The sequence below is a fragment of the Tursiops truncatus genome, chromosome 3 (assembly GCF_011762595.2).
Source record: "Tursiops truncatus isolate mTurTru1 chromosome 3, mTurTru1.mat.Y, whole genome shotgun sequence".
In the NCBI taxonomy this organism is placed as follows: domain Eukaryota; kingdom Metazoa; phylum Chordata; class Mammalia; order Artiodactyla; family Delphinidae; genus Tursiops; species Tursiops truncatus.
In genome coordinates this window covers 56,111,968-56,391,872 of record NC_047036.1, presented here as the reverse complement: position 1 = coordinate 56,391,872, position 279,905 = coordinate 56,111,968, and the positions used below count along the sequence as shown (strand labels likewise).

The window sequence follows — 279,905 nt, the reverse complement described above, 5'->3', positions numbered from 1 at the left end:
AAATGCTCAGAAAAATCTTCAACAGGGACATTCATGGGCAACTCTTACTTTGCATATAATAGGGCAATTAACGGATAATGCCACTTAGTTTCTGGAGTTTCTGGAATATTTATTGAGCTCTCGCTAGTGTGTATGAGGGCCTTGTTAACAGTGGTTGTCACTGAGTGACAGCGTTAGAAGGGATTTTCATATTTTTCTGTTTGCTTTTCTACTTTACAGATTTCTTACAATGAATATGTATTGCCTTGGAAACTAAGAGGAAATATTATTTATTAAATTTAAATACTCAACACTAGCAAAAGCTTTAAGAGACAGGCCCTCAGTTATTATTGTGAGGGTGTACATTGGTAGCCACCTTCTGGAAAGCATCTAGCAACATATCAAACCCTTAAAATGCCACGCATCTGTCTAGCCTTGATCTGTCTGCCTTCAGCTTACTTTCTCTGCCTGTCCCTAGTCTGCTCTGAATTGCAGGGGGCTGATCCCTATGGATTGTGTGTTCAGGCTCCCTGGTCACCTGGTCGTGGACACACTAGTGAGGAGCTGGGGGATGGGAGGAGAGGATGAGGCAGGTCCCCCCTCTCTCTCAACCTTGGGCGGCACCTCTAAAAGCCACTGCTGAGGATCCAACTCCTGCCCAACTGTCCTGTCCTAGTTCTAGATTCCATCAGATGCTCACAGAGGGTGAGTGGCTTCACTCTTAAGCTCTGGGTAACCTCACGTCCCCTGATGGCTCCGCGGCTACTTCTAGAACCTGTTTACACAGGTTCAATTTTTTGCATGAATTCCCCAGTGTTAGAAAAACTTGAGTGTTTTTTTGTTTTCCTGATTGGACTTTAACTGATACTCCATTTGACCCATCACTCACTTCTAGTAATCTATCATAGAGGAATCATCAGAGAAGATGACATCAAAGATTTATACAAAAGAAGTTCACGGTAGCATTATCATTTGGAAGAAAATTAGAAACAACATAAATATCCAACAGCAAGTGTTATAGGTTAAACTGCATCCCCCAAGAAGATATGTTCAAGTCCCAACTCCCAGTACCTACAAATGTGACCATAGTTGGAAATATGGTCTTTACAGACGTAATCAAGTTAAGATATCTCATACTTAATTACAGTGGGTCCTTCCTCCACTGAATGGTGTCTTGGTAAGAAGAGGGAAATAGGGATACAGACATACAGAAAAGAAGGCTGTGTGTCCATGGAAGCAGAGACTAGAGTGATGCAGCCGCAAGCCAAGGATGGCCAAGGATGGCCAAGGATGGCCAAGGATGGCCGAGGATTGCCAAGGATGGCCGAGGATGGCCAAGGATGGCCAAGGATTGCCAAGGATGGCCAAGGATGGCCAAGGATTGCTGGCCACCACCAGAAGCTAGAAGAGAGAAGAAGGATTCTTCCCTAGTGTCTTCAGTGGAAGCACAGACCTGCCTATACATGGATTTTGGACTTCTAGCCTTCAGAACAGTGAGAGAACATATTTCTGTCATTTTTATGCTACCTAGTTTGTGGTCATTTGTTTAGGTAGCCCCAAAGATCTACTATAGTAAGCCAATGATTAGTAAATGTTTTTTAAAAATTGGAATTAGCCAAGATAACTGATATATATAATCCATCTAAAAAATAACAGAAAAACTAATAGGAGAGCTTGTGTAAAATGCACACTCCTGGGTCCTAGATCTTCTGTAGCTATTCTAATGTAATAAATGTGGCTTAGCAGCCAGTAGTACGTTCTAGAAATCTTAGCTGTCATCAGATGGTAGGCCTCTCAGCCACCCCTAGCTGGAGTCAACACAGTTGGACCCTTATCTTGTTCCCTGAAATATAATTTAAAGGATTTGAGCGACGGGGGTTGGGGGCTGCGCTTTTCTCGGTTTCCACTCTCCAGTGTTCTCAGACTTCATCGGAGCCTTAATTTGCAGCCGAGTAACCTGTCAATCTTACTTAGAAGAAATGGGTTTCCTTCAGTCAGAACTGGGCAGACAGCATGGAAGCCTGAAGAGGTGTTTGCCAGCTCTCTGACAGCCTCAGATAATGCTCTTCTGGTCCGGAATCACAGAACTCAACCCTAGCTAACTTAAACATAAGTAAGTAAGTAAGTAAATAAGTAAGTGAATAAATAAGTAAATAAGGAAAACCCAGCAGGAGCTGAACAATCCGCTTGAGGGGGTGCTGGACCCAAGGCAGATCAGTCATACACGTTAGCAACAGTTCCAGGCCACCAGCCCCACTCAGCAGCATGGATCTTGATATCTGTGCTCCTCGGTTCAAACTTTCACATTCCTCAGAGACAAATCTGATTGGCTCCATTTAGTTCTGGGGTCCCCTGGACCCATCCACTGCGGTCAAGAAAGAACAGGGTCGAGGAATTCAGACGCAGCAGCCGGGGGCCCAGCCACAGTGTCTGTGATTAGGGGCCAGTTCTCAGAAGAGGAAATGAGAGCATGGCAACTGCCCCAAGAGGCTGCTACTCTCCTGACTCCCCTCCCCAGCTCCTACCTTCGGTCCCTCCCCGAGAATAGATTGTAAAACTTCTCCTAGGATGGACCCTTTCTGTCTTCCCTCCCCAGTCCACACTCCACTCCAGGCCAACCCATTTCTGAAATGCCCCGAGTCCCCTTCCCGCACAGGTCCCACCCATGTGCGATGTGCCTTCTTGTTCGTCTTACACATTTAGGTGCTTCTGTGAAATCCCCTCTCTAGAGGGGATTCCTTTAGGATCAGTGAGATGATACTGCTCTTTGGACACCAGGAAATCAGAGCCCATGAATCTTGGTTTGGGTGATTTTTCTAGTGCAGTTATGGGTCATGCTGAGTCATTCAGACTAGTTTCCCTTGTGACCTCACGCATTGGAGAGCAAACTGGCTGATTGCGAGGTATAGTCTTTGGCCAACTGCAAAACAGGGCTTTTCCCAGTGGAAAGGTTGGGTGGCCGGTGCAGGGAGTGAAAAGTTAATCCAGGCACAAGAGCTCTGCACCCTGAATGGAATGCATTATCAGTTTTGAAATTGACTTATGTCTATACCACATTGAGTCTCCTCTCCCCAGTCTCTCCCTCAAGGGTGATCTGACCACGCAGTTAAAGTCCAAAGGAGTTTCTTTGGGTACCTTCATATTTTATTCTTTCTCCACAGACACTACTCTAGCTACCACATCATCAAACATTAGCTACAACAACACAGTTGGCTCTTAAGTGTCATGGCAAGGTGCCACAAGACTCGGCTATGTTGTCCTCTGAATTGAACTAAGAAAAACACATCGTGGGAATGCTTAGCTTACATTATAACTGTGTGCCACGCGGGCCAGTTACATAACCTCCCTGTGACTGATGGCATAATAATAGTCCCTCCCTGAGGGGATCGTTGAGATGATTAAATAAGTATAAAATAAATTAGCAGTTCATGACATGTGGCAAGTACTCAGTAAATGTTAGCCATTATATGCATTTCCTACACCCTCGGGTAAAGTTTGATATACCTAGTCTCTGTGAAAACATCCTGCATTGTAAATATTAGTCTTTTTCACCCCTAGACGAGGGCACCAGGTGGGAGCCCCTTCATACCTGCATTTCTAGCAGCCAAGGAGCCAGTGATGCTGGATACATGCGTGAACAGGTGCTGGAAAAAGTAGGGGATGTCATCAGGCCTGGGATGTCATTAAAAAAACCTGTGACCCCAAGGTTCTTTAGCCTGTGAGAAGAGTGAATCTGTTAATTGGAGCATTTGCCCAGAGATCATAAGGAGAGAGTGGAGAGGACTAGTTAGGAATTTTGTGTGACCTTAGGCAAGTTGTTTACCCATTCGTAGCCTCAGTTTCTTTATCTGTAACGTTCAAATAAGACCTCACAGCCTTATGTGAGAATTGAGTGTGGTAACAGGAGTAAAGTGCTCGGCAGGTGACAAGCCTTAAGTAATAACTACACAACAAAAATATAGCTAGTATAAAAGTAAGAGTTTGCCGGCCAGCAGTTATGAGTAGCTCAACGACAAAAGCCAGTAATACCACCACCTGATGCCTCAAGCTCTAGTTTTACCAAGTACCCTCTAGACAGTGATTTGGTTTCCTATGTACACTTACCTAGAAAAAGAGATGGGACTCATCAGCCAACAGGAGTCCACTTGACTCTTTGGGGGTCTTGTTTAAAATGGGCACTTACAAATTTTCTCTGAGAGTCTTACTGAGGTGGAACAACTCGTGGTGAAATAAAGGGGTGTTTCTGGACCTGTAAAGGTTCATGATACCCCACCACCCATGTGCAAAGGCACGTGGTAGCCCCTCTTATTAGGCCACCCAGCCCAAGTGTGTTCACTGGAAACATCAGCTCACCTCCCCCTGTCTCTCTTTCACAGCAAGAAACCACCAATAGATGACAAAGTTAGATAGAATGAAGTTAATGAATGCAGCACTAGTTCATAGAAGAACAAGTTATATTGAAATACCCTTTTATTCTGGGAATACTCTTTTGGAAGGCACACTGATAATTCTGGTTCCTATTTTTATATAAAATATCTTTTTTTTTTCTTTTTCTTTTTTTTGCGGTACGCGGGCCTCTCACTGTTGTGGTCTCTCCCGTTGCGGAGCACAGGCTCCGGACGCGCAGGCTCAGCGGCCATGGCTCATGGGCCCAGCCGCTCCGCGGCATGTGGGATCTTCCCGGATCGGGGCACGAACCCGTGTCCCCTGCATTGGCAGGCGGACTCTCAACCACTGCGCCACCAGGGAAGCCCTAAAATATCATATTTTTAATGGTTTGAAAGATATATTTTTAGGTTTTTAAAAGTCAAATGCAGAAGACTGTATATTATCCCAAAATTCAGGTAACAATGTTTAAATGTGTAAACTATCTCTAGAAAGATTTATGATAAACTTGGTGGCCTAGCGTGAGAGGAGCTGGGTGGCTGAAGGAGAGGGACGGGGAGACTTTTCATCTTGTGTCCTTTTGAATCTTCTAAATTTTGAACCATGTGAGTATACTTGCTTGTTCAAAAACATTTTTAAAAGGCTAAGCAATTAATTGAAAGAATCCATTTCTGCCACACTTAGTAATTTTCTGAAGTTTCTTATATGCCTACGGTTAATTTACGCTCATGACCTAACACAGTTCAAAAAGTGCATTTTAGTCATTCCATTCTTAAAGATATTTACTTTCGAATTCTCTTTTAAACCTCCTGCCACTTAGTTATTGATTTCCATTCACTCTTGTTTTTTAATCTCAACAAAATTTTGGGGGGGAATTTTTTTTTTTTCAATTTGAAAGGGAGAAAGATAGTTGCAGTGATGGCCAGCTAGTGTTTTCCGGGTGGCGGTGAAGGGAGGTGAGGTACAAGCAAAAAGTAAAGAGGAACAGTTTTTAATGCAGGTTTTCTGTTTCCATTCATTATGAGATCATTCTGATCCTTGGTTGAAGATATTCTTGTTGAACTTGCGCTAAGTCTCTAGTCACCTATATAAAATGAATGAACGATTCACTCAGAACTTTATCAGATCCTTCGATTTACTGAAGACTCTCCGGACACCATTTCATTCCTGGGCATGGGGTGTGTGATGTACAGCCCCACCCTGCCTGGGGAGTGAGACAAACAGAGCAAGTTGGAGAGGGAAGGGGAGCATTGCAAGGTCTCCTGCTTGTGCTTCAGTTACCTTCCCCCTTCTCAGGTCACCTCCTACCTCAGGCCGCCCCTCCTCTGCACCCTCCCAGGGTCCTCCCCACAGTAGGGACACACAGAGACACACACTCACGCTCAGCGCCTTGGGTCTGCCGGAGAGGTTGTCAGACGTGTGCGTGCATCAGAATCACCTGCAGGGCCTTTTAAAACCCAGATTTCTGGGCCCCACTTCCAGAGTTTCTGATCCAGAAGCCTGGGGCCCGGGAGTTTGCATTTCTAACAAGTTCCCAAGGTGATGCTAAAGCTGCTGACCTGGAAACCACACTTTGAGGACCTTGTGTTTATATCTCTCCTCTTCTACAGGCCTGGTCTCTGCTTATGGTTACTTAGAGAGGATCCACCCCTATCAGTGATGTAATTCTAGTATAGCGGGAAGAGTTTGGTCTTTGGAGGCAAGTAAAGCAGGTTCACAGACCTGTTTGCCTCACAAACAACCACTGTTGTTTGATGCTGAACAAGACTCTTCACTTCTCTCAGTCTCAATATCCTCATCTGTAAAGTGGGAATACTAATATCCACCTCATGTAATTAAATAATTTAAAGTATTTAATAGGCCTAGACCATATTAGATATTCAATAAATGTCAGTTTCTTTAACCCCACTCCCTTTCTTGTTGTGTAACAGGCTGATTGCTACTCGAAGTGTTAAACCTTCTAGGAGTGCCCAGGATGACAAGAGTGATTACTTATATTTGTACGACTCTTCACATTTACAAAATTAGTTAATACACATTATCTTCTGAAGGAAGTCTGAGAATCTACATTTTTAACAAACACCCATGATAATTTTCATATGCACCAAAGTTTGGAAGCAGCTAATATCCCATTTAACCCTCGCAACAACCTGAAAGGTGACATTACTTACCAGATTTTATAGACGAGGTTCAAAGCGGTTAAGTGCCTTGTCGCAGTACACAGTGACACAGTCCCAAACCTCTGGCTTATGAACTCAGTTCTTCAGTACAAGGTTATTGACTGGTGGTATTTTAGGCATCAGAGACTGGAAAGTAGGGCAGATATTTTTGCCTTGAAAAACTATTTTTGACATCACCTGATGCCTGATGTATGATTTGCAAGGGAATTTGAAAGGCAGGTTGGTCAGTTCACATTCAGTATTGTCCAAGTATGTGGCTCCTGTGCCGTCAAGGTAAGGCAGGAAGCACCTGATCCAGGTGTCCTGCGGCCTTTCAACTCTGAATGACTGCCCAAGCACCTTCGTGACCCTGTTGACAGACAAGCTTCCTCCTTTTCCATTCTTCTTTCCATAGCCCGAGCCTTAATAAGGGAAGGATACAGTGGCTCCTAAATATGGTTCTGGAAAAATCTTAATCCAGGAAAGAGAAAATCTTGGCTTGGACCTTTACAAGTGGGTATGGCCGTAAGCCGATACACCACCAGTTGGGCTATTTCCTGCAAAAGGAAATAATTTGCTTATAAGCTACCTCCTTTCAGCTTCTGCCTAATTCACAATGTCCCAGAAACCAAACGTCAGAGCTGAACTTAATGAAACGACGACATATTTAGTAGACATCCACCTGGCTTCTTATAACAAAAGTGAAATTCCATGTGGTTATCTATGTTAGACTCTCACTGTTTAAGTGGCCATTTTTAATCAAGATTGACTTGATTTTCTGCAACAAACTTATCGTCTTTTGTACTTGACCTCCTCACCTTCCCATCTTTGTTCTATAAAAGAAACTAGCATCCAGACCCAAGCAAGATGATTCTTTGGGACGCTAGTCCAGCATCTTCCAGATCTGCTGGCTTTCCAAATAAAGGTGCTATTCCTTGTCCACCCAACCACCCACCGCCACACACACAAAAAAAAATGACTTGATTTTCTCTCTGACCTTCCCATCCCGGAACCTTATTTGTTTTTTGCAAACTCTTCTTGTGCTCATGTGTAAGGAATGCCCCTCAGTCTACCGTGGAGATTTTTCTGTTATATGTTTTGAGTAAAGGATGCTTGAGAGTGAAACATAACTATGGACAAAGGCGTTGAAACTAGTCAAAAGAGAAACTAATCCCTGGGTTGGTACAGAGTTTGACAACTAGAAATTGATTTCTTACGCTTTACTTAAGGACATGCTACCTCCATGGCTGTGGCAGCAAAAAAATAAGCCAAAAATTTCCCCATGAGCTTTGGGAGGAGAATCCCATTTCCGCATCAAAGAAATGTTCTTTATATCCTTCTGCCTCCAATTAGAAAGAGAACATGATTTTTCTTGATGTTGATGTCCCAAGAATTCACAGTAAGCCCCTCGGGGAATATGATACCTGTAACTCAGCAGTTAGATCTGGTACTTATGGAAAAGAGCTTGAATAGGGTTATCTGTACTGGACCTTGAAATACTTTAGGGTTCAAACCCACTTTTTTACCCTCCTTTTACAGGTGAGCATGAGTCCAGATTGAAGTGGGTAGTAATGGACTCTTGGAGGAACCAGTAACTATAAAATAGACAATTTTTTTTCATCATAGACACGGCCAATTTGCAGTGTTCACAGACTATGATGAAATCAAATCAGAAACGTTAAAACCAATTTCTGTAATCTAGGTAAAGACCCGAAACAAAAGTTTATGAGCCTGGTGAGAGGATGAACACACAAGGTGCCTCCTGGGAATATTCTTAAGGTCACAAAAACGTAAATGACAAGCCATTATTTTCTTCATGCACTGTGAATTTCTCCAGTTGGGAATGGAAACTTTCAAGGGGAGTACCAACCAGTTCAGTCCTTTGATATCCAAAGTGGGACTTGTCTTATGGATAGGGACAAAGCCACTCATCTTAGCCATCTTCCTGCAGGTGTGCTGCTTCTTTGCCAGCTGGAATTCTCAGTCAGGGAGTCCAAGACTTGAGTCAGGGTCCTTTATGTTCAGTTCCAGTACAATTTTACTTAGTGTTAGACATGTACTGATTTGCACTATAAAATTCTGGACTTCAGCTCCAGTCCCAAGTAAACCTGATGCATGCTATGATGAGGAAGACAAAGATTGGAAGACTAGGTCCTGTGACAGTACAAACAATTTACGTGTAATCCAGAAGTGTGAGCCATAGATCCATTTATTCACCCGGTCATCCATTCAGTAAGTGTTCATTGAGCCCCTGGTCAGCGGGCACTTTATTGCTCCAGGGCATGCCATTCACAGATGTTTCCACACTCTGCGTAAAGCTCCAGGGGAGCAAGGGACAGTCCCTGCCTTCAAGGGGCTCAGTGCAGTGAGAGAAAGGCACCAGTGGTCAGGCAATTATAGTACAGAGTGGAAAGATGTAAGGTGGAATAATTAGCACCGGCGAACCTGGAAGCTCAGAGGTGGGACAATTACCCCAGCCTTGGGGGGACCAAGGGCAGCTACGTGGAAAAGGCTGCACCTGAGAAGGCTGCATCCTGCACCAGGTGCAGACAGGATGTAGCCAGGCTAAGAAGAGGAAACAGAACAGTCAGGGTGAAGATGCAGCACATGCAGATGCAGAGGGATGAGGGAGAGAGGGTGGGGTAACCAGAAGAAGCCATTTGGACCAACTGAGTAGACAGAGGAATGAAGAAAGTTGCCAAGAAAAGGAGAGGAGAGAAGGGGGAAGGGGCCGTAGGAAAGGAAGGGGGAGGGAAAAGAAAGGGCGAGCAGGAAAGGAGAGGAGAGAATGTAGCCAGGGCTCAAGGCTGCCTTGATTCTCACCCTCCCGGTGGCCTGGTGGTCAGACTCCCAGGGGCGTCAGCATGTGTCTTTGTTAGCATGTAACCACACTGTTTGTTATAATCAAAGGAATTCTAACCATGACAGGGGTTCTTGATATTCAACAGACTGAAATGCAAATAGGTTTTTTAAATTGTTGCTGCTGTTGTTTTTTTTAGCATGCAGCTAATAAGCATATATATAAGAGTAGGAGGATTGGAGGTGGAAACAGCTAGTTTTGCTACTTTATTTATACCACTTTCTATTAAAAACACTTTCTGCCACTTACTTGCTTCAGTCTGCCCGCTTGAAGAAATGCTAGCTGGACAGTCCTCTTCTAATTGTTAGGCTCCACAGCTGGGCTTCCATCAATGGGATGATTAGGGTATATATTGTTTGCTGACTTTTCAAAGCCAGATTTCAACTTAATGATCAACGTACTCTAGCAGTAAAAGTGCTACAAAGGAAGTTTAAAAAAATAAATAATGAAACAAGTGTCACGTCTTCCTATACCAACTCTTTTAACTTCATAATTCCTATACTTAAAAAAAAAAAACACCCAGTTCAGCGACTAATAACTGCCTAACAACAATAATAACAAAAATAGCTTAACCTTATTTTGGAGGATTGATTCTTTTTCTTTCCACTTTACCACTTCCTACTCAATCATCATCTATTAATTTTTTTCACACCACACTCAGAAACCAATAACACAAAGTTACTGAACATAAACATTTCTAGCCTACCTCTTTCTTACAGTTTTGTTTCTCATTTTTCTTCTCACTTCCCCTTAAGGAGGATTTTTCTTTCTTTCCTAAATGGGCTCAAGCCCATAATTGGTCCCATGAAAGCTTGCGCAGGATCTTACTTTCAAACATTTTCTCCTTGCAAAATGGCTTTAGGGCTCTAATCCCAACACAGCGATCTCCAAAAATACGGTGGCTATTTTTGAAAGAAAAAAAGAAATTCCAAGAAGTCTGGTTACAAATCAGTAATAAGCCCTGCATACAATTGTAGCCATCAACAAAACCAGAAAGATTTTCACCTGTGCCCTACTTGGTAAACATCCTTGGTTTTTATTTTCTTAACCACACTCTCTAATTATAAACATCATCTTAAACTGTTAAAAAAAAAAAAAAAAGCAATGTACCATCGGGGTCATTAATGTTCCTCTTCTCATATCAAGCTTTCTATTGTCTCCTTAATATGTTCTTATTACCAACCGTTTTCAGCCCATCCCACATTCCTTTGCCTCTATGCCAAATGAGTTGTGCCCGAGGGCTTAAAATTAGGCATCCAAGTGTGGCCAGCCCTCTCCTTCGTTTCCCTGACATCCCTGGGGAACCCTGTCACCATCCCACTGAAGCCCTCCACGACCTCCTGAGTGAGCCATTTCCCCTGGTGTATGAACCACACTCCATCTCTACTTCCCTCTGGAAGTTTCAATTCTTAAAACTTGCTAAAATTGAATCGCTTCTTAATTCCCCCCCAACAGATTGCATTTTTCTTTAGGGGTACACTTTTCTCTCAGAATGTTTTTTTTTTACCTTGTCTCTTACCTTTTTGCTGCCTGCTTTGTAAGCCTCCTTCTCACCTTGTAAGTTTTGTGTTGGTGTTATCCCTTTCCGCCCAGTTAAAATGGGCAAAATATAGGTTGATTCTCTTGCTCCAAAATTTTTTTTCATACCTTAAAAACATCTGATGAAAATCGTTCTGTTTATTCAGTTCTCTTTTTTTAATTGAAGTGTAAGATTTACCATATTGTATTAGTTTCAGGTGTACAGCAAAGTGATTCAGTTGTATATATATTTTTTCAGATTATTTTCCATTATAGGCTATTACAAGTTATTGAATATACTTCCCTGTGCTATACAGTACACCTTTGTTGCTTATCTATTTTATACATAGTAGTGTGAATCTGTTAATCCCATACCCCTAATTTAGCCCTCCCTCACTCCTTTCCCCTTTGGTAACTATAAGTTTGTTTTCTATGACTGTGAGTCTGTTTCTGTTTTGTATATAGATTCATTTGTATTATTAGATTAGATTCCACATATCAGTAATATCATATAATATTTGTCTCTGTTTGATTTCATTTAGTATGATAATCTCTAAGTCTATCCATGTTGCTGCAAATGGCATGGGAATATGCATGCAAATATTTCATTCACTTTTATGGCTGAGTAATACTCCATTTTATGTATATATATATATATATATATATATATATATATATATCACAACATCTTCTTAAGCCAATCATCTGTTGATGGGCACTTAGGTTGCTTCCATGTCTTTCATATTGTAAATAGTGCTTCTTTGAATATCAGGGTGCATTATCTTTTTTAATTAGAATTTTTGTCTTTTCCAGATATATGCCCAGGAATGGGATTGCTGAATCATATGGTAGTTCTATTTTTAGCTTTTAAGGAACCTCCATACTGTTCTCCATAGCGGCTCTACCAATTTACATTCCCTCCAACAGTGTAGGAGTGTTCCCTTTTCTCTACACTCTCTCCAGCATTTATTATTTTTGATGATAGCCATTCTATTCAGTTTTTTAAAAAAATATATTTAAGCAATAGTTTCCCCCAAGTGTGGAATTGGGGCAATTTTGGGGTAGTGATTGGGAGAACAGGGCACCTTTACATTTGATTTTAACTGTTTTTGTTTAAAGTTTTTATGATAATGTACTAATTTGTTACAAAAATTATTTTTTTAATTCAAAAATACCTTTACATTGTTCAGAAAGGGAAAGAATTCCTACCTAAAGCTTTTTAAGGTCCTCTAAGATCATGGTCATCAAAATTGTCATGACTAAATAGTTATTCACTAAGAAGAAGAGGGGAACAGAGACAGGGAGAAACTGTGAACCTCAGGGAGAGAAATATCGTTCAAAGTTAGCATTCCCTGTACATTTTTCGGCTGTGAGCATGTGACCAAGTTTTATGAGCAATCACTCTGAAGGCTGAAACTATGTTATTTAGTCTGAGGTCCCGTTATCAACTTCTGATCCAAAAGGGAAAAGTGTCTCTTACTTTTTCCTCCATACAGTATTATATACTCAAAATTTTCAAAATCAGCACATGTTGTTATGTAATTAAACACACACACACACACACACACACACACACACACACACACACTCACACAGTCACACTCACACCCCAAACAAAACTCCTATTCTCCTGAGACTGAGAAATTTAATCAGGTTTCTTTCCTAACACCTAGCACTAGGTATAGTATTTGCCAGGGTCCCAGCAGGGATTTAGAGGGCAAAGGGCTCTGCTGGTGCACACCAAAGAGGGCAGCCTTCCAGGGCCAAGAGCAGAGCAGTGACGGTAGAAAAAAGATATAGGGGGAAGAATGGAAAAGATTCAGCACAGGTGTGATGACTAAGTTACTTTAGTAGTTACATCTTTATAGAACATCATATCCAGGTACTGAAGAACATATTTTAAAACTCATTCATAGCAGTATGCCACAAATAAACCTGCCTGGTGGGTCTAAGCTTCAGGGTGCTGGCAACCAGAGTTGCAGGCCTAGAGGATTAGGGGGAAATTGCCAGTCGCTGGAAATACTCTTTTCAATGACAAGCTGTTTAATTGTGACATATGTGGGTCACAGTATTCTTTCAAGCCCCAGTGTAGGTCCAGACCCTTTAAATAATCTATCCCTCAGTTGCCTTCTTGATTCTCATAATCTATTTGCAAATCTCCAGGCCTTTCCAAATGTACTTATTTTGCAGTGACTAACATTGCAATCTGAAAGTTAACACTCTCAGCATCATGTTCCAAAATACCGACTTTTTCTGAATTCCTATATAAAGAGAATTCTATCTACAGAATTAAATATGTCCTTAGTGTTTTCCACGCATCAATTTTTAAGTACTGGCATGTGTCTTAAGGTAGGAATTCTTTATTTCTGCCTTCTCACTTCATTCAAAATACATTCCATCTTAAGGGAATTTTTTGAGCAACTCTCTGTCTTACCAACTACCTTAAAATCTCTTCTGGACACTGTCCTCTGGCAAGTACAGTCTTATTTCTGTGAAAAGCTTTTCCTCCTGGTGGAATCATAAGCAAGCAATAGCCTCCGAGGTTATCTATGGCAACCCCTTCGTCTGACTGACGAGAAAAATCCTTCCTGCTTTTTTCCTTTTTTAATGACAGTGATTAGATTTCAACTCATCTCTCCCTCTCCCATTTGTTCTCTGTTATCTTTCAATTAGGGTCTAAGATCTCCAACACCTCTAATAACTTAAGATAAAAACAATAAACGATGGGGTTTCTTTCTCCCAGAGAGCCTTTCCTATATTCCACTCTGCAAATCAGTTTACTGATGACCCTGGGATTCCTTCTCGTAGTGTCTGGGAGGGCTTCCAGTGGGGATGTAGACTTTTGCTATGAATGGTTATTTCAGTCTCTAGCTTCTGGGACCGGGTACTGGCATTCTCTTGTCACATCTAGATGTACTTTGCTCCAGAACTTTTCTGGATCCTCGTGGTGGAGTCGACTTATTTCCTATCGTGCAGCGGGGGCACATTCACAAGCACCCTCCACCCAACACACACACACACACACACCTGGTCCTCACAACCCCCTGGGAAGCAGAATTTCTGTTCCCAATTTAAAGGGGAAGAAACAAGTCTTGGCGATCCAGTGTCCCGTCTGAGGCAACTTAGCTAGCTGGGGGCAGAGCTGGAATACAAGCCTGAGTGTTCTGACTTCAACTCCTGCTCATCATCCTTTTCCGTATGTGTTACCGACTGCATGCTCTGTTCTCCTCCTCTCGTTTACTACACTCTGCTCACCCGCTCAGTTCATGTGACCAGAAGAGAGATAAGAGAATGACAGAGAGGAAAACATCACCGGTCCCTCTCATGGCCCACCTGGAGTCAAGGTCCCCCCAAAGCCATCTGCTTGTTCTTTTATAATCCCTGGAAAGAATCAATAGCATTAATTTTTTTTCTTTGTTTTTGCGGTACTTGGGCCTTTCACTGTTGTGGCCTCTCCCGTTGCGGAGCGCAGGCTCCGGACGTGCAGGCTCAGCGGCCATGGCTCACGGGCCTAGCCGCTCCACAACATGTGGGATCTTCCCGGACCGGGGCACGAACCCGTGTTCCCTGCATCGGCAGGCGTACTCTCAACCACTGCGCCACCAGGGAAGCCCCCAATAGCATTAAGTTTTGACCATTTCTTCTTTCTTGCTCTTCCATCCTCTTGTTCACATTAATTTAATGTTAGGTTTACTGCAACATTTCTCTAATAGTAACTTTTGGACTGTGTTTTAGGTTATTTTCTACCTTTATTCATTGCAAGCTCAGTTTTCTCCACTCTCAAAATAATCTGTTAGAGATTTTGCATACCTGAAAACTCTCCCCTATCCCTGTATTGCTTCAGCTGAATACTTTTGGGCAGCTTTAGGGATATAGCAAAAGGGACAGAGGAGAATATATATTCCCATGAACTAGTTTATGATAGAACCGTCCCCCACAAAAAAGGTTGTCACACCAAAACGTGATCCATAAAATAAAAATATTGATAAATTGGACTTGATTAAAATTAAACCTTTTGTGTTTCAAAAGACCCTACTAAGAAAACCGAAACAAGTCTCTTGACTGGGAGAAAATATTTGCAAATCATGTATCTAATAAAAGATTTATATCCAGAATGTATAAGAACCCATACAACTCAATAATAAAAGATAACCCAATTAAAAAGTGAGCAAAAGATTTAAATAGGGAGTTTAATAAGCATACGAAAAGGTGTTCATGTCATTACTCATCAAGGAAATGCAAAGTAAAGCAATGAGTTACCTTTTCACACTCATTAGAATGGCTAAAATCATGACAGACAATAACAAGTGTTACAGAGGATGTGGAGAAATAGGAACATTCATACCTTGTTGATGAGGTGGTAAAATGATAGAGCCACTTTGGTAAATGGTTTTGTAGTTTCTTAAAAAGTTAAACATAAACTTACTATGCAACCTAGCTATTCCACTCTGAAGTATCCACCCAAGAGAAATAAAATCAAACATCTACACAAATACTTGTATAGAACGTTCATCACAGTATTATTCATAAAAGCCAAACCTTATGCCAACTGAAAGAAGCCAGAGGTATACAAAAGTACACCTTGTATTCCATTTATATAAAATCTATAGAGACAGAAATTAGATTAGTTTCTGAAGCTGAGGGTAGAATGGAGATTTACTGTAAATGGGCATAAGACACTGTCTGGAACAGTAGAAAAGTTCTAAAACTGGGTGTGATGATGGTTATACAGCTGCCAATTGGTTAGAAATAATGAAACATAATGGCTAAAACATGTGATACACAAATTAGAGAATTGTTTTGCTAAGTTTTTTATCTTTATTGACTTTTGAACCTTATTAACCCACGCTGCTTTGCTTGGCATTTTTCATTTCTGGGAAACTCTAGCATCACGATGGAGAGAGGGTCCACACACATTACACTGATCCTTGGTGTCATTTGCCTTTGCTTGGCCACTGAGCAACATAAACTACAAATAGCCTTTAAAGTGTATGTTGATTTCCTTTCCTGGGTTACCAAATTTAGACAATGTTAGAGTCTTCAAAATCCAACACTGAATAAACAGACACATTTGAAATGCTGACTTTAAGACCTGAAAGAATGGTTTCACCTTGTTCAGTTAATTAAAAAATTTAAAGACTAGTGGTGAAGAGAGGCAACATAGCTTGCCTTTATCAGGGTCAAATTTTTCATCAGAATCTGGGTTGTCTGTTACCTGTCAGATTAGGTTTCTTCCTACAAAGAGGGCCTTAACCTGTTCTGGTTTTTTATTGGTAGAAGGTCAAGAATGTTTCCCATGTGTCTTCATTCCATTCATACATCATGGGGGTGGCCCGCTTTAAAGCTGTGCTGTTTCAGTAATGAGACTTATCTTCCTTGGGAAAAGGGCCAGAGTGGCTGAAGAAAGCAGACTGGAGGTGGCTAATGGACAGAATCTCCTTGCTTTGGCTTCCAGTCACTGGAATGAAATTACATTTCCTTGTCAGACTATTTACACAATTGTTATTTCCACATAGGTTATAAATTGGCTCTGTGCTGCAGGCCTGAGGCATCATATACCATCATATACCAAATATGCTTTAACATGTTAAAGTAAGAAGTTGTATGATCCTTTACTTGGCAAACATTTTCAGCAGCAACAAAACAGCCATGAACGGTGGAGGAAATTAGTTTGCAATTCATTCAACAGCTCCAACTTAAGTGCCATGATCTGCATGGATTCCCTGAAGGGCTCACGAACTTGAATTCTGCCTCTGTTTGTATAGGCCTTTGGTACTTTTGGAAATGGAAAGGCATCTGACAATGCCTGTCTCCAGAAGTACAGCTTTAGTTGCCAACAGCTAGTTGCCAAGAGACACAATAAAGTACTTCCCTTGATAATTTTCTAGACTCAGGTATCAGTCTTAAAATTAGAACCCTTATCAATCCATGGCTTGCTTGATGGATTGATGTTTGACAGGCACTGAGAATGGACTTCTCCCTCAGGGGCAGACTCACATTAGCCAAGCTCACAGGGACTGATATACACACACCAGAGCACCCGTCTGTGAACTTAGCATGAATTGTCAAGTCATCCAGAAGACTTGAGGACTTGTGTTAGCAAATGGGTGCATCCCTCCCTTCAGCTTGTGAGTTGTGATGAGACAGAGAAGGGGTTTGGTTGGCTTCTTACTGTGTTAGTCTGCTCAGGCTACCATAACAAAATACCATAGACTCAGAGGTTTAAACAACAGAAATATATCTCTCAGTTCTGGAGGCTGGGAAGTCCAGGATCAAGGTGCTGGTCAATTCAATTCCTGGTGAGGACTGTCATCCTGGCTTGCAGACAGTCACCTTCTCACTGTGTCCTCACAAGATGGAGCGAGAGATCTCTCTGGTGTCTCTTCTGATAAGGGCACTAATTCTGTTGGATCTAGAATTAGTGGATCCTAATTGGCTCCACCCTTATGACCTCATTTAATCTTAATTACTTCCTTAAAGGCCCTATCTCAAATTCAGTTACACTGGGGGTTCGGGCTTCAATATATGAATTTGGGGGGGGGACACAATTCAGTCTGTAAAACTTACTTTTATCACTTTGCCTCTCCTCCTCCTTCCCTTCTTGTACCTACTTTCTGACCCATGAATATGGGGAGAGAGGAGATTTGATGAAGCAGGACCGTTTGAATTTTTTATTTTATTTTATTTTTTTTCTCTTTGGCTGCACCACGCAGCATGTGGGATCTTAGTTCCCCGACCGGGGATCAAATTCGTGCCCCCTGCAGTGGAAGCACAGAATCTTAACCACTGGACCACCAGGGAAGTCCCAGCAGGACCATTTATACTTGTCTGAAGTTGGTGTGAGACTTCAGTACACTCCCCAGGCCTGGTAGAGTGTAAGCATGACTCCTTCTCTTAGGAAGAATAGTTTTCAGTCCTTAGTAGGCCTTCTTGATATGGTTGCTACATCCTCCTGCTCCGTGCTTACAGCTCTTTCCTCAACCCCCAAGAATTCCAGGGCTGACTTCCAGCATCTTCCTGCCGAAACCCCTTCTCCCCTTCAGATGACCCACTTGCACAGACGTGAGTCAATTCCACACCAGCTCCCTCTCATGTGTCCACTGACACATGTGGGCCATTATGTCCATTGGAAACCCTCATGCTTCCTTTTACTTTCTTCCTTTTGAGTCCCAAACTCTGGGAGGATAGGCCAGACAGTGCAGCACCAAAATCACCTTTGCTCCTGCTGTCAGGGTGTCTCTCATTTTTAGATTCCCTAGGCAGGGGTGAGAATGCATCCCCCTCCTCCCTCCTAAACTGCAGAGGACACACTTCTCACTTTCTGAATAGTGTCCCTGAGGCCCTTTTTTCTTGACCTGAAGGAAGGGGGAATCACCCCCTGACACCTGCCCCAAGTCCTCCCTTCTATGACCGATACAGTGAATTGGTCCTTAGCATCAATTCCAATCTCCTTTCTTGTGTGCTTTCTTGTACTGCACTACAGATTCTCTTGCAGTTAGGGTTCTGGAAGCAAATTAGGTTCCATCAGTTGATGGCACTTGAACGAGATTGGTAAGGCAGAATGGAGCAGGGGGACGGGGTGAGGGATCTTCTCACTGTATGCAAGGCCACGGAGATAAAGATAGAACTTTTCTGCATCCATGATCCAGTGTCCAACCGCTATCTTCAAGGACATTAAGAAGTAGTTGCCCAGTAGTGGGATAGCTGGGTCGTATGGTAGTTCTATTTGTAGTTTTTTCAGGAACCTCCATACTGTTCTCCATAGTGGCTGTATCAATTTACATTCCCACCAACAGTGCAAGAGGGTTCCCTTTTCTCCACACCCTCTCCAGCATTTATTGTTTCCAGATTTTTTGATGATGGCCATTCTGACCGGTGTGAGATGATATCTCATTGTAGTTTTGATTTGCATTTCTCTAATGATTAATGATGAGCATTCTTTCATGTGTTTGTTGGCAATCTGTATATCTTCTACCATACGACCCAGCAATCCCACTACTGGGCATATACCCTGAGAAGACCATAATTCAAAAAGAGTCACGTACCAAAATGTTCATTGTAGCTCTATTTACAATAGTCAGGACATGGAAGCAACCTAAGTGTCCATCAACAGATGAATGGATAAAGAAGATGTGGCACATATATACAATGGAATATTACTCAGCCATAAAAAGAAACGAAACTGAGTTATTTGTAGTGATGGTGGATGGACCTGGAGTCTGTCATACAGAGCGAAGTAAGTCAGAAGGAGAAAAACAAATACTGTATGCTAACACATATATATGGAATCTAAGAAAAAAAAAATGTCGTGAAGAGCCTAAGGGTAGGACGGGAATAAAGACACAGACCTACTAGAGCATGGACTTGAGGATATGGGGAGGGGGAAGTGTAAGCTGTGACAAAGTGAGAGAGTGTCACGGACATATATACACTACCAAACGTAGGGTGGATAGCTAGTGGGAGGCAGCCACATAGCACAGAGAGATCAGCTCGGTGCTTTGTGACCACCTAGAGGGGTGGGAGGGAGGGAGACGCAAGAGGGAGGGGATATGGGGATATATGTATATGTATAACTGATACACTTTGTTGTAAAGCAGAAACTAACACACCATTGTAAAGCAAGTATACTCCAATGAAGTTGTTAAAAAATAAAAAAAAAAAGTAGTTGCATCAGTGATGGCAGAGATGTCCTCCTCCCTGGGTCACAGTCCTGCTGGTATGATCTTGACGCCAGTGGTTCTAGAGCCCTAGTGTTGGCCTCTTGACTCCTCACCTCTGGATGGTGGCCAGAGTAGCAGCTCCCCTGGGGACCCATTCAGTGGTCCTCTTCTGACAGTCGTTTCTGTAGGCCTGGCCTGAAATCTACTCCTCCAGTCCTTCTAAAATTTTCTAAGCACCAAATTCCTTGAAGTAAACCTCATTCTGATTAAAATATCTAGAGTGGTTTCTGTTTCCTGCAAATGATCCCTGACTGATATACCTCCCCTTAGGAAAGGGAGGAGGGAACAAAATTCACTGGCACATCAACAACCAGGCTGACACTTCCGTTTTAGCATTCTCTTATAAACTTCCTGAGGGCAGTCCTCCGGTTCAGTCCTCGTGGAGCCCCCCTCCAGAGCTTCTTGTCATGCTTGGTCACATGAAAAGGGCTCAAGTGTTTAAAATAGCACATCATTCACCATGAAGATAATATCTTCATTTGTGTGTCTTTACGTACTCAAGGATCTATCCAGTGTTTTATTTATTTGACTAATGACAGTGTAATTTTTCCCCAACCTAAAAGCATCAGCTAAATCCCTTGACTCTTACTTGACTCGGCCTCAGGAGCAGACAGAAAGGCAGACAAACTTTAGGAGCCCGAGAAGAGCAATTTCTCTTCCAGAATCCTCACTCCACCAACTAACACTGTACCCCAAAGAGACTGATTCTTTGGCTTGGGGTTTTTCCCTGACAAAATACAGATAGCGCAGTCATTGTGATAGTTGAGCCTGTGATCCAGAGGTGCCTTATTTGAGCTCATCCTAACCTGTCCTCACAGCAAGTGTTGATGAGAAGAAGGAAGCAGAGAGGACGCGAGGACGTGGCCAACAGTACAAAGGAATGAGTGTGTGGCCTGGGAAGAGATTCCCTCCCTCCATTCTCTCAAGCCACCCCGTAGAAAATACGAGAAACATCGTTTGAGGTGAATAATTAACTTTCTCTTACTATTATGAAGAGTGTGAATAAAAGCATCTTTAGAAACTTTGCTATGTGTCTTGCTTTATGACATACTCTAAGCAAAAAATGGTTTGCTTGCTCTATAGTTGCAATTTCAAGGTTAGGCCTCTAGCCCCTCCTTCTACTCGAATTGCTGCCCCTAAGTTCCTCCACTACAGAAATTCTGGAGCTGCCACTGTGACTCAGGGCATTAGAGAGCGGGGGACACCCTACAAGGCGGAAGATAGCTGAGAATGGGGATATGGGGACCCGGACAAAGTTGGATCTCCTTTGGAATTTGTGCCTGGAGGCAACACACATCATCTCTGTAACCTTCATCTCTGGCATGCTTAACCCTCAAACTAACTACATGAAAAATCACTCCCTTCCTAAAACTTGCATCATGCTTTTTATTCCAATCTGAGTCATGGCAATGTTCTTTGAGTCATCTGTCAGAATGTAATCAAAGTTTCACAATGTCCTTCCTATGTGAATAGTTTCTGGTTTCTCCCTTAAATTTTATTTTGGCATCAAAATATCCTTTGAAAACAATGACTCCAGGATCTCCTGAATTCCAAGGATCTCCCCACAGTCTCTCAGTTCCCTCCTGTAGCCTCCTTCTTCTCTTCGGGGACCCCCAGCAAGGTCACCAACGCCTTTTGTTCTTCCTTCTCCCCTTGCCTGTTGTGTCACTTTCCTGCCTCCTTTCCTTGCATTATTTTCTCCACGAAAAACTTCTTCTTCCCCCTCTCAGCACTCTTCCAGTCTCTAGGGGACAGTGACGTTCACTGGCTCGAAAGGGAAGACCCCAGGCTGAGAAGCAGGCAGACAGCTCAGGGCCCTACAACCTTGGACGAGCTCTTCAATGTCTCAGGGCCTCAGCTGTCTGTAAATTCAAATAGTTCTCAGTTCATATCCATACTTGGTTTAAACCACCTGGATAAAAATCCTACCACAGCATAGGCACATTCTACCCTTACATGGAAAGAATCCTACCATTACATGAAGAAAACTTCTTCTTTGAAATTCACTTTCTAAATGTTCACCAATAGGACACTGGTAAAGTAATGGTGCGTTTATTTTTTAATATGAGGTGACTATGTACAGTGTCTAGAGAGTAAAGAAAGCAATTTGCAGAAGAATACATCTAGTAGAATCCCTGTTTTAAAAAAATTTATGTTCTATGCTATGTGTTAGTAGTATGCTGTGTATTATATATAAGTTTATATATGGTTAGAAAAAATCTGAAAGGATATAGACCACATGTAACAGTGGTTGCTTTGGGGGGAGGAGGAAGTATAGGAAGTGAGGAGGGGAATTTCAATTTTTTCCTTCTATGCTTCTGAATTGTTTGAAATTTTTACCAACATTTCTTCAACAATGAAACCAATTTTGAATAACTTGGGGCAGGGCATCTTCTATATCCTGGATTAGAGCTTTATTGATATGCTTAAAATCTTATAAAATAAATGATCTTATAATAGCATTTTCCTTTCGTCCCCATTCACAAATGTCATTCATTCTTTAAAAAAAAAAAATTGAATGAATTATTTGACTGCTTTGGTTTGTGGAGAGGAAGAGCTGAGCTGATCCCAGTTTTTTGTTCTGCCCTCAGGTAGCAGTGCCCCTTCCAGTCTTCTGATTTTTCCTCACCTCAAACATCTCAATCACCCTATAGCCAGCCACATATTGCCTCAAGACGGGAAACAGGCCTAAAGGCTGAGGTGAAGCAGAGGTACTGAGTTTTCCTTTCCCTTGCTGGGTTCAAATCAAACAGTGCCATTTTACATGATAAATTCATTACCCAGAGAATAGGCCCAATTTCTGCCTCATAGTCTATAGCTTCTGTAGAATGATTTCACCAAGTTATTTATTTCAAACCTGTTAATATTTCCCGCCAAGCAATTTAGATGTCACATGAAGTTTACTTTGGTGGAGTTTCTACTTATGTCACCAAATGAAGTCATTTCTCTCGGAACCTTTTCCCTAATGGAATTTCTATGAGCTTGTTTTGTTTGTAGCTAGTTATAGCGAGGCATAGGTGATTAAAGCAGTGAGTTACACACATGTGTGCATACAACCTTCACTCACTGCATCTTCCCAGGATAACCTGATACATCTTTGATAATAGATCCTTGCCTGCACCCAATGCCCCAAGGAGGAAATTAGTAAGAAAAACTTAGGAGTGTGATTTCCTCCTTCTTCCCTCACTCTGCCACACAGCCTATTTTAAGACAGCTGTACATAAACAGGCTTGTTGCCTGCATGACTCAGCCTCTGTTAATCACGGAGAACAGGAGTTTGTTTGGCAGGAGAATCAGTCACCGTCTCCAAGCTCCTATGCTTTATGGCTGGTATAGGATTCTTCTGCTAGGCGTGAAGATTCAATGAAAATTACATGTCAATCCTATGCATTTATGTGGAAATTGGGGATTATTTGTTCCATAAAGTTAGTGCATTTCTTGAGGACAACGTCAACATTAAAACACTCAATATTTTAAAAAGCCTTTATTTAACTATGAGATATCTTTACTTATGTATCTTCAGATTGACACCATCTTTCTTCCTGAGGGCCCACTGTCTCAGCCTTAGAGAAGCCTGCGTCAGCTCTTACTGCCTGCTGCATTGCCTCCTAACTGGGTTCCCTGCTTCCCTCTGGCTCCACTACCACCACTTCTCTCCATAGAGTGCAGAACAATTGTTTTAAAATGCAAGTCAGGCCCAATCTCAACCTAGTTTCAAACCCCTCACCGGCTTACCCTGTACATCCAATAAAACAGACCCTCCTTTGCATGCCCTGGGCCCAGCTCCCTCTCGACGTTGGCATTGGGCATTGCCCTCCCAGCACTCTAGCCATGTTGGCTTTCCCACCCTTCTGAGACCACACCAGGCTCCCCCTGGCCTCAGCGCTTTGCACTGCTCAAGGCACCGCCCCTGACTGACTTACCAAAGTGGCCTCTTCTAATTCTCCTTTACAGCTTCCTAGTAGTTTATTTTAATACCTGTTATCCTCTGTATTTACTTGTTTATTGTCTTCTTCCCCCAGTGGATGAAAACCTCCTTGTGGGGATGGACCATTAGAGCTTGCATTCAATGTTCAGGGGCGTGCCAAAGCCCGTAGAGGTCTGGGGAGCTGACAAAGATTCTTTACTTGACCAAACTTTAGTCAGGCTCCTGAACCTTCTCCTAGGCCCATCGGTGCACGTCCCTATAAAATCTAGCTTAACCAGAGCCCCACTAAGTCAGTTTAACTAGAATTTTCCACCCATAAAATCTGATCACCCTTAACATCTAATCACGTTCTTCACCCTCCACCATCTCTCAGGTGATATCTGATCACCCTGGCCTGTCTTCAGTAAGAATCCTATTAGGTTGATTTAGCCAAAAAACCCCTACTCCTGATGTTTCCTCCTAGTAACCTTCCATGCATGGGGCCCCACCCTGCTCTTTGGCTCTAAGTTCCCACTTGTCCAGGCTGTATTCAGAGTTGAGCCGAATCTCTCTTCCCCACTGTAACACCCAGATGCAGCGATTCCTACACCTATCATGATGGTCCTGAAGAAAGTCTGTCTTTCCATCTCTAACCAGTGTCATCGAATGTTTTTTTCTTTAATGGAGCCCAGGTTACAAACTCCTACCGTATCATCATTGTGAGTCATCCCCAGCAAAATTTGCCCTACAGTTGTTGTTACCGTCATCAACTTTATTTTATTGAATAATTTGTCAACACTAGTCTAAATCTGTTAACTCTTTTCCAGTTAAAATACATAAGTAAAGCTTTTACTGCAACATCAGGGAAGTAGGATAATGAAGACAGCCAGCTTTGAAACAAAGTGTTGATAAGGTTCACTTTCCATCCGTGTGAGGGGTGCTAGAGTCAATTTTTATGATGGGGTAAAGATCAGGGAACAGTTTGTTAAGACAGGATACAGAAGCATGACTCAGCTCTTCCAGATCAAATCTTTTCACAATGACTTCATTATTTTATTTGAAACAATGGGAGTTCCAGGATCTTTGGTGCATCTGTACTCAAAAATAATCAGGAAAATATTTTAATCCTCTTTTAAAACCCTCTGTGTCAATGGTTCCTTCCATTCGTGTGCAGAGTCAGTATGATCTCTTGTATGTGTTCACACAAATCAAAGTATTAAAACAACCAGAGTTTAAATCCTTTTGTTTTCAATATGTTTGTGAAGATTTCGTCAAAGTCACAGGTAAGAATTATTGTTCTTTTCTGGGAACTTGGATTCAAGATATAGAAAGTTAAGCATAAAGCTATTATAAGACATATTTTCACTGGCTACATCGTCCCACAATTTTAAAACAAAGCAGCCATGATTGTTGCCACTGACAAAATAGAAAGCTATTGAAGACAAGGGCCTGTTGTGAATCTCATATAACTAATCCATTGAATTGACACAGGTTTATTGAGCTTCTACTATACGACCTTAAAAAGTGTAGATATGGGTCTTCCCTGGTGGCACAGTGGTTGAGAGTCCGCCTGCCTATGCAGGGGACACGGGTCGTGCCCCGGTCCGGGAAGATCCCACAAGCCGCGGAGAGGCTGGGCCCGTGAGCCATGGCCGCTGAGCCTGCGTGTCCGGAGCCTGTGCTCCGCAATGGGAGAGGCCACAACAGTGAGAGGCCCGCGTACCGCAAAAAAAAAAAAAAAAAAAAAAAAGAAGGGACCTCATTCCAGAAAACCCCTCAGTTCCAGACAGACCAGGATGGTTGATCCATCAGCGTTGCGCTAGAAAAAGTGGAAATGGCTTTGCTGAACACCTAACAGCCACTGGACGCTCAATAGGGCCTAATAAACAGCCTCATTTATCCCCTGCTCAGCTTCTGAAACAATGAGCAATAATGTAAGAAAGACAAACGGATCAAAATAGTCAGTGTTTTCACTGATAAGGATAGATCAGAACAAGGCTTTTATCTATGGGAGGGGCTCCGTGATACTGAGCCCCAGCATGAGGTAGCCTTTTCCACCTGGCTCAGGCAGTGCTGGACCTCTCCTTATGGGAAGCATGACTGGAGGAACAGAGGAGAAATCCCATTCTCCGTGAACAGGTCTACTGCCAAAAAGAAAAAGAAAAAGAAGCTGATATTGAACATCCAGTTTATTTTCCCCAAATTGACCAAGTGGAGAAGTCACCCCATCTTCCTAGGGAGTCGAGAGGAGGAGACTGTGAGTGAAAGGGAGAGTGAAAGGAAATCTGAGCTATTATGTTAATCGATCTTCCATCACAAAGAAGGAAATGCCAGGCAGGGGGGTAAACCACGAGGGTGTAACAGCATGACTCCAGAGTTGGGGGCACCCAGGACATCAACCAAGGAGAACGCAAGGCGGCAGGACTAGAATAGTTTTGTACTTTAGTTGGAGAAAGATGCATAAGCAGAAAAGCATAAACCAGAACATAGAAAATGGGATCTAGAACATAAGAAGCTGGATGTGTCTACCTTAGCAAACTCTCATCTCTGAAGGTGGGAGAGAGAGCTGTCAGGGCCTCCTAGACAGTGACATTATAGAGCCAGTTTTTCTTGTTTTGTACCTCTAATAAAGTGTCCCTCCCCTACCACTGTAAATTAAAGAATTGATATTCTGGTTTGTATGTATTAGGCTTCATGACCTCGGTTAACAGACAGCATCCCAGAGAGGAGAGACCCTCCATCAGCATATTGGACAAATCAGGTTCCATGTCTGGAAGGCTGAAGATGACACCTGGGGCCATCGTGAATTCCCACAGGGTAAACACCACCTTCAAAGAGGAGTCCAGCCAGCCGCACTCTTAGAAGATGCCCTGCTGGACCCTGTGAGACCAAACAACGTTTCCTTTAAACTGATATTATTATAGAGTGCATGACTGCAAGAAAAGAAATTCCAATTCTAGACTAAAAGGAGATTATCAACAGCACAACTGCAGCCTGGAGGTAATGCTGTGATGTGTGATGGGAAGTGGGGAGAAGGGAAAGGGAGGGGAACTGACATTCCTGGGACACCTACCTTGTTTTACCAGGTCCTGCATACTTATTTTAAATAAGAAGAATAACCAGAGAACAGGCTTGAGAAGGGTAAGTAAATTGACCAGAGTTAGCCAACTAGTAGCTCGGAGGGATGGTATCCAACCCCAGGCCTGGCTAGTTTGAAGAGTAATAATAATAACAAGCGGAGATAATTTGTATCAGAATAAGTATAAAAGTGCCCTTGTAATAAGACTTAGAAATTAGAATGCACAGTTACCTAAGAGAGACACTCTCCTCAAGTTCTTTTTCAAGCATCCAATAGATGTGTGCTGTTTGGAATTACTTTTCAGTCCTGTGTGAAGGGAAAATGATAATAAGCTCAATGAGAAGCTATGGGATTAAAAGAGTGTATGGAACATGCTTCCTGCCCCTGCCCCCTGCCCCCGCCCCCTGCCCCCTGCCCCCTGCCCCTGCCCCCTGCCCGGATCCAAGGCATATTTAAACAAGCGGTACACAGGAATGCTTGGAGATGCAACAGAGACTCAGCATACGTATGAATTTTTCTTGCCCTTGTGGAATTTTGCTCTTGGATTTTGTAAACAGGTTAAATTCCAAATTAAAATTGCCACACTGCTGCTTGTTAAATCTTCACTTCTTATAAACAAATAGGTGTATTATTTACAAAAGGGAAGATTCAATATTTACATAGCTTTTTTAAAGAGCCCCTGGCTGGAACATGTCACCAGAACCTTCCTCCATGGAGACGGGATGAGATGAAATGAGGCTTCTTTGGTGCAGATTCTGAGAACAGGGGCTTAGCCTGCACTTGGAAGCCACCTTTGGTTAATGCCAGACTCCAGGCTGCACCCACATTTGGACCTCTGCCTCTCCTTGTTCCTGTCCCTCATCAGTGTGCCTCTAAGTGGGCATCTGGCCACTTAGGCTAGAGTCACCTGGGATGAATTTTCAAAATGGATCAGCATTAAAATTTGAGGGTGGGGGGGAATAAATCTCAGGGTTGAGAATCACTGCTTTAACCAAGGCAGCGCCTAATAGGAAAGCTTCCTCAAGCCTCACCCTTGACTCAGAGTTCGGACTTTGTCTCGTGAGCATTGGGAAGGCACCAAAGGGGTTAGAGCAGAGAAAAGACGTGATCACATTTTGAATGGTAACAGATCAGTCCAGTTCTAGTGTGGAGAAGAGACTGCTAGGACTAAGGATACCAGCCATAAAGCTGTGGTCCAGGTGAGGAAGGGCGCTGAGCAGTGGTAGAGCAGTGGCAGTGGATGGATCGGAGAGGCACCCAGGGACAGGAATGGAGACTCACTGGCTGGAGGGTGGGGAGGTCATCAGGGGATGGAAAGAAAGAAATTAAAGATGAATTTACTATGTTTGGAGTGGCGCACCACATACTATTGTAGAACTCAAATTATAACCCAGATGCTCTGATACTTACAAATGTTCAAATATAGCATACTTTGACTTGTATGAGATCAGTTAAGTGACAGAGCTTTTTTTGTTTAATTTTACAGTTAACAAAAGTGTATTCTTTGATTTTTTTTTTTGGCTTGGGGGCTTGATAATATAAAATTTAAACATCGTGTCTAGTTCCTACTAAAGTTATTTCTCTTTTTAGGTTCTCTGAGAAGTTGAACAATAAACCAAAGCTTCAGCTTTCATTCCATAGGGCTAAAAATACTCCAGTCTTCTAACCTGAAATTTGGAAGTAAGCACCCTCTTTTAAGTCACTGGCAAATCTCCTTTTTTTCCTCTCTGTCTCACCCCCTCTATCCTAGACTTTCCTGGGATGCTTTATTTGGAGCTTTTTAGTCCACAGATGGGTTATATCTAACTGGAACTGGAGGAATTTATAGGGGGCAGAATGTAGCAATAGTTGCAGAACAAGAAGTACAATCTGATCACTTTATTTTTCAGTTTTATTCTTTACATTTACAGTGTTTTTTTTTTCTTGATTACAAAATAGTCAGACATTATTATCATTATTAGAAATTCAAACAATACAGGAAAGTTTGATACAGAAAGAGAAAATACCCTGTCATCTCGGTCTCAGGGATATCCACGTTAACAGTTTGGCGTATACTCTCCCAGATTCCTGCACTAACATAGGATTGAGGTTAGGAGTTGACCAGTCATTGAGTGGGGAGCCAGGGCTGAGAACTTGTGTTCGTAAGAGACATTACAGAAGCTGGAGACGCAGTTTGGTGCTAGGACAAGGCGTGTGACGTGGGCGTGGCCAGAAATGAGGGTGGAGGCAGGCGGGGACTTTGAGAGCGTCGTGTGTGTGCCTCCGTGCACCCATGCACACGTATGCACTTGCGCACCTTTTAAAGAAATTGGATCATTCAAATTTCTTTAGAGTTCTCTTCCAAAACTTGTTTTTCACAGGAAGATCTTCCCACGTCAGTACATTTAGATATTGCTCATCCTTTTTAAAAACAGCTCTGAAGTACTACTCTGTTATTTGGGTCTACAAAATTTGTTGAACCAAACCACTACTGGTGTGAGTAGTTTCAAGTTTTTGCTATTAAGAGCAAATGAACATTAGGTAAATACCCATGGAAGAATTTCTGATGGCTTAATTTCTAGGATTGATAGCAATTGCTAGATCAACCACTATGCAGATTTAAAATTTTGCATGACCTGCTGTGTTCAGGATTGGCTATTCCCTTACATCCTTAGCAGCACTGAATGCTATTTATTTATTTTTTGCCAACCTGATGAGCAAAAAGAAAAATCTCGTTTAAAATTTTATTATTGACGTTGAACCCCTTTTCATACCTTTCTTGCCTGTAGGTATTTATTCTGTGAGTTATCAGTTCACGCCTTTTGTTTCCGATTACTTTAGGTCAGCTGCCCTTACGGGCTAATAAAAATGTTACTGTAGAGGTTTGTGACTTCATTTAGCCAGAGCATTTGCTGTGTTGGCGAGACAATGAAAATCCATGACCTTCAGTATCTTGGAGTCATTTGTGCTTTCAGTTTTTGCTGAAATCGCAGGGCACTATTTTCTTTTATAACGAGCCATATTTGCTTCTGCCCTTTTTCTCGTGACTCCCTTAATCCATGGACCCCAAAACTCCTAATTTCCACCAATCAATTTAATCTTTTTAAAAAGAGACATTTTAAAAGGCCTTGAGGAATGCTTGGGGCTCCACATCTTTATTTTCTATTTATGGATTTATGGTTTTCTGGGAAGGAGACACAGATTTTCTTTTGGATGTGGCCTGTCTTCCTATTTAGACCTCACAGTTCTCTATCAGCAACCAGAGAACTTGTGCCACCAGGGATCCAAATTAGTCCACATGTCTGTTCCAACTAGCATTGGACTGAAACATATCAGACTTGTCCCCAACATGCGTCATACTTAGTCTGTAGCTAGACAAACTGAAAGAAGTAAGTTCTCCTAGGAATCGTGGCACAGACTGCTTTCTGCATCATCAGGGTGGGAAAGAAAAACATCGTAAGGAATTTTAAATACAGATGTAAGGAGCCATTGGAATTATAGATCGGGATGTTCAGAAATCTTAGAATTATGAATTTAGGGTGAAACTGCCCTTTTGATGAGACACAAACCAACTTCCTCCTTTTAGGGGTGATACCCAGATAGGTGCTGTCCAAGCTTGCCCAGCCAGTAAGCATCAGAGCTGGAATGCAGGCTTCCTGACTTGTGGTCCACCGTTTTTCTTTTTCTTCTAGGCTGCCTCCTCTTCTGATCTAACTGGAAGAAGAATTTTACTTAGAAGATTCATATATTATTAATTCCAAAAGTTACTTTAGTGATCATCTGTCACAAGGAAGAAAGCTGAGTCTCAGAGAGATGAGGTAACTTTCTTGCAGGTCACAGGACTAGTAGGTGTCACCAAGAACAGGGCACAGGTGGCATGTCTTATTGCAAAAGCGGGCTCTCTCTTCCAAGTAGCCCTGGTATCCTCCACCAAGTCCTCAAAGCCAGTGGAAACATTTTGGAAACTGTCATGGCTGCCCTCAAAAGTGAAGTAATAAGAGGCTTCCTCCTGCCGGTGCTCTGAGAAAACATTGCTCTGTCCTTTAAGGTAGTCTAACCCTGCACCTTGCATCTTACTGAAAAGAAATAATCCTCAGGGTCCTATTGGTTTTGTGACTTGTGGAATAATATATGCATTCAGGGTAGGTATATTTGTATTTTTCTGGTAATAAAATATCTCATCGCTTTCCTACTGTTTAGGTTAGGTTCTGTTTATAAGGAATACTGATGTAAGTTAGCTTGAAACAGGGGATTTTACTGTAGGAACTGAGATAGCTCCAAAGATTGAGGCAACCTGAGGAACTGGTCAACTCCAGGGACCCACTGCTCAGGCCATCTCTTTCTCATGACTTCTTGCTTCTCCTTATACTTCTGCTCAGTTCTCCTCATTACTAACTGGCTGGTTCTGCTTGTTAGACGTTTCTGAACTTTCTTAACTCTGGCTTGCTTATGGCTTTTGCCTGCCATGTCCCTGACTTTCCCTTAGGGCATCCTTATTCTTGTTGCTATGGGCTCATTCCTTCCGTGTTTCCTAGTCCCAGCTCTTGCAAGACAGAGAATGTGATTGGCTCAGCTCATCTTTTTGCACTTGGACATGAGTCATAGTTGCCCTCCAGACCATGGGATTGGCTGTCCTTTGGTCTGGTGCCCATCCCTACACTAATCAGATGTGTGCAAAGAAGGGTTCCATCACATGGAAAATCACCTGCCAAGTGAAGATCTGTTAATGGGTCAATTTCTTTCAAAGGGGCTGAAGCATCATAAATACATCTAATGCGTCTGCTTTTTAAAAAATTAAGATTCAAGTATCGTGGAACTGAATTTGTTAATTGGCATCTTTTGCAAATTTGGGGGGAATTATTAAAATGTGTTATTCAGGAATTCTTTCAACTATCTAAAAGTGAGTCATGACACCACTATAATTTCCCATCCATGGACTGGTGGGCTCTTTTCCAAGTATTTGTGTTGGGTTCCACTCCCTCAAAACTGAAATTTCAGCATGTCACTAGCAGAGAATGAACCCATACGCCTTGGCCTCTGAGCTCTGTCCTGAGAGGGTCTTGCGATCTCTATGTTCCTGACCTGGGCATTCCTTGGTAACAGCTTTACTACACTTAAACCTTATTCTCATATGTAAGCCATATTTTATGGCCCATTGATAAAAAATCAGTTGATTTAGGAGCTTGGGATGGTGCATGGAGTTGAGTAGACATGCAGAAAAAAGGAATTAACCTTTAGTGAGCACCTACCATGAACCTGGTGTGAACATTCTCATTTTATAGATGAGGAAGCTGAGGTTCAGAGAAGGTAAGACACTTGCCCAATGAGACACAGCAAGCAGGTAGTAGAGCTAGAATTTAACGCAGATCTACCTAATTCAAAATCCCAGTCTTTGTATCATACCTTGGAGTTGGTGGGTGAGAGGGAGGGCGGGAGGAAGAGGGTATTTCAGGTGAAGAGAATGGAGATGGTTACAGGGAAAGGTGTGCAATATAGATGGGCAAAGAGAAAGTGATGCAGAGACTGTTGACTGGGGGTGGTAGATTCCTGCTGGAGATGGAGGGAGATTAAATGTCAGAGGCAGCCAGATTCTTGCACAATATAAAGGCCAGCCTAGGGTGTAACTGACATTTTTGGAGGCCTTGGGGAGTCACTAAAGGCAGGCATGATGTAACCGAGGCAGCTGTTTAGACTAGAAGGATTAGCCTGGAGACAGGTGTCAGAAGGATTGGACTAAAGCCTCGAGGTGATTTAGGCATGCATAGCTAGGGGGGCCCTGTAATCTTAGGAAATGTTTCACAGCTGGCTTCATCGTCTGAAGCAGGAGGCTTTTTCAAGTGCCCTACCTCCTTGTCTTCTCTATGACAGTCACAAGCTTGGAATTGTCAGTCCTGCAGGAACTGAGCTCTGCTACAAAACATTGCCTCTGGTAGAGAGATATGCTGTTCATCTCTTATAATATATCCTATTTGAAGCTTCCAAATGTTGCGCTTTTTGATTTTTAAAAACAGAACTGATCCAAAGGGTAGTGAGCACGGGAAGCTGAGACTGTGGTCTAAATTCCCCTTGAAAGTCTTAACCACGGGTGAGATTTTGTATATGTATCAATCATACCATTTCCACGCTTGGTCTCTGTTCCTGTCACTCCAAGTGTGAGAAGAGATAGACAATTGAGATAAAGGAGAAGTTCCTAGGCTTTACCTTCTAGTTCTCCTTTTTCTTTTCCATAGTAAAATTACTATGAAATTACTTGTAAGAAGTTTCAGGCAACTGGGCTAAGCTACTTGTGGGTTTGTCTTGGGAAGAGTGAAAATCAGTAACTTCTATTTTCTTCTGTGTGTTTTGCAGCTATTGAAGCTACTTATATAATTCGAGCCTGCCAATCACACAAATAACATTGGTGCTGAAACATGTCTTTCTGTCACTAGAGATTAAGTACCAAGTTTGGAGGTGGGTTCGTTTGTCAGTTTTATTGGTGAGAAGACCGAAGAGGAGGGTTTAACCCCTAAATCCAGAGGGGTCAGTAATAATACAGGTGGAGAAACCCATTGATAAAAATGGTGACAGGTTGAACTGTCTTTTCCTTTTGCCCCAGCCTGAACTTGGAGCCTCTCTTTCTTAACATAGCTGAAGGCATAAAACAAAATGACAACCTTGACAAAACAGAGGAAGAAACCCTCTGTACAAACACTAAACTGGTGATTCCCCCAACCCAATGAAATACTAATAAAGCCAAATCAAAAACTTTGACTGGCTGCCCTCAATGTGCAACACACCACGCTAAGAGAAAACACTGAATAATTTTTCCTTGAGCTTAGGGACAGAGATTTGTGTACTGTCAGTGTAATAGTCTGCATTGAAGCAGAGGTGAGTTGTTAAAATTTCAAATTCCATGTAACGACCCCAAGGGCGTACTCTGCCCATTGGTTTCTCTGCCGAGTGTTAAAGTCAGCTCAGACATTCTCCAGTGCTTAAAGCATAGGCCGTTAGATGTTTCAGACAACACAACGCCCACGGATTCCTAAAAAGGCCACGTTTTCAGGGGACTGTGTGGATGTGAAAGCAGGCCCTGGCAATCAGGTCACGGGACTTTAGCGTCAGGTGTACATGAAGGCCAGTTGCTGGGGGATCCTTAAACCAAGGCCTTAGAGTGGTCTGGTGGCTAGGATCACCGTGCCTTCCACTTGTTCCTGTCACAGCTGGACTGGGAAGAAATAAGGGTTAGGATCCCAGGCAGACTGGCCATGGTAGAACCAATGATGATAGGTGATGAAGCTCCCTGGAACACAGTGGGAACTTCAGGATTCCTGAACAAAAAGAAGAGCCTCCGTCTCTGCCAACCCCTTGGCAGGAAGAGGGAGTGCATGTAGGCCAAGAACGCTCTGAGGTGAAGGAGGGACACAGCTCATATTCCCCATCTTGAGGCATTCATCTTTTAGAGTCAAGACATGCTTTTGAGTACAAAACAAAGAGCTGTGTCTTCCTGTCCAGGGAAATAGTAAATTCCTACGCAGAGGCAGCCTTCAAAGTCTGTGGTCACTGAAGGGTCAGACAGTTCATGGTTATCTGAAAGAATTGGATTTGCCTGGGTTGGGGCCTGGGGTACAAACCCTGTGGTTTTGAGAGAAACTGAGCAGGGCAGGGACTACAGGAGAATTGGGGAGGGCGGTAAAGAATGAAAGCATTTGTTGAGGAATGGAATGCTCCAGAAGCAGTGGCAAATACTCTAGGGAGACACCAGGGATCATGGGGGAAGGGAAGGGACTTGGGGTTTAGAGTTACAGTAACACAACTATGTGGGAGCTCAGAGCCAAACACCTCCATGCCCATCACCCAAGCTTTGAAGATCGCCAAGGCCTGTGTAGCCTGAAAAAATAAGGATTTCTCAATATTCACTCAAATATTGGCCACTTTAAAAATGTCACCATTTTCATCAAAGTTTTGTGGTATGAAGGGCTTGGGAAGGTGAACACAAACCAGGAACTGGTGTGGGTGGTATGCTAGCTGCTAGGGTAGGGGACAGAAAAAGGAGTCCAAGATTAGCTCTTAGGGTCAGAATTGTCCCATTATTTGGAGAGATGACTTACATGCCTGACCAGGTTAAATAACATTAGAATATCTGGTTCGGGGTCCAGTGATATTCTCTGAAAGTTTGTCTGATGTAGCAAATATCACCATGAGGACTTTCTCACCTTCCTCAGGTCAGTTCCTGAGGAGGTCTACCTTAGTTACCTCTTCAGTTTGGAGAAAGGAGAAGTCCTAATTTGGTCAAAACCAGCCTTCCTTCCACATAGGTCCTGTGAACTGAGATCGGGCAAGAACCAGAGCTGCCCACGTAGGAGGTATCTCGTTACTGATGCACGTACAACCATTTACAAAAAGAGTGTACTGTTTACTTACTGCTCTGTAATACATCGCCCCCAAACATCGCAGCTTAGAACAACAATAAGCATTTGTCTCACAGGATTTCTGTAGGTCAGGAATCTAAGAGTGGCTTAACATGAAGTTGCAGTCAAGTTACCTGCAAGGGCTGCGGGCCATCTGAAGGCTTTACGGGGGCTGGAAGATCAGTTTCCAGGATGGTTCACTCACGCGGAAGGTGACTTGATGTTGGCTTTTGTAGGAAGCCTAGATCCTTACCACACTGAATTCTCCATGGGGCTGCTTGAAGTGTCTTCACGATAGGATGTCTACTCCCCCCAGAGCAAGTGATCCCAGAGAGAGCAAGGTAGAAGCCTCAACAGTTTTTAAGACTTAGTCTGGTAAGTCACATTCTGTCATTTCTCCATTATCCTATTGTCACATAGTCAGCCCTATTCAGTGTGAGGGGGGCCACACAAGGGTGTGGGTACCAGGCGGTGAGAGTCGTTGGGAGACATCTTGGAGGCTGGCTACCACAGAGAGCCACCATATACTGAGAGCTTACTGTGAGACAGACACCTTGCCAAACATTTTACATACAATAACGCTGCAAGGTTCTTGTTTTCTTACTATCCCCATTTTACAGATGAGGAAACTGAGGCTTTGAGAGTGTAAATGACGTTCCCAAGGTTCTTCCATGCCCAGCTTGGAAGGCTTTGACTTGCACCTGTAAGGAATAAAGTTCATGCCATGCTTTTCATTTAGCACACAAGCTTTGAGTGCCTACTGTGTGCCAGGCACTGTGTCAGGGTCTGGGAATCCAAGAGCAACAAGAGCCAGGCCCTGAAGCATGTGAAAGAGCTGCAGGCACAAGGATAGCACTGTGTTTTAGATATGGTGGGGCTCAGGCAAGGGAGTAAACAATTCTTTGTGGGTAGGAATGAGTCAGCTTGATGCTTGAGATAAGTCTTAAAAGGGATCAAACATATTCCCAACTATCTTCAAGCCTGGAAATAGGAGTACGAGTTCAATAATTCCTACAGAAGGTAACCTTCTTCACCTCCTAGCTTTTGGTCTGAGTTTGGTGAAACCAGATGACACTTTACAATACAGTCTGCTGACTGGAACCATGGGGTCTAGAATCGGGAGACTCAGGTTTTGTACCTTGTTTTTCCACTAACCCCCCATGTCACCTCTGGTAAATTCTTAACATACATCTGCCTTGGTTTTATATTCTGTTAAATGGGTATAGAGTAATAATTCCTTACATCATGGGGGGAGGGTAGTTGTGAGGATCAATTAAGATAAAAGATGTAGGGCTTCCCTGGTGGCGCAGTGGTTGAGAGTCCACCTGCCGATGCAGGGGACACGGGTTTATGCCCCGGTCCGGGAAGATCCCACGTGCCGCGGAGCGGCTGGGCCCATGAGCCATGACCGCTGAGCCTGCGCGTCCGGAGCCTGTGCTCCGCAACGGGAGAGTCCACAACAGTGAGAGGCCCGTGTACCGCAAAAAAAAAAAAAAAAAAAAAAAAAAAAGATGTAAAACGCTACTGAAAAGTTCAAAGCTCTACTTTCAAGATGATCTGAAGTCACGAGTTGGTCCTTCTGCAGTATATTTCTTACCTCTGCCACTCTGCCCTATTGCTCCCCTCCACAGACACAGGAAGGCTATAATTTTTACTTTGTTTTCACATTTTACATTTAGCCAAGGGGGAAGAGAATCAATAGCCCCTGAGGATGTTTGGTGTACTAGGCTACCTCTGAAAAAATGTAAAGACACTTCAACTGTCCGTCTGAAATCATGTTGCTGAAAATGTGACACTTTCTGATTCTCACTGTTGCCATGCATTTCATTCTCTGAGAAGTCAGGCACATTCTTTTCTGGTGTGATAATTCTGTGGTTCACAGGCATCATTGCATAAGCAGATGAGCAATATTTTCCTGTGAACAGCCCTTTCATGTATGTGTAAACCACAGCGTGCCGTCCCCACAAGAAAAGGAGGAATGCTAAATATTCTTACCCTGAACTGGATGCTTATGAAGTAGGATCCTAGATAAATGTCACCACTACCTTCCCATGTATACCCTGGGCCCCATCACCATCATCATAGACCAACAGACTAGATATTTCAGGTGAGTTAAAAATCTCCCAGAAATACTGATTATTTTATATACACATGAATCTGGTGATATTATTCATATGAATAAAAACACAGGATACTGTTCTCTTTTAGAATCAAAGTCATTCCATTATGCTCTCTGTTCCTGCTCTTGCCTGGAGCATTGGAAAGCTAGCCCCACACTCTTTTAGACTCTCTTTTAACCCTTAGATTAGCCTTTTCTACCTACCCCAGAATGTCATATCGATGCAACATTCTGACCTGTACGGTCCTCAAAGTGTGTGGTAAATCTGCTCGAATATATGTCAAGTACTGAAAACATTTTCTCTCTTCTGCCCAAAGAGGCTCAACCAATTCTGGGGTGAAATTTGGTAAACCTGGATTGGGAAGTGAAGATCACCTTGTTCTGTGGAAAGTGAAAGAGGAATCGAAGCAAGAAAGCTAACGCTCTTCCTTTGCTTTCAGAGCGTCGACTTTCTCCTCTCCCCTTGAGCACTGTAATTACCAGCAGTAAAGGCCTCATTACCTGGTACGCTTTTTTTTCTTTTGCTCTACGCGGGCCTCTCACTGTGCGGCCTCTCCCATTGTGGAGCACAGGCTCCGGACGCGCAAGCTCAGCGGCCATGCCTCACGGGCCCAGCCGGTCCGCGGCATGTGGGATCTTCCCAGACCGGGGCACGAACCCGTGTCCCCTGCATCGGCAGGCGGACTCCCAAACACTGCGCCACCAGGGAAGTCCCCTGGTATGCTTCTAAAAATGTGGCTTTAAATGCTTCACTGTAGTTGGAAGAAGACATGTAAATATAAAAAGCCCCTCATATTCTTCAGGAACTACCTTTTTGTTTTTAAAAGTAACATGTAGGGGCTTCCCTCGTGGCTCAGTGGTTAAGAATCCATCTGCCAATGCAGGGGACACAGGTTTGAGCCCTGGTCCGGGAAGATCCCACATGCCGTGGAGCAACTAAGCCCGTGCACCACAACTACTCAGCCTGCGCTCTAAAGCCTGCGAGCCACAACTGCTTAGCTCACGTGCCACAACTACTGAGCCCACGCGCCTAGAGCCCGTGCTCTGCAACAAGAGAAGCCACCGCAATGAGGAGCCCGTGTACCACAACGAAGAGTAGCCCCTGCTCACCGCAACTAGAGAAAGCCCGCACGCAGCAACGAAGACCCAATGCAGCCAAAAATAAATAAATAAATAAATTTTTAAAAATTAACATCTAGTAAAATCAAGGGATTTTTCTGGGTGTGCAGTTTTAATGCATGTATTAAGTTCATGCATTAAATGACTCACGTAACTGCCACCACAATCAGGATACAGAAGAGTCTGTCACCCCCAAAACTCTCATGCTGTCCTTTCATAGTCACACTCTCCCCCGTTCCAAATCCTTGTTACCGCTAATCTATTTTGCCTTTTCCAGAAAGTCATACAGATAGAATCAGATGGCATTTAACCTTCTGAAACTGTCTTCTTTCCTGTTGAGATTCACCCATGTTGTTGCATTTATCAACAGCTTATTCTTTTTTTTATTGCTGATTAGGGTTCCATTGTCCTAGTGCATATTTAACTTAGCATTTTACTGGTATAGCAAAGACCCCATGAGCCCCTAGAAAAAATGGCACTTGAGTAACCAAGTGAAGAAGTAACCAAGTGAAGAAGTAGCTAAGGTTAATTTTTCAAATTCTGTGGCGAATTGTCATAACTCTGTAACTATGGTTACTTGTCATAACCATGATGGGGTGATCATCTGAAGATGAAAAGGGACAGGAAGTTTTTATTCCAGAGACTGAGCCCCTCAGGCTTTCAAAAGCCCCCTCTATCCAGCATTTGCAGACCATTAACATATTTCATCTGCAAGTTGCCCGTCATGTTTCACTGGCACTGACTAATGCGGTGGTTATCAGTATGGGGTGCTATTGGCCCCAGGGGACATGTAGCGACATCTGGAGACAGTTTTGGTTGTCACACTGGGGGAGTGCTACTGGCATGTAGTGTGTAAAGGCCAGAGATGCTGCTAAACCTCCTACAATGCACAGGATGGCCCCCACCGCAAAGGTTTATCTGGTCCAACATGTCACTAGTGCCAAGGTTGAGAAATCTGGATGTAATGTATCCCAGACGTCCCTTTAGAAAATGCATTTTGTGTGTTTTGGGTTTGACTGAAGACATCAGAAGAAAAGGGGTAGGCTTTTGAGAAGAATCATTATTTTCCTCCAAATTTTAAATGACAACCAATGGAGTCAGAGTCAGAAAGATGAAGAGAGTGATTATTCAGACCCATGAAGAATTGTTCAAACCCCCTTCAAACAAGTCTTACATATCAAACAACCTGTTGCAACCCAGATGACCGTGGCCGGTTGCCTGCCTCTGGACCAGTGCACGTTCTACTCTGCCTGCAACTCCCTTCACCTTTCTCTTGGCTTGGAGAAACTCATCCTTAGGGATCACCATATATATTTTTTTAATTGAAGTATACTTGATTTACAATATTATATTAGTTTTGGGTATACAGCATAGGGATTCAATATTTTTACAGATTATGCGCTATTAAAAGTTATCACAGAGACTTCCCTGGTGGCGCAGTGGTTAAGAATCCACCTGCCAATGCAGGGCACACGGGTTCAAGCCCCGGTCCGGGAAGATCCCACATGCCGCGGAGCAACTAAGCCCGTGTGCCACAACTACTGAGCCTGCGCTCTAGAGCCCGCAAGCCACAACTACTGAGCCCATGTGCCACAACTACTGAAACCCGCGCGCCTCGAGCCTGTGCTCCACAACAAAAGAAGCCACTGCAATGAGAAGCCCGTGCACCGCAACGAAGAATAGCCTCCACTTGCCGCAGCTAGAGAAAGCCCGCGTGCAGCAACAAAGACCCAACGCAGCCAAAAGTAAATGAAATAAAATAATTTAAAAAAAAAGTTATTACAAGATAACGTCTGTAATTCCCTGTGCCATACAAGATATCCTTGTTTCTTATCTATTTTATACATAGTAGTTTGTTGCTCTTAATCCCATACCCGTATCTTGCCCCTTCCCCCTTCCCTCTCCCCTTTGATAACCTCTAGTTCAGCGCTCCCAAAACGTTTTGGCACCAGGGACCAGTTTCATGGAAGACAATCTTTCCACGGAAGGGCATGGGGGTGGGGTGGTTCAGGCGGTAATGGGAGCAATGTGGAGTGATGGGGAGTGGCAGATGGAGCTTCACTCCCTCTCCTGCTGGCTGCTCACCTCTGGCTGTGTGGTTCCTGACAGGCCACAGACTGGTACCAGTCCGCGGCCTGGGGGTTGGGGACCCCTACTCTAGTTTATTTTCTATATCTGTGAGTCTGTTTCCATTTTGCATATACACCATTGGTATTATTTTTATTTCATTTTATTTTTTAATATTTATTTTATTTATTTATTATTTATTTATTTTGGCTGTGCTGGGTCTTAGTTGTGGCACACAGGATCTTCGCTGCAGCATGTGGGATCATTAGTTGCAGCATATGGACTCTTAGTTGTGGCACGCATGCGGGATCTAGTTCCCCGACCAGGGATCGAACCCAGGCCCCCTGCATTGGGAGCACGGAGTCTTACCCACTGGACCACCAGGGAAGTCCCACCATTGGTATTATTTTTTAGATTCCATCTGTAAGTGATATCATACAGTGTTTGTCTTTCTCTGTCTGACTTATTTCACTAAACATAATATTCTCTAGGTCCATCCACATTGCTACAAATGGCAGAATTTCACTCTTTATTAATGATGGGTAGTTTTCCATTGTATATATACCACATCTTCTTTATCTATTCGTCTGTTGATGGGCACCTGGGTTGCTTCCATGTCTGGGCTATTGTAAATAGTGCTGCTATGAACATTGGGGTGCATGTATCTTTCCAAATTAGTGTTTTCATTCTTTTCTGAATATATACCCAGGAGTGGAACTGCTTGAAGGAATCACCATTCTTGGATGCCTTGGCCAGGTATCTTTCTTTATGGCCCTGTGACACCTGGCACTTACTTGTAACGTGATATTCTTCACAGAGCTTTGAATTTGTTGGTTTCTCATCATTGTGGGATCCTCTGCATAGAATCCTGTCACAAGTTGATGCTCAATTGCTGAATTAAGAAAAGCATTTTCTAGATACATCTTGATACTCATTCATCCATGTATTCAATCATTTGATAAATATTTACCAAGTGCCTACCACGTATCAGGCAATATTTTGAGCAATGGGGATACAGGAGTAAGCAAAAGAGACAAAGGCCTGTCCTCATGGGGCTTACATTCCAGAGCAGGATTGACAAACTTCTTCTGTAAAGGGCAAGATAGTAAGTAAATCTTTTTGGCTTTGCCAACCATGCAGTCTCTATTGCAACCACTCAACTCTACAGTTGTAGGGTGAGAGCAGCCAAAGACAATATGTAAAGAAGTGAGAGGGACTGTATCCTAATAAAATTTTATTTACAAAAGTAGACAGCAAGTGTGATTTAGCCCTCAGGCTATAGTTTGTCAACCTTCGTTCTAGAGAGAAAACAGATAATAAACAAATAAATACAAAATTCAAGTAGTGAGTGCTCTTCTATTTGAAAGGCAGGATAAGAGACAGAAAAGAGGCAAGGTGGGATTTCAACGAGGTGGTCAAGGAAGACCTCCCTGAGGAGATGACATTTGATCAGACAGCTGAATGCAGTGAAGGAGCAAACCAGAGGGGAAAGCCAGTGCAAAGGCCCTGAAGCAGGAACCTGCCTGGGGTCTTCTGGGAAAAGGAAGAAGGCCTGCGTGGCAGGAATAATGCAAGTTAGGAAAGAGTGTGACAGCTGAGGTTGGAGAGGTCTTGGGACCAGATTATGTTACCGTGTGGACTTGAAGTTGATTCTCAGTGCGATGGGAAGGGCTTTGAAACAGGGAATGACATGTTCTGAGTTTTTACCATCAGGCAGAAGGGGTCAGGGTGGCTCTTCACAGCACACCTGTCCACACAGTGGATCTCGGTGAATTAGGAAAAGGTGCTTCCTCGTATTGTTGCTGACACTTAGCCCCTTTGCCAAGCACCCTTGGCGGAGGAACAGCTCACACAGCTGTACATCATGGTCCTCGGTCTTAAGTGTTGCTGAGGTTACTTGAGAAACTCCAAATCAAATGGTATTCTTTTTTTTTTAACTTTGATATATTTGGTATGCAAATTATTCACCTTAAGGCAGTGATTTCTGGGCTCCAACTGGGCAAAAGGAAGCGTGCCCACTCTGAGGGGTAACCCTTTGCCCTTGAAAGGAGTCTCAGCCAATTCCTGAGAACTCTCACCCCTGGGACAAGCACTTCTCCTTCTTCCTCATTCTGAGGTAGTGCAGAGCAGCATGGATAGAAAATTAGGACAGAGAGTCCTTAGCAGAGGTACCTCTCTAAGTTATGGAAACTCGTGTAAGAGGAACCTTGTGGCGATAATGATGGTTTTCATTTCCTATTCTTTGCTGAGCTACAGGTTGCCAGGAAAGCCCTGTCACACGTTTGCATGCAGGTTAAATTTCTCAAAATCTGGGCCATAACAGCCTAGTCACAGTGGGGAATGTGAAACAAAGGCTCGAGCTTTGCTGCTGTGCCACTGTTGTCAGCAGGTAAATTTCTTTAGCAACTTGATGTGGTTCTATTGGATTTGACTGGAACCAGTCCAGTTGTGGGCTGACTACTCGTTAGTTGGCCTTCCTTCCTTTTTACTCATTATTTTGGACAAGGAGTCTGCTAGACAAGGTGAAGACATAAAAGGCATAGTCATCATCATTAAATACTACAGGAGCTTCCAAAATAACCCTAGATAAACTCATCATGGACCAGCATCTTTTACTTTTCTATGTGCCATTGGAGGTTTTGACACCAGGGATGAAAATGTGCTTTCCAAACGGTGTGGACTTTACCGAAAAGTGAGTCATCATGAGCATCGTGGTTCATTCTTTTCCCACTGTTGTCTTCATTAGGTGTACAATTTCCCTGATCACACATGCACACAATCTTTGACTTCTTACCCAGAGGTTTGATTGGGCATCTTCTAGTCGTCTATCAGTTTCCATGAATGAAAAAATGGGATCAATTTTAAAATAGATATTCCTCTCCTAGCTGCTATGGACAAAGGTAATTTGCTTGCCTCCACTTAAAACAAAGATGAAAGTGATGGGATATTATTACTAATTTTGTGGTAATAAGCATCTTCCAAACTATAATAGAGAATGAAAGATGAAGTCCTAGACTTGAACTTTAAACTCAGATCTGAAGGTCATCGTCAGGAGATACCTGAATATCGGGTCTGGAAACGTTGAACTGGCAGAAACACATTTTGTTATTTATTGATTTATTTTTGCGGTACGCGGCCCTCTCACCGTTGTGGCCTCTCCCATTGCGGAGCACAGGCTCCGGAGGCGCAGGCTCAGCGGCCATGGCTCACGGGCCCAGCCGCTGCGTGGCATGTGGGATCCTCCCGGACCGGGGCACGAACCCGCGCCCCCTGCATCGGCAGGCGGACTCCCAACCACTGCGCCACCAGGGAAGCCCCATTTTGTTATTTTTAATCTGTCCTGTCTTCCAGGCAGAATGGATGCTTGCTAAATATTCTCTGTTGAATAAAGTGGGAAAGTTGAAATGTACCTTGGGTTGAGGTAAAAGACAGTTGTAGTTCGTTAATCCTGCCCATGCCCTACTATGAGGGACTTAACTTGTGTCAAAGGCTCCATAAGGGACTTCCCTGGTGATGCAGTGGTTGGGAGTCCGCCTGCCGATGCAGGGGACACGGGTTCGAGCCCTGGGCGGGGAGGATCCCACATGCCGCGGAGCAGCTAAGCCCGCGCGCCACAACTACTGAGCCTGTGCTCTGGAGCCCACGAGCCACAACTGCTGAGCCCATGTGCCACAACTACTGAGGCCCGCGTGCCTAGAGCCTGTGCTCCGCCACAAGAGAAGCCACGGCGATGAGAAGCCCGCGCACCTCAACGAAGAGTGGCCCCTGCTCGCCGCAGCTAGAGAAAGCCCGCGCGCAGCAATGAAGACCCAACGCGGCTTTAAAAAAAAAAAAAAAAAAAAAGGCTCCATAAGACGCTGGGCACGGAAGACATATTTGGGGAGCAAATGGGCAGCTCCAAAAGGCCTTGTTCCCTTTCTACAGAATATAGCCCAAGGGCAGCTGGTGAGGAAAACCGGTTTTTAGGCTTGTTGCTTGCTTTTCTCAACTTGGCCTATTGAGATCTTCTCCCTTGAAATAATAGTTTCTGCTAGGGAGAAAACAGGACTGAAAGCAAACCTCAAATTTCTCCTAAGTTCCAGTAAAGCAGCCTCCACTCTGAGTCAGTGAGTGAAAGAGTGAGAACACAGGAAGCCGAACTCCGTCACCAAAGAGCCCGAAAAAGGGACCTAAAATTTTTTTTTTCGAAGGGAGAAGCATTAACAAACTGATGGGGAAGACACAAAATAGAAGAACAGAGAAAGAAGAAAGAGGAAGTAGAATTCAGGAGGAAAAAAAAATCATGACATTGGTTTATTGAAAACTTAACAGAAGGCAAAATTGCACCCAGTCTCCTCCAGCCCAGCTTGCTTGTCAAAACTAACTCCAAGACAGGGGGACTCATTAGCTGTCTGTCTCAGAATCTTCAAAATGGAGCCAGGAGATGTGCTGTTCAGAGGTAGCAGTTGTGTGCTGTTTACTTCTGTTTCCCCCTCTGTATCTATCCAGGTGTTTCGCACATAAAAGGATTTCAACAGAGTGAAAGGGTAGACAACTTATAAGTTTTGTCTACTGTTGCAGAGTGAAATGCAGAATTCAGATGGTTCGAGGGAACAAAAGATTTTAAAAACAGACCCGAATGGTCCATATGAATAAAAGGTTTATACATTTGGGCCAGACCCATGGTCCACTGAGTTCAGCATTTTGACTCTAAGAAGGTAACAGAAGCTGTGGACTGCCAGGTGTGTAGGAGTCCAGAACTGCTGCTCATACCAACTGTTCACTGGCTAAGCGCTCAGCTCTCAACGTTGTCAGGACACATCCTGCGTGACTGAGTTTCATGCTACTGATTGTTTACTTGCAGTGAGGGTCAGGTGATGGTGAGATCCCCTCCACCAGGTGCAGTGCAGTAGAGCACTGCCGTCACATAGCCGTACCTCCATATCCAACCTCTGAATGGGATAAGAGTCTGCAGACACGGCATGTAGACAGACTTAGCTCTGGCCACTCCACACTCCTACAGGAGTTTGATCAAATGGCCATCAACCAGGTGTTTTGTGATTTTTTTCACCCCCCGTCAGTTGTTGTCAGATATCCAGTCCAACAGAATCTCCTCCAGGTACTTTTCATGGTTCCTAGGAGTTACCTATTGAATACTCTTGAGCAAGGGCTCTGCCATTCTCCTCCTTCTGGGCTCTGGTCTCTGTCAGGGGTGTCTTTCACCGGAATCCCAACCTCAATCCTGTTAATAATAATTAGTACTCTGTGAAGTCTAAATATACATTAAAGCTTCGTGATAATGGACTTGATTTTTGATGTATTCCTAGAAATGGGCAGTGATGAATACCAGAATACCAAATTCCCCCTCACCTAAGTGGAGAAAGTTCCAAGACATAGGACCTTTCTGATGGCAGCCGGAAGAGGTAGTCAGGTTGCATTCATTTGGTTGATTTGACTAGGGTGGAAAGACAATAGAAATAATTAAGAGCCTAATTCCTTTTCACTTCTCTCTCATAACCATGTGATTTTAGTAAATAAAGCAAACAGTTCATTGTTTTTCTTCTTAATATAGGAGGAAACTTTCCCAAGTGAGGCAAGGACCATCTTTTTTCCTTCATAAGGAGCTGAGTTGTATATTTTCTCATGAAACATCTAGTTGATGCAACACGCACTTGCATTGGTATATTATCTGCAGAGGATCATCCTCTCTGTTTTCTTTCTTCTAAAAACATCCTTTCTACACTGGATAATTCTCAATCTGAGTGAAGGCTGTATCTTCTCTGAAGTCTATCTACAGCTACCTTTCCTGTCTAGCCGGCAGTGTGGACCTCTGTTCTCTCTGAATTCCAGAAATGGAAGATGCTTCTAAAAACTTGCACCTTTAAAAATAGTGACTCTGGGCGCCCTCTGCTGGCTACTCTAAGTTCTTCAGCTGCGTCCTGGCGACAGAGCAAAGCTTGAAGCTGGCCGGGGATCAACTGAAAAAGACTCAGACATACACACACACATTTATGTACGTGTGTGTGTGTGTGTGTGTGTGTAATATACGCATATATAACATGTATATCTATGTATATGTGTGTAAGCATGTATATTTTAACCTTTTTTGCTCAGAGGCCCCTTTGAGGTTCTGCTGAATCAACACCGCAAACCGCTTCGCCTGAAAAGGGCACATATGCGCATGTGCGAACACACGCGCGCGCACGTGTACGTACAGCCGCCGTGAGAGCTGGAGTACAGAGACGGAGTTGAAAACGTGAGGTCTGGTTCCAGACTACGTGAGCTCAACCACTCCCTACTCATATCCATGGGCAGGTACCTTAACCCCTCTGAGCTTCCGTTTTCTCATCTGAGAAGTGGGGTAATAGTCCCACGTGGAGTTTTCCTGACGATTAAATAAGATACTGTATACAAAGTGCTTTAAACAGGATCTGACAAACGGTAAGTCTTATGTGTTAGAGTTTTTCTTCTATTTCTTGTATTTTATGAAGTTTAGCATACAAAGCATATGTTGTTGTTGAATTTCCTGTCACCGGAGCAGCAAACTGTCAAAGAAGCGATTATGCTAATCTAAATTGGAAATGACATTTTCTCTGCTCTCTATTGTTTTATATGGGGGGGACAAACCCTATGGCCCAAAAGCCTCATGTTGAGTTGCCTGGTTCTCTCCTGGCTTCTCAGCGAGTGGCACTCGTGTTGAATTATCTTTGGATGTGCATGTGGCCATCCTGCCACCTGCTACAACCAGAACATACTCCTTAAACTACCTGATATTAATCCAGTAATTTTCAGCCATGAAAGTGAAGGTCACTTTAATCCCCTTGAACCCTAAGGGCTACATAATATGTCCCCCTGGGGTGAGTAGGACACACCATGAGGTTCTGCTGCTTGGTGGCCAGGCATGGGACTTGCATTCGTGAACTCAAACCAAATCCAGTTGTAGAGCAGTCACTTGGTGGGGGGTTGTGCCTTCCTTCTTTGTGATGTCACTTGTAATTTGACAGGATGATCTTGCTGCCTGGGAGTGAGGGAGGTTTGGGGGATTAAGTGATGTGGTGACGCTGGGCTGTTGTGGGTGAGCAGCTTGCCTGATTTGGGGTAGGAAAAAGGAATCAGCGAAGATGGTGGGTGTAAGCATCATTAATCTGGGCAGGCATTGCCCAGGCAGGCCTGCAGCTGACACACAGGAAACCCTGATGCCTTCTAGGCCCACTCGGGCTACTGGTGCATTTTCCTCTCAGAGCCTGATTAAATGAGGCCTTCTCCCGTCCCAGTTCACCCAGCTTTGGAGGTTTCAGCGGCAGGGCAGTGATTAGCAGCCAAGCGTGGGCTTTTTTCCCTCTGAGCCTTCTTTCCCCAACCCCACCTTTGATCACGGTGCTAACAGTGCCTCTGAGGCCCTTGGAGGCCCCAGCCCTCAGAAGAAGGGTCACCTGAGCAAGGCGGGCAGCTGGATGGATGCGTGGTCACTTCTGTCTCAGATTAGCTGAGGGCTGGGCAACAAGGCGGGGGAGGGGTGGGAATCCATGCGTCAGAGCTGGAAGGTAGAGGGGCTCGGCCAGTCTGTTAATGCACTGGTCGGCCCACGCGCCCTTCTCTGGGTCTGGGGTCTGTCATCTATAAAACTGGGACAGAAAGAGTGACCGGTTTGTGAGAACGTCGCGAAATACTTAAAGCATATTGTGGCAGATGGTCCATATTAACTAAAACCTGCCATTAATTAGTTCATTCTTTCAAAAAACATTAAGGCCCCATTGTATGTACAGTATTATGCTACATAGGCACTTTGGGGTCATATAAGACAAATGTAGAATACTTCGTCCTTCAGGAGACACTTGATATACTATAAGGTTCTGTAACAATACACGGCACCATACTTTCTGTGTCAAAATGAATGCCATAGACAACTGGTGCTATGCAAGACCAGAAAAGGTCCTCCTCTTATGTGTGTGTGTGTGTGTGTGTGTGTGTGTGTGTGAATGTGTGCACACACACCACTTACTCTCTATGCCCCCAGGCTAATCATTTATCCCAGTTGTGATCATGGGGTCATTTGCACTGTCATCCGTTTAATGTCTGTTCCTCCTGTAGAATGCAAGCTCCATGAGAACAGAGGGCATTTTTAATCCCCTTGTTCTTAACTCCCTGTTAATGAATAAAAAATATTTCAATCAGAATTACACCAATATCATTCAGTTTTTGTTCAGAAGATATTTTTGAGGTAATGCCATTTAAGCCAACTTAATTCTGTGATCCATTTTCTATGCAATAGAGTCAAACCATTTCCTTTGTAAAAATCTTTTGATTTTTACTTTTCTGAACTATTTCCACTGAGATCCATTCACAGTGATTTGGTTCACCACACATTTTTTATGCATAATGCATATCAAATTTTACTAATCATAGCTTCTTCCATTGTGATTTTTTAAATGGCTACTTTATCTACTGAGTTTAATTTCCCCAAGTCAAATTTGTAGATAGAAGTGTTATAACGTAACCTGAATCTTGGGTTAGTTTTGTCAAGCCCTGTACTATTTTGCCATCTGTTTATATGGATATGTGAATCTGAAAACACTAAATAGATACACTTTTCACTGATCTTAAATCATAATGCCCTGGGACTCCTGATTCATTGAGTCCAGTGGAGGGGTTGGGGTTGGTTGACATCAGAGGGAGGGTCCTTATGAGTAGAGGCAAATGGCAGCGGCACAGAGCTCAGAAGTGGGTGCAAGCAGATACTGGCTCAGGAGTCCAGGGACAAGGCCACGCTTCCCTGCTCTTCCCTCCTCACAGCAGAGACCAGAGAGGACCCAGAGATTGCCTCTGAAGCCTGAGCTTCCCATGCACATGAAGAAGCACAGGCTTCCTCTCACACAGTGGTGAAAAGCACAGTCTCCAGACTAGCAACAGCAGCAGCTGAGAATGTACTAGAAATGCATTCTTGGGCCCTACCCCATATCTACGGATTCAGAAACTCTGGAGCTGGGGCCCAGCCTTCTGGGTTTGAACAAGCTCTCCAGCTGACTCTCGTGCTTGCTAAAGTTTGACAACCACAGCTTTATCCCCAGCTGTCCTCGTGGCTATGAAAATGGGTAAGAGGAAGATATCCAGAAAGATCAAACATTTATCTAAAACAAAGCTTAAAAATATCCTTCAAGCAAGATCAAGTCTCCCATGAATTCCTCTCTTGGGTTCTCAATATAACCAGAAAATGAATAAGAAATTTTTGTTCACTTGCAAAGAAATAGAGGAATCTACAGTTTTGCCTACCTGAATTGTAGCAGATAAATCTTTACCACCCCATTATAATTTCCCAGTGATATTCATTATGAATTAGTTCAAATTTGTATTAATTTCTTGGGTCATCATCAACAAAACTGTTAGCAAAAATGGCCCAGGGTTGGTCTATTTCACTACCGAGTCTATTTTTGGTAGGATTTTGATCAATCTGTAATGAGTACTATCTACAGAAGCTAAGAGCAAATGACTAGGCCAAAAGGTCCTTAAGTTCATGCATGCAGGATAAAAATATTCTGCTTTGGGAAAGGAATATGGTCAGTCTTTACCCTGTGGCAACTTAAGGGCCTTTCATAGCGCCTCGTCCTTTGTAGATGCTCAATATGGAGTTGGTAAATGAATGAATGGAGAATCCATATGGGTTCTACAGCTTGAGAATGGCCTATGGAAGAGGTGACACGAGTTGGGTAGAAAAGGGTGGGTAGAGAAAGAGTGAGGGCATTTTGGGTGGGAGGAGACAAGGATACATAGTGGGCTGAGCAAAAGCGTGGAGTGGGGTCTAAATGAGAAGTGTCTGGGACTGAGTGGATGGCATTGGAGAAGAAACGCTATTCCCAGGGGGATCATGATGGCAGCCATTGTCATTACATAATGTAAATGAGGTCGTAGTTAAATGAGTACTCATCCTCTGATACGTTCCCTTCCGCGCTAGGTACAGGGCACACAGTGGAGAACAAGATAGATGTGGCACCTGAATCTAGTAAAAAAGTGAAAACAGGCAACGACGGGAGTATGATAAGTGTGTTGATGAGTGAATTACAGGGGAAGGTTGGTAGCTCCCCTAACCTGGCTGGGATCCAGTGGATCCAGAAGTCTTCCCAGATGAAAAGATGTCTAAGTTACGACCCAAAAGATGTGTAGGAGGGAAGAAGAGGTGTGCAGTAGGGTGGGGCTGGATGGGCAAACCAAGGGCCAGATTCGGAAAGGCCTTCGAAGCCATGTTAGAGTCTGAGCTCTACCCAGAGGGATGTGAGGAGGTTTTAAACAGGGCAGAGGACAAATTTGTTTTGGAAACCTCACTCTGGCTTCAGTAGAGAGAAGAGCTGAAAGACAGATGATTGATGGATGATGGTGACTTTAATTAGGGAAGTAACAATGAACGGGAAGGGGCAAGTTTAAAGAGCTTGCTGGAAAAAATGATCTGTGGTGGCTTAAAACATGTCCATAAATTCTTTGACGTCACCACCACTGAGAGGTGGAATGTATGCTCCCTCCCTTGAATCTGGATGGGCCTGTGACTTGAGTGGAAGTGATGCTATGCAACTTCTGAGAATAGGTCATGAAAGGTGACAAAGCTTCTGCCTGTCTGGGGACACTCACTCCCTAGTACCAGGTACTGTGCTGTCAGGGAGCCACGTGTGGATGTGCAGGCCCCAGCCTCAGCTGAGGTCCTAGAATCCAGTGCCAGAAGCATTAAGGGAAGAAGTCGTTGAGGTGACTTCCTGGCTGAGCCCAGTCTAATGAAATGATTGGTCTTGTTTTAAGCCACTAATTTCTGGAGTATTTTTGACACAGCAATAGATAACCAGACCACTACCCTTATATCACCCAATTAAGGAGATATCTTTTTGTCTGTTTTTCATACTGTGCTGTACTCACCATAATTTTTGGCTTCTGTAGCAACATTTACACTAAATGAAAACAATCTACAAAGGCACATAGAGTTGGGGAGTAAGATGTTCCGGCCGTCAAATATTCTCATTAACAGAGTAAGTACACGCTTTAGGCAAATTACCGTAGAGTACATAGATGCTTTAGGCAAATTATGGATCGCAGAGAAACACCATTTTTCAAAGAAACTGCCAAGTTTTAAAGAATGAAATGGTCACTATATACTGAGCATACTTTGATGGTTTTGTCTTTGCCTTTAGAATCGTCTGTTATTTTGAGGTGGACGTTATGCACATTCATTACCTCATGACTAAGTTGCCCCTCAGTAAGACTTCTGGGAACAGGTCAAAGAGCCCGGTTTTGCAGTCCACAGAGAAGCACAGCCAGCAGCTGCTCGGAGCAGCAGGGCTTGGGAAGGTCATGGCTGCTATTTATTGCTCACGATCTTTTTTTTTTTTGCTAATGAATAGTTGTTAGCTAACAACCAAGGCCACATTCACCCAGGGCATAATAGCCGTTTGAATGCTGTCTGTGAATGCTGGAGAAGATAAAAGATAAGTTGAGGGACAGGAAGCATCCCCTATTATTCCCTAAGACTTTGAAGGTAGAGAAATTTAAATCCTTCTTTTTTTTCTTTTGCAAAACACCAGACACACATAAGATGTAATTAAGATTCTATGAGGCAGAGAATTTTCTTTAAATGAAGCTTATGCTTCACAGAACATAGGCTAAAGAAATTCTTTTGATATTTCTGAACAGGAGGAAGAACTCATTTGTTTATGTAATTCTTCAACTAGGTGCGAACACTCTGAATGCTACTGACAGTAATAACAAGAGTTAATGTTTATATAGCATTTTCTTTGTGCCAGGTAGTGTTCAGCTTGCTTTGCATTTATTACCTCATTCTGTCCACAGTTAAGTCCACGAGGTGGTATTACTATTATCCCTGTTTAACAGATGAGATTGAGGGGAGCCCATGGCCACACAGTAAGTCAAGGAGCTCTTAGTGCTCTATCTCTGAAGAGAACCTCCTGTTTCTTCTCTGAGGAGACATCGTGTGGTGCAGTGGGAAGGGAATGAGACTAGGAATCTGGATTTTAATCTCAGCTCCACCAATTTGGACAGGACATTTCCCCTGACCTGAGGAGAAGACTTAGAAGATTCCTCCTACTCTAGAACTTCTGGTTCTATGAATAACAGTAAAGTTAGAGTTATCTCCGGGTTTTGAAACAGCACTGAATAAGGAGTCTGCAGCACTGCAGGCAGACAGCTGGGAGGCTTCACCATCATGTGGGCCCTCAGAAAGAAAAGGCAAAACGAACCCCCCCAGGTGCTGGCCTTCAAACCATCAAGAGGCAGATCCTTACGAGGAAGCTCTGACCTGCTGTCATGACATATTTATTTATAAAAGATAAAACATCCAAAGAGAGAAAAGAGAAAATCATTAACAAACGAGACGAACTATAGGACCAAATATTTATGACCTATATAGAAAACTAAGGAACACAGAGAGCGTTATGTGGTTTTTATTGGCATTTACTTTGAAAAGCACGTGGATTGCCCGTGACCAAGGTGGTAACCACTTAAATTTCGGCTTATTATCAGTTCTGAGAGTTAAATTCTGGTTTTGTTTGTTCTGCTGAGAAAACAACAAGTTTTCTCACGAACCTTTTAATTTCTCTGATTTTTGAGAAAACTTGACCCTACTGAACGTTGAATGAAAATTTCAAATCAATATGGAGATTCACACAGGCACTATTATTTTACAGATGAAAAACTGAGGGCTCAAGTATCTTGTCTAGGGTCACAGGTAAATGATGACAGAAGCAGTGAGAAAATCCTGGGCTATTTCCCAGCATGGTAGAGTAGGGTTTCAGACCACGATTCCCCTGAAAATTAGCTGGAGGTGGCCACTTATAGTGAAATTCCCTCCTGTTAGTGCTTACTGGGTTCCCCTGGAGACCGTGACCGTGTTCCTTCAAGCATCCTCAGCCCTTCACAAGGGGAAGCCTCCTTCCCGCGGGAGCCCGAGCTTTCTGCTTGCCTGTATCTAGATCTTCCTGGTGGCACAACATATGAACGTCTCAAGGCAGCACGCCAGTGCTCAATGATTTTGGAAATTTAAGGAGACCAAGTGTTAGTAGACTGTACACTGGAGTACGATGCCCGATTTCTTAGGAAGCCAGTAATTCACTAGAAGCAGGCCCCCTCCAACTCAGACCCACGGATGGTTTGAACTCAGGGTTACTCAGCCCACAGGGACTGGCTGAGCGGCTGGAAGGTCCGACGGCTGACTGTCCTCTTGTTTAATAGCACCGTGTGGGATTTCCTGTCACTGGGGGTGTGGCAGAGCAGAGCATCCAAAGTGTAAGTGGTGACCTGGCCATTTATGTGCAGTTTCCCATACAGCTCATCAAACGTGGCCAGAAGAGCAGGCACATCCTTCACTTTTTCCCTCACTTTGACCAGCTGAAAAAAAAGCAAGAAGAGTAGATTGTTATATCTCTGCAAGATTTCTTCCTTGTTCTTTTTATCCTCCAAGAAGCAGAGATATAAATGCAGAAAAAAAAAAAAAAAGAGTGTGCACCTAAAGTGGTAAAAACCAGGGTGCGGGGGCACAGAGAGGTATAACTAACTATAAGGGATTCCATAAGCTATAAACAACATTCAGGATTAGTACTTAAAAATCACCCCTGGTATTTTATAAAAGGGGGGGTTCAAGTGGCCCATACTATACGATGAAACATACCAGGGAAAGGAGGTCAAACAGCATGGAATCAAGTGTGTCCAATTTAACGATCAGAGCAGGAGGCAGGGTCAAATGATGTAGGGCTTTCTAGCTCATGGTAAGTTTTCTGGAATTTATTCTAAAAGCCATCAGAAGGTCCAAACTGGGACATGATCTGATTTCGATTTAAAAAGCTGTGTGGAGAACTGGAGGGTACAAGAATGTGGAGACTAATCTAGGGGCCCCCATCATAGGCCAGATGAGAGCAGGTGATGGTTTAGACTGGGAAAGGTATAGAAAAGATGGAGAAGTAGATATATATGAAGTATATTTTGGAGATTAAACTGAAAGGATTTATTGTTGAAGGGGAGAGGAAAAGGGAGGCATCAAAGACATCTTTGCAATTTGGGCTTTAGTAACCTGGAGATGGGGGGGTGTCATTAACTGAGATGGGGAAGATGGCAGGATGAGATTTGGAGAGGGAAAATCAAGAGTTCTGTTTTGGACAAGATTGAGATGTCTGTGAAACATCTAGGCAGACATGTCCAGAGGTTATTGGCTACACAATTATGAGGCATGGGGGCGAGGTCTAGACCAGAGGTATAAATATTAGCATCACAAGTGTATGAATGGTATTTAATTCTACAAAAATGAGTGAGCTCAAAATTAGAATGTGAATGTGAGTCTATCACATATACACAGGTTGTGTAATATAACACAAACCTGCACACCTTCTTTTCAAACAAGGGCTCCCCACTGAACCTTCAGGTAAAGTTTAAACACTTCTAACATTCTTAAAAAGAATAGCTTGTTTAGTCCTCATGTTCAGGGTGAGATGCAGCAGCATATGGCTTTCAAAAGAAGCAAAGCAGGTGAGCCAAGCTGGAGGTAGCCTTGCTCTCACTGCAGATACTACCTCAGTTCTTTTTTTTCTTTTTTCTTTCTTTCTTTTTTTAACTACCTCAGTTCTCTTAAATCACTACAAAAATAAATATTAAATGGTATCACTAGGACCATCCTACAATTGAAGCAGAAAACAGTTGGTACGACATTGTTTGTTAATTAAGTTTTAAAAAAGAAGTCAATAAGGAAACAGTTCACATTGGAGTGGTTTCCATCACGGTGTTGCAGAAAAGTCCGCAGTTCTTTTCACCATTCCTCTAAGGGCACAACAGCACCTTCTCACCACACATTAAACATGTCCAGTAACTGGTGGCATAAACACTAAATAGAGCATCTGTAAAATGCAGAGTTTTACAACATAAGACTCCACATTGCAATCTCACAAAGATATTCAGAACTAGCTCAAAAGCTGCTGGGGTTTTAGGGATCAGTTCACTTCTCAACAAGCAGTTCCCTGGGTAGCCTCACAGCAACCAGGGGATACACTGAACTAGAGGGTGAGCTTTCTAAGTAAATCAGCCTTATAGGCTTTGGGGGGCGGAGAATCAGATAAAAACAATGAGTATTTTTCAGTGTGAAGTTTGGATGCTTTAGTCGCATAATTCAGGCAACATATTGACGGGCCAGGTCTAAGGAAGGATTAACATCAGTGCTAGTGAGAAAGCAGAGGTTGTGTCAGTGCTGCGCACACATGCACATGATCGTGTGCTTTCAAACCAGTTTACATTTCTAGTTCCCCTACTTTTCTGAACACACTCCCAAAAGGTTCAGGTCGGTCACAACCTACACAGAGCTAAGACCTCAAATGGAAAGAAGCTTTAAATTTAATCATAACCAGTTAGTTTCCCGACAAGCTCCCTTTACACAGCCTTCAGGTAGGAGTGAGGAATGGGACTGGGCTGGGAAGGCCACAGTGTGGCAGAGGTGGGGAGCTGCCTGCCACCTGCCCTCTGCTGCCAACCTGCCATCTCAGGTGCTAGCCGGAACCCAGCTGGGACCGTGCTACCAAAGGCCAGGGAAGAGGGAGAAAAGCTGGGGGAGGACCGACAACCAGGCCCCTTGGTTAGTCAAAATGACTATACCAGTATCTTTACTAACAATATGATCACTGCCAATAATTTATGATTTCCTCACAGTCTTTTTTCCCTGTAGGTTATATATGACTCGCGATGTACAAATTACTAAATTTCGAATGACTTACAATAATTCCTCTTTGTGTGCTTAAGCCATCAGTATGGCACAAGGTTCATTTGTTTCATTTTACTTTCAAGTTTTAGAAATTGCTTCTTTCTCTTCATTTTTATTTAACTTTATTTTTTAATTTTGCAAAGCATTTCTATGGTTCCATTAGTTGGTCTATTCAGGAGCTAAAACCACAGTTCTAATTAGAAAAGCTTTAATGTGGTTTCATATCTGGCAGGTCTGGCACCTCTTCTTTCACAGAGTCTTCCCAGCTATTCTTGCTAGTTTGCTCTTTCTACTAAACCTTAACTACAGAAAAAAACCTAATGGTATTTTTATTGAAATGTTACATTATCACATTAACTTGGGCAGAACTGACTTTATGAGGTTGAGTCTTCCTAGCTAAACACCCAGTAGGTCTTTCTTTTTAACATCTTTATTGCAGTATAATCGCTTTACAATGGTGTGTTAGTTTCTGCATTGTAACAAAGTGAATCGGCTATACATATACATATATCCCCATATCTCCTCTCTCTTGTGCCTCCCTCCCACCCTCCCTATCCCACCCCTCTAGGCCAGTCTGTCTTTTTACTTGTTTAGGTAGGGGAGATTTTCTTTTTGTTAAGATGAGAGATACTATAGCCTACTGTTTGCCTATGGGGATGATCCACAGGGAAGGTGAGCAATAGTGATGATGTTCAAAAGAAGGTGATGCAACTTTTGGGCTGATGCCCTGGGCTGGCTGGGGGTGGGGATGGGCTCTTAGGCTCTAGAGAGGTGCCTACAGTCACCACGGCTTCAGGAGGGAAGGCTGAGCAGAGAGAGGGGGGGCAAGGAGGCTGTTGGTGCGGCAGCGGTCCTCCTCTAATTGCTTCTGTTTCCTCTGTGAAACAGGAAGCAAGGTCATCAACTGAGAGGAGTGGGGAGAAGGAATTGGATGCTTAAGGAGAAAGGAAAAAGGAAAAGAAGAGGGCCGACACCCATGAAGACAGTGTGGGGAAAAGAACCATGTAAAAGGAACAAGTTTTCCTAGAATTTCAGAGGAAATTCTCTTGTGTTAGAGGAACAAAGTCTGCACCCACACATAGAAATCTAGCCACAGGAACCACAGAGAGGTTGCCGGATTGGACAGTCTCTTTTAAGAGGTGGCCTACAGGATTAAGCTATCAAGTGGACAGTTTCAAGGGTGTTCTTGCACCTTTACAGGATTTCTGTGGAAGCCGCCTACTCACCACTTCTTCTGAGAACACAGGTTTTTTCACAAATCTTGACAGATTCCCCTCTGTAGCATCCTTTAGTGTGTCTATTAGGCTTTTCAACATGTTCGACTGGATGTGGATCATAAGCTGAAGAAAAAGAAGAAACAAGAAAAACAAGATTGAGCTAGTGATCAACACTGAGACGTGTACCCCGTGAGATAAGCCTACATTTATAGGCATCGACCCTGCTTTCATGCCATTTCCGAATTCATTTGCTTGCTCAAGTTCAAAGGTGCTTTGAATGAATGGCCACCAACCAAAACTTGTTTTCCAATAGCCAATCAAAACACCACCACTTCAAAGCTTGCTAAAAGGCAGAAATGGAGAGAACATGGATTTTGGAGTCTGACATACTTGGGTCAGAGTCTTGGCACTGGCAATTACAGCCAAGTGACTCTGGCCAGGTATTTAATCTCTTTCAGTATCTTTATTTGTGAAATGAGGAAAATACCTTTACATCTCACATTTTGAATTACTGTGAACATTAAATGAAATATCAGCACGCAGGAGGTCCTCAACAAACATTACTATTAGATTCTTCCCTATTTCCTCTAGATTCAGAGGATATGACAATCAGACAAGCTCATAAGACTGGCTCTGGGTCAAAAGATACCTTTATCTTTTAATTTTTTTGGTTAGGAAATTGCAGGCATACAGATTGTTCAAGTATAAAGTGGAAGCCGGTTAAAGTCTTAATGAGGCACTCCTATGTATACTATAGCTATCAAAACTGGGTGCTTGTACTTGGCTTTCAAAATGATACCACTAACTACCTTCCATCAGATACAATTAACATAAGGGAAAAAAAGAACACATTTCCCCCGCACCCCAATTACCAATGTTCACTAGTCTAATTTGAAAAATACAGCAAAGTTTAAAGAAAATGAGAATAACTCAGAATTCACCAACTAATGTTAACCATTGTTTCCAATCTCATGTATTATCTTCCAAATATATGAATCCCCCCCACCCCCCAATTTGATTCTGCTTTTTGGTCAATTATTATAAAGTGAACATTTTCTCATAGCATCAAGAAGTTTTAGGAAAAAATAAAACCTCATTTTTAATGATGAATGCATAGCAATCCATCATATAAATCAAATAAAGCAATACCATACTTTATTATATCAATAAATGTCATACATTTTAAAAAATTGTTACTTTCTTAGACTTGATTCCCAGAAGTGAAATTACAAAATCGAAGGGTGTAAACATTTTTAAGCCTCTTGATCTTTAGAAAGGATAGTTTTTCTGGGAGAGATATTCCTTTCTTACACCAAAGCAACTAAGTTCTCTTAATAGTCCATTTTATAACATTGTATGTCCGTTGAGCAGGTGATCGGGATGAGGGGTTATCTTTGCTCCTGAAGAACAGAATGAAATGGCCCCAAGTAACCTAACTCCAAAAGCCCTGATCTAAGTTGAGTTCTAGAGCACAGGCAAAACCCTTTGTAGGGGGAGAACATTCCGTGGGTCTCTCACAGTCAGGCAGAAGCACTGACTGTCTTTAGTCCCGACTGTATTTTCAAGGATGTTTGTGCCGTCAGCAGCCTGGGAAGACAGACCGTGTCTCATCCAAAGCAGAGGGCAGGTATGCTTACTGTCCAATTTAAGAGATTTGGGTTCCCCAAGTTCACAGCTCCTCTCTTAAAATATAATCCCCTGTGTGTGCAGGAAGCATATAGCCCTCTTCATGTCGCTCTGTGGGAACTGGGCTCAAGAAACTGCTGCAAAAATGCTAATCCGCTGGCTACTGCTATTGCTGTGAGTAATAAACTGTCCTTCTTCTCTCGGTGTCTTGTGTTCTCCACCAGCATCCACAAAACTGTGGCAGGTTAACTCGTTAGCTCGGAAGTGGGGTAAAATCTCCAAGTCTTAATAGTTCTTAACAGTTTTGTTAGTAAAAACCAATCCCAGTTTGGTCGGCAGTGGTCTGTCCTGTCAAGGGCAAGGAGAAGTCTACCTTGTTGATGCCACATCTGCAGCGCCTGGCACCGCGTAGACCCTCAACAATGAGAAATGAGAAAGGGAGTGTAGGTCGCCTAGCAATTTACAGGGATAAACCTGGACCTCATGCTAGAAACTATTAATGATGTGCTTCTGAAAGATTTCAACTTTTCTTCCTAATTTTTCCCAGTTTCTCTCCTGCCTCCAGCAACTAACCCTGATTCAGTGGGGATTTCAAGAGTAAGGTTCAATACCTGGAACCATACTGCTGAAGGGCAACATAGATGAGGCAGTTACTGATGAAAGGCAAAGAAAAAATTTAAAGCTAGGAGCTCGTCTCAAACTGAAGTCTCAGGGTACAATTAAGAAAGCTAAATCAGGGTACAGTGCATTGCTTCAATCTTACAGATTTCAAACAAAAGGCTAGGAAAATTGAATTAGCAAGGAGCAGGGGGACTTTTTGTTTAAAAAAAAACTAGTCAAAGAACACATACTTCCCACCCTTCTGATTTTCTGAGACCTCAAGAAATGTGTCACTGGACACCTTTTACCAAAAAAGGGAACAGAAGCCCTGAACATGCAGACATCTCTGCATTTCTTTTCTTTCCAAGTTTGCTATATTTGAAGTAGAATAGCACAGTGTGGTAGAGACTGCTAATTTTCTAACCAATATCCACATTTCCCTTCTTTGTTTTGATAACAGAGCTCCTAACTTTAACTGATGCTGTCATGTACGGAACTCAGAAACTATTTCTCAGGTCTGTCTGCAGCTAGATGTGGTCATGGGATTAAGCTCTCGCCATTAACGTGTAAGTAACAAGTTGTTGGGGGAGACGTTTGGGAAAGCATTCTTAAAAGGGACCAACTTCTTTGTCCTCCTGCATTCTCCTACTTCTTGCTGGAATAGATGTAATGGATAGAAATCACGTGCTTAGGATAGTGGTATGGAAATACAAGAGGCCAGGTCCCTGATGACATCACGGAATGTCATACCAGACCTAGACCGACCACCTCTGGTTTTCTACTTGGAAGAAAAAGAAATCCTCTAATTTGTATAGACTCTTGTATTTTTAGAGTCTGCATTGCTTCCAGCCAAATGCAATTCTTAAACATATAGGTGAGATGCTGCCACAAAGGGATTTATGAGAAATAATAAGTCCTGTCTCCTTTCCTACCGGTGTGGCCTAGGACTGCCCAGCATGAGCTAGAACTTTAGGGTGGCCTTAGTGAGTAGGAGAAACAAACATTAAAACATTTACCTGTGTTAACAAATAAATGATAAAAAAGCAGTGAAACTCACCACTTGTCAATTCCCCTGTAAGGTAATTCAATTCCAGAATGGGTCTAGATTTCTAGAGAAATGATTAGAATTCAATGAGATCATGTGCTCAACCAGTTCGGTGTGGAGCGAGCATGAGCTGGGAAATGGGGAGCCAGGCCCTCTGGGTCGTATCAGCAGCAGGAGCAATTTCAGTGAAAAGAAAATTAAGTTGAGGGGAAAAATTAGGTAAGTTCATATTCCAACTGGCAGCAAGAAAAGATTTTAGTGTAAGGCATTAATTTTTAAAGTAGATCTGAAAAAAACTTCATTTATTTCTGCTGATACTGACTGAAGAGACTCTATTCAGCCTATTTGTTAGGTTTCCATTTCTGAATAATTAACAAATTGCCCTTAAGGATTCTAAGCAGATGACTCAGCCTTGGAGAAGCTAGGGCCCGGAATTAAATTATTTTTTAAAAACCTGCTCTAATAACAGAGACCCAGAATCTGAAAGATTATTAAACCTGAGAATGGCAACCAGCTCTTTTCCACCATTCCCAAGGAAGGAAGAAGAAACAGGCTTGTATTGAAATAGGAGAAATTTAGATTGGAAATTTGCAAGAATTGCCTGAGTGAAAATTTTTAAACAATCTTTAAGTTTCTGGACAATGGATAATTCTGCGACCCAGTTCATGGAGGGAATGGTTCATATTCAAGATCAACTCAAGGATCCTTACAGAGCGCTTGCCAGAAACATGCCCATTCATTCGACCACATTGATCGGCCGTCTCCCCGCCCCCCAACCCAGCTCTCCCAGGAGGAGCTGTGCCTGCTGCCACGACTGAATAGCCGAGGAATCTAAATTCAAGGACATGGAGTATGTGCGCTAACAGCAGGTTCGTTTTTTGACATCCTGTGTTCCTTTCACCATTCCGGAGAAGCAGTTAGCTCCAGTCCTAGATAAAAGACGCACAACACTAATCTCTGTAGGTCTGGAGTGGTGGGGAAACCCTAGGCTTTGTATGTAGTCAAACAGAGTTGATTGTGTTAAAACTTCGACTCTGCTATTTAATTAGCTGTGAGAACCTGGGTAGTTTACTTACCCTTTGAATCTTCATTTTCCACATGTATAATATGGAGAAATACTGTTCTGACAGTGTTGTATAAAATAAACCGACAAATGTAAGTATCTAGCGTGGCACCTTAGCTAAAATAAACCGAAACCCTGCCGATCTCACTCTCTTCCGTTTCTTATCAACCCTTATTGATCCCCCCATGCCCATTTCAACTCTCGGAAAAGCGACTAATGACCCACATAAAACTTCTCTCACACAGTCTCCTGTGTTTCTTTCCCCGCTGATGCTATGAACCACCTGGAACCCTAGCAATTCTACTGCTATCCAATCATGAAATGAGTGCATCTGCAGGCCACTCTCTCAGAAGCAGATAAATATATTAATACTTGGAGATGCTGAGCCGTCCACATCCAGTAGGAAGCTGAGAAGAAGAAAAAATAACATGCATCTGCTGGAAGACCAGGATTCCTAGCCTGTTTGGCTTACTGACTCACATGACCTGGACTTCTGGACTCTGGACCTTTGCCACCTTGGCCTCTATCAGCTGAGAGCTTTTCAGGCTGACCTGCAGTTTCTGTTCAGGTGCCCAGTCTTGGGCCAGGGGCTGCCTGCAGGAGGCCATGGCACGTAGGGCTATCAGCTCTCTTGGGTTTCGATCCACTGGTGTGATTCCTCCCCTGTCTTTTTCTGTTGCTTCCTCTGCCTCACCATTAATGCTGTAAAAACTCATTTCTGGGACCTCTTACCTCCCTTTTTTGTGGCATTCATCAGTTTATAGCAGATCCATTACCAGGTTTTACAGATAAGTTCTTAACTGACAGCTTTGACACTCATCCCCACTCCAGGCTCCTGCCCTTTGCCAACTACAACATCTCTTTTTGCGTATTTTTCTTATATTTAGTCTCTTCCCTTCCAAACCCACCTCTTTCCCTTTTTTCCTTCCAGGTTCTCTACTATCACTGTCTCCATCTTTCTGGTTCCCTAGGCTCATCTTTCCCTCCTGTGTAGGCATTTTGAAAAGTAAATATGAGGTCAAATATAAAGTATTCTTATCTCAGACTTCTTGGTGGAACTTGTTGCCCAGAATTTACCATAAAGGCTTATCTAGTCCTTCTCTTGAAAGTCATCTGGGCACTGGTCTGGGGGTGACATTTGAGGATAATTATGGGCAGAACTGAAAACCACGGGAGCTTGCAGTTATGCCCAATTCCTGTTCATGGGTTCTAGGATTTGTTAGAAATAAATAATCCTTTTATTTAACATATTTCATTTTAAACAAATACTACTGGTATTAGCAAGCATCACTGAACACTGATTACATGCCAGGCACCACCTGTGTTGTGTTAACTAACTACTTTATATGCATTATTCTTTCAATTCTCCTGATGAAAGAATGGTACTATTACTACTGCTACTTCAGATAGAAGGAAAATGGGTGGTAGAGGTTAAGTAACTTTGCCTAAGGACTCAAAACTAGGAAGAGAACCAGCAAACTAACTGGCAAACTAGAACCCTCAGCAAAACGAATCTCCCAACAGAGGAGATTCACCTTTTCACCTCCATGCCTCCAGTCCCACAGCCCTGTCCTCCTTCAGAACACTGCTCAACAATATTCTTCTCCCCAGTTCTCCTCCGTTAGCTCCTGCTGGCCAGCCCTTTGCTCCCCAGCCTGGAATACCGCACTGGCTATGACCCGCTATCCCAGTTCATGTCATGCTGATGTTTACCCATTTCGGTTCAGCTTGACCCCTTGATGTTTCAGGAGACCGTAAGTTCCTGGACGCTAGGGGCTTTCTTTTCAACTCCCCACAACACACGTACTCAGCATACAAGCAGGGCCTCAGCAGGGCCTAGCTGAGTGGGGGCTGTGATGTCGTTAATGACAGGAGAGTCTCTTAGTCTTTTCATTGCCCCAAGGAGACGCAGACGACTCACTGCTCACTGAAAAGGTGGCAACAAAGAAAGAATGAAAATGGCTCGCATTTATTGAGCGCTTACCAGGTTAGATGCCCCCTTATGCCGTAGGTGTACTGACTCCGTGAGTCAGGTACCATGGATAGGATGTAATCAGCACGCAGGCTCTTCCTAAGTCTCAGTGGAGAGACTGCAGAGTCCATCTCCCTTCTCTCTAAATTGACAGCCTTTCTGTAGTCATGTGTTACACCTGCAGCATTTAGCCACCTCTTATATCTGAGCATATCTGCGTTTCCCACCTATTTATACACTCCTGGAAGAACGTATTGACTCCTCTCATAGGGCTCCATTATAACTTTCACACAGTGATCAATAAATGAACATAATGGATGACCTTGGGAGATCAAAAGTCATTTGTTGTACACAGACAAAAAAATCTAGACTTCGTTTTATTACACTTCAAGCCTAACTTTAAACCATAAAGAAGTCACTTACATTTAAATTAGTGCAGATTATGCTTTCTGGCTTCATGATTTGAGAAAAAATGGATATAGCTTTTGCCAGCTGGTTCTAGAAGGAAGAAAAACAAGTCATACCCCCAAGGCATATAAACATTACTCTGCTATCATAAAGATCATTTAAGATGTCAGGATAGTCCTATTCATGGTGCCCCAGGGTTTTGAAGTACACAAAGAAAAAAAGTTTTTTGGTAATCAAAAATGGACATTCTATAAAGTGTTTCCTACAGTGGCATATTACTGAATGTTTTAACAACCTGCCTGAGTTCCACGTTCTAAGATGGGGGCATAAAGTTGGCATTTCCCCTTCTCTCACTGGAATGAGCTTTCAAAAAAAAACAAGGTTGAGAAATAGAAATGCACACCCATCTTTGACATAATTAGAACATAGCAGAAACCTCAAACCACAGAAGAAATCTGCATTGCCAGAAACACTGGAGATGGAGCATACGCGAGTTCCAGACAAAGCAGTAAGAGGAGGACATTGCTGCATATCTCGGAAGGAGTGCACAAAGTAGTTCTCAAAGGTGAGGGCACAGCCTCAAGTACTAAATTCCTATTTACAACGATGATAATAGAGTTTAGAACTAGTAATGAGGTCTTTGGATCCTTTTGGTGGCAGAGGTGCGGCTAATCAAGAATTTGCACAGATCAGCCATACTTGCAGGAAACAATATGTCACTTATAGCAGCGTCAGAGAAGAGACTTTTCATTGAAAATCACCTACGTGCCTACTCCCATTGGCCAGGAAGAAATAGAGCCAATGCATATTTGTAGACAAAACTCAGATATAAAGAAAATTCCTGCTAGCCTAGAACGTGGCAACACGGCGCTATTCTCTTCTGACATGAATCTTCTGCAAGTGGCTGGTCTAAGCATCTTTCAATGATGAATAACCAAAAAAGAACCAGCATGTAAACTATATAAAGACATTATGAGGAAAAAAGAAAAAAAGGATTACAGCAAGGAAAAAAAAAAAGAAAAGAAAAGAACTGGCTGATGAAGAACTCCCAAAGGAAAAATGTTTCCATGGATATAAGGGACAGAAAAGAGAAAAACTAACAAGATCAAGTCACTCAGAAGTGGGAAAAAAAAAAAAAATTCAGGCAGGCCTCAGATTTCTCCATAGCAACATTCCATACTAGAAGACAGAAAAACAATGCCAAAGAAAACCTCAAGTAAAGCAAATATCACCTCACAATTTTATATCTGGCCAAACTGTAGTTTAGAAAAAAAAAAAGGCAAATAATTTTAAAATACCAAGAACTCAAGGAGTACTGTTCCCCTGAGGAATTTACTAGAACACACTTTGGAGAGTCTTAAATTAAAACCATTCCCTGAGCACGTTACTTGGTAAACGAATCATTTGAAATTTCCACTTTAATTATTTGAGAAATTTCTCTGAGTACAGCCTCCCTCATTGATTGTCCATAGGATCCTGGCCAGCCCCATGTAAACAGCAGTGCATGTTAGGCCCTCCACTGTAAATGAAAACATTCTTTGGAGGCAGAGGTGTAGATGTAGGTTGCCATGGCACCAAAGGCATTGGTCTCTTTATGGGGACTTTTTCTTTATGACAGAGTCAGAGGAAAAAAGATAAAATAAAAGCAAGAACAAATGAAAGTAGTAAAGTCTTGCCTACTCCTAATTCACTTATGTGCACCCCAAAGCCTTACCTGGTTCAGAGCTAATGCCACTGCAAAACAGGATGCTCTCCTGCAGAGGATTTCTCCCTTGATGAGGGCTTCTTCCCTTAACGTGGTACAGATTGTAAAAGATTCAGGGCTATTCTGGGGGAAGACAGGATTGCTCAATAAATAAATGTCACAAACCTTTAGGTTAATAAGATGATTAATGGTGCCCAGTGTTTCAGATTTCCTTTTGGAAGAATTTCCTGGAGCCTATCTCAAGCCGCTTAAAAGATTAAGTTCCATATAGAGACTATTTGCAAATAGACTCAGTTATCTATATATTAGCAGTTCAACTCTTAAATGAACTTTATTTTTAGCTCTTTTTCGGTTTTCTGACCTGGGGCAGCTTTACCCACAAACATACAGGTCTCTTTTCATCCAGGCAGGCTGGTTTCAAGACATAGGTACCATAACATACACGTGTGAAGAGTCAGTGTGCTACTATCATATTAAATGATAAGAGTAAAGCTTAGCAACACCACAGAACTTTTCCTTAGGGGGTTTCCAATCTGAAAATATCCGTGTTAAGTCAAATGTTTGAAAACATGAAAACATACCTGAATGGAAATCATTAAAGAATCCCATAAAACCAGATACCTTAAAACAAAAACCAACAAAAAAACCCACACACACCAGGAAGATGAGTGATATACAAAGTAGCAGACAGCAGCGGTAAGACAGAATTCTCTTCCTTTATCTATGTTGTAGGTGGGTTAGGTTTACGAGAGCAGCATTAGTTCTGTATCTGTCTGTCATGGCGTGATCCGTTACTCAAATCCTAAAGGAAAATCTGAATTTAATGAGAGGGGATGGTTCCCAGAATTGGCTTGCAATTTGTAACAGCTGACCAGTTCAGTTTTTCAACTCCAGTCTCCACTGAGTGAAACAAATTATTCTTGAACACAATATAGGGCAGCAGTCCCCACCCTTTTTGGCACCAGGGACAGGTTTCGTGGAATACAGCTGTTCCACGGAGCTGGGGTTGGGGGTGGGGATGGGTCAGGCGGTAATGCGAGCAATGGGGAGCGGCAGGTGAAGCTTTGCTTGTTTGCCCACCGCTCACCTCCTGCTGTGCGGCCCGGTTCCTAACAGGCTGCGGACTGCCACCAGTCCACAGCCTGGGGGTTGGGGACCCCTGATATAGGGGAGAAAAGTCCTCTGGCCTTTTGTAAGTAGTAGAGTTAAATTCTCTCCACTTCAGTATACGCTCAGGGAGACATCTCTAAGAAGGCCAGGAAACTGTGTATCACAGTGCTGAAGAACCAATGCTCAAGTGTGTGTCATGTTGGCTTCTGTTCACAGAATCATAAAGTGGCAGGATTGGAAAGGATCATCTAGTAATCCAGCAGTCAGCAAACTACGACCCTGGGGCCAAAGCCAGCCTATGGCTAAAAATGGTTCTTAGATTTTTAAAGATTTGTAAAAACAAAGAAGATGTGCCTAGGACCGTAAGTGGCCCCCAAAGCCTAAAATATTAACTATCTGGCCTTTTATAGAGAAAGCTTGCTGGCTCCTGAATCCAAATGCTTCATTTCACAAATGAGGTAAGTGACCGCTTCAAAGCCAGTTCATGTTAAAGTTGAGACTAGACTCCACATTTCTCCATTTCCAAGTTGGTTTCTTCCCCCTGTAACCCAACTGCCCCTCTTGTTTTGGAAAATTGGTATCGCTATGCTTTTCAGGGAAATTTTTCAATAGCCACGTTCTACCTTACTTAGTGTTCCTTCATTTTCAGTATAAAAAGGTTTTGTTAAGTTTCCAGTGTTAAAACGGCATGAATGTGTACAGTAATGCATGGAATCTTGGTCACTGCACTATTTCAGTTACCATTTATGCATTCAATAAGTAATAAAGGAACAGTCTATGTGCAAGAAACAATCCTGATAGAGTAATAAGACAGGGATTTATAAGTCATGCTCTCTATTCTCAAAGAACTCATTTTAATGTCACATACGTTTATTAAAGATCGCTTGTGAACCAGGCACTGTTAGGTGCTGGCAAATAAAGGTGCCTCAAGGAGTTTACCCTCTAGTGGGGAGGATGGAATGTGCATCCACTTAGTAGATCAGGCAGTGTTAGAAGTGCCATGTCTGTGAACACAAATAGATCACAATCAAGGGATACTGGAGGACAGAGAGAACACTTCCAACTTAGGTGATCACAGAAAACTTCACAGATGAGGACAAAGTAGCCCTTGAGTTCACCAGTGAAGGATGCTAAGACTTCCATGGGAGAGGGCCACAGAGAAGACTGGTCTGGTGAGGTCCAGCAAGAGAAAGAGGCCTCTGAAGCAGAGTGTGAACCCAGCATGCTGTTTCTTGTTCTCATTATCTACACAAATGCCAGGAAAGATGGAAAGATGATAAAATTGCTTTTCCCATGATAAAACTGTCTGACATGGCTAACTTGGGTTTTCTAAAAATGAACATATTTAAAATGGAAATATCTGCACCAGATGGAAAACAGACTTCAGGGGAACTGAACTTTATTTGTAGAGAAAAAAAATAATAAATCCTCTCTCAAACATTACCCAAAATGCTCTAAAAGTTTAGGGAAGACAGTCTTACCAGTTTGTAGCAAACTGCAAAAGCAAGGATGTAAGTATCTTTGTTGAACTTCACATCTTGGTTTTTCATCTCAATCAGTACTTCCAATGCACCTGTCAAAAGCCAGGAGTGGGCCGGCAGTGTTAAATGCATTCAAGTGAGTTCAGAGTCCTCTACTATTGATTCCCAGAGTTCAATCTGTTTAGCTCCATCTACTGAAAAGTACACTTCAGCACAATAAAAACTTTTGAAGTCATTTATCAATTAACTAAATTTCAAAATAAATTATCAGGTCATACAGGAAGAACTAGTATTTTAAAACCTATTATAACTGCAGCATAAGTAAAATCTGGGGTGTTTAAGTCATGATGTGATGCAATAATGTTTTCACACTTAAAGAATGGGGTCTCCATAATTCAGCCACTCATCAGGAATATAAAGATCATTTTTACATAGTCCATTGTTTTTCAGCAAACATAAATTGTGATACTTACTTTTATATTTACCTTTGATAAACAACATATCCATCAAAATATTGAATGATGTGGAGTCTGAGAAGAAACCTCGTAAATGCTAATGAAGAAAAACAATATAGTTTGGTTAAAAGGTAAAACTATTAAGGGAGTACTTATACTGCATCTTCTCTGTCTAGGACTGTCTACATATTTTATTCATTTAGCAAAAAAATTTAAATGGTGCCCACTCTTTTGGGGTCATGCCTTTAGCAACGGGCACAGTGAACAAGAGGCAAAAGATACGGCAAGAGATCTCTAGGTTTCAGAAATCCAGTGAAGGACGTCTTTATGCAATGGGCTCTGCTAAGCTTAGAAGAAAGAAGCAAGCCGGTTAGCCCTCCTGGGGGTTGTCTTGGAACCTGGGTGCAGAATATTAACACGAAGTGGCAGCTATAAGTATGCTTGAGGGCTAAGGTGGGAGAGGCTTACACAACTATGATCCTCTTTTGGCAAACGAATAATAGTTGATTATTCACTTTTTGAAATAACTCCCTACAACAGTGGTTCTCATCATTTTTAATGGGATGATAATGTGACACATGCTATTCAAATACACCATTAAATGTCTTGTGCAAGTCTGTTATTTTTTTTGAGACCCTATTAGGCAGACCCTATTCTAGGTGTTAAGAAAAAAGAAATGATGAACAAGACAATGGCCCTGCCCTAAACTCTAGAAGGGCTTATAATCTAGGGGAGCTTAAATTCTAGCAGAGGAGACAATGAACAAGTGAATAAAACAAGCGGAAAAAATAAAAATATAATTTCAAGTATCAATCAGGGCTATGAAGAACAGTGAAACAGGATAAAGGGAACAGAGAAGATGATGGAAGGCGGTCAGGGAAGGCTCTCTGAGAAGAGGAGACCTCAATGAAGTGATGCAGATGTAGAGCACTGAGGCCACGGGCCTGGCTGTCTGAGAGAAAGCCAGAAGGTCCAGAGTGGAGTAAGCGAGAGGGAGAGTGGCAGGACATGAAGTACCACAACGGGACCTTGAGGGCATGGTCAGGGATCTGAGTTCTATGCGAAGTGGGATGGGAAGCCACCAGAGCAGCCCCGTCCATAGGGAGAGATTGCAAGCCTCAAGTGTGAGCCACGTATGTGACTCTAAATTTTCAAGTAGTTTCATTTAAAAAAGTAAAAAGAAAGATGTGAAATCAGTTTTAATAATATGTTACTTAACCCACGAAATCCAAAATTTCAACATGTAATCAATATAAAACATTATTAATAAGATACTTTACATTCTCCTTTATATGCCAGGTATTTAAAATCCATCATGTATTTTACACTACAGCCCATGTAAATCTGAACTAGCCGCAGTCCAAGGCCTCCAAGGGTATGTGGGGGTAGTGGCTACCATACTGGCAGCACTGAATTCAGGGTTCTGGGCAGGGGACACGACAAGGTAAGGTGGAAGCAGGATTAGGCTTTATGGTATTTGACTCTAATTCAGTTTATTCTACAACTCCAGGAAACATATACATACATGAATGCTTCATGCTCAGGTAGGTTAAGAAAAACCAAAAAACGAAAACCTTTACCCTCATTTTCTTTCTTTTTGTTTATCATTATACTCATGGCTATGATTTATTACAATGAAACGTTTGTTTTCTTTTAATTACAACATTAACATATGCTTATTACAAAATAGTCAAACAATACTCAAACAATACAAAAGTATATACAGTAAAAAGTGAGGATTTCCTCTAATTCTACCCCCTGAAGATAAGCAGTAGTTTAGTGTATATCCTTCTAGATTTTTAAAACATATATGCTATAATGTAAATATGTATGTATATTTCTTCTTTTAGGAAAAAATAGGCTCAAACTAATCCATACTGTTCTGAAACCACCTTTTCTCTGCTTACTAATATATTATGGTCATCTTTCTAATACCCAGGGTCCTTAAAAGAGGGGCAAGGTGAGAGTTAACAGTTCCTCCATGGATACAACACTTTATATGAAAAAAAGTAAGAGGCAAAAAGACAACTTAGTTACGGAGATTCTTAAAAATATTAAAATGTCCCAGGGGGCCAGTCCTGGCCCCTAAATTTAATAAATGTTTCTGACCATGGATGAATTTATAATGTCTCTGAGTCCCCGTTTCCTCATCTGTAAAATGGAAATAATAATAGTACCTACCTCGCCAGGGCTATTGTGGGAAACAAATGAAATGAAACATGTATAATGCTTAAGCATGATGCTGCGAACTTGGTAAATATTCAATGAATAATTACAAAACTAATTATTGTTACTTTTGCTTTTAGGAAAATAAAATCAGAATATGTGAAAAGCAGAGATTCTGAAAACAGAAAAGCACTTTACAACATAGCCTTCAACCAGAAGTAAAAATACGAAAACTGGAGAGAGGCACAGGTGAAGAATAGGAAAGGCAGTCTTAAAATGACAGCCTGCCTCAAACTAGCCCCCACTAAAAGCTCCTCAAAAGAGAAGATGTCAGTCCCAGGTGGACACACATCCAAGGTAGGTAGATACCTTGTAATCTGTACTTACACCTCTTCCACACCTCTGTATAAAGAGGCCTACGCCTCTTCATAGGCAGTGACTCCAAGGAAACCTTAAAAATCCAGGGAAGAGCTCATTCCCTCAACCCAGCAGCCTTTCTCTGAAAATCGAACCCAGGAATAATGTGTTTAGAAAGCTGCCCTTCCTAACATCACCGAAAACACCCCATCCTCAGCGCAAGGAAGTCACCATGGCAGGGAAGGCAATTGGGAGACAGTAACCTGGTCTTTGATGAGCTCCACTGCAGATTCCTCGAGATCCAACTCGTAGCACAACCTCATGAAAAGTGGTCCAAACTTGTACTCCCCCAAAGTGATATTCCTGTTCTCTGCATGGTACCTGGTAAACAAAATAATTCAATGAGCCAAACAGTGGGACCTGAGGAAAGACAGACCGTGGCATGCACTCTACTAGGTGCTGGGGACACAGCAAAGAATGAGGTCCTCTCATAGTCTGGAGGGGAAAGTGCAGAATTAAAGATGACCAGAAGAACCCTGGCAAGCAGAAGTATACTAGGCATTTAAATAAACAAACAAGGTCGTTAGAGGCCCACATACTCTGAAATAAAAGAAAGTAAAAACACAGATTGTAATCATCTCAATTTACCAACAACCTGCTAGGACTGAATATGAGCATATGTCAGGGAATAGCAGGGGTCTTGTATCTGTAAGCCCGGCAGAATTGACTGTCTCCTTCCATGCTCCTGGAGAAGAGCAAGGAAAGGAGTGGGGTGATGCTGTGTCCCCCTCAAGTCTGGCTTTATCCCCATATGGGATGGCAAACGACCAATAGGTGCATTTTACAATTAAACCAATTTCTCTGTTTTTCTTGGCTAAGGGAAAAGTATATGTGAACTACAATCACCTAGCCGAACAAATTAAATGCAGCTTTGAAATTTTAGTTTTAGAAAAAGGCTAGTTTCAAAGACAGCGATGTTTTATATGTATGTGGCTTGGGATTTCTACAAGCAGCCAGTCTGCCAGTTAGAACTGCAGAACTGAAAATTGCGCCCATAAATTTCCTTTCAATAACCAACTCCTCCTGCTTTAGACACCAAGAAGACAATCTGGTGACAAAACAAGTACCTCATGATTGCATGTAAATCAGATTTTAGGAAGCTCTGATTTTAAAGAACAGAATATTCTTTTACCTTCTGCTAAAATCAGTGAGGAAAGTCATAATAGCATATGGATAGTCTATTTTAAACATATGTACTGCCAAAAAGAATGAGTGTACTTTTAAAGATACATTTCATAATCCAGTTATAAATGTTACAAAAAATATTCATTGCTTCATTTACAACAGTTATGAATTAACTTATTATATCAAAATATCAAGTTGTATACCTTAAAGATATACAATTTTTATTTGTTAATTATACCTCAATAAAGCTGGAGGAAAGAAGAAATAATTAAGTTATTAAAAGGCAAATATAGTGTCGTGATTAAGGATTTTTAGACTCTGATTCCAAAATGACAGTTCAAATCCCAGCTGTTTTACTTACTAACTGTGTAACCATGAGCAAATTAATTAATGACTCTGTACCTCAGTTTCCTCATCTGTAAAATGGAGATAAGAAAAGAACTCAACTCAGAGAGTTTTTGTGAGGATCAAATGAGATGATATGCCTGGCACACAGTAAGCCTTAGACATATGCTCCCTCTTATACAATGTAAGGCAAGTTGAGGGGAACATCTTTAAAAATCAAAGTATTTCAGGGCTTCCCTGGTGGCGCAGTGGTTGAGAGTCCGCCTGCCGATGCAGGGGACACGGGTTCGTGCCCCGGTCCGGGAAGATCCCACATGCCACGGAGTGGCTGGGCCCGTGAGCCATGGCCGCTGAGCCTGTGCGTCCGGAGCCTGTGCTCCGCAATGGGAGAGGCCACAACAGTGAGAGGCCCGCATACCGCAAAAAAAAAAAAAAATCAAAGTATTTCAGTAAATAATCTCAAGAGAAATGTGTGCCAGATTAAAAACAAAAATGAAAATTTTCCTAACTTAAATGACACACTAATAAAAGTGCTAGAAAGTCACAGAGATAGTTAATATCACCTCTTCTTGACAAGAAACATTCAAGTTAGAGGATCTAAAACCCTTCTATAAACCAAACAACAGCATGTGGTCCAGACTATGAGGAGATTCAGTTGTTCCCCATTTTTGGCTCAATAAAGAGCTTATGTTCTGGTTCGTTGCTCTTTTTCCCCAACAGGGGGTCGCCTGTCTCAGGAAGAGAGAGAATAGGTTGGTTAGGCCGAGGATGGACCGCCCCCCGCAGCTTGTCCAGCTGTCCACAAGTAGAGGGAAAGGACAGCAACCAGGCAGAAAGTATTAGCATCAATAAACGGATTATGAGTCATACTTTGAATGTTTATGACAAAAATAAGAGTGGAAGGAGCATTTAGAATGTTATCCTGTTTTGTTACTCTTGTAAACATCTGATAGCTTTGGGCAGTAAAAAGAAAACTGAGAGTAAAACGAGCCAGAGGGTCTCAAATGATTCAACTGTATGAAACTGAAATAGCAGGTTTAGGTTTGCAGATATAGTGTGACTGTGAATTAGCATAATCCCTTTTGGAAAATAATCTGGCAGTCTGTATTGACAAGCTTTAAAAGGTGCATGCCCTCCGATCCCCAAAAGGAAATAAAGAATAAATTTTATGCATAGAGTTTGCTCATCATGGCATTATTTATCCTGGTGAAAAATTAGAAATAATTTAGATGTTCAACAATAGGGGCACAGTTAATTAAAATACCTAACCTATAATCAAACAGTGTATAGCCATTAAAATATGATTCCTAGAGTATTAACAGGCAAAAACATTTATGCTACAATGCTAATTAGAAAACAAGAAAATATCATTTTATATACACAGTAATAAATACAACTATGTAAAATAAACCCTAGCTAAACCTCAAAATCTTTGCATGAAAAAAAATCAGTGAGAAAATGTATCAAAATATTAACAGTGGTTTCTTGGATGTGGTAGACAGGCCCCAAAGTTGGCCGCCATCATTCCTCCCTGTATGTGTATGCAGCTCCGTCCTTCCAGAGGTGGAATCCTTTCCCCTCCCCGTGGATCGGGGCTGGCCGCTAACTTGCCCTGACCAAGAGAATGGGACGGGAGTGAAGACGTGCCAATCCTCGGCAGCTCCACAAGGCCTGCAGCTTCCACGCGTGCTGTGCGCTAGTGCAGCTCAGGCTGGACTCGTGAGCAGTGAGATTCTACCAGCGAGGGGAGGGGCTGCATGCAGGGGCACTGAGGCTTCAGAAACGCAAGCGAAGCCTTCTCGGACCTCCCGGCTCAGCCTACCAAGCTGACTGCAGGTGTGCAGGTGACTTCAGCTGATAACAATAAGAACTGCCCAGCTGAGACCAGCCTCAGTTCCTGACCAACAGAGTTATGAGAAATAATAATCAGTCGTCATTTTAAGTCATTAAGTTCTGGTGTGGTTTGTTATGCAGCAAGAGACAATCGAAACAGCAAACTGTGTGATGTATGCAGTATTTCTTCTTTCTACTTTTTCGTGTTTTTCAAAGTTTCAATGAAATTTGCATAATTCTGTTTTTCTTTTCCTTTTTAAAAATAACATTAATTTTTTCACATTATAAAATTAATAATGTCCCTTATAGACAAGTTTGAGAAATCAGAAAAGTACACATTTAGACGAACAAAAAATATAATGTTTCAAAGAACCATGGTTAACTTACGGTATGTATTCTTCCAGTATTCCATATATGAATACCTCGTATTTTTCTCTGTAAATGTACAGTATAAATGCAGCTTCATGTATAGAAATGTATCTTTAAAGAATGGTGAAAGGAAGCTGTTGATTTGGTGCCATCCTGCTCCCAAGTGACACCTTTGCTCGGTTGCCTAACAGCAGACTGTGATTACATATGAGTTCCTGCTGGCATGGGGAAGTCTGATAAGGGATCAGAGACAGTGAACGGAACAGGCATAAGCCTGTAGGGGGGAGGCTAGTTCGGAGTCCACTGAAGTGATCCAAGTGAGAGGCGTGAGGCCTGAGCTAAGACACTGGTAATGGGGACAGAGAGAGGAAGGCTAGGGATGAGAGACACCGCGGAGCAGACGCAGGAGGAGGGCAAATGAGATCGGGGGAAAAAATGACTGGTCAGTGTGACAGCAAACACAGCAAGAGGAAGAAATCTGTGTAGGTTGAATGTGAAGACCTTGGGAACATGTAAGTGGACTTGGTGAAGAGGTTGGTGATCTCCTGGAGCATGAATTATCTGTTTTGCTATCTTCGGCACCTGGCATGTAGTAGGAACCCAGTAAGTGTTCGCTGAATGCATGAATGAATATAAATGGTGGAGCTCAGGGCAGGCATCTGGACAAGAGATTGGGAAGTCACCAGTTTAGAGGTGAGAGCTGAAATCTTGGAGGTAGATGAGATTGCTCAGGAAAAAGGAGAGCGTAGGAAAAGACAAAGGCTGGCAGGATTTTAAGGAAATGCCTCACCTGTAAATGACATTTTTAGCCAGCTCCACATCGTCCCAGCACTCACACAAATGAAGTAAGGTTCTCAACTCCTCTTTCAAGATGAGCTTATTCTGGGTCAGTTTCTCTTCCAAGTTTCTCAAATAGGTTTCTGGAAGAAAGCACAGTGTGGTGGCCATCACTTAGGCTGTCTCAGACCGTCAGGAGGCTGACCTCAGGGAGAAGGGGAGGCTAGAACCTGGCACAATGCAAAGAGCCACTGAGGGGGGCTCACGGCCATGCAGCTCCCGTCACTGGCTGGTCTCGAGAGCAGAGTGTCAGACGTGGTGTATGAAGCAGCGAATCTGTCACAGGGCGCAGGTCCAAACCTCACTCCAGACTTCCCAACACAGAATCTCTGGGAGGAGGAGCACAAGAATGTGCATTTTTGATTACCTGGGTGATGCTTATGCACCGTAAAGTTGGAGAACTAACGTCCCAGAGGCTTAGCCCAAAGAACTGTATCTACAGGTGACACATGAGAAAAAAAAAACTAACCAAGATATCCAAACCATCAGTTGGCAGGGCACCTAGCAGGAAAACTGAAAGGAAAATGTCGTCAACCCACAACGGATGACTCACATGATCCAGGAATACTTCAAGTCTTTTTCACTTGATTCAGTTTTACCGCTTTTTCATTCCTCCTGGTCCCTCTCTACTCAGTTGTTAGAAAGCATGCCACAGTACTGCATAAGGCACAGGGGGTAAAAGAGTCCTCCCAACAGCAGCAAACCCTCTTTTAGTAATAGAATCATTTCAAGGTGATCACGCTCTATGTCCCTCGTCTTGTATCTGATCAACTGTGGAGACAATCAAACACCAACAGGAAACACTGCTTCTTGGCATTAGTAAGGGACTGTATTTTTGGCAGAACATAGGGTGAGATGCAAGGCAGCCACCACGCAAACATCTGCTTTCCAGAAGACAGGGCTGTTCTCAGTATCAGAAGCTGCGAAAGTCTACAGGATTTGTTCCAAGGCCCAGAGCTCCGAAGGAATGCTGCTTAAAGGGATGGCACAATATACATTAAAAACACAAGATCGGGAAGCTGAGGCAGACACTGCTCTTGATTTACAAGAAAAGAAGGTCCGTTAGGTTTGAATTAATGCAACGGACCTTCCAATCTCTATTTGCAGAATCGTGTAATGGTTAAAGGCTTTAGAGTTGGGAAGACATGAGCTGAAATCTGGGCTCTGCCACTTGCATGCTATGGGGAGATCTGGGGAGGCCTGTCTCTGAGACAAGATTCATGTGTGAAGTGAGGGCCATGATACCTACCTCGTGGGGTCATCCTGAGATAATGTACGTAAAGCACTTAGCACAGGGCCCAGCATGTAGTAACTGCTAGGAGATCACAGACATATTGTTCTTATTTTCATTCCTCTGTCATGAGGATTTATTCTATTAAATATTTCTAAACATTTTCCAAGCTAAAAGACTTTAATGGGACGTCTTTACATCTTGTACTTCTTAATACTTAATAAGTCCAAAATTTCAACAGATGTAATGTGTATTTTAAAACAAATCCATCAAAATTAAGTGCTTATCGTATATTACAGTCAGAGGTATCCTTCTTTGTGTGAGAGACACAAGGAAGGATAAGGTATGGTTCCTACCCTGAAAGAGCTTAGAGTCTATTTGAGAAGACAAGATATATCTATATAAAGCTACCTGAAAATAATGACAGAGTAGGTGACATGTGACAGTATAAACATAACAGGAGAGAAGAGAGAAATCAGGGCAGCAGAAACAGACCAGGTCTGGTGCAAGTGGAGAGGTACCAGAGAGGAAGGAAGGGGCTGAGTAGGGTTAGCAAAGCTGAGGGGCTGGGGAACTATCGGTATGGGAATCAGTATGAGAAAAAGCACAGAACTGGGGGAAAAGGTGGTGAGGGGAGACCGTGACTAGATTAACAGGAAATCACACTGGTTCTAGAAAGGGTGAGATCCACTGTGGAAGAGCTAGGAAGCTGGAGGGAAGGGGCAAGTTTGTACATGATGTGGTATATAACAGACTACCATTGTGGGTTCTTATAATGATGAAATGTGGACAGGATTTTATAAATACCTGACAGTGGAGTAGACTGGCACTCATTATATTAATTGCCTTTTAGAACACATGCACGACTGTCACAGCCTTAGAAAGACTATGACAACTGGAATAACAACTAGATAGTGACACGAAGCCCTAACTGCGAACTTTACAGAGCTCCTGACGACCTGGGGTAAGAAGAAAAGACTGAAGTATAATCTAGATTGAGTCTACTAAAGTGAAGATTAATCTATTTTCCGTCACTCTTATCTTCTTGTTCTGTAGGTGGTTTTGTACAACAGCCTGATAGCAGACCAGTGAAGGAAGACTGCTTTCTGGAGAGATGAGAAGCAAGGAGTGTTCATTAGGTGCTCACAAACATCTGACAGTGAGAAGGAGGAAAGCTGGAAAAGTAAGTAGGACAAACAAAAGAGTTGTTATTAAAAAAGAGGAGAGGGCTTCCCTGGTGGCGCAGTGGTTGAGAGTCCGCCTGCCGATGCAGGGGACACGGGTTCGTGCCCCGGTCCGGGAAGATCCCACATGCCGCGGAGCGGCTGGGCCCGTGAGCCATGGCCGCTGAGCCTGCGTGTCCGGAGCCTGTGCTCCGCAACGGGAGAGGCCACAACAGTGAGAGGCCCGCGTACCGCAAAAAAAAAACAAAAAAAAAACAAAAAAAACAAAAAAAGAGGAGAGGCTTGCTGTGTTTATAAAGGAATCTGAAGTACTGGGAAAAACTCAACGTGCAGGAGAAGTGGGAATGAATGCAACAAGATTTCTCAGATGCTGAAAGGGAATAGGACGTAGGGTGGTGGTGACGTGTTTTTAGCTTTTTACAATAAAAATTTTCAAACATACCTAAAATTAGAGATGGGCACCTCCCATGTGCCCATCACCCAGCCTCAACAGTTATCAATGTTTTGCTGGTTTTTTAAAGAAACCTTTGTTTTAGTCTACTGATTCTTCCAGCACACAGTAGAAAATATGAAAATGCATCATCATACATTTTTTGTTTCATTTTATCTCATTTATCTATAGACATATATATGTATACTGGAGATGCAAAGCAAATTGTATTTTTTACTGAGGGTGCATCAAGAAGTCTGAAAGCCAGTCATGTGGAGCAGTTCTTCTCAGACTTTATTTTTTATTATTATTTTTTTTTGCGGTACGCGGGCCTCTAACTGTGTGGCCTCTTCCATTGTGGAGCACAGGCTCCGGACGCGCAGGCTCAGCGGCCATGGCTCATGGGCCCAGCCGCTCCGCGGCATGTGGGATCTTCCCGGACCGGGGCACGAACCCGTGTCCCCTGCATCAGCAGGTGGACTCTCAACCACTGCACCACCAGGGAAGCCCTCAGACTTTATTTTGCAGACAAATTGTCTGGGGCCCGAGATTTGGCATTTCTATCCACCTCTCACTTGCTGCTAATCCTTGAACCTCACTTTGAGTGGCACTGATCTAGAGGACTGGTTGCAGCACTAGTTTTAGTATTTCTCTGGGGTCCTGGGAGAAGGGACAAGAGAAGAGCGGTAGACTCTGTAATAACAGAGTGAGGTGAAAGGGGCATGCAAGGTCAGACTAAGAAACTAAGAATAAATCATCTCAGTTTCTTCTGTGAGATAAGGTCATTGAAGAAGAGACTGAACAGGGATAAAGACAGAGGGAAGTTTAATGATAGGTCAATGAAAGAAGTAATGAAATAGATTTGATTACCTTTGGTGCCAGGAAGATTACATGCAACAGCCACCTTCTTATGCTGAAAGTCCTTTAATTTCACAATATTGTCTGTAAGTAGATATCTTTTAGCTAAAAATCAGAGAAAAGAAAGTAAAATCATCTTGACTGTTTTATACTTAGCAAATAACGTGTAGAGCTTGACTGTCTCTTTCTAATAACCGACCTTCAGTTAGTATAAATAACCCACCTAGACAGGTACAAATAGAATAGTCACCCTGGTGGGGAAAAAAATGTCCAAAGTACCAAAGAATGCAAATCCTCCACAAGACAAGTTTTGTCTGTGTGTGTGTGTGAAAGGAGCTAGTGATTAACTGGGTATGGGGATGGGTAGACAGGAATTTGGGATCTGAAAGACAGCAAAACAGGTATATCTAGATTTGGTTTAAACAGGTAGAAGCATATAGGGTAGGGGAAAAAGCTATAGTGTGACCATTGGAATTTCCAGGACTGTCGACAGTTTGTGAAATGAGGCGTTATGGCCTCTCAGATTTGGACTCTTGGTATCCTCTAGATACATCAGGAATCACTGACCACAACTTAGCAGAAATGATCAGTTGAGGAAACATCATTTCTTTAGGATGCTCGGCTGTGCATGAACTGGAGCTTGGCCAAAGAACCGTCCACTACAAGAGCTCTGTGTACTACAGTAACAATGTAACAACAAAAATTGCTGATTTCTAGAGAGGCAGTCCAGAGAAGGGGTTACAGTAGGACTGCCTGTGTTCAAACCCTTCCTCTACCAGTTCCCTCTGATCTTGGGCAAATTACTTAGCTTTGCGGTTTCCTCCTCTGTAAATGAAGAATAGTACCTCTCTCACTGGGTGATGTGAGGAGAAAAGGAATGAATGTATGTAAAAGGTATTACAGGAAAGCCTGACACGAAGTGTTAAATATTATCACTCACCAGCATCTTCAAATTTAATCATTTTCAAAAAGATATTAAGGGATAATTTTACAAATAAAGAAACCTGCTCAGAGTCTTTCAGACTGTTCGCTACAGAGCTGGACTCCAAACTCATAGTCTTTGACCTCCCCTCCCAAACTCTGCAGGACAGTACACCCAAGGGGGAGGGGGTGTTCCCGGGGCGCAGCACAGCTCCATCCGAGGGAATACTACAGTCCCCAGGTCAAGAGCCCAGCCCATCTGTCCTTTGATTCTCAGGCACACGGGCGTCCACGACATCCAGAGGCCACCACTGTACCCACGTGCAGAGGGCAAGTGCATGCTCGATTGCTCTAGGCCCCTGAGTGAGGCGCCGTTATTTCTCCAAAGAGATGCCCGCTGAGGTGTAAAGCTCGCTTCTGTCCCATCCCTCCCCTTCTTCACGGCCCAAGGCCTAGGATACCTCCGAGAGGGCAGCGGCTGCAGGTGGAGCCCAAGCCTCCCAACCCTGGATGCACCAAACTCCGCAGCGCCTGCAGCGGTAAGACTTGCTTCGGGGGCAGAAAGGCGGCCGCCATACTGTTCCGGGCTGTACCAACTGCGGGAGCCGGGGGGGGGGGGAGCGTGGACTGTTGCCTAGCCTTTCCTCCGCCCGCAGTCCCCCTACCGGTCATTCCTTTGGTGTGCTCCAAGATGGCGGTCCACGTGGTGCGGCGCGGGATCCTCTGGGCGCGGAAAGTGTCGCTGCCTCAGCTCTCCGTGACAGGTTGGTGGCTGCTACCTTCGTGGGGCTGCTTCATTAGGCCCCTGAGAACTCTGTTCCTTGAGTAAAGGGAGCAGTGGGCTTTTAAGGGGAGAGGAAATGCTTCTGGGATCTAGTTGCTGGAGAAACCCATGGAGGTGTTTGGTAGCACAGAGAGGGGAGGTAAGGTCTATGACCCATCTCCTTCCCTAAAATAATAGTGTCTGCCTATCCAAAGGTGTGAAGAGCAGAGGAAGTCCGGGCACGAGAGCTTTTGCGTATGATTTGCCGGGTTTGTGTGTGAGGGTGGTCATCTCTTTGCTGCCCGTGAAAAGCCCAAATGTGTCCCCCCTGGGGCTATGAAATTTCTCTCCCTGTTGAGTTTCCTTAAAGGGGCGTCATAAACGTTCTCCTCAACACCTGACGTGTGGCCAGACCCTTGGTTTTCACTTGGTGAAGGAGTTTCTTACTAATCTCTGTTTACCTGATGACCTTGGGCGCAACTTTTGATTGACTTTTCTTTGCCCAAGTTTTCCTTTCAGACAATAAATGCTAATAGTTACTTTTAAAGTACTTTGATATCCGAATGAATGACGGCTCACTCAAAGCCTGTTTACAGGACCTGCTGATGAAGACATTGGGAAAAACTTTTTTAATTCACAGAACCTAAGTCCTGACAGATGTATCTGATTATATGATTAAAATACAATAATCACAATTGATTTTTCCAATGCCTATTATCTCCTCTTTCCAACATACCTCCTCTAGCCCCTGTTAAAAAGCAACACACAGTTTTGCCCACACGCCTTTAAATATCGACGTGAAACCTTATAGCTGGCCACCAGAAGTTTTCTGAGAATTAACTGATTGACCTAGCTAATGAAAATGTTTCATGCCACACATTAGGTAAAGTAGTCTGCACAGTACTTGGCACCTCAGTAAGAATTAACTGTTGTAGCTATTTACTAGCTTGTTTACTTATGTTGTTAGTAAATGCTTTTCAATTTAAACAAGACCTTGGATTGTCTATCAGGGAAAGTATCATAGTTGCTTAGGATATTCGGGAGCAGTCATACTAACGGGAATGGAAATTAGATAAAGGTGAATTGAGAGAATTTCCAGTGAGCATTTTGATCGTAGTTTGAAATGGTGTGCTCATGATAGGTTACACCTGTGCTGTTCCATGGACGTAGCCGGGAGCTACACATGGCTATTTAAATTAGTTTAAATTAAAAAATTCTGTTCTTTAGTCACATTAGCTACATTTTAAGTGCTCAGTAGACACCTGTGGCTAGTGGCTGCTGTATTGAATAGTTCAGAATTGAACATCTCCTTCATTACAGAAAGTTATATTGCACAAGCAGGGGGTTAGACCACAGATGAAAGGAGTCTTGAAATCAGGAACTGAAGTGTATAAGGCAAGTGATATAAGTATGTAGGATAGTACATTATGGACCACTGGGGGTTTGATAAGGAGCTTTAAGTCATCAAAACATCTTGAACCATTACCAAATAAAAGAAGAAAAAATTTGTACAAACTGAGGACCAATCAGTATTTGGAATACTTCAGTGCTTCCACTGATTCTCCCTACAACATAATGGATAAGGGCAACTAAAGTGATCAAGAGGATGAGAGAAAGGTTTATTGAGATGAACTGAAAAAGTGACTTCAGTATATGAAGAGGCTAGAGAGGGAAACTTTTTGGGCACTTACTACATAGTGGACATTAGGCTAGGTACTTAATATATGCCCTTATTTAAATTATGATACAGTATTTCCCTGTTTTACATATGAAGAAAGAGGCTCAGAGACCCGGTGTAACTTGCCCACATTTTTATAAAATTTTTTATAGCAAAGCTAGGATTCACACTTAGACTTTGTGACTCTAAAGCCTATCTGTGTTCACAATCACACTGCTTCCCTTTGGATGGAGAACATGTTTGGAGACATTTTACCAAAGGCCAAATTAACTATAAAATAAGTAAGTTTTTAATAAATAAGTATTTACTAAACTTTGAAATTCTGGCCCATGGAGGTATCTTTTCAGAATTAAGCAGGGGAGATATTTGCTTTTTAGTGGAGAGTTATCTTAGAATATTGTTGCTCTTAAAGTTGACTGGCTGAAGGGTTAGCAGGTTCAAGAAGGGTATATATATGCTCTTGGGTGGCATATACGGAGTGGGATTAAACGGACTCAGAGATCTAAACTTGTGAGGCTGATAACCTCCTATTCCCTCGTTATTTCAGTGTTATCTGAGGGTCAACATCGTCATCATTACCTGGGAACTTTTAGAAATGCAGAATCTCTGTTCCCACCCCAGACCTACTGATCAGAATCTGCATTTTATCAAGATTCATATGGACATTAGGTTTGAGAAGGTGATCTAGATTTTCCATTTTGCCATTGTCCACTTAACGTCCTGTCTGGCTTCATAGAAATTCTTTGGTTTTAACGTTAATATACAAACCCCTCAACTACCATACAGAGATGGGAAAAACTTTAAATGATGTCATTTAAAAGTATCTCAGCAAGATGAATACCCTACTTTAAAAGGTTTACAGATAATGAAATGTCTGTCTATCTGAAGGTGTAGTAATTTCCTGTTGCTGCTGTAACAAACTACCACAAATTTGGTGGCTTAAAGCAACGTAGATTTATTACCTTACTATTCTATAGGTCAGAAGTCTGATACAGAGTCTTTTTGTGCTAAAATCAAGGTGTTGAAAGGGGTGTATTCCCTTTAGGAATCTCTAGGGGTGAATCTGTTTCCCTAGTCTTTTCCATCTTCTGGAGACCACCTGCATTCTTTGACTCATCGTCCCTTTCTCAGACATCTTCAAAGCGAGCAGTGGCAAGTCAGGTCCTTCTTATATACCTCTGTCTTTCATGCATCACACTAACAACCTGTCTCCCTCTTCCACTTTTTAAGGACCTGTGATTATATTGAGCCCACCTGGACTTCCCTGGCAGTCCAGTCATTAAGACTCTGCGCTTCCAGTGCAGGGGGCTTGGGTTTGATCCCTGGTTTGATCCCACATGCTGTGCAGTGTGGCCAAACAAACAAACCCTGAGCCCACCTGGACAACCCAGGACAGTCTTCTCATTTTAAGGTCAGCTGATGTGCTAATCTTAGTTCTATCTGTCACCTTAATCCCCCTTTCTCATGTACCCTAATATTCACAGGTTCTGGGGACTAGGACATGGACATCTTTTGGGGGGGGACATTATTCTGCCTACCCCACTTGGTAACTCATTCCTATGTTTGTCATTGGTTTCTATTAGGAAGATTTTCCACTTGCCAAATTTAAATTCTTTATCCTTATACCTATTTCCTTTCACTGTATCCTCAATGGAGGTGGAAAATGATTACTGGTTCCTTTTTTTTTTTTGCGGTACGCGGGCCTCTCACTGTTGTGGCCTCTCCCGTTGCGGAGCACAGGCTCCGGACACGCAGGCTCAGCGGCCATGGCTCACGGGCCCAGCCGCTCCGCGGCATGTGGGATCTTCCCGGACCAGGACACGAACCCGTGTCCCCTGCATCGGCAGGCGGACTCTCAACCACTGCGCTACCAGGGAAGCCCTGGTTACTTTCTTATAAAGCAAACATTTAAAAGTTCATATATATATGAAAGTTACTGGGCTTATTTTTTGTAAATTTACTAGTTCTAATTTTGTTTTCGGTCATGTGATCTCCTTGAACAACTGCACACAGCATTCTGGCACTCCTGTCTTTCCCCACCATCACCTCCTCTGCTTTTTGTCTCCCAGTTCAAAACTCATGAACATAATTCTAGATAATTGTCTTTTCTGACTTTAGAACAAGGAGGGCTGATTTCTTATGCTAGAATAAAACATATGCTAGGAGAAGAAATAGAGAATAAGTAAGAGAATGTAATAACAACAAATAGAGAATATTTAAGTCACTGGTATCCTGGAGTATATAGGTTAACAGCCCTCTCCTGAGCTCATGCTCACGTAGAAAAGGGCTGCCCTTGTTTCCCACAGAAAGGAGAGATCTACCTGGTTTTAGAAATTGGAATTCGGTTTGCATAGAAATGCTACAGTAAATTATGAATGGGTTATCTGAACTGATTGTTTTGGTTCTATGTCAGACTGTTGGAGCATGCAGAGACCTTAAATATCACCCAGCCAGTTCCTTCACTTACAACTGCACGGTCTGAAGTTTTCTACCAGCTGGTAAAACTCAAACTAAATCTCAGGTCTGCTCACTCCTGACCTAGTGTGCAGCTACACACCTAATGTCATGCCATCAATGCCGTTACATTTTGTTCATCCTTCTTGACAGATCTAGGAATGTAACTGACAATTTATAACATCGTTTGTATGAAAAATGTATTCTAAGTTCCAAACATCTAATCATTTAAAAAAAATCCATTTGAAATGTAGGCACTTTTTAATAGTTACTATTTTTAAGAAATATTTTAGTTCCCCTTTGAGGCAGTCTTTGACAGCTTTTAATATTATTGCTTCATTGCTTAAACTTTAGACTTCAAATTTAGACATACTATTCTAGTAAAGGTCTGACCCAACCTCTGCTGAAGGCAAGGGAGGGACTGGTCTTGTGTATAAACACACAGACATATTTATATTTGTTTTAGTTGGGAGATGGATAGAGAATAACAATAGCATGCAAATACTGTGCTTAATCAGCTCCCATGCCTTCTAGTTGTGTTTGGTTTATGGTCTGCTATGACCTTCAGGTAATAGTCTGCCATTCATTCCTTTTCAGTTTTTTTAAACAGCTTTATTTAGATTTAGTTCACATACAATTCACCCATTTAAAGTAGTCAATTTAACGTTGAATGTTTTTTTTGTATATACACAGGGTTGTACGGCAGCCATCACCACAATCAATTTAGGACATTTTCATCATTTCAAAAAAAATCCATACTCATTAGCAGTCACTCCCCATTTCCACCCAGGTTTTTCTGCCTGTCTACCCTCCAGATCTAGGCAACCAATAAGCTGCTTTCTGTCTCTAGATTTGCCGATTGTGGACATTTCATATAAGTGGAATGACATAATACGTAGTCTTTTGTGACTGGCTTCTTTTTCCTTAGCGTAATATTTTCAAGTTTCATTCGTGTTGTAGCATGTATCAGTACTTAATTTCTTTTTATTGCTGAATAATATTCCTTTATAAGAATATACTATTTTGTTTAGCCATTCATAAATTGATGGATATTTGCATTTTTCCTTTTTGGCTATTATGAATAATATTGCTACAAACATTTATGTACAGTTTTTTAGGTGAACATGATTTCATTTCTCTTGGGTACATACCTAGGAGTGGAATTGCTGGGTTACCTGGTAACTCCATGTTAACATTTTGCAGAACTGCTGAACTTTTCCAATGTGGCTGCACCATTTTACATTCTCACCAGCAATACATGAGGTTTCTAGTTTCTCTACATCCTTATCAACAGCTGTTATTATCTGCCTTTTTGATTATACCCATCCTAAGTGGGTGTGAAGTTGTATTTAAATATATTTTGCATCTCCTTAATGGGAAATGATATTAAACATCTTTCCATGCACTTGTTGGCCATATGTGTGTGTGTGTGTGTGTATTTATGTGTATGTATGTATCTGTGTGTTTTCTTTTTTTTAGAAATGTCTGTTAAATCCTTTGCCCATTTTTCTGCTGGGTTGTCTTTTTAAATTTTGAGTTGTAAGAGTTATTTATATATTCTGGGTACAAGTCCCTGATCAGATAAATGGTTTGGAAATATTTCCTCCCATTCTGAGTTATTCTTTCACTTTCTTGATGGTGTCTTTGAAGCTCAAAAGGTTTTAATTCTAGGTTGCCATTCATTCTCTCTCATTAATTCCTTGAGCTCATGTTTATTGAGCATTGCTGTATGCCAGTCATTGTGACAGGTGTCATCTTGTGGGTTACACCAGATTTGGCTTATTAGGTTTCTGTTATTTACCACTAGGGTGCTGTGTTACGGGGTAAGATATTACTCTTTGCTTTATGTGAAATAAGGGTAAATATGCTGATCCAAGTCAGATGGAAATTTTTTAGGACTAACTAATAATGATAAAGCAGTCTTTTAATGAGTTAAACAGCTGTTCAGCAAATATTTTAGTTCTAAGAAGGAGTTTTAAGGCTCATCTAGGCTCTGCATTAGTGGAAACAAATGGCTCCTAGTCCTAAAGTAATAGGAACAGAATTAGCAACATTTTTGCTCATAACGTTACGGTAGAAATTTTAACAGGCTTTCTGCATCTTCTGCTTGTTAGAGGTTGAATGCATGTTGTCATGAACTGAATTGTAAACTGTTGGTTACAGTTTCATAATAGATCTTTAAATAATCTAGTAAATGGAAAATATGGCAAAGATATGTTTAATAAAACAGGTATATAAACTGAACCTGTTGTGAAACCATGCCTGTTGAAAAAATTGTCTTTTTCCTCAGGTAAAAGATGCCTACTTTCTGCAGCATATGTGGACAGCCACAAATGGGAAGCAAGAGAAAAAGAAGATTGTCACCTTGGTAGGTACTTATCGGGCTATTATGTGGGTCATTTCTAGTCACTCCATGTTTGTCATCATATATTCGTATGAGATATATGTGAAATGATGCTTTTATGATAATCCAATTCAGATAAGCACATTGTTAAGCCTTAAAAAGAATTAGACTGTTGTTTCACATGTGGCAAAATCATTTTTTCTTTCCTGCAAATTTCTATTTCATTTTGCCTTCACAGTTAGTCTCCCTGAATTATGTAAACAATTATTTTCTTTCTTGTTTTTTGTTCATTTTTATCATATAGTTAGTTACCATGCAGCCTGACTGTTTTATCTGCAAAGTCAATCTTTACTATGATGGTTGCAAAATGATGGTTTTCTAAATTCATTAATACCTCCACATTTACTAATTATTACTCAGTATTTACTGTAAGCAAGAACCCTTTTTCTCCCATTTCTTTCTCTGTTTATTATCAGTATGATCTTATGGATTCCTCTTTTTTTTTTCCCTTTAATGATTCATTACCATCCTTAGTTATTTTGGTAGTCCAGTTCTCTGAAATTTGGCTAGTAGAAGCATTTCAAGCTGTCTCCCAGTGTTCCATCTTGTACCTTTCTTGCTCTAGCCCTGAAATCAATTACGGTTAGCCCTTAAACAATGGGGGTTAAAGGAGCCCACCCTCAATGCAGTCAAAAATCTACATATAATGTAAAGTTGGTCCTCCGTATATGTGGTTTCTTCCTAGCCAAGTTTCTGCCCACGGATTCAACCAACTGCGGATCATGCATGTAATCCTGTAGTACGCATTTAGTGAAAGAAATTCATGTGTAAATAGACCTGCACAGTTCAAGCCTGTTTTGTTCAAGGGTCAGCTGTATTTCTCCAAGGAGCACTGGTTCCTTTTACTAGGGAGTGGTATTAGAAACCAAGATCTGTGCACTAGGTGTCCCCCTTGCTACTATGGAATTTTTGCTGCTTTGCCCATTCAGTGGACAGAGCTAGGAAAAACATGTATACATGTACACATAAACATACATATGTGCACATACATGCATATAAGCTTATATGTACATAGTTTACAAATTATGAAAAAATCATTCTGAAACCTGCAATTCCAGTTCATCTCTACAGAGTTCTTCCTTGCCTTCCTCTAGTCCATGTTTGTATCTCCCCTCCATACTGAAAACACTGGCTCCCAACAGGGACAGTGTTTTGATGTGTCCATCAGTCTAGGGATTGCAAGTTACGTAATTTTCCTGTCTTCTACCCAGTAAGTGCCAGTAATGGCCTGCAGTCATTTAGACAGTCAAAAAGATACCCCTCCATATTCTAAAATGCCCTTGAGGGCCTTTTGGTACTTCTTCTGGGAACCACTGTTCTAGTGATGAAAGCACAATGGGCTCAGTTAATTATATTGCAGAGCTCGTTCTGATGTGCCATATGTGAATTATAAGAAAAGTGCTATGGAAGTGCAGAAACGAGAACGAAGAATTTCATATAAGCTATTGTTAACACTTTCCTAGGTATGAAGGGAAAATTAGGAAACAAGACCATTATATTTGGTGCCTTGGTATGGGTCATCTCTGTTATTCGGAGACAAACCTAGGGAAAACTGTCATGGATTCCTGAGTGAGCAGATGCTTTTTGCCAAAGAATGAGCATAATCTGCAATGAATAAGTATCACATGGAGGTAACTGTCTCCTCTCTGTTAAGATTAATGTACTTAGAAAAGCAGTATGTACCAGCTACCATTTACTGAATACAACCCTGCTAATAATCCTCTCTGTACATCCTGAGTCCCTGTTGAGTCAGTTGATTTTTTCCTCATCCTATATTCTTACAGCACTTTGTACCTTCATATGCAGTGTGATGTGGTGAAGAGTCTGCACTTGGAGGGGAAGACAGCTGGCTGTGAACCCCAGCTCTGCCAGCTTTCAGAAACTGTCCCTTAACTCGGTTCCTATATCTATAAATTAGGGATGATAATGCCCGCCCCAGGTAATACCCTGACATATAGTAGGTGCTTCAGAAATATGTGAAAGGAACAAGTCCCTAGGCCCCTTCATTTTACTCATATATAAAACATGAGATTGTGAGGTGAGATGAGGTTTTGAAATTCAAACTGCTTGGAAGAAAAAGAGGCTGTTAGAGACAATATTTTTTTTCTTCTGTGTAAGAGAATGTAATTAAAACTTGCGTTCATACGTGATATTACTGCATGTTTTCCCTAATTCTTATTTGAGCCTTTGGGCTGGGGTATGGGCCCAGAGAATCAGGTAGTACGCCTGGGGCTACATGCGGGTGATCGGGCAGTAGATGGCAGTGTGGCCTCTGCGGAGACGCGCGCAGCCGGTGGAGCCCGGCGTTTGGGCGCTGGCCTTGGGAAGCCTCTCCATGCGCGCTTGCGCGGAGGGCTGCCCTCGGCATGTGGAGCAATGTGATTGGGCGCTGTGATCTGGTGCGGGCTTGCTGATTGGGGGAGGGAGGAGGGGGCGATATGAGGCTTTTATTCCGCGCGTCCCCATTGGAGGGCGTGGAGTGGGGTGGAGTGGATCGCGGCTCGGGAGGGACTGTGCCTGGATGTGGGTGTGGGCGTGGGCGTGGGCTTCCCTGGTCTGAAGCGGTTTTGCCTCCATGCCGAATACAGCGGAGGAGACCTGCTGGGTTCTCTCGGATGGTCGTGCTGCTATGGTGCCTCCTCTGTTCAGTCTCATTAGTGGTTTTCTGTTAGAGCCTTGGCGGAGGGCTGATGGGTATCTACCCAGCTCCCCGTCTGAGAGTAATTTATTACTACGGAGGTCTAGATTAACACCACGAGTGCCGTATACGTATGCTGCAGTCTAGAGGGCAAGCAGGCCATGAATGCAGGCTGGGTCCTCTGACATAAAAGTCAAAAGGCAGATTTTGTTCACTGCTAGATGTGTGCCCCGGGTCTGTGCTAAGCACTTTCACACACACTGTTACGTTTAATGCTCCATAACAGCGGCCGAGGCAGCTCCTATTTCCCTTAAGAGATGGGAAAAGTGAGACCAGATCCAGCATTTGCTTAGGGCCATACAGTATCCTCTTGCCTTTCTGCTCACTAAACTTTCTTAGTGATTGCTGTAGTACCTGTAATTCTACCTTAGTGTCTTCTCTTGCATTGAAGTAGTGGATCTCTTGCTTTTAAAAAATATTTTTTGATTGAAGTATAATATACTGAAAAGTGCACAAATCATAATGTGCAGATTGATGAATTATCACAAAGTAAACAAGCCTGTGTAATAGAAGGTTCCTACCACTCCAGAAGCCCTTATTGTGGCTCCCATTACCCTCTTGAAAGGTAACCATTATTCTGACTTCTAGCACTGTAGTGTTTTTTTTTAAATGTTTTATAATGGAAAATGTACAACATACAAAAGTAGAGTGAATGGTATAAGGAATCTTCTTTACCCATCACCTGGCTTCAACAGTTATCAGCTCCTGGCCAATTTTCATTTCTACTTCTTCTTATTTCCCCATCCTGATCCTTTGGATGATTTTGAGGCAGATCACAGACAGTATATCATTTTACCCATAAATATTTCAGTATATACCTCTAAAAGATAAGGATATTTTTAATACCATTTCACATCTAAAATATTAATAATCATTTAAATATGAAATATCAAGTCAGTGTTCAAATTTCCCTGATACTCTGGTAAATTTTTTTTAATGGTTATGCACATAAGGTCCATACAGTGCAGTTGGTTATGTTTCCTTCTTATCTTGCCTCCTTTTAAATCTTTTTTTATGGAAACATACAAAGGTAGAGAGAATAGTATAATGAACCCCCATGGTCTGTCACCCAGCTTCAATGGTTATCAGTTCCCTGCCAGTGTTGTTTCATCAAACCCTACCCCATCACCAGGTTACATTTTAACAAATTCTTGTTATCTGATCATTTTATATATATTTTGATACGTATCTCTATAGATAAGGATTTTTTTAAAAACATAACTATAATACCATTCTCATATCTAAAAATTAGTAATTCCTTAACATCATTAAATATTTCCTCAATGTTCACATTTCCTCAGATGTCTTATAAATTTCTTTTTAATTTACAGTTTGTTGAAATGGGATCCAGATAAAGTCCATACATTGTAATATGTTGAGATGACTTTAATCTATAGGTTTCTCTTTCTGTCTTGGCAGTCTATTTGTTGAAGAAAACAGGTCTCTTTTGTAGTTTCCCACATTCTAGATTTGCTGTTTTCATCCTTATGGTGGTGTTTAACACGTTCCTCTACCTTCCATATGTCCTATAAAACTGGCAATTAGAGAGGAAGCCTTGATCAGATTCAGCGGGGTTTTTTGTTTTTTCTTTTGGCATGAGTACTTCATAGGAAGTGTTGTTTACTGTTGTCAAGAGGCACAGAGCATTTGGTTGTCACTGTGATGTTAAAGGCCATTCGTGATCATTGCTTAGATCCATTTTTTCATTAGGAGCTGCAGAATGTTGCTATCTTAATTATATCATTTCTTTCATTAATTACCCAGAAAATTTTTGTGAAAGAATTTCCTTTCATCAGCGGTTCAGTTATCCTGAGTTATAGTTTGTATGGAAGAGGCAGCTTCGAAAATAATAAATTGACCTCCTACCATCCTCCAAAGGTTATCAGTGAGGGTTTTAATTTTTTTTCTAATATTATGAACTCATGGACTTAACTATTCCAGACATTTTAATTCATTGCAGTTGATATTTTATTGAAAGAGCCGTAGTTCTCCAGCTAGGCTTTGTAGAGCCCTGGGAATTCTTGAGCTTTCCAACTCAAATCAGAAGATTTCAATTTTAGACTGTTTCTGTGCTGGGCTTCCCTTTGGTTAAAATAAACACTGAATTAAAACATTGTCTCTGAAATTCCTGCATTAGCCATGCAGATCTACTGGAGAGATACAGGGTGAAAGTTCGCAGCATTAGCCAGTTAGCAGCTGTTACAGATTAGGGCCCACAGTGAATAGGATTCAGGAGAAAACCATTCTGGGGAACTGGGTAGGGTGCTAGTAGGAAGGCAGGCCTCATGGGGGAAGTTCCCTGTGTTCCATGAGAAGTTTGCTTGGGTTACCCTGCCAGGGGCAAGGGACTAGGTGACTTGAACTAAATTAGTTCCTGAGCCCTACTGAATTAAATATTCTATTTCTGATTTTTCATTTTATAAATAATCATAAAGTAAGAGATACCTTTCAGTTTTAGTTACTGCTTTTTTGTTTCTTTCTTTTTTTTTTTTTTTGCATTGAGGTTGAAACTGAGCACTGTGGTCATCTTTCATTAGCTGGACACTTATTAGCTGAGGTTTAGTTTTACTGTGTCATTTCAGCTGTGGAGGCCTTTGGCTTGTTGCAGTAGTTTTTCAAATCCTGCTCTTGAAGCTTGATGGAGATTTTCTGAGGCCTGCTTTCCTATTTGCATGTCTGTGACATGTATTCATTCACTAGGCTTCATATTTACTGTCTGCTGGCAGTTCTAGAGATGGGTCTGGCCTGTGCACATCCTCCTCCTTTAGTCTTAGTATATATGTATATGAAGCTTGCCTTCACATTTTTTTCTTTATTATTTTAAAGCTTCTGGTGACAGAAAGACAAATAGAAGGAAAGCTAAATATCTATATTCAAATGGTTCTTAGGTTAATTTTTCCTAATTCCTTCTATTATTTCCATACATGTTATAGGTCATCTATCCCTGAAACAAAAACAGAGTTTTAGCCTGTGTTTTCCAGATCACTTCTTCTAGGAAGTACAGTAATAACTTGTATCTAGTCCTTAAAGAATTACATAAATTAGGTGAGGTACACACATGCCCAGAAAGAACTTAGTGTTTACTGAATGGGTAACAGTGATGTACAGTTACATAGAAATCATGAAAAACTGAAACCATCTAATAATTTCTCACCTAAAGCTCCCAGGGTTCAACAGAGGATCCATCGTTCCTTCAGAGAACTTCCTCATCATAACTTTGACCCAGAGACCACCCTCCTTTATAAGAGGTTTCTTTCCTAGCACATCTCTACTATAGATTTTGTGATCATTGAGGAGATTATCATTTTCTTTCTCAGAATTTTATATACTTTGAAGCTGTGTTACTTTGGTGCACACCAATTATCTTCCTGGAAAAATGAATTTTTGGTCATTATGTAATGACCCACCTAATCTGAAAAATGAATTCTTTTTGCTTTAAATCTATTGTGTCTGATATTAATATAGCTATACCAGCTTTCTTTAGGCTACTTTTTGCTTAGTACATTTTTCATACAGTTATTTTCAACTCTTCATGTGTTCATATGATTTATATAGCTGGATTATGTATTTTTAAAACCAATCTGGCAATCTTTGTCTTTGTAACTGGAAAGTTTATTTAGTGTCATTTGATGATTGTTGATTTATTTGGATTTGTTTCTACCATAGTTAGTGATTTGTCCCATCTTTCTTTATTCTTTCTTTTGTATCTTCTTTTGGATGGTTGTGGTGTTTTTGTTTTTTACATTTCCTCCCCCTCTAGAAATTGTATCCTCTATTTCTACTCTTTCAGAATGGTGGGTTTTACCATTCTAAATCTACATCTTTTAGATGGTTGCTGCATAACTTCTAGCATGCATATTTACCTTAAATTCTAGTGGTATTCACACGCTGCTGTCCTTTAGTCCAGTCACATAACCCCCAACCATGTGTTATTGTCTAACATTAAAGTTTTATCCTTTAAAACACACGTACACACATAAGACATTATTATTTTATACAACTTCCCCCCAAATTAAATTAATTTTATTTACTTGCCATTCTTTCTAGCATTTCAAGTCTTCTTTAAAGGATCATCTTCCTTCTTCCAAAAACACGTCTTCTAAAAAACACAACTTGTAAAAAGTTCCTTTAGTGAGTATTTGTTGCTAATAAATTCTTTCAGTTTTTAAGTGTCTTTATTTTTCCGTTAATCTTAAAAGATAATTTTGCTAGATACGTAATTCTATTTTGATTGTATTTACTCCCAGCATGTTATTCTACTGTCTTCTGTTGTTTCTAGTGAGAAAATACCTGTTGGTATAGTTGTTTTTCCTTTGTAAGTAATCTGTCTGTACTTTCTGGCTACTTTTAAAGTCCTCTTATTCTTCAGTTTAAGTGTAATGTATCATGGTGTGGGCTTAATTTTACTTAATGGACGAGATTTTTTGTGTTTCCTGAATCTGAAAATGGATATTTTTTATCAGTTCTAAAAAATGCTTAGCAATTAGCTCATCATCTATTACCTCTCCCCATTCTCTTTATTAACTTCTTTGGGAGATTCAATTAAATGTATTTTAGACCTTACTATTCTATTTTCTATATCTCTTAACTCCTTTTTTATACTTTCATTTTTATCTATCTTTGCTGCAGAGTCTTCTAGTTTCTTGTAATTTCCTTTAGATCTTTCAGGTTGCTAATTCTCACCTCACCTGTGTCTTACCTGCTCTTTAACTTACTCATCGAATTTCTTTTTTACAGCTTTCTTGACGTATTATTTACATAGAATATACTCCACATATTTAAAGTGTACAATTTGACAAGTCTTGACATATGTACGTGTGTATATGTCCATGAAATGATTACTACAATCAAGATAATAAGCATATCTGTCACCCACCCCCCACATGTTCTCCTACTTCTTTGTAGTCCTTTCCTCTTCTTCCTGCCCACCTTCCACATTCCCAGGAAACCTCTGATATTTTCTGTCATCATAGATTAGTATGTATTTTCTACAATTTTATATCGTAAAATCAACTCTTTAAACCACTTAAAACATAGTTCTCAAGTTGGTGTATCTTGTATGACATAGGAAGTATAATTAGGGCCTCAGAGGTGTGAAGGCTGACTTTGTGGTTTAGAATCCTCAGGGGACGATGTCCTTGCTGTTTTCCCTTTGCAGGGTGCATTACTTTCTAGTTCACCTTCACTGCAGGTGTAGCCTTAGGCAGCTCTGGCTTTACCTAGGATCTCTGAAACAGCTTCCTATCTTACAGAGGCCTTGGTTCTATCCTCCGTTCCCTGTAAGTCATTAAAACCACAGCTCTGTTTCTCTGCGGACCTGCGGATGCTCTCAGGTGACTGCTTCCCTTAGTAGTCCCTTAAACACTCAAGGTTTGTGCTCCCATCCTGCCTTTAGCCGCTGACAATTACATCTATCTTCTTGAAAGCTCAGTCATATATTTGAAATTTTTTTTTAACGTTTTATTTAGGTGTTTTGTTTTTATAGTAGGGGGAATTTTTTAAAGGCTATTTAGTCCACCTTATTGCTGAGGTGGAATTCAGTTTAATATCATCTTCGAACTTAGGAGCAACATCCTTTTTGTGTTCCCTCTGGTAGTTCTCAAACTAACTCAATCGAGTGCTTGCCAGGCTACATCACAATCTCCTGGGGCTTTTTTTAAAAAATTTGTGTTTCTGTGGTCTCACTTCAAACCTATGGAATTAGAATCGCCCTCTGGGTGTGAAGCCTAGGAATCTGACGTTTTAAAGTCTTAAAGCCTCTTAGGGGTTCAGATCCTTAACCAGGATTACACTCCTATACTTCGAATAGTGCAGGGTCCTCAGGAAAATCCTTTATGTCCTTAGATTATCAATGGTATTGTTTTCTTCAAACAAAAACATTTTTATACTAGTATACATTTCATTTTCTGGACATACTTCCGCATTGTCTATACAGCTTTAAGTTTTGTTAATGAAGAATTCAATGAGGAATTCAAATTTCAGACCCATTTTCCTTTACAGTCTTTGTTGACCACAACCATCCGCTGCAACGTATATTCCTGAGGAGCTGAGTGACAGGCAAGAAAGCATCTTCTTTGGCACATCCCTTTGAATAAAACCTGGGCATCTGCTGGCCCCTCACTGAAACACGAAGAGTGATTTTGACTGTTGAAACCATGGTCCAGAAGCCTGTGGCACTGGCCCTCTGCAGGCTGCAGCTGCCCCTGCTTTCATGGCCATCCCTGCTCCGCGCAGTTTTCTGCCTCATTCATCACACTAGTGCTGTCATGTGAGGTGATTGGTTGCATATTATATTTAGCAGCAAACCTTTCTCTGACTTATAATATGCAAATATTATTCATCAGTTGCTGGCTGTGCAGCTGTTGCCTTTTTTGAGGCCCCAGCCGATTTTACTTGACTGAGGATATCTTGGTGTAGAAAATTAAAATGGAATCTTGACTTATCACACTACAGAAGCCCGCTCAATCCATTGTTTTGTTATATGCTGTGTACTATATGAAACCCATGAGGAAATGGAGGTCATTTTAATTAGGCCAGTAGATCCTGATCCTGCATTTTTTAGTTAAAATTTAAATTTTGAGTAAAGGGTTAGTTGATTCTTTATATTGCCTGTCATCTCAACACAAGAGCCTCTATTATGAAGAGATCATAAAGATTTGGTATCATGGGAATGCTGTTTAATATCATTCTGTGAGCAGTTAGATTTAACAATATTAATTTGCCTTAGTATAAAGAGGTTTTAGGGACTTCTTTGTATATGTGTATTTGTGTTTTAAAATTTTTAACTCACGTGGTACCAACCCCTTTAAGGGGTTGTCATAAGAAAAGATAGTCATAAGATAGTCATAAGAAAAGTAATTACTTTTACATCATATCAGGTTTTAGTGGTTTTGCAAAGTTCCTTTCCCCTGGTAGCTACTGAGTCATTGAGAGCATTATCCCAGGGAAAGAAAAGAGAAAAATATCGGTTAAATGCACAGCAATAGGTCTTTAACAAATACTTGTCAATTGATTACCTGTTGCCGTTTTGCTTAATACTCATTTCTTCCACCAGGGAGTAAAAAAAAACTTGGAACTGCAGTTAGAGTTGACCCATGAACAATATGGATTTGATCTTTGTGGGTCCACTTATATGTGGATTTTTTTCCACACAGCACTACATGATGCAGTTGGTTGAATCCGCAGATGCGGAGAGCCAGCTATGGAACTTGAGCATCTGTGGATTTTGGTATCCACAGTGGGTCCTGGAACCAATCCCATGTGGACGCCAAGAGATAACTGCATTTCTTTTTCCTTCCTCCCTCTCTTTCTCCCCTCTCTCTCTCCCTCCCTTGCTTTATTCCTTTTATTTATTTCTTTAGATATTTATTGAGTGCCTTTTATAGAACTTTTCTAGGAACTGAGAATATATCAGTGAATTAAGTCCTTGCCTTCATGGTTTTTACTTCTAAGTGTAAAAGAGAACAAAAAGCCAAACACAGACCAGCGTATATAGGCATTTATAGATCATAGAAAATATTTTGGATTTTATTCCAAGTGTGATAGGTAGCTATTGGCTGGTTGAGAAAAGAAAATGACAGGATCTGATTTATTTTTATATATATATATATATTTATATTTCAGATCTAGAGCGTATATGATTTGCTGACATATGGTTACAGAGAGTGAGAAAGAATGGGATCAGGGATGGCACCTTAGTTTTTGGCCTGAGTAAGCCAGTTAACGTAGGGGCCATTTACTGAGCTGGGAAAGGTTTGGAGAAAAGCAGGTTTGGAGTGGAAGGTTGGAGAATTAAGAGGACATGTAATGTTAAGAGACCTATTAGACACCCACATAGAGATGTCACCCATGTAGTTGGAAATACAAGTTTGGAGTCACAAGAAGTCAGGGTAGGCATATATGTGTGGAGTCAGTAGTCTGTAGATGATGATTAAAGCTATGGGAGGGAGAGAATGAGATACCCAGAGACCGAGCAGATGGTGAAGAGTCTGCTCCTCAGACTTAGGGCACATCAACATCAAGAAGTCAAGAAGAGGAGATCCTACAAAGGAACCCAAGAAAGAGAGAAAAGAGCATTTCATGAAGAACGGAATGCTCAACTATATTAATTGTTAGTGAGAGGTGAGGTAAGATGAGGATGAAGAATTAACTACTGGATTTAACAAAGTAGAGGTGGTCTTTGGTGTCAGTAGAGTGATGGAAACCAAAATGTGATTTGAGTCAGTTCAAGGGAGGATGGAACTAAAGAAGTGGTGACAGTTGTATTGGGGATGACTCTGTTGTGGCGTCTTGCTGCTGACGGGAGCAGAGCAAAGGAGAAGTAGCTGGAGAGCGATAGGAGGTCAAAGGAAATTTTTGTCATTTTTGTTTTTTGTTTGTTTAATAAAGTTCATCCTTTGTTTAAAAAAAAATAGGAGGCAGGGTATATGGATACAGATGCTGGTAGCCTGGTAGACCTGATGGTAGGAGGATAAAGTTCCCATGATTGCTTCTGTTTTATGCTTAGGGAGATAAGACACAAAATCATGAGCTGAGAGTGAGAGTGAGCGGAGAAGGGGAAAGACACACATTTTAAGTTCTAGAAGCAATGAGAAGGTATGAAATAATTATTTTGAAGAGTATGTTGCCTGTTATTCCAGGTCTTTTTAGACTCTGAGACGGCAGTGTAATCTCAGGAATACCAAGTATTTGTATGGATGTTCTGGTAAAAGGAATCAGAATAGGAATATTTCAGGCTGAAAATCATTAATTATAAGCAGAATGCCTGGCCCCTGTGATTCGTTCAGGGAATGTATAAAAGTAATTTAATAAGTTCCAGCTTAAAACATTTTTGAACAGCTAATATATTTACCTGGTTCAAAATGCAAAAGGAGTAAATGTGTAAGCAATGAAGAGTTTCCTTTTCTTGCCCCCCTACCATCTTGGCCCTCCTTTGCCTGGAGTCTGTCAATAATAACACTTTCTTGTATCTCCTTCCAGAGATATTTTACTGATCCAGTTTTTTAAAGCTAAATCTATGCTAGGACTTTAAAAATAATCCTTTCTTCAATCAAGTAAATACTTAAAAAATTATACTAATATTTCTCTATCCTCTTTAATTTATATAAAAATAATTTCAAAAAAGAGCAAGAAAGAGCATCTGTTTTAATACTGACTTCATAATGTTGACAACCATCTGGCAGGAGTTGTATCTGTTAGATTTTTCTTAAGAAATATGTATATTTAACAAGGTTCTTTTTTCTTCTTTGTCTTCACAGCTGACCTGGCATCTTTAATGGATAAAACATATGAGAGAAAGCTGCCTGTTAGTTCTTTAACAATATCACGGGTAAGAAAACTTAAATGTAAAGAAAGAGAAAGAAGGCAAGAAAGCCACTTTATATACATGAGGCTCTGTAAATAAAGTCTATCTTTCATAGGATATATTTTCCCAGAGTATGGTATGTTTTTGTAGTTGCTAATAGATATTTTATGATGAAGTAGCAAATTTCTTTGACTAAAATAAAAGGTAATAAATTTATCAGACTCCAGTGTCAGTGATTACTGTTGTGTATCTGGTTTATTTTAATTTTTCCAGGATTTGGTATCATGATTTTTTTTTTAAGTTGATATATCCTTCAAAGTGATAGTATTTACTTGTTAATGTTGGAAGTAATTTTGGTAGTTGAGAAAGTCTATAAAAGAATGGATATTAATGTTAATGTTAAACTGCTACAGAGCAATGGATGGGAGAATAATATTAGGCTAGGAGTCAGGAATTGGACTTGAGAGTAACCATTACTGATCACCTTCTATGCCAGCTGTTGTACTAGTTTCTTAACTTACATTATCTTGCTCTTCTCATAGCGGCTGTATGAGGTAAGCATTGTTATCTCCATTTTGCATGTAAGACTCAGAAAGCTTGATGACTTTCCCAAGTTCACACAGGTCATAGGTGGAAAAATTGGGCTTCAAACCCAGATCTCTGTGACATTGAAGTTCTTTTCTGTTGCCTCCCTTAAATAGATCTTATCTTGTCTTAATGAATTTGCTTTATGACATTGGGCAAGTGGGCCCCTCTCAATTTCCTCATATTCAGTATGGGGACAGTAGTATTTTCCTCATAGGGCTGATGTGACGCTAAATTGAGATCTTAGATGTGAAAACTCTTTGTACAAATTAATGGCACCATAAAATTCAAGAGACTTAAATCTAGGAGAAGAAAAGTAGAGAAACCATCATCCTTTTTAGTCTTGAGTCCTTTCTTTCTGCTCCTTGATATTTTCCTTTTAGTAGGGGAACCGTTTAGCTAGGTTATAACCTAAATTTTATAGACTTATCATTTTCATATTGGAGGGGAACTGAAAGACCACTGGTTCATCCCTTACATGATGTATAAAATCTCTGTATGCCATAATGCCTGGTGTTTGTTTAGGCAGTGCTTCAGAGTTTAAAGAGCTTTCATGTACACTTTCTCGTTGGAGCCTCGTCCTCTTCAGTGCAGGTGCCTTTATTCTGTTTATGCAGATGGAGCAACTAAGTTCCAGAGGGGCTGTGCCGTCTGTTTATGCCACACAGCATGCAGTCAGGAGAGCTAGTTCTCAACTTCAGGTCCTGTGTTGGAACCATATTTTATCTGCCCCTTAATGAGATTTCTAAATCAAGTCCGTAAGTCCTAAAAAGGGGGAGATCCATTAAGTCTCCCCCTCTTTACTTTTCTCTCCTTCCTCCCGAGGTTTTAATTATATTCACTACATCCATTATCTCCTACTTCACCCTTTTTCCTCTGAGTCTTTACTTTAGAGTAGAATTCCTCCTTAGAAGAGTCTTTTCTGTTTGTTTCTCTGGTTTAGAGTTGAGCACACTGAAGGAGTTTGTGGTTCGAGGAGAGACTTTGCTGGTAGAAGAATCACAGGTTGACTGGTCTGTAGCAGAACCAAATCAGATAGGAAAAATGGTTATAAGACTGAGTTCTCTGAATTTAGACTTTTCCTCTCTTGGGCCATGTTTTTTCAGCCATTAGAGTCTTCATCCTTTCAACTATGTGTTCCCATGTATTTGGAGTTTGGAACATAGAGAAAATATCAGGGTTTAAAGTTAATGGGAAATACCAGTGACTAATTATAAATACACTAAGAGGAGCTCTCTCTTGTTCTGAGCAAGGTTAACGTTTAGTTTTTAAACAGTTTTTCTAACCAAGGTTGTTCTACGTATAGAAAAAGAGAGGCCGTTGTAGATTATTTGTTGGCATTAACATAGAGTGGTTTTGAGGATGGAGCCACACTACATGAACACTGTTCTAATAAAATGTGTGTTTTATTTTTAAGGTCAGTGTGTGACTTAGGCTCAATATATGGCATAATTTATATTCAACCAAAGGTTTCTTTTTTTGTCTTTTAGTTTGTGGACAACATTTCATCTCGAGAAGAGATAGACCATGCAGAGTATTACCTGTACAAGTAAGTTTTCCATTTCATTTGACTATATATTCTCGTTTCACATCCTTTTTTAACACAAAAGGTGGTAAGTACTGTATATAATGTTCAGCTCCTTGATTTTTTTTTTTTGCGGTACGCAGGCCTCTCACTGTTGTGGCCTCTCCCGTTGCGGAGCACAGGCTCCGGACGCGCAGGCTCAGCGGACATGGCTCACGGGCCCAGCCGCTCCGCGGCATGTGGGATCTTCCCGGACCGGGGCACGAACCTGTGCCCCTGCATCGGCAGGCGGACTCTCAACCACTGCACCACCAGGGAAGCCCCCAACTCCTTGCTTTTTAACTTTGTGCTTTGGAGATCTTTCCATATCAGTGTATAGAGAGATTAGACATTTTTTATAACTGTCACATTCCATACTATGAATATATTATTTAAACCAGTTCCCTATTGTAGGGCCTTTAGGTTGTTTGTGCTCTCTTTTTGTATGATGCACAATGCAATAATTAATAACCTTTTACATAGGTAATTTTGCACATAGTTCTCATAAGTATGTATATTTAATACATATGTAAATGTAATGATACACATGTATATATATATATACATATTTAATTTCAATAGCTGTTGCCAAATCGCTTTCCATTGGGGTCTTACCAATTTACATTCCCACCAGCAGTGTATGAAAGAGGCCTGTTTCTACAGCTTGGCCAACAGAGGTATTTTCACACTTCTGGATTTTTGTTAGTCTGATAGGAGAAAAAAATATATGTCTGTTTATCTTTTTCCTCCCTTTTTTATTTAGGTGGAAATGCACTCTTTAAGTACTATTCAGCTTCTATTTTCAATTAACACTTTTTCTACATTACTACCTTTACTTCATTCTTTCTCACAACTGGGAACAATCCCACTGACCTACAGCTACACTCTCCCCTGTGTACAAAGAAGTATGTTCAGTACAGCACCGTCTATAGCAGTAAAAACTGGAATAACCTAAAGTTCATTAAATAAAGGATTGATCAAATAAATTATGATTTATTCTTATAGTTGACCTGTCAAAATGATACCTTACAACTAGCTTTTTTTTTTTTACAACTAACTTTTTATTGTGATTCATTATTGTGATTTTAAAAATCAGATTTATGATTTGTTCCAATTCCTAGGCTGTAAAAAAAGACTCAGGCTAAAATTTAAAATGTTTCCAGTAAACATTGTATTAGAATTTCCCATTTGATCTTTGGTTTTTTAAAAAATATTTATTTATTTATTTAGTTGCGGCAGGTGAGCTCCTTAGTTGCGGCTGGTGGACTCCTTAATTGCGGCTTGCCAGCTCCTTAGCTGCTGCAGGCAGGCTCTTTAGTTGTGACTCACCAGCTCCTTAGTTGTGCACGTGAGCTCCTTAGTTGCGGCATGCGAACTCTTAGTTGCGGCATGCATGTGGGATCTAGTTCCCTGACCAGGGATCGAACCCGGGCCCCCTGCCCTGGGAGCGTGGAGTCTTATCCACTGCGCCACTAGGGAAGTCCCTTAACTTTGATTTGATCAAGAGAGTTTTCAGTTATTTACATCTGGGTATATTTTTTTTAAAGCTTTCTTTATATTAGGGAAAACATATCCAATTTTCTTGCATGTGATATTGCAAACTAGTAATAAGGCTTCTTTTTTTTCTTCCTGAATTGGGTAGATTCTACCACCGTTTTGGTGTTTTCTGTTTAAATACAAATCTCAAGTAGATAAGATTCCAAACCTTAAAAAAAAATTATTTTAAATCTAAGATTGTCTTTAACAGTGTCTGAAGTTTAAATTCTAGGTGCTGAAATCATAATTGCAAGTGCCCTCCTACCCTTCATTAAGATAAACATAAACGGATTCCTTGATGGGAGCAAGCCCTGCCTTCCTTTAGTGGTTCTTTGGCACTGTAAGGCTCCTTTGGTAGTTATTTTTGCCAGTGGTGAAAGGTGTATTTGGGCTGGCACCTTTGTTTGCTTTGTTCATGGGAAAATGCAGAAAATAGTTCCAATTTATAAATAGGAACTATTTTTTAGAATTCCATCCTGTAGGACACAGTGCTATAGTCTTAGAAGAAATATGTCCCAAATTTACTTGTACCTCTGTAGCATATAATTGATTTCAGCAATTCAATATTCAGCATGTATTTACTGAGCACCCATTGTGTGCCCAGAATTTGTCCAAGGTGCTGGGCATATAGTGGTGAATAAGTTAGACACTCTCCCTGTCTTCACGCATTGAAGTTTAACTGAGAAATTTTAAGTCCTACAGAAAGACATTCTGTGATTAATTCTTCATATCATGTCCAGTTTTGTGATGCCTGGAGTCTTATTGAAAGCTTCATAAAATCTCCCTGTTTTTATATTGGTCATATAGAAGACTCTTGTCCATCTTAAATCTGAGGCGTTGTTTAATTTGACATTCCCCATCCTTTGCTTAATCAAAACTAGTGTTCTAACCATGACTTATCACTGTTTTATTTCCGTTCTTTCTCCTCCCATTGCCAAGAAAATTAGCTCTCTTTTTCTGAGATTTTTTTTTTTTTTAAGAAAAAAATGTTTTTATGACTTCATGAGATTACTGTTGTATGTGTGTGAGACCAAATACAGCACAGTAAAGCTGCATCAGGTGTAGATGATGGAGGCTGGCCAGTATTCGTGCATCAGCTAAGCATCAACTCCTGCTTTCCAGCCTTAGAGGATATACAAAACATAGTAATGCCTCAGCAGAATTGCAGGTTAAGTTATGAACTCTTGGGGTTTCCCTGCTTTAATTGAAATCAAGAATGTTAATCCTGAGGACACCGAGGGCCTCTGGGATTTCCACCAGTTAGGTCTTCAGCGTTCATGGTTGCCATGCCTAACATTTCCACATGGGATGACTTTAGATATCTCAGGGTAAACTTACAATCACAGGTGTAAGATACGGAAATATAGGAGCAATTCATTAATCCTGCAACTAATAGCTTCTTCCTGGCCTGCCTGGAGAATTTCTCATTCCCCAGGCAGTACTGTCTTTGAGGGGAAGGCCCACAACAGGACTTTGGCTGCCACCTCTGTCAGTGGCACAAATCTTTCCCTGCCTCAGTCTGTAGAGACCAGGCTCTGCAAGCAGAATGTAATCACCACATCCTCTCATCTTCTAGTGATCAGATCTCCCCAGTGATTATGTAAAGGCTGTTAGAGCCAAAGAAGTTTGGAAACCTGGGGTGATCAGTGGAGAGCTAGTTGAGCACCTACCGTTGAGTCAGGTGAACAAGTAAGCAGTTCAGGGTGCTTCTGGCATGTGCCAGTGTCTTATCCTCCTCTCATTCCAGGAAAGACTCTCAGCCTTTGAATCCTGAAGTACACAGGTTTAAAAGTTTGGGGGCATCAACATTAAAGAGTCCCAGGGATGTTTTAAGGAGAGTTAAAGAGAGGCTGCTGTTTAGATAGCAGGAGGGAGAAAAAATGCTGAACCATGCCTCTTTGGGCTCTGGGCTCCTCTCTGGGGGCCCACAACCTTTTGATCAACTTCTGCCCTGCCACTTACAAATAAAAAATGGAAACACCAAGGAAAGGGAAATGATGCTTTAAACAAAAGAATAATGTGAACTAAAGATGATTAAGTCAGTTAATACCAGGAACGATATAGGTCGACAATAAAGAAATGTTTTTAAAAAACCTGATAATACTCTACAACAAACCGAGAGTAAAAGGGATTACAACAGTAAAAAGGCTAAATTGAAGTAAAATAAACAAAATGTGAAAGCTAGGAAATAAGAGAGCAAAGCCTGCTAAGAACTGTTGGACTGTAACAAAATAAAACATTAAAATAAGAGAATAAAAGAAACAAATAAAAATAAGTAAAGCAAGATAAGAAGGATGTGAGCCAGGGACTTCATAAACTGTGTATAGATATGGCTGGGAGGTTAGGAAAATAGGCACAGGCATGCTCTTGCAGTGATACTCTCAGCAGGCTGACTAATAAATCACTTTATGAGTGGTTTGCAAACTGTCTTCCAAGAAGCCCTCGAGCTGGTTCCTCACAGGGGCCTCCGCTGCGTGGCTTGGGGAGGAATACGATGTGAGGGAGAGGCCAGACAGTCCTGCCACCAGCCCCCTGCTTCTGCTTCAGCCAGAAAAGCTGTGCCTCCAGCTTCTTTATATATCGGGGTGGTGGAGAGAATTCAGGGGGTTCTGGGAACTTAGATGAGAATAAAATTACATTTTTATTTTCACTCACCTCTCAGTATTTAGCATTGCCTTCAATTGTGAATATAGGCAACAGATCACAGTACTGTTAGCAGCATCTGTGTCTTTCTCACCAATAAAAATCATTGATTTTTTTTTTATATATCATTACATTTGTTGCAGCTATCTTGACAAATTATGCTCATCACTGCTTAGAAATTGCATTTATAATTAAACTACTGCTGGCTAGTTTTGTTTCGTACGTTAATGGAGAAGCACATGTGACCATATCGCAAGGATTTTTTGATGTTTGCATTTAAAACATTATTCGAGAAGGTGCCATTAGACTGCCCACGAGTTCATGCCACAAAAAAATGTGATAAACCTCACTGTGAAGGCCTTTTGCTTAGGCTTATTCCTGCTTCTTACCCCAGGCTTTTTTGAAGTTTTCTAGTTCTTTGTTTTTCTTCTTACAAAGAAGGCTTTCTTTTATTTTAGGTTAGACCTTATAGAGTAAGACAGGCATATGGTTGATATGTGTTCTGTTATCCAAATGAGAACTTAGATACAGCCAGTCTCTTGTCTCCCTACTGGAGCAGGAAGAGGTTTGGTGAAAAGTGAGATTTGGACAGGCCCTGAGATGCTGTGCATCAGGAGACTAGCGCTGGGAGGGTGTTGGGTGGGAACACCGCTGCTCGATTTTGGTATCATCACCCCCCTCCGCACTCCAGCCCCGGGTTGGCAAGGGGAGAAGCCACGGTGTTCCCCCTGCAGTAGCAGCAGAGGTTTGGTGGCACAGAAGATAAAGGTAAGAGCACAGCACAGCTAATGGCAGCTAAGAGGAAGAGGCTGCTCAGTGACTGGTGAGCATGAGAAGTTGACTGCTGATTCATGCTTAACATTTGTTAAAAAGAGTTTTATACGTCCCACTTTAGTTTTAAAAGGAATTGAGCAACCAATTTTTTTTTTCCTTGCCAAAGGATTGATTTCTGCTTCTTACCCACATGCCCTCTCATTGGCTTTTGAAGAAAAAAGATTTCTTACCTTTGCCTTACTATCAATTTATAGTGTTGCTAAGAATCCAGTTTGCATCTTGATCTTACTGACACAGAGACTAAGGCGTGGAGATTAACTGAGCAGACCCAACATGGAGTGTGTGTGTGTAAGCCACTGCCTGTCCTGCGCTGAGAAAGGAAGTCATGAGGGTGAATGTGAACAGTGGAACAGTACTAGAAAGACCAAGAGAGTGCTTTCCCAGTGCAAGGTAATGCCGATAAGGATTTCAGATGGGGCTACAATTTATTTTTAAGAAAATTGAGGCAGAAGGAATTCCATGGAAAGTACAGTCTAGAGCGTGGTAAAGCAGGAGGAAATTAAAATTAAGGGATAATGGGGCTTCCCTGGTGGCGCAATGAGAGTCCGCCTGCCGATGCAGGGGATGAGGGTTCGTGTCCCGGTCCGGGAGGATCCCACATGCCGCGGAGTGGCTGGGCCCGTGAGCCATGGCCGCTGGGCCTGCGCGTCCGGAGCTGGTGCTCCGCAACGGGAGAGGCTGCGACAGTAAGAGGCCCGCGTACCACAAAAAAAAAAAAAAAAAAAATGAAAAAAATAATAAATTAAATTAAGGGATAAGAGGAAATCCCTTATATTTCTCATAGTCTGTGGGTTGTTGTTGTTTGTATCCTAAGAACCATGATCTTAGCTTTTTCTCCATAATAGATCTCTTTTTGTGATCTGTCCGCTTGAGGTCAATGTTATTGTATAGTGAGTTTATCTAGAATTTTCATTTATTATTTTTTGGAGAGTGTGTCTTTTCTGGACCACCTAGTTAGTAGTTCTGAGCTCAGAACTCTGCAGATTGATGTGTGCTGCCCACATGCAGACACGTGAGCCCTGAGGCAGGCTCTGTGTCTCCCTTTGAGATAAAACTGCACGTCATCAGTGAAATTGTGGCATCAGTAAAAGCTGTTATTTTCATGGTTTATAACAAGCTTTAACAGTGGCTGTATTAGTATTTGATTACTGCATTAATAGAATGCAAACCCAAGCCATAAAAATTCCTTCTTCACTGAGGACGTTTGCAAATTGCATTTTTAAAGGCTTATTTAGACTTTCAAATAACTTTGGGACCGTGGCAGTTAAGAGATGCATGAAATTAAACTTTCCTTTTACTGTTAGAGCGTCAATAATTTGAACTGATAATTTAATCTGCAACCTAAATGGTCATTCCTAAGGATAAGTGATAGACATTTCTAATGTCTGTATAACATATTCTCTCTATTTTAAGAATGTACATTCTTTAAAAGGTAGCCTTTTGGTTGTTAACAAAAATGTGGGGAATGCTGAATTACTTGTCACACAATAAGAAAAAATTGTTGCAGAGCTCCATGAGAAGGTCTGTTTTTCTTGGAATACAGCTCTCTGTGTTGCCATGGAGAGTGGCGTGCCACCCACTAATGAGAGGAAGTTAAGGATGTGTGGCAGGCTGTGTGTTGCCAACAGAGTCATCCACACTGTACCTTGGCCTCAGGCATCTTTCATCCGTGGTTTAACCGACCTGGCAGATCCCAAGTGTCCCTGGTTGGAGACGGATGGCGGGTCAGGAACAGCTGGGGCGAGGCAGATGGCAGCCTGCATGTCTCCAGGTCCCGGGTTGGCAGCCAGCCTTAAAAAGGAAGGACCAAAATAGCTTCATTTTTCAATAAGCAAAAATAACCACATGGTTCCTTAGAAGGTGAGTGCATTACCCCAGGCCTATGTTATAAGAATCCATTTCTGCCTGTAGGAAGAGGGGCAAGTGGGAGTTTACTAGGAGGGAACACTGTTCATGAGTTTAAGCAGTGATCATTTTTCTTTGAGGGCATAGAGATTGTGTTTTACAGCACTAAAATGAAATTAAAACTTTTTCTGTTAGCATACTGCCAAGTCTCATTATGTTTGAACTTTATTAAGGAAAGAGCAAAGAGCCCAAGAGGGGCGGTAAATGAGTCTTAAAGCATTTTTTAGAAAAACACTTTCATACTTTAATATTGCCAAGTGCTTTATTTAGTTCTTATTTGCTAATCCTTACCACAGGCCTGGGAGAGGGGTACTGTTAATGGCTCTGCATGAGAGGATAGCAGATTGTCACGAACATCGTCCACGCCTTGCCAAAGACCCATGGAGCCTCCACTCCTTCTGACTTTGCACTTCTCTCCCGCTGGTCTTGTTATTTCAACCTGGAGCCTGGTCATAGGAGGAGTGTAGGGGTAACATTCAAGGGTGTTTTCTTGGCTATGGTTCTAACGTTCCACCCAACTTGCCCAGAGTGATCTCACACCTTAGATACTCTCGTATTCCTCTGGCATAATGAATGGGTCCCTGAAGGCCCTTATCCTCGGAGGCCAAAGCAGTTCATGCTGCTACAGACATCTATTTATAAGTCTTTGTAGAGGCGTAAGCTTTCATTTCTTCGGGGTAAATATCTAGCAGTGGAATGGCTGGAATATATAGTAGGTATACATTCCAGAGTGGTTATACTCACTGTGGTTTTAATTTGTATTTGCCTAATAATTAATGATGTTGAGCATCTTTTCATGTGCTTATTTTCCAGCCATATAACTCCTTGGTAAAGTATCTGTTTAAATCTTCTGCCCTTTTTTCTTTTATTGAGTTGCTTGTTTTCTTATTATTGAGTTTTGAGAACTTTTTCTCTCATAATCTTCTTTATTTTTATTCACTTAACAGTGTTTTTCAAAGAGCAGTTTTTATTTTTGATGGAAGTCCAGTTTGTTAATTTTTTCTTTTATGAATCATGCCTTTGGTGTCAACTGAGAAATCTTTGCTTAACCCGACACCACAAAGATTTTTCTCCTATGTTTTGTTTCAGAAGTTTTATAGTTTTAGGTTTCACAGTTAGGTCTATGATCCATTTTAAGTTATTTTTTTTAATATGGTATGAGGTAAGGGTCCAAGTTAAATTTCTGGTGTTAAGAATACCTAGTCGTGTCAGCACCATTTGTTGAAAAGACTTTTCTTTCTGCACTGAATTACCTTTGAATCTTTGTTGAAAACCAGTTGTTTATAGACAAGTGAGTCTCTTTCTGAACTGTTTTGTTCCATTGATCTCTGTTCCATTGCCTCTCTTGATGCCAGTACTACACTATCTTTATGGCTGTAGTTTTATAATAAATCTTAAAATTAGGTAGTGTGAGTCTTCCAACTTTGTTGTTCTTTTCCAAAGTCGTTTTACCTAGTCTGGGTCCTTTGTGTTCCATATCAATTTTAGAATCACTTTGTGTGTATGTACACACATACATGCATACATATATTATTAATAATAGAGAAAGTAGGAGCAAGATCAATTCCAGAAATATGTATTGAGTATCTAGTATATATTTAGAAATAAGATGGTAAGAAGGATCTTATAGGATATGAAGGGATATTGATTATTTGAAAGTCAGTAATCATTCTTTTTACATTGAAGACAAATTTAAACTGTCCTGACAGAATTTCAGATTTCAAGTCTGTAAGACAAATGATTCTCAGTTCTGTGTAAAAGGGAATTTCCAAAGCCAATAGAAGGTTTAAGAGAAGTATTTTTTAATTTACCAGAACTGTGATGTGTTCAAAGGAAGGATATGAATCACTACAATCAAAAAGATTATAGGGCTTCTCTGGTGGCGCAGTGGTTGAGAGTCCGCCTGCCGATGCAGGGGACACGGATTCATGCCCCGGTCCGGGAAGATCCCACATGCCGCGGAGCGGCTGGGCCCGTGAGCCATGGCCGCTGAGGCTGCGCGTCCGGAGCCTGTGCTCCGCAACGGGAGAGGCCGCAACAGTGAGAGGCCCGCGTACCGCAAAAAAAAAAAAAAAAAAGATTATAAATTGGCTGGGGATAACTAGATATGTGAAACAATTCAACATCAACAGAAATCTTCGATATGATAAATAGGTAAATTGATGATATGTAACAAAATGTGTGTGTCTGAGAAAACATGCTTTGGGCAGGCTGGAAGAGGGGTTGATGTCATGATCAGCAAACATTCATAAAAGAGACAGAACTTGAGACAGCCTTGAAGATTGGATGAGTAGAAGAAATGGGAGTGAGTGTTCAAGATGCAGCAAGCAGTATGGGGGGGTTAATAGAGTGAGGTGAGATCTGACCTTATGGGGATTGACGGACCTACCAGGGAGTCGTGGGAAATAAGGTGGGCAGATTATAGAGGGAATAGAAAGCTGGCAGCTTCATGCGTTGCTAGTAGATACATATATATAGTGGTACAACTTCTGTAGAGAGAACTTTGGCAACATCTATCAAAATTATGAAAGCATATACCCTTTGACCCAATAATTTCACCTCTAGGAACTTCTGACGCACAGCATACATGTGAAATAATATCCATTACGAAAAGATTATGTCCGTCAAGGCCTGCAGATATTAGTTATTAAAAAAAAATTTTTTTAAAGATCCTTAAGATTGTTAGTCATCAGTAGATTCTTGAGAAAGGTATATCATAGGGCTTCCCTGGTGGCGCAGTGGTTGAGAGTCTGCCTGCCGATGCAGGGGACACGGGTTCGTGCCCCGGTCCGGGAAGATCCCACATGCCGCGGAGCGGCTGGGCCCGTGAGCCATGGCCGCTGAGCCTGTGTGTCCGGAGCCTGTGCTCCACAACGGGAGAGGCCACAACAGTGAGAGGCCCGCGTACTGCAAAAAATAAAAAAAAAAGAAAGGTATATCATAAACCTATTACAGGAAGGTTAATAGAGTAAGTTTTGGATTGAAAGAGGTAAGTGTGGGAGGGAAATTTATTATCTGTACTTAAGGTGATAAAAGGCCCGTCCTGTGGTGGAAATGAAGAAAGAAATATTTTGCACATAGGAAGGAAAAATCAATCAACAGGATTAGTGACAGGTTGAATATAAAGCTAGAAAACAAGGAAGGTCAAAAATGAACTGAAAATTGAACCTCAGTTAATGAGGCTGGTCTACTTTAATAGAAGTATTGAATTGGAAGCAGATTTAGAAGACAGCAAGGCAGTGTGTTTTTCTTGCCTTTTCATTGTACGTATACATATTTCTAAGTTTGCTGCATCACGTCTTATGCGTACAGACCACATTTGGATTGTTTGAGAGGAACTGGCCACAGAGCTTTGGAGAAAGAACAACTGCCAAAACATACTTACATTAGGGTCTACCCGGTGTCCTGGTACAAGTTGGGAACTTTTAGACTAGGTGATCTCTGAAGCCCTGAAGTCCTGCTAACTTTCAGAATCTGAAATTAAGACCTAGGAAGACTAAGCAATTTCCATGTGACAAGTCCAAGCTCTAGTTGTGGATGAAGGCCTGACTTGAAGTTCAGAGGGTCATCAGCTAGACCAGTGTGTCTCTTTGTGCCAGTTCTTTTTCCTGAGGCAGTCTAGGTAGTACACCAGCATACTCAGTGAATATTTAAATACCTCCTAACAAAGTGACATGAAATTAATTAAACCTAGAAAAACCTAGCATATACAGAGGTTCACCAGTTAAAAATACATAGTCATGGGGGAAAAAAAAGAGCCGAAAAGACTCTGAAGGAATCAGGATGGGAGGAAAGAGTCAGGTGACCTGTGTTTTCAGGACCGGTTTAGTTCCCACTTTGATCTGTAAATTGGAACCAGTTAATGAACTATCTGGACATCAGCTTCCTAGACAAGCAGCTGAGCTTGGATGCCTCTCAAGGCACCTTACATATCTGAAATCTGTTTCTCAGTCTCACTGATATAGAAGCTAGACTTTATCACCAGGAGCTTCAGACTTTGAAAGCATGAGGTTCTGGTCTTTGTTTAGTTTCTCACTCAGAGCCTTATTTATTTAAATAGTAGAATTGAAGTTCAGCCACCTTAACCATGAATATCAAAAGAACAACTAGCAGATGTAAAATTAAACAACAGAAAGAATAGGGGATCACTCATTCTCTTCTGGATTTGAGGGGCAGGCTTCTTCATTTACTGTCTTACTTATAAGTACCTTTAGCAAATTTCTTGGTATGAGAGTAGGGTATTCACTCTTGTTTTCCAGAGAACTAATTTCTGTACCATATATATTTGACGTTTACCTATGATCTTTATCTGAAAGGCCCACAAAACATATATTTTTGATGCCTTGCATGTACATGGGATTTAGAAGGAGAGGGCTAAAGTTGATCTATTCTAATAGCTGCAGAACCCTTTGCGGATTAAACCTAAAAACTCCAATAGTTCCTATAAAAAGATATATCCCAAGTTGTTTTTTCCACAGTACAGAGTCCTTTGATCCAAAACTCTTTTTACTGGTTATTTTCATAACTGTGAAGTCATAACCATGGTACAAGGAATTATAGCTATAGGGCAGAGAGAAAGTATAACTGAATATATTATATTTATTAAAGAGACTTTGGTAGGGTTTTGTATTGAGGAGGTTTGATTTGAAGGTAATTAAGAGATCTTTTCAGGAGCTGGTACAATATTTAAGGGAGAGATGAGTAGATAAACAAAAGCTTCAGGAAGAGATTTGTGGGAACAGAGGTTTCAGTTGATTGCATCATCACTTTTGAGGCCAGTGGCAAATAAATTCCTGAGTATTTCCAGATGTCATGGGTCTAGGCAAGAGGACATTTGAGGAGCTAGAAGTATTTGATGTGAATTCTCTTTAGTGGTCTTGGCTGCTGTCATTTCCATGCCAGATTTCCTGTTATGTTTGTTTGTTGTTGTTTTTTTAAACCAGGCAAGAGTTTGTATTTTGAAATCTGTTCTGTTCTTCTTTTTAATATCAGTGCTGATACTAAGACAAATGTTATCACCAGTTTCATAGCTAATGATGGGCAAGGCTGGGACTTAAAACCAGGTGTTCCAACTCTAGGCCATTACAGTACATGAACACTGTATTTATTACACACGGACTGTTTCATGGCTCAGTGATGGATGCTACCAGGAGGGGAACTCAAATCGGTCATTAGTCCCTATTGATAAAAGCCCAGGCAGAGTTTTGATAGGAAGGACACTGAAATTATTCATTAAAACGAGAACTTTGTGGATCTTGCACGTATAGATTATTATAATCCTCCATTTGCTGACTTAATAGCAGGTGGAAACAGTTAACGTGTATGGGACATTTACACAGTGCTTTTAGGCTCCAGCCAAAATGGAGTGTTGCTCTCTGAATGTGCCCTGTACTTTACTGTCTTTGCCTCTGTTCTTCCCTCCATTCCCCATCTCCTTCTATAATAAGAGTACAACCCGTCTTTTAAGGCCTGTCCCAAATTCTGTTACATCCATAAACTTGCTCTGATTTTCATGATTTGATTGTGATTTCTCTGACCCCTTGTATAGATTTTTCTTTTATCTAGTCAGGGGTGCTTATTTAGTTTGTTTTGTCTTTTGACTAATCAAAAATATGTGCTTTTTATTTTTCTTTACTTGAGAAACAGTATAATGTATTAGATAAGAGCATGGCTTCTGGAGCTAATCTGTCTAGATTTGAATACAGCTATCTATTAACTGTATGATTTAGTTACTTATATTCTCTGTCCCTCAGTTTCCTCGTCCACAAAATGGGGATTAAGATAATGCCTGTGATTTAGAATAGGTATATGAGACTTAAAGAAGTGAATATATTATAATAAGGTCCTTAGAACAATCTTAGGACAGAGAAGGTTAGTGTTCAGTAAATTTGGCCTTAGTGTTGGTTTTGCTAGATTGTAACATCTTGAAGGACAGGGACTGTTTCTTCCCCATACTTCTCTCCTTAGGAAAAATGTATTTTGACTCCAGTTTACCTTTCTAAGACTAATAGTTCCCATACATCTTCACCACTCCCACCCCAAGGGCATCAAGGTGCAAAGATTATCATGGCTCAGAGATAGGGAGAAATAGATGCTTATGAACACTAGTAGTTAAACACCCAGATGGAAAGGACATCACATTTTTTGGAAAGCTGTCTGACATTAAAAAGGAAGGGCTCAATGTATATACCCTTTTTTTTTTAACATCTTTATTGGAGTATAATTGCTTTACAATGGTGTGTTAGTTTCTGCTTTATAACAAAGTGAATCAGCTATACATATACATGTATCCCCATATCTCTTCCCTCTTGCGTCTCCCTCCCTTCCACCCTCCCTATCCCACCCCTCTAGGTGGTCACAAAGCACCGAGCTGATCTCTCTGAGCTGATCTCCCTGTGCTATGCGGTTGCTTCCCACTAGCTATCGATTTTACATTTGGTAGTGTATATATGTCCATGCCACTCTCTCACTTTTTCCCAGCTCACCCTTCCCCCTCCCCATGTCCTCAAGTCCATTTTCTGGTAGGTCTGCGTCTTTATTCCCATCCTGCCTCTAGTTTCTTCATAACCTGTTTTTTTTTTTTTTAGATTCCATATGTATGTGTTAGCATACGGTATTTGTTTTTCTCTTTCTGACTTACTTCATTCTGTATGACAGACTCTGTGTCCATCCACCTCACTACAAATAACTCAGTTTCGTTTCTTTTTATGGCTGAGTAATATTCCATTGTATATATGTGCCACATCTTCTTTATCCATTCATCTGTCGATGGACACTTAGGTTGCCTCCATGTTCTGGCTATTGTAAATAGAGCTGCAGTGAACATTGTGGTACATGACTTTTTGAATTATGGTTTTCTCAGGGTATATGCCCAGTAGTGGGATTGCTAGTATGGTAGTTCTAGTTTTAGTTTTTTAAGGAACCTCCATACTGTTCTCCATAGTGGCTGTATCAATTTACATTCCCAGCAACAGTGCAACAGGGTTCCCTTTTCTCCACACCCTCTCCAGCATTTATTGTTTGTAGATTTTTTACTTTTTTTTTTTTTTTCTCCCGTTGCGGAGCACAGGCTCCGGACGCGCAGGCTTAGCGGCCATGGCTCACAGGCCCAGCCGCTCCGCGGCATGTGGGATCTTCCCGGACCAGGGCACGAACCTGCGTCCCCTGCATCAGCAGGCGGACTCTCAACCACTGTGCCACCAGGGAAGCCCTGTTTGTAGATTTTTTGATGATGGCCATTCTGGCTGGTGTGAGGTGATACCTCATTGTAGTTTTGATTTGCATTTCTCTAATGATTAGTGATGTTGAGCATCCTTTCATGTGTTTGTTGGCAATCTGTATATCTTCTTTGGAGAAATGTCTGTTTAGGTCTTCTGCCCATTTTTGGATTGGGTTGTTTGTTTTTTTGATATTGAGCTGCATGAGCTGCTTGTAAATTTTGGACATTAATCCTTTGTCAGTTGATTCATTTGCAAATATTTTCTCCCATTCTGAGGGTTGTATATACCCATATTGCTTAAGCTTTACCGCAGTCAGAAACCAGAAGGGGGCAGCAGAAAGTCACCTGCTTCCCATCTGTAGAGACAGGGAGAAGCCTAAAGAAGGTGATTTCCCATTAGGAACAACCTGCACCAAAACTGATCTCCGATAAGATGTTATTGAATAACCAATCAAAATGCAGATTAGACACAAAAAGAGAAGTCTGTTCTGAGGGCTGGGAGCATGACAGGAAAACATTTAAACAGTTGAAATAGAAACTGAGTGACTGCTTCCAGTGATTTTTAGCTCTGATACCTGTAGTGCACAAGAGCAGCTCAGAACAGATAAGGATGCTTAATGTTGTCAGCATTCCCCATTCTTTATTTTATTTTATTGGGTATTTTCCCCCTGCTATAGAAACTTAGTAAGAGTTTCTATTTGTGTAGCCTATTGTTATATGGAAAACCAGGCTGACTGCTGTGGCCCCGCAGGATAGGTTAGAACATATAAATTTTTCCATATTTTTAAACTTATGTTTTGCTTATGAAAAAACATAGTGACATACTTCTTTTCCAATTTGTACAGGAGAAATCACTCGCTTATTATTGTTTCCTGCTAGGCTTTTTACTACACCTTTGCATTTTATTTGTTTTAAACTATTTAACTCTCAGATTTCATCTATAAATTCAGTGTAATTCCATTCAAAGTCTCAGCAAAATTTTTTGTGGAACCTGAGATCATGACCCTAAAATTGAATGAAAGAGTAAAGGGCCAAAAATACTAAGACACTTTTAAGAAGACTAAGATAAAATGATTGATCTACAAGATAGATAACAAGAATTAGTAAGAAGCTACAATAAATAAAAATAAGATATTGCATTAGACTTAGGCAAACATACTAGTGCAACAGAATAGAGAGAGCCCAGAAATTTATTTGTACTCATGGAAACTTGAGATGTTTTATATATCACAGGAGTAAGAATGGACTAGTTGATAAATGGTGTTTGGACAATTGATTATTTGGGAAAAAAATTCCTACCTCAAAATGCAAGTGCACACATTTTTTTAAGTTAGATTAAAACTTAAATGGAAAAAGCAAAGTATAAAATTTTATAAAGAAATATAGGAGCATATTAATATTTGTGTGACTTTCTGAAAGATTTTTGAATAAGACAAAACTGATAAAAGATTGATAAATTTTGATGAATTAAAATTTTAGAGTTCTATATCACAAGAGATATCATTAGCAAATTAAAAGACAAGTCAAAGACAAGGGAAAGATTTGCAATCCATGTAACTGGCAAACATTAGACTACATCTATAGATCAATAAGATAAGAAGATGATTCAATAGAGAACGGGGTAGAGGATATGAACCAGCAATTCACAGAATAAAAAATCAGAGTGGTTATAAATATATGAAAAGATGCTCACTCATTAGTAACATTTAAGTTGCAGATTAAAATGCTACATACTTTCACAGTCATCAGATGTGAAAACAAAGAGTTATAACTAATAATTGTGGCAAAGTAGAGGAGGAACAGGAACTGATACTAGTGAGAGTTGAAAGTTGTATACCATCTTAAAGAGCAGTTTGGCAATATGAGGTAAAAGTGAGGATGGGCATGGTCTTCTACTCAGCATTTTACTCCTAGGTATATACTTCAAAGAAACTCTGGCATGCACAAGGATTAACTTCTAAGATTATTCATTGTAGCATTGTCCCTAATAGTAAAAATCTGGAAGCAACTTCAATGTTCATCAACAGGAAAATAGACAAAGTGGAATAGCATATAGCAGTTAGAAAGAAGGAGCTAAAGCATGGTTCTTTTTTTTTTAAAGCATGGTTCTCTTAAAAACATAATGAGTTAGAAATAGCATGGTGAAGAATCATACATACAATATGATACCAGTTATGTCGTTTGAAAACATGTAAAGCAATGCCATAGCTTATGTGTGTATATGGATACCTATATGAAGTGTAAGAGTGTAAAAAAGTGCCCAAGAATGATAAACAAAAAATTCAGGATGTTATTTACCTGTGAAGAAGGACAGTGGGGTAGAAATAAGATCAGGAGATGTATATAGGGGAGCTTCCACTGTATTTATAATATTCAGTTCTGTAAAAAAGAAAAAAGTCTGAAGTAAGTGTGACAAGATTTTAGAATTTGATGAAGGTAGGTAGTCAGGTACATGAATGTTATATGCTCTATACTTTTCTGAATGTTTAAAATACTTCATAATGTTTTAATATCTTCTCCCACCACACAGAAAAAAAAATCTTTTCACATTTGTTAGAATACATATTTGAACAGATTTGAGGCTAATTCCTTCTCAGAAAAATCTTGAGGTAGGGCTGGCCCCCCTTGGGTCAGAGTTCACTTTGGCAGGACGGGGTAATAATATGTTTGGGCCAGCTTGGGCCAGATAACTACCCTCTTTCTAAGAATAACAGTCTCAGGCCTGATACGGCTCTTTTCTATATACAACCATTTTAAAATATAAAAACTAATTTTAGTTCATGCGTGTACAGCAACAGGCTGAGGGTTGGATGTGGCCCATAGGCCCTAGTTTGCCAACCCTTGATCTACACTCTCACCTACTTCCCTGTCCTTAAGATTTTCAGAGGGAAACATCCTGTTGTATCATTTCATCCATACTTACTGTTTTTTTTTGTTTTGTTTTGAGGGGAAAAAGTAGAGACTAAAGCTGAAACTAACTCCTAAGCTGTCTGATTTTGCAGTGGAGCGCGAGGAGAAGCAATCAGTTGGGTGGCTGTTTTGTATCCAGGGTGAGCACAGATATAATTATCATCAGTCCTGTGACAAATGCTGGATAACAGCAGGTGGCTGGCATGTGCTCCTTTTTCACACAGGTTCCAGAAGAAGAAAGATGACCTTGTTAACTGATAGATACCAACTCACATGAATATTGATATTGATTACTTCACCTTTTATTTAAGCATTTCTCTTCCATAACCACTATACAATGATTGAAATCAGAACATTTAACAGTAATACAATAGTATGATCTGATATACAGTCCATATTCAGATTTTGTCAGTTGCCTCCTTAATGTTGTGTATGGATATATTTTTTTTTCCTTATCCAGGATCCAAACCAGGATCATACAGTATATTTAGTTGCCATATCTCTTTAGTCTCCTTTAATTTGAAACAGTTCCTCAGCCTTTGGAGGGGTGTGTGTATGTGTGTGTGCGTGTACATGTGTTTCTTGACCTTGACATTTTTTAAGAGCATAGGCGTGTTATTCTGTTGAATGTCCTTCAATTCTACCAAAAATTTCTGGTATTTGCATGGAAGGGAGGAGTTTGTGAATGGGAGTACCACAGAAGTGATGTTGTGTTCTTCTCAGTGATGTTAATTTTGATCACTTTATTAAGGCGGTATCTGCCAGATATGGCCACTATAAATTCATTGTTTTTCCCTTTGTAATTAGTAAGTAATATGTGGGGAGATACTTGAGATTATGAAATATCCTGTTCCTCATTAAACTTTCACCCACTAATAATGATTTTCTAGTTGCATCATTCTGTCTAAATTTTAATTAGCATTCTATTGTAAGAAAGAACTTGTCCTTTCCCTTCATTTATTTATTCATCTATTTCTGTCATAAAGACTCTTGATTTTATTTTACTCAGTTAGTTCTGATCCACTACTTGTTTTGATGCTCAGCGTATCCCAGATTCTTTCAGTAGGAGACCGTCTCTCTTGCATTGTTCTATCTCCATCATTCTTTGAGCATTTTCTTATTTTCTAGTACAAGAAGATATTTTAGTTTTATTTTATACTTTCCCTGCCCCAGTCCTGGAATTAGCCAATTTGCCAAAGAGCCCTGGTTCTTTTTAGAGGAGAAAGGTATTCAGAAGTCAAAATCTGGATGTCAGGTGTGCTCATTGCTACTGGAGTGTCATTGTTCCCAGGCTTTCTCAGTGGTCAGAGCTAGAGAATCAATCTATCCATTCATCTGTCTGTCATCTGTATATGTATATTTAAACCATCTTCTTGGTGGTGCCTGCAATTCCAGTCTAACACTTCAGGTTTCATTTTAATCTTACCCTTTACCTTATTTTGTAATTCCCTTCTGACAGTAAGAAATCCTATTCTCATTATTCTTTGTCATAGATGTTTTGCAGATATTTTCTCCTAATGTAAGCTTTTCTCTTTAGTTTCTTTCTTTTTTTTTTTTTTTTAGGAATATATGTGTTCTTTATTAGGGTGCTCACAAGAATGACACATTAGCACTGTCCTTCTGATGTGACAGAGAATACACACATCTGACCCACATCATGGCAGGAAATAGGCAAGGGGTAAGGGCTCTCAGAGCTGGTACCAAGCGTCTACTGTAGAAATCTCCATTCACCAAAGCAAGGATGTTCCCTTGAATTCCATCATCTTTGCTGTAGCTTCCAGTTCTCCATGACTGGCCCAGAATCCTCCATTCCAGAACCTCTTGCCACACCTTCAAGACCTAGGTCAACTGTCCCATGTCTCACTCACCAAGGTGCCTCTGGAATTTTGCAGCGTATCTCTTTGGTATGTTGCTGCCCTGCCACCCTCAGAGGCATAGGTGGGAGTTGGGGGGAAATATATTACCAAAAGCAAACAGCAGGGGTACATCAGAAACTGACTCTTGGGACATACACCCAACAACCTCACAGAAACATGCTTCCTCCCCAAATGATACATAATGTCCTAGAGAGCAAAGGAAACCCCTTGATTATTCAAACATGATCCTGTATGCTGGGCACAAGGGATACAAAGTGGACAGTGTTTACTTCCATCATGCCCTGCACAGTAGGAAGGTGGCACCTGAAGGCTGGAACCAAATCTCTACCTTGGCTCTTCCCTGCCTTTGAATGGTATCAACCACCCTGCTTCCACCTATTCTGGGCATGCATTTTCCAAAAGGGAGGATAAGACGGCAGAGAGAGAGTGGAAGTGGAGATTACAGGAGAGGCTGGGGAGGAGATGACAACCTAAAAACAAGACGAAAACAATACAAAAATACAAAAACCAAATTGAGCACTAAAATATTTTATAACAATAGAAGGTAGCTGGAAATACTATATGCTAACAAACAAACGATACATAACCCCTGGGGTAGGAGTCAGCAGCAGGGAGTGTGGCAGAGGCCACCTGTTTAGACTAAGAGCCTTTCAATGGACTGTTGGATGGATTGGATCTGCTGCTTCAGTTGTGAGCCTTCTTTGATGGTGACAGAACAGGCGATGACAGGTCTGGAGACCCCACAGGCTCGCCCCAGGGCCTGCTTGGAGCGCACAAACACGTAGGGCACATTCTTGTCCTCACACAGCAGTGGGAGGTGCAGGATGATCTCCAGGGGCTCGGCGTCTGCAGCCATCACAATGAACTCAGAGATGCCTCTGTTGAGGGTTTTGGTGGCCTCATTGGCTCCTTTTCGAAGCTGCTTGTAGTTACATGACTGCTGAACGAGGTCCAATAGTTTCTTGGTGAGGTGGGCATCTGCAAGAGGGTAGGCCTTCGGATTTACATCAGCCTCAGTCATGGCTCCGCTTCCGTGGTACCGTCACTCTTCTCTTTAGTTTCTTAAAGGCGTGTTTTGATGAGCAGAAGTTTTTAATTTTGATGAAATCTAATTTAGCAATCTTTTATGGTTATTGTTTTCTGTGTCCTAAGTAGTTATTGCCTATCCCTTGGTCATAGATATTCTTCTGTTTTCTTCTTTAAAACATTTTAAATTGTAGTTTCAAATAATTTTAAATTGTAGTTTCAATTTAATTTTAGATCTCTAATTCTTTGTATGGTGTAAGATAAGTGTTAACATTCATTTCTTCAGTATGAATGTTTCTGTTTTCTGTCTTCTTTTCCATTGATCTGTCTATCCAGATGCTAATGCCACACTCTTAATTAACTGTGTTCTAAAGCCAGATACTGGAGTCTTTCAGCTTTGTTCTTTTTCAATATTATTATGGTTATTTAGGTTCTTTACCTTTCCATATACTAGAACTAGATTGTCAGTTTCTGTTACACAGGCCCCGCTGGGATTCTGTTTGGGATTTTGTTAAATCTATAGATCATTTTAAGAAGAATTGACCTCTTAATTAGGTCTTAATATGATGTCATAAAATATTGAGTTCCATCCTATGAATATGGTTTCTCCCACTGCCCACCCCCCCTGCCCTTTTTAGGTCGTTTTTTGCTTTTAGCAGTGTTTTATAAATTTCATTGTAGGTATCTTGTAAGTCTTGTGTTAAATTTATTTCAAAGTGCTTTATGGGTTTTGATGTTATTTTTCTAAATTTTATTTTCCAGTTGTTTGCTACTATATATAAATGCAATTGATTTTTGTATCTTGACCCTTGTATCTCAAGAACTTGATAAATTCACTTATTAGCTCTAGTAGTTGTTTGGATATGTAGAAAACACTAAGGAATCTACAATCATGTTGTCTGTGAATAGAAATACATTTATGTCTTTCTTTCCAAATTATAGGCCTTTTAATTTTTTTCTTGCCTTACTGCACTAAGACCTCCAGTACAATGTTGAATAAAAGTAGTGGAAGCAGATATCCTTGCTTTTGTTCCAAATCTTGGCAGAAAGTGTTTAATATTTCACCATTAAGACTGATGTTAACTGTAGATTTTTCATAAGTGCCCTTTTATCCAGGGGAATTCACCTTTTTTATTTTTTTATTTTTTTTATTTTTTATTTTTTTTAACATCTTTATTGGGGTATAATTGCTTTACAATGGTGTGTTAGTTTCTGCTTTATAACAAAGTGAATCAGTCATACATAAACATATGTTCCCATATGTCTTCCCTCTTGCGTCTCCCTCCCTCCCACCCTCCCTATCCCACCCCTCCAGGCTGTCACAAAGCACCGAGCCGATATCCCTGTGCCATGCGGCTGCTTCCCACTAGCTATCTACCTTACTACGTTTGTTAGTGTGTATATGTCCATGACTCTCTCTCACCCTGTCACAGCTCACCCTTCCCCCTCCCCATAACCTCAAGTCCGTTCTCCAGTAGGTCTGCATCTTTATTCCTGCCTTACCCCTAGGTTCTTCATGACTTTTTTTTTTCTTAAATTCCATATATATGTGTTAGCATACGGTATTTGTCTTTTTCTTTCTGACTTACTTCACTCTGTATGACAGACTCTAGGTCTATCCACCTCATTACAAATAGGTCAATTTCGTTTCTTTTTATGGCTGAGTAATATTCCATTGTATATATGTGCCACATCTTCTTTATCCATTCGTCTGATGATGGGCACTTAGGTTGTTTCCATCTCCAGGCTATTGTAAATAGAGCTGCAATGAACATTTTGGTACATGACTCTTTTTGAATTTTGGTTTTCTCAGGGTATATGCCCAGTAGTGGGATTGCTGGGTCATATGGTAGTTCTATTTGTAGTTTTCTCAGGAACCTCCATACTGTTCTCCATAGTGGCTGAACCAATTCACATTCCCACCAGCAGTGCAAGAGTGTTCCCTTTTCTCCACACCCTCTCCAGCATTTATTGTTTCTAGATTTTTTGATGATGGCCATTCTAGGGGGAATTCACTTTTATTCCTAGTTTCTTGACTTTTTTTTATCATGAATGGATGCTAAATTGTGTTAAACACTTTTTCTACAAATACAGAGGCTATCATATGGGTTTTCTCCTCCATTCTGTTATAATACTGAATTACTTTGATTGGTTTTCAAATGTTAATCCAGCCTCACATTCTTGGGGTAAACTCCCAAGAATGTACTGTCTGGATATATTCTTAGTTTGTTAATATTTATTAGACATATTTGTGTCTGTGTTGTTAGTAATACTGGTCTCTAAATTTCTTTGCTTGTAACATCCTTGTGTGGTTTTGGCGTCAGGATTATATGATGTCATAAAGTGTATTGGAAAGTGTTCTTTCCTTTTATTATCTGAAATTTTTGTATAAGATTTATATTATTTCTTCCACATTTGATAGCATTCACCAGTGAAGTCATGTGGGCCTGGAGTTTTCTTCTTAAGATTTTAAATTTCAAATTAATATTTTGAACAGATATATGGCTTCTCAATGTAGTTTTATTTTGCATCTTTTTTTTATTATTGGTGAAGTTGACATGTTCTTACATGCTGAAGTGTCTTTCATATTTCTGTGAACTTTCTTATCTTTTATCCTTTCTGCTGAGTTGTTAGTCTTTCATTGATTTGTACGACCTCTCACTGTTAGGGAATAATCTTGGATTGATGAATATTTTTCTTATTCCTTTTTGGTTTTGTTTTTTAATTTTATGATAGTTTTTGCTATGTAAATGTTTAAATTTTTTATGTAATTGAATTTATTTCTTCTATGGCTTTTGCATCAGACTAAGAGTGACACTCTATTCCAAGAAATTTTTCCATATTTTCCATCAGTGAATGTGTGCTTTTGTTTTTAATGTGTAAATATACAATTCGTCTGGAGTTTATTTTGGTTTATTTATGTGAGGTACAGAGTCATACATACACATACCCCCACCCATGCCTAAAGCAAATGGCTAACCAGTTATCCTAATGCCATTTATTGAATAACCCATGTTTTGCCTACTGATATAAAATGCTGCCTTATCATGTACTAATTTCTTGTTTAAGTTAGGGCCTGTTTCTAAACCTTCTTTGTTGTTCCACTGATCTGCCTTTTCATCCATTAGAGTCACGTTTGCTTTAATTATTGTGGCTTCTTACTCTGTTTTAATATCTGAGGAAAAAGTCCACAGTTTTGTCCACCTCTTTGCTCAGCCTCCATTATTCCCCTTTCTCCTGTGTTTAACAACCTTATTAATGGAAATATTTTCCAAGTACCTTATTTGAATATACATTCCATCTTTCCTCTCCCTAGTGGGGAGACTCAAGTGATGGTTGTAAGTCTCAGGTATGTGACCAGAACCTCAAAGAGCATTTAGGGCATCTTTGTGCAAATAAGAAAAAGATTACTTCTTCTAGACAGATAGATTAGAGAAAAAGCACCTTTTTCTGAAAGATGCAACCTTGTACTTGATTACATAGTTGCTAGGACTGATTTTAGCCCCTGTTCCTAACTTTGGGCCACTTTACAAAGCAAACCTGTACATAACAGTCTTGAGTTGCACTGCACCATACAAATAATGTAGTCAATGAAAGAATTAGCAAGAAAGCCAGATGCATATTCCTTCCCTTGCCTTCTCCTTCCCATCTGAGCTGCTGGCTCCAGAGCTGGCTAGTTACATCATTCAGTAATGTGCTTCCTTAAGTGGGAATACAAGTGACTGATCACACTGACTCCCTGCCTTTGGGAATGCTCAGTCAGATTGGGATGAGAGTGAACAAACCTCTCAAAAGTCCATTTAGCCACCTGTCAATTGGAGTGACATTGTGGATCATCAAAATAAAGGTCAAATAATAATTACTTTTATCTCTACAAAAGTACATTGTCATCTCATTTTTGTTTATCATCCTAATATAAGAGCCTGCAAAACAGAAAGGGCAGATATTGTTTTTGCCCTTCTTTTGTAGATAAAGGATGTAAACCAGGGGAGAAACTTCTCCGAAGTCAAACGGCTAGTGAGTGACAGCAGAGGACCTTGATCCTAGATCTTTTGAAGTTCTGGTTCTTCCTCTAAGCCTGAAAGAACACTTATTTCCCATATCACCTAATCTCACAAAAACATTTATTTGTCAGCTCCGCAAACATCCAGACAGGTTAAATTTAAATTATCGTGAAATCGTGGTGGTATGTTTCATCCTCCTGAAAGTACACTCTCATATTTCTGGCTAGGTGTTCATATCACCTTCCCTAGTGGTGCCAAAACACTCTTCTTCCTACTCAGAAACACTCATGGGGTAAAGAGAATAATAAAATCTTTTTAAGGACAAAGGCAAAAGTTGCCTGGTATTTGTTTTGATTCGCTAGTAGATGTGTCTGTAAGCCGCTGGGCTTTTAGAAGATTGAAAGAAAGAATGATTTTAAGAGTAAGGTTATATTCTGATACAGTCCAATGATAAATTGTCATGTTTATGATTCCAAAATTTTATTACATTTTAAGGAGCTGACTTTAAGATCTTTTTTAGGAAGATCTTTCCCCACTGTAGAAGGAACTTTTAACTCTGAATAGAATACAGGTTTGAAACCAAGTCGGGAGACTCCTGAGGCTAGTTTTGGTGTCCATGTTTGTTGAGGTTGGAGTCAGTGTGAAAGTAGTTATAAATGCCTTTATGTAATTTTTTTCCTTCTCTCTTTTTTCATTTCTAAGTATTTTCTTTGTAGAGTGTAATCATTTGGGCTCTGCTGTTAGAATTTTTTGGCCAAGTGCTTGGTAGTGATTCACATAGTTCATTTCATCTGGATATGTATTTGGAAAGCAGTATCTGAGCACACTTTTTTTTTTTTTTTTAAGATCCTGATATCTTATTACAGCAAGGTAGTACGGATTCTTTTTGTTTTGATATCTGCATCTTTGGCAGCAGTAAATTTGATTTTGACTGCTGACATTTTTGACTTTGGACAAAATGTGCTTCTGGAGAACAACCAATCTAAGGTGAACTTTTTAAGGATAATGATTCTATCTTATTTGATTTTGTATTCCCAGCAGTTACATGTGCCTGGAACATAGTTGAGCCTCAATAAATATTTGTTGAATGAAGTCCAAAAGCAAATTAATGTCATTTAAAACCCTGACCACGTACACTTTCTCTTCCTCTGTTTGAACCCATTGTTTGAGCAAGTAAGGACAAATATTTAGGCAATTTCAAATAAGTTTCACCGTGAAACAGAATATCAGTCTAGGGACATGGTGTGGGCTGACAGTAAGCCCTGGACTGCGAGTTCCATGTAGTTCCACCAAAATGGTTTTTATAGTCTGATCCTTGTCAGGTCACTTAGCCTTGCTGACCTCAGTCTTCTCATCTTTAAAATAAAGATAGAAAGTCATGTAGGAATGCTTTGGAAACGTTAACGTATTCTATAGGGGCTCCAGTGTCTAGATGGCTTTCCCTAGAGCTCTGTGACCCACGTTGGGAAGGTTTGGGGACCCTTTGCCTTAAACTTCAGCATGTTTTCTAATGTGAGGAAAGGTTCATGAACCTAAAGGTAACACATAGCACATTTCTGGCTCCTTCTGTATTGCTGTAGGAGTTCCTTCTCCTTCAGTTCAATAACATTTTGTCATTTCTCTTCCTATAGCTAGGAACTGAGTCGGCAGCAGATACATAGAACATGAAAAAGCACATGGTGCCACTTTGGGAACTTGACTTTTGTTCAAATTCAGGCCACGGGAAGTTGCTGTTCAACTTCTTTACCTGGGTTAGGAGTTGGGGCAGTCATGTGTATACTACATCTAGCGATTCTCGAGGGAAGCTGATATAGAATACACACATCTTATCACATTAGGAGTTGGTCAGAAAAGGAAGAAGTGGGTCTTAGAAGTAGGAGGAGGAGGCAAAGTGGATATCTAATTTCCTAGCCTCAATGTCTTTTCAACTCCATGATAATAATATCCTAGCATCTGTGGTTCACTTTTTATCATCTTCACTGAGGCCTCTGACTTCTCCCTTCACGTTCTTGTGTCTTCCCTTCTCTGTTCTATGGAATATCATCCTAGGTCAAGCTCTAACCTGTTTTCTATTTTTATTTCAAGTGTCTATATTCAAATTTTGTTCATAGCAAACCTTCAAAGAAGAGAAAATATTAACAAATTTCAAATCAGAATCCTGCTTTCATTTTAGTAGTCTGATCATTAGTTTCAAATAAGATATTTGACTTTAGTTAATGTCATAGTCTACTTGAAGTCATATTCCTGGTTTTTATAACAGAATCAGCCTTCTTTTTCAATTAAGACACTAGATATTGCTGTGTTTTACAAGTTATATTCGTGGCTCCTTGGATTTACAATTCCCATTTGTAAAATAGAGATGTGAACATCATCATTCACTTATTTTATGACTCTATGAGGCATCTGTCCAAGTAAACTATTGTAAGGTGATAAAACTTTGTGACTCATATGTTCTCACTGTCATCAGTAGGTCCACTATCATATACTAGATTCAAAGTTAGAAGAATAAAATGATTACCCAAGCCTTTCCATCCCCTAGGGGTCATTCCTGCTCCTGATGCCACATATTTCAAATATAGCCCAGACTGTTTATAGAATTTGGTGCCAGCCTAATTTTCCAGCCAGATATCACTAATCCCTAACATAAACCCTACATTTATGGAATTATCTTTCCTGTCATTCAGTTTTGCTTAATGAGTATTAATTGTATTTGATCTGTAAATTGGTCCCTGCTCTTGCCCTGGGGATTAATTCCTTTCCTTTTAAAAGTCTGCCAGATCTTAAGTGGCCAGACTCCATGATGCCATTTCAGATCACTCCAGCCAGCAGTAACCCCTGACTTGCCCACTGGTAGAACTTAGCTTGCATTACTCAGGTTACACTGATCACATGTGACCCAGCTTTGTGAGATTGTCTGCATTTTGAGTAAACCTTATCTAATAAAACTTGATAATTAGCAAAGGGCCTTAAAAATTATTCTGCATGCAATAAGTGTTCAGTAATTGCCTGTTAAATAAATGAGTATCTGCAACTCTTCTTTCTTGAAATTGTACCACCATCTTAAGCTGCAAGATCAGAATCATTTTTTTCCAGTTCTCCCCATAGAAGTACCCTGAACCTCATGTCTGAGCTCTCCTCACAGTCTAGTTGCTATTCCATCTTATAATTATTTCCTTCTCGAAGCCTACCACCTACCTTGTTTTTTCCTTTGTAACTAGTTTCTTAGGGCTGCTGTAACAAATTACAACAAACTAGGTGGCTTAAAACAATGGAAATCGATTCTCTCACAATTCTTGTTGGAAACGTGAAATCAAGGTGTCAGTAGGTATCATACTCTCTCTAAAGGTTCTAAGAGAGAATCTGTTCCATACCCTCCTCTTGGCTTCTGGTGTTGTGAGCAATCTTTGGTGTTTCTTGGCTTGTAGATATATTGCTCTAGTCTCTGCCTTTGTCATCACATGGCATTCTCCTTTGTGTGTGTGTGTGTGTGTGTGTGTGTGTCTTGTCCTCTTCTTCTAAGGACACCAGTTGTCCTTAGAAGGGCCTCCCCTAATGACCTCATCTTAACTTGATTACATCTGCAAAGACCTTTTTCCAAATAAGGTCACATTCACAGGTACTGGAGGTTAGGACTTCAACATATCTTTTGCGGGGAGGGGACACAATTCAACCCATCACACTCATTCTCTCTTTCTCTCTCTCTCTTTTTTTTTTTTAATGAAATTCACATAAAAGAAAATATACCATTTTCACTGTAAAGTGAACAGTTCAGTGGCATTGAGTTTGTTCACAGTGTTGTATAGTAACCACCTTTATCTGGTTCCAGAACATTTTTGTCACCCCAAAAGGGTTAAGCTATTATTCCTCATTACACCCTCCCTCTAGCCCATGGCAACCATACTCTACTTTCTGTTTCTATGGATTTATCTGTTCTGGACTATTCATGTAAATAGAATCATACAATATGTGACCTTTTGTGTCTGGTTTCTTTTGCTTAGAATAATGTTTTCAAAGTTCATCCATTTGTATCATGTATCAATACTTCATTCCTTTTTATGGCTGAAAATACTCCACTATATGTACTTCATACAGTGAAGTGAAAAAAAAAGGATTTCAACAGATTGAATGAGACCCATGTACATTGGAGAAGCAATTTGTTTTTCTCAGTCTACTGATTCAAGTGTTAATCGCATCCAGAAACACTCTTTCACACACCAGAATAATATTTAACCAAATACCTGGGTATCCTGTGGCCTCATCAAGTTGACATATAAAATTCACCATCACACAGGCATAAAGAACTGTCACTTTGTTTCTTGGAGAATTCCTATGAAATGGAATTCCATCATTCTCCCTTCCATCAAGAAGATGGAACTCTCTTCTCCTTTTCTTCCATCTACTTGCTTTTGTCACCCCATTCATTATGGAGAATTGGTTCAATACTGTTCATGACTGTAGTATAGAGGTTTTCTTTTTATATATATGTAACTTTATTGGAGTATAGTTGATTTACAGTGTTGTGTTAGCTTCAGGTGTACAGCAAAGTGATTCAATTATACATATACATATATTCATTCTTTTTTCAGTTTCTTTTCTCATGTAGGTTATATCACAGAATATTGAGTAGAATTCCCTGTGCTATACGATAGGTCCTTGTTGGTTACCTATCTTATATATGGTAGTGTGTGTATGTTAGTCCCAGGCTCCTGACTTATCCCTCCCCTCCATGTTTCCCCTTTGGTAACCATAAGTTGGTTTTTGACATCTATAAGTCTGTTTCATAAATGAGTTTATTTTTAGCATTTTTAAAAATCAGATTCCACATATGAGTGATATTATATGATACTTGTCTTTCTCTATCTGACTTACTTCACTTAATATGAGAATCTCTAGGTCCATCCATGTTGCTGCAAATGGCATTATTTCATTTTTTTAATGGCTGAGTAATATTCCATTGTATATATGTACCACATCTTCTTCTTTATCCATTCCTGTCATTGGGCATTTAGGTTGCTACCATGTCTTGGCTGTTGTAAATAGTGCTTCAGTGCACATTGGGGTGCATGTATCTTTTCGAATTATGGGTTTCTCCAGATATATGCCCAGGAGTGGGATTGCTGGATCATATGGTAGTTCTACTTTTAGTTTTTTAGGGAACCTCCATACTGTTCTCCATAGTGGCTGTACCAATTTACATTCCCACAACAGTGAAGGAGGGTTCCCTTTTCTTCACACCCTCTCCAGCATTTATTTTTTGTGGACTTTTTGATGATGGCCATTCTGACCATGTGTGAGGTGTGAGGTGATACCTCATTGTAGTTTTGATTTGCATTTCTCTGAAAATTGGTGATGTTGAGCATCTTTTCATGTGCTTTTTGGCCATCTGTCATCTTTGGAGAAAGGACTATTTGGACCTTCTACCCATTTTTTGTTTGGGTTGTTTTTTTTTTTGTTATAGAGCTGCATGAGGTGTTTGTATATTTTGGAGATTAATCCCTTGTTGGTCACTTCGTTTGCAAAGATTTTCTCCCACTCTGTGGGTTGTCTTTTCGTTTTGTTGATGGTTTCCTTTGCTGTGCAGAAGCTTTTAAGTTTAATTAGGTCCCATTTGTTTATTTTTTATTTTCATTATTCTAGGAGGTGGATCAAAAAAGATATTACTGCGATTTAAATCAAAGATGTTTTCCTCCAAGAGTTTTATAGTGTCCAGCCTTACATTTAGGCCTTTGATCCATTTCGAGTTTATTTTGGTGTATGGTGTTAGAGAATGTTCTAAATTCATTCTTTTACGTGTAGCTGTCCAGTTTCCCTTAGGCCTTTGATCCATTTCGAGTTTATTTTGGTGCATGGTGTTAGAGAATGTTCCAAATTCATTCTTTTACATGTAGCTGTCCAGTTTCCCCAGTACCACTTATTGTAGAGACTATCTTTTCTCCATTGTATATTTTTGCTTCCTTTGTTGTAGATTCATTGACCATAGGTGTGTGGGTTTATTTCTGGGCTTTGTATCCTGTTCCAGTGATCTGTATTTCTGTTTTTGTGCCAGTACCATACTGTTTTGATTACTGTAGCTTTGTAGTATAGTCTGAAGTCAGGGAGTCTGATTCCTCCAGCTCTGCTTTTCATTCTCCAGATTGCTTTGGCTATTTAGGGTCTTTTGTGTTTCCATATAAATTTAAAAATTTTTTGCTCTAGTTCTGTGAAAAATGCCATTGGTAATTTGATAAGGATTACGTTGAATCTGTAGATTGCCTTGGGTAGTATAGTCATTTTGACAATATTGATTCTTCCAGTCCAAGAACATGGTATATCCTTCCATCTGTTTGTGTTGTCTTTGATTTCTTTCATCAGTGTCTTTTAATTTTTAGAGTAAAGGTCTTTTGTCTCCTTAGGTAGGTTTATTCCTAGGTATTTTATTCTTTTTGATGCGATGGTAAATGGGATCGTTTCCTTAATTTCTCTTTCTGATCTTTCACAGTTAGTGTGTAGGAATGCAAGTGATATCTGTGTATTAATTTTGTATCCTGCAACTTTACCGAACTGATGAGGTCTAGTAGTTTTCTGGTAGCATCTACAGGATTTTCTATGTAGAGTATCATGTCATCTGCAAACAATGACAGTTTTACTTTTTCCAATTTGAATTTCTTTTCTTTTTCTTCTTTGATTGCCATGACTAGGACTTTCAAAACTATGTTGAATAAAAGTGGCAAGAGTGGACATCCTTGTCTTGTTCCTGATCTTAGAGGGAATGCTTTCAGCTTTTCACCTTTGAGAATGATGTTTGCTGTGCGTTTTTCATAGATGGCCTTTCTCGTGTTGAGGTAGGTTCCCTGTCTTCCCACTTTCTGGAGAGCTTTTATCATAAATGGGTGTTGAATTTTGTCAAAAGCTTTTTCTGCATCTATTGAGATGATCCTATGGTTTTTATTGTTCAGTTTGTTAATGTGGTGTATCACATGATTGATTTGTGGATATTGAAGAATCCTTGATTCCTGGGATAAACCCAACTTGATCATGGTGTATGATCCTTTTAATGTATTAAAAGGAGTCAGTTTGCTGGTATTTTGTTGAGGATTTTTGCATCTATGTTCATCATTGATATTGGCCTGTAATTTTCTTTTTTTGTGGTATCTTTGTCTGGTTTGGGTATCAGGGTGATGGTGGCCTCATAGAATGAGCTTGGGAGTGTTCTTTCCTCTGCAATTGTTTGGAATAGTTTCAGAAGGATAGGTGTTAACTCTTCTCTAAATGTTTGAAAGAATTCGCCTGTGAAGCCATCTGGTCCTGGACTTTTGTTTGGAGTTTTTTAATCACTGTTTCAATTTCTGTGCTTGTGATTGGTCTGTTCATATTTTCTATTTCTTCCTGATTCAGTCTTGGGAGGTTGTACGTTTCTAAGAATTTGTCCATTTCTTCTAGGTTGTACATTTTATTGGCATATAGTTGTTTGTAGTAGTATTTTATGATCCATCGTATTTCTGTGGTGTCAGTTGTAACTTCTCCCTTTTCATTTCTAATTTTATTGATTTGAGCCATCTCCCTCTTAATGAGTCTGGCCAGTGGTTTATCAACTTTGTTTATCTTCTCAAAGAACCAGCTTTTAGTTTCATTGATCTTTTCTACTTTTTTTAAGTTTCTATTTCATTTATCTCTGCTCTGATCTTTATGATTTCTTTCCTTCTACTAACTTTGGGTTTGGTTTGTTCTTTAGCTGCTGTAGGTATAAGGTTAGGTTGTTTATCGGAGATTTTTTTTGTTTCCTTAGGTAAGCTTATCTCGCTATGAATTTCCCTCTTAGGAAATTTTGCTGTGTCTCATAGGTTTTGGATTGTCATGCTTTCATTTTCAATTCTCTACAGGTATTTTTTTATTTCCTCTTGGATTTCTTCAGTGATCCATTGGTTGTTTAGTAGAATATTGTTTAGCCTTCACGTGTTTGTGTTTTTTTACAGTGTTTTTCTTGTAGTTGATTTCTAATCTCATAGCATTGTGGTCGGAAAAGATGCTTGATATGATTTCAGTTTTCTTAAATTTACTGACGCTTGCTTTGTGGCCCAGCATGTGATCAATCCCAGAGAATGTTCCATGTCACTTGAGAAGAATGTGTATTCTGCTGCTTTTGGATGGAATGCTCTATAAATATCAATTAAGTCTATTTCTCCCATTCTGTGGGTTGTCTTTTGGTTTTGTTTATGGTTTCCTTTGCTGTGCAAAAGCTTTTAAGTTTAATTATGTCCCATCTGTTTATTTTTGCTTTTATTTCCATTACTCTAGGAGACAGTTCCAAAAATATATTGCTGTGATTTATGTCAAAGAGTGTTCTGCCTATGTTTTCAGCTAAGCTTTTTTATTACCTACATACTCACCTGAGGTATTTAGTTGTTGAAATCATGATGACGAAATGGTTCATATTCAGCTGAGATCAAAGAAAGCATGAAATCTCTTGTTTCCTTTTGCTTTTTAAGCCTCTAAAAATGAGAAAACATGGTAGGCTTCTTTATATCACACAGTAGACATAAGTGCATTTCGGAACAGTAGCTCCATTCACTTAGATACATGGGCTTTCCTTGTAGCTTCTCTGGTCAGAGTTCTTTGGTTTTTTGGGAGAGGTTTGGGGTTTTTTTGGTTTTCTGTTGTTTTAAAATTTTATTTGAGTATAGTTGATTTACAGTGTTGTGTACTTTCTGCTGTACAGCAAAGTGAATCAGTTATACATACATCCACTGTTTTTTAGATTCTTTTCCCATATAGGTCATTACAGAGTATTGAGTAAAGTTCCCTGTGCTATACAGTATGTCCTTATTAGTTACCTATTTTATATATAGTAGGTCAGAGTTCTTTGATGTCATCTCCCTTTGTCGAGGACTTTTGATCTTCGAAGTGCTATGGTAACAGGGACTCTCCAAGTCTTTGACCTTCTTGTAGACCAACTCCTTGGGTGGATAAGCAGTACATGCTGCTACTCTAAATAATCACAAAATCCCATCTTAACTGAGACAACCAATTCTAAAATGTCTTCTCTTTACCACCACCACTCCAATCCACACTGAATAAATAATAACAATGGTGAAACCCTACTACTGCTGTTTGGAGTGTCACAAAAATCCAATTCTTATTCTTCCCACCATAGCCTGGGATATGAAATTTTGGTCTTCTGAAACAGGCTACCCATAAAACGAATGCACATGAATCTACATGGGAGCAATGGAGCTATAATTCAGTTGACTCAGTGGATTCAATTGATTCAGGATTGTGGGTGAAAGTAGCAGGCATAGTGGTCAGCTCCTCCCTAGCAGCCCATAGTGACAGAAGAGAAAGACTTACCAGCTATGGGGGGAAAAGTCTATATTCATTTTAGTGTAGGGAGAATAGTCTAAGCGTTTGTGGACCTTCAAAGACAGTGTTATATTATAGATTCGTAGTCTATTTGGAATGTTCAAGATAATCTAATTTACAGAGCTAGAAACTATGTCAAAAGGAATAAAAGACTTTTCCAAAGGTATATAGCTATTTGTAATAGAGTATAGTTATATGCAAATTCTACCAAAAATCATTACAGTTATAAGTAGACTGGTGTGGGAGATAGAGAATCAAAGCTGAAGCTTTAGGAACGGCTTTGGATACCTTGTGGGTTACCTGTGGGTGAGTCTCCTTCCTGTCAATGGTATATAAATAACACATAATTGCACATATACTGTATTTATTCTTACATTTATATTTCTTTTGGAAATTATCTTAGGGACTGCCTTAAATCCTAAGCTTATCAAGGATGGCATGTCTGGTTGTTCTGTACAGGAACACACCATAGCATCTTATAAGAATAATAATGTCCTCTAATGCACTAGGCTTTAAGGAGTCTCATGTTTTCATTTTATTCTTGAGATTTGATAATACAGCATGAATCAGCATGGAGGCACTGAGTACAGAACTGGTAGACGTTTTATGGGAAAGTGAGCATTATAATAGACTCATTGTTTTGAAGATCACTTAGGCAAATGCCTAAAATCATAGCACATGGAATAATTTCCTCTCCTCTGAGAGGCTTCTTTCTGAACTGCTTCCACTCTGCCTCACCCTTATATTTCTGCAGTTCTACTCACTACAGTGCCAAATGACTTAGCATTGGGATTGCTGAGAGAAAAGAAAGAGGGCAGTACATTAAGGCTAGTTAATATAATTTACAAAATAAAATTGTCAAAGAGCTCTTGGCCAAGTTTACATGATCGTTCCAACCTCACTTTGTAATGAAGAAAGTGAAAGGATTGACTGGCTACTTTGAAGAGTTCCTTTCCAGCTCTCCATTATTCTTATAATAGGATGCCTTGCCACTGAGTCAGCACGGGTCCTTTCTCCTACCTGCCACCCTCCCAACTTAAGTTTCATTCTTTCATTTATACTTTTAGGTATTTAAATTTTTGGCTGTAGCTCTGCTTCTTAGCTATAAAATGCGTATTATTCCATTTGATAGCATTTTCTTATGTGTGAATATATGTATGAACCTGTATGGAAATAAAACATATAATTCCACTATACATGGAATATATCAGATATACACAGATACACATGTCTGTGGTATCATTAGATGCATATAGTCATTGGCAGGATATAATAGCAGATAGTGACACTTGATTGTCATTAGTGAATAACAGTGGAAATGCTAGGGTTGAGAGGTTGCTGAACATCTATATATAATGTTGTGTTCCAGGATCAGGAGAAAAATGAGAATGGCTTTCATTCAGTACAATTCAAACCAAATGATTTTATCTCTAACTTCTGAAATGGTAAGTCAGAGTTTTCTAGCCAAATCCTCCTCCTTCTAGAGGGAAATCTTAATTAGAATAGACCTCCTATTCTGTTGCTGATACTCTGACTGGAGCATTAAGAAGCCCCAATTACTGGTAGAAAGTTAATAGAGACTTTACCCCTAAAATCACCTAATTATGGTACCAGGCAGTATGCTTAGTTGTCAAGAGCTCTGGAGTCAGACTCTCTGGGTTTAAATCCTCGTCTTGTTTCATATTAACTGTGCGACCTTGGAGAAGTTATTTAACCCTTTGGTGTTCAGGTTCTTCATCTGTAAAAAGGGGATAATAACATACTTACCTTATATAGAGTCATTCTAATACGTAAGTGAAATAATCTTTCGAAGGCAATTAGCAAGCACAGTGACTGGAACAACATAAGAGTTCAGAAAATGTTGGGTACTGATTTTATTTTATTTTTTATTGGCCGCACCACGAGGCTTGTAGGATTTTAGTTCCCCAACCAGGGATTGAACCCAGGCCCTCGGCAGTGAGAGCTCAGAGTCCTAACCACTGGACCGCCAGGGAATTCCCCACGTCTGCTATTCTTATTTCAGATGTATATGTGTATATTGATGTATATCGACAAAAGTATTACATTTAGATGCGAAAGACAAGCTCTTCTCTGTACAGCTACTAAATCCTGCAGATTTCTTTGATTCAGTGAATAAAAGTGACATTCACATTTCTTGGCAGCAGGTTCTTTGCTGAAGAAAAGAATAGGGTAGCCAGAAAGCAGAAGATCATTAAGCATATCAAACAACAGTCCTGACTTTTGAATGACCTGAATTCACTAAAGTCGAATTTTTAACTGAACCCTTTGAGTCTTTGTTATCCCTTAAATTGGTAGAAAATAAAATGTACCTAAAGACATGGCATGTGTGTAATGTGACATCCCATGTGGCATTTACAAGGAATGAAAAGTTTTGTCATATTTACTAGAGGAAGAGGTGGCATTATATGCGATATTGTGCTGTAATACAAATGGTTCTCCACAGTGCGCAAAGGAAGAGATCCTTGTTCCCTGTTCTTATGTGGTACTGAATTCACTAAATTCTGACATTTTTCTATCTCTGTTAGACTGTAGCTGTCTCTCCATGTAAAGCAATAGGGTCCGTGTATAGAGTTTCAGGAAGGGGGAAATGGTGTTAGCATTGTGTCAACCCTAAGAATAAGTGAGGGTGGATATTGTATTTCCCAGGAAGCTAGGCTGTGGTGTGATGTATGTTCTCAGTTTCCCAGGCTTTGTGCAAACCAGCTACAGGACGTCGCCACATAAGTACCTTGATGCTCTGCTGGGCTTCAACCTAGGTTAGATATTCCTGTTATATTGGTTTCATAATCTTGTGGGATCCGTTCCTCTAGCTTCTTGACCCTTAAGATGTAAATAAAGTGTTTCATTTTTTAAAAATCAGAGCAGACAAGGTACTATGAATATGGCTGAAGTTTTACCATTTAAGAAATTATTGCAATATTACATAATGTCTTACTTTCTTAAGAAGGAACTAGCCAAGCTTGATTTACCTGTCTTTCATTGCTCAGAGTAATCCTGAATAATGTTAACATGATTATCCCTAGGAAAAAAAAAAAGGTAATATTTAGGGATTGTGTCTTAATGCTCTTTTTAAATTTTTATTTTATTTTTTTAATTTTTGGCTGCATTGGGTTTTCGTTGCTGTGCACAGGCTTTCTTTAGTTGTGGCGAGCGAGGGCTACTCTTCATCACAGTGCACGAGCTTCTCATTGCGGTGGCTTCTCTTGTTGCGGAGCACGGGCTCTAGGTACATGGGCTTCAGTAGTTGCGGCTCGCGGGCTCTAGAGCACAGGCTCAGTAGTTGTGGTGCACGGGCTTAGTTGCTCTGCGGCATGTGGGATCTTCCCGGACCAGGGCTCGAACCTGTGTCCCCTGCATTGACAGGCGGATTCTTAACCACTGAGCCACCAGAGAAGCCCTGTCTTAACAGTACTCTTAACACTTAGCATACCATCCATGTACTAGGGTCTTAATATGTGTACACAAATGTTTTCAGTAAAATGGTTTAGATTGAACAAATAATTCATAATGTAGTACTGTGATTTCTTTTTGACCTTCGTTGAAGGGTATTAGAGTTGAAAGGGTTATTGAGAGACTTTTTTAGCCTCTTGTTTCATAATTTATTAAAATTGAAATCCAGAGAGGTTAAGTGTCTTACTCAAGATGTTTCCTTCTTTTTTAAACAGAGGATATTACTGCTGAAATAGTACATTTTCTTTATCATCATTACTTCTAACGTTATATATCCATTGACCAACCATAGAGAGATCAAAGAGCCTGTAGACGTCTTCTGATTAAATGTGACAGATTGAACATATGTGCTTAACCCCATTTCCTACCAAAATCTCCACAAATATGTCAATAGAGGGTAAAAAAGATAAACACCTACAGAATAAAGAGAACAAGAGAGGAGGCAACAAAACTTTGGAAGCTAGAAAACAGATGGACAGGAGGTAACAAACTTCTTAGCAGAAAGAGAAAGCTGCAACTTAAACTGGCGGGAGAGGAAATCTGGAAGCAAGGTGGTTCATACCAGAGGACCCTAGAAAGGCTCATAAATAAAAAGCAGCAGGTAATTCCCAAAGAAGAGATGTGGGTGGAACTGAGGCAGATTAATTAGAGGTTTTCATAAGACGTAATGAAATGCCCAGATTGTTTCTCTCCAACCCTAGCAGAAGACTGGTAGTTTTCTTTCTGGAGAGTTGAGGCAGAAAGGCTCTGGACCTGAGGATACAAGCCTTATTATGCCTCTCAGGGAGGAGACTGGGGGAGTCCTCTCTGAGCAAACTGACCAATGCAAGAGAAAAGACCTATGCATTCCTTGGGAGCCCCCCAACAAAATAACGCTGCCAGGCTACCCTCGCAAAAGCATGAGATGGAAGATAAGAACCTGTTGTTTTCATTTCTACATTCCTGCCACGCTGAATTCAAGTTTAGTGCTCAGAGTGACACATTTTTTATAAAGAAGGCTGTCTAAATGCAAGCTAACTACGTCTGATGCTTAACAACAACCAGCAATCTGTTTCAAACACTATGGGGAAAACCACCTGTGTTGGATTCATTACAAGCTCTTAGACGAGATATTTATCCTCTGCAGTTCCAATTTCCTACTCTGTAAAAAGGAAAAAGTGTATATAAAGTACTTAGGATAACGCCTAGTACATGATAAGTGTTCAGTACTTTTTAATTAATAATACTGTTATTCATTATCTTCTCATCATTAATCTCAGTAATAAAGATTTTGCACAAACTGATCCAGGAAGAGGAAGCTTTCCCTCAGTTTGATTTTTTTTTAAAAAAAGATCTAAATACTCAAAACAAGCAGGTTCTTTAGTATGTTGTACTCTTTTATAAGCATTCATTTCTAGAAATATATTGGGTTGGCCAAAGGGTTCATTCTTTTTTTTTTCTGTAAGATGGCTCTAGTAGCACTTAGCTGTCTTTAACTTCATTGGAAACAATTTTGTTAGATTGTATGTGACAGCTGTCATATCAGCATGCATTTAAAAAAAGACATCAAAATTGGTGAATTTTTGTGTAGCCATTTTACATTGAAGATGGAAGGAAAAAAGCAACATTGTCAGCCCATAATCCTTTATTATTTCAAGAAAGGTAAAAATGCAACTGAAACACAAAGATTTGTGCAGTGTGTGGAGAAGGTGCTGTGACTGATCAGACATGTCAAAAGTGGTTTGCGAAGTTTCGTGCTGGAGATCTCTCGCTGGATGATGCTCCTTGGGCGGGTGGGCCAGTTGGAGTTGATAGCGATCAAATCGAGACATTAGGGCTTCCCTGGTGGCGCAGTGGTTGAGAGTCCGCCTGCCGATGCAGGGTACACGGGTTCGTGCCCCGGCCCGGGAAGATCCCACATGCCTCGGAGCGGCTGGGTCCTTGAGCCATGGCTGCTGAGCCTGTGCGTCCGGAGCCTGTGCTCCGCAACGGGAGAGGCCACAACAGTGAGAGGCCCGCGTATCGCAAAACAAAAACAAAAACAAATCGAGACATTAATTGAGAACAGTCAACGTTATACCGCTCGGAAGATAGCCGACATGCTCAAAATAAACAACTCAAACGCTGAAAATCATTTGCACCAGCTTGGTTATGTGAATCGCTTTGATGTTCGGGTTCCACATAAGTTAAGTGGAAAAAAAACCTTCTTGACCATATTTCTGCATGCAATTCTGTACTTAAACATAATGAAAACATGTCAGTTTTAAAACAAATTGTGACGGGCGATGAAAAGTGGATGCTGTACAATAATGTGGAACGGAAGAGATGGTGGGGCAAGTGACATGAACCACCACCAATCACACCAAAGGCTGGTGGTCTTCATCCAAAGAAGGTGATGTTGTGTATATGGTGGGATTGGAAGGGAGTCCTCTATTATGAGCTCCTTCTGGAAAACCAAACGATTAATTCCAACAAGTACTGCTCCCAATTAGACCAGCTGAAAGCGGCACTCAACAAAAAGCATCTACAGAAACAGAAAACAGAAAACGCGTAGTGAACAGAAAATGCATAATCTTCCATCTGGATACAAGACCACATGTTTCTTTGATGACCAGGCAGAAACTGTTACAGCTTGGCTGGGAAGTTCTGATTGATCCGCGGTATTCACCAGACATTGCACCTTCGAATTTCCATTTATTTTGGTCTTTACAAAATTCTCTTAATGGAAAAAATTTCAATTCCCTGGAAGACTGTGAAAGGCATCTGTTCTTAAAAAGTTTTGGGAAAATGGAATTATGAAGTTGCCTGAAAAAATGGCAGAAGGTAGTGGAACAAAAGGGTGAATATGGTTGTTAAATAAAGTTCTTGGTGAAAATGAAAAATGTGTTTTTAATTATTACTTAAAAACTGAAGGCACTTTTTGGCCAACCAAATACTTCAGGTATTGCTAATAAATTAGACTTTCCTAAGGTTGCATGGGATTATGGAAAAATCCTAGAAATGATCAAATTCTGTGGTCACTATAGCAACAGCTTATCCTGTCTTTCTCTCCTTTTTGGAGCCTATCTTAACACAGACACAAGTTAATAGTGGTTAGTTATACGTATCCACACTTTTTCTTTTCAACATGAGAAAAACTATTGTGTTTTTCGTAGATATCCCATTGACTCGGTGGCCCTTTACTGTCATGTGGCTGTCGTCAGCTGCCTTGTCCAAGTTGTCTGAAGGGGCTGATGGCACCATTGGGTTGGGGGCAGGAATGGGAGCTTTCAGCCTTATGCTCTTTCTTGGGTGCCCAATGGTAGAAAAGTGATGGAAAAGAGGGTTCTTGGCTGCTTGTGGGGTGGGAGCAGGCAAAGGTTGCAGGTTGGGCAGTGGTTTGTTTAGTGGCAAATGGGTTGCCTTGTTGCTCTTTTCCTTACTTGCTAGGCTTAGATGGGTGGCATGTCCTATGTAGATACTCTTTCCTTCCTCTGAGATTCTACCCCACACACAGATCTGAGCCATAAGCGTACTTGGCAGCTCTCTTCGGAGTGGTTTGGTGTATCTTCAGTAGGTGTCTGTACTCCTTAGTTGTTGGCTCCAGCCACAGGCTGCTGGGCACTGAGTGGACAGAGGACTCAAAGCATAAACTCTACTGTGCTGTAACCCTGCGTCGCCAAGCTTGTGAAAACCGGTCCAAGGGCCCAAGAGCAGTAATGGGTAAATTAACTCCTCGTTAGGTCACCTCCCAACTCCCTTCTTTGGGAGAAGGGAGCCTGAACCTTTTCCTCTGATAAATAAAATCAGAAACCCTGCTACCAGTCATCAGACTGACTGGCACACCCTGTACTGGCTGGCTTTGAGCCTTTGGGATTGTGAAAAGCCTCTCTGTTCTCTCCTCTGGTTCACCTTCCAGCGCCTCCTTTGAAACCGCCTCTAGAGGAGTGAGGGGTAGGGGACTCTTCGCTTTCTTACTGAGACCGTCCTTCCCCTTCTCTTCCATCCCTGTTGGCTAGTGGCAGTCAGGTGTTTGCTGCACAGGTGCCCAGCACCGTGCAAGTCACATCCTTTGTGGAGAAAAGTAGTCCTAAGAGCTCACATTTAACTCAGCGGCCCTCAGCATGTGGTTGCCGTCAGCCACCCTGTCCAGGTTGCCTGCAAGCGCCGTTGCAGCCATTGCACTGAGCACATCACATGTCTTCTCTCTCCAGCCTGAATTTCAATCCAGGGGTGTACAACACAAATGGGAACAACTTTTACCCACATTCTACAAATTAGGATCCTGAGGTTTTAGAGTCGGTTTCCTGGGGATATAACACAGAAGTGAGGTCCATCTGCTGCCAGATCTTGTCTCTACTTCTCTACTACCAAAAGCAGTTCTGCCCCAGGCCTTAGCCTCAGGAAGGACACACTTGAGGCAGCGAGTAAGCAGTACCAGACAGAATGCCATCAAGTGCTACATCACGTAGGCCGTAACAATAATGTTTCTTGTTTGTGTGCATATTTCTACTCTGCTTGGTTCCAAGAAGGATTAAAAGTTGTCAAAATACTTAACCCAGTTCTCCTTTGATTTTCATAGTAACCCAGTGATAAAGGCATTATCACCTTTATTTTACAGGTGACAAAACTGATTCTCAGGTGGGTTTAACCAGTCAGTAAGTGAGTCAGGGCTGGGCTCCAGTCAGATGCAGAGCAGCAATCACCTTGTCAGGGATGTTCATTGTCAGGGTGACAATGCTGATTAGTTTCCACAGGAAAAGTAGCATCCTAGCCTCCCTCATCTCTCAGGTAGCAGAAATTTTGTTGTTTCTGTCCCTACCCTTCTACCCCTGGAGAAGCACACATTACTATGGTTTGGCTCAGTTCTCTATCAGACAGGCCCTTGAATACAGAGTTAAAAGGCATATGTACCCTAAAGTACTCAACACAGGACACATCCCTAGGTAATAAAGGTATAAAAACATGCCTGAGAGTGATGGCCACCAACTTTCCTCCTCTGGAAGTGAGAGGAGGAAGGTACAACTTTATATCTGTAATATTTTGTCTTTAAAATATATTCAAAGAAAACAAAAAAGATTATTGGGAAGAGGAGAGAAACATTGAATTTACTTTTCTACTGAGAGCTGATTCTTAGAAAATTGAGTACCAGAGTGTTATGAAATAATCAGTGTTGTATAAATGAGGAATTGTATTATAATCCTTCTGAATTACCCTTCTATGCTTGTTTTAGGTGCTCACAAAATACTTGGTTTTTGATAATCTCAATCGAACCTCATTGAAGGCAAGAAGTATATTTGCTTATCTTTGTCACTTAGTGTCCAGCAGAATATCCTGATTCATAGTAGGCTGATGAATGATCACATGCAGAAGAGAGCAGCTTTGTCCTCACCACATGCTCCATTCTGTTGGAATAAGTGATTCCATATAGGTACAGTAGCAGAACTATTCTCTCTAGTTTAACATTCAACTTTTCCTTAATTGTTCTCTGTTTAAAAAAAAAAAAATTTTTTTTTTAACTAGCTCCCTTGCTTTTTTGCCTAAAGTTAGTGAAGGAAAAATTGTGCCTGTTCACTGAAGGCTGCATGCATTGTAGGAGCCGGGTACACGTGGATAGCCTACAGCTACTGCAGGTGAAATTGCACTTGATGTGTATTCATAAAGGACGGGCTCCCACTCCTTCCAGCTCACTGTAATTGTTCAGCAGATGAGCTAATGGCATTTAGGAAGCTAGGGAAGCAAAGGTATTTTCATAGCTTGTTTCTCTCTCCTCTCCCACAAAACATGGCCACGATCTGACACACGATCAAAGGACGCAGCCCTTTTTAGGATGCAGGAGATGCTTCCCTGTGTCTGTGGCTCACAATGGCAAACAATAGAGACTTCTGCGATGATATTTTGCCTCCCTGGTGTTCAAACTTCTTCAGTTAAGCCTGTCTGGAATCTATTTAAATGTTATCCATCAAAGCTTTTCTTTTTTTTTTTTTAATAAAAGGGGGAGTGAACGTGGAACCAGAGGAAAGACTGTATCTTTGCCAAGATGCTCTCTCCTCTCCTTGTGACTCATCCTTAGAAAAGCAGAGGGACTTTGGAAAGCTGCCTGCAGTCACACTGAGACAGCTCTCCTGGCACTTTCAGACATTTTAAAAATTTTCTTAAGCAATAAAAGATGTTTTTCAAATTGTTCATTCCCTCCTTCTGGGCCAGCCTAACAGCTTTTGTTTAGCTGTAGCATGGTGGTTGTATGGAAGTCTTGCCAGCTAGAACAGACGAACCCAGGCCTTTGTTTTTGGAGTATTACTAAGGAATCAGCTCTTCCCTGTTTAAAATTGGTAATCATTCTTTCTTAAATGATTGTTATCATGTTGCATTTGGTCATTCTTAAGAATTTTCTTAGTATATTGTGATGTACAATTTCAAATATTCAGCTATTAAAAAGTTTGGTTTTAGGGCTTCCCTGGTGGCGCAGTGGTTGAGAGTCCGCCTGCTGATGCAGGGGACACGGGTTCGTGCCCCGGTTTGGGAGGATCCCACGTGCCGCGGAGCGCCTGGGCCCGTGAGCCATGGCCGCTGCGCCTGCGCGTCCGGAGACTGTGCTCCGCAACGGGAGAGGCCACAACAGTGAGAGGCCCGCGTACCGCAAAAAAAAAAAAAAAGTTTGGTTTTAGTGTGGGGGTGCTAGTTTGAGCTAAATAGAGGAGCTGCTTATTAAATGTAGGCAGTCTGGTTTTTACCATTTGGCAGCACAGGAAAGAAAAGACATCTTAATTCTCTTACCTTCATATATAAATAAGGATGTTTTAGTAATTGGTAAATTAAAGCTTGCAGAAAACCAGTTAGACTAACAAATCTAATCGTCAGTTTTCAAATTTCTTTCCCTTTTAGCTACAAAAAATGATTATGTCCTTTTATGGTTCCAGAAACTGGCAAGTAATTTCTTAATATCCCTGTGGCCACTCCCATATCACTCCCCCAGTTTTGAAGGATTCAACCATCTCTGCTTTAAGAATTGCCACTTAACAGGGGTTTGATACCAAAAATAAGTAAGTTATGGTGGTGAACTATTTGGATGTTTATGCCTGCTTAGCAATAATTTAAGGAGTGAAAGAAAGTAGCAACATACAGAAACAATTTGTGTTTTATAGGAAAGTTACTTTGGATGGCTGACTCTTAGATATAAATTGAATACAATGAAGTATTCATTTGAGTAGAAAATCCTTTACTTAGGGAGGGATCAGTTGCTGAAATTTTTATTATCTTGCAAAACTTGATCTCCAATTAAAATCTACTTTTAAGGACCTTGAATTTAATTTAGTGATTGTATCATTTCATCTTGAAATTTTAGATGCCAGTTTGTGAGGTCTGCTGTCCCCATAATAGTCTATGTAGACTGCCCAAGCTGGGTGAAATGATATTCACCTGACTGGGGAATGAGGCTAGTGGAATAGAGTAGAATCAGATGTGGACTGAATGGTAGCTTTTGTCTTTGAGCCTCTGTTCTCTTATTTGTATCACTGCCATTTTTCTAGTTTAACAGAGGTGTGTAAATGTATGATGTTTTAATGAATGGATTAGGCTTATTATTCTTCAGTCATTAAACATGGGAGCTGGAAGGCGTTTCAGGGGTCTGGTCTAGTTGAGTTCCAGTGTATTTTGTTTGACCCATACAATATGGTTTCAAAAACAGTATAACTAGGCAGCTACTTTGCTCGATAATAATACAAGTAGCTTTGTACCTATTGTCTTACACGATTCTTCATGCTTTTTTTTTTTTTTTTTTTGCGGTATGCGGGCCTCTCACTGTTGTGGCCTCTCCCGTTGCGGAGCACAGGTTCCGGACGCGCAGGCCCAGCGGCCATGGCTCACAGGCCCAGCCGCTCTGCGGCATGTGGGATCCTCCCAGACCGGGGCATGAACCCGCGTCCCCTGCATCAGCAGGCGGACTCTCAACCACTGCGCCACCAGGGAAGCCCCCTCTTCATGCATTTATATTAACTGACTGGCCCCTGCAGACATTTGAGTGTATGATCTAGATAATCCTACCTTTTCATTCTACAGTTGTAGGAACTGAAACCCCAAGGATCGAGTGACTACAATGTCAAATGGCTAATTCAGGGCAATTCCAAAACTGTTTCACCGCCTGAGTTTTTTTTTCTTTGTTTGTTTCTTTGTTTTTAGTAGGTTAGAGATCTTTGTCAAACTGCAGAGGTGTTTCTTAAAGATGTCTTACAAATAAAAGAATTGAAAGGCAGTAGTGGAATAGTAAGAGTAAACAGTCTAGTTTATAGTTTAGGTCCTGGAGTTATCTTGCTTATCTTGGATAAATCATTTCATCTCATTGGACACCAAGATTCCTCATCCATAAAGTAAAGGAATTAGACTAGACCATTTCACATCACCCAGTACAGGGCTTGGTAAGTAGTGACTTCTCAATAAATAGTTTAATGAACAGTGGTTATTGAAGGCCCCTACCAGCACTAAACTATAGATTCTCTAATTCTATATGAACTTTTCTTCCTTCCCCATCCCCAATTTACTTGGCCTAGATGGCTTTCAGAGTCTCTTCCAATCTTGAGAGGAGTCTAAGATTTTTGATTTAGAACTTGTTAGGGGAGGTCTTTGAACCCATGTGCTCTATTGTCTATCCTCCTGTTTTTGGTTTCACTCTCCCATCAGCTTGTCTGTTCCCTGAACTCACTGCACTGCAGAATCCCTGTATCCTTTTATGTATGATGGGAAGGAGGCAGCAGGGGGCAGAAGTGAGGAGTAGGTGGCTTTCCAGAATGACCACATATTATTTCACATTCTCTGCCGTCTCTGATCTCCTCCTGCCTTGCACAAAAAAGGTAGCATTTCCTCCTGGCTTCGTCTGTTTATAGGCAGGATAATACTTCAAAACCAGAAGTGAATTATCGTTTCAAATATAAATAATATTCATGAGTTTCAACATACATTATTGGTATTTATACAGTCTTAGCAGGCCTAGGCACTATTGCCAAATCATCAGACACCTACTGTTGTAGGTCACGAAAAGATAGAAAACTTGTCCCCTGCCTTTTAAGAGCTTAAAGCCTTAATAATGAAGTCGGTAGAGTTACAGAAATAGAAACTAGCTATGAACTTGGGTTGTATAACTGGAAGTAAATCCAATCTTACCTTTTGCTGTAAACAGAATCCTTTGAGGTTCAACTTTTCCATGTGTTAGAGAATCAAAATGTTTAAAACACTGTGATGCTTTTCTTCTTTATTTAAAAAAAAAGATCTGATTCTTAAGAAATCCAGATTAGTGCTGAGCTTCTCTTCCATCAAAAATACCCCAAAAGAGATCCATAATCTCACACACAAAAACACATATAAATCCGCTCAATACCAGCTTAACTCTTCCGTGCTTTTATGCTGGTGTGCTTCGTCCCCTGGGCCAGTCCTCTGCCTGCTCATTTCTTTTGTGGCAGACTTAATCCCGACAACTTCACTAAGGCTAGAATACTCCAGAAATCCGAAATGCTATTCCTTTGTCCTCCTCCTTTTTCTTTCACGCCTCCCCCTTCCTCAGAACTCTTCAGATATATAGCCTACCCCTGGTTAATTAATATATGTGATTTTCCTGCCTTAGTCATCGTATTATTTATGATTTTGCAGAAATTATGTCTGAAGTTCCTAGCCAAAACTTTAGAAGACATCAGGAAATGTTGGCGTCTTTTTAAAACTGGCTCATTTATGGCTCATAGATTTCCTACTGAAAACCAAAAATATTTCCCTTATCTTTGCCCGACCCAAGCCAGTTCCCACAACTCTACGTGTTTTTATAAATAGGACTGGTTCCAAAATCCAGTTTTTCTCAGCTTCCAGCTGTCCTGAGCTGAAGGCCCTCTTCCTTTAGCCTCACCTTGCCCTCCACCATCTCTCAGGCATGAAGCTAACCTGTGTATCCACCTTGCAAGTGGCTGGAGAAGCCTCACCAGGCACTTCTGGGTGCAGTTTCACTGACAGATCAGTTGTTGACTACAAAGACAGACGTTTTATGCTTTTAGGACCATCGCCAGGAGGGCACCTCAGCAATCACTGTAAATACTTTTTTCTTCTCCAGTTCTCCCCACAAATAATCCTTCCCTGTTATCCACATGCATCACCTTTTGGAGGCTGACAAAAATAGTAGGCTTCAGACAAAGAACAATTGGCTTCATCTGACTGGGGAGGAGCAGCAGAGCATAGAGTCAGTCTATAGGTTTTTTTCTTTCTGTATCTGAAGGGAGAGATGTCATCTTTAAGATTGTTTGAAACTAGAGGAAACTGGGTAGACCAGCAGGGTTAGACTACAGACCATCTGGCACAGGGTAGCTACTTAGTAAGTATTTTCTTAGTGAATGAAAAATGTGTCCCCTATATTGAGAGATGTTATCTGGCTAAACAATAGCCAGATCAGAGAGAAGACAGAATAGTTTGGGGATATATGTCCTACTTGTCCTTGCTTGTTTTCTAGTCCATGAATGGATATGGAAAATAGAGTATTTCTCCTAGAGTAGTTTCTTGGATGTGAAATGTTATTTCATTATACCAGGTGAAATGCTGGTGACCTCATTTTTAAGCCCAGGGTATGACAAATTTAGACTTTGACTTTGATATCTAGCAAGTCCCTCTGTTTTCCATCTTCACTTTAAAATGTGTTATTATGCTGCATTTATTTAGCACTTCACATTTGTAAAATTCTATGCCTGTGTTATTCTCTACCAAAAAATCCACTTACTTGTTACCCTTATGAGAAGGCAAACAGGGATACCAAATGTCTCATGGCTGTGTATAGAACTCCGAGAAAACTACTTGTAAACTGGATTTTAATTTTTTCAAGTTCTGATTTGGAAATTGGCAGAATGTAAATTACAATTGAACTGAAATTATAGTTTTATTACCTTATTTGCTTTTCCTCTTATAAAATTAATAACTTAGGTTTAGAAAGAATCTCGAGGAGGTTATCTGTATAAAATTTGCTCAAATTAAGCAGCAAACCCTGGAGAGGTTGGTTCTAAAGGAGGCATTAGGAATTTTTAGGGTTGATAGAACTGTTCTTTTAGCTTGACTGTGGTGGTTACACAACTGGATGCATTTGTCAAAATTCACAGACAGATTCACTGAAGAGTGAATTTTACTGTTTGTGTATCTTTGTAAACCTGTTTTTTAAAAAAGAAAAAAGCATTAGAACTTGAAAATAAAAAAAAAAGACATTTTTATCTGCCTAAGAGGTAGATAATGAATTCATTGGAAATGTACAAGCCCAAACTTGGGCATTTGCAAGGGCAATGTTTTAAAAGGAGGGGATTCTTGCTCTTGGTGCGTCACTTAGTGCACACGCAGGACATATTTGTTGAAAAGTTAAAATTACCTTGGGCTTCCCTGGTGGCGCAGTGGTTAAGTATCTGCCTGCCAACGCAGGGGACATGGGTTCTAGCCCTGGTCCGGGAAGATCCCACATGCCGCGGAGCAACTAAGCCCGTGCGCCGCAACTACTGAGCCTGTGCTCTAGAGCCCGTGCTCCGGCAACAAGAGAAGCCACCGCAATGAGAAGCCCACGCACCCCAATGAAGAGTAGCCCCAGCTCACCACAACTAGAGAAAGCCCGTGCACAGCAACGAAGACCCAACGCAGCCAATCAATCAATAAAATAAATAAAAATTTTTAAAAGGTTAAAATGACCTGAATTTCCCCTATAAAAGTAAGAATCTGGGATCTCAAGCAAGAAAGTGGTTTTAATCTAGAATACTGATGTCTTTATTATCAGTTCCTATATTAGACTCCTATATTAGCCCCCTTTTTCAAACACTTGACAAAGATATAATAGTCATTAGAAAATTATTGCATCAGAACTTGGTTTTATTTGTGGTAGTTGGGGGCAACTAATAATTGATGAAAGCAGAATTTCCAGCAGGATGTGAAAGAAAGTAATTATCCTTGTAGAATAAGAAAGTGCGTAGCCATGACTGAATCAGATTCTGGTTTGAATAATCACATGATACCCTCTTGCTCTTTGGGTTTAGTTCAGGGAAGCGCTCAAACCTTTCAATAGGTGCCCACTTTGCTTCATTGATAAGGCTCCCCATCCGCGCTACAGACTTTGAAGCCAGCTGTGTTTTCTTCTTGGCACTCTTCCAGTCCTCCTTTTACCCCAGCCCCTCACCCATCTCCATGTCTGCCCAGCTCGGGGCCTGAGGTTTCCATCTGTAAAGCCTGTTGCTACAGGATACAGAATTCACTCGGGAGGAGGGGAAAGCTGCGTGTGTGTGTTTAAGGATGGTGGCTCTCATAATCAGATAAATGTTGTGGAAAGCTTGCTCATTCATATGGAAGAGCCAGCGCTGCAGCTAAATGGTGGAGCCGCTGAGCTCCAGGCTCTGGCATCTGTGCGTTAGTCCTGCTCAGTCAGGAGCGCTTTTATTTGTGATACAGAAATAGCTGAGGAGCATCACCACTTTTGCCTTCAACAATAACCTTTGGTTGAACCCATGGAAAAAAGGCTGTATCGCTTTTTTTTTTTTTTTAATGCAATGATGAAATTGGTCACAAATAGGAAATCTCATGTGACTTCTACACACAATGAGGTACCTCCTATGCAATCATAGTAAGTCTCTGGTGTTTTACTTTTCACTCTTGACTTCCTTTATATAACTGCTCTTCCCTTCTAAGATATCTCGAAGGTATCAAAGACTTTTTCCCCATGTCATGCATCCTGTGATTCTGCTCTCCTTCCTTCCTGGTGACATCAGTCTTGAATGAACAGTAGTGCTGGTGAATGCCCTGAAAAGCCTGGAATGTAACCTGATTTTTGAGGAGAGGAAGCTTCTCAGTTCCCGCCATTTGACTTGCCTGGGCAAGTTCTGTCTTGCACTATGGACAGTGTTATCTTCAGCCATAGGATACCAGCTTTGGGAACTAGTAAAGCCGGAGCTTAAGAACACACTTCATTCTCTCCTTCTCCTTCTTGTGCCCCTCCTTCCTTCCAAGAAAACACTCATGTCCTTAGGATTGTTGTCAAGTTTGCTTCTGTTTTATAAGCGGGAAGCTCAGAATGTCTCTTGCCTTCATGAGCACAAGCATTGTTGGGGTTATTTGGGTTGCATTTGTTTATCTTTTCCACACTCACACGGTTTGCGTAGCTTGGCAGCCTGCTGGCCTGGACAATAATAAAGCTTCTGTCGAGGTGAGCAAACAGCTGATGGCATAGGGCACAGAGGGGACTCCTACAGTAGCTGCCTGTAATCTGCTGGGCTGGTGGTCAGAGTAGGCAAGAACAAAAGCCAGTCTGTTTGCAGGCAATTTGGAAAATCAATGTGTTAGTTGTGTTCTTGTCTCTTTGCTTTTCTCTTGGCTAAAAGGGAGAATGCTGGTCCAGCAGTTTGCAGAATCTTTCCAGGCAAGTACCCATTCCAGAGACTTACCTGCCTGTCATATTTCCACTGGCTGTTCTGAAAAGGGCCCGAGTTTTTCTGTCTGAACTGCTTAAAAAGCCACTGACAGAGAATTCTTAATCTCAACATCCAAAGTTGGACCCTACCATTCCAATGTTTTGAGTGGTTTATATTCTAGATAGTTACTCACATAAGTTGTGTGCTAATTTTTTTTTAATGCTAATGAGGGCTTCAAAAGGAGTTTATTTGTTGCCTGGCTAGGAAATACAAGAATTGCACTTTGAGCAACATATTTCATAATATATGTGTGTTTGCCTCTTATTCCTAAATTGATTTAATATTGTCACTTAGTTGAAAATGTCCTAGTCATGGTTGTGTATCTGGATTATTAGGTCTTACAGAGCAGAGATCACACCAAGTAGCCCTGTTCCAGGATGGGAGAGAGAGTGAACTTAGTAAAGACCCATGTGAGTCTGTTGACACATCATTCAAAGGACAGCCGTGCAGATGATTATATTAGTTGTGTGAAGTCTTGAGTTACTTTTCCCTTTAAGCTTCTAAGAAATAAAAGGTGATAAGGAAAGATTTGAGAAGAAAAGACTTTTCTGTTCATCCGTGTGTTAGCAAATGGCTTTAAACAAATTTTCATTTGTGCTTTGAAGGTCTATAGATCCTATCCATCTTTGTTCCTCTTTTTCAAAGCCTAAAAATGGTCTGCTGATTGTGAGTAAGAGAAAAGGGTGTTTGGTTGGATGTGGTCATGGTGCTCTTATTTTAAAGTCCATCAAAAAGAAAAGTAATAACTTTAATGGTCATTGGAGACATCCTAAAGCAGAAGATAAGATTTAAATAATCGTGGGTAAAGGAGATAATTGACATTTTTTTGTTTTGTTTTGTTTGTTTGTTTTCAAAGGAAAAATAGACTAAACCTAAAAGCCACTACTACCAAAAATACCTCTAGCATCTAGTAGTGCCCTCTGCATTTTTAGTGTTTATCATGCCCCCCGCCCCCGTGTTATTGTTAAACTGGTTTATATACCTTACTTTTGTAATGAGATTATAAATACCCCAAACAGGGAATTTACAATTCTATAATATACCATAGAAGTTAACATAATGATCAATACATTATTGCATTTAATACGTGCTGATTTTTAAAGCTCTTTTTTTTATTTGTCAACAACCTATTGTGGGCCACAAATTGTGTCAGGCACTGAGGAATCAGTGTGGAGCAAGGCAGTCACTGCCCCTACTTTCTGCCCAGGGAGCCTACAGGCTAGCGAGAAAACATCACCATCTTTAGGCAGTACACCTGGTATTTCACTTGACTTTTTTTTTTTTTAAATAGAATTAGCTGTTAATTGGCCATTACACTTCAAATCTCAGATTTTTCAGAGTAACAAGGAGTGACGCTCAGGTTGCTCAACTGTTGACTTTAAAATGTGAGGGAAAGCATGAAATACTAAAAGATATAGTTTGTTTCATTTCTATGCAGAGGATCTCATTAGACCTACTATCTAGGGCACTTATACAATGGCTTTCTCTGGCTAGGTCACTCTCATCTTAAACATAATTTGACATATTTCTATCCTTCTCCTTTTATCAAAAGGGGTTAATTCTGTAAAGAAAGAGTGAGAGAGACATTTTCCAGCCAAATCTAAGGCAGTCAAAAAACTGGACAGAGCTAGATGACTTTAAATCCATAAAACATCTTCAGATCTTATTTTTATCAAATCTCTCACCAGATCACTAATAAATAGCCTAAATTAAATACTACTTCTCACTTGCTCTCTTTTTCTCAGCTTTTACTTTGGCAGAGAACCTGTTCAGCAGGAAACTATCCCAATGCCAGATGGCAGGAAATAGCAGGTGGCAGATTGAATAACCAGCCTTTGAAAAACACCAGTATTAGCCTCTAGCCCCAATTCTCAAATATGGCACAAAATTCTTTCACTTTAAGTTTTTGTCTTGCCTTTTGTTTTTAAGAAAACTGTTTGAATTTTGTGGGGTCCAGGGATTGACTTGCTTCCTCAGTGGTCAAAGTGGGGACTTCAGCTGACACGAGATGATGTTTGAGGAACCGTCCCGATCAAAGCAGATGAACAGAGGCGGCCTCACACACTCACACCTCTCACCTGAGTGAGAGGTCTCCCCTCTCACTCAGCCTTGTGGCACAGACCCCCAAGAGCAAGGAGAAGCTGCTCCAACCAGTGTGTGCCAACTCAAGGCAAGAGTAGCATTTGAATTCCTTTCCAAGTTCCATTCTTTTGTCGGAATACTGGTACTATTATACACCTCAGCTTGGACTGCTTAGGCCTTTTAAAACCATGTGGAGAACAGTAGGAAGCAAGAGGAGATAGACCGAAGCACTGGAATAGGGCTGTGAGAAAGCGTGATCACGGATCCTGGAGGGCCTGAATGCTAAATTTTGCTCAAAATTTTTTTTTTTCTTTTTGTTTTCTTTCAGTTCACTGAAGAGTGTCCTAATGTCTCCTAAGTGCCACAAGAAATAGCAATATAACTCAAAGCTGATTCTCCTCTAGAATTGTTATGCTATCTTAGTTTTCATTTTTGCTTCATCTGTTTTATTTTAAACTTCTAAAGTATAAGCTTCCACATGTCTTCTAATGAAATGTGTACTTATGTAACACCATGGTTAGTAGAGCATATTCCTGAAATCATTTTTGTAAATCTTACGTTAAAACAACGTATTGCATTGGGGGTATAAATAAGGAACAAAATTTTTATACTTTTTGTTTATTATTATTTTGCCTTCTTTTTCCCATTTCAGACTTTATAGTGAATGAGTTTTACCCTCAAGCTTTTAGCAACTGTTGGTCTTTATGACTTTTATGATCACATTGACTGCACATCAGGACCTGCTGATGGAAGAGGGATTTTGGCATTGACATTTAAGAGTTAACCCCAGTTTTCTCTCTTCTTATACTTTATTTAGATTTCGACACAGCCCCAACTGCTGGTACCTGAGAGATTGGACTATCCACACCTGGATTAGGCAGTGTCTAAAATATGGTGCAGAAGACAAGGCCTTATATACCCTTGTAAATAAGGTGAGTGGTTTCCTGGCATTTGCAGCTTATTCTCCTGAGTTTAGGTGATTTGGTGTTTGTACCATTACAGAACAGCAGAGAATAGTACAAGAAGTAACTTTTAAATTTATTTGCCCTCAGAAAATCTTTTTAGAATGGAGCTGGTATAAATTAACCAGCCCATTAACAATAAACATTCCGGTAGCTGTGGCTGTTCCAAGCACAGTGACTTAAAAATGGAGTGGTAAAAGCAAAAGGTAATCTAATCACAAGAACTTTGTCGGTGGTCATTTCATTCTTGATCCCTAAGTCTTGGATTTTTTGCCTAGTTCCCTTTGGTGAAATTTAGAGAAAAAGACGTGACCATTTTGCTGGAGTGTGATCTCCAGAGCATTCAGATCATCTTACACATTTTTAAGAAGACAGACTTCCTAGGTTATTCAAAACATGTCTTCCTAAGTCCCTGAGTCCTCCCCTCAAGCCCCAGAGCCCCTATGATTAGGGTCTTTCTGCATGTTATACTCTATCCAAGGGTTGAGTCTTCATTCCCTTCATAGTATGAAATAAGTACAAAATAAGCAAAAGTTTAGAATGTTATTATTGTGAGTCTCAAGCTACAATCCTAGCTTGACCCTTAACAAGACTTTAACAGTATTTCTGTGGAAATGTATTATTTCTGTAGTGTCACTGGACCTTCTGTGGCAGACCTCAAAAAGAAATACTAATTTTGGTTTTGGGAGTTCTGATTCCCATGACTTGGGCCTAATTTAACTTATACATTTCAGATCGTTTGTGTGTGAGATGTTGTATTGGGTATGGCATTGTCCCAAAAAAGGAGCAATGTCCTATCCTTTCCCTCGGAAAGCTTATAATTTAATAAAGTAGATAAGCAGGTTCACTGATAAATCTAATATTAGGCCCCAGGGGAAGGAATGGATTAAATCATGCTCTTCACTTCAGACTTTAATGACACAGATCGTACTCAAAGAAGAAGATCCCTATGAAAACAAAACAAGAAGTTCTGGAAAGACAAAAAATGTCTGTCTCATTTTCTACTCTTACTAGTCTTTTAGTGGAAAGAACACCAGACAAGGAGTCAGAAGACCCAAGCTTAACCTCATAAATTCTACCAATTGCTCATAACTTCAGGCAAATAGTAATTTTATTCTTCTAGGTCTTAGTTTTTTCAACTCTTAAGTCAAGTGAGTTGTACTAAATCAGTGATTTCCAGCCCTGGCTGCCCGTTAGAATCACACAAGAAGCTTTTAAAAATTATAGATGCTTTTCTCCACCCCCAAGATTCTAATTTAATTTGATCTTTCTGGAGCCCAGCCATTGGTATTTTTTTAATTGTTTTTTTAAAAAATAGATTTTATTTTTTTGGAGCAGTTTTGGGTTCACAATAAAATTGAGCAGAAGGTAAAGAGATTTCCCACATGTTCCCTGTCCCCACACGTGCACAGCCTCCCGAGTGAGCCATTTGTTACAACTGATGAACCTACATTGACACATAATCACCCAAAGTCCATAGTTTACATTAGGGTTCACTCTTGATGTTGTACATTCTATGGGTTTAAACAATGTATAATGACATGTATCTACCATTGTAGTATCATACAGACTAGTTTCACTGCCCTTAAAATACTCTGTGCTCTGCCTTTTCATACCTCATTGGTGTCTTTTTAAAGCTCCCAAGCTGATTCTCATTTGCAGTCAGTGTTGAGAATCACCGACCAGTTGATTTCTAAGGTTCCTTCTGGCTTTAATGATTTATCGTTCTAAGATATTTTGTTTTTACCCTGCCTTAGGGATTAGTGCAGATTTGGTTGACTGCTTTGATGAATTTAAGCACTGCTCATGAGCTACAACCTTTAAAGCAATGGATTCTAAACTTTTTTTCCATTTCGGCACATCTGAGGCATTCTGCACAGCGTGCTGGTAATAGTGACTCAGTTCAGCAGTGATTTGCAACTGGGGTTTAGGGTTATCAGAATTTCTAAGGGGATGGGTATAATTGGAAAAAAAAGAATTCCTCAGGTGTTTCTGGTGGTTGACGGGGGGGTGGGGGGGATGAGCCTACTGAAGTAAGGATTTAAAACAGACACATGACCACAGCCTAGACCATTAGTAGTCAGACTTGATTGTGCGTGCAAGTCACATGGGAGCCATGGCAACTTCAGGCTTCTTGGGTCTTTAAAAACTAGTCTAATAGACAAGAGATAACAGATGCTGACAAGAATGTGGCATTGTGCATTGTCGACAGGAATGTAAATTGGTACAGCCAGTATGGGAAACAGTATGAAGGTCCCTCAAGAAATTAAAAATAGAACTACAATTTGATCCAGCAATCCCACTTCTGGGTATAAATCCAAAGGAGATGAAATGACTATCTCAAAGAGATACCTGCACCCCCATGTTCATTGCAGCACTATTCACAATAGCCAAGCCGTGGAAACAACCTTAATGTCCATTTACAGATGAATGGATAAAGAAGATGTGGGGTGTGTGTATATGAACATATACATACAATGGAATAGTTAGCCATAAAAAAGAAGATCCTGCCATTTGAGACTACATGGACAAACCTTGAGGGCATTATGCTAAGTAAAATAAGTCACTCAAAGAAAGACAAATACGTCATGATCTCACTTATATGTGAAATCTAAAAAAGCGGAACTCATAGAAACAGTGTAGAATAATGGATGCCAGGGACTGGGAGGACGGAGACATGGGGAGAGGTTGGTCAAAGGATACAGACTTCCAGTTGTAAGATGAGTAAGTTCTGAGGATCTAATGTACAACGCGGTGACTGTAGTTAACAGTACTGTATTGTATACTTGAAAGTTGCCAAGAAAATAGATCTTAAATGTTCTCACCACTGCCACCACCAAAAAACTGGTAATTATGTGAGGCAATGAATTTGTTAACTAGCCTTATCGTAATAATCATTTTGCAATATATATGTGTGTTAAATTATCATGTTGCACACCTTAAAGTTACACAATGTTATATGACAATTATATCTTAATAAAGTTGGAGAAAAAGCGCTCTAAGGACCGGAAAATGCTGCATAATGTGTTAATGTGTGCTTTCTCATGGGAGTCCATTTTTGCATTGATATTCATACCTTCTGAAAAGAATCACTGAACGAGTGCAGTATGGTGGTTTTTTATTGTCTTGGTTTGGTTTGGGGTTTTTTTAAGTTATGATGAAGTGTTAGAATTGAGCTTTATTTTTCAGACGTCAGTTGTCTTATATCAGACACCCACTCACAACTTTCTCACCCTGACCAACAGTTCCAGTTACCAAACGGCATGAGTCACAGCTTCTGTTTCACCGTCCCAGATGCTGTGAAATGATAGTCAGATATTTTACAGCTAACGGTGCCAAGGTTTTTCCTGAATAATACATAGGCATAAATTATAAACTGAATTCAATGAATATTTTTTCCCTTATCTCACTTTTATTTTCATTACAGGTCCAATATGGTATTTTTCCAGATAACTATACATTTAATTTACTGATGGATCATTTCATAAAGGAAGAAAATTACAAAGGTAAGAAACCAAACCCAGTTCCATGTATAATGGATCTTCAGTTCCCAAAGGGAAGTAAATGTAGGCACTTTCACTTTTTTTATTTCTTAATGACTCTCTACATCACTCTTTCAGTCAGAAATAGGTGCGTAGTTGATTTACCACACCAGTTGGCCAGATAGGAGAACCATATTCAGGTCTTTTTTCCTCTGAGTTTCTGAAGTTTATTTGTTCATGACTCTTTGGGCAAAGGACAATGAATTTAGTGAAGCAATAAACCTTGCCTGAGCTTCCATGGCTAGTTAAGATTATATTAATTCAGCTATTAGCTTGACTTTTTTTAGCACCATTTGCTAACTTCCTTTATTTAAATCACAGTTGTTACATCATGTGAAGTGTGTAAGTATAAAATCTTATATACTGGAGAGAGTAGTACCCTCGCTATGAAGGAAAGTCATTTCACCTCCCTAGGCTTTTGTTCCCCCTTCTCTAAAGTAAGTGCATTGGTGAACTCTGAGATCTCTTTACCCCCAAAATCCTCTGACCCCATGGAATTAATTTAAAGTGGCTCTTACCTTCAGCTACAGTAAGGGAGGCCAAGGAAAGGTGTGGATGTGGCAGACCCCACAGAGCAGTCAGGTGGAGCCCTGCCAGTCTCCAGTGGACAGGGAAGGGTAGTACAGCACGCTCGTGCTTGCAGCTACGCAGACAGTGAAGAAGGAAAGAGGAGGCCATGCCGTTGTGTAAAGACACACACTGGCTTCCCCTTCCACCATTTCATCCTCAGGCTTGGTTCTGAGGAGTCATGCCTGTGTTAGGGTAGTCACTACCTCAGGAATGTGGATGTGGACTGGTGGTCACTTATGCTTTTATGACACCTGTGATTCCTGTCATTGGGTTACATCCTCTTGTTCCTGCACACCAGCATCCTCAGCCTTTTCCATTGCGTCACTGCCTGGACTCAGTGATGAGGCTGGGGACCTGGGGACCGGGGACCTCTCTCCTTTCTCTTCTCCGGGCCTCTGCTTTATCTTCTCTCTCATAAGGCTTGCAGTTGTTGACTGCCTAAAAATATTTGCTGTGCATTATTATTATTTTTTTTTTTTTTTTTTTGCGGTATGCAGGCCTCTCACTGCCGCGGCCTCTCCCGTTGCGGAGCACAGACTCCGGACGCGCAGGCTCAGCGGCCATGGCTCACGGGCCCAGCCGCTCCGCGGCATGTGGGATCTTCCCGGACCGGGGCACGAACCCGTGTCCCCTGCATCGGCAGGCGGACTCTCAACCACTGCGTCACCAGGGAAGCCCTGTGCATTATTTTTTGAAATGCTCATTATCCCTTATCCATTTTAAACATGGGCTTCCTGAATTCAACTAAAAGATAATTAGCTTTTGCATGTTTCATCGTCTGTCCTCTGTGAACATCAGACTTAAGAATCCTTATTACTCTATCATTGGAAAATTATGTAGTAGCAGTTTTCTCCCCTCTCTCTTTAAAGGTAATGTTGGAAGGGTAAAAGGAGTTTTGGGTTTGGTTTTTTTCTTTTTTTTCCTTCTAAATTCAGAGTAAATAATATTGAGGATTTTTTAAAATAAAGTTTTGATGCAGATTATTATTATTTATGGCAAAAATTTAGAAAATGTTATACTTTTTATTGCTAAAATAGGAAATACCCAAGTATATAAATAATTACGGAGGAAAAGGAAATTACTTATACAGATCAACCTAATTTCACTTCCCAAGCCGACTGAAATGAATATAAATTAGAGATAAAATAAATTTGATTTATTTTTCATGTGTAATTTTGGATTCAGTATTGAACAGTTGGCAAAACAGATTTTTTTTAAACTGATTTGTAACTTTGTGTTCTTTTAAAATGTCGGTTTGTTGGTGAGATGGGAGTGTTGTTTGTTTAATCTCTTCCAGGTTCTTATTTTGCTACTGACTGACTGGGTGACTCCTCCCTGGTCTGCCTGTCTATCTCAGTTTCCCTGTTTGCAAAAAATATATAGAAATTCTTGGCTGTGGCCTCATGTAGAACCATGACAACACACACAAAACCAGCTGGCTAGCAACAGCTGCAAATCAGTGCTGACTCTTATGCAGCCCTATATGCAAAGATCGGTTAACAGAACAGCCCAGTCAGTTATTCAAAAACATTCGTTGTGCCTGTGTTATGTGCAGGCACCGTATTTTAAACCAATATTAACATTCTCTGATTTAACAACAAATACTAAGGGAAAGAAATTGTTTGAATTTGATTTTCTTGCCTTCTGCCTATGTTGTGAAATATTGAGGGACAATAAATCAGACCTTGCTTACGGTCTGGTCTCCTATGATCAGCATTCATGTGAAAACAGATATCTTCTATGTTACACTCACGGAATTATAACTTATGAATAAGCATTTCCTTTCCATTCTTTCAGTTCTTTTAAATTGAGCCTGATTGTCCTTTTTGTAGTCATCAGTTTTCTGTCTTTGAAATAATACCTGAGATTTAGAATTGTCTCTAGCATTTGTTCTCTTTTGCCCAAACAGGGAGAAAATTCCAGAACATACAGTGGGGCAGTCAGCCAAGCCCCCTCTCTACTTGTCAGGGTGACCTGGAAAATATATTTGCCTCCTTTCTGTATGCCTTAGCTCTTCCAGCTGATGGACATGATGCCTTAAATTTGCTTCACAGTTTATGAGGCATTTTCACATGTATTATTTTGTTGGACTGTCAACAGTCTTGTGATGTATGTGGGACAAATGGTATTTTAACATCATGAAGATGATATTGAGAAATTGAGTGGTTTGTTTGACATCCTTGAGGACAGTGATACAATAGCACCTGATTCAGTACACAGTAGTGTGTACAATAGAAGCTGAAGACTTGGGAAAGACCTAGTTTATGGAAGAACTAGGACCAGAGCCCACATTTCTTAACTTCTTAATTCTGTTTATTTTTCTGTCATGCCCCACTTTTTAAGAGTGTTTATAGTTAAATACAGGTTTGATGATGTTACCTAAAACTAATTACCTCTCATTTTTACTTTGATCTTCTTTCCAGATGCTCTGTCTGTGGTTTTTGAGATCATGATGCAAGAAGCTTTTGAGGTTCCCTCCACCCAACTCCTCTCCCTCTACGTTTTATACTACTGCCTGGCAAAGAAGACAGACTTCAGTGTAAGTGCTCTACCTTAAAGCAGCAGTGAGAGCCTTAGAAGAAGCAAGCAGTGGCTGCTCAGTAGTGATGTGGGCACCAGAGGAAACCTCTGCCCTCAGCATCTGGAAAAAGATGCCTGATGTATAGCGCTGTGGCCCCGTACAACCAGGAATGAGTATTCATCCTGTACATTTTAGGTACTGGGCTCTAACAAAGTGGAATTGGACATTCTTCCACTCGGAAGAATCTCAAGGGAAAGTCCTTATGTGCATTCTGAGACTTGAGCTAGGCTAAGTGCACCTCACACGTGCAGAAGTAGGTAATCGATGATCAGTGAGAGCTGGACATGGCATACCAACGAAGCAGTGAGGCAGCCAGCTTCGACCACGACCTCAGGTATTAAATACTCATTGTTTAATTTATGTCAGTATTTTCCTAAGGTTGCTCTGGGTCAGTCCAGAAGACTAGGTTTGGTTTCATCTCTTAGGTTAGGATATTTAGTCATTGTTTATTGCTATCCTAAGAATAACAACAGTAACAACAACAATAGCTAATACTTAAATGGCACTTACTTTACACCAGGCTGTGTTTTTGGTGTTTTAGATTTATTAATTCATTTAATCCTCACAACTCCATGCAGATGAGAAGACTGGGGCACAGAGATGTTACATAATAGCCACGCAGCTAGTAGGTGATGAAGCCAAGCAGCCTGGCCCTACAGTCTGCCCTTAACCTCACATGTAACACCAAAAACTACTACTTTGGGTAGGAACTGAAAAGCTCATTTAGTCTAGCCCCCATTCTAAAAAAATTTATTGTGTGTTTTGTTTTTGTAAGATGAATGTCATAGCCTATGGCACACCTCACATTCACTAGTTCATTAAATATATATTGAGCAACTACTACATTCCGTACATTTCAAGTGCTCCTTATACAGTGGTGAGCAAAAATTTCCTTCTTACAATCTAAGATGAATACAGGCATTTAAAACAAACACACAAATATAAAATGATGACTATAATGATCACTACAAAGACGTCTTCTATGAAAAGCCTGTATGGTAGTGAGTTTTTGTTTGTATTTTAAACTTGTTAGGAAAGCCTTCTTCCTTAAGGAAATATTTCCTGAGTTAATATTTGAAGCATGAATAGGAATTAACAGACTGAAGAGAGGGAGAACAATCCAAAAAGAGAAAATGACATGTGCAAAAGTCCTGTGGCAGAAAGAACATGCTGAGCAGAAAGGGGCTGGAAGAAGCTAGGAAGATAGTGTAGCTGCCACAGAGAGAATTGTAGGGTGAGATGAGATTGCAGAAGGTAGGTCATGCTAAGCTGTTTCATCTACATTCTAAAAATAGTGAGAAGCCACTGAGAAGTTTTAAGCAGAAGGGGTGGCATGATCAGATTTGTGTATCTGGGCTGTAACATGGGTAGGAGGTTAGATCAGGGCCAGGGTGGTTATGGTCAGAGCACGTAGGAGACTATCATGGTCGTCTGAGTAAGAGTAATGGTAGTGTGGGGACCAGAATGTGGTGGAGTTACAAAGTAGCCGATGACCGTATCTAGGAGGCAAAGAGCATGATGAGGAAGGAAGTAGATGTGGAGGCAGGGAGGTGGGGGTGAAGTCTGACCTCCTCAGTTTCTGCCTGGTGTATCTGGACAAAAGGGTCACCATGTGTTTGCAAAGACTTCTTTTGATGAGGAAGATCATTAATTTGCCTCTGAATATGTTGCATTTTGAGGTACCTTTGAGACAGTCAAGAGATTTCACAAGGGAAATTGGCATCTTAATGGAAAAATCTGGACTGGAGATGTAATTTACAAATCCATGTGTAAGTGTCTGCAGACGAGCCACAGGCCAAAAGGAGAGTCAGGAATGTGTTGGAACAAACACCGTGGGAGGAGGTGGTCTGCATGTAGAATGCTCCTCAGAGGGTAGGTGAGACGAGGACTTTTATGAAATGCGTTGAACTTAGTGGTGTGAGGGCCATAGAGTAATGGAGCAGGAAACCAAATTGGAGTGGATTGTGGAGTGAGTCCGAGGTGCAGAAAGGAGACAGTGAGCATCAGCGGTGTTTTGAGATGTCTGGCTGTGAAGGGGAGTGGAGGGAGGAAGGAGAGAAGGAGGGTTTGCTTTGTATTAATGGGAGAAGCTGAAGCATGAAATGAGAAAACCTTGAGGACGTTGGTAAAATAGCTCCTGATTTAGTCCATAATAGTACATAGAGTAGAAGGTAAAGGCTTGGAAGAGACCTGATATTTTATGTTAACACATAACTAGCCTTTCATCTAAGCAGCAGTGGTTGTATTTTTCCCAATCATCCAAAAAATCTCTAACACATCCATTTGCTTTCATTCATCTTTGTAAAAGTGCTTTTGGAAGAATCACCATTGCAGCACCATCACCACCCCTGCTCAGTTCTAGCACGGCAAGGATGCTGCTCATTTGGCTTTTAGCCCCTGTTGCACCCTGATACTATAGGTCATGTTTTTCCCTAAAGAAAAGAAAAAATGCTTCTAAGCCTCCTTCTTAATTTTTCCCTGGGCCCCTTTTCATGCAGTTTTTGTGGGGGAAAATCAAACCTCCAAGGGATTTGCTTTCGCAAGTGAAATGACCTGGTCCTTCATTACCAACTGTCTTGCTTATGTGTGCTGCAGAAGCCCCTGAGGAGGCTTTGCTTTCCTCCCAAGGTCTTTGCTTGTTTCAAAGGTTTAGAAAAACCTTAAGAAATTGCACTTGCATTGCACGAAGGTCATTCCCAATAAAGAGGTTTGGGTGCCCCTTAACACCTGGGGTACCCCACTTATATACCTGGCTGCAGTTGTAGCTTGCACACTTTGTTCATTCTCTGACCAGCGCAGGGCCACCTGAGCTTTGCGTTCTGTATTTCCAAGCTGGAACAAAGGCTCAGGCTGCTGTGTGCTCCTACTGCACCAGCACCGAGAAGATCACAGCCCTCGTCTGGGGAGTTGCCAAGGCTCTCCTCAGGCCTGCCTTTACAGTGAGTCCCCCGTCCCTGCTGTTGCTAGTCTGCAGCAGCCTTAGCAATGCTTGTACTTTGCCCCTTCTTTTCCCGTGTCTCATAAGGCTTCAATTTTATTGAAGTGTAATTTTGCACCCTGGGTTGAAAGAAATGATTGCCAAGTGTTTCTGATTGCCTAATTGATTTTTGACAGGCGTAAATCTATCTAAAGGCAGCCTAATAGTTATATTTATTTGAACACTGTGAAGTAGAAGGAGTCTTATTGCTGAATTGTTTAAAATTCAAAAAGCTTGCTCTGTCATTTCATAGCAGTGTGAGTACAGGGCTAACAGCATGGGTAATCTTTGTTGATTGTCTCGAGGCAATGCTGGTCCAGAGTGTACGCTTTATTTTTATTTTGTTTTGCTTTTCTGATCGTAAAAGGAACTCTTACTCACTGCCCCAAATTTGGAAAGTAATGAAAAGTACAAAGAAGAAAACCAAAATTGCTTGTAATTTCACTGCCCAGAAATCTGTTAACATATTGGGCATTTCTATTCTGTATTTTTCATTAAACATAAATATCTTTTCTTTCCAAAATTAGAATTATAATGTACCTTTAGTTTTGTTATTTTGCTCCTTTTACTTAATGTTATAACATGTTCTTTTTTCCTCTGTGTCATTAAAAATCACATTTTTGCGTACAAAATGCATTTATGCATTGCTTGGCTGCACCGTGATCTGGTATATTCTATTGCAGTGGGAAGAGGAGAGGAACTTTGGTGCATCCCTGTTACTCCCAGGCCTAAAGCAGAAGAATTCGGTGGGGTTGAGTTCCCAGTTGTATGGCTATGCGCTTCTTGGTAAGCTGGAGGTCCTTACAAACATTGTTCTTCATGGATAGAACTGATGCATTCTTTTACTTCATAATAAAGTTATAATTTGATTTAAATTTGCGAGTGAAATTCCAATACAGCTTTCATTTTTAGACATAAAACTAGACTTTGATGGCCTTACAGTTATGACCTAAGACAATAAAGCGGGTTCTAAAACCTCCCACCCCTGGCAAGGTGAGAATTAGTTCTGATGGCTCTCGATTATTTTAGTGGTGATCAGTGTGAGGAAGGGATAAAGAAAGGAAAGTTCTGACCCTCTTTTGGGAGAACTGGCCAGTAGGATCTTTCCCATTATTAACAAAGATATTTCTGTCTCTTAAACTTAAAGTCCAGGAGGAAAGAAATTAAGAGTTGGAGTTGAACACATATCCTTGGTATTGTTTTCAGGTGTGAGGGAAGAGAAACTCAGAGAGCACATCCAGCAGCACTTGGGAAAGCAGAGAGGGGCTCACTGGTGCAATGTGGCTGTGCCACACACAGGACAGCTAGCTCTGCTTTAGACCCCGGCTTGCATGAGAATCAGACAGTCAGGAGGGCAAAGCCTTCTGAGGAGCAGCCTCGGCACTTGGGTTGTGTGGAATCTGGGCAAATAACATCCACCCTAAATGTGCATAAAATGTGTCCCGACTTACACAGGTTTATTAAATGCATGTTATTTCATTATCCTTGCAGTCTCTCTCCTAAGTAGGTAGGCATTTGAGAAAGTCCCTTCTGATCATACATTGTGTCTGCTTACCTTTGTTTTCTGCAAATCACCTAAGTTATAGCAGTTTGACTGCTTTTGGAGTTGATCTTCACCAATAAAATGTAGTGTGGCATTCTCAGATGCTGATTCTGATAGAAACTGACTCAGAGAGAGGAGTTCATCAGGCTGGTGATCAGACTAACAAAAGAGTTGACCACTCTTTTAAAAAATCATTTTCTCTTTACTTACCATCTACTTTTGATATTGATTTACACGTTTTTGGCCTTTGCCTTCAGATGAGCACTCAGGATTGTTACACTGCATGAATTGGCCGGGAAGTTGTCAAGGCTAAGAAAATGTACTTTGTTGTTCCTGTTGCTAAGCAGAGGCCCGGGTGTTTTGGGTCTGGGAGCATCAGATCCAAAGCCCTTTGCTCTCACTGTGTCCTGTGCTGCGCAGCCTCATTCACCTCTGACAGAAGCAGCTTCCCAGAACGTGACTGCAGCCAGCCCCAAGCATCTTACAGATCTAAAATTAGCTGTCACCTGATGAGCTTTGTCTATTTATGTTCCACTACAGCTTTCCCAAATCCTCCTTCCCGGGAAAGATAAGTGAAGGTAGATTTAAGACCTGGCAGCTCAAGGTGACTTTGGTCATTAGTGCAGAAGTTTCTGTTCCCCGGGAGTCCAGAGACAGCCCCTGTCCTCACTCGGGGACCTTGCTGCCAGCCATGTTTTAAGCTCCAGTTGTGATTGTTTGAGGTACCAAGAGAAACATTCATGTCCTGAGACCCAAAAGGATGAATGAGGACTATACGATTTAAGTACTGATGAACCTCAAATAAAGGAAAGGAGAGCAAAGTGAGATTTTTTTTTTTTTCATAGTGTTTCATGGGGTGTTTTGGAGCATTTTGAAAAATGTCAAACATTTCCTGGCAGGGGAAGTTGTCAGACATTGACAAGATTTCCACTGTAAAAAAGTTGTGGAATTTCTTTTTCAGAGGAATATTTTGTTCTTGAAACAAAACTAGTATTTCAGTTGTTTGACTTGTTTTGTCAGGGTAGTTCCACTTAGAGGCAGATATAACAACCTCTGTAGGGACTTCCCTGGTGGTCCAGTGGGTAAGACTCCACACTCCCAATGCAAGGGGCCTGGGTTCGATCCCTGGTCAGGGAACTAGATCCCACATGCATGCCTCAACTAAGAAGTCCGCATGCCGCAACTAAAGATCCCACGTGCCACAACTAAGACCCGGCATAGCCAAATTAAAATAAATAAATAAAAAATAAATAGCAACGTCTGTAAATTTCCCTCAACCCTTTGATTCATATATCCTCATGAGATAATCTCCAGTAGTCCAAATGAAAAAGAGGAAAAATAAGTTCATATGACTTTATACTGAAAGGTGTATACATAGAATTTTACATTTTTCATCATACATCCAAAGTGTCCCCATTCACTGGGTGGGATGAGGCTCTTGGTATAGGTTTGAAACGATCCTTCTCTATTTCTAGAGCTGCCAGGTAAGTATTCACTTGTGCCTTCAAGTCCTCCATCTCAGACATAGTGGGAAGCCACAGCTGAGCCTTCTTCATTGTTCTTTTTGGCCACAGGGAAGGTGGAATTGCAGCAAGGGCTGCGGGCTGTGTACCATAACATGCCCCTGCTGTGGCAGCCAGGGTACCTCAACAGAGCCCTTCAAGTAATGGAGAAGGTGGCCTCTTCCCCAGAAGACGGAAAGCTGTGTAGAGAAGCGGTAAGTTCCCTGTCTCTAATTCAGTGGGATTTATCATCTCCTGTTACTCATAAGTCAAGCTTTGGATTTGTTTTCCTTGTCTCCCCCATGCCCCACTTTCTTTATCTCTATAGAACCATGTACTTATTCAGGTGAAAAGGAGTGAAAAACCACAAACATTCTCAATGTTACTGACAAAAAGCACTAGAAAATAAGATTGATGTTGATTTTATAGTTCACTATCTGGGAGGAAGACCATTCCCCTTCCCTAAAATTCAAACTGAATTCTGTAAAATACTGTTTAAATCCGCCCGACCCCTAAAGTAAAATCTCAGTAGGAGCTTGAGAGGTTAAGATTTCATCTTTAATTTTTGGCATTTCTGTCTCCTCATTTAGTCCCCGGAGCCTAACTACCTGTCAGTTTTTTCCATCATACAAGCTCTCAAGAAATGAGTCTAGGGACTAGAGATGGCACTGTCTTTCTTTCCTTCCATTAAACTATTCTGTGGTGAATGCATGATGCTGAGGAGATCTGGACCAAATGTTCCTTTCATAGTTCTAAGGCGTTCACTTTGCCTGGACTAGGACACTGTCCTCCCACCAGCCTCAAAGCTCATCCCTCTTGGTCACCTTGGGCTCTTGACACTACGAAGTTACTAGAGTGAGCTCAGGCTACAGGAAAGCACGCGACGAGCTTACACCCGATAGGGAGCCAGCAGTGTTCGCTCCTGCCCAAGCAGCTGTTGTAGCCAGAGTGAGGCATAGAAGGACATCAGTTGTTTCATTAACAGGGTGTAAAAGTTAACTTTGAGCAGCTGCTTATTTGTTTTGCCTTGATGCTGATCACTAGGACTCACCTCATGGCTTCTGCGCAGTCACAGGATGCACAAGTCTGGTCCCTATACTGGCTCCTTATACTGGTGTCTAGTGAGGCCTTATGTTCTCTGCCGACATTTACCAAGTATACACATTTCTAAATACATTTTCATGTTTTAACCCTGCTGTAGTCAGTGCTGGTGATTGAAAACACAAAATTATACATAAATGCTTTGCCAGGGAAATACTCCTTCCAGTTGGAGACAGATTTGCGTTGTTTGTGTTCTGACTTCATAGGAATGTGATTCAGATGTCAGCAAGAGTGGGATATGTGTCACATATATGTATGTGTATATGTATATGTATGTATATCCCACATACACATTTGGGTATAATGTATTAGTGGCATTCAAAAGCCTTGGAGTATTTTCTGGATTTTTGTTCTGAAGTGACATGGACAGAATTAATCGTTATCCATGCAGGTGCTAATGCTGGCCTTGAGGTTGTTTCTGTCCCATCTCTGATGATTAGGCCCTTTGAGGGTCGAGGGAGGTTGCCCCAAAATGAAAGTGGTAGGGGAGAGGGGTCAAAACAAAAAGAAACCTTCCGTTTTATAGTTTATTTACTTTCTAAGCCATAGAAATCACCTGTTACAATAAATTTCATGTATGCCTATCTGGTCTTTGTCAGCAGCTTATATAGATTGACTGATCCCTAATCTCTGGATACCCTATGAGCTAAAATTTTTCTCTGAAGAAGGTCCCTGCCTAGATTCAGAGGTTTTACTGTGCATTCAAGGTGGCCCATTTTGGTTCTGGTCTGTAGTGGTTTTTCTTTCCCTTTCTCCCAATTCCAAAGCAATTGAGGAAGAAAAACATGGAAGGGGTGGTACTTCAGTACCCATCAAGCATGATTCTTGAATTCTTACCTGGGTGATTAAAAGTGAAACCAAAAGCTGCTGTGTTGATTCACTTATACAGATAAGTCTGAGCTTGCTTATTGTTCCATTTGTTTTGTACTAAGTGTTCATGCCATGGGACAGGGTGTTTCTAGTGTAAAATTATATAACCATTTCTGTTCCCTATAATTTGATAAGAGAACTCTTCTCGCAATATTTTAGATCCCAGGTTTCCCTTCCTTTCCCTTCTCCAGCCTCCTTTCCCAGTGCTTTCAGGGCCATAGGATGTTTAATCTCTGCCCCCCTTTCTGCTCTGCAGCTCGATGTGCTGGACAGAGCGCTGAAGGCGGCTGTGACCGCTCCGGCCCAGGGGTCTTCAGAGGACCAGCCCCAAGAAGGTGAGAAGACCCAGAGGTCAGAAGAACTGGTGGAGCAGCTGGATGTGGAAGAAACTGAACAGTCCAAGCTTCCCCGTTACCTGGAACGATTTGAGGTGAGTTGTAGCAGAATTGAGTCCCTCTCAGCTTCTCTGCCATGGTGATAGACCAGCAGTCCTTTCATGCATCAATGTCACACACAAGGGCATTAAAAACTGACATCAAAAATCACATTGTTGGGCTTCCCTGGTGGCGCAGTGGTTGAGAGTCCGCCTACCGATGCAGGGGACACCGGTTCGTTCCCCAGTCCGGGAAGATCCCACATGCCGTGGAGTGGCTGGGCCCGTGAACCATGGCCGCTGAGCCTGTGCGTCCGAAGCCTGTGCTCCGCAACGGGAGAGGCCACAACAATGAGAGGCCCGCATACAGAAAAAAAAAAAAAAAAAATCACATTGTTATTGCTTCACACAGGAAGTGGTCTTAAAAGAAACAAATGGAATTTTTATGCTCCTTTTCATACTTGAGCGAATCGGTCACAGTTTTCCTGAGGCAGCATGTCATTATCCGCTACTCATCCCTGACGTCTGCCTGATGGGTGGGTAACAGTTTGCCTTCTCATAGCAAGCACCTGACTTCAGCCCTGGGTGAAGAGGATCTGGTCATTTCTCCATATTACATTGAAGCTTCTTGATCACCAGAAACCCAGGTAGAAATCACAGAGCCTCATTTGAATATGATGAAGATGAAATGCAGGCATCTTCTCTTGCTCAGCTTTGTGGTGTGCACTAGGGCCATTGGAAATGCTCTCTGGACTACATGGATGGTGTAAACAGGTTTCTACAGGTTTCAGGACAGCCCTGAGCACTCAAACTGCCTTTGGTAGCTTTCAACTCTACGTCCCAAAATGCTCTGTGATCAGAGTCAGGGAGGAAGAGCCACGTTCAGATTGTAAGCCCTTGGCCTCTTCCTTGCTGTGTTTCTCATCTATTTAGCACAAAGCGGGGGGGAAAAAAAAATTGCTGCCTGAAGGAGAATTCATTGTGTGAAGCAGAAAACGTTCCCATCCCTCCCAGCTGACCCATTGTGTCCTTTTGGTGCAGAGGGATGTATACTTTGCCAGAGTATTACATTGAAATCTTTGCAGTAATTATATTGAACCAGCTGTGGGAAATCTATTTCCCCTTGTTCTAAGGAGGATCCTAATACCTTTAGTAGCTGTTTTTCCCGGTACTTCTATAAGGTAATTGCTCAACTTCCCCTTTTTATAATTTAGAAACTGAAAAAGGAAGGTTAATCGATGTTTTCAGGGTACATGGAGAATTAGCAGCTAGGTTAAGAATTTACATACCTGTTCTTTCCTCTTAACTTTGCAGATTTAGAAAAGCTAAAAAGCAAAAAATCTGCTTAGCCCCATAGATTATCATTTACCATGTTCTTATTGACCAAGGCTGCCCCACGACTCTTAAAAGTTACCACCTTTTTCTTATTGCTTATATATTTAATCTCGGAGAATAGAAATCTGTGCCAGCATTGAATTCTCAGCCCTCACTCTTCCACAGTGCATTTTTTTTTTTAATTCACACAAAAAAAGACCAATATTTCTTGACTGCTAGTTGTGTGTTAGGCACTACTGCGTTTCCTTTACCCTTACCTGGGTGGTAGATACTGCTCTTCCTGTGTTACATGACACTAAGGTTGAGGGAACCTAGTCCATAAGTGACTGACTTTGGATTTGAACACAAATTTGAACACTTTGGATTTGCTGACTCAGAGTTGAGTCCTTATTCTGGTGTCCCAAGCTGTCTCCTTGGCCTCAAACCAGGTGGGAAGTGATATCAGAAAGAAAGAATTCTCATTTTACGCTTCCTTTTCTTCCTGGTGCCTGATTTTTGTTAGTCCCAGGTAATCTCTTTGGGGGCTCATTTTTGTGGCTGACCTGTCACACCAGACGTCTGGCCACTCCTTGAAGCCCGTGGATCCTTCCCACCTTCCAGCCCCTGCTGTTAGAGCAGGCCTCATCACCTATGCCAGTAAACTGCACTTGTTTTGTGGAACATGGGGTGTGTCATATATGCTAAGTCTGGGGCCATAAGTGGGTCTCTGATGATCTACATCTTGAAGCACTTAAGTAGATTAGTGTTTTTAGTACTTTACTTCTCCAGAAATACAATACTGACCAAATCGAGCTGCCGTTTCAGATGGAGCCATAAGTAGTCAGGCTGTCAAGGCTGACCTGCAGTGAAGCACAGCACGTGGAGGCTTATAATAGCGCAGGCACTCATGGGAGCTGTTTAGCATGCCGTTAGTAAGAAAGCGTTGACATGAATTCCATCTGTTGAAAGGAATACTGCTTAGGCAAACATTTATCCCAGTAATTCTACAGGAAAAGCTATGGATGAACTTGCTCCATTTTATCAGCTGCTTCTGCCATTTTGTTTCCATCTTAGGGTTCTTTGTTCTTGGAGTTTGCTGCTTGGTTTGGTGCAGGTCAGAGTGGAAATGAAGGTTTCTTTTCTTGTGCAGTGTTTGTGGTCTAAAACAAGAAATTACACAGGGAGTCACAGCATATGGAGTTCCATTTACCGTTTGTGAGTGAAGGGGAAGAAATGACATGTGGTGCATCTTAGCAGAATTGCTGGGCTGAAATTAAAAAAAAAAACAGCAAAAGCTAACAGTGCCTGGATGAAAGGCAGCATGACAGGCTCCCAATAAAGTACCTTCTCCTGTGAGCAGAATGTGTGGAGATTTTGTAAGTGACTTAACCTCTTCTCTTTTCCTCTTTGTATTCTTTACCTACCTGCCCCTCCCACATCTTTTTTTTTTTCTTTTTTTTTTTTTTTTCCTTTGTTTCCAATAGGCCTTACATTCTAAGCTACAGGCTCTGGGCAAAGTTGAGTCAGAAAGCCTTCTGACCCTGACCACCCAGCTTGTCAAGGAACAGCTCCCTACCTGTGAAGCAGAAGACATCGCTGCCTACGAGCAGAAGCTGCAGCAGTGGCATCTGGATTGGGTACATTTGATTCAGAGGGAAAAGGAGCAGAGGGAGAGGGCCAAGCAGGCACAGGAGGCTCGAAGAGCAGCAGAGGCATCTGCCTAATTAGGGGCCACAGGAACTTCACAAGAGCCCATCTCAGGATCCACAGTGACCATGAGGGCAGCCTCAGTGTCCTGCATCCACCTTCTCCTGTTCTTAAAGCAGACCCCCTAAGGTACAGAAGCCACGCTGTTCACATGTCAAGCCACGTGACCACCCACCCGGATGCCAAGAAGACTGGAACCATGAAAGTGGCAAATGGTCAGACTGAAGCCACTAGCTAAATACCTTAAATAAGGGCTCTCGACGCTTATAGTGGAATTCTTGGGGGACAGGGATCAATTTTGAAGACTGAAAATCCCTGATACCTAGCGATGGTGGTGGGAGAAGCCTTGACTGAAGAATCTGGTCTCAAGCACAAGCTTTTGAATGGTCTCTGTGTCCCCAGCCAAGGCCACCTGCAGGTCCTGAGACCTTGTCCCCTAGTCTCCTCTCGCGTGCAAGCTCTCAGCCTGAGCTGGGTATGGGATGCCCGCACATCCCCACTTTCCCCTCCCAGACCTGAACTGGGAGAAGTTCAGTACAGGAGCAAACACAAGACCTACTGGCTCTCAAATTTCAGGGACCCCCGGTGGCATTTTTAGCATGTGAGGGCTTTTGAGGAGAGAGCTAGCCCTAGCTCTGAAGCTTCCGTGGCTTGACTCCCCATCATGTTGCGGTAACTTTCTTACAAAGCATTGTCTCAGCCCCTCATCAAGTAGGTAAAGTGAGCCTTCTGTGTACACACATGAACACACATACAATTTGTGAACACAAGTTTCAGTTAGCAATTGGAGAAAATGAGAGATGGGTTGGGGCTTGCAGTGCATAGAAGACATGACTGATTGTAAAACTGCCAGGAGGTGGAAATTTTCTCTCTGGGGTTTCTCTGTGGAAGGGGTCAGTGGCCGCTCTTGCTTGCTGTGTAATTTTGCCCTCATGTGTAGTGGTGTACTTTTATGCAGGATTGTATCAAGAACCTGTGGAAATAAATGTTCTAGGATCGTTTGGTGTATTCTTCATCTTTGGGGGAGGGGAGGGAGGAGTAGGGAGTTTCATCGTCATTATAGTCACTATGATTTTGAGCAACATATTTTCAACCCTCCTTCTCCAGTAGACTGTGGCATGTGTAATAATAGTAATAATCACCACAACCACTAACTTGTGTTCAGGACTCGCTGAGCTCCAGCAGCCCTATGAGTGAGCTGCTATTACCCTATTTTTGAATAAGGAAACTGAAACTAAGTAACTTACGTGGGGTCAGGCTCCCACTGCTTCTCACCCTGCATGTTCCCTTCATACATACCTGCAGTCCGTATCCAACACAGGGCCTGAGTCTTACTTAGGAAGAGGGTTATGACCAAAAGTTGGTTCTGACATTTTGGTTTATCAAGGGCAGGACTTTTTCAGCCCTTATTATACCAAGAGGCAGGTTCAAGATACATCAAAAGATGCCTTTTGCTCAGTAAATTAACAACCATCACACATGAAGCATCTGGTTGATATTTCAGCTCATAGTTTCGCCTGCATTTTCCTCCTTGTCTGTGCCTGTGGCACTTTACTTCCAGGCTTCAAGAGACCACTTCACTGTGCTGCTGCCCAGCAGGAGTTTCCAAGCTCTCCACGCCCGGACTTCTTCCACACATGTGCCCGCATCTCTCTCAGGAACTCTCGAGAGTCTTTCCCCACCATCTACTCCCCTTTCCCCAGGCTCTCCTCCCCTGAGCTATAGGATACCCTACCGCCCTCCTAGATGGTGAGAGCTGACCAGAGTTGTCCTTGGTCTTTTCACCAATATCACCGTCTGTATTTCTTCCACGTGGATGGAGAAACTGCTGTCAGTACCCTGGCCTCTGGGGATGACCTGAACTGTAACAGATGACCTTCCCTCTAGCTGACCTGCCATAGTCACAGCCAGACCTCCAGTCTCGTATCACTAATCCAAGCTCTTACAGCCTGAAGTCGCATTCTCCCAGTCTTCCCTTTCTCTCATCATGTGACTCCCGCTGAACCAGCTCTTCCCTGTACTTTCTGCCTGCAAACCCTTAGCCTTAACCCTGTCACTCAAATCCTCAATCTCCAGAATTCAGACCCTGCTTGCCTGCCTTCCAGTCTGGGCCCCATGGTTGGCCATCCCACTGATGCATCTCTAATTTCTTCTCATTCCCTTTATCCAGGCCCACTTGCCGTCCACAGACCTGTATCCTTGGAGCCACCTGTTATGGGTTGAATGGTGTCCACCCACCACCACCAAGGAAAAAATATGTTGAAGCCCTGACCCCAATGCCTTAGAATCTGACCTTAGCTGGAAATAAGGTCTTTACAAAGATAATCAAATTAAAATCAAATTATAAAAAGGAGAAATTTGGACAAAAGATAGATATGGAAGGAAGACAAGGTGAAGACACATGGGCAGAAGATGGCTACCTGAATGGAGTGGTGCATCCACAAGCCAAGGATTGCAAGCCAACAGCAGAAGCCAGAAGAGACAAGGAAGGATTGTCTCCTGGAGCCACCAAAGAGAGTGTGACCCTGCTGACAGCTTGATTTTGAACTTCTAGCCTCCAGTTCTGCTTTTTTAAGCCACTCAGTTTTTGGTACTTTGTTACAGCAGCCCTAGGAGACAAACACACCGCCACTTGTTCTCTGTCTCCTTGCTTCTGACCCACTAAGTTTGACATACAAAGTTGTAATGTCAGGCTGATTCCTCTACAGATTTACAGCTGTCCTCTTCAACTTAGTTCTTTCATTTCTCTTACTGACTCTCATTTTTACCTCAATAGCTTCTCTATTGGGTCTGCTTAAGCCCTAGACCCTTGCCCCACCAGAACTGTGAGCAGCTGTTCCTGCCTCCTGCTTTATCAAGAAAATTTAGGCCACATGATACAACCTCAGTCTCCCTTGTTTCTGCCTTAACAGCTCTCTCCTTTCCTGTTCTCTCCATCATCCCTTCTACTTCAAAGTGATAGGTGTCCCCGCCCTCCTTTCCAAGGTTAGGCTCTTCACTTGTGACCTGATTCCTTACCTGCCTGCCTGTTCCAGAGCCATCTTCTCTTTCCATCTTGCATCGTCTCTACAGATTTCTTCTTCCAAGCCTGCAATCTTATTCAAGACTTCCTTCCCTTTTAGAAACAAAAAAGCCTTTATCCTGCCATCAGTCAAGCTCCTACCCTGTCCCTCCTTCCTTTTGTCTCCAAACTTCTTAAAAGGGTATCTCCACTTACTGGTTCGTTGCTGGTTCATTAGACCCTGAGAATTTGGCTTTCACTCTGCTGCATACCAACTGCAATGATTCTTTCCCCTCCGCTCTGTTCAGCAGCACTGATCACTCCCTTAGAAGCTTGGTGACTACAGCACACAGACTCTCTGTTCTGGCGCTGCTCTCCTGCGCTCACAGGCCTCTGTGTGGCACATACTATATGCTGGGCACTGTACTAAGAACTGTTGAGTTTACACAGATGAGTGCACGATAGACCCTACCCTCAAATAACTTATATTCTAGGGAGAGAGAGGGGGCAGGCACATATGCACCTATCATGCTTCATGCATGATGGTTAATTTACTGAGCAAAAGGCGCCTTTTGATGTATCTTGAACCTTCCTCTTGATATAATAATGGAGTGGTTGAAAAAGCCCTGCCCTTGATAAACCAAAAAGTATCATTAGAGACACAAAGTGATATGGGTGTTCACAGCAAGAGCACTTCAAGCCCAGAGATGGGAAAGCTCTAATGAAGGGAAAGCATCATCACCTGCTTTGTGCTTTAGTTAGTCACGTAGGTCTGCCTCAGGCTGTCTTGGGGTAGAGATGGTCCTCTTCTTCCCCATGGAGTCGTGTAAAGTAGGTGTTCAAGAGAAATTAAGTGGCACTGGAATGAACCCACACTCACCCTGCGCGTCCCCCGCTCCCCCACCAAAAAAGGAAAAAGAAATAGAAGAAAAAGGCAGAGTAGTGGAAGAAGAAAAAACAATTACGAGGTACACATACCTTGCTCTCCTCTTCTTGGGGCTGTGTTGCGTTGGCACCAAACTTTGCCTTTTGTTTTCATACCTTCTAGCTGGCTGTGGACATCAGATATGTGTGTGGGAAATTTGTCCATTTTACAAATAGAGGCCTTGAAAACTGGTTTATCAAAGTCGTTTTTTCACTCAATGAAATAACATATTAGTGAGTCCAGGGATGCTGCTAAACCTCTTACAGTGCATAGGGCAGCCCTCATAACAAAGAACTATCTGGTCCAAAATGTCAGTGGTGCCAAGCTTACAAACCCTCGTCTAGGGTATACGAGCCAGGCAGCCACAGGAATTTTTGCAGTGATGTACATTAGTTGTTTCTTGTCTAACTGTATATGAGTATAAAATATGCAGTGATAGAGGGTGGGCCATTATCCTTCCTCAGAAAAGTCCATATGGAAAAGGATAAATGGTGATTTATATGATTTTTTTCTTTTTTTTAATTGAAGTATAGTTAATTTACAATGTTGTGTTAGTTTCTGGTGTACAGCAAAGTGATTCAGATATCTATATATTTTTCCATTATAGTTTATTACAAGATATTGAATACTGTTCCCTGTACTATACAATGGGACTTTGTTTATCTGTTTTATATGTAGTAGTTTGTATCTGCTAATCCCGAACTCCTACTTTACCCCCCCGTCCCTTTTCCCCTTTGGTAACCATTAGTTTGTTTCCTATGTCTGTGAGTCTGTTTCTGTTTTGTAAACAAGTCCATTTGTATCATATTTTAGATTCCACATATAAGTGATATCATATTTGTCTTTCTCTGTCTGACTTATTCTACTTAGTATGATAATCTCTAGGTCCATCCATGTTGCTGCAAATGGCATTATTTCATTCTTTTTTATGGCTGAGTAGTATTCCATTGTGTGTGTGTGTGTGTGTGTGTGTGTGTGTGTGTGTGTGTGTACACCACATCTTTATCCATTCATCTGTCAGTGGACACTTAGGTTGCTTCCATGTCTTGTCTGTTGTAAATAGTGCTGCTGTGAACACTGGGGTACATGTATCTTTTCGAATTTGAGTTTTTCCAGATATATGCCTAGGAGTGGGATTGCTGGATCATATGGTAACTCTACTTTTGTTTTTTAAGGAACCTCCATACTGTTCTCCATGGTGTCTGCACCAATTTACATTCCCACCAACAGTGCAAGAGTGTTTCCTTTTCTTCACACCCTCTCCAGCATTTATTGTTTGCAGACTTTTTGATGATGGCCATTCTGACTGGTGTGAGGTGATACCTCATTGTAGTTTTGATTTGCATTTCTATAATAATTAGCGATGTTGAGCATCTTTTCATGTGCTTCTTGGCCATCTGTATGTCTTGTTTGGGGAAATGTCTATTTAGATCTTCTGCCCATTTTTTGATTGGGTTGTTTGTTTTTTTGTTATTGAATCGTGTGAGCTGTTTGTATATTTTGGAAATTAATCCCTTGTCGGTCGCATCATTTGCAAATAGTTTCTCCCAGTCCGTAGGCTGTCTGTGATATATATGGTTTGCTACCTGGGGGTATGTAGCTGGAACCAGGAGTCTTGAGTTCCACAATGAAGCTGCTTCCTCCCCTGAGTCAGCGGAACCCGACACCATTGCACCCAGTCGTGTGGCTGAGGAAGGGATGAAGTTTTGGCTTTAGTGAATCAGGGAAAGGAGTACTTTTTAACAAACATAGTTATGTCAGAAAGTTGCCTTTTATTCTAAATAACTTCTTCACTTGAAAATAACCTTTTCTTTCCTCATTGATTTGGCCTTTTCACTGACATTGCATGCTGCCATGAGGATGTTATTACCTGTATGGTAACAAGGAAGTCCAAACAAAGGATGGTGGCAACGCCTCTGAGAGTGTGGCAGTTACCACCAGGATCTTTGTTTAAAACAAAACAGTGAGTGACACTTAGGTTTTGTGTTTATTATACATGAATGTGATGATTCCAGATCTGAGCTGGACATGTTCAGAAAATGGTTTGTTCTTTAAAAAAGAAGTGTCTGAAAATAAGTTCCATTATGGGCTTTAAATGCTAGATCAAGGACTTTGGGGAAGGTTTATAAAGGATTTATAAAAGGGACATTATATCCTTTGATATACCCAGTGGTAAGAGAATTTGCTTGCCCTTTTGGTTTCCATGATGCTTCATCTCTACAGAGTTCAACATTTTAATTCTTAAAATGCCGAGGTTAATATGCCTAAGATAGTATCTGGAATAGACTCTGCAAGAATGCCCGCTAAGTTTCCTCCAGTGACAGTCTGCTGGGCCACTGTTGGGTGTCAGCGTTTTCCCGGATCTGGTTCACAAGCAATCATGTACCTATCTTGATTACACAAATTATATTTAACAACTGCTCTTTGTGAATGCCCATTCCTACGTAATTTAATCCTAATTAAATAAATCCTCTCTAATCCTTACCGCAACCCTTCAGGGCAGGGATTATTACCCTCATTTTGCAGAGGAGAAAACTGAGACTTATGTGAATTGCCTAGGGCCACACAATAAGTGGCAAGGACAGTGCTTGAACCCATGCTTGTCTGATTCCAAAGCCCCTTTCAAACAACAAGCCCCTATAATCACTGTGCTAACCTGGGACTACGTACGTTCATTCATTCGTTCAGTCATTCAAGAAATATTTATTGAACATCTAGTGTGTGTCAGGAATGGTTAAAATAGTCACTGAGGATACAGAAGGGAACAAAATAGACTAAGATCCCTTCCCTCGTGGTGTTTCTAGTCTACGGAAGGAGACATGTAATAAGTATATAACATGTCACGTGGTGATATGTGATACAGAGACAAAGCAAGGAAGAGGGAAAGAGAGTTCTGGTTAAGTGGTGGAGGTTGCAGCCTAACACAGGGCGGTGAGGGAAGGCTTTCCTGAGAAGATGACATTTGAGAAAAGACCCACGCGGACGAGGCTGAGGATCATGGGGTCGGTCGCCTGGGGAAAAGCGTGGCAGACAAAGACACCAGTGCTGAGGCCCTGGAGGGAACTGTGCCTAGCATGTATGAGGAAGGCCCATGTGGCTGGAGCGGACTGCACAAGGCGCAGAGCAGCAGGATTTGAGGCCAGGGAGACGAGGGGTAAAGGAAAGGACAGGTGGTGAAGACTGCCAGCCCATTAGTAAGGACGCTGGCTTTTACTCTGAGATGAGAACCCATTTGAAGGTTTTGAGCACCGGATGGCATGGTGTAACCTAACATTTTTAGAGGATTATTCTAGTCTAGCTGCTATGTGCAGATATTTGGAGGGCGAGGACAGGAAACAGGAGACCAGTTAGGGGGCTACTGCAGTTATCCAGGGGAGAAATGACTGGCCTGCACAACAGTATTAACAGTGCACGTGAGGAGAAGGGGTTAGACTGGGTGTGTCTTGAAGGTGGAGCCAGCAGATTTGCTGATGGGCCAAGATTTTTGACCTGAGCAACTGGGATGATGTGTGTACCATTTACTGAGGTGGAAAAGCCTAAAAGGAGAAGCAGTCAGGGGAGACCAGGGATTTATTTGAGGGCATGTTAAATTTGATTTGGGATATTTTTAAAGGTCCCTTACTGCACACCCGAAAGGAGCTTTTAATGGACAGCTGAATATATGAGTCTGGAGATCAGAGAAGAGGTACAGACTGGAGATACAAATTGTAAAAGTCATCAGTTGACACATAGCATTTAAATCCATGAGACTGCATTAAAGTAACATGCATTATTGGTTTGAGTCAGGGATAGTCGAATCCATGAACTAGAACTGTGCCTACTTTTTAGAGGTGATTACCCCATGAACGTGGCCTCATAATGATGTTCCATCATCTGTGAAAACATTGCCAGTAACCCCCAGAGAATTAGCCAGAACTGCTCATATTAAAGGAACTGGCTGTGACCAAAACTCAATCTGCCTGTATGGCTCCAGTGAATTTCTAAGACGTACAATATAAGATCAGAGAGGAAATGGTGGGATCCAGGATTATGCAAGAGACCCAAGAATTCATGAGTCAAGTGTGTGTTGAAAGGTCATTGAAGGGACACAGAGAAGCATCTAGAATGAGCAATACATTTATAAAGAGAAAGAAAATGTAGTCATAGTACCTTAACAGAACTTTGTTGATTTGCCTGCAAAATAGGAAAACAGAAACTGAAGAAAAGCTACCTTCAAAGTAGAAAAGGACCAGCTGGAAGGAGATGAACTCGTCACCATCTCCGCCGTGCTCGGTCCCGAGGGAGTGGGATAGAAACACACAGAGGGGTTCAGGTATGGTCAACTCTGGGGCTTCCCTGGGGCTGAGGGGGTCTCCTGGGACACAGGACTTCCCATGCTGAAACCAGGGCAGTCCTGGGCAAAGCAGGATGCGTGGTCACCCTGTGTCCAGGCCAGAAAGACTTCCTGGAACTGAGTAGTTTGGCAGTGGAATAGAAAACAACTTATTTAAATTTAATCTGACAGATGTAATCAAAATCTCTTCGTGATTATTTCCCACCCTGAGTGCTCACATGCTTAACCCTTTAATTTCTGGAGGGATTTCAGAATGCCTTCTGGTACACAGTGACTTCTGATGGGACCGGTCGACCAGCCCCATGGCTTGGAAGCACAGTGTAGGATTAAAAGGAGTGTTTGTAACAGAGGAACATCATTATGACTTCAGACAGCCTGCAGTGGCCTTTTGAGGCCAAAGGACCATCTCTGAGGACAGACAAGACCAGGTACTGGAGGTCTGTTGATCACTCTGTGGGCACGTCTTCTGTGGCGGGAATTGAGGCGCACACACACCACACACACACGGTCTCAGTTTAGACACCATTTCTGGTGCTTTTCCTGTGGTCACCTTCACTCATCCTTGGATTTAGGGAGTCCCAGCCACCGCGTTCAGTTAGGGCAGGACTTATGTTTTGCTCACCTTTAAACCCCCATGGTCTTACCCACTGCTGGGTATAGAGTAGAGGTACAATAATCATTGAATGACTGAGGAGAATTCCTCCTTTTTTTCTTATTATTTATCATCACTTTTCCTAAAAAACTTTTATTTCCTAGGTGTGAATCCAATCCACAGCATATTATGTTATATAGAGCTTACTCTGTAACTGAGCAAGAAACCAAAAAGGAGATAACGTACTGGATATAATGACCGAGTGCGATGACTTTGTAGAGCCCCAGAAAGTCAGCCCTAGGAGGGATCATCCAGTTTGACCATCTTGTCAAATCCTCTCATTTTACAGGTAAGAAAGGGAGTTCCGGATGGATTAAGTGACTGAGGTCACACAGCCAGGTGTGGCAGAGCTAAGATTAAAACCTGGTTTTTGGTTTATATTGTGATTTAGTAGGAAACCCTCCCAATATCCTCCTTCAGATACACTGCTCTGTTGACTTTTTCTTTTTAAGCAGTAATTTTAACTCTTTCTCTGATCTTCCGGTTTCTGTCCTTAGACCCCAAGGTCCTCTAGGGCTTGGCTATAAAGGATAATGAGACAACAGTTGTAGAAATAGTAGCAGGGCCCTCTCAGCAGTTTACCAAAAGCCAGGGAGCCCACTCTGAAAAGAACAAAATCCATCACCCCTTGTGAATGAACCCACCATACACGCCCCAGCCCCCCAACACACCCAACTCAGTAACACACGACAAAAGACAGCACAGCACACACACCAACTTTTGCCACTTTTGTATTTTATTGTGGAACTGAGGTGTTTTTTTTTCTTTTACATCAAATATCCTCAATGGAAGAGGGGATATTGCACACAAATATCATAAAAGCACTACATATTACTTTCACTGGAAACTAATTTTCTACATTAGATATGACTGGATAGGATAGAAGTGATGCAGGATTATAAGACATAATACCATACACAGCTGCAGACTGACACAAACACCATTCAGAACAAGAGAGAGGAGTGGGAGGTGCTTCTCAGCCAGGCTCAAGACCATGTCCTTCCAGGGTGGAAGGAGAAGGGCTGCATGCAGCGCCATAAGCCTGACTCAGTGCCGCAGGGGCGTTCTGAAAAGGGCAGCCCCGGTCTTGATGCCCCATCTCGATGGCTCCTTTTTTGGGGAGCTCCAAATGAGTGCAGAGAAGCTATTTATTTCTTCCCTTCCTTTTCAGTTGTTGATGCTGCCTTTTAAATTAATAAAGTCACAGATTTTTTTTTCATAGTAAATAGTTTTAATACCAGGTGAATAACCTAATTGCTTTCAAAGAAATGCTCACCCCCTAGGCTGCTTTTGGTGTGTTGTTCAGTTGGTTAAAAGATAAAAGCTTACAGTTCCTTTCAGATGGAAACAGGGTCTTTTCTTCTAAATCTGAAGCGCAAAAAAAAAGTTATTAATCTAACTCACAATGTCATTACTGAGCAAGAACCTCCTGTGACAGGTGACTAAAGAGGCAAGAAAAGCAATTTTAGAATTGTAGAGCAGCTCCTGAGAGCTGAAATTTGGTAACAGGGAAAATGGGAAGTGATAAAATTTCCATTAGCAAATGATTAAATCTTATTAAATAAGTACTGGAAAGCTCCTAAACTGTGTAAGCTATTGGAGACACTTAAAACATTCATATACACTGGGGAAACCATTCACTATGATATGTAAGGTTAAGAAAAAAAAAACATTTTTTTTTGGAACACCATGGAAAATGGCATTTAAGGGTTGGGAAGGGAGGGGAGGGTCAGTCACTGTATCCAGCCCCACCACAAGACTGGGAAAGCATGCACAGGGATTGGGTTTTGAGAAAGGGGCTAGAATTAGTTAAAATTGAAAATGGAGGATCATCTCTAACGTTTAGTCTCTGTAGAATTTTAAGAATACTACCAAAAAGTTCATGATCATGAGTGCTATCTCGATGGAATCCCATCATTTAAACAGAGTGTAAATTCCTTTCACTCAAATATTCAATCTATACAATTGGATTAAGTAATCAGTATGAATAAAGCTCCTAGAAGTCTGTGTCAATCTTTAGCTCTCACCATGAATGTACATGGTACATTGTGATGGCTGTTACTAAACTAATCGTGTATTTATGAAACTAGCAAAATTAGGTTAGTCACACAGGTAGGAAAGGTGTCTGGAAGGACAGGAGCAACCTGTAATGTAAATATTGGTGTTCCTGTTATATTCAGGCTCTGTGGTCATCACTGAGAACAATGGATGGAGAAAGGTACTGATCTATTTCATAGGAAAAAGAGCCAGCTGACCAGTGACAGCTTTTGTATATTTTTTCCATTAAATTCCATAGCAAAAAAGAAAAGAAAAAAAAAAGGAGTGGGATAGAATGGTTATAATTGAAGAGTGGCTATAATTTTCCTAAAATGTTTGGTTTTTTTCTTAAAGCAAAATAATGTACATGTTAAATAAATTTAATTTGGGAAATTGGAAAATAATTCCATCTTCTATCAAAGAAAAATCAACCAGAGGTCTGGATTTGGCAAGAAGGCTGGAAATCTGTTTCTCTTCCAATGCATCATGTGAACCAACTTAACTAATTATTAAATAATCACCTTGAGAGTCTTAGGTTGTCTCTTAAAATACCTTTTAAGTAGGTGAGTTTATACTCACTGAAATCCTTTTTTGTCACAATGTGTTTTCCATCGTGTGCTCGTTTTTTTGTACCCTAAATCAATGCGTTGTTCTTAAGGACTTCAAAGAAATAGGGTAATAAATAAAAGCTGCATTTCTAGAGAAGCCTAAAAAAAAATAGAATATTAATTTTTTTAAAAAATTAAACATTTGAAAAATGTAATTCACAGCATTAAGTAGACTGCATTAGGTCCTCGGTGAAGGGACCCGGAAGAAGCATTGTTTAAACCCTCATAGTAGTTAGCAGTGCAAAACACACACTTATCAGACAAAAATAAACTAAAATGTTAATTCTGAAATAAATAACTAACATAGAAAATAAAACGAGGTGATTGTTGACTACTCCATAGATCTTAGAGTCTGCAGGAGACGCAACTCGACAGAGCCCAGCACAGCTGTCACTGAAAAGTTTGACACATCTGAACACTGGGTGCGTTGGTCTGCAACTTGAAACTTAACGTCAGTTTTAATCATGATCTGGCTTCCCAGGTTCATAGTTCAATGATGACAATGATGGAAATGATCTCTGAACTCTACATGATGAACCGTAGGAGTTGGGAATTCATTTGTTTTCAACGTATTTTTCTTTGTTTTTTTTTTCCAAAAAAGAAAATCCCCAAGCAAATTTTTGCTAGGGTTCTTTGAACTTGTCTTGGCTCTTTTACCTCATGGTTGAAGATCTTGAAAGAAGTACGTAGGATACCACTGGGTGATGTACTCGTAAAGGCCTGGAAAAGTAGCCATTCTCCCCCACTCTAAGATAGCACATACTCAGATTTTTGTTATGGGACTCAAGGGGTGGGAGGTATCACTATTCCTGGTAGCGATGGGCTTTTAATAAATATTATTACTGCAATATCAGACTTCAATCTCTCCAGAACTTCAAAAAACATTATTCATTTTTTTTGTCTTACGAAACACTAAAAAAAAAGACTGTCACTTGAAAATTTTCTTTGCATTTTCCTGTAAATGAAAACATTTGTTAAAAAGTTCATCTATGAAAAGTTCTCACATATCTAAAAAAAAAAAATTCTTCTGTACACTTGTTCCCATAATTATGCTGAACTTAATGGAAAATTAAAAAAAAAAAAAGCCAATGTAAGACGAGGGAAGCTAAATACTGTACACTTGCTGAGAACCTCTTCCACCATTAAGATTCACTGTTTTCCCAGTTCTGATCATAGAAGCCGTTTCAGTCTTGAACTTGCAGTAGTAAAGAAGCTGTGAAAGGCTCAACTTGCTTGGCTGAGGGGCCTGAGGTGGTATTCAACACGCAATGCTCAGCATCAGACTGTTGCACCAATCAGGTAAGCTCCTAGTACCCCTCCCACGCGCACACACATGCTCCTTTAACTGGAGTATCTATAATCCTACACGGATGTTTTATAAACTCGCTGTCTCACATTAAAAAATAAGTGCATCAAGTATCTTTGTACATTCAAGTCACTTCCTAAGGCAAATTGTCTACCGTATATACTCCCAACTGCTTTGGTATTTGCTTGTTTATCGGGGTGGACTTGGGTGTCTCCACATGCAGGTTAATTGACTCAGAGTGGACTAACTGGGTGCACAGATGCTGGGAGCATGCCTTAGATCAATCTACTCGTGTGTTTGAAGAGTCTGAGAGTTCTGAATGGGGTTCAAACCACTTGCATGTCCAGTCTACACTCACTACGTTTTGTCAGTGTGCAGCCTTCAAGCTGAAGGAGCTTATTTAATTAAGGCGTGAAAAATCTCACATGCCCTCATTACAAGTTTTGTTCTTTTCCGTTTTCTTCCAGCCAACTTGTTTTAGGAAATTAAGACCGTTTTTGATGACTCAGACTGACACAAGTTGCAAACTTTGCCTGTGCAAACTACAGAATAGACAATGCAGATCTAACTGATGGTTATTTTCTCTTCTCTGCCCCACCCTGCTCTCTCTTTCTCTCTGGTATCTCACCAGCATTCTCTACCATTACATCTCCTCCTCTTGCATTCTTTTTCTCTTTCTCATTTTCTCTCTCTCTCTCTCTGTTCTGCGTTCCCTCTCTTTTGTGCGTGCGCGCTCTCTCTCTCTTTCTCTCTCTAAGACAGATGCCTCTACCTAGCAGAAATCAGTTGGGTTTGCTAGTGCATGGTTTCCAAATGTTCAGCAGAGATGAACTGGGGTAGGTAATTTTGCAGTAACTTGAACCCTAGTGTGGGAAGACTGCTACTTCCCTTAGCAATCAGCAAAAACTGAGAAATATTAGTGACTTGTATCACCATGACACAGTATAGCGTTTGGCAGGTAACAGTTCAGCGACTTATTTAGGTGAATTGACTTTTGTTAGAAAAGGTGGTTTCAAACTGAAGAATTTCTGGAAACAAAGTTCAAACCCTGTGGTGCGGCTGGTCTGGTTGTTACAGTTCAATCTTACATGCAGGGAAGGACTCGTCTTGCATAACCACGGTACTGCTGCTTGCTAAAACCATGATGTTGAGCTCCTGCTGTTTCTCATGGGTCTCCTGGTACCATTCCCTCATCACTTCCGAGTCATGCGTTGGGATCAGGGTCACCTGCAGGGAGAGAAAAAACAGCTGCTGAAGAGCAGAACCGGAAATCGGATGAAAAACAAACAGAACAGCGAGGTATTAGACCATTAGAAAAAGAAGGGCAAAGACAAAAATCTTCTATTGTCCTTAGGAAATTCAAAGAATTTTTCAACTTAACGTTTTCTAGGAACCAGAATAAAGCTGCCAAAAAATCAGTTTTTCTGTGGGAGCTGAACACTGGAACCAAAAGCACGTCATGACTAGCTAATCAGTTTATCAATGAGTCGTTGGTTTTTCAGTTCTTTAGTGTTAAGAGAAGTGCTTCGGTTAAGGTGGAATTTCTTGTATTTCCTTTAACATAACTGATCCTAAGAACAAACGTTTGTATCTTTAATTTGTGTGTGTGCTTAGGGGCAGAGGAGTTGGGTGGGTAGGCGGGCACTGGCTTGAACAGTAAAAATTCCACCTCGTATTCAGTAAGAGGCCACTGGGTGTTTCTCATTAGATTTCATATGATGAAATAACCAGCATTTCTATTCAATGTTATGCAAGCACAGTTTACTGAATGACTGTACAAAACCATAAGGAAAACTTAGATAAGCAAAAACCATAGCTGACATAGTATAAAGAGTGGTTCGTGCCTAGTTATGATGCTTGGGAGCCGGGAGTATCCTGCCGGGGACCATTTTCAGCAGTGCCCCTCCTGCAGCATCTCACTGGACAGCCGATTTTCTAAACGGCCATATTCCAAGCTTTGGTCTACTTGTGAAGCACAAAGGAGTAAAGACAAGTCCTCATCCGCATCACATGGAAATATGACCACTTGGTTACACTGGTTAATATTCTTGGTATATTAGGGTGAAGGGCAAGTAATCTTGGTCCCATTTTGCAGATAAATGTATTATGCTTTAGGGTGGTAAAGTGGCTTTCCTCCAAGTCCCTGGTGGCTGGTGGTAACAAGAATACTTTCAGACCGCCTTCTGTGTGTTAAGTCCACTTTGTCCTCAGGACAGTTTATATGTGGCAGACCCCCCGGGGTACCTCAGGTGGATCCACAGTCATAATGGTGCCTCATTAAACATGATCCCTTCCCTCTGCCTCTGGACACAGCTCCATGTGCAGTGCGGACACTGTCCTGGAGCTCTTACCTGCATGTTGCTGCCCCACTGGGCCTTCCCTTCCAACAAGGCGTCCAGGACAGCCCGGCTGGGCTCCTCAGCAGCGGGGTCATTCCCACTCACCACGTAGTAGGACGACCTCACTCTCTTGAAAAATTCAACATCGACGTTCTTACTATTGCTGTGGTTGGGAATATAGCACAGGTCCAAGTACACAGGAGGGCCTGGAGGCACAGCTGAGGGCTTGGATGTCTTGGTGTTTCCTGGCCCTTCAGTAAATGAACAAAAATAAAGAGAAAGCCGGGGTCACAGGAATGCGAAGAGACCCATCTGTCCAGTACACCTTCCCTACTCCTTCCCAAGAAGGTCCTCTAGGACGTGGGGAGGGGGTACTGGGCATTCCCCTCTCTCATAGAGGGCATTTAACACTGGCAGTTTGAGAAAATATGACCTGGTTGTTTACCATCTCAACAGGAGAACTGAAGAATGGAATGTTTCCCTTTGTGGACAACCCATTAGGAAGAAGAGTTCAGGCCTTCCTCAAAGATGGAACTAGGTAAGTAACACTCCTTCTGAAAGAGCTACTAATGTGCATTTTAATTTGAAAAGTGGTCTAAGAAACAGATTTCTAAAGGACAAAAGAAAATATCTGCATTTGGTAAAACACAGTTAAGCAATCTTTGTAATCCAGTTAAGATCTCATTTGAAAGCAGTTTTGCCCACAGCTGAATATTATACCCTCACATTCGACCTAGCCAGTGGTCAGATCTTAATTAACATCATATGATTTCCAAGACCCTCAGCACCTCAACCTCATTCATAAACTGATGAAACACTGTATTCTCTCCTTAGGACAGTACTCTAAAATGTGAGACGTCTCTCCTTAGACAAGATCGGATACCAAACTTTGGCAAGAGGAAGGGTCAGAAAGACTAGGCTTTCTCTAGCCAATCAGGACATACCAGACTGAGGTCAGGGGCACGTAGCAGCCAAAATTCCCAGTCTAAATCAGAAAGCCTGGGCAAAGTAAAGATTCAGACTAACCCCAAAGTTTTTGGGCACCTTGTCTGGTGAGCTGGCTTTCTGATTTGTTCTAATTAGAAGGTTTAAACTTTTTGAAACATTAATACAACTAGCATTCTAAGGCAGTGATTCTTTCCCTGGCCACATGATTAGAATCACTTAGCATGCTTAATACCAGGCCCCAGGCCCCAGAGTCTGGCTTAACTGGACTGGGCACCACCATTTTTTAAAAGCACCCCAGCTGATGCTAGTGTGTATCTGGTTTGAGACCAGGGCTGTAAAGCCATTTAAAATACTAGCTGGATCCTATATATTTAATCCTCTTGCCTTTCTCCATGGGATGTATAGAGGCTGTCATCCCAGAGTCGAAACCAGCAGTGAATTGGTCTAGTTTTATTTTCAGGGGGCGGTAGGGACGTGGTGAGAATCAGCCAAACTGATATTTGGATAAACCGACTCATTTTATGAATAGATTAGCCAGCCTCTATAATGAACCTCAGCTAAAAGCCCTCAACATATCCATGTGTAAGTCTCCCCGAGAATTCTGACTTGTAACAGAAGTTTGTGAGTTACATTTCTTCTAATATTTAAAAATGTCTGCGGTTTCCCCTTGCACACTAAATCACTCCCATCAACACCCTTGAACATTGCTCACAGCAGCCCAAGCCAGACGTCGACCCTGGTTTGTTTTAAAATTAATTAATAGTGCAATTTTATCTTTTTAAAAAACTACTGGGGAAGCATCTTCAAAGTAAGTTCAAATTAACTCACTTTGCCTCAAAATTCTCTTTAAGTGACCAAAAAAAAAAGAAGTTTAAAAAATAAATCAATTGTGAGGGCTAGAGTGTATGTTCAGCAAGTTTGGTAGCAGATTTCAGTTGGATTTTATCTGTTTGGATGGATTTCATGTTTTCTCCTAAGTGCAGGTCAAGTTGTCAAGTTCTTTAGATCAAGGAGTTAATTATCTGGTGGTTTTCCATTAAGTCTAAGCATGAACAAATTCAGTTTGTTTTCTACATGCAAGTAAAAAGGGGAAACCTGCTAAGACCTGAGTCTTGAAATTGATGCTCCATGCTGCTTAAAAGTAAAAATTTGTACCTGTAACTAATACTTCCTAAAATGTACTGAATTTGAGAGTCCCAAAGGTTCATCTCTCAGATTTTCCATAATAAATCAAGGAAGTGTTGCTTAAATTACTGTTTGATTTACACGTTTGTGTCAATTTATGTTACTTTGTGAACTGTGATCTAAAATCCCTGAATAACTGTGTAAAGCAAATAAAATATATGAATTCAAATCCCTGTAATTGGTTTGAAGCAACAAAATGAAGCTGGGCCATCAGAGACCTGTTCCATCAAAAACCCAGGTCATTGCTGAGACCTTGATAAGTCTAAGAATCTGAAGTCAGGGGTATCTGCTCTTGCCAAGTGGAATTTCAATCTGAAATAGAACGCTGAGTCTCTGTTAGTGAGGCCGTGTGGTCAGAATGGGATAAGTAGAGCCTTGGATGCTTTTCTGTGTTTGTACTGGGTACCCAGTGGTCAGCTGAATTCGCTGGTTGATCAAACAAAGCATTGCCTTTAATGGGGATGCATCTCCAGCCTGGTAATTTTTTTCTATTTAAAAACTGTATAACTTTTAATTTTTAAAATGTTATAACTTTATTTTAAATGTTTTTATTTTCTAAAAATGGGACCTAAATCTTGGACCTATGCTGCTTATTCCAGGCTTGGCTTGGAACTCTGGTTCTCCCTAGGCCTTTGAGAGCTCCTGGCCTGTGTCACCTCAGCTTGATTCTGGGGCCGGCGTGGCCGAAGCCAATGCCAACAGAATCTTCCCGAGGAGCGTGAAACACACATCCTTGGTTCTGAAGATTCAGAACAAGGTTGCGGTTGCTGTGTTGCAAAAGGGAGCAAACCCAGGGGTCGCATCTGGGAAATCAGAGCTGCCCTGGGCCATAGGCTGAGCTACCCCCAGGCCTACAGGCTACACTGGGCTGAGATCTATACCTTTTGGCAGAAGAAAACAGTGAAGGGAAGGGAGAGCACCAAGTTGTGTTCTCTCACCTCCCCAGTACAAAGTCAAATGGAAATGCAGAGGCTGCGGTTAAAAGTAGAATTGTCGTGTCCTGTACCAGGATGCCAGCACCTTCCACCTACCTGCAGTCGCCGTCTTTACCGATTTGGATGTGGAAGCATTCGCGGCATTCTTGGTCTCCTTGTCTTTCTCTTCTCCACGTGCGGCTTTGACCTCAGGAGTGGTGGTGGTGGTTTTTGTTGCTTTTTCCACAGATTCCTTCTTCTTAGGAGAAGCCACTCTGGACACCTTATCTGAGGATTCCTTCAAGGCCCCTGGCTTGGGTGAAGCTGCAGAGGGCTTGGACTTCCCATCACCCTTCTTGACAGGTGAGGATGACTTGGTCTTTGTACCTGGCTTTTTGGTTTTGGTCTTCTCCTTCAGGTCCTTCTTCAGAGCTTTGCCCAGGTTCTGCTCGATGGCCAAGGCCTCCGGGTCCATCATGGACACATCAGGGTGGCGTGGAGAAGGGCTGCGGTCCTGCATGGGGGCCGGAGGTGGATCCATGTGTTTGTATGTGACGGTCTTGTCTGTGGGGATGGTTTCTGATTCATCTTCCGAGTCGATATTCGCATCAGCTGTGATGGAGGGGCACTCTTCTGTCTCCGGGGGGACATCAGAGTCAGTCTGGGACGGGGCTGACTCGCTGACTGAGGTGGGAGGGGTTTCATCACATTGTCGGCCCTGGGGCTTTCCTCCAGGAGGTGGTGGGGCGCCCCCTGATTGGGTGAGGGGCTTCTCCGATTCTTCCGTTGGCTCTTCACTGGCAAACCACTCGAGAGGATTGGGATTAATGAAGGAGGGTGAAAGCTCCGTCTTGGGATGCTTGTATTCACAGGAGGACACAAGGCATAAGTCAACATCCTGGCGAGCCTCGGAGGGGGACTTCTTTTCAGCAGTGTAGCGCTGCTCTGAAGTCTCAAAGGCATATGTAGACGTCTGGGGGGTTCTAGCACTTTTATCGGGGGTCTCATAACAGTATGCGGAGGTAACAGGGGTTCGTGTAGTTGTTGTCGATGTCTCATAGGAGTAACTTTCAGACCCGGGGAAACTGGCAGTTTTCTCAGTGGTCTCATAAGAGTAGCTGGAATCCCCAAGTGTGTGGCCACCCTCTTCAGAGTCGTCATAGCCATTGCTGATGTCATCCAGGAGCCTTTGAGACCGCTCAGTCTTTTCATAGCTGTAAGCACTCACTTCAGGGGTCCTTATTGTCTTCTCACTTATCTCGTATGCGTACCCAGACTCTTCAGGGCTCCGTGTGGGCTTTTCAGTAATTTCATAGACATAGCCACCATCTTCGGGAGTCTTGGTGGTTTTCTCAATGGTCTCATAGGAGTAGCCTCTGTCACATGGGGATTTGGTGGTGCCCTCTGTTTTCTCATAGTAATAGCCACTCACATCTGGGGTCCGGGTAGTTTTCTCGTAAGCCTCATAGTCGTAACCTTCTTCATCTGGGGACCTGCTTGTCTTCTCAGGTTTCTGATAGGCATAGCTGAAGTCTCCAGGTGTCTTCCCTCCACTGTCCTTCTCCAGGCTGGATGTGGTCAAATCTCTCTTCAAGGCTAGATGGTGTGGCATCGTATCAAATAACATGGAGGCACGGAAGCCATATGGCTCTGCAGATGCTGCACCCATTGGTGGGGGAGAGGCAGTGTGGCAAGCTGCTGTGCTCTCTTTGACTGCAGAGGTAGAGTCTGAAAAACTAGGGGAATACAAAGGAGAGGACTCTCTCGGGGTGAGTGGAGAGATATCAGATTTTGGTGAGAGCTTCTCGCCTTCCAGACTTTGCACTTTTTCAGTGGTGAGCGAGGCATATACGGATATATCTCTGGGAGGAACAACATCGGATAGAGTATCTTCTTGGAGAGGAGAAGCGATCTGAGAAGGGGTATGTGCGGAGGAGGTGGATGGGGAGGCCTCCACCTGAGAGACTGAGATGAGCTCAGAAAGATCATTATCTTGGGTGTAGGACGGCTCCTCCGTCGGTGGGATCTTGTGTGATAAACTAGAGTCCTGCATGTCAGAAGGACTGTAGTCCACCTCAGTTGGCCCATTTTCAGTGATGTGAAGCATACTTGCACCCACTGTAGGGTGATCTGGAGACTGACGACTGAAGTCCATAGCAAGGGAATGCTCAGGGGATTCCTGGCCAAATTCAATAGACATTGAGGATTGTTCAGATCTGTGATCTTGAACTGGTGTCCTGGACTTGGCTGTTTTAGGGGAGAAGTCTGGTGGAGAAATTGACATTGGTCTTGGGCATTCTTCTTTAGACGGAGACATTTCTGTTTCCTGGAAAGTGGTAGGCGTTTGCACGACAGACACTGAAAGGGAGTCGTCTACTTCAGTGGAATGTGGGGAACCAACCTCAGCATGCAGCGAGGGAGACACGTCATCTGTTGTCGGCTCTGGAAATGAGCTTGTAGCCACAGAAGCTGTGGAGACTGAGGCCACACCCTCCATGTGAGAGTATGTGTCTTCTGCCACACCCTCATCAACAGGGGTAGCTGACTTGTCTGAGATAGTGCCTTCAGAAATGGACATCTTAGTGTCTTCTTTAAAAGATCCAAACTGACCGACATCTATTTGTGTAGGCGAAACATCTCCTCCTAACTTCCTTTCATCTAAAGCCAGTCCTGCTTGAGAACTCATGGCTTCAACATCATCGGTTTTCTTTTCTTGACCAAAGTCTTCCTTTATCGGTATAAAGTCTGTGCTTTTCCCTTCCTGTTTGTCTGGGGAAAGACCAGTGGAAGTCATGTCAGAAACTGGACTTATTTGGTCTGGAAAGCCTTCTTTTCCATTCTTTCCTTCAAAGGGGCTTTCGGTACATCTCTCAGGAGCCTTGTCATCCGCACTTGGAAAACTTTCATATGCAGACTCAGAACCAATTAGGGGAGGGCTCCGTAAAGGAGACAAAACTTTCTCAATAGGAGACTCCGAGTCAGGCACAGGTTCATCCATGGGGCTTATGGAAGCCCTTTCACTCTCATCTTTGGCATCACTGAATTCAAAGCTCACTGGGACTGCCGCTGGTTTTTCAATGACCTCTGTGGGAAGGTGACTAGATTTCTCATCAGTGGGAGATTGGTAGTACGGTGTGTGGCCAGCACTGCCAGTCACAGACTGAGATGGAGACACCACTTCCAGGGTCTTATCCTCAGGACTGGCACAGTGTTCTTCCACTACTTCTTGGGTCACCTCCAGAGATGCTGGGACTACTTCTGCCTCTGCTGAGACTTTAATCTCACTGGGCGTCAGAGAAAAGTTCACGCTACGTTCACCCACCGGGGTCTTTTCTATGGGTGATGGTGGAGATGGACTCAGGGACGGGCTCTTGGGTGGGCTAAGTTTTTCATCTGAAACTGCTGAGACGATGTCTTTGATCTCCAGCGTGGCACTAGCTCTCACGTCTTTCTCTTCAGAGCAGTAGGCATCACGTAGAGCAGACCTGCTGAATTTGTCTTCCTCCATGGACGAGGGTGGTGAGATGGTGGAGGCTGAAGCACTGTAGTCCTTCCCATCAGTGGCATCTGTTTTTGACCCTTCAGACAGTCCGTTGAGTGATGTCACAGCAGGTTTGGAGTATTCCTGAGGATACGGTGAAGGCTCGTATTTGGTGACGTTTACAAATTCTTGAGATGGGGACTCGGTCTCTTCATTGTTGGTCTCGTCGCTCATCACATCTCGAGGAGTAGACATCTCGTCCATGGGGGTGGGCTCGCTGGATATCTCAATGGTAGACTGGGTGTAGCCGGAGGTGGCAGTGAATTCTTCAGGCTGGTCTTCCCGATTCTCCTCGTCGGAGGCAGTGGCCTCACTCTCCGAGCCTCCGGGTAAAGTCTCATCGTGAATTGAAGATGCAGGTTCTTGGACAGGAGACTGGGCTCCCGCTAGCTTGGTGGGCGTGGTAAGGAATCCATACTGGTCCTCGGCACCGCTAGCCTCCGCAGCCTTGTCGACCACGGCCATCACGTAATCTTCAGCTTCGGCCTTTTCAGGCTCATAGTCTTCCTCTCTGGCGTCCTCGGCTCTGTCCTCCTCGTCGCCCTCCTCCTCGGATTGTTCAGCTTCTCCCTTCTCCAGCACCTCGTCCCTGTCTTCTTCTGCTCGGTCATCACCACTGGCCACCGACTCCCTCTTCTCCTTGACGTGCCCGTCGGCCTCAGCCTTGGCGCTCTCCTCCTCCGCCGCCAGGCTGTGCTTGGAGGCGCTCACACACACGCTCTCCTCTGCGTCCTCTTCTGGCTCCTCGGCCTCCTCGGTTTCCGCCTTCTCTTCATAGTCTCCGGTCTCGGAGGACTCCTCAAAACCCGCTCCTTCGTCTTCAAACTTTTCAGTGTCCTCCACCCCCTGCTTCTCGACAGGCTCCAGCTCCTCGGGGGTTTGCTCGCACTCACCCTCCCCTTCAGTGGTGGTGATTCCCTCATCGGGGGACTCGGCAGGACCTCTGGTAACTTCTGTCTCTTTCTGGATGACATAGGCTTCGACGGGCTCGCTTTCCTTCAGTTTCTCTTCATCTTCGATCAGCTCCAGCTGAGGCTGGATGTCTTTTGCTACGTCGACCTCTTCGGCCTTCAGCTCTTCAAAGTCCTTGGTCAGATCCTCGGGGGATGACATAAGGGACCTCTCGGCTTCGAGTTCTTTGGCGGGGCCAGCGGTCACTATTCCAGCCGCTGCCGCCACAGCCGCCGCAGTGGCCATGGTGCCGGCAGCTGCGGCCACAGCCTCTGCGGCCTTGCCTTCCTTCTTAACGACCTTAATTTTCCCCTTCTCCTTCAGCTGCCCAGCAGCAACAGAATCTTTCTTGACAGTCTCTTCCTTCTTGGGTACTTTTGGTTTTAATGCAGCCGGTTTTTTTGCTTCAGATACGGGAGTAGGTGATTTCTTTGTGTCTTTAGGAAGTTTCTTAATTTCTTTTTTGGGTTCCTTTTCCTCCTTTTTAATTTCCTTCTTTTCCTCCTTCTTAACTTCCTTCTTGGCTTCCTTCAGTGGGGTTTCTTTCTTAACCTCTTTTTTGACTTCTTTTTTCTCTTCTTTCTTGATTTCTTTTTTGACTTCCTTTTTCACCTCTTCCTTTTTTGGTTTTTCCTCCTTCTTGACAGGTGTTTTGTCCTCCTTTTTAGCCACTTCTTTCTTTGGCTTCTCCTTTTCCTTCTCCTCTTTCTTTTCTTCGGGTTTTGCCTTTGTTTCCTTCTTCACAGTCTTCTCCTTGGTGACTTTGGGTTTGGCGTCTGTGCCTTGCTTTTCAGGCCCCTCGGCTTTGGCCGGAGGCAGCTCTTCTTTGCTGGGCGCCTCCTTTTCTGTCACTGGAGGTTTGGTTTCTGTTTTTACTGGTTTGTCTTTTTTCACCGTTACCTTGTCTTTGCTTTCAACTTTGGCTGCCTTTTCCACGTGATTAGCTTTTGTGACTTCAGGGGTTTCTTCTTTTGACTCCTTTCGCCCAGATTTGCTGGGGAGTGGCTTGGCAGCTGGCTTCAGGCTCTCGCGGCTGTCGGCCCTCTGCTTCAGTTTTACTTGTTTCAGAGCAGGGGTGGCCACCTGGCCAGTTAGATCCTTCTGGGTGGCCAGTGGCTGTTTCAGGAAGTCCAAATGTTTGAGCTTTTCCAGTCCTTCCAGGATATTGTATTGGGTGCTGTTGCCAGGAAATAAGACTCGGATGATTTTCTCTGCAGGGTTTGCTGGATGCCACACGATCAAAGACGAGACTGAAGTTAAGTAGGAAATTGGGATGTCTATTTCTTGACCGTTAGGCAGGATTAGTTCAGCCTTGTCTTTGTTGGTGCCAGTCCACTGCTGCATAAAATACTGCATTTCCTTGCTGCTCTTGACTGGGTTAAGCACATACATCTCTAGTTTACCAACTCCCATTTTTTGGAAAAGAATGACAGGCTCAATGGTATTGCCTACACTTCTGAACAGAGGTTCTGGCTTCATGGACAATTTGTTTAGGTACTGGAGAGTGAAGCAAGCTTCTTCTATGCTTCTCTTCATCTTGATGTTTGGCTCTGGGTTTTTCAGATTTTCAGGTACATTGAGAAACACAACTCCTAAGTCGGGGGAGATGAGGTTTTTCATCCAGTCACTATTTGTGGTGGAGCCCTGGGACTGTTCTTCCTCGAGCTCTGCGATTTTCCGCTGGAGCACGCTGTTTATTCCAGGCAAATTGTCATCCCCAATGTGGGTGAGCAGGATGGAGTCCACTCGGTCCAAGTGTCGGATGAGCTTCCAGAAGCAGGATTTTCTTTCTGATCCTCCGTTGATGAGCATATTGAATCCATTCACTGCAAACAATGCAGAATCGCCCCTCCCTCCTGGAAAAATGTAACAGCAGGGCTTGGATAGCTTCAGAAATCCACCTGACGTGGGAGGTTCTAGGATATCAAAGGGAGATGGGACTTCCACGGATTCTGAGAGATACTCGGTAAACTCGGAAAGTCCTTCCATCTCTGGCAATATAGAAGCGGAGTTGAGTTTAATATTGATGAAGTCTTGGAGATTATGTCTGTCAAGATTGGAGTTTTTCCAGTCCCCTTCTTCGGGACAGAAAAGGGTTAAGCTGGCTTTGTTGGCAGGATGGGTGGTACTCAGTAACTCCCCAATCTGGGATTTAAAAAATCATAAGAAACAAAGAAAGAAGAAGTTCAAGTGACTGTCATCACTGATCCATCCTCTCCATCTATTACTAGGTATTACAGGATCACTGGATGTACACAGGGCAAACGTCAGAGATGTTGGTTGGTAAATATTTCCATACTGGTAAGTGAACAGCCTCTGTCCTGACCACTCCTACCATTCCCTTCTCCCTCAACTCCCTACTCCGCTCCCCCCTGCCCCAAGCACCTCCCCCTCAGACCTCGCCACCATCTGTTCTTGCCCAGCAGGGGATCTTCAGAACTCTGCTCCACTTCTAAGACTAGTGACCATCTGGATGATCAGTGCCTGTGTGGTTATGAAATACTCTGGATACAACCCCTGGGTACTTGCCATGCAACAATGCCCTTTAAAAAGTAACAAACTATCACAGGGGATGGCTCGCTGAGTCATTTCACCACTGATATGAAATGTTTTCTTTTATTCCACTGGGCTGGGCAAAAAGGACTGATGACACATTAAATGAATTTTGATATAGTGCACATGGGGTCAATTTTTAGAATTTGGTAGGTAGAGAAGAAAAAAGTTTGGTGGGGTTTTTTTTGCATCTTGGAGACAGAAAGTTCTAGACTGCACATTACTACAAAAAATTACTGGTTCTGGCATCAGTTCACACTACGTAAAGCATGAGTAGTTCATCCAGCAGATTCTCTGCAAATACAGACACTCGGAAACCAAGATGGTCAGAGCAGTTGGATAATTATGTGAGCAAGGAGCCAAAATTTGTCCCCCATTTGCTCTTGTTTGAATCCAGGGTGAGATCTTCTACTCTATTACAACTCCTGTTCTTTTCAGGGCAAGCTGGGCATGAGTGGCTAACATCAAATCTGGCTGAAAAGTTTTCAACACACTGTTCAGTACTGCAGGATGCGAAATGCAGAAGAGCTAACTGGGACCAAAACAGAGACTGTGACTTAATGAAAATGCTGTTTTCTTTCTCACTCCATATTATGGCCCTATGCCTAGTAGGTAGTGAGGGAGAATCATGCCATAAACTCCAGTCTTCTTCCTTCAGTTAACAGCAAAGCTCGTAAATCGGCTCAGCGTTTCCAGTGAAAAGAGCTCTGTGTCCTTAATGGTAAATGATGAGGGCAAAGCAAAGATTTCATTTGGTCCAGGCATCCCTGAGCCAGTGGGTCTAAACTCTTCCCTTCTAGTATTGGAGTGGTTTTCTCTGTCTCATACAACCTCCTGGATACCAGCGTTCTGAGGCTACTAGTATGAATGTTTAGAAGGGTTATAAAATCTGAATTTTCCAACGTTAGACTGCAGTAGAATAGCCCTTTTTGTTCTGTTAGCCTATTTGTCCTACATTTTATGTGAAGGGTCACAAAACAATAAGTCTTTCTTTGACTTTGCTGTTTTCCTCTGACTTGATGATCTTCTATAAAAGGGATAAGAATCAACTATTTTGGAAGCTAAGAAAACTGATAAACAGCAAATGGTAGCCATCCATGGGGGAGTCTTTGCTCAAATATTTGCTGACCAAAGCAAACATCAGCACCAACTATGGTTTCCTGTCCAATAATTAGCATAGACCCACATCACCATCACTATAGAACAGTTACAATTGTGTCAGTCCTAATTTTCACACAGAGCACATGCAAACTATTCATGTTTTATAACACATTTTTGAGGAGAAATCCAGGATAACTCAAACTGCTGAGTCTTTAATAGTGAAATGCAAAAATTAAGTTTAGTTCATTTTAATTTTTGAAATTCTACCCTGAGGGGTGTGGCAGGTAAAGGTATGGTCCAGCTGTGTGCAGGGGGTGTTCAGTCACTAGCTCTTTTTATGTGACGTAGGTAATCACCAACATCAAGGAGAAGGTAAAAGGACTTGTGGAATACCTCCTTACTTTCCATCTTTTCACCTCTACCCAGAGAGTTTCTATGAAACGAAGGAAATGACCCCCCCAAAGGAAACAAAGCTGTGCAGAATTCTGAGGAAGTCAAGGGCCTTGAAAAACAGCAAAGAGGCTGGTGAATGGAAAGCTATGACGTACAAGAGAAAGCAGAAAACAAAAGTCAGCGCTGCCAGACAGGTTTTTTTTTCCACAGAGGGAAAATCCGGTTCCTTTAAGCAACAACGCACTGTGCATGAGACAAGAACACAGTCTCAGGCTGGAGAGAACCCGTCATGAAAGAGACAGATGGAAAGGGTCCGGGAGGAGGAGGAAGAACAAGCGCTGCGGCCTTGGAGCAGCACAGCAGAAACAAAGCCCCGATATCCCCCCAGAACCGGCTTCCAGACCTGTGCCAGCACGTACACTGGAGAGACAGGGCCTCAAGGGCAAAGACCGGGTCTCACAAGTGCCCACTCAACCAAGGGACAGGCGAGAGCAACGAGGAGGAGCCAACAATGTGAGCAGTGACACGGGGACCTGTGAGTAGGTCCTAGACTCGGGACCTGAGGCTTCCTCTAAAAGGGTTTGCAAATCATCACCATGATAAATGCTAGCTAGTAGAGCCCGTTATACTAAAAGCTCCTGAATAGGCAGAAACACGTCTTCTCTATCTCTGTTACCTTTGTTTCCCCAGCACATCATCAGGCTCAGTCGATGTTTGTTGAACCTCACTGAACTTGGCCAGTTAAATACGTGCTGTCCTCCTGAAGTGGACACTTGGGAAGTGACCAGAGCCCACTAATACGTCTCAAGCACACTGACTCTGCTACCCTCCCCTTGTTCTTACAAAGACGGGTGGGTGACATGACCAGAAGGAATACTGTTTGGGGCAAAGATAGTCCTCTTTGTTAATTACCTTTTCTAATTAGATGCAGGCATACTGGAAGAGGAAGGAAGATATAGGAAATAAATGACTTTACAGCAGATAATATTAATGAAATAAGATTGCAATTTCTAAACCATAGCCTACTAACTACATTTCCTTTTGTGGTTAGATTACTTGCTTGGCTAATGAGGAAATACAGCAGACAGCGTATCTGGGTTTTAGCAAGATGTTTAACAGGATCTCTGCACGGTGTGACAGTAGAACTGGGTGGTCCTAGCCAGCCATATAAATTCTGCTGCTCCATGTCAACCTGGAGGGAGGTCTGCGACGGGCTCATTTATGTCCTGTTGGTATTGACGTGAATGAAAATGGTGAAGGCATGCTTATCAAATCTGCGGACAGCATGAAAACAGGAGACCTAGGCATTGTGGGGCGGCAGAATTAAGACATCTAGGAAAGCCATTGACATTGGGATGACGATGACTAAGTCACCTCTAACAGAGGTATGCTAAAGGGATAAATGTAAAGTCCAATAAACCAGCTGGGAAAGCAGGATTGGGAGATGGGGCTTCTCAACAATATCCGTGGAAAAGACTCAGGGATTTTAGTTGACAGTCAAGTGCATTTATCATAAAGCTAAAGAAGTTTAAATTTCCAGGCTCCTCAGCGGCCTGGTCCCCTCCCAAAGTCCTGTACTTAATTGTGTATTAATAATTTTGTTTTCTTTTTCTTAAAGGGAACCCCCCCCCCAAACTGTGTTAATTACAGAGCTTCTCAGAGCCTGCATCCCTTCTTCACTGACATTTAATTGTGGATGGTGATGGTCAAAAGTTAGTTTTAGACTTATTGAATAGAAAATTGTATTGAAAACTGTAGAAGTCACTGACCCTCACACTCCTAACCTGGTCAGTGACCCCTGGAGTATGGTGTCCAGTGTGAGTCATAGCATTTTAGAGAAACTGGACCAAAAACAAACAAACTGAAATTGCTCGCTCCTCCTCCTTGGCCTTAACCTCTAAACGCTAGACCTGGGCCCCCTTCTCTTCTAACACATTCCTCCCTCTAGAGTACTTCATCTATTTTCTAATGTACTGATGGCTTCCACATTAATGTCTCTAGCCCACTCTTAGTTCCCCGAGCTCTGGACTCCTAGATCTAATTGTCCGATAACGCCAAGGCACTGAAACATGGCCAAGAATGAGCTCCTGAGTTTCCCCCATCCCCACCCTACCCCCGCTTCCTGCCAATGGACAGTGACCAGAGAATGTAAGGAACTTTCAATATCTTGTTTCATGGAGAACACTGAGTAGATGAAAATGATTAATCTGGAGGGGAAAAAAATTGGCAGCACTGGTGAAGGGTGTTAAGACACTGTCAGGTGGAAAAGGGATCACATTCCTTCCATGAAGATACGATGAGACAAATGAGGAAAAACTTTCTAACAGAGAGAATGAAAAATGTCCCCAGGAGATGGTGATTTCACCATCCTCAGATTTCAGGGAGGGATGGGTTAGCCAGATGACTGTTCTATCTGTAGGCTCTGGTTTTGTCGTTGACCTCCAATGACTCACAAAAGCTGAAGCTCAAAATGCACTGATAATTCTATTTTTCAGTCCATTTATTTTTAGCTATTCTTGTTAAAAAAAAAGTGTCATTTTTGGTTTTGCCAAATTGTGTTTCTGGTTTCTCTGGAATGACTAGTATGTTTCAAGGACTAAATAAAAGGAGCAAGAGTAGCCATCAAACGGCCTTTAAGATCCCTTAGTTACTGAGTCATTCTGTACGCAAAACCTTCTCCCAAGGCAACAGTAGGCAGTCACGGCTCTAAAAGCCTGCTAACCACTGGCCTGCTCCGGTGGTTTCCAACCCACTTTGGCTACGGCATCTTTTCTCCAAAGTCCAGAATGTAAAAGAGGTAAAGGCCCAGGTACTCTGGCTGGGACAAGGGGAAGTGAGTGAATTCTACCCTGTGTCTCCCCCCAGCACCCCTGACACCACTGATCTAGTCTGTAAGGGAAAGTTCTAGAGATCTTTTAACGTATGTTGAGCACTACTTCCCCAAAGTATCGGGGTGGGGGTTACGGGGCCGGCAGAGGAGAATATGACAGAGCCTCTGGCCTTTAAAATGCCTGCCTGGTATAATGAAAATGTGTGCCCTTCCGAGCACGCCTCAGTGATTAGAATTCAGCCCTTGCACGGAACTCCCATGTTCCAGTTAAAGCTGTTTCTTTTTCTTCTGTAATTAGTGGTAAATTCTGATATATGCACAGTCCCTTGTGCTAAAATTCTACTTCTGTGGGCTAGTAAAAATGATTTAAGCAGCAATATTCACAACACTACCTTATTGACACTGCCTCATTTAAAGACAGAGAGAGAGAGGTATTATTTGGGGTCCAGATGGGTGGATTGTGATACCTCCAGATTTAAAATTCTGGCAATGACAAACCCTTTTGTTTACATATGTCCTCTGTTCTATTTTACTGTAAAAAAAAAAGACAAACCAATGACATGCGGGTAGAAACCAACCACTAGAAACTAACTGTGGAACTGCACCGGAATGTAGGAGAGGCACCTGTGTTTACGTAAATGAGCTGAGGGTTCAGGGCTGAACTGAACCTAGAGCAAGCCAGTTAACCGCCCACCCGGTACTGGGCCATGGGGCTGTTTCCAGGCCTCTGCAGCCCTCTCCCTTGCCCAGGCCAAGGTGCTGATAGTGGGTGTGACTCTCTGAGCTACCAGACAGATGCCCAGCTGGCCCTGGGCAGAACACGAACCTGGGGACACAATCTTGTGTAAGATTCTGACAATACAGTGATCACACACCCATCTCAGGGCAGCAGGGAGAGTGAGAATTAGAGCTCTGGCTTGGGAATCTCAATGCAATCAAACAAGGTTGTGAGGGAGCCCTGGGCCCTTTCTCACCATGGCAGGGAGCCTGGGCTATCTGCCTCGGGACCCAGATGACATCATAACTTCTGAAAGCTGGAGAAAAATGTTCCTTTTTATTCCTCCCCAGTGAGTGGAGAAACAGTGATGTCATCCGACCAGTCTTTCTACACAAAGCCTCCAGGTGAACCTAATGAAGCTGGGCAGTTTATTTACAGCTCTTGCCAATGATGGAAAGTACACAGAGGCCTCTCAGTGACTCTCGGGGCCAAGGAAGATTAAATGCAGAAAGACAGATGGCCCTTCCCAACATCCACGGGACTAAGACGCCGCCATCTCAGGAAGTTCTCAGGAAGATGGTTTTAAATAGATGTGGCAACTCCTCCTGTCAGCACGTCCCTCAACCTCTCCATGTAGAAACCTGCTATCAGCTACGGGCAGCCCCAAGCTGCTATGGTGACAGCCCTGAATTGTCGCTCTAACTAGGAGACCAGAGGCGCGTTATTTTGCAAAGAGAAGTTTCCCAACCAGATAAATTCGCAAGCAGAAATAACCAAATTCAAATGTTTGATCTGATTTTACCAAATACCACTAGTATCCTATAATTTTCAAAACTTCACATGTATCATCCTTGAATAAGATATATTCGTTAGCAATATTAATGATCACACTTCAGTCCAGCTATTTTAACCATCCTTCTCCTGGGGCATGGACATGTCCCATAGACACACCCCGTTTTCCTACATGCCTCCCTTTCTTGGGCTATTCAAGCAGCCCAAGTTCAAACACTGGGGCCAGGCATTAGAGGTAAGAGAAATCAGAAATTATTTGACCAGGATAAGTAAGTACATGCACTGAAAGAGATCAGGGCAGTTAAATCCTACCCAAAATCCAAGAGATCTTTGGAGTATTCTTTCAGAAAACAGGAAACCTGGGTTTTCTTTTGGACTCTGTCATTCCAAGTTTCTCCATCACCTCTGCCATCTGTAAAATGCTGACTGTACCAACCCCCCTCCATCTGTATCTCGGGCACATTCAGAATGGTTCCAATTAATTATAGATGAGTGCTCTAAATTCCTCGGGAGATGAGCCACAGGACTGCAGGGCACTGCACCATGCGGTTTTGCTTATTTCAAAGGCGTGCAACACCCCCTCCCCGCAGCCTCCTATCTCCCACCACCCTTTCAAAGATCAGCCTAAGGCTACAACAATAACCGAGCAACTGTAAAGCTTGGATACTCCCAGACAGGAGCCTACCTCTTGATCGGTGAAAATCTCTATGAAGTTCTGGAAGGAGAAAGAGCCGGACTGGAGAATGAGCTCTCCGGTATTTTCAAAGCACTGCCCCGTCAACACGAGCAGCTTGTGTCGGGCGGCGTCCGTGATCATTAAGCGCACCTGAAACAAAGCACGGGGAGCATGAGCCATGGGGGGCGCTGGAATCCCACCTTCAGGATCAGGCTGGCCCTTGGAGCTCTTGAAGTTTCTTACCAACAAGAATTACGCGTTCCCCGGTATTCACTCTGCCCCTGGGGTGCTGGACAGAGCCAATGACTGTGGTCACCAGCTGCCCATGAATGCCATTTTCCAAATCTGGCCACCACCAAGACAGTAGTAGGAGTTAACTTTCTCCCCTCAGTTTCCTTGTCTTTTTCAAAGCAGTCTCCACAGCTGGCAATCATTTGTTGCACAGCTGTGCCTACTAGCAGCGTGCAGTCCGTGAGACATGAGTATCTCACAGGCTGACTCACCAAGTACAGTCCAGGTCTCCCAACTGCTGCCTCAGGAAACATAGGTTTCCAGCTAGGGTCCCAAGTCAGCCCCTCCCACCCAGGACCCCTTTCCTGCCAAGCCATACACCGAACACACAGCTCCCAAAGCAGTCTCCAATGGGATCAGCAAGGTGCCTAACGTTGAACTTGAACATAAACAAAAGGCTGCCCTGATTGGGAATCTTTTAAATAGAATTGTAAACGGTTTGCACGAAAGAACTCTCTGTTCTTTAAGTGGCAGGGAGCCAGCCTGTCCTTCAGCAGAAATACCACTCCAAGCACCAAGGTTATTCATTCTGAGCCCAACTCAGTTCAGCACAAAGTGACTGCCAGGCATCATGCTAGGCACTAAGGGAGGGATGCAAAGTAAACAGGACGTGACCCACGGTCCCCACGAACCCCAGGATCCAGGGAAATGCACATGTACCGAAGTAATTGTTCCAGCCCCATCTGCTCCACAGGCAAGCCTGGGTTCCTTAAAGAAATTCCTCATTTTTTCCTTCTTCATTTCTCACAGCTGTTCCAGGCAATCTGCCTGCACATATATTCAACCTCCAGCTTTTTTCAAGTTGTATCTACTTCCTGATCCTGATGGCCAAAGACAGATTGCTAGCCCATCACTTGCCTCACCTTGTACCTTCAGGGATTGTCAGAGAGGTCCTGCTCATCTGGAGCAGATGAAATGGGATCAAAACAGGCTATATAATGAGAGCCACAAAGTGGAAGCAAACCAAATGTCCATCAACTGATGAATGAATAAATAAAAGTGGTATACCCATACATTGGAATACTATTCTGTCATAAAAACGAATGAGGCACTGATATGGGCTACGATGTAGATGCCTCTGGAAAACACTACGTAAAGTGAAATAAGCCAGACACAAAAGGCCGCATATCATATGATTCCACTGTCTGAAATAACGTGCTCAGAACAGGAAAATCCACAGAGGCAAAAAGTAGATTAGTGGTTGCCGGTGGTTGGGGGAATGGGGGTGACTGCTAATGGGCTTGGGGTTTAGGGGGCTGATGGACACATTCAGGAATTAGATACTGATGATAGTTGCACCATACTGTGAATAGACTAAACCCCAATGAACTACATACTTTAAAAGGATGGATTTTATGGCGTGTGATTTATATCTCAATTTTGAAAAACAAGCTACAGTCACAGAGATGCTCAGCGTGGGAGAAGAGATGCTGTGGATGGTGCAGGCCCCTGGGCCTGTGGCTATTCTAACTAACATCCAAGAAGCAACTCAATCTCAAAGGTACCAAACTGCAGTAAAGACAGTGGGAAACGGAGGTGAAACAATTCTTCTACCCTGGGTGAGCAGGGATTCTTGGCGTCAGCCTAGTTCCTACCTTACAGTAGGCTCTGAAATACCCACTCTCTCTGGCAACAATTTCATATGGTGGTAATAAAAATATTACTACTGAGAAAAGCCAACATATATGTTTCGGTTGTCATATGCCATGCTCTGTTCTAAGCACTTGACACTTCTGGACACAAAACTAAATGTCTGTGCTATTATGATCTCCATTTTATAGAGGTGGAATGAGACAAAGAGATGGTCAATGACTTGCCCAAGGCCGCCAGCTAATAAGTGGCAGAACCCAGGCAGTCCAGCAGCGGAGGCCGTGCCCCTGGCAGCTGTGCTGCCCTGCCTTTCAACAGTGCTAAGGGGGTGGGCAGGATGCTCTGAAGGAGGCTTGCATCTGAGAAGCCATTATTCTCCAAATTTGGGTCATGAAGGTCTCAGCCCGAAGGCTTGCAGTCTACTTCCCCTGCTATCTCCCAGCCAGACTCCATCCCAGCAGCACACCCTCCAGGTATACCCCCACATTCCACACCCGCTTCACCTCTACAAAATACTCCAGTTCTGGCCAGCATCTTCCACTCCGTCCTTACTGAAAGGGGCAGTCTCGGGTGGTACTGATGCAGAGAACCAGCCACTGACTAGGGGTATGGAAGCATCCCTGGACCCAGAACCTGTCTCTCCCTTGTCCCTCTCTGGCCACCTGCCCAGCCCCTCTCATCAGCTGGGTCTCCGTCCACTGTGTGAGGCCCTGCGGAGCCAGATACTTACCTCAGTGCTGACTGCTTCATCTGAGGGGTTGATCAGGACCACTGTTTCTAAAACGTCACTTCTGTGATGAAGGATCTTTTGTCCTGCAGGCACAAAAACACAGACAAAAGAGGAGACCTATAGCTTTTCCGAATTAAAACCGCCCCGCCTGCTTCTGGGACAGCAGAGGCGCTGCCGCCCAGGGCTCCAGGATTCCCCACTGTCCTGGGAAACACAATTGGTGTCACCAAACAAGATGGTCCGGGGCTCTCACAACCCTCTAGTTGTCAGGGTTGATCGCCAGGCTGCCTCTGCGCGTTAAGGGCGGTTTTCATCTGAGACAAGGGGTGGATGCCAGTAAAACTCAACGGGGCTCTTGACATTTCCTTTCTCATGGTAATTGAGGATGTTTCTCCGTATCAGCCTTTCTTCTGGTGAGAACGGCGCTGAGATTAACTAGGAGCCTTACTATGAATGACATACCAGAAACCCCAGCTAACAATTAGCCCAACAACCAGAATGTCTGTCTGAGGCAGGCTTACAGTCTGTTGGGGGATTCATTCATTAATTCACTTGCTCATAGAAAAGTGCAGAAACTGTGAGCAAATAAAGATGGGAGAACAACTCTCCCTCTGGAGAGGGTGGCCAAAAAAAAAAAGACAAGCAAAGTGGATGGAGACCATGAAAGCAAGGGGACGTGAGGATGAAGGAGCCTGTCTGAGGAGGGCTGAAATTCTTCGGGGCTTTTGGCTCCCCGCACCCGAAAGGATTTAGGAACTTCATGTGGCCAGCACGGTCTACGGATGACCTTCTACAAGCGTCTCCCTCCTCAGACAATGAGATGAAAGTGATCAAGCGGATGTATGGCCAGAGTGGGTGATACATGCTCCGGCAGTGGGTGACGGACAGAGCTGCAGAGGGGTGTCCCTCAGACACACGGCTGGGAGACATGTGCTTGGGATGGTAGAAAAGGAAGGACAATGAAGCACTGGTGACAGGAGGAAATGGAATAGAATCTGAGGGAGACAGACACCAACGGAGAATATACAAGAGAGGATGGCCAGAAAGCAACTGCTTTCCAGGCAAACAGTTCTTCAAAAAGCTAAAACAGAATTTCTCTATGGCCTAGCAATTCCACTTTAGGTGAACTGAAAGTAGGAACTTGAAAAGAGACTTGTAGGTCCATGTTCACTGCAGCATTTTTCACAATAGCCAAAAGGTGGAGCCAACCCGAGTGTCCACCGATGGATGACTGGAAAACAAATTATGGTCTATCCGTGCAGCGGAACATAATTCAGCCATAAGAAGGAATGAAGTTCTGATACATGCATCAATACGGACCTTGAAAAGATGCCAAGTGAAATAGGCCAGACACTAAAGGACAAATAATTGTATGATTCCATTTACATGAACTATCTAGAGTAGGCTAATTCACAGAGTCAGAGAGCAGATGAGATTTACCAGAGGCTGCAGGGGGAGGGATTGGGGAAGTTACTGCTAAATGGGTACGAGTTTCTCTTTGGGGTGATGAAAAAGTTTTGGGAATAGCAGTGATGTTGCCTAACACTGTCAATGTAATTAATGCCACTGAATTGTACATCTAGTAATGGTTAAAATGGCAAATTTCGTTTTTTATATATATTTTACCAGAAATGAAAAAAAATTATTAATGCAGTGTATCAAAACCGTTGAAAAGCGCATGTTAAAGGGGCGAATTGTATGGTGTGTGAATTGAATCTCAATAAAGAGGTTAAAAAAAAAGAAGGTGGCTTTAGCTAGGGCTTTTTTCCTTTATATCATCAAGGAGCAGAAGTACTACAGAAACAGAATATTTTGAAATACTTACCACCACCACATTGACAAGCCCATTTTCCTCCATTGTCTTATCTTTGCTAACAGCTAATATTTACCAGTAAACCCCCACATTAGAAATGGAAAAAGCCCAACGTAAATAATCGTTTCAGGCACTGTTCCAAGCACCTCAAAGTACGAACTCATTTAGTCCGCAGAAGAGCTCTGTGACAGAGGTACCATGATTATCCCCTTTTACTGCTGAGGACAGTGAAGCCTATAGAGGAGAACTAACGAGCCCCAAGTCACAGAACTAAGAAGTGGTCACGCTGGGACCTGCACCCAGGCTCCTGAGCCCTCCGCCTCACTGCTCTGTGGATGAGGGTTTGGAAAAAAACAGACATGGTGCAGACATCGAATGCCAAAGGGAGAGCTTGGGAAAAATCCAAAGGAACAAAATCAGAGATGTGCTTAAAGAAGCAAGAACTCAGAAAGCATGAGGAGAAGAATATTGGCAAAAAGAAGAAAAAAAAAAGCGAAGGTGACAGAACACCCACATAAAAGAGGGTAAAGTTAAGGGAAGGGACATGACGTTTTACTACAAATGCCTGGAAGTGAAGAAACTCCAAAACAGAACAGTGTCACACAGTTTGAGCAGGTGAAGGACTAAAGCCTCAGGAAAAATAATCCAACTAAGCCATGGGAAAGAACATTTGTTTACTGTGGACGCTCAAGCCTGTAACTTATTAGACACGGCTTTTTGGCTTAGTTGTTTTTGCTTTTGACGAGCATGTGCATTTCAAGCTAAAGCGAAAGAACATCAAACTGAATTAAGCAAACGATAAAACGACAATCAGCAAAACAAGAAAACCGTCCCTTTTCTAGGTCCTTCCATCAGTGGCCTCCTCGAAACAAAGACTTCAGGAGCTTCAGAGGTGCTTAAGTTGAGGTGAAATTACACGAAAGCTTAAGACTAAGGAAAAGTGAGTGTTCGTTTCCTCGATCGTACTTTGGATGTGCCTCCTTCTGGCACCCAAAGCCTCAGGCAGCATAATGCCAAGGTGGGGCTGTGGTCATGGCTATGCTCTGTAGGAACCCACAAAAGTAGATCCAGCGAGGTACATGGAAGCAGCTCCTTCCCCAGAGCTCCTCTTTCCTAAGTGATCTGCACAGTGCCCAGACCCTGCTAGCTGCACCCTCCCAAATGCAAGTCCAAGCACAAAAGCCCAGCACCCCCTCCCCGAGACACGCAGTGAGGACCCTCCTGCCAAGCCCCCTGGAAGGGGGTTCTTACCATCCTCAAGAAGTTCCTTTCCTCTTTGGCTTCATCACTTGCAAACAACACAAACGCCACGTGACAGCTGCCGTTTACCTCTACTCCTTCCAAGTCAGTTTTTGGACCTGTTGGCTCAGGAATTCAACCAAGGACGTTTTCTCTGCCCATCTTTGGAAATACGGACAGCAGTGACACAGACATGCACCAAGATGCCATGGCTGCTCCTTCAACAAAAGCCTTTTTACAGGATGGGATTTGAATGAAGAAGGGGATTTAAAGAGAGAGAGAGAGAAGCTTCAAGCTCTCATCACAGCCGACTGTTGGCCAGATTCTTGCCCCAGACGACCGACAACGTAAGCAGGGGCCGGGCCTTCCTGGCATCTGGCAGACCCAGGGCCTGCACGAGGGGCCTGGGCAAGCCATGCCCGCACTCCCACATCCCAGTGGGGTGCCAGCTCTCCTGGCCGCAGGCGGCTCTGGGCTCGGGCTGCTGCGACGCTCACGAAGTTGCATATTTGGGGAATGTTTCACACTGGGAAACAGGCCAGGCATTCTGAAGGAGAGGCCACCACCCTCGCCTGCAGAGGTCTCATTCAGTTGCTTCAGAAAAGAAGTTCCCAGAAGAGAAAGACAACGCGGTTGCAGCCTCTCTCTTTGCCATTATCGCCTGCATTCTCCAGAAACAGCTCACAGGGAAACCATTAGGCAGCCCGGATGAATAGTCAGGTCTCCTCAGCACTGGTCTGGGGGCACCAGAAGCGGGGGCTTGGGATGGACTGACTGTGTCACTTACTGCCGTGATAAGAAAAAAAGGTCCTTGAGGGCTTCCCCACAAAACTCAGGGTCACTGTGAAGGCTCAATCCTGGGCGGCAGGGAGGGCGGGGGGGACTGTTATGTGACAAAAAGGGGTGTGCTGCACCTCGGAATCAAAAGAGGAAGGCCTGGGGACCCCCTGAAGCAGCAGGGCCTCACACACAATGAGACTTTTGTCTGTGGGCTCCCAAAGGCTATGCTTAAAACTCAAATAAGCCTGTATTTTTCAGCTATTGTTGGACCCTTTTTTAATTACTGAAATTCTGACAGATTAACTCAATCTATGTGTCTTGTAAGGTTGGGCTGTTTTAGTGGTTTACGTTTTACTGTATCCAGGTGACTTTGAAATCTCTGAAAGCAAAACGTCATTTTCTAGGTATTTGATTTTTAGGACGCTTATAGGGTCTTATCTCCACAGAGTTAATATTCATCTAAAGACACACAGACACGCACAGACACAGGCTCTCTCCTGGTTTCAGAAGGGTCCGACCGTGGCTAAATTAAAAGACACGCACTGTTGAGGAACAGCCGTAACCAAGCCCCATAAAACTTAGAGCCTTCTCGCCGGCACACAGCTCCCCTTGTCTCCCACACACATCTCACACGTTGGCCCCAGAACACAGTGGCCTAGGAGGCTGTGGCGTCTCCGCTGCCAGGCCAACACCAGCCACGGTCTCCGCCCAGGCAGGCAGCCGCTTAATGAAAGAGCTGAGCGCAAAGGAGAGAGTGCTGGGCCCAAGCTGCAGGGGCGCTAAGAGATGGGAGAAAATCCTTGATGACAATAATAACCAGTAACGCTAAAACCTTTCAGATTGTCTTTAAGAGGAATGATAGCTGCATATCTTGGGGATGACTATGTAATTTCCATTTCCATTAATGATCGCAATCCAGAACCTTATCCCTACAACTTGCTTTTCCTAAAAAATGAACTCTTGCGAGCATAATGAAGAAACGGATATGAAGAATAAAGATAGCTTCTGTATCCATTCAGTATCGGGGGGCAGTGAGGAGAAGGGTCCTGAACCACTGATAGGGACGGACCGGTAACTGGGACGGGAGAAGAAGAGCCCTCTGCCCGCCAGCCCTGCCCTTTCCTCCGCCAGCTCCCGCCGCTGCCCTGTCTTCACCCACAAGTCCTCCAGCCCCTGGCCCTGGTGAAAATCAGAGTGGACTCTTTTTGGAAAAGGAATTTGATATAATGATTTAGCACTACCAAAAGGTCCAATGTGCAGAAGCAGAAATCTTAGAGAGGGTTAAAGAAGATTCTAGAATTAGAAAGGGAAATGCGTGGGGTAGAGAAGGGCTGTGATTATTTAACTAAAGGTAAGGTTTGGTAGATCAAGAAAAGCCCACAAGCACAGAAGGGCTTGAGGTTAAAGTCTGTTTTCCTCAGAGGGAAGGGAGGGAGGGAGGAAAGAAAGAGAAAATGACAGCAATGAGAGCTCTCCAACTCTACCTCTTCACCAAAGTGTATTCTCAAAGAGGAAACCTCTCACCTCCAACGTGTCAGTGCAGACCACAGGACACCAGCTGTCAGGGAGACGACACAGATCCCCTCCCCAGGGCAGTAAAACTCCTAATGCTGGAGGGAGTTTGATTCCCCAGGGGCTCTCACACATCAAAATCAACTCCTTATCTTTCTCATCTGTCTGTTCTTGCAGCTTGCAGCCTGGGGCTGGGAAGAGGACCCTTTCCAGGCAGGGTGTCCCAGAGGCAAGGGGGAACAAGGGGGGAAAGACAGCAGAAGCATGACCCAACCCTGCGAGCTGGTTTTCAGGTCACACAGGTGTGGGAGCACCTTCTGTGTGCTTCCCGCTATCCCACCTGGATCAAAAAACACATAAAGGGGCTTCCCTGGTGGTACAGTGGTTGAGAGTCCGCCTGCCAATGCAGGGGACATGGGTTCGTGCCCCGGTCCGGAAAGATCCCACATGCCGCGGAGCGGCTGGGCCCGTGAGCCATGGCCGCTGAGCCTGCGGCGTCCGGAGCCTGTGCTCCGCAATGGAAGAGGCCACAACAGTGAGAGGCCCGCATACTGCAAAAAAAAAAAAAAAAAAACACCTAAAATAGGAGGCAAATGAGTGGAAGTAAGAGCATCCAACTCTTTGCCAGAGAGCCCATCACAAGAACACAGCAGTAAACCCTTCTGCCTGTAGACGGCTTCAGAGTTTCCAAAGCACTTTGTCCTGTGGGTAGTGGTGCCCTGTTTAATCCTCATAACATTCCTGTGAAGTGGTGGGAGCAAATATTCTTTTCCCCTCTTCATGGACCAAATATCTGAGGTCTAATGATTTGCCCAAGGCCTCACAGACACTACAGGAGAGCAGGACTAGGGCCCATGTCACACGCCATGCAGCCACTCGTGGCCAAGGCTGTGACGCTATCCTTTTCTCCCTCTTTTCCTGATCCACCTCGTCCAAAATAAAGGTTTTCAAGTTGTGATGCCAAGATTCTCCTTTGTAAGCAGTAAACACGCAGCCTGGGTCAGCCACTGGTCAGCCAATGCCTGCCCACTCACTCACTCACCCTTCCAGCGGGCACACTGGCCTCCCACACACCCCGAGGCCAATTCCCTCTTTGTTTCTGCTGCACAATCGGAGCCCAGTTCTCTCCCACCTTACCCCTGAAATTCCTGGAAATGGTGTTTCTTTTCTACTGGAAATACATTTTTTCTGTTTCTGCATTTGTTTCAACACCGATGTATGTTCCTGAGTGTCATGTCACTCCCCCAAATTTTCAGTGTTTGTTTTTTTTAAGAGAATAAGAACTCAAATTCCATTATAAACAAGTTCAGGAGACTTCACAAATAATTTTTTTTTTTTTTTTTTTTTTTTTGCGGTACGCGGGCCTCTCACCGTTGCGGCCTCTCCCATTGCGAAGCACAGGAGAGGCCGCAGGCTCAGCGGCCATGGCTCACGGGCCCAGCCGCTCCGCGGCATGTGGTATCTTCCCGGACCGGGGCACGAACCCGTGTCCCCCACATCAGCAGGCGGACTCTCAACCACTGCGCCACCAGGGAAGCCCCTCACAAATAATTTTTTAAATTTAAATAAGTTGATCATTGCTTGGGAGGTTTTTTTTTCAAAAACTTACAGATATCTTTTGCATTACAGAGAATTTAGTTATAATGGAATTTGAGTCTAATACCTATTTTTCTTTACATTTTCTGGACCGAACTATCTTTCTTTTTTATTGTCATTTGGTTTGGTTTGGTTTTTCATGTACCTGCTGGTCCTTCCACCCCATCATTCTCTTGGGTTCTCTGCCATCTTCTGCTTTATGTTTCCCTGACCTTTAGATGCCCAGATAAGCAAACAACCCAAATTACCCAGGCTTCCGAGGCTCCCTCGTCCCAAGCACGTTCACCGCACAAAGGTGCAGGCACCCTTGTTCCTGGGGGCGGGCGGAGCCTCCTTTTGCATTTCCTTCCCATCCTGTTCCAGCTGCTCACACTAGGAGCACAGCTCGTGAGGAAATGGGATGCCAGGGACAAAAGGTCTATTCCTTTTGCAGGGTTCTCACAGTGCACCGTTTTTCTAAATCCTCTCTTCGGGGTTTTCTCCTACCCAATCCTGCTCTCCTAGGTAAACTTCTTCCCTTTCCCCACTCCCTTTTCTAAGGGTCTGAAGGCAGAGGGATGAGAATCCAGGCTATCAAGGGTTAGAAGTGGAAGAGAGTGGAAGAAAGCTGTTTGTTTCCTTTTTCTTTCCCCCTATTTTATGCTCTGGCTGAAAGAAGTAGAAATGAATCTCAGAGACGGTGTTGATGAAAGTCTGGCTCCCTGGAGAGCATCTACGGGGAAACAGTAGCACCCAACGTTGGCACCAGCTGAGGGTGATAAGATAACCTGAAGGTTGTTTCCTCAAAATGTACAGATGCTACAGATTTAAAAAAAAAAAAAAGTGAAGGGCGATGTATTAACCTGTCAGGGCCGCCAACTCCAGAGATCAACATCTATCTAGCACTTTACCATTTGCAAAGCGCCTTCCTCTGTGCTCACCCATTTAAACCTTGATGAAGGTGTTCCAAGTCTATGAACCCGGTCCCCTGGGCTACAGCGAGGTGGGAGGTTTGAGTGCCCTGTTCTCAGCAAAACCTGCTGCAGACAAAGAAAAATACGCATATGCTCCTCAGGCATAAGACAGGAGTCCCTTCTGCCTCTGAGATGCAAGGAGTCGAGCAGGCCAAGGAGAGAACCTCCTACCCATGAGCCTTGAGAAGGACTTGCCAGCCCTGTGGAAGAAGAAACTAGAATTTCCTCATCCCATAGAATGGGGGGACCTGAAGGAGCCCTGGCGACATTGCATCCCACTCTTCTCCCTCTACAGGAGAGAAAGCCGAGCCTCAGAGGCACAGAGGCCCATGATAGGTGACTGTTGTATTTGTACAGCTGCCAAAGGCAATTCCTATGCATACTGTAGACAGTTCTGTCTGGGGGTAGGTGCTAAAATACTAACACTACCTTTCATTGTTATGCACTTGGTGGCTTATAAAATCTTTTCTACTTTGCATGTTATCTCAGAGCATCACAAAGTTCAACTGTTATGATTCCTTTTTTACGGATGGCGAAATTGAAGCTGATGAAGCAGGTTGTCTAATAAGAGTTAGCCGTCTTATCCAGCAACACAGGGATAAAATAAGCTGTTGAACTAGGTTTTAAATCTAGCCCGTCTGAATCCTGATCCCGATTCTTGTCACTGCCTCCCAATGCTTCTCAGATTGTTTTAGGAGTCTACAAGGTCTGAAACCTTATTTTTTAAAAATAAGGTTTATCTGAGATACATTTCTCTTAGTATATTATAGAATACTCCCAGAATTGGGGACCCAGGTTTGGAAATTCTTTTTGTATTGAGGGATACCTGCCATGTTCCAGGTACCCTACCAATTATGAGGTTAAACCATAAGATTGCCAATATTAGCTACTTTTTAACTCAAAAATGACACTTTCCTATGGTTCAACAATTAGACCTCACTTTCTTGAGATCAGAGTAGGTTTCGGAGAATGTTTTTTAATCCTACTGGTCTTTCCTTGCCTTTGGTAAGAGATGTTATATCCCCTGTTTATTAAGACAATGTGAATTACTTAGAGAACACACCTTTCTAAAGTTTAATTTGGGCAAATTAGTGCTACCTTCATAAACTAGCATTGAGATTAAAGCACGAATGGGATGCTATACCTACCCTGAAGGGAAGAGAGTTTCACGGGGAGACTTGGAATTTTGAAAGTGTCTAATTTGGGAAACGTAAGTCAGAAGTAGTGTCTGACACACAGCAGAGAGCTCAATCAATATTTGATAAAGGAATGAATAATAAAAATGGCTAAGATATACTGAAACCTGCCCCAGGTCAGGCACTGACCTAAGTTATTTATGCGCGGTTATCGCATTTAATCTGCACATTAACCCTATGAGGAAGTCATTAATCCCATTTTACAGATGATAAAAATGAGGCACAGGGTAGTTAAGCAATAGCCCAAGGGAATATTAATGAAGGATGGAAACCTGGGTGGTTAGTGTCCAGAGCCCAGGCTCTTAGCCACAAAAGTCATTTTAAACGGGAGGAGGGAAGACAGAAGACAGTGAGTTCGATTTGGGGCACGCTGAATTTGAGGTCTCTCCCATGGGAGAGCCAGGTGGCTCTGTCCAATAGGCAGGCAGAAACGTGGATCTGATGCTGAGGCCATAGGTTGGGCCATAAGCACAGATCAGGGAGGCATCAGCATATTTTAAGTGATGCTCTTGGAGAAAGAGCCTTTTGCTGAGAACAGTGTTGGGGAATGCCACTATTTAAAGGGTGGGCAAAAGTGGAAAGAGCTGGTGAAGGTGATGGAGAAAAACTTGAGAGAAGTGATGGTGCCACCGACTTCTCTGCTCACCTTCAGCCCCAGCCCCTGACGTGACCTATAACTGCAGTGCTGTCCTGATTTGCAAACTCAAACCGCCTCCACACAGAGGAGAGTCGAGGCAGAATATTGCAAATACATTAAATCATCCAGTAATAACTGATACCTGCTTTACAAATTCAACCCAAAGCATACGCACTTTGACCTACATATCCACTGCCGTGATACTATGCTTAGCCCGTGGGCATGGCTTTAGTTTTTGTCTGGGAGACATCTGCCTGGTGGAGGGAAAAGACTCTAGGTTGGCAGTTCTCAGGGTGTAATATTCCCCGCAGTCACCTGAGAGACTTAATAAAATGCAGACTTGCATGGCCCACCCTCAGGCAGTCTGATTCAGGAGGCTTGGGTGGGGCCTGGGACTCTGCATTTCTGCAGTCTCAATTCTGGTTCTGTGGTCCCTTCTTTGAGAAACTAGACAGTGTAGATGCTGAATGTGCTACTGCTCAATAACAGCATAATAAGTGATCTTATTTTAAATCATCCTCACATTGATTTCACGCATTACTACCCTAAGGTCTGAACAGACTCTAGAATTATTTCCCTTGGGAGCCAGTGTGATCATTAAAGGCTCAAACGACTTTCCCCAGTCAGTATCGATTCTCAGAATCATCTGACAGTTTTATCTGGCATTTAATTTGCCATCAAACTTCTGCCATTGATCAAATCCAGGGAAATGGTTGACCTTTCACCCTCATCTGTTACTGTTCAGAACCAAATCATCACACGATTCAACCTCAAAGCCAGCTGCCTTAAAAACAAAAATTAAATCAGTCCTTTTGGTATTGGCTATTGAAAAGGAAACAGAAAAAGAAAAAAATAGCTGACATAACATATATCACACGTACTAACTAATAATTACTAATCCCCTGGTAGCTCTTAGCCATACACCAGGGAGAAACAGCAGGAGTTGAATTTTTCCTGGTAACGTCCCGAGGGGGCAATGCAACCCGCAGTAGTAGCGTCCGGCTGGGGCACAGCAAATAGCTTGGTGATCTGCCAGGAAGGGACTTCTTGAGGTCAAGATCCTGACCTGGAAGTATGAGGCTCAAGGGACCTGAGATCTGGCCTTAGCTGAAGTGATGCCTCCACTGCCACCATCTGTAGTAAGTAATGAGAAGGTGGATACACAGTCTTGTGTTCCAGCTGCTATGAGTAAACCTGGTCATATCTCTTAAAGTACCTGGCATAAAGCCTTAGCCCAACCCAAGGGAGCTGTCATTTTGTTGTTTGTGTTAGTTCTGTTTATGTATACACTGCCTCATTCAGAAAGGGGGGTGCGGAAATGGCTGCCCCGCCCAGCATCTGTATATTTCTCCTTTACATGTGCCTGTGTTGTCCCGTCCTGGGTTGGTGCCTGGGCTGCCCGGAAAAGTACAGCCAATTCTGATGGACCTGGGTCTTCCCTCTCCTAGGGCTGAAGGGTGATGCTCAGCACACCGGGGGCAGAGCCGTGTTTCCTCTTTGCTTTCCTGTTCTTTGCCCTCAGTTATGTGCCCTGTCTGCTGACCCAGGATGTGAAGTTTCACTTAACAGCCTGGTCCTCAGCTTCTCTGACTCAGACGCTCTGCTCACATCTCATTGATTCCGGAGCGCACTCTTTCCATTTGTAAAGGACTTTTCTTTAGAAAACCCGTGGCTCCTAGCCAGTCTTTCATGATTTCTGCTCACCTCGATCCCTTGCCGTGCTCTGACAAATGGCCCCAGCAGACTGACATCTTTGCTCACATGTTTTCCTCCTTAGTTTGCTCCTTTTATTATTCTTTTTTTTATATTTATTTATTTGGTTGCACTGGGTCTTAGTTGCAGCAGGCGGGCTCCTTAGTTGTGGCTTGTGAACTCTTAGTTGCAGCATGCATGTGGGATCTAGTTCCCCGACCAGGGATCAAACCCAGGCCCCCTGCATTGCGAGTGTGTGGTCTTAACCACTGCGTCACCAGGGAAGTCCCCTCCTTTTCTTATTCTAAGTGAAGGAGAGGTAAGTGTCCTCCACCACCACCCCAGCTGCTCCCATGTTATCCTCTCTACTCTGTGTGTGTTGTTCCAACAGGCAGCAGCAGGAGAAGGATGTCAGGAGTTGTGTTCATATTTTTCACCAGTGCACTGAATTTTGCCTCTGGTCGTTCAGCCACCCTCTTATGATTCCTTAAAGAATTAACATAGGGCATCATTAGGAAGATTCCATCTTGATTTTCTATTCGTCTACAAGGTCTTCACAAGGTCACCATCAGTGGGGTACCACTCTATGTCGCCAAACCACACTTGACCTTCTGCGGGAGACTGTAGCTGAATGACTGACTACATCTGCAGACTTAGGAAAATTTAATGTAGGAAACAAGGACTAAATTCAGGGCCATATAATTAATTAATATTTACTTAGCAGAGATTGGTTTTTGACATGATTCAATCAAATCTGGCTAAGGGGCATTTTCAAGGCAGTGTTAAGTGTACTCTGAACCAACAGAGGTAGCTCTCCTGAAAAAAAGTCCAAACCCTGTGATGCAAAGTGATTCTAACAGATAGTCAGTCAGTCAAGCAAATTCTACCCTCTTCAATCATCTTTTAAGAAAGACTGAAATTCCAGTTTAGAATAAGTTCAAAGACGAAGGTAAATTGGGGACTTTGGGAAAACTTGCTTTTAAGAGAATCTCCAGGTTTTAATTTCGGTGAGAAGTAACAGGTTCTCATAAGAAAATTAGCATGCATAAAATCACTTTCTACATTCCTATCTTGTATTATTCGCAGACTCTCAACCACTGCGCCACCAGCGAAGCCCTCTTGTATTATTCTTTATTGGTTAATTTTTATGTATTTATACACATGGAATATATGCACTTTCCACGTGTATGCTAAGCAAAGTTCTTAGAATGCATTACTCTTTGTCCTTTCACAGACAAAAGAGTGTGAGTTGAGAGTATGTTTTGTCCCAAGTAGAAAATGTCGACAGGTAAGCTGGCTCTGGAGAACAGACAGAATCAGGTTCCCCAGAGCGTCCTCTGCTGGAGCCCTGGGGTATAACTGAAAGAAAGAACATAAAATTCTGCTCCAGAAAACAACACTCTGAACACCTGCCCATTTATTTTGGAGTAGAGGCTGTCACTGGAGAAGCTAGAAAGGTCAGCTGGGTACACGAAGGTTGTATCAGGTACCACTGACTCGATTTTGTGAGGCTGGAGCACAGGTGAGAGCCTGGAGTGTGCTGGTCACGACCAGGGGCTGCACAAGTGCACTAGAAGGTTCCTGGCTCTTCCCAATCCGGGTTTTGGAATCTTCAGTACGAGGTTCTCCTATACAGAGAACCAAATACCAGGGGCTTTACTGCAGCCCGGACAGTTATTCTGCAAATCACACTGAAGAAAAGGGACCACTGTTCATCCTGCCTCCAGGCAAATCCAATACCATCCTCCCTTTAAAGCCTTAACTTTTTTCCATGAAGAGGTTCCAGGACCTGCTGGATGTCTTCCCTCTTTCAGAGAAACGCTTCTGGATCAGGGTCTGGATGTGGTTCTGGAGGCAACTTCCTAACTGAAGTTGGGCCAGAATACCAGCCCCAGACAAAGAGGATGCTCTTTCTCTCACAACTTTAGGCTTCACAAAAGGAATCTGCCCTCAGACAACCAGGACTTGGGGGGAAACGGGCCAGAAGAGGATTTCTGTGTATAAAATAGAGGCCTCCCCACACAGGCACTTGACCATGTATCCAGTATCTTTTGTGCAGTGTGGCTAAATGTTTAATCCTGGGACAAAAAGCCTTACAGGAAGTTTAAAACATCTGAAAAAGATGCTTAAATTTATGCCAATTTTTCCTTACAACTCTGAAAGGATATAATCTGATGCTTTGATGTGTTTTCTGTACTGTTCCAGAAAATATCTACATTGTCTTGCTATCAGACCAATCGAATTCATTATGAAATTTCCTAAATGTCTCATGTCTCCAAAACTGCTTTAAAAAAATAAATTACATTTTTTAATGATAAAAAAATTAAGGGTTATTGGGGTAAAGACAAGACGTTCACTTATCGATACTACAACCCTTGGGATTTTGATGTCACTGATGAAGAAAATATATTTTTCTCTTCCCTAGCCCATTTTTTTCAATATAAAATGTCTGTGCACTCTGATAAGCTTCATTAGAAAAACCATTATTTTAATATGTTGGTCTGTTTTTACTTGATTTAAAGAATGACAGTCATTCAAGGGTATCTGATGGGACACTAGAGTCACATGGTTTGACATGTTAAAAACAAGGTACTGAGAGAGTCTTTCTTATTAATGGATAATTATTTAAGTGGGCTCAGTTGCGTGCCCTCCTCAGTTCTGCATTTCTGGCTTGGCCAGAAGGGTCGCAGAGAGAGAACCAGCCCGTGCTTTCTTATTAACATTTACTGGAAGCTGTGAGAACTACTCTGGAGTTTCATCTTGCTACCTCTATGTTCACTCCATTGTTTAAAAAAATCCAACTAACAAAGTTCGGACTAGGAAACCAGACCCTTCTGCTTACTTATTCTCCATAAGGTTGCGTGGGAGAGGGAGGTGCTCACAGAGCCAGAATGCTAAGCCATTCTGTAAACCCACATCCCCCGTTTCCCTTTGTTCCTCCTCCCTTTTTTGTAGCGTCTACATTTGGGCATTTCTGCGCCGCCTCTTTGGTTTCAAAGCTTTCCAACGGAGCGTTTCCAGTGGAAAAAATAAAGGAAATATAGCAATTAGCATACATTATGTGACTGTGCTAAACCAGCACACTCACAAACACGTCTGGGTGACAGGCAAGGCGGCCCTGTTTTGTCTTGTTTCCTGCCCGGCGCGCAGCCTGCCATTTGCCAACCAGAGACGCCCGCCCCGTCCCCTCCTCCGCTCCCAGCTTTCCCAGCCGCTGCACGGCCCAGCCAGCCTAACTGGCTCGAAGTATTTAATGAGTTTCTAATTCAGTTTTGGCTCTGGAAGCCGGCCAGCTGCTGGTGCCTGGGGCTTGTATTTCTCTTTCCACGTTATCAGAGGAGAGTCCCAGAGACAAATTGTGGCACTGTTGGACTTCCAAGGTCTCACGTTATCACAAGGGCTTGCTGGCTGCAGACAATAAAGGAGCTAAAGGTAGTCACCCACCCCAGAGAGCCGAGGGGAAGATGAGGGAGACACCTCTGGGTGCCTGGAAGCGATTTCTAGGGAGTGAATACTGCTCTGTTATCACTGGGCCCTATTCCAGCAGATGAGAGCAAAGAACCAGACCACGCTGAACGCTCTTTGGGCCAAAACCACATGCTTTTTACACACAGGTGTCCATCATATAGCAGGACCCTGGAATACTCTCCACCACAATTCCAGTGGTCAGTTCTCTCCTCTCAGACGCGGGAAATGGGTCCCCGAGCTGCCCTTGCCCCCTGGACTCTCACGTGGATCACGAGACAGCAGCACTGCTCAGAGGCGAGGCTCTGTGTGAGCCACAGAAGCCACAGGGCTCTGGGAGGAAATGTTGGAAAGACGTTCTGAGGCTCCAAGTGCTGGGACACACCTCATAAATTATGCCGTTTTTACACCATAGTCACACAAACCGTAGCTAGGATGTTTCAACCTGTTCTACCCGGTCCTTCTGGGTTTTTACATATGTTGCTCCCTTTGTCTAGAAGACTGGTCCCCTCCTGGCTGCTTCCTATGTTCCTTCAGGTCTTGGAGACACACCACCACCTCTGGGGAGTCTTCCCTGAAGGGCCCAGCCCCAGAGCAGCTGGGGCTCACTCCCACGATCGTAAACATCACTCTCAGCTTTCCCACGTGGTCAGAAATCAGGTTTCAAGATGGAATCCGGTGCTTTCTTACAGGGGGGTGCTCGGCATTTATTTATTATTCGTCCGTGGGGTGACAGTGTGAAGAAAAGGTCTCCTTAATGGAAGTCGTAGTTCAAGGTTTTGAAAAGAGTACTATTAATTGAATAATGGATGCAGAATCATTAAAAAGAGACTTTGCAAATGAGGCAGACAGGGAAAGATACTGATTCAGACTATGAGCTATCCTCAGATATGTTTAAATAGCTGCATAAAGGTATCCCCCATAAGCTGATTCTACCTGTTCATAAATACCCGAGAAGAAGTTGTTAAACAGGTACCTGATTTAATCTAGTCATTAAATAAATGACTTTACCTACAAATATGGGTTTTAGATCCAGCTAATAGTTTCAAGCACTGTAGAGTCAAGGCACGTTCCCAGAGGCTGGCTGAAAGGGGGCTGAAAGCACGTTCCCAGAGGCTGGCTGCCCGCACTGTGGAGGCGGTGTGAAACCAGGAGCTGAGGGTCCAGCTGTCAGCAGTTCTAGCCTGGGGGCTCCTGGTCCTGGCTGGCCACCGGGAGCACCGGAGGTGCTTGTGAAAATTACACATGGCTGCCCCCGCACGTCTAGACCTACTAAGTCAGAACCTTAGAGCCAGGGTTGAAAGCTGTGATTTAAAAGCAATGATTCTGATCACCAAGCAGATTTGGGAAGCTCCGTTCTACAGACTATTCTAGTGTTGGGGGGAGGGCTGACCTCTCCAGAAGCTCCTCTAAGGGCCCCTTTAAATCCTAAGTTCCAGTGATTTATAACCACATGTGACACTGTAAAAAGCAACTCCTCTTGGCAAGTTCTCCTCTTATCAATGTATCAAGATAGTCATCTCTAGGATTTGAAACAGGAGATAATCTAAGGGGCTTTCACAAGTTAAGAAAACAGGAAAAGAAAGAGGTGGCACGCTCGAATGAAAGAAAAAGACCTCCGGCCAGGACGAAGCCAGGAGAGCGAAGAGTCAAAGAAGTCTGGAAGGAGCTAGAAGCCAATGTGAGAACAAGAACGAATGACTGGGCAGAGGCCGTGTTTTACTTCATGATCGGGTATAATTCGATTCACCAAATCCTGACAGAGTGCTGACCCTGGCATGACCCTAGAACTGTGGGGTAGTGGTCAGCAAAAAGAGCAGGATGGCCCCACTCTGACCCAGGAGAGAGAAGTGCTCATGGGAGTAACTGGAGTGCTTAGGAAGGCTTCCGTACTAAGATGGCATCTAGATGGGAGTTAGAAGATGGTGGGGAAATGAAGCAAGAAGGTGTACGGCAGGGAGCCCCAAGCCCTAGAAATGAGCCATCAGGGGTGAGGAGATCCAGTCCAACTAGAAGGCCTACAGCCAGTAATCCAGGTTTGGAGAAATGTGAATTTTGATGGATCTACTCCAAACCCCTGTCTTACAGATATAGACATTAAGGTTCAGAAAGGCTAAGTGACTTGTCCAGGGCCACACAGCAAGAGAATGTAAGAGCCAGGAGTCAAGCGTGGGTATCCCGACACCCAAGCTTTTCCCTCTCCTGGAAGGACCACTGCAGAGGCTGAGGATGCTCCCACAGAGCTTCGTGACCCCACGGCTCTGGGATCCAGATGCCTCCCTCCTGCACCTGCACTCTATCCCATAGCAAACGGAAGCACCCTGTTAAGTGACATAAAAGGTATCTGATTCTCAGTCTAGATATTGCTCAGATTCCTTACTGGAAGCCAAAGTGGACTGAGAGAGAAGCAACTGAAGCTCTGTTCTTAGGTTACCTATTTGGATCAGTGATGGCAAAGACATCGAACCTCATCCACTTAGGCTAAAACTGTTGGTCACACATCCTCTCTTCTTTTAGAAAAATAACAAACTGGAAAACATAACTATCTTATTTACAAAACGATATAGTGTGGAGGCAGGGAACTCTATCACAGAATGTCCAGTAAGTCTCCTCTCCTCAGGCTCCTTTTTTCTTGTCTTCGGAGACCCCTCGTGGCAAACTCTGGAGGATGGACGAAATAAAAATCCTCATACCCTGGCACAGGAAGGCTTCAAGCTGGGTGGCGTAATCACCTCCGAGCAACACTCACTGTGCTGTAATTAGTATTTCTCCCCATGTGCATTCATAAAGCGGAAAGATCTCAGAATGAAGTAGGAAGTGTTTTTTAATGATAATGATTTTATATTTACGAAGTCCCCACTGTGTTGGGTCCCTCACGATGCACATAAACAAAATCTTTGGGCTCCACCGAAGCGACAACATCTAAGGAGGGAAAATCATGCGATCATCCTTATATTTCTTTAGAAATATTTCATTATCACGACCATGGGTAACATAGGTAACATAGGTAACCACAGTGGGTAAGGAAAGAGCTATCACCTTTTGTTTTTTATGAACTTTCTTTTTAAAAGAATGTTTTCCTTTTCCTTAGAGCCATTTTATTTTCATCTCTCCTCCAAGGAGTAAGATAAAAGTGGAGAAAAAGAAGATGCTTTCCCCATCATGTCCTGACCCTCACATCAAAGATTTTTCAAGGTAATCACTTTGAAAAGATCTCAGAGGAAATGAAAAGGTCTTTCAAATGGTCATATCGACAATGACTTTCAAAGGAGAAAAAAAACTTCTGCCTCTATTCTCGGTTCTTCCCTTTCTTTCCAGCTCAGACACTCATCTTGTCCATCATACCAGTTTTATCACAACAGGCCACATCCCTGATCACAGAACGTTAGGTCTTAAGCACCACAGAAAGTCCATTGCCTTTCACTTTGGATGGAGTCATGCTGCCTACAGTGCTGTCTTAGACCTGAAGGCCCATAAGGTCTCTGAACTGCTGTCAGTTCTGGTTCTTGTAACACCTACCTTTTCACCACACCATCAACAGAGCCAAGTGTGACTTGAGGGTGCAGAAAACCCCAGAAGTAGGTAAGAAGGGCAGAGGAAGCCAGGAACATCACCAACTGCGGCCACTGCAACTTTCCCAGTCCGTCCATCTGCCGGACTACGGGCTGTTATGGGGCAAGAGGCCCTTTCAGTTGAAAAGAATCTCAGAGAGGGACGCATTTCAGTTCATTCATCCCTTCACTGTAGCACCAGTGCTAGCACTAATTAAGAGATTTCTTATAAGGCTTCCTGATATTGCCTATAGTACCTGTCTCCAGGAACAAGACTAGCCCTGTGCACTCTGCTTAAAATAATATATTCCAGAAGAAGATGATCGCATTATAAGGCTACTGGATTTAAAAAAAAAAAAAAAAAGCACCATGGAACAACCAGCCACAGGGACATTTATGAACGCTTCTCACCAGAAGAGATTGCCAAAAAAGGAGTTTATTTCTAAACAGTGTGGTAATCAGCCAGTCTATTCCCAGCCCACATCCAATTCCTAGACAACAGTCATGGCTGCTGAAATAACGTCAGCTATTTCCAGCCAGGCAAAATAAATACAGGCTCGAAGAAAAGTATAACTTGTAGTAAAAGACCTAACACTACTGATCCTGATTCAAGATGTTATTCTCCTTTCAGAGTCTTTTCAAGTGGCTGCAGGAGGTCTTTTCGCTTAGGGTGGCTTTAGTTCCAACTCAGCCCCCTCTTCCTCTGTCCCTGATGCACAATAACATCATCTTCCTTTCCCCTGCCCCCCCCCAACCTCCTCTGTGCTCAAAGTGAAAACGGAAATACGAGGAAGAGAAAAGAATGGGTTGAAATCTTCAAAAACGTATTTTTGCCCTTCTCCACAAAAACTGAAATAGACCTCACATTTTGGCTCGAGAAGAAACCACAGAAAGATAAGGAAGCAGAAAAGAAGCAAGTTGGGCGTGACTCCGATGGAGCCCCGTCCTCTACCAGGTGAAAAGCATGATTTCCTGTGGACAGAGGTGGTGTGTGCGCCATTTCTCAAGTTAAACAACCATGAGGAAGGCCTGGATCTCACGCTATTCGTGAAACACTGTTCCCCTGAAAATTGGACTCAGACTCAGATGTGAATTTGGTACGAAACTCTAGTTCCTATAGGGCCCCCGAAATCCCTGTTGAACCTTTATAAGTGTTCCTTTCTTCATTTCCGTCGTTCAATGGCTAGAGGGTACCCTCAAAAATCCACCGATGCCAACTTTTAATGAACATTAAGAGAGTCTAGGCACTTCCTCCTCCAGGGCCTAAACTAAATCACTGGTATAATGATGTTTATCAACAACACAATAGGTCAACTTAAACCACATAATTTCATGTACACAGCCAAGCTAGAAGATGGCCTATTGTTAATTACTTACCAGCCCTTAGGAAGTAAGCACCTAGCAATATTCTTCACTGTGTTAACAGCCTATCTGCCTGTTCAGGAGCTTCCAGACATTGGATATTTTTGCCCCTTCAAAAGACTCAGAGAGTTGTTGCTACTTTTAAGGATTCTTAAGAAATAAGTGCAAATGTAGGCATAATGGAGTAGTAATCTATCATTTTGACTAATTCCTAAACATCCGTCTTCAACGATGGATCACCTCTCTACAGCCTTTTATCAAAGACAGATTTTTATCCCCCGTCTTGATTGTATAAAGCTCCTTCTCTCAATAGAGGCAGTGAGAGAAGCTGTGGAGAAAGCAGACCTGAGTTCAAATCCCAGCGCTGCAACTGGCTAGCTACGACATTGGGCAGATTACTGAAACCCTCTGATCCTCAGGTTCCTCGTTCCCATCATTACATGGGAATAACAGGACCCACACCTCATAGGGCTGCAGTGAGGGTTCAATGAGGTCTTGTTCCTTAGGAGCCTGGCATGCGGGTACTCACTAAATGGGCGTAGCTATAATTACTATCATAATTAGAGTCGGATATATTGCCCAAATATCTAACTTCCTGCATAAATGAACCCTTTCAATACAAAAATAGAGACATTTATATATAACCCCCCCGGACCATCCCTGTGCTCCTCTCCAGGATGCCCCGACTGTCTCCATTCGGCGTCCTCCACTCATCAGCTCTCACTCCTGAACTGCTCTGCCGTCAGAGTCCTAGAACAGGGACAGCACAGTGCTTTGTGCACCTCAATCTTACCTGCCACTTCCTTTATCATTGCCACTGAGCATGAGTTTTAGATCTCACCAAAATTCCAAGCTGTCATTGCTTTACCAATCAATACATCGGTGATCCTCTCTGAATTAGTCATCCTAAAAATCACACACCTATAAAACAACACTGAAAAGTTCCCCCATTCAGCCACGTGACATTTCCCTTGTGTATCCATCGCTGCTAGCGGGAAGGGAACCCGGTCACGCTTCCCAAACACCTCTCTTTCTTCTCTCCAATTGCTTTAGTCACCTCAATAGTCGTGCGAAATTAGGACAAGATTTAAAGTTCATTTCATTTTGCATCATTTTAGAGTTTCCCACTCTCTTACTAATACATCTGATTATGAGGACTATAATGTTATACAAATCAGATGAAAAAGTAATAATAGCTAGCATTTAGTAGGTGCTTTCTATGTGCAAGACATTTTTTAAATTAATTAATTAATTATTTATTTCTGGCTGCGTTAGGTCTTCGTTGCTGCGGGCCGGCTTTCTCTAGTTGCAGCGAGCGGGGGCTACTCTTCGTTGCGGTGCGTGGGCTTCTCACTGCGGTGGCTTCTCTTGTTGCAGAGCCCAGGCTCTAGGCGCGTGGGCTTCAGTAGTTGTGGTTCACGGGCTTCAGTAGTTGTGGCTCACGGGCTCTGTAGCTGTGGCTCGCGGGCTCTAGAGCGCAGGGTCAGTACTCGTGGCGCACGGACTTAGTTGCTCCGCGGCATGTGGGATCTTCCCGGACCCGGGCTAGAACCTGTGTCCCCTGCGTTGGCAGGCGGATTCTTAACCACTGCGCCACCAGGGATGCCCTGGGCAAGGCATTGTTGAAAGTGCTCTGCATGCATTATTTTCTTTACCACTGTCATTTCCCATAGTCCAGAGCAATTACTGGAAGGCTTGGACTTTGCTTCTCCAGCCATGATCCATTAGGGGATGGCCATGAATCTTATCAGGCAGGTATGGGCTCTCTAGTCATTTTTTCCACTTTGAGGGAATGAGATCAATGATTCCTTTTAGGTTTTGCTGCCCCCTTGCTCCTAGACCCGCCCCGCTTCCCCGTAATCGAAGCTGTCCTCCCTAGTCAGTCCCCGGGGAGGGCATGGGATCCCACATCCAGCTAGTCCCTTGCCTCCCACTGTCTTCAGCCCACAGCTGCAGCTGTTGACCTGTGTTTTGCTACTATCTGCATTTCAAATACGTTAAGAAAAAGCAAGAAATTAAATAACAAATTGGAGATTTGTGTTTAAAACAACGATAACAAAGGTCTTTGATTAACCCACAGTACCACAGAAAAGAGACTCATTATTACCACTGATGGTCCTTGATACACATATGGGGCCTCTCAGCTGATCGTCTCAGGATTTTTATAAACATCACCCTCTCAATCCAGAGTGAAAAATCAGCTACAAAAGAAATTTACCATTTGCATACAGTTACAACTGAAGGCAGTCAATCATTCATACATCTGTTCAACGCACATTTACTAAGCACTGACCAAGCGCTGGTCACGGGCCCCCAGCCAGTTAGGGTGGATGTGGGAGCTTACGATCCGTTGCCCGGTACAAATAAGTCTACAGCAAAGTGATTAGGAGCCAGGAAGGCGGAAGGTCTGCTCCGTGAGAGGCCGCTGCTTCTCCGCTCTGACTCACAAGGTCTCCCTGGCCTCAGTGTCCTCATCTGTAAAGTGGGAACAGGTGGGGAGGGAGTTTGTACTGGCTTCCCTAGAGAGTCTCTTTCTGCTCTGACACTCCAGAGGAACTCAGGTACTTTGGTCTTGCTCTGTGTTCCTGTGTATGTCAGAAAAAACAGTTCCCCACATGGTGCGTGGAAAAGTACGGCAACAGGAGCCAAAACCAGAAGAACCGTAAAGTCCCTAAATCTTACTAGGTCCTAGTTTCCTGGTATACAATATGGGAACAATGACAATTCTTATCTACGGGGTTGTTCCAAAATTTAAAAGAGGTAACATGAGAACTGCGTTGGAAGGCACTGTACAAATACGAGTTATCACTCACATCCCTGAAATGCAACAATCTTCAGGATCAGGAATCGATAGCTTATCTTTCTACTGTGCTTAAGCATCTCTGTCATATTTTACGCTTATACCATTCCATTAGCACACAGTGGCTCTTACTATGTGGCCATGCTATACTCCACGATCAGGTGCCCTTCTGTTTGTAAGATGAGATTTTTAAACATTTCCTGCCCTCATCTACTGTCTCCTTGGTCCATAAAGTAAATGTTTGCTTAGCCAGACAGCTTTCTGTTTTGTGTCCTAAATTGAGTGCTTATCCCCAGAGGGGGCTTAAGAAACCCCAGACAGAAGAAAGTTAGGCTGAGGAGCAGAAAGGGGTGGGTTTCGTGGGCAAGGTCCCCACCTCCCCTGCTGTTTTCACGCAGCCTGGAGTAGCAAGCATGATGGCACGTGAATGCCATAAAGAAAATTGGGTGTTTCAGAAGCAGAGGAAGTGAAAATCGGGGGGCAGGGGTAGAGGGGTGAGCCTGAGGGGCTAGATGTGTGTTCAACATGAAAATCCTTCAACTACCTCTGCACCATTCTTATTGGATGTTCTACCAAAAGGCTACTCGAACGTGAGGGGGAGACTGTCAAGAAACAAAGTGATTTAGGAAATGTTTCAAAAGCGGCCATCATGGAAAAACAAACTTATAGTTACCAAAGGGGAAAGGGGTGGGGAGGGATAAACTAGGAATTTGGGATTAATAGATACACACTACTACATGTAAAATAGATAAACAACAAGGACCTACTGTATAGCACAGGGAACTATACTCAATATCTTGTAATAACCTACAATGGAAAAGAATCTGAAAAAGAAAAAGAATATATATATATGTGTGTGTATATATATATATGTGCATAACTGAATCACTTTGCTGTACACCTGAAACACTGTAAATCAACTATACTTCAATAAGTAAATATATATACATATGTGTGTGTGTGTGTGTGTGTGTGTGTGTGTGTGTATATATATATATATATATATGCTTTTAAAGAAAAGGCCACCATAGACCAGAGAACATTACTGGTCTTCCAAGTCTGCTGATGTTGGGAACACAGAATGGAGACCCTGAATGTGGCTGTGTGAGCCTGGAAATAATGGGATGGTTGTGCCATTCCTTGATGAGGGACATCACCCTTCACAGACTTAAACACTATTTTCATGGAATCCATAACGTATTTTTGTTATTGTTAGCATAACTACCAGAAACTTTCAAGGACAGGAATACACAAAACCACAACCTCTGTTTTCGAGCCATCACACTCTCACTAAATCACATTCTCAATCACTGCTTTTGTTGAGTTAGTCCACAGCTCAAGAACCACCAATGGCTCCCAGTGCCCTCAGGATTAGATCCAAGTTCCTCAGCCTAGAATTTAAGCCCTTTCCCAAGCTGGCTTTTTGCTGTACTCTGGGGGGAACAAGCTGTACAAAACATGGAATTATCACTCTTGAGGAGTTTAACATTCTAGTCAGTGAGGCCAGATTTTTGTATAGAAAATATTTAGAAAATATATGCTAGTATATATTCAAGTGCCCGGCCAGGGAAGGGACACAGTGGGTAAGGACATGGATTCATCTCCAATTCACCACACTGTTCAGCCCTCTATTTCTGGAAAAACACCTAATCTGTTGTCCAACCTGGAGTGTAGTATAACCTAGGCTTCGGAGCTCGCTGATGACATTCAAAACTTTGCAGTGCGCCTGGATTTGTCAGGGCAAAATTTCCCCAGATAAAAGATTCTGCCTGTTTAGAAGACACTCTCAAGATGAGCAGAGATAGACAGCAGCTGTAGGATGCCTGTTTACAGTGCAAGGAGGCATGCACGAAGGGAAGCAATGAGGAAGCCCAGTCCTGCTGGGATCCAGTGCACCTGGAGGACAGAGGCCCCCATGAACAAGCAGCAGCTCCTCAGTCCCCCAAGCCTAGGCTCAGAGAGTGGTACAATCGCTCACCTGGAGGCCTGTGCTACATTCACCCTTCTGTCTGCTAGGGGCCCTGTGCTTATTTATTCAGGAAACCTGGCTGGCAGAGCTCACAAGCTCCACTGGACAGGATGCTGGGCACAGCTGAAACCACAAGGCTCACTGCTCCCCCAGGTCCCTCTGACTCTCGCCTGCCCGTGGCCATCTGGATCGGCCAAATTAACTGTAAGTTGTCAAACCTCCCTTCACGTTGTAGAGACACCACCTCTATGTCTGTTTACAAATAGATAAAGTTGTTAACAGCAACTGGAACGGGACCAAAAACATTCAACTGATCCAAAAATATGTCAGCCTAACATACACTTGGAAGAAAGTCACTCAGTCTGTGTGGCATTACACGTGGGCCCTAAACAGGGCCATCCCTGTTCCTTGGCCCAAAATCCTGTCCCCTCTGCTCATGAAAACACTCCATGTACATAACGTTCCTAGAGAACCTGACGGCCTCATGCCCACCGCGACAGACACCACAGGGTGAGCGAGGAAGAAGAGACAAGTAATAAAGACAATCAATCCCCCAGTGGAAATATAAGCAAAATAGTAATTCTATACCACTATATGTGTTTTGGTTTTGCTTTTGTTCAATATATGAGAAATTTCCAGGGTGTTTTAATCAGGAATTGGTCCCTAACTATAGCTCCAACCTGCAGGGTTTAGTCAGAATTTGTGTTTTGAACGTCATCTAAGGAAAAGAGATTTAAAAAAAAAAAAATACACAACGTAGAAGCACCAGCACAGGCTTTGGGAGCGAGTCCATGCAGCACGCTGCCCACAGGGTCCCACAGCTGAGAGCTGGAGATGTTCTGGGCATTTCCATTCTCATTTGCTATTCAGAGTCAACCTGTGGTCTCTAAACCCAGGGTAAGGGATGCCCTCTCTCTCCTTGTTTCATGACCCACAGGAGGGAACCCAGGGAATGGAAAGGGGAAAGTAAACCAATTCCGACATCTTCAGGGTTTATATTCCTAACTGCCTATCTTATTCATCCCCCACGGCCCAAAGCCACACACCACCCGCTATGTGTGGTCCCACCCGGATTCAGTTCCAACCCACCCTTATAAATCACCACCACACCAGCTTTAAGGCCTCAGTTCTGCCTGTCTTCACTTCATTTTTGAGTGCGACTATAATGGAAGATTGGTACCCGCAGAAAAAAATGGCAAAATACTATTGCCTCTACCAAATATTTCCTGACTTGAGCCAATTAAAAGACCTCATACCTTCACAAGATCAAGTGAGTGCTTCTCTTCAAGTCAACTGCGGCCCCTGCCTATTTGTGAGACAGCTTCCAGGGAGAATGATGTGCGGGCTCAGCACCTGCTCAGCACCCTCCCATGAGAACTCGGGCACTGAGAGCGCAGCCGGTTGCCATGCAACAAGGGTGACCTGTGGCCTCGCGTGTGCTGGTGGCACGCAAAGAAAGACAAACCTATGCGAAAAGGTTCCGCAAATACAAGGTAACTGAGCGAACACCTGTCTATCGTCTGGTCAGACTCTATAGAGCCGGACGCCAGACACAGCCACAGTGCGATTTCCCGACTGACTTTTGTTTTCTTATGCTCACTCCTGGGACCCTGGACAGGCTTTCTTCTCAGACTTCAGACGGCCTGGGTTTCCCTGCGGCTCTGCTGGGGGAACCACGCTGCTGCTTCCCGTTACAGCCGGGGGGCCACGCTGCAGCCACACTGCTTTCAGAGGCCTAGCTGTACACCGTCCTCCCTTGAAATGTCATTTCTCAACAAAAGTTGTATTTTTTTTTTTTTTTTTACAGAACCTGATTTATTTATAAGAAATGCCATCAAAAATCATATGGGATTTTCCAAATGCTCTCTTTTGTTCTGCTATTTTTCCCCTGCGGTTGTTCAACATAATGCTCAGGGTGGGAAGGGTCTAGTCAACCCCTGGGTTTTGGAGAAAAAATAAATTCTCATTTTGAGAAGTTAGAGGCTGATTGCTTAACTGTGTCACTCCACCCCTAGAGGAAAACAAATCTGGTTTTTATGTACATAAAACAGATACGATAATCTACAACAGACAGAATAATCTACATACACACCTGCTAGAATGCTGTTCTCATTTGTACCTTTAAGAAGAACCACCTCTAAATGCACTGTGGAATTCTTCCTTGGATCCTTGAACAATAAAAGGACATTAATGGGAAAAACTGGGGAAATTCTAATACAATCTGTAGTTTCTTTACTAGCACTCTACCAATGTTAATTCCTTAGTTTTGATAAGGTACCATGGTTATAGAACTCGTTAATATTAGGAGAAGCTGGGTAAAGGATCTAGAGGAACTCTCTGTACTACTTTTGCATAAATCCAGAATTATTCAAATGTCTGTATATCTAAAATTTTTCTGTAAACCTAAAATTATTCAAAAATAAAAGAAATGTCAAAAGGGATTTAAAATGTGCTCAGTCCACACACAGGGGTTATTACCTACCCAAAAAACAAGGGAGGGAGCTGTGACAACCACGGAGGGATAGAACCAGGACCCTCGGGTCAGGCCAGCTCGGCGCTGCCGCCTTGGGAGGCCACCTGCACCAACAGCAAGACCACGCCCTTTTCAGTCTCACAGAGGTGGATTTTCTAACACCTGTAACAAATCTTGAAAGTAAATGTAATGTCCCACTGTGGACAGTTTGGATGCCATAAATGAAGCAGCAGCTAACATTCACCTATACTCACCTCCCCCAGAAACAATCATTCTTGTTCATCTTTCATTGTATTTCCTTTCATTTCTACACACACATTTTTTACATAGTTGAAGGCATGTTGGAAACACCGTTCTGCGGTCCTGCTTTCTTCACTTAATGTTCTTTCGTAATTGACTTCCCGACGTGAACCCAAAGCTTTGCAAACACAGGTTTAATGGCTGCCCACAAACTCCACTGGGCAACAGCTCTGCAGTTCACCCTAACCGGACACCCACTGCATCAGGGTGCATCCAACTTGTGTCCACTCGGTTAATACACCACAGGGATGGCTTAAGGAAAAGAACGGTCCTGTATCCAGTTCTCTCTGGGGTTAAGTTACTCCTCACTGGCAAATTAGGCACAACAGATTGTTCCAGAATGTTTGGGTCCATTTTGGCTTTGTGGTCAGTTAATGATGCTTAGAATAAAATGCCAGAGACCACCAGAGAAAATTTCAGCCCATAAGAAAAGAGAATGCAAGTGCCCTGAGTTACACAGGTATAAAATCTTAAATGGATTCTGAATCAGAAATTAGTGCATAGTAAAATAAAAATAGCAGACATCAAGACCTAGAAAGCCATGGTGGTGTTTTAAATGAGCCAGTCTGCTTGTGTTGCACACTACGTCAACACACTCATTTTTGTAGAAACCTAAATGGGAATAAATATCAACCCGATATTAAGAAATGAGTGAAAACCTACGTATGTAAAGATGCAGAAATGGCCTACGCTTAGCTCCTAGTGGAGAAAATGGGATCCCATGTGATATACCCACTCAGACACACACACACACACACACACACACACACACACACACACACACACACACAGCCAAATCCCAAAACAAACTTAATCCTGCCAAGATTTCTCTCCCCATGGTACACTCAAGTGGCTACATCAATATTCAGGAAAAAACAAAAAACAAAAACCCGAACACACACAGAGAAGTTGGCTTTGAGGAATAAATTTCAATTCTTATTTTTGAATTTCATTTATCCCACTTTCTCCCTTCTGGCTATAGGGTATATGTAAGAGAAAACCTTCCTTTTGGTCCGCACCTCCTGCCCCTACCTCCCCCATCTTCTGTTCCAACCCACTTGCCTCCGTGGTTCTAAATAAAAGTTCAGAGGAGTGACAGAAGACAGAGGCATCCCCACTGAGCAAACAAACTCTATCCAGAGGGCGTCCTGGGAGACTTACAACAATCTGTTTAGAAAATCAAGTTCTCCAATCTTAGGAAGCTGGACCAGAGTCTTACTAATGAGCTAACAATCTTTTCAACAAAGGCAACAAATTACCAAACACTTCTTGACAAATATAATGTGCATCAGATGTATGTTGAGAGTATACAGTGAAATAAATGTCTATTTTGAAAAAAAGGGAAATTAGATTTTGCTCACCACCTCCCCTAACATGCTTGACTAGTACACTGCCCCAAGAGGGGATAAATCATTTGGTTAGAAATCGGAAATCTCTTCCTTGTTAGTTTGAAGGAACAGTGATGCTTAAGACCTCAACAGATCTTAAAATGCTTAAGAGCATGTCGCTTTCTAAACTCTAGAAAGAGCAGAAAACTGCTCTGATGAGCACTGGTGGTGAGCTTGTTCAAAATGCAGAGTCCTGGATCCCACTCTCGGAGGCTCCAGTTCAGCAGCTCTGGGATGAGACTCAGGAATCTGTAGATTTGTCACATGCATGCCCCCGCCAAGGGAGTCTGATGAAAGCTTTAGCTAAGCTGGACTTTCTGCAATGAATCTGAAGAGGAGAATATTGAAAACCCTAGCAGGGTAACATCGAGGACGGGTGGCCAATTCCTTAGACGGTGCTAGCAAAGACCTCCCTGCATGAGTGCTCTTCTTTTGCACGCCTCCACTGGTCTCCAAGAACAGAGGGGCGGAGGGGGTGTCCTCTGAATCCCCAGGGGACTAGGAGGAAAGAGGACTTTAAGAAGCCCTGTGCTGCCTCAGGGTGAAATGAAAAATTCCACAGAAGAGAGCTTCAGAAGTCGCTTCACTAAGCTGGATACGTTCTTTGGTTCCAAGGAGCATTGCAAAAGAAGTGTTTCAGGAAATAAGTATTTTACAAAATAATGCCTATTTTTAAAGTCTTCATACCCCTCCTACCTACCAAAAACTTTATTTATAATTAATATGGATCATTTGCTATATAAACTAGGTACCATCTTTGTAAGAAATTGTTCTTCTATTTAGGGAAACTTACCATTTCCCTAATTGGGGTGATTTTCTCTCCTGTGTACCCAAGAGATGTTTTGGAAACCACTGTCCTGAACACCACTTTGCAGAGACTCCTTTTCATTCTCACGTTAACTTCTCACTGGGGTCTGGTAAGAAAGCCTTGTTTTTCAGTCTATAAATCTGTCAGTGAAGACAGCAAACTGCCTCCTCCTCTGGTCCACTCTGTAGTCAGCAGGGTCTCCCAGACAATAGCCACCAACCCTGGTCCATCCAATAGTCACCAGTTTTCTCCCTTGACATCTCTCCCAAGTCCTCCCCTCCCAGCGGGCCATCCGACTGCAGTGGGAGGAGAGGATGGGCAGAGTCCTAGGAGGACACGTGAACACTGACCAGTTCATCACTCAGCGGGGTGTCCTCTGTGGGCCTCACCCCAGGCTCTGGGTTTCCAGGGACTGAGCCTGCCTTTCCCTCCCAGACATCTCCCCCGTCTCTTTTTTAATCACTAAAAGGGATCCTTCCAGTAATTCCTCTAACGTGGGCTATAAATAACTACAGAGCAAGTGATACGGCACAGGTGTCCTTCAGGATGTTGGCCCAGTGACAAAAGACAGGCCTTTCTGGTACAGCCTTACTGAGAAAGTGGCCAGCAGTGTTGATTCTAGGCTTTGCTCATTTTTTTTTTAAAAAAGAGGATTTTGATAAAATATATTCTTCCATCAGCTGTGTATGAGAGTATCCTTTAGCATATCTCATTGCCAATCAGGGTCCGCTTATTTTTTTTTTTTTTCGGTACACGGGCCTCTCACCGCTCTGGCCTCTCCCGTTGCGGAGCACAGGCTCCGGATGCGCAGGCTCAGCGGCCATGGCTCACGCGCGCAGCCGCTCCGCGGCATGTGGGATCTTCCCGGACCAGGGCACGAACCTGTGTCCCCTGCATCGGCAGGCGGACTCTCAACCACTGCACCACCAGGGAAGCCCCAGACTCCGCTTTCAAAAAAGCTTTTACGTGTCCCAGAAAGGGGTCGATGCTGCATCTCAAATGCATGTACTACCTGTGCTTGGAATCCATTTGCCCCAGACCCATAAGGTGCTCAGAGGGTCTGCCTTGGAATGCAGGAGTTCTTTACCTAGAGAACGCTCTCCACTTGTATTCAGAGGTTTGGAGAATTGAGAAGTGAGCCCTGGTGCCAGACTGCTGAAGTCTGAGCCCCATCTCTCTACACTACTCACTGGCTATGTGACCTTGGGCAGGCTACGTAACTAATCTGTGCCTCAGTTTCTTCCTAGTTAAATGGGGATGATAATAGTACCTCCCTCTTGGGAGGTTGTGAGGATTACATTAGTTAATACATGTAAAGTGCTTAGAACAGTGCCTGGCACAAGGTGATCATTCAGCAAATGTTAGCTATTATTATTATTATTAACTCTCATCAAGAATGAGAAGCAGGGAGGGATATATTAGGAGTATGGGATTAACAGATACACACTACCATATATAAAATAGATAAACAACAAGGATTTACTGTATAGCACAGGGAGCTATATTCAATACCTTGTAATAACCTATAAAGGCAAAGAATAGAAAAAAGGAATATATATATTCTTTTTGATTATATATGTATGTCTATGTATGTCTATATATGCACGTATATACATACATCTATATAAATGAATCACTTTGCTATACACCTGAAACTAACACCATATTGTAAATCAACTATACTTCAACTAAAAAAAAAAAAAAATGAGGATCAAGACATGCTGGCTTCATGGAGAAAAGGGGAACAAACGCAGACTCAAAAGCCACTAGCTCTGTCTGAGAAAGGCGAGCATTCTTCCCTAGAATATGATTCACCACAGAAATCCCTAGAAAGGTGGCCTGCCTGAAATTATTTTTAGATTTAATGAAAAAAGCAATCTAGTCCAAGTCTGATGAAGCTGGATGACTGTGAGATCCAGCCCTGGGGCACTGTTCAGATTTTTGGTTCTGGTGTCATGCAGGGCTGAAATAAATTGATTTAAATGAGTTAATGAAAAATTCAGTCTCCCTCTTTGCAACTGGTATTGCAAGGGTTTCTGAAACAGCTCAACTGAGCAAGCTCCTTCCTTGTATAGATAAATGAGACCCTCTCCTTCAGAAAGGAAAGTATACACTTAACTTACGTAGCTTTTTCCAAATCACTCCCAATGAGTCTCTGATTTGACCTACCTCTTTATTCAGCTTCTGCCTTTCTGTCAGGATTCCCGACAAACTGCCCATATTTCTGGGTCTCACTTGACTCTTGAATGGAATTTAATGGATTTGGCTGGTCGTTCCTTACTGGACCCATGTGGGACAATGTATCATACTTCATGCATAATAAATAAAGGACATTTCTCAAACAACAGCGATGAATATATCTGAGATCTAGAGCAAGACCCTCTAGGTGCCCACTGGGCATTATCATAATTAGCCAGTGATTTAGGACAACTCAATTTCCCATCATCATTGCCTTGTGCCTTACAGAAATCCACCAACACTTCACTTCTTCTTGAAGGGGGTGCTTGGAGTCTGAATGGAATATTGTAGGTGAAATGAGGCCACTTGTGAGTTGTGCAACATTCCCCTTCAAAATCTTGCTGATTATGCAAACACTGAATAATTACACCGATTCAGGCATTATACTCCATCAGAATGACAGAGCATTCGCACTGGCACCCCATTTCACTTTGTTAATGAAAAACACCAAGCTTTTAAGACCACCATCCTTCAAGAGAGAAAAATAACTCATTCAGTGTCATGACAGGTGCACGACAATGGAAACAGGACTTTTTTTTAAGTGTGTGGGCTGCTGCCGAAGATTAAAATCATTCTGCATTTCATATCGTTCTCTTTCTTTGTGTTCCTCTGAGGTTTAGTATTTTCTTTCGGCAGAGAAATAAAAAGGTTGGTGGCAAGGGCTCCCAAATTCCCAGGAAGATCTTTCCATAACTTCATACTGTGTGGATGACCATTTTCCACTAGGGTTGTTCTCATTTTCTCTAGAGGCCAGTGCCCTCCCCGTCCACAGTCTAGTGGGCAAACCTGCACAAGGGTAGTTCTTAAAAAATATTAATAAGTGGAACTGAGGAGGGAGTTTGTCCCAGACACTGTCCCCCACAGCTGTACAGAACATGATCTGCACCGACACAGAGAGTAATTCACAAGCAGCACTAGAGATAGGCAGGGATGGGCCCTCTTCTAAAATCACACACAAGCACCAACAGTTTCCAGCAACTCAGATGGGCAAGAAAAAAGAGGGATCTGTGTTTCAGCTGTAAGAAGGAATGCATTCTAGGACCTCTCCCACACAGCCTCTTCTTGCCCATTTCTGGTAATGGCCTAGACTACCTCCGAGAAGCATTACTTGGCTCATTTTCCCCCAGTACCCTACAAAGCGCTGTCTGAAGGGTCCAACCATAACACATCATGTATTCAGAGGTTCTTTACTCAGCGATCTCCACTACAGGATATTCAGGCTAGAGTCCAGGAAGAAAAGAAAAGAGCTCCAAGACAGATACAACTCAGTCAAAGCGCTAAAGCTCAAGGACTTTATCCCAGGGAAATCCCTCAAGGTTTGACACACGGGGTCAAGTCTCTCCTCTTTTGTTCTCCTTTAGATACGAGGTCTAATAGGCTTTGTGGCTGGATTTTTAATCTACTGCAGATTCAAAAGAACAAAATAGAAGGAAGAAAAATGTTCCCCCCAAATTCATGTCCACATGGAACCTCAGGATGTGACCTTATTTGGAAATAGGCTCTTTGCAGATCTAGTTAGTTATGAGGAGGTGATATCACATTACGGTGGGTGGGCCCTAATCCAATGACTGATGTCCTTATAAGAAGAGAAAACAGAGACAGAGATACAGGGAGAAAACACCGTGTGATGACAGAGGCAGAGCCATCTACGAGCCCAGGAATGTCAAGGATTGCCAGCAACCATAAGAAGCCAGGAGGGAGGCATGAAACATATTCTTCCTCAGAGCCTCCAGAAGAAACCAGCCTAGCTGACATCTTGATTTCAGACTTCCGGCCTCCAGAAGTGTGAAAGGATAAGTTTCTGTTGTTATAAGCCACCCAGTTTGTGATTCTTCCTTAGGACAGCCATAGAAAACTAACAATGGAAGCGTACTTAGAAACAACTGAAGGTAATTTAGAAAGAAACAACCTACAGCATGATACCCATGGAGGAGATGAAGATGGATAAGTTTTCTAAAAGACTATGAATTAAAAAATCCATAGCTGAAGCTATATGGGAAAAGAATCTAAAAAAGAGTGGATATATGTATATGTATAACTGATTCACTTTACTGTATACCTGAAACTAACACAACACTGTAAATCAACTATACTCCAATAAAAATTTTTTAAAAATAAAAAAACATAGATGAGACCATTTAGTGCGATGGAAAAACCAACAGGTCCACTCTGCTAGGACACTGAACGCACAATGACATAACCCAATTGTGGACATTCATAATGATCACCTTGAATTGGTTTTTAAAAGGCTGGATTTTGTTCAGGATGTTCAAGCAAGGCCTCACTGCACTGCCTCCCCCCAGGGTCTTTGAAAGGAAACATATTTGCCCCTTGGACTGCACTGAACATTCTCTTTTATATAGCATCACAACAAGGCAGTGTATTCTTCTGTTACTAAATTCCCAGGACCAGTATTTCACATTTTCTTGTCTGGGAATCCTGGTCAAACTATACAGCTTATCTAAAGTAAATATAAAGATTTTCCACACTGAGTCAATAGTTGTGTGTTCCTGTAGAAACCACACACACACACACACCCCCCTTAAGAACACAACAGAAGAATCCTTTATGAGAACACCAACATGTTGGCCCCTAGACAACCAAACTTTTCACTATGGATTTCACACAAGAACCAGAAAATCTTATTTCTGAAGGGTCAACTATGCAGTTGGACCTAGAATGGTTATATCTTTCCTTCAAATCACTTAAAAACTATGCCTCAATCCACCCACCCACCCCCAACCTATTAAGAAATAGAAAATCAAAACTGGAAGTTTAAAATGTTTATAGATTACAGGCCATATAAAAATGACGCACAACAGTTCTGATTTAGTCTTTGATTCTTTGCTCAAACACCATGCGCTGAAGTCAGTTTGCCGGGGTGTTGTTTGCTTGCTTGTTTTCATTGAAACTTATGCTGGAAAATTTCACTTGTTCCACTTGGAGAGCAATTTTTTTCCCTGAGAAATCTCTTTTTCTTTATTTCAAGTCTCTTTGACTTGAAAAGTCTTGTCTTCTCAAATCATCTTTGAAAATTAGAAGTGCACAGCTTTATTTAACTACATTTTAAATAATCCATTTAAGATTGGATACTGAATTTGTTTCCACGTCATTATTTCTCAATTAGCTCCAATATCCTGGCTTAGAAACGCCTAGGTACAGTTCTCGGCTCTTGCTCACCCATCAGAGGTTCCAGGTCAACACTATGTTAAAGGACATTGAGAGGTTTCACAGAAAGCCTGCCCCTGCTCCTCCCGGATGAAAGGAGGTGGATGTGAAAAGGCAGGCCCCACCCACAGGAAGGCAGGCCCCGCCCACAGACAGGCAAGTTTCTGGCAACACACTCTGATCTGCATCATAAGCAGCGCCCAGACCCCCATCCCACAGAGGTACCTTAATCAGTTACTCCTCTTTACTGATTAGCCTGCGCCCCCAGTCAACTCAGGGTAGCTAGGAGGGCTGAGGGTCCACGGTGGGCACAGGGAGGGTGTCCCAGCCCCTAAGCCAGTCCCCCCCTGCTGTCACTCACTCCTCCGGGCACAGAGCCAGGTTGGAGAGGGTCAGCAAATTGTAGCTGGTTAAGGCCCCACACATCTCCTTCGCTTTTGCCCTGTCAGCATTTTAAGATTTAGGGCTGGGGGCTGCGTTCCAGAAATAATAAAAACCTCCCATTTACAGAAACACGTGGCAGGACTTCCCGGCCTCGCAGCCTCTCTGCAGCCCGCGCTGGGAGACACGAGCAGACAGCGTCTCATCAGGGAAGGCTTCCTTGGTCCAAAGGGTTCAAGATGCAGAGGAAGGTCGGCCAGAACCAGTGCAAATGATGGATTTGCTGTCGCCCCGACAGTAATCCAGAATTAGGGTGGAACGGATTGGAAAGGGTATTTTTCTTTCTCTAACCAAGCCTCTTAGTAATATGATATCATTCCCTTGCCTTAGGCTTTCCTTTCTTTTCTTTCTTGTTTAAAGCTGTGATCCTCTTACAAACCAAACATAAAATAGAGTCTCAGAACCTCTCCATATAAGGAGTTTCAGACAGACTGATTTTACACAATGTTTCTTGGGCTCAACAGAGAAAGTCATCCTAGGGCACTTTCAAGCTTTCTGAGTCATGCAGTACCGGGGACGGAGTGGGTAGCTCACACAGGAAAGAGCTCAACCTTTCCAAGCTCCAGGCTGGCCACGAGTGGGAAAGGTCAGTCTGGCTACTGGTCCCCGCTCGACGCATTAATGATTTCAAGAGATCCATTCGGCCCACAGACAGGGCTGGCCTGCTGATAAAGTGCCCGGCACAAAGGTCTTTTCATCTATTTCTAACTGGGCATCCGAGGCCATTAAAAACCTGCTGAAGAAATTAAAGACTTGTGGCTACCAAGTCTTATTCAAGGACCTCCAACCACTTAAATCCTGGCACACTGGGTGACAAGTGTTCAGCCTTACCAGCCATATGGTCACCGGTGCCATTAGTAAAGCAAAGGTAGAAAAGAGGGGAAGAGAGGAGAGGATGGGAGGAAAGGAGGAGAAAAGCTCACGGGCAGGAGGAGGGCAATGTGCAGAAACGGAGTGCAGGGAGTTACACGGTGGGAGTGGAGTCCTGGGGTGCAGGGTACTCCTCCCTACGCTGGCCAAGGTGATGCTGCAGGAGACCCAGACACCAGAAAAAGCACATGATGTCGTGGGCATCCCCAGTAATCGAGTGGTCCAGAGGCAGGTGGAAATTGGACAGTGCACCACCCCCCCACCCTCAGGAGTTGCTGCCTAGAGCTGATTTATCGTGTGGTAATCCTTTCAGTCACAAGGACCCCTACACTGAGGTTGGTATTGAGACAAAAAGCAAAAAGAACTAGGTGGACACTAGAAACAGGCCCACTTAGATCTTGGCCCTTTTCTTTGCCTGAGGTGTCTAAAGTCCGTGGCCATTTCCTCCACCTGCAGAGGTTTAAAGTGATTGCTTCCACAAGCACAATTTTACCTCTTTTCAGATGCATTCTTCTCACCTGAAAATTATTGGATACGTGCAAACCTCCTCTTTGACATGTGCTCCCTATGTTATTTGCGTTCTTGTTTCCTCACAAAGAACTTAATACAGAAAGGATCTATTTTCCTTTCCTATTTCTCTGCAAAGAAATGTGTAAGTGATATTTAATAGCTCTCAAGGTTAGTTAATAGTTTTTCTCTCCATTCTGTGCACCTCTTTAAAAAGCTCTATACCAGGGTTCTTCAAAATGAAGTTTGCAATATGGTGGTGTGGCAGGAAATCACATTAGTGAGTCGCAACCAGTATTTAATAGAATAGAATAAAATAGAAGAGAAAACAATCCTAACGCACTGAAAATAGGAAGGACAGGTATTGTCTTGTGAGAATTTTATTTCTATTTTATACGTATTCATGAGTCACCACATATTTTTTATACTGCAGTTATGGTAAAACAAGTCTATAAAACATTCCCATACATCTCTGAATATAAGTTCGTCTGGGTTAAACGATAAAATCTCCTGCACTGGGCCCTCCTTATGTGCCAGTGTACTTGCTGGATGCAGATCCACGGCCCCTAAAGTCTCAATTCTAAAACCACCTCTACCATTGATGGGATGAAAATTAACTTGATAATTGCAAACTTGAAATTTTTTCTTTTCCCTTATGGTTTATTACAGGATACTGAATATAGTTCCCTGTGCTATACACTACGATAGGATCTTGTTGTTTATCCGTTCTATATGTAATAGTTCTCATCTGTTAGTCCCAAACTCCCAATCTATCCCTCCCCCTGCTCCCTCCCTCCCCCTCGGCGATCACAAGCCTGTTCTTTATGTCCGTGAGTCTGCAAACTTGAATTTTTATATAAGAAAAAAATATATTGTTAAAGTATACCAGGTCTGTTCACGTTCTGTGACATATCTCTGCTTTCATTTTGTGAGCTCCAAGAGAGAATGAAACTAACTGCCTTTTTTACCCTCGACTGCAGTCCTTCTCAAGGATTTATGTCAGAGTAACTTATTATTCAAAAATGACAGGACCAGGATTACATCAGACGCATCTGATTCAAGGGTGTGACCCCAAAGGGGCCTCAATCTGCCTCAGCATTGGCCAGACACCACAAGAGACTCACCTTATAGGGCTCAAAACTGTATCAGAACGCCAAACTGCAAAAAAGAATAAACATCCAGCCCTGGAAGAAAACTCAGAGTTCAGAAAGCTTGGTGACTTGCCCAAGGTTAAGTACAAAATGTATCAGCACAGCAGCCAGAAGGAGAACACAGGCCTCCAGTACCCAGCCCCAGTGCAATGCACCTTGATACAGATTAAATATGGTGGCACAGACTGACCCTAGAGGTTACCAGAGCTGGAGAAAAGACACTAGTGAGTTTTCTCCTCTGTTGGCTGTATTATGTATTTACCCTAACCTCCTTAACTCAAACTGACATCTGTGGCTTTTAGTGCCATGTCATTATTCCACTTTATACTGGTTTGAGGTTTCTGAGGTTAGTGTTCGTAAGAGCTTCCCAACCTCCGACTCAAATGAGCTCTATTTTCCCCAGACATATAACTTACTACTGAATCTCATTTCCATGAGAATCACAAAAGCACTCGTGACTCATGTCTCCAATGCTAGGCTTCCCATTTTTGAAAAGTCTTATACTTTTCCCTCACTGTAACATAGCACGTGCCCGCTGTGTAAAATGTAAAAACTACAGAAAAAGATAAGGAAGACAATTAAAATAACTTGCTAACATATTAGTCAGTGATAACCCATATTAAAAATGTGGGTGTATTTTGTCTATGAATATACAAAAATTCTTTCGGTACAAAATTGTGATCAAACTGAAAAATACTTTCATATAGCCTGCCCTTTTCACTCAACATTACACATCAGTAATGATTGTAAAGATTCATTAAATACATGAATCAGTAAAGATTCTTTAAATATATGCTTCATAAAACGGGCCAAATGTGGCATCCTGCTGATGAATCATTATCCATTACACCATTCACTATTACCGACAACTGCGGGGTTTTTTTTTTCCCGGTTTTTCACATATATAAATAATGTGGCAGTAAGCATCTTTTTACATAGGTTTGTGTGTGTGTGTGTGTGTGTGTGTGTGTGTGTGTGTGTGTACATATCTCTGCTTATTTTCCATAGAACAAATTCTCTGTAGGGAATTACTGAGTAAAGGGTGTGAGTACTGTTAAGACTCCAGATATATATTATAAAATTCCATTCCAGAAAGGTTATTTATATTCAAAGAACAAAATATGAAGCTGCCTATCTTGTCCTCTTTGCCAATCATTAGTATAGTTTTTTAAAGCCTTACAATTTATAGGTAAAAAATTGTACCTCATTGTGTTCATTTGTATTTCTTAATTGATAGAGAGGTTGAGTGTTTTTATGTTATTGGCCATTTTTTATCCCTCACTTTTTCCTGACCCCCCCACCAACTCCCTGCTGTGTGTGTCTGTGTACATATGTGTAAACTGAATGTTCCTATCTACCCATTTCTCTACTGAAATGTTAAGGATTTACTTTTAATTTATAAAATCTCTTTATATAATATGGATATTAAATTTTGACTGTTATATTTTGAGCAAATACTTTGGGAATCACTTTTAACTCTAAAACAATTTAAAGTAACAAGATGCATTGGTTTTTACATTGTTACCAGCATAGCAATAACTCATGCCACCTGCTGGTAAAAAAACAAAACAAAACAGAGGACAATTCTCCATGTTTCCAAGACAGGATGCAGAGTTAAGATAGGATGCAGAGTTAATACTTTTTCCACGCTGATTATATTAAAGTGTTGGAAACAAAAGACAAATGGTGGACTGGAGCGATTTATGACATTTCACGCACATGGATCTTATGACTAAAAATATCTGTTCACTAAATATTTTTAAGGTTACTTCACTTAAACAGACAAGCTTTGATTCTTGTTAGATATCATTAAGAGAAAGCAAAGTTTAGTTCTGAAGCCATCTCTGGAACCAATTTTAGACACAGGTATGCATGCCTTGATTTAAGGAATCGTGATAATTGAAAACCCAAGTTTAAATATCAGATGAATGGAGAGAGGTAGCCTTATTATTTTTTTTCAGAAGGCATTTTTAGAAAGAGGTATCTTCAAACCAGAGCTTCTCTTACACCATGATATGCACTAGTTACAGATCATTTAAAATTAATACAGGCTTGATTTGGCCAGGCCAATTAAGGGAAGATGCTGCCACTTCATTTTGGATGAAGACGGGTCTTACCAGTTAAAGATCAGAAGGTTTTCATGTAATTCAAATGAAAAATACGGTTTAATGTGTGGTTTTCACGAAACCACAGTTATGGAACACCTCTGTTGCCTGTACGTCTCGAGGAAACTGATCTGGGAAATACAATCCACTCCAAGGTTCTACAGAAACAGGCTGTCAAGATGATCAACCACTAAAGCAACAGGGCCAACCAGTCACTGATTTTACTCCTATCCATGGAGGTCAACAGCCAAGCTACAGGCTCTATCAGCAAATGGTCTGTCATCCCTAGGAAGATAAATGGAAAAGCTGCTTTGTAAAAAAGCATCCTAATGAACGAACTGAACTGACTTTGTGGAACTGTGAATTATCTATCATTCAACCCTTGAGACTGCTGCTGTAAACAAAAATGCCAATCACTCTAAGAACCCCACTGATTTCTGTGCCACAAGCACAGCCTTCAGTAACAGTGAAAGCACTCGGTTCTCTGGGTGGAAGAAGACGCAGAAATCTGAATCTCTCTACAACCTGTAATGACCGAATGTAAAATACTCAAAACTGAATTCAATACATTTTTAATAAAAAATTTTTATATTGTGTTTGCAAAAAAAAAAAAGATTCACATATTATTCACTCATCTTGGCAAACTCTAGACAAGATTTTTCTTATAGGCTGACTTGGACTCAGTAGACAAAATTTGTAAGTCTGCAGTTTATAATCAGGGGAGAATGCAAAACAACTCAAGAATACCCTCTAATTGGAAGGGAAGGGAGTGGCTGGCCAACAATTAAGAAGAGAGAACAAAGCATTAGACCAGGTATGATCTGAGGCATCTGAGAATGTTTCCCTTTCCTACCATCTCAGCTATCAGGTCTGGGGAGATGGGGGGCAAGGGGGTGGAAAACAGATATTTAATTATCCTAGCACCATGCTGAGAGCTTGGAGAGGACACAATAAGGCACTGGGAAGATGACCTAACTGCCCCACCAGCCACCCAGGAAAGAGCATCTTGCCACCTACAGAGAGCAATTTCAACTTCCAAAAGCAACTGACAATTTCCTATTTGTAATATGTCTCCTGGGAATTCCATCTACACGCGGGTAACTTGTGGTAAGAGACCTGCCCTGTATTTCAGATAATCTAAGGAGTACTGGAGGTGGGGGTGAAGGAAACAATGGCAAAGTTCCATAAATTCAGTAGAGAAACTCAGGGGAAACTCAGAGAGAGCACATGTACCCAGGTATGTCCAGGGCAGTAACTGGTACTTCACGTCGCAGTTAAGTGCTCAGCACGAGTCAGTGCCTTCTCCCTTCTCCTCATTCCACACGAGGACAATGGGAGAGGTGATTCGGAGGGTCTAGTTCTTTCTAGAACATTCACGCAGAGCTTGGCACATCTAGGTTCCCTTCCAGCACAACAATCAAACACATTGACCTTTGGTCAAACCCAGCTGTGCTACACCTCAAAACCACGTGTGGTTCAGGATCTTACTTCTAAAATGTCATTCTAACAAGCAACAATCAGCTAGGTAATTGAACCTGAGAAGTCAGATGAGAAAAAAGAAACAGCTTACCAGCTACCTTTCAAAGCAAGACAAAAATGAAAATGGAAAGGTCCCAGGGCAGTGTGGATGGAAAATTATCACTCGGCAGGAGGGCCTGATTTGGACTGGATTCAGCCTTCTTCACAGGACAACTCTGTTCCAAAGAAACTGGATGCTAAGAAAATTCTGGTGTCCAAATATAGAGAACTGAGAAACATTAGAAGGGTTTGAAAATCTCCCAAGAAAAATCTGTGAGAACTTCTAAAAATTCTTCCAGTGCTGTGACAAAATTCAAAAAGACTGAAATTCCAGAGCCTGTCTAATCCAGGGACCCTCGATCTCCTCAATCTCACGGCTCCCAGCCCACGCTCCAGGGAGAGAATCTAGACTGACGAGAATCTAGGTCTGTGCCTGCAAGACGCTGAGGGAAATGGTGAGACAAAGGACAAGAGGAGGTTGCCTCCTTTACTCGCTCGAGTAATAAGGCCACTTCAGAACTATATTCTGAAAGGACATCATCTGGGGAGATGAAAAATACCAGGCACAGCCCTGCGAGGTGCAGGCACTCCTGCGAGTTAACTCGACTGTACAGATGAACAAACTAAGGCTCAGAGCGATTCAGCTGGCTGAGGTCACAGAGCTAAGTAGAAGCCAGAGCTGGCGTTTGAGTCCAGCTTTCCTGATGCAGAATTATTGGTAGTTTGCTCCAAAGGAGGACAGGACTCCCTTTCCCAAGCCTGACCATGACTTTCTTCCTATGCTTATTTTTGTTGGAGGCACTGAAAATGATTGATATAAATTATGTTCTCCTATGGGCTCAGCTCTGGGACCAAAGCATCCTTTGGCCATCAGGCCTCTCTCCCTGATTTATTTTTTCCACATGGGAAGGGAACTAAGCTTTCCCCTAAGATGTAAGGAATGAGACTTTAAGACATCCTCGATCAACGCCATCATGAGAAAGGGAAACATTTCAGAGGTGGGTGGGACCAGCAGCCTGCAAACCCTTTCAGCTGTAGCCACAGTCTTTGCTTTCCTTCTTTTCAGGAACATTTTCTGCAGCCAGGCCCAGGCCATTGTGGGCTTTGAGAAGAATGATATTCTGCTTTTGTAAGAAAGGGAGCAGATTTCCCAGGCATGCTTTGTGTCCCAGACTCTTTCACTAATTGATAGAGTAGCGCTACCGAGCACGTTCCCATTCATGCAGTCAGCGCATGTCTGTTTCTACGTTCTCAAGTTTTTCTTGTTTTTTTTTTTTTTCCTTTTTAAAAATTTATCCTATGAAGTAAGACAACAGTTCCTGTTAACAAAATGAAGTAAAACCAAATTCTTCTTAATGAAAACGAACATGTCAGTAGGATTTCTCTCTTCATGCTAATCCCCTGTTTGACGGGTGATGACATCATCCCACAGAAGCTGGGGACAAATGTAATGTCCGCTGTAATTACAGGCTTAATAATGCAGAGTGATGGAGGCGCTGGGAGGGGCAGGCAAGCCCTTCCCACTGGGCCCTCTCTGTGAATACAATGGGACCCACGAATGCAGTGGTGGAGTCTTGCTGGGACAATACCAAAAGAAGCAGAAATCAAAGCACTACCTGGGCCATGGGTTCAGGCTTGATTTTTCTGATGCAAACTTTACGTCCCCAAGATACCACTTAAATAAAACTGCATTTTTCTCATTCAACCAAGGAGAACTGTAGTGTCACAAAAGACAACACGTACACACATAAAACACTCACAAACATGCACAAACTGAAGGTAAGAAAGAAAGCTGTAATTCACAAGGTTTTCATATAGTGACATAAGAATGAATGTAGCACTTCATTTGGCAGAAACTAGAAGTTGCAGGAAGGAATTTTCTAAACTGTAAAGAAGAGAGGGATTTACATAAACTTTTGAAATGTGTAAAGCCTTGATTAGATACAGAGAAATAAAGATATTTAGCTCTAGGGAACTTCAAGTAAAGAGAACTGATAATGTTATAAAGAAACCATAAGCCCAAACAAATTATGCTTGAATAATACTGTAGATTTTATGAGTAGCAAATGTTACAGGTCATTTGAACATTACATCAAGATGAATCAGCTTTTCCTGCTAACATTTCTAATTCATTTCCTTGAACAGCAGGTTAAAAGCATTAATCATTCACAAAGTTTTCTTTTAAAGCACTTTTATCTAAAAATCCCTTTAGAAAATATAACATATTTGGTAAAGAAAGCTATTGGTTTATAGTACAGAATTCTACACATTATTTAGAATAAGAATGGTATGCTGTTTACCATGAAACGAATCAAGTTTACCAGAGGATTTGTTTTGTACAAATGACATGTGTAATTCTCTCTTAAAAATATGATTTTGGGGCTTCCCTGGTGGCGCAGTGGTTGAGAGTCTGCCTGCCGATGCAGGGGACACGGGTTCGTGCCCCGGTCCAGGAAGATCCCACATGCCGCGGAGCAACTAAGCCTGTGCGCCACAACTACTGAGCCTGCGCTCTAGAGCCCGTGAGCCACAACTACTGAGCCCGAGTGCCACAACTACTGAAGCCCACACACCTAGAGCCCGTGCTTCACAAGAGAAACCAGCGCAATGAGAAGCCCGCGCACTGCAACAGGGAGTAGCCCCCGCTCGACGCAACTAAAGAAAGCTCGTGTGCAGCAACGAAGACCCAACGCAGCCAAAAAAAAAAAAAAATAGTAAATAGATGGCCATATGCTGAAAGGTGGTGGGTAGAGGGGTTCAGCAGGGGCCGGAAGAATTGCACCAAAGGGAACTGAAATAAATACACATTTTTGGACATACTTGAACACACTCTCCACCCCAGAAAAACAGTACCTATATTAACAATAGCTAACGTTTGTGGAGCACTTAGTATGTTCCAGCCACCACTTCAATGCTTTACATGTCCTAATGCCACCAAATTTTCATAAATCCTCTGTAAGGTAGATTTATAGATGAAGAACATAAATCCCCTAAAGGTGGGGTTTATAGATGAGAAAACCATGACACAAAGAACTTAAGCATGAGGTGAAGCTTGTATTTGAACATGGGCACTCCAGCCCTTGAGTCCCTGCCCTTCACCATTTTGCTGGATTCAAGAAGGTTAAAAAGGTTTTGACTCACCCTTTCAATATCTGCCCCTAAGTCTAGGATGCAGAGACCAGAAAAAGAGGTCTTGGTCCCTTACTGCAGGGTAACTGATAACTCTGTTCCCACTGCTCCCTGCCCCCCTCCCCTCCAGCTACTCACCTTCAGAACCCAGCAGACACTGGGGGTAGAAAAATATTGCCATCCTGCATTACAACCTGAGCTGAATGGTTTCTCAGGAAAAGCACTTGCAAGTGGAAGCAGAGAGAGGAAGAACTCAGAGAGCAGCCCATACTGTACACGATCTTCCTAACATCTTATTTGTACAAAGCAGAACTGCAGCTTCCATCTAGTTCTCTATCAGAGGCAGAAGCTCTGACAGCAAAGACACACCATCGTTTCTCAGGCCTGCATCCCAAGCCACATGCTGGACCATGGACACGGGGTGGGGATATGCACCTGAACCTGACTTCCAGGCTCTACTTATGAAAGGGTGAAACTGTCAGCACCCAAGTGGGCAGTGGGGATCAGTAAGTAGTCTCCACAACCCACTGTTAGCCAGTGCTGTGCCTGGACAGACCTTTCTCTGTGTTATAAGAAGCAGAAAATAAATAGAAAAAAATGGGACCTTTGAAAAGAGTCTGCAGCACAAGAAAAAATGAGCACTGTTTTGAGGCTTGGTGGAAAACCCTATCTCTAAAAATGACTTTCCACAGGGAAAAAAATAAAATTTTAGAAAATGACACTCGATACAGAAGATGGCAGACATCATCTCTGTGAAATGACAGAGAACAATAAAAATAGAATGGGCTGAATTATAGGTAGAGATTGAAAAAGAAGACAGTTGGAATTAACAAAATAATTCTGGGAAAGACGAAATGCAGTAGCAGAAATTAAATTGGCAATAAAGGGCAGGACAAACCCTGTAGAATACTGACCGTGACGTACAAGGCAAATGTGAGGTGTTCTAGAACATGTGGCAAAAGATCAAAGAAAAATGATGAGACAGAGGATGAGTATAAAAACAACTTATACTATTATAAGAATTATATACATATTCTTAAGGCTAAAATCAGAACGGGAACAGAGACAATGACAAGGATATATGGAAAGGAACTTTGCACCTGAAAAAAGACCAAAGTCTGCAGTCTGAAAGGGTTCAAGAGTATTTCAGAAAAAAATAATGAAATATACTTCTATCTCAATATTTCTTTACAACATATTTTAATTTCAGATAGCGTCAGAAGAGCAGCCAAGATCTGGGAGTGAACAAATGACTGGGAAAGTTAATCTGAACGCAACTGAATTTTTAACACCTCCACATAAAATCCTATGTAGAACAAGAAAGCCTGTTCTATACTAGACTTGATGGGAAAGTCGGGTTTTCTTTTTCCCAATGAGGGACACTGGTTTCCAATAATACACAGATTGTTGCTATGGTCATATCCTCCAGGTTAAAGCAAAAATATTTTTATACTTCATCAAGTAGGGCCAAGAGATATTAATTGCCATGCAAGAGGAGAAATGGACATTTAAACCAGAAGGTAAATGACAAATGATCAGAGAGGTGATGCGAGGAAGCTGCTTATAATTGGCCTGAAAAAAAAAAAGAAAACATCAGTAAGGGATGTCTGGCCTAACAGAGCCCTACAATGACCAGGTGAGTATCCCTGAAGGAGGCACAGGGAAGATGCTGGGAAGAAGGTACTGAACGAACCTCTAAGAACCATGTATATGAGGGATGTTCCAGAGGGACTCAGGGACCATAATTATTTTGCAACACAAACCTTCAAATTCTGATTCAGAAATTTTGGTTGCTTCACTTCCCTCTCGTTGGGATTTTTGCAGCCCAGCAAATTTGTAATTAAGCCCACGCTTTTAAGAGGCCAATGAATATTCAGATAGCTCTCTTTTACTTCCATTCTTAACTCAGAGCAAAGTAGTGGAATCCTTACAAGAATGTTAGTATCTTCACAGAAATATTTTAAAATCATGTCTATTTAATTGTTCCTATATCCTGAGAAATGTGCTATTGTAACCTCACATTGATCCCTGTGAAAGTCAAGAAATATCTGTATACTCTAGAACCTGTAAAACTAGGTTAAATTGCTAATGTTGCATTCAAAGGGAAAGATAAATACGCTGTCCAATGTTTTATAAAATAAAAAGCATTCATCACGCATCTCAGCTCTACAGTTCTCTCACTTTCCCCTTATAGGTCAGTTTCCTCTCTTATATCCTTATATAGCACCATCTTCTCTTCCCTAGTACTTAGCACAGATTGTGATCCATATTTACATGGCTATTTGATTAATATCTGCCTCCTTACCTTGACTGAGAGCTCCATGGGAGACCATGTGGGAGCGGATTTATTTATTTTGCTTATTATCGTTAACCTCAATATTTGACACAGGACCAGCCCCATCAGACAAGCAATATATATGTGAAAGGAATAGACTGAGTGTATATGTTTTTATGCACTGTTCAACCAAGCAAGTTGTTGTATCCTAAGAATCCCAAAGCACTTTATACTAACAACACATCTTGCTTCTACACGTTGGCTATGCCTATCAACTTTCCAGGCAAACCATTTTTTTCTAACACGTAAATGGCTTTTTTCACTATGGGTTGGCATTATATCAGAGTACTGAACATAAAAGGAATCTCAGAGGTAATGAAACTGAAGTTAATAAATGCTAAGTAATATGTCCACAATAGCACAATCTACTTAGCAGTAAAACTGGGATTGGAACACATTTTCTATCCCTCACCTCCACCCTCCAAAGGTTCTATCCATTGCTTCTCAAGACACTGGCTCTTAACCAGAGCTTCTAGGTTACCAAGTCTCTGAAAGTAATCAATAGTTTGTAAATAAACATTTTGCCGCACCTCAATGTTTAAAGGAAATCTGCAATAAAGAAATTGTTTGCTATATAAGTAATCACTACAAATTTTCAGATTTCTTACGCAGCTTATTTGTCAAGCCTGAGAGCTAATTATAGTTTCTCAAACCCATGACACCTCTTCTTCATTGTCATACACATACTAAGCCAGTATTACGTGCCAGGCACTGATCTACGGTTCTTTATTAAGGGACATTAGCCTAAGGCCTCCTTAGTTCTGTGGTTATGACCTAATTGCATTCCTTTTCTCTTATCATTCAGTTGCGACCGGGAAAAAGCCATTTCTGAAAAGTTAGAATCCTGAAAGATTAAAAATCTAGCCCTACAATTACTTGACTCAAGGTCTTTGGTCTCCATTTTTTTCATTCGAAATAGGTTTTTGTTTGGTTAGTTGGTTTTTTTTCTTTTCCTTCTTTTTAAGTTGTAAGTTAGAGCCTGGGTTTTTTTGTTTTGTTTTGTTTTTTAACAACTAGTTTCGTATTTTTGATGAGTCTGCTAACCAAGCATAGAAAATCCATTTGCTGGCTAAAGGATCCCAACAACAGAAATTTCTATCTGATGATGGAATCATATTTCTAGATGACCCCAGGGTGAGTCAATTTGCCAAATGATTTCATTTATATTTATATGCTGGAATGTTATTCCAAAGGCTCCGCATAGTCTCTGTTCTACGTATAAAACAATAAAACGAAAATAAGACACAGTATAATAATATGTATAACGAATACATAATATAATGCTTCTTTAGAAAGCAGACAACGATCTTGTCAGATGTTTTAAAATAACCCAAACCGGCATTATCTGTAGAAAAGAAAACTGTGATTGGAGAGTGGAGAGGGGCATATTAGGAAAAAGGGTAAGAAAAAGAAAAGAGAAACGGGGGAAATAGATGACATTAGATTAGAAAAAAAAGGCTTGAGTGATTGATACAGATGACAAAACAATGGAAGTAAAGGAGGTAAACCCACGTGAAATGTCACTTTTTCATCAACGGATATCTACTTGGCTCTTGGAATGCTTCTTTAAAGAGGAAAGATGTTTTTGAAATAATGTAAAAGCAAAGTCATTCACGCACACACGTATAATTACATATGTGCATGGAAATGTTTACACAATTTTAGCCACACAACCTGTCTATTCCCAGATCCAAAGCTATTCTAGACCATCTAAAAGCACAGGCCATAAGCCTTTAAAAATAATCTCACTTCTCATTTCCTTTACCACTTGGTTGGGTTTTTCTGTTTATTAGCTCATGAGGAGGGAGATGGTGTGATGGAGAAGACAGTTCTCTATTTAAAAAATCGTGTTTTCATGTGCAAGAGACATAGGAAGCAGAAAGGAAAAATGGCTAGGACTTAGGCGTGGGGTGTAGTAGTTGTATATATAACAGGACAATGTAAATGCAGTGGGCTAACAAATATTTTGCAAAGTCGCATTTTGTAAAGCTACCTAGGAGACTGCCGTCGTCTCTTTCTCCGCTCTCCCCTTCTTTCCCTACCGCAGTTCTGAGTTCCACTGCAATACTTAGATCCAATAACTCTTCTTCAAAAGCAGTATAACTACCGGGGATATCCGATGTCTTATATAGAAACACAATCATATTAGTATTGAGGTGGCCATTTGGCTAGCTCAACATAAATGGTTTGCTCATTAATATTTCAATAACAAGAACTTGCTTCTAATCAGCACACCCCTGTGTAGACAGTGTAGTTACCACTAGCGTTTTTAATGAGGACCCAAAGCACAGGGGAATTTCCTCCTGAATTATCTAAGGAAGACTCACTTAGATTGTTCTGAGCTTGGGTTCCAAGTAGGTGGCAAACAAAGGGTGTTCTCTCGTGTGAGTGCATCTCTCTTGGCCCATGCTTCAATAAAATGCCAATATTTGCCCCAAAGGTACAATAGTTATTTATTAAAAACTCCCTCTGAAAATATCACCATAATCGGAAGGAAAAAGGAACAACAGATTTCTAAGGGCATGTTTTCTATACGTTGTTTAAATATATCCTGAGCTAAAGAAATAAATTTGGTTTAGGAATTCTAATTCTAGATAAATTTGAGGGTATACATAAAAGAAAGGGCTGTATAACTAGATTCTAAAACTTTCAAAGAATAATAATCCCACAAGGAATTACTGGCAACTCTCTATTACGTAGAATATTTGATTAACCAGCCCACCAGTCTTCTCATCCATAGAGATATTATCAGTAATGTCTTTGGTACAAAGATTATTTCATTTGGGTTTTAGAACACTCTGTAAGGTTTGCTGTAAAAATATTACACATAGGTCTTAGGGAGTGAACTAAACATTTTTTGCAAACATGATCAAATTAGGGAGAGGACAGATTGAAATCGTTACCTCAAAGGTTATCAGATACCAAGAGTCAATCACATGACACATTACCATAAAAATCACTTTCCCTTCTGGACAATCATGGCTTTCTGATAATGATTACCTGCATGCAAGCTGTACACTGTCAGTAATAATTTGATTTGAGCATTGCTTCCCAAAGGTGTTCATATCTGCATGTACTGACTTGTTAAATTGTGTTGTGCTAATTGATGGTTCACAGGACAAGATATGCATAGCTGATCATGCTTATTAAAACGCAGGCCATTCTCAATTATCCAGAACAAACGAGGTCCCTGGCACTTTTAATACACTCAACCTACAGATGATCCCCAGAACTCAGGAGGCTGAGTCTTCAGCCTCCTTCCAAAGATCTGTGAATAAGTAACTAATCTGAAGCTCAATGCAGCACCAAACATCAACGTGGAAATTCTAATTTTAATGGGAAAAAATGGAGCTATTTCCTATTTGGCATTATGTAGACCAAACACTCAAGAATTTGACATCTGAAATACTTTCCATGCAGGTGTTTGGCATCGTGCAAACACGATTAAGTTTTGTCTTGTTTGGTCTGTCTGCGAGGTAAAGACAGATGGGAAAAGCCAAGGGCCAAGAATTACCAAACTGGGAGATCAGCCTGAGTGTCAAAAAGCCGTGCATCTTCCCCTAAAATTAATAATCCTAGCAGATGCGACAGGCAGATTTTCTAAACTAAATTTGTTCACTGACATTTTAAAACTTGGATTAAAAGCCACTGTAAGCTAAACACAGAACAGGACAAATTCCCTTCTACATTTCACAGACGAGACAATTTAGTAAAAATCCATGAATCATGGAATACAAAAACTGGAAGGGACTCAGAGGTCATTTAGTCCATCCTTTCCCAAATTGTGTTCTAGAGCAATTTAGATCCCTGGGAGACAGCAGCGGTGGAAGTGACAGGTCAAACAGGTTAAGGACATTTACGGTTATACAAAACTAAACAAGTTTATTTACACGCAGTTACATACCTTATGGCTCCTCAAAACACAAGATCTAGTATGCCATAGTTCCCAGATTTATTTCACCATGGCATTCCTCCCCACTGACTATCTATTAATATTTTAGAGAACTAACAGTTGGCAGAACAAAGCTTCGGATACCCCAATCTAGTCCAGCCCCTTTGTTTTGCAAGAAGGGGAAAGGCCTCATAGCAACTTTTCAGGGGGCTACGTGGGCAACAGTAATTTCAGGTGTGGCCCAGAGCTGCTGACTAGGTCAGGCTTCGAGGACTCTCTGGAAGGGGGCGGTCCTGGGAAGCAGCTCACAACAGACGTCCCCTCCCTGCTCTCTCCAAAGTGTCCCTTCTAGCCTCGGGGCAGTGAACCGATTACTTCAGATTTATTTCCATAAAACCTTTCACTGCCACAATCTCTCCCAAGTGTCTTCAGAGTCTGCCAATGGATAATTTTCCAGCACTCAAAGATGAAGACAATTTTGAAATCAAGTCTCTACATTCAGTTTGGCAGTTCTGTTCTCACATGCTCTTTTTTTTGGGAAGGGGAGGAGAGAGGGGGGAAGGAATCCTAAAACTTTCAATCTTTTCATAATTAAATTTAAGGGCTTACAATGTAGCTCCAAACTAGGGAATAATTAATTCAGTGTGAATCCAAATTTCTCGATCACAGAGGGAATCCAGTACATTAGATCTGTTGTATTTATGCCTCAATTTGTACAGATAATAAGATTTTAGTGCATATTTTTATGCCTGTATATTTTTTTAAATAGCTTGAACAAAAAAATTTACAGAAGGATTCTCTCCTGCAAAATTCTCATTTGACACGTTATTATACCCTGACTTGTTCTGTTAGTTATCTTATTTTCAGGCTCAATTGTAAACAGCTCCCAGGAACTGCCACGAAAATATTTAATGACTGGCTGATACTACGACACCTTCTCAAAAGACATAATATGAAAAGATTATCTCCTTTCCAAATATGATAAGGTATCCCTCCCTCCATCTCTCTCTCTCTCTCTCTCTCTCTCTCTGTCGCTCTCTCTCGCTCTCTCTCTCGCTCTCTCTCTGTCTTGGATGCACACAAACATTAAAGGGGAAGAGTTCCATCAATCAGTCTTCATGCCTATTTCACTGGTCTTTTTCTTTACACAGGTCTACACTTCCAGATGGGAATTTAGAATGCAGAAAACAACTGCCCCAAATGGCTGAGGAGCTCTGTACCAAGAGAGTGTCATCAGCCTGAGATGCAGAATTTATGCCGTCTTTAGTTTTATGGCTATCAAGTTAGCTTGCCCAAATGTGACATTTCCACCGACTGACATCTCCGGAACCAAAAACCAACGTCTATATGGAGCAGTATCCTAGGGACAAGGTGCACCAAAATGCGGTGCTCCCTCAGGGGAGCAGCTGTCCCTGCCCCAGACTCTCCATGGGAGATGCAAACAGGAAATCTATGAATTTCGTCCAAAATGCTCCACTGTGCCTCACTTACTCACAGCCTCCAATGAAAATCAGTTTGATCAGGAAAGAAAGGGCCAGCAAAGGGCAGGTTTAGAGGGCTTTCCAAATCAAGGCAATCCTAGGGATGTTCATATTTTATCTCAAACCCTCAGGTAATTAACTCCATAAGGCAATTTTTAGAGGCAATTCAGTTTGCGTCTTTAAAATGAGCGATGCTGTAACTGCGGAAAGGAGCCACATCTCATAGAACGCCACCTTCCCCAGGCTTTTAATGCTCATTTTTAATTAGATAATTTTATTTTTAAATCATATGTAGACTCTCATATTGCATTTTCTGCAAGCAGTCACCTCTCTAGTCCTGACTGTAGGCAAGTCTTTGACATGGGTTAGAAAAGTTTATTAAAACAACATTATTTTCGTCTTGTGTTTATGTTAATTTCTCCAGTCCCTGTGGCCCAATTTTAAGTGCACGTCCCCAGGGGCACTTCTTACTTTCTCACATTTCTCTAGGACCAAAGAAATCTGACTTCACATGCAATAGAAATTACCCTTAGACCGTGGCGGAGAAAACAAAAGGCGTAAGCCCTGGAGTATGATGTTTGGAGATACTTGATGGTTGCCTGGGTAGCGTTTAATTAGGCTTGGGTTGCGGCTGGGGTGGGGTGCTGGTACCTGGGTAACCTCTGTCACTGTGACTCAATCTGTGGTTGAACAATCAAAATGCAATGCTTGTTATGATGTCCATTTCTCACCCCTTGTCTTCTTTAGGAATTTGACTAAATCCACCCCCACATCCCTCCTCGTGTGTCTGTCTCTCTCACACACATGGTTTTTAAATTAAGGAAACACTCTTTGTTAGTGTCTTTTAAAGCTGTGAATGACGTATTTTCCCAACTAACTTATAAGCAGTGGGGATACCTAATTCTTCCATAGATCCCTTTACAAATTCCTTGCTTATTCCTAAACACTCAGAAATACTACTTGACTTTTTTAAAAGAAATCTACTAGCTTATGCTTTATTCCTCATCTTCCACCATCATTTCCAGCATGTTTTCATAGATGCTGAAAAAAACATCCTACAAAAAAAAAAAAAAGCAGGCAGTAAAAAGTAAAGGGACTGTACTTGCTGGTTGCTGTGTGGTGTGCTTTAAAAACAAACAAATACACACCCACCCCAGCAACAAATCTAGCAAAAACCATGGGCTCTCTTTGGTCTCTGGAAATGACGACAAAAGCACTGACATTCAGCGTAAGATGCCGTCCTTGGTGGGCGATGGTAGCAGCTGTTCTGGGATGCACCGAGTGAGATTTAATGGCGGGGTTACTGACAGTCCCCAAAATGGCTACTGGGCCCAGGCAGCCAATTTTCTGCTACCTTCCTGCCTATGCTTGCCTATGTTGAGTGGTCCCGCAGTGCCCATTAGGAACTGCTTGAGAGCCGTTACAGCCGGCAGAGTAAAGCATCCTTCCGACTCTGAAAAAAAAGTGAGATGAATAGGTATTTCTAGGGTGGTCCGAATGAGCCATCATTAACAACCCTGGGGAATGAAGGCATCTGCAAAGGGCAATGAAACATCGTTTTATTCCTCTGGCCACACTTGCACCAGAAAAAGAAAAAAAAAAAAAATCACATGCGCTGTAAGGATCTATGGATATAAAGGATCGCCAAATTTCAAAGCTGAGCAAACTGCAAACCTCACAGGAATTAACGCCTGTATTGCATACACTACCAAATTCTGGATCTTCTCCTTGGAAAGTCTGGCCCGCTCACTGTTTCAAAGGAATGCGGATGGGGCGGGGGATCGAGGGGCAAGCAGGCAGTTTGGGGCAGCGTGTGAATGGGAGCACTTGGGTGGAGCATGAAGCTGGAGGGGCCGGGAAGGCTGAGGGCAGGGGGCGAGTGGAGAAAGGCGAGTGATTTGCATTAAAATGGGAGGCCCCTTCCCAGGCGGGCGGCATTGACCTCAATGGATGTTAAGCAGAGGTCTGGTTACTTCAACAAAACTAAGGCTCTTTATTTGCCATTTTCTTCTAAGACCAGGATTCCTGCCATAACCTCATATGATGATGCAGTGAGAAAAGATGAGCCCGCTGGGCATGTGAGCAAGTGCCTGTACCTGTGCGTGTGCACGTGAGAGAGAGAACAGGGGATAATGCATCTGCTTTCCCTCGGAAATCACAGGATCCCTGAGGGTCGCGTCAGCTTCTCGAATGCAAGTGAACGTGTATTTGTGTGCTTTATCTTTTAAAGGTTGGGAGCAGGGCTGAAAACACATTCATTACTGGCTGTTATAGAGAGGTTGATGTATTCTAGGCACATACAATTAGGCTATAATTCTGTGCAACGACAGACTAAACATACAAGTCTAGACAGAGAAAGAAGATGAGTACCAACATTCTTAGACCTTTTCTAAGAGCATTTTAGTATTTTCTTATCATTCTACCAGCAAATGTTGTAAATCCTTGACTCTTCAACGTGAAAGGGATTCTCATGACTTAAATTCAAAGGGCTTGATTTTAATTCTCCGTCAAAAACCAATCTTGAGGCAAGATATTTTGAGCAGTCACTCAGCACAAATCTGTGGTTTATTTACCTTCCAGAGAAAAGGCATGGATTCTTAAACAGAAGCACCCATATACACATTACAAAGTCAATCACACCACATGAAGCTTTTTTGTGAATGCGATCTAGGAGTTATAAAACGAGTGACAACATGTAAATGTACCAAAGTCTTACTACTATTTATTCAGTTGACTAAGAAAATAAGCCATAAGAAATCTCAGTTTCTTAAAACTGGAAAAGTCTATAGTCACTTGTTGGTTGGAGAGAAAAGAAGAGAGAACCGAGGGGTAGGAGGGATCAGAAGACGTCGCCCGTGGACAGATCATCACAGCGAGAGAGCAGGCTAGCAATCTCACCCACCTCAGCATCCTCAGAGGGGCAGCAACAGGACCACTTTGCACATGGTCTTCAACCCTGCCCTACGGTCCTGCTGGGGCAGCACCTTAATGCATCACCTCCATTTCGCTCTCACACCCAAAGGACCTTCCTAAACCCAGCCAAAGCATGTTGCTGTCTCCTGCACATACCCAGCAACTATGTGCCTTCTGATAATGTCGATGGCAACTGCTTCTCCAAGAAACACCTTTCATACAAATTTTTTAATGACAAAAAGGAAGTCAGCCAATATCTAAAGCCACTCTTTCCCCTAGATAATAATAATCACCAAATATACAAATCTGATAGATTTTCAACAAGGGCCACAATTTTAATACTAGCTTATGTTTATTGTTTTCCCATGTGATGAGCACTGTTTCAAGATCTTTATACAAATTAATTCACTTGATCCTCATGAAAACTCTACGAGGTAGAAGTGATCATCTCTGTGTTACAAACAACAAAACTGAGGCTTAGAATGCTTAGGTAACCTGTCAAGAGATCCCACAGCAAATAACTTTTAGAGCTAGGACCCAGAATCTGCATCATGCTCTGTTGCTGGTGAGGATTTGGGTTAACAAAAATGTTGAATTATTTTTCTAGGCAGAAGTAGCAAAATGATGGAAAAAGGACTGAAATTAATTTTCATTCTGGTGTCCCTTGTCCTAGGAATGCTCTGTATTTGTTTGTTGTTTTGAAATGATGTTTGTCTAACACAGGCAATCATGGGACACTTTCTAGAACCCTAGGATATAGTCCTCTCTATTGTTAGGGGCAGACAGATCTAAAGTTAAGTTAGGGAAAGAAGCAAACAGGAATGGAGAGTGAAATAAATTCCATTCAGCATGGTAAACCTAGCTCTACTCTCATGGTAAGATTTATCAAAATGATTCTCATCCAACACAATTAAGGTACAAAAAACATACTGTAATATATAAACAAAAATTTACAATAGTATTTGAATTTGTACATATAAGGAAATATATGACTATTCCTCTATTTTCAAAAGACTCAACTGTTGAACTTTGACTTGAGTGAAAAGACTGGGGGGTGTTCATGAAAGAATACATAACCTTTTCTCTCAAGATAACTGGTCTCACTTGAACCCTGCTTAGATGTGGCCAGGAGTGGTGTTACACCAGGGCTAATCAGCAGAGATCTGCCCTGGGAACAGAGACATCTGCTGAAGGATACTGAGGAAGTCAATGCTGCAACAGGTTTGAGCGAGTAAGATGACCCTAGATGACTGACTATTCCAAGAATTCGAGCATGCCAGACTTGGACGGCACTTGGTGATCCCAGAGCTCACATTCTGGGGAACTGGGGGACCCATCACCTCATTATTCATAGTGGATGACCTCCACCTCTGCAGAGAAAGCAACATATTCCAGCTTCCTGCTCAAAGGATATTTGTTCAAGATGACTAAGCCATTCAATCAGACCTGCAATCCTGAAGAAATAGGCCAACTGAATCTCAAAACCATGTTTAAAAACTAGTACAAGACGTAAACTAGTACAAGGGAACTAATCTGACAAATCTGGTTGTGCTGTTCGCATGAGCTATTAGCTGCGTTTGAGGCTGTCACCAGTCTTTTATAAGGACTCTCCAATTCTTAAAAATAGCAACAGGGGTATAGTGGCATGAATGCAAAACAGATATATGGGCAACCCTAGCTCCTCACCTACAGTTGGCCCTCCATAGCTGCGGGTCCCACATCTGCAGGTTCAACCAACCAAGGGTTGAAAATACTTTTAATTCCAGAAAGTTCCAAGATGCAAAACTTGAATTTGCCACAGGCTGGCAACTATCTACATGGCTTTTAGGTATTGTACATTGTATTATAAGTAACCTAGAGCTGATTTAAAGTATATGAGAGGATGTGCGTAGGTTATACGTAAACATCATGCCATTTCATATAAGGGACTTGAGAATTCATCGGATTTGGTACCCACAGGAGTCCTGGACCAAATCTCTACAGATTCTGAGTGCCCCTATACTTGTGTCATCAGGGAGGGCAATGAATATTTTATTAAAACTCTGCCAGCCTAAGCAAAACAAAAAAACTGTCTGGATTTGATGCAGGGTGCTAGAGTTGATGCTAGTCTGTATATGACTGTTAAATGCCTACTCTTCTCACAAGAAGACAAGAGTAAGCAGAGCAGTGGCTGTGTTTTTCTTGTTCATCACTGTGTTCACCTTCCCCACCCCACACGGCCTGGCACACTGTAGGTGCTATTTAGGTATTTTTTAATTGGCTGAAGGGACAGCTTTATTTTTTTAGAGGATTCAACCTTCATCTCGTTCCTTGCCTCTAAGTTAACTCAGACTCTTGAAACTCTAAATGCAGAGGTTCCGCTGACTCCATTTTAGGGGCCTGAGGTGCAGGCATTCGCTTCTACAGACTATCAGGGAGTGGGGAAGACACACTAGATTTGGAGCCACTTAAAAAACAGATCTCAAATGTTCCCATAAAACCCTTCAGTTCGTCCAGGAAAAGCTAAAGACTTCTTTGGGTCCAATCCAGCGATCACCCTACGATCTCCGCTTACCCAATCTGGCACCCTCATCCTCTAACGTAACATCTCTTCTCTCTAAAACACCCTTACTTACCTGAACTGAATCTGACGTGTGCTTTTAACCTCTGCTGTAGTCTTGGTTAGAAACCTTCACCCCGCTCTGAATGCTTCCCACACAGGGCCTCACCCCCATGGCGGCATTCTGGATGCTCGGTTCTCAGAGCGCAGGCCCAGCCCCGCACAGCTGCACTCTTAGGCTGGGGAAGGAAGCTCATAACCTCTTCCTGGACCTGGCAAGAATGGGAGGGTGCTGCGTGTCCAGGCGCCAATGTCTAGACACAGAGCCTAGCACAGCACTGCTACAACTAGGTCGGTAACCAACCTTTACTGTGGGTGACAGCAGGAAAAGAAGGGAGAATGGGCTACATGAGCCCATGGTAGTGGTTTGTGGGGGGACCTGACCTTCCTTAGTCCACAAGAGTCATACTAGGTCCCTGGTTCAAAAATGGTTAATTCTTTAGCAATTCTTGCAGCCTTTCATTTCACAATATACTGTCATTCTATAAAGTCAAATACAAGGATGAAGGAACACAATGCAAATCACAGGATTCATTTACCAAAAAAAAAAAAAAAAAAAGTCATAGCAAGAAAGCCAGAACAACCTACAGAGAAAGGATAAAAGCTTGAATTTTACATTTTGAAACATACTTGTTCGAAAAGGGTACTTCCCTTATTTTTCTTTTCGTGAGATGAATTCAAAAGTCACAGAAATGTGCAAGACATAAAAATGCAACATAACAACGAGAGAAACAACCATATACTGTACCTTTACTTCAGCAAATCATGCGCTGTCTGATAGTCTCTGGATCATTCTTTTTGCTCGACGCAAAGCTACAGAGCTGATTTTCACATGGCTTTACAGCAAGTTTAACTTTTAATGAACCAGTTCTTGCTAAGTTTTTCTGAACACATTTACTCAACTCCATGCTTGAAAGCTACAATTCATTTGATAACTGAAAAGTAAGGGATTTTATTCTAATAGCAAACTCAAAGAGAAGAACTATCCCAGTCTCACGGGCATACTGCTGTAGCCAAGTGTGATGCATGAAGGCACTGACGGTCTGTAAGTGATTTCCAATCTCAGTATGTACAAGGCTACGTACAAGTATGTACAACGATGTAATCAGTCAAAAAGGCTGAACCGGGCTTCCCTGGTGGCGCAGTGGTTGAGAGTCCGCCTGCGATGTAGGGGACACGGGTTCGTGCCCCGGTCCGGGAAGATCCCACATGCCGTGGAGCGGCCGGGCCTGTGAGCCATGGCCGCTGAGCCTGCACGTCCAGAGCCTGTGCTCCACGACGGGAGAGGCCACAACAGTGAGAGGCCCGCATACCGCAAAAAAAAAAAAAAGATTAAAAAAAAAAAGGCTGAACCTCCTTGCTGGTTTTTTATCAACGCCAACAAAATTTGCAATCATACAACAAAATCATGTAAACAGAAAAGGGTGTTCTCTCTTTTACGTAAAATTTAGGTGGTATTTAAGAAATAAAATGCAAAACAGTACGTGATAGATCAATGACAGAGCTATTGAAAAACACACCCCAGGTTTAGAGTCTTTATGGGCAAGTAACTCTGTTCATAATCCTCAAATGTGACTAAGTGGGAGAAGTATGGGTCACAGCCCACATGAGGAAGACAAGGTGGGTGAGTCTGCCTACATCCCCAGGCCTAGAGGCACAGGTAGACTACATCCCCAGTGAAGCGGCTAGTTAGCGGCAGCATCTTCATAAATGACAAATGTTTGTGTCCTTACCTTTAATTATTCTGTAGTATTCTTTTCATCTCTGAAAGAAAGGCTATTTTAACAGTAGTTTGGAATTTCAGACTCTTTTACCCACACTAAGAAAAGTAGGTGATAATGCAATGACGAAAATGATAATGTGTATTTCATTCAGATAGAAAATGCAGTAAAGCAAATATTTCATTTTCTTGAGAGGGAAGGGCAGTTATGAAATTCTGGGAGCATCCAATTTGTATTCATAACTTCATGTGAGTAAAATTAACATTTAAATAGTTTACAAACCCTTAAGCTCAGAGTACAGTGAGATAAATACGAAAAAAATTTTTTAAATTTACCCTAGAACTTAAAAACTTTTAAGACTCCACAAAATGGAAACCCACACAGTGACAACTTAAGAGTTAGCTCACCTTCCTAAAATATGGCTTCTTGCTAACCTAGTTGATAATAACAAACACAAAGAATCCTTTAGCAATAAGAGGAAATCTTTTCCATGCCCCAGGCAAAGCTTTCCAGCCAATGGCCTGTTTCTCCTCCTTTCAAATTCTACCTTGACTAATACTTAACTAAGCCTCACCTGGAACTTCAGGAGAGAATCTTGCAGAGTGTCGGGATACAAAAAGTTTCAGTTCTTGATCCAGGTTGCATTCGATCAGGTTTGTGTCCCATGATCGGATTCCTAAGGAAGGAAAGGAAGACAGATGACAGATCTCCAGTTACTCATTTCGAAGTGGTTTGGAAAACATCACGGTAGCATTTCTCAAGCTTTAAGGAAGGATGTGGAAACTCCTTTCCTGAAGAGCGTGGTGACCAGCAGTGGATGCCCACAAAACGGGAGGGCCGGGGAAGTCTCTCCACCAGGCCACAGGGGAAGGATAACTAGCAGTGTGGACTGAACTCCTGCCCCTCATAAAATGTAAATGCAGCTCTTCTGGAAGAGTAAAGGAAAACAGTTATTAGGAAAATGACAGGCTTTACTCCAGGGTGGGAGTAGAAAGGACAGGAAGATGGTGAGCCTGTAGCAGTTAGGGGGCTACCAGACAATTGCTAGCTTTCCCATGGTCCGCTTGTACGTGGCTAGAAAATGTAGAATGAGGGTGGGGAAGCAGAGATATGGAGGCTGGCATTCAAGTCCAGGGCTCTGTTTTTAAAGGTTTTTGCAGTGTGCATATGCATTTTGTGTATCTGGTAACTTTTCTTTACCCCTCCCATTTTTGACCTTGATTTCTCAACCCCTAGATATCAATCAAAATTTGTGTGATCTTTACTAAGAAAGCTGGATCTCAATCTTAAAAGACGTGGCCTCTCTGTCCTCCCAGGCATTTACCTGACTGGCTTGGCAGACAGCTCTTTCATTCACAATTGTTAGTTGTCCTGAATTTTCTTATCCAGAGGCAAAGAAATGTGGCAACTTTTTATACTGTATAAAACTTCTACAGAGTTGAGGGCCATGAACTGTCTATTCCCACAAAAGTTCAGGCTTCTGTTCACAAGACTGGAAGCTGGGGTGAGGGGAATACGAGGGTAAGGAGTGCTGACACCCTACCTCCCTCATCTCTTCCTCCTTCCTCTCTCCTGACCTTCCAAGAGAGATGGCTAAAGGGTACAGCAGAGGTGGGAGTCCTGGGAAGCAGGCCAGGCAAAATTGGGGAACCACAGAACTGGGAGCGTGTGTTTGTTTTTCATGTATTTTTATATCTTCCCAAATAGACGGCTCATGGTAGAGCCATTATGTAGGTAGTATCCTAGATTGTACCCCTGCATGGAGCATCCTCCATTGCCGGAAACAAACCTCTGGAACAACTATCATTATTGCCTATCTACTAAAGGCAGGGACTTGAACGTCTAGGGGTACCACACAGGTGAACTATCTCTAAATAAACACTTGGTCATTTAATCATTTTTTCTGGTCATTAGTCATGCATACAGACTTGGAAGTATAAATGGCAGTGTGTTATTTAAACACACCTCTCAAATCCTTAAGGCATACGTGCATTTACCCCCATTTAAATCTTGTTCAGTTTTCCTGTCTTGCAAAGAATGAAGGTAGATACACACACACACACACACACACACAACAAAGATTCTGGAAACTGAGTTGACTACACATCTAAAATATCTTCAGATGACACACCAAACATCTTTACGAATATGAGAAATATTTTCAAATAGATGTACATCTGCTACATAGAGGGAGAAATTTCTCATACAATCTTTGGGAAGAATTCAGGTGTGCAAGAGTTAACATTCCTAAAGAGAGGCTAAATTACAAGGGAGAATTTTATGGGTCTCCCTGGAAACATTAACAGCCTCAGTTTGCATTTGTGCTAATGGAGTATTTAAATTTTAACAAGAAAGGCATGTTGTGATTTTGCAGATCTTTTCCGTGCAGAAATGATACATGGGTTTTTGTTTGTTTCACAGAAAGCGTGACAGGTCGAGAGGCCTGAATTCATCAGAGTATTTTACTTCCACGTATATATACTATGTATTCGGCTAGCATGGAAAATCATCGAGCTCCTGTCTGAGCTGCTTAATTGGAAATTGGTGACTGGATTATCTGTGCTCCAGGTCTGAGCTCCACTTTGCCTTCAGGCTTGTCAAGTAGGGTCAATAAAGTTAATAATGAACACATGTATTAAAATTAAATTTGCATAATTTTTCTGCCTTTGTTCTAAGAAATGTCTAAATTGCTACATTATTTGAATGGCTTCATCTAGAGTTATACATAGACTTGTTCTTAGATTGTTGTTTGCCATTTTTCCCTTGGCTTCAATTAACTTCAATGTCATGACACATGCAGTTAAACATTTGCTTTTTATTTCATAAACTCCTGGTTGTATGATTTGTAATTCAGCAATGGAAAAAGTATGAAACAGTAGAAAAACCATTTAGTAATTTTTAAGTTACATTAGCAAACAGCTGATAATGTAACTTATACTCCCAGTGAAATTAAAAATTCAGGATTCTCTTTTCAAGGGAGCAATTTCCAGCCAAATTACATCTTAACGATGCATCATCACTACTACCACTTATAAAATAAAGGTTACAATGGATTTACTAGTAATTTTAGTTGGAAAGGAAAATTTTGGAACCAAGCCACTTTCTATACCAATTTTAGAAAGAAAAGACTGTGTAATTACCTTGTACCTTCTACTGGATAATGTTAGTCAAGGGAAATACTGCTTCTCAATGAAGATTCATATTGCACTTAGTTTATATATCGCTCCTTTGTGCCTAAGAGGAAGCCAGCAGTGGCCTCTCTAAAGCTCACAGGACAAAAAAATGTCTTCTTTGGCTCTTCTCACATAGTCCCCTCCCTGAGTTCATGGCTGGAGGGGATAGTGGGGTGCTGGTAAAGAAGGTCTGAAGAGGCTTTCAGAAGCAGGTCATCCTGGTTTCCAGTGGGCAGTAGAAAAGCCATGGAATTTCCTGGCCCTTTTTCTGACTATCCCCCAGTCCACGCCGGGTCAAGCTCTTCCCTGGGCCTCTGCTTCTCCAGCAAACTCTATCATGACTGTGCCCTTACAGGCTTACCCAGGTGGGGACAAAACAACCCCACCAGTTGGAGGAGATCAACCTCCACTTTTTAAACTGGGCCCAGAGAACATCTGTTACCCGTGGGCAGCTAGCCTATGGCTAGGCATCCTGAGAACACCCCTGCCTAACCTGGCACTATCTTCCAGCCCTGGAAGCAAGTACCATCACTGTCTATGTGTAGCCTGATGACCAGGCGGGAACAAAGGATCATGGATTTCCATCTCAGTTCTCTGATTCCAGGGGTGGCAGTGCACAAGGGGAGGCTAAAGTGCACATAAAGTTGACAGATGAAAAAAGGAGAAAAGAAAAGGGTGTGTGTGTGTGTGTGTGTGTGTGTATTGTTGGGGGGTGGGTATCACAGGACAAGTCAGGGTGAACAATAAGGAAGAACCAGGTCGCCTTATTTTACATAGGTTAGATCTTGCCAGGTTTACTGATCATGCAAGCATTTTGCAGGATTATTTAATAAAACCAACAATTTTTTAAAAACGCCTCTCATTTAAAGGCGAAAATCTATATCCTGAAATAAATAGATTGAAGAAAGCAGAAAGAAATGACCATGCATTGTGTGCTGAAATGGTACACGGATTCTATCTGACTGCTATTTGAGCAACTTGGTTTTCTTCCATGAGCTTTAGTTGCTCCCTCTCAGAAACAGACTTTGAATATTTTTTGCCCAAGATCCTAAATTATTACTAAACTATAACCATAAGATTCTATTTTCAAAACTATGCTAAAACGTGATCTGAAGTCAGATTTGAATCATAAAGAAACAATTAAAACAAAGGAAATGCTAAATTCCATAAGGTTTTCTTTCCTAGAGAAAAGTTTTCCTATTTTTTCCCTTGACCTAACCTTCAATTTGCTTTTTTCCTTTTGTTTTAAGCCAACAATTTGACGTTCATAATTTATATGTTATGTGTAATGCAGACAGTATCTTACAGAGTTCTTCGTTTCAAAGCATTGATGATAAATAATTGAGGTCTTGGCTAGCACTTCACATTAGAAGCAAGCAAAAGAAGTGATTTATAATAATTTATTTATTGGCCTAAAAGTGAGAACTTATTTAAAAAGTAAGCCTTTAGAGAAGGTTAATAATGACTCATCAATTTAATGACCTTAGTTTAGTGTCTGGCTTATATTTCAGCATGGATCAAAGAACCCTTAGTAGGTAATACCAATTAAGCAGCGCAAGCAGAAGGCATCTGCCTTTTGACTTTGAAACGTATGAAGATGAATATAATCAATTTAACAGTCCCCAACATTTCTTTTAATTCCCACCATGTTGTTGTTGTTTTCCTGTTGAAACAAAATGGAAATGAAACCCCAAATCTTTCCTGGGTTAATTCTCTTAACCATCTTAGACTAAAAACATTCAATAAATGACATCAGAAACACTGTAGTTAGCGAAACTTACATCTAAAAATCCAGGACATTAGATGTTACACACATCTATCTTATTATGAACAAATCCCGCTGATTCCCAATGTTAACTAGAGGAAAGTTAAACTCTTTAACAGTAATTGAAAACATTAAACGGACACTTAGTATTCTTTATATGTTTTAGTTTCTTTTAAAAAATTAAAGCAAAGAAAACTTTTCACAAGGCTATAGAATTAGTTTTGCAAGGCATGGATATATGTAGTCCATGTCCTAAAATAAACAGGAGGAGTGGAGGCTCTGCTAAAAATAGGGATGACTGTTAAGTCCTTCTTGGGGACTAATTAGGAAGGGGGCAACAGAGGTGCCAAAGAGCAGTTGGTGGAGCAACAATGGTTTGGCATTGAGTCTTGCATAACTAACTAACTAAAGCTAGACCAGTCTGAGGAAAGTCTATTGTTTCAAATTTGAGAAGAAATGACCAGACCCTCCATTATGCATTCTGAATACAGCTGAAGAAATGAATGATGGTCTCTCTTCCTTGTGTAACCAAGCAGGACCCTATGGGGCCTTCCTGGGACAGACCCCTCCCCTATATCCTCTGCTTTAGCTCCTCTCTGAAGTACCTAGATATTAGTTTCTGATGCATTACTTCCTGACTTGTTTTTCAGATGCTAAAACCACCACCAAATGGAAGGAATTAACTACTTGATGACCATGAGCACACAGTGCCCATTACCGCCTTGTTACCTCATCATCAGTCAACCAGAGAATTGTGCACGAGCTCATCACAAACGCTGGGACGCCCTCCCTCACCTTGCCTTTAAAAATGCTTCGCTGAAACCCTTCGGGGAGTTCAGGGTTTTGAGCACAAACTACCCATTCTCCTTGTATTGGCACCTTACAATAAAGCTGCACTTTCCTTCACCACAACCTGGTGTCAGTAGATTGGCTTTACTGTGCGAGGGTGAGCAGACCTGAGTTTGGTTCAGTAACACCTGGTTTCATGAAGAATTTACTAAGCATCCATGCTGGGGTGTTTCAGGCCTGTTGATTTACTGCATTACCACCATCTTCCTATAGACCTATTTGCTGAACTTCCCAAAGAGGCCCAAGTCATCAAATGGCAAAAATCCAAGTCACCAGGGTCTCCAAACCCACAGAGCCTTTGTTAAGGCAAGAGGGGAAATGGGAAGCAAGAGGAACAGATGATGAACGGCTTTCCCAGCCTGCAGCACACAAGCAGAGCCGAACCCCCTGGAGCATCTCCATCTTGCTTCACACAACGGGGTCCATGGGCACCAGCAACTACAGCCGTGGTATCAGAGTGACCTCTGGAGGAGGTCCAGCTGGGACCTGAAAGCTGAGGCGGCAGCGAATCCGGCACAGGGAAACAGCCAGCCTGCCCTGTTGCTAAGTCATCTCAGACTGTCGGAAAAGCTACGGGAGCAGTATTTTCACTTAGCACTGGAAGGCCCTGCAGCTTGATCTGCATCCGAGACCCCAGGACCCAAGAGAGTGATCTCCAGAGGAAAAGCAGCATCTGTTACTGTGCGTTAGGAAATGGCTCTGCTCACTCACTTGGTTGATTCTTAATGGGATCAATACTGCCATTTCAGAGGTACCTGCAAAAACCTGACTGAATCAGGGAATTCAAAATCTGGAAGACGGGCTTCCCTGGTGGCGCAGTGGTTGAGAGTCCACCTGCTGATGCAGGAGACACGGGTTCGTGCCTCGGTCCAGGAAGATCCCACATGCCATGCAGTGGCTGGGCCCGTGAGCCATGGGTGCTGAGCCTGCGCGGCTGGAGCTTGTGCTCCGCAATGGGAGAGGCCACAACAGTGAGAGGTCCGTGTACCGCAAAAAAGGAAAAAAAAAAAATCAGGAAGGCATGCTGACTGAAAAGGAAACCTGAGGGGGCTTCTGGGATTCCAGTAATGTCTGCTTCTTGATCAGGATCATACAGGTATGTCGTTTTGTGAAAATTCACCAAGCTCCTCATTTATGATTTGTGCCTTTTCCTCTCTATATAATACATCAATAAAAAAATTTTTTTTAAAAGACAGGAAGACAAATCTGAATATTATCACTACGTGCTAGCAGTGTAAAACACAGTAGAGAGCACTTCACAGCGATACTTGAATGCCTCTAGTTTACCCTCAAACAGAAGCAGCTTGAATAAACCCCCTGAGAAACGGGGCACTAAAAGGATATCAGCAGAGTAACAAAGCAGGAATATAATTACATGGAAGGTGACTGCTGAACCACCTCCCTGCATGGGGCGCTGCCCACAAGTGGATGACTATTGCCTTTGTATAAAGGCAAGCTCTGAAAATTGCTGTTTGATCTCCCTGATGTTAGCTTGTCCTGCACTAACATCATGACAGGGCCAGAAAACCAGTGATGCTGCAGTGCTGGCACCTCTGTCACTTATGAGTGGTGTCACCTTGAGCTGGTCCCTTTATCCTTCCTGCCTCTCTGGGCCCCCCATCTCCAAAATGGGGATGGTGGTCCCTCTCCTCGCACTGCATCGGGTGGTTATGAACCTTTTATAGATAGAAAAACACTTCCTGATGTATTATTGCTTCCCAGCAAAGGTGCTGACAAATAATATTTTTTAAAAAATACAAAGTCATTGATTCATACAGTAGCCACACCCAAAATCAGTACGTGTGAAATCTTCCAAGGAGAAAATGTGCAAATAAACTAAATTAGTACAGATCAGATTAAAGGGCTGTAGTTTGAAAATAAAGCGTTATTGAGATGCTCAAATGAGGCATTTCACTATTGACATATCCTATATCTTAAATATTGTTTTCCGAAGAAAATAACAAGACTGCTTGTTGCTCACTTTTTCTTTTTTCTTTCTTTTTTTTTTTTAATCTGAAAGGGAACATCAGTGCTTTTAAAGTTAAACAAAAGAACCAGGTCTGCAACTCCAGCCCCCACCCTGCAGCCTTTTGTTCTGGGGACAGGCGACCGTTTCCAAATGCAGAGGCAGACTACTAGCGTTTATTTTTTTTTTCATCTAAAACAAGGTTTTTCTCTCTTCTTAAATTTATGGGGTGGGGGCGGGCGCGGGGAGCGAGGGCTGCGTGAACGCCCTTTGTCCGCCTCGGGCTGCCGTAGAGACCGCAGTGCGGACTGCACCACGCCCACCAGCCGGTGTCTCCGGGCAGAACCGCTTCAGCACCACCCCGAGAGAATAGAGCGCTGGCTGGGCCTGGGGAGGGAGTAGCGACCTCTGTCAGGGCGAGGGGAGGTCTGGGACGCCGGGGGTAAAGGGAAAGGCAGAGGACAGACTGCCTACCCAGGGACTTCGAGCGCAACAAAGCCGGGGTGGGGAGAGGTGGGGGCAGGTAGCACCCCCAAGCCCTGGCGGAGCGCACTCCCGGCCAGCCGCGCCCACTCGGGGGCGCCGCAGTGCGGGGGGCAGGTGCGGCGGGCGGGGGCACTGCGGCAGCCCGGGTGGGGCTGCGGGGCGGGTCGGTCCGCTCGCCCGAGGCTGCGCCCGCCGGACCCTCACGGCCCCGCCCAGGGTTCCAGGCAAACCGCTATTCGGCCTCTGCAGGGCGCGCCAGTAGTGCGCGCACCGGGCGAGGCGCCGGCCCTACCCGCGGGCCTCCCGCCGTCCCCCTCCCTAAGCCATCACTCCCGAAGCCGAGACTTTTAAAAGAAGCCCCACCCCACAACTTGGGGGTCCCATTGTCCTTGCTAAAAGCTGCAACCAAGGCCCCAGGGGCGGTAGCGAGGCAGGCGCCTCCTGGGAAGGAGGCGCAGGCGGTTCTCCATCTCCGCATCTCGGGGGGTGGGGGGGAAGCGGGCGTGGCCCTAGGACTAGCCTAGTCATTCCAAGGAAAGAAAAGATGGGGAGGTTTTAAGCCAGCAAAGGCACTTCTTGGGGGCAGAGGTGTTTGTGGTGGGAATGATTCCCACGAGAGCCCTGGCACATGGTACTTAAGCCTGGGGTCTGCCGGCGAGGGGCAATCCCAGCATTTTGCGGGGGTGAGAGGGGGGCTGAAAGGAGTGGCCGCATCAGCGCCCCCCCCCCACCTTTGGTTTCCTGCGGTTGCGGCTTTATTGTGGCCTCTGCCCCTTTGACACCTGCATCTCATTTAGCGGGAGAGGCGGTAGCCAGCTGGGATCTGCCGACCCAGCCTGGTAACGGATCCGTCAAGATTAGGAGGCTCTCCCACTGCGTCTCAAATCTGATAATTCGAATTATTCTCCGAAATGAGCCCAGAAAAAAAGAGTCTGGACCGAGTGCGGGAAGTAGCGGGGAAAGACATGGGCGCGGGGTGTGCCGGAGGAGAAAGGTGGCCGTCGCGCCCTGGGTGGGGTCGCGTTTGCGCGTCTCCCCAAACGCGTCCCCTCGGGGCGCAGGGCCTCTTACCGAGTTCGATGTTGCCGATGGCGCGTCGCAGGTGCTCCTCGGTCACAATCTCGCCGACGACCACCAGCAGGTAGAACTTGCTGTCGAGGAAGCGATGCGACAGGCTGGGCGAGGTGGTCGCCGCCGGGCTGACGATGCTGCCGGACGGCTCAGGCTCGGTGGCTTCCACCACCACGGTCGCCATCCTGCCGGCTTGCTATGCCTCGGCGAAGTGCCGCGCTCCGGCCGCTCCTCTCCTCTGCGGCAGGAGAAAGGATTATCTCCGAAGGTGCAGTCTCCGCTCCGCCCCCTGCGTCTCCCCTCCTCCTGGCGCTGCGCGCCACCTCCCCCTCCGCCCTCTCCTAGAGCGCGCGGCGGAGAGGAGTGGGGAGTGAGAGAGGGCGGGGAGGCGGCGCCTCTTATATGGAGACTAGGCAGGGAACCGGGGAGGAGGAGGAAGAGGAGGAGGCAAGGACCACCCGGCACATCCTCACGGGGTGGCTGCCTCCGCTCTTCCAGCCGTTGGCCCAGAGCTGATGTCATCTGCAGCAAATCATCTCGCCCGCGGCCCGGAAGCTGGAGGGACGAGATGTGCGGACAATGGTCAGGGCAGGGCCGCGAGTCAAGTGGCAGGAGGACTCTAAGGGGGGAAAACACTCCCAACCTACACCCCACACCACACCCACCGCCCGCTGCAAACCCTCACCCCGCTGGTGCAGGAGAATGGGATGTGTTTCCGTTTTCAGAGTTGGGATATTTTACCTTGTCCGAGGTGCACAAGTCAGGTCTCTGCCTTATGTCCTGTCTGCGTTGAAGCCAGGTTCTCAGGAGCTGTGTTAGCACAGCGGACCTGGGGCTGAGGGTACCCCGCCCGGGAAGATGGAACCTGTCTCTTCTTTGATGTGAATTCAGGAAGACATATTTACCAGTATTCACCACCTTCACTGTAAAGAATACATCAAAAATGCAAAACCTAAGCTTACCATTGTTCAGGCTTTGGACCTTACTCTGCAGGAGCCACTGATGAAAAAGTACTGGCTTTGTGGTGCTCGTGGGAAATGAAAAGAATGCAGATGCATTATTCCAGATACAGATTTTTCTTAATAATATGCCTGAACAGATATCAGGCATAACAAAGAATAAAGAGAAGATACTGTCTCTACCCAGCAGGATTACAGTGACTATAATATACTTTTCAGTTCCTTGGGGAACACACAAGAAAAATTATTTCATGTGACAATGATGTCTTTTAAAATACATGTAGCATTGGGAATTTTTATTGTCTTTGTCTATGTTTAGAATAACTCATAAAAATGTTGTTTAAAGGCAGCCCATCTACAACCATTTCTCACAAACACTGAATATAGCTTCTGTCCCAGGAAGGGGGTGGTGGTGGTGAAGAAGGAACAAAACGTGCAAACACAGTACTATCATAAAAGACTGGTGGATAAGAGGCTTAGGAAAGAGGAATGGATGGAAACTAGAGTAGTCAATATAGTTTTAATACTAGAATGCATATTAAAAAAAAATCACCTGGATATACTAAGACTTCCAAAATAGCCCATGGTCTTAGCTGTTAACCACCCTGACTTATTGGTAATGTACTCTTTGCTCTTAGCTCCTTCCTAAAACCCTGACATGGTCCTAGCCCCATCCTAAATGCCAGTCTGGTCAATGGGGACTAAAGATACCATCTGGCCCACAGCACTTGGGGTCTGTGACAATCTTACTGGTGAGCTGCCCTCACCAGTGAGCAGTGACAAAGAGTTTCCAAGTGAGATGGTAACAGATCACATTTTGGTCAAGAGAAGGCATTCAATTGCTGTTAGAGAGATGAGGCCAGCACCAAAGCCCATGATGGGGGGAGGAGAAATGGCGAGGGCACTGTTTTCCAATTTCAGGCTTTGGAATTAGCGTCAGCTAGTGATTGTCTTCCATTTCTCTGAACCACCATTACTTCTATTTATGTAATAGTTTTCATTAGCTCTATTTCTTTTACTTAAATTTATTTTAAATGAAATTCTTTATTGCTGTAGAGATGGAAACACTAATATTACTATAATTAGGAGGTATCCTTAAGAATAAACATAATGAAAATAAGTAAATTATAAAATTCCTGCTATACACTGTTGTTACTTGCTGAAGACTCTGACCCTGAGGTGTACCCTAAGTTAAACACAGAGATAGCAAGTGTTAGAGAGGTATTGAAGACATACTAGCACCAGAGTCACTCTCCGTTGTCATAACAGAAGGTTGGATGTAAAGAAACAACAGAAGAGCCTTTTTACTGTATGAGTTCGTGCAATTAAATGCCATGACCATGAACCACCTAAGTCATTACCCACACTTGGAGAAAGAGACAAAATGGAAGAACACAGACCAGAGACGCTGACTGCCACTGTAAAACTCTGTAACTTTGGGAAAGTGACTTATTCTTATCTTCAGTCTCTTCATCTATAGACTGGGCAGAGTATATTTACAACTGCGTGAGTAACTACATAAGAGAAGAGTAAATGATATAAATGTAAATGCCTAATACAGTGATTGGAACATAGTAAGCACTCAAGACATGACTGATGAATAGACCTGTTTTGACCAGGTTTCTCAGATAATGAAGTAAAAGCACCCTTACAAAATGTGTAGGTGACATCAAGTTGGGCACAACTACCAACACCTCTGAAACAAGAATTGAATGTTAAGTGACACTACAAACTAGAAAAGTAGTTGCTCCCATCCCCATCTCAGGAAAAAAAGATACAGTCCTAAGGAAGAAGGGGAAAACGAACATATAAGAGTACCTGTGTTACCTGCTGCCACTTGACATTACCTGGGTGTCCCAAAGGCCCCTCCGGCTCAACATGCTCCAAACCCAAATTGTCTTTGGCCTCCAAACCTGATCCTCTCTCACTTTTCCTATTTCAGTGAACGGTATCACCACCTATCCTGTGATCAAGCAAAAACGTCACAGACATCTTGGACTCCTTTCTCTCAGCCCCATGTACAATTTAGCATGGAGTCTGGTCAATTTTACCTCCTAAGTATCTTTTCAATCCTTCTACTTCTTTCCACTGTCCCCATCCTGGTCCAAGCTACCATCATCATGAGAGGCAGTAGTGTACAGGTTAGAAATTGGGTTCTGGGGTCAGACCGCCTGCTTTCAAGTCCCAGCACCATGGTTTATTAGCTGTGCGACCTTGGGCAAGATGCTTAACCACTCTGTGCCTTGGTTTCCTCATTTGCATGGTAGAGATGAGTGCCCACCTCACAGACAGGGGGACAGTTTAAATACGTAAAGTGCTTAAAATAGTGCCGTATATATAATAAGCACTCAGTAAGGGTTAGTTGTTCCTGCTATTGTTAAACATTTTACTATGGAAAATTTCAAACGTATATAAAAGGAGAGAGAATAGTATAAGAAACCGCCATGTACCCATTATCCCCAATCAAATGATTTTTACAGTTTGCTTATT

At 42.2% G+C, this 279,905-nt stretch overlaps 4 protein-coding genes and 2 long non-coding RNA genes across 15 annotated transcripts; 3 read left to right on the top strand and 3 right to left on the bottom strand.

Moving 5' to 3' along the window:
• Positions 1 to 46,381: 46,381 nt before the first annotated feature.
• LOC141278285 (uncharacterized) lies at positions 46,382 to 67,267 on the top strand. Its single transcript, XR_012330723.1, has 4 exons — positions 46,382 to 46,699; positions 56,874 to 59,002; positions 59,889 to 59,994; positions 66,948 to 67,267. It is a non-coding gene; the product is annotated as an uncharacterized lncRNA (long non-coding RNA).
• On the bottom strand, positions 52,549 to 81,070 carry PTCD2 (pentatricopeptide repeat domain 2). 3 transcript variants are annotated; one of them, XM_033852926.2, is made up of 10 exons: positions 80,845 to 81,070; positions 79,475 to 79,567; positions 75,713 to 75,842; positions 71,454 to 71,571; positions 68,686 to 68,764; positions 68,213 to 68,304; positions 65,631 to 65,744; positions 63,932 to 64,006; positions 57,212 to 57,325; positions 52,549 to 53,635 (listed from the first exon to the last, which is right to left on the bottom strand). In XM_033852926.2, exons 1-10 carry the CDS (start codon positions 81,053 to 81,055, stop codon positions 53,411 to 53,413), a joined length of 1,251 nt encoding a protein of 416 aa, XP_033708817.1. In that variant the 5' UTR covers positions 81,056 to 81,070; the 3' UTR covers positions 52,549 to 53,410. The 3 variants fall into 3 exon arrangements, with proteins under 3 accessions (XP_033708817.1, XP_019785435.3, XP_033708818.2); XM_019929876.3 differs by having other exon boundaries at positions 68,698 to 68,764; XM_033852927.2 differs by lacking the exon at positions 63,932 to 64,006.
• Positions 70,997 to 80,974, top strand: LOC141278286 (uncharacterized). Its single transcript, XR_012330724.1, has 4 exons — positions 70,997 to 71,190; positions 77,844 to 77,954; positions 78,047 to 78,173; positions 80,661 to 80,974. It is a non-coding gene; the product is annotated as an uncharacterized lncRNA (long non-coding RNA).
• On the top strand, positions 81,031 to 207,616 carry MRPS27 (mitochondrial ribosomal protein S27). Of its 8 annotated transcripts, XR_012330722.1 has the most exons (17): positions 81,031 to 81,147; positions 87,569 to 87,646; positions 99,638 to 99,708; positions 101,760 to 101,818; positions 154,906 to 155,020; positions 158,478 to 158,556; positions 161,586 to 161,701; positions 165,404 to 165,506; positions 167,838 to 167,980; positions 169,993 to 170,166; positions 175,301 to 179,019; positions 181,241 to 181,368; positions 181,633 to 181,817; positions 182,146 to 188,869; positions 191,628 to 191,741; positions 198,102 to 198,171; positions 205,975 to 207,616. XR_012330722.1 is itself a non-coding variant. In XM_019929879.3 (11 exons), exons 1-11 carry the CDS (start codon positions 81,075 to 81,077, stop codon positions 173,145 to 173,147), a joined length of 1,251 nt encoding a protein of 416 aa, XP_019785438.2. In that variant the 5' UTR covers positions 81,032 to 81,074; the 3' UTR covers positions 173,148 to 174,131. The 8 variants fall into 8 exon arrangements, 2 of the variants coding, with proteins under 2 accessions (XP_019785438.2, XP_019785441.2); XR_012330720.1 differs by lacking the exons at positions 191,628 to 191,741; positions 198,102 to 198,171; positions 205,975 to 207,616 and having other exon boundaries at positions 181,633 to 181,826; positions 182,146 to 185,002; XR_002175314.3 differs by lacking the exons at positions 175,301 to 179,019; positions 191,628 to 191,741; positions 198,102 to 198,171; positions 205,975 to 207,616 and having other exon boundaries at positions 181,661 to 181,817; positions 182,146 to 185,002.
• On the bottom strand, positions 121,270 to 121,803 carry LOC117311585 (NHP2-like protein 1). Its single transcript, XM_033852929.2, has one exon. It carries the CDS (start codon positions 121,776 to 121,778, stop codon positions 121,392 to 121,394), a length of 387 nt encoding a protein of 128 aa, XP_033708820.1. The 5' UTR covers positions 121,779 to 121,803; the 3' UTR covers positions 121,270 to 121,391.
• On the bottom strand, positions 182,760 to 276,794 carry MAP1B (microtubule associated protein 1B). The gene is made up of 7 exons (XM_019929877.3): positions 276,457 to 276,794; positions 267,721 to 267,822; positions 207,545 to 207,627; positions 204,943 to 205,083; positions 191,496 to 198,015; positions 188,344 to 188,582; positions 182,760 to 187,219 (listed from the first exon to the last, which is right to left on the bottom strand). Exons 1-7 carry the CDS (start codon positions 276,638 to 276,640, stop codon positions 187,064 to 187,066), a joined length of 7,425 nt encoding a protein of 2,474 aa, XP_019785436.1. The 5' UTR covers positions 276,641 to 276,794; the 3' UTR covers positions 182,760 to 187,063.
• Positions 276,795 to 279,905: the final 3,111 nt, after the last annotated feature.

Excerpts from the sequence above, each read along its gene's own strand:
- PTCD2 (XM_033852926.2), bottom strand. The coding sequence starts at position 81,055 with ATGACCGGTAGGGGGACTGCGGGCGGAGGAAAGGCTAGGCAACAGTCC. Across the intron at positions 75,843-79,474 it reads TAATCTTCCTGGCACCAAAG|AAACCTATTTGAGAAACTTG; the intron begins GTAATCAAATCT and ends GCTTTCTTCCAG. Across the intron at positions 71,572-75,712 it reads GCTAAAAATGTCATTTACAG|GTACCATGCAGAGAACAGGA; the intron begins GTGAGGCATTTC and ends TTTGTTTACCAG.
- MRPS27 (XM_019929879.3), top strand. The coding sequence starts at position 81,075 with ATGGCGGTCCACGTGGTGCGGCGCGGGATCCTCTGGGCGCGGAAAGTG. Across the intron at positions 87,647-99,637 it reads AAAAGAAGATTGTCACCTTG|CTGACCTGGCATCTTTAATG; the intron begins GTAGGTACTTAT and ends TTGTCTTCACAG. Across the intron at positions 167,981-169,992 it reads GAAAGCTGTGTAGAGAAGCG|CTCGATGTGCTGGACAGAGC; the intron begins GTAAGTTCCCTG and ends TCTGCTCTGCAG.
- LOC117311585 (XM_033852929.2), bottom strand. The coding sequence starts at position 121,778 with ATGACTGAGGCTGATGTAAATCCGAAGGCCTACCCTCTTGCAGATGCC.
- MAP1B (XM_019929877.3), bottom strand. The coding sequence starts at position 276,640 with ATGGCGACCGTGGTGGTGGAAGCCACCGAGCCTGAGCCGTCCGGCAGC. Across the intron at positions 205,084-207,544 it reads ATGAAGCAGTCAGCACTGAG|GTGCGCTTAATGATCACGGA; the intron begins GTAAGTATCTGG and ends GCTTTGTTTCAG. Across the intron at positions 187,220-188,343 it reads AGTGGGGCAGCAACATGCAG|GTGACCCTGATCCCAACGCA; the intron begins GTAAGAGCTCCA and ends CTCTCCCTGCAG.